The 273909-nt window shown below is 42.5% G+C and overlaps 11 protein-coding genes and 2 long non-coding RNA genes across 25 annotated transcripts; 7 read left to right on the top strand and 6 right to left on the bottom strand.

Moving 5' to 3' along the window:
* Positions 1–5510: 5510 nt before the first annotated feature.
* Positions 5511–25222, bottom strand: mknk2b (MAPK interacting serine/threonine kinase 2b). The gene is made up of 14 exons (XM_013135017.4): positions 25099–25222; positions 22198–22379; positions 21069–21153; positions 20484–20585; positions 20184–20281; positions 18056–18135; positions 17815–17888; positions 17529–17633; positions 17239–17294; positions 16953–17048; positions 9817–10011; positions 9477–9641; positions 9315–9355; positions 5511–8717 (listed from the first exon to the last, which is right to left on the bottom strand). Exons 2-14 carry the CDS (start codon positions 22246–22248, stop codon positions 8447–8449), a joined length of 1419 nt encoding a protein of 472 aa, XP_012990471.1. The 5' UTR covers positions 22249–22379; positions 25099–25222; the 3' UTR covers positions 5511–8446.
* Positions 25223–29221: 3999 nt separating this feature from the next.
* On the bottom strand, positions 29222–39793 carry mob3a (MOB kinase activator 3A). The gene is made up of 4 exons (XM_010871837.4): positions 39574–39793; positions 32511–33062; positions 31634–31836; positions 29222–31522 (listed from the first exon to the last, which is right to left on the bottom strand). Exons 2-4 carry the CDS (start codon positions 32926–32928, stop codon positions 31493–31495), a joined length of 651 nt encoding a protein of 216 aa, XP_010870139.2. The 5' UTR covers positions 32929–33062; positions 39574–39793; the 3' UTR covers positions 29222–31492.
* LOC109616053 lies at positions 36847–38489 on the top strand. Its single transcript, XR_002197099.2, has 2 exons — positions 36847–37418; positions 37831–38489. It is a non-coding gene; the product is annotated as an uncharacterized LOC109616053 (long non-coding RNA).
* A 240-nt stretch (positions 39794–40033) lies between the features above and the next one.
* Positions 40034–50928, bottom strand: LOC105011640 (tyrosine-protein kinase ZAP-70). 4 transcript variants are annotated; one of them, XM_010871834.4, is made up of 14 exons: positions 50822–50928; positions 50523–50595; positions 44238–44716; positions 44006–44166; positions 43778–43916; positions 43607–43685; positions 43486–43508; positions 43367–43406; positions 43053–43263; positions 42628–42834; positions 42271–42463; positions 41367–41507; positions 41128–41240; positions 40034–41006 (listed from the first exon to the last, which is right to left on the bottom strand). In XM_010871834.4, the coding sequence occupies exons 3-14, from the start codon at positions 44640–44642 to the stop codon at positions 40889–40891; spliced, it is 1830 nt and encodes a 609-aa protein (XP_010870136.1). In that variant the 5' UTR covers positions 44643–44716; positions 50523–50595; positions 50822–50928; the 3' UTR covers positions 40034–40888. The 4 variants fall into 4 exon arrangements, with proteins under 4 accessions (XP_010870136.1, XP_019904735.1, XP_010870138.1 ...); XM_020049176.2 differs by having other exon boundaries at positions 50523–50592; XM_010871836.4 differs by lacking the exon at positions 50523–50595 and having other exon boundaries at positions 44238–44711.
* Positions 50929–57004: 6076 nt separating this feature from the next.
* adamts10 (ADAM metallopeptidase with thrombospondin type 1 motif, 10) lies at positions 57005–102077 on the top strand. The gene is made up of 25 exons (XM_013134896.4): positions 57005–57326; positions 64770–65105; positions 69273–69643; positions 70783–70942; positions 71123–71325; positions 71806–71889; positions 73145–73290; positions 74495–74538; positions 77095–77200; positions 80491–80637; positions 80786–80927; positions 82296–82403; positions 82529–82674; positions 83121–83184; positions 84440–84542; positions 87517–87650; positions 89682–89805; positions 92852–92932; positions 93090–93253; positions 93365–93491; positions 94167–94296; positions 94451–94655; positions 94909–95085; positions 97592–97766; positions 97932–102077. The coding sequence occupies exons 2-25, from the start codon at positions 65000–65002 to the stop codon at positions 98039–98041; spliced, it is 3357 nt and encodes a 1118-aa protein (XP_012990350.2). The 5' UTR covers positions 57005–57326; positions 64770–64999; the 3' UTR covers positions 98042–102077.
* A 1208-nt stretch (positions 102078–103285) lies between these two features.
* myo1f (myosin IF) lies at positions 103286–133044 on the top strand. The gene is made up of 28 exons (XM_010871832.4): positions 103286–103467; positions 113370–113501; positions 115301–115390; positions 115522–115616; positions 118220–118307; positions 118838–118927; positions 120038–120169; positions 120548–120682; positions 121162–121294; positions 121451–121647; positions 121735–121815; positions 121951–122037; positions 122126–122212; positions 122302–122469; positions 122642–122727; positions 123514–123595; positions 123702–123808; positions 123970–124068; positions 124162–124306; positions 124877–124991; positions 125124–125293; positions 128303–128448; positions 129798–129944; positions 130068–130216; positions 130324–130386; positions 130570–130771; positions 130886–131061; positions 131903–133044. The coding sequence occupies exons 1-28, from the start codon at positions 103465–103467 to the stop codon at positions 131977–131979; spliced, it is 3282 nt and encodes a 1093-aa protein (XP_010870134.1). The 5' UTR covers positions 103286–103464; the 3' UTR covers positions 131980–133044.
* Positions 133045–133838: 794 nt separating this feature from the next.
* Positions 133839–139002, top strand: acer1 (alkaline ceramidase 1). Its single transcript, XM_010871830.4, has 8 exons — positions 133839–134265; positions 134404–134526; positions 135205–135317; positions 135458–135572; positions 135744–135882; positions 136624–136761; positions 136860–136997; positions 137093–139002. The coding sequence occupies exons 2-8, from the start codon at positions 134520–134522 to the stop codon at positions 137268–137270; spliced, it is 828 nt and encodes a 275-aa protein (XP_010870132.1). The 5' UTR covers positions 133839–134265; positions 134404–134519; the 3' UTR covers positions 137271–139002.
* A 1711-nt stretch (positions 139003–140713) lies between these two features.
* mllt1a (MLLT1 super elongation complex subunit a) lies at positions 140714–161714 on the top strand. The gene is given in 12 exon segments (XM_010871828.5): positions 140714–140829; positions 143300–143480; positions 144435–144517; positions 146137–146280; positions 153331–153456; positions 153980–154324; positions 154326–154716; positions 154928–155039; positions 156449–156545; positions 156746–156814; positions 157440–157511; positions 157933–161714. Coding segments are annotated over 12 exon segments (1761 nt in total). The 5' UTR covers positions 140714–140817; the 3' UTR covers positions 158062–161714.
* A 484-nt stretch (positions 161715–162198) lies between these two features.
* Positions 162199–183904, bottom strand: acsbg2 (acyl-CoA synthetase bubblegum family member 2). 2 transcript variants are annotated; one of them, XM_010871827.5, is made up of 15 exons: positions 183798–183904; positions 174701–174845; positions 173984–174099; positions 171739–172007; positions 170178–170266; positions 169708–169828; positions 169495–169575; positions 169209–169358; positions 168072–168248; positions 167361–167542; positions 167025–167267; positions 166659–166876; positions 166370–166509; positions 164849–165095; positions 162199–164563 (listed from the first exon to the last, which is right to left on the bottom strand). In XM_010871827.5, the coding sequence occupies exons 2-15, from the start codon at positions 174820–174822 to the stop codon at positions 164445–164447; spliced, it is 2274 nt and encodes a 757-aa protein (XP_010870129.4). In that variant the 5' UTR covers positions 174823–174845; positions 183798–183904; the 3' UTR covers positions 162199–164444. The 2 variants fall into 2 exon arrangements, with proteins under 2 accessions (XP_010870129.4, XP_010870128.4); XM_010871826.5 differs by lacking the exon at positions 183798–183904 and adding an exon at positions 178203–178598.
* Positions 183905–184534: 630 nt separating this feature from the next.
* Positions 184535–224677, top strand: rfx2 (regulatory factor X, 2 (influences HLA class II expression)). Of its 4 annotated transcripts, XM_010871824.5 has the most exons (19): positions 184677–184714; positions 185006–185200; positions 205012–205125; positions 210118–210204; positions 210631–210713; positions 210898–211165; positions 212480–212554; positions 213437–213618; positions 213892–214011; positions 214726–214910; positions 216600–216718; positions 218753–218865; positions 219460–219611; positions 219735–219832; positions 219931–220080; positions 220219–220427; positions 221815–221968; positions 222133–222169; positions 222412–224677. In XM_010871824.5, the coding sequence occupies exons 3-19, from the start codon at positions 205021–205023 to the stop codon at positions 222525–222527; spliced, it is 2253 nt and encodes a 750-aa protein (XP_010870126.1). In that variant the 5' UTR covers positions 184677–184714; positions 185006–185200; positions 205012–205020; the 3' UTR covers positions 222528–224677. The 4 variants fall into 4 exon arrangements, with proteins under 4 accessions (XP_010870123.1, XP_010870127.1, XP_010870126.1 ...); XM_010871821.5 differs by lacking the exon at positions 185006–185200 and having other exon boundaries at positions 184535–184714; positions 214789–214910; XM_010871823.5 differs by lacking the exons at positions 184677–184714; positions 185006–185200 and adding an exon at positions 204239–204544.
* A 1-nt stretch (position 224678) lies between these two features.
* fcho1 (FCH and mu domain containing endocytic adaptor 1) lies at positions 224679–254413 on the bottom strand. Of its 5 annotated transcripts, XM_013135075.4 has the most exons (28): positions 254266–254413; positions 252815–252979; positions 248694–248743; positions 238928–239019; positions 237613–237687; positions 236596–236737; positions 236339–236491; positions 235777–235881; positions 234775–234873; positions 234495–234591; positions 234266–234383; positions 234149–234173; positions 233558–233618; positions 232150–232334; positions 231894–231918; positions 231724–231783; positions 230627–230678; positions 230312–230439; positions 229180–230172; positions 228979–229085; positions 228715–228883; positions 228492–228606; positions 227985–228140; positions 227764–227896; positions 227465–227661; positions 227223–227287; positions 225969–226136; positions 224679–225872 (listed from the first exon to the last, which is right to left on the bottom strand). In XM_013135075.4, exons 3-28 carry the CDS (start codon positions 248718–248720, stop codon positions 225844–225846), a joined length of 3576 nt encoding a protein of 1191 aa, XP_012990529.3. In that variant the 5' UTR covers positions 248721–248743; positions 252815–252979; positions 254266–254413; the 3' UTR covers positions 224679–225843. The 5 variants fall into 5 exon arrangements, 4 of the variants coding, with proteins under 4 accessions (XP_012990529.3, XP_012990530.3, XP_019904699.3 ...); XR_004576039.1 differs by lacking the exon at positions 252815–252979 and having other exon boundaries at positions 227209–227287; XM_013135076.4 differs by lacking the exon at positions 252815–252979 and having other exon boundaries at positions 228769–228883.
* Positions 254414–255408: 995 nt separating this feature from the next.
* lpxn (leupaxin) lies at positions 255409–264810 on the top strand. 2 transcript variants are annotated; one of them, XM_020048725.3, is made up of 9 exons: positions 255409–255621; positions 260651–260742; positions 260843–260913; positions 261032–261134; positions 261363–261644; positions 261852–262025; positions 262200–262281; positions 262401–262549; positions 263096–264810. In XM_020048725.3, the coding sequence occupies exons 1-9, from the start codon at positions 255543–255545 to the stop codon at positions 263360–263362; spliced, it is 1299 nt and encodes a 432-aa protein (XP_019904284.1). In that variant the 5' UTR covers positions 255409–255542; the 3' UTR covers positions 263363–264810. The 2 variants fall into 2 exon arrangements, with proteins under 2 accessions (XP_019904284.1, XP_010870118.1); XM_010871816.5 differs by lacking the exon at positions 255409–255621 and adding an exon at positions 259118–259304.
* Positions 255691–259003, bottom strand: LOC105011632. The gene is made up of 3 exons (XR_828097.3): positions 258305–259003; positions 257820–258019; positions 255691–257560 (listed from the first exon to the last, which is right to left on the bottom strand). It is a non-coding gene; the product is annotated as an uncharacterized LOC105011632 (long non-coding RNA).
* Positions 264811–273909: the final 9099 nt, after the last annotated feature.

Raw genomic sequence — 273909 nt, 5'->3', positions numbered from 1 at the left:
TACTGTTTTACTTTGCGCTATCGATTTGTTCGGTATGTAGCTCTTCAAATTCAGCTATTGTGTGTGAACCTTACCAACATAAAATACTGGAAAAACCTCACGTTTGCTACGTGCACTTAGTGCCTTTCAGACGATAGACACGAACACTTTGACTTCGCCAGCTAAGGAACACTAAATACGTTGCATTGCAAGCTTGTCTCATTAACTCGAATTCGAACAGCTGCGAACGCTGGATGTACTGTAACTTGCTGGCAAACGTCAGCAAAGTGTGACCTGTAATTCAATGCAGCAAAAATGAAGGCTGGCGACAGTTAGAAATGTTTTATTGTACTGCGTGTTAGAAGTAAAGAAATGTATAACATATACTTTGAACTACAGTCACCAACTACAAACTCATAAAGTCAGATTCCCACACACGCACTGTGTCCTGCTCCACGTGCTACGGCTGGGGGGCACTGGATGAAACCATTGTGAGGCAAAGAGCGGGGGGTCAAATTTTTTAACTTCAAAATGCTAGAAAAAAAAAGCTAGAAAAGGTGCATCATTGTTTGGTTGCAGATTTTACCAATAGTATACATTTACAAGTAATATTGTAGAAAACGCGATGCAATGATTTGTGGTGAGAGTGCAATTTCATTTTAATAGAAATGACTAAAACAGGCATTATGTTTATGTTACATTACAAAATTCACCTCCACTCTAACAGATCTGTCTCCGGTGGCTGTCCCTGCTGGGACTGCTGTCACCATCACATTTAGCTAATATGAGGCATGACAAAGCTTAACCTTTGTATAATATATTTTATGTTTGCCTTATCAGTGAAGTCCACCAATTATGTGTGTGTGTGTAGGGGTGGTGATTTCTGAAAGTGTAGGGATCATGTCCCCCTGTCCCTAGTGAAAGTTCAGCCTTTGGTCTAGCCACATCCTTTCTCACAAGGGATAGCTGGTTAGATCATGACCTGGATGATCTACTGGAGAACACTTGGCACAATGAACCTGGCAGGAGTAGATAATAGGAGAAGCCACAGCAGTGTTTAGATTACTATGTTAGCTATTGTTTCTGATATTTAATCTATTTATGAAATTGATTTCTTATGTTATCGTGTAGAGTTACCATCTGACTGCAAAGTGTGCATGTCTATGCACCTGGGTAACAATGATGGCGGCAGGTGTGTCAAAATCATTGTGGACACTCCAGAGTAAAGAAACAATAGCACCACTACTAGTGAGGCTGACAGCAGCTATTGGCCTATGAGCTAATATTCCTCCTGCTCCATCCAATCCACTCTTGAATCTGAGATAAGTGACAAGGTATTTGCTCAGACCATGGTTTCCAAAGACAAGACATCCACTTCTGACAATGGTCCTGCTGGTAGGTCAGTGAACAACCCTCTTCCAGTAAAATTGCACTGGAGGCACAGTCTAGAGCAAAGTATCAGTCAAAAGATAATACGGAAGTTGTAGATGTGCCATGCTGTTGTTTTGATTTATTGGGATGCTACTTCCAGAAAGGCTAAAGTAGGCCAGAAAGAGGACTTTTTTTTGACTTTTTGTCAAAGTTGACAAACTCACAGATCTTCACCAGTCAAAGTAAAGTCGGTCCAAGTATGTTGAAGACATTCATTACTTACAGGATTGGAGAGAACTCTAAAACAGACAGTTATGCTGGATTTCAAATTTGTGGAAAACTAATTCCACCAAAATGTGCAGACAAGACTTGAGTCTCATGTGAAGATGAAAGAAATCAGAAAGCAATTGGCTGATTGTAAGCTTGCTTTGAAGTGTAAAAAAGTCTTTAGGGTGGAAGCCGCTGTGTATCAACAGAGTAATAGGAGTATAAACAAGGGAATATGATAATAGGCTGTACCACTGAAACTGATTCCCAGCCTTTGATCGCTGGTCAACAACTTCAAGGGTAGACGAGCCAAATGACAGTAACATCACTGGGACAAGATATAGAGGAGAAAAATGTCTCTGACAACAGGAGGTTCTGATAATTCTTCTACAGTGAAAAGTGCATGTAGCAATGTTCCTGTTGTCATAGAGACAGCTACTTGACTTGATGCAGGGCCGTAGCTAACACTGTAAATTTGGGTATTATTCACTAGGCTCATAGCGTGACAGGGCCCACTGATCATAATAATGCCCGGAAATTACATTGACTAAGAGACAGGGAAGTGCTCCTCCCAAGAGTTTGGCGATTAAGCTTGTCAGACCAGGTATGTGCATCCCTATAACCCTATAACCAGGTAAATTAAGTAATCCATTACCCAAAACAGAAATTGTTCAGAAACTTTTTTGGATTGCCTGTTTGCAATACTTTTAGGTGAGCTGTAGTAGTTTTATGAAGTAAACACTAGGGGGAGAGATACTCCAATTTAAGAGCTGCTCCTCAGCCATTGAAATCCATGAAACCCAAACCAGCCCTTTGCACCAACCAACTGGATCAGAGAGCCCTCCATTGTCACATTGCTGACCAAACTCTGATGGTGATTTCCAGAGTGGCAAGGGGATTCAAAAGTCCATCATCTTTGGGATACTTGATTTGAAGCATGTAATTCATGTTTTACTTTTAAATAATGAAACAAGTATAGAGTTCGTATTAACAAATCCCGGCCATTTTCAGTATATAATCCTCAGAAACCATTAAACATGTATGTAATATTGTGTCAGTTCTCAAAAGCAGACATAAGCAAATGTATCTGTTTTATAATTAGGCACGCCTATCCTCACGTCTAATGAACTCCTAAATTATCACTGCCACAGACTTAGGAACCTTGTGAACATGCTGGGGAAGGGGTTCATTTGGGATTTAGTCATGGTCAGCAGCATTGAGGCCATTACAATCTTTTTTTCTGTATATTAGCTGAGTCACCCCGGTTGACCGTGTTGGACCAATCGAACGCATTATCAACAGGGTCATCAGGGGGGATCTGCAAGTGAAGTTAGAGATACCACCCAATTGACCAAATTAAAATGATGGATGCCGTAAATGGCAACGTCTGTTACAGAACCTGATTTCACCCTGTTAGGTATGTCCTCTAGCCAACTATGTTGGATGCATTCTCTATTTCACACTAAAGACCAGTGAAGGAAGTTATTTATGTTGTAAGCCCTTAATGTTCATGCTAAACTGGATTTTGGCCACTAGATGGCTTTATCCTTCTCTGTAACAATAAACTCAGACAAACTGGGAATGCTATTACATAATTTCTTTGAGATCAATGATGATGTTAGTAGTAAAGTAAATATGATATAATTGTTTTTCCTGTATTATGTCACAATTGACAAAATTACAATATCCGGTCAGAATGTTACAATTTCCTTGAGGTTAAAGGTGATGTTAGTAATAAAATAAACATGATAGAAGCCTAGATAGAAATTCCTTTCCTGTATTATGTTGGATTTGAAAAATTACAATATCCGATCAGAATGTAATGGCTGTGTCCTAACTGTTCTGGTTGATTAACCACACTGCCAGATCTCCAGGGGGAACATAAGGCGGTGCCTCTTACAGCTAGTTGCATCAGCTGCTTTGTGTGAATACAGTCATGTATTCTTATGTCTTTGACTCTGGATGAAATCATTTAATAAATAATTTCACATGACCTGAAATTTGACCAACAAGATAACTGTCCAGGAAATCTTTTGGGAATAGCTAAGAGTCAGAATGTACAATAAATGTGTAATAGCTTCAACAAACCAACTATTATTATTCCTTTGTTAAAGCATATGTATATTTCAGAGGTGATTCATATTTGTTCATAATACATTCCAAAAGGATTGCCTCCATTTGTGGTCAACTCCATCAGGGGTAGTAAGTGTTACTGTACATTGCAGGAGAAATAGTGACGGTTTTAGATATGAGGGCTATGAGTTCACTAGCATGTACTGAGTTGTCTATTTTTAGAGGATATTTTAGTTTGTATTTCTGCAGAGACGTAGAGTTTGGCCAAGTTGTCAACATGGTTTTAAAGTTTAAAGACATTTTTGTTGGGAAATACTGTTCTTATTGAAAAAGCAGAGACGTAGAATATTTGAATATGCCCTGCTGGATAATGATGGTCATAGTTTGTATTTGTACAATTAACAAAAATAAACAGTGTTGCGCCGATGTTTCATGACAGAAAAAAGTAGCTTTTTTCTTTTTTTACACATTCCTGTTAGGTAGCATTCATCTTTTTTTCAGAGGCCACTAAAATGTCATGCAAGATAATGCCATAGATCCCACTAGTTTAAAGGCATGCAGTTGACATGACTTCAAGAATGTCCACCAGAACTGTTTTGAGAATTTAATGCGAATTTCTTCATCACCAAAGTTGACCTGACTACAGTTTGCGGTTGTAACATACAGTGGATGTAAAAAGTGTATACACCCGTTAAAATGGCAGGTTCTTGTGATGTAAAAGAATGAGGCAAAGATAAATCATGTCAGACATTTTTCCACCTTTAATGTGACCTATAACATGAATTCACTTGAAAAACAAACTGAAAAGCTCTGACATGATTTCTTTGTCTCATTCTTTTACATCACAAAAAGCTGGCATTTTCACAGGGGTGTGTGGACTTCCTATCCACTGTACTTCAGTAATCCTGGAGAAAAAACAGTTTTCACAATGCATGGGTCATGTGGACAAGCAATTGGCTGGTGTAAACATTGTGAACAGACCCTTGGTGTCAAAAAACGGTTTTATTGATGGCGATTTCAATGCTGAGATTCCCTAACAAGATCCAAAGGTCCCTTCAAAGCAGTTTACCTGCCACCATGACCTTGGTCAGTGGATGCTAAATATGCTCCAGTTCTTGGACAGCCTGCGTACTCACCAGATGTGACTGTCAAGAACACAGGGAATGTATGCAGATATGCAGTGCAGCCCTGGAGGACATTACACAAACTTAAATTCAGATTGCTGCTGGGAAGGTGAAGCAGCCATGTCCTGGGCTTCCAGTGGTTGCAATTCAGGAGGGGGCTAACAAAGTTAAGCAGCACTGTTTCACTGTGCCTTTGAGGTCCTTTATGCTTGCCCCAATGTGATTGATGCGGTTGCAGGTGTACCTTGACAGAGTTTCCTAGCAGAACCTCATTCAAGATGAAGTCTCCGCAGCTCCAGGACTGCTGGTCCTCAGAGTTGTTTGTGCGATGTGGATTTAGACAGCACAATCAGGTTAGTGACCCCTTGAGCATGTTTAAGAATCTCTAGAGTTTCAGTTCACACCAACTAGCACAGCTATTAAATATTAGATGACATTCCACAATCTACAGTCCTATCAACTTTGAATTACAGGTTTTATACAGCTTGAAGCAAATGGTGTTCCCACCAGATACTGGTTTTAGCCACAACTGAGGCAGTTTTTAACCAACAGATATTCTTAATGGATTCATGGCAACTAAGCAACACCGCTTAACTCGCTTTCTGTCCTCCCAATTTCAATGTCCATTTAAACAATTCCCTTTGTATTAGCCCCAAAGCATTTGTCAGCTTCCAAAAAGACAAATCAAATACTTGGTTCAAAGCAGTTATGGTTTTTATTTATCTAGAAAAAAAATTACAAAAGTCTGCAAGTCAAATTTTGCTTTGCATGAACTGCAATCATTCACATGGTAAAGTGCTCATATAAATCAATGCTTTTGTCTCAAAAATGATTCAAACATTTGTCCCATTATTTTGGGCTGACAAGTATCACAACTTAACAAGCAAGTCAACTTAGAAGAGAAGGATCAACATTTGAGGATATAACCACATTGTAGAAAAACAAAAGGATACATCATTGAAACTGAACTATGTATGAAAAACATATCAAACATTATTGAACACTCAATTGCCTGCAGGCTACATTCGAATTGTGGAAAGGTTAATGACTAACAAGTTGAGTGTTTGTTAAAAAAAAAAAGCATTTAAAAAGTTTAAAACAAGGCAAGATAGCCTTTATCCATGTTCCAGATAAAAGGCAGTGCATGACTACCGCTTTGGACAAACATTTTTCAAACAAAGATTATATACCTTTGAAGTCCTACATGAGCATTTTCAAGAAACCCACCCTAACAAAATGTAGGGAGAAAGTCATCAAATACAGGTGAAGGCAGAAATGTAATGCATTTTCAAAACTATAAAAGGCAGAAATACTGAATTGTATAGGTATTTCAAAACCCAAAAGATTGCCCTACAAAGCTTAATGCTTGGGTTCAGATTGTTAGCAAAGCAGTTTCCCTAAAAAACCGCTGCATATACAGTAAATTCAAGTAAGTCTTACTATAAGACATAAAACAAAATGTGGAAATTTCTTTAAAAAGAATTACAATCAGTGTCCTATTATCAGCATAATGGGCCCTTTGATGTCAAGGGATAAATGTTTTCCCCTCCAGAGTCCCATAAAACAGTAGATTCTTACTCCTTGGTAATGGGAGAGATCTCCCTCTTAAACATCAGACCTCACAAGTCATATTTAAATGTATTTTACCTTCTTTGGCAAATGGCAATAGGTTCTCTAAAGACTCTAGCCATAATGTCAATTTTGGAAATATTGAAAATAGTTTCCAAATAGATCATTGCCAGAACTTTCACATAAGACAGTTTTTGAAAAAGCCTTGACTTGGCATTCATAGAAAAGTATACATAACTTGTGCTGTACTTTCAACAGGAACAAACCCTTGTTTGCTTCCAAAACAACATCCGGTGTTCCACATGAACAACTGCATAAGGATTAAAAATAAAAAAAATAAGTGTTGCAGTCCCACCTTGGTATGGAGTTGAACGTTTAAAATCTAAAATTGATCTACACCCACTACCCCACCCGGAATGCTTTACCTACATTTTTGGTTTATATTTTATATAAAAAGTTTGATTCTGATCAGATGTGAACCACATTGTAGAGCAGCCATTCTCAACCAGGAACAAGAGATGGCATGACCGGTCTGTGGGCGGCTTGGGTAAAAAAATAATTGCTTTAAAAACCCTTTAAAATACCTAGTCCCCAAACACATTTAACATTAAAATGGTAATCATGACCAATCAATTTCCATTTCCACTTTAGAAAACTTAGGAGTATCAGAAACTTGGTCGTTTTGGGTGACAACCTACCAATTAGATAACCAAAATGCTCCTAGCTCAAATCAGTGCCAGCAAGGTCCAAAATTCTGTCCTTGAGTAAGACACTGAACCCAAATTACTCCTGTAAGGAGCTATGGATTAGAGAATCTGCTAAGTGACTAACAAAAATGTATCAGAACGAAGCAGCCAGTCAAGTCAATGTACTGAAACAAATTAGTGAGGCTGCAGACTGACAGGCATTCCTCCAGACCTGGGTTTCTAAATGGCTGTTGGAGAGGATAGCATTAAGTTCCCCTTTCAACCCTGATAAAAAAATAAAAGGTTAGCTAAATCAGCCAAATGTGCTTTTAATAACAGCAGTCACAAAAAAAACAGTAAATATGTTCACATGTAATACATCTTAGTCAGATGACAGCACACCAAATATACAAGTGCCAAGAACTGAGTGGGTGCTGAACCACGTGTCAGCAGGCTAAACACACTGACCTGAGCCCCAATGCAAGGGAGGGGCCACATCAGGATTTGGAAATTAAATGGCCACATTGTTTTTGTAATCAAATATTTGCAGGCCAGAAGAGGGCAACATTTTTACTGTAAGTCCCTTATAATACCTAAGTAATTCCAATTGTACCTACTGCGGGCAGCATGGAGTTGCCTAGCGGGCCAGATTCGGCTCACTGGCCTTAGTTTGCCACCCCTGCCCTACTGCACTGCAGAGATTCTGGAGGAATTCCCTGATGACAGAACACAGATGAATATTGAATGATGCATGGCCATTGGTGGTTTGTTAAGGTGGAACTGTACTGTTAAGCATTGCAGCATAAGGGATGGTCAGAGTGGTTCTCCAGTACAGGCTTAAGTGCAGAGCAACGAGGTTTCGTACACTGAGCACAAACCTTCAGCAGACAAGGGGCATTTAGACACATTCATGAAGATAAAGCAAAATAAACCGGAAGTGCTTTGAAAGTCTCAACCACAGAATGGACTGTAGCAGGCATGAACTGCATCAACTTCAAACCTTCTGAACTGTTCACTGAATCCCTCCACTCATAAGGCCTTCCTCTTGGCTTTTGCATAAGCATGTATGCATACAGACATTGGGTGCATGGGGAAACATTCCAGATAAACGTAATTCACAGTGGATCCAGTTATAACACGAGGAAACCGCAAAACAGACCTTTGGTGTCTAAACTTAGTTCAAACACTGTAGACTGTTTGAAAAGCCCCTACCACTGACCTTCCAGTGTCAACCAGGCCCAGCAGCCACTCAGCCTGGTTGTGTGCATGTATACCCCAGTCAATGTGCTGTAGAAGTGCTGCTTCAGGGCAGAAGGCAGTTAGGAGAGAGAACAGGCATGGCAGTAATCTCCTGGGACGGTGTGGGGGGGGGGGGGTTCAGGCACATGATGATGTGATGGCAAGCGGTGCAAGGAGCTGGCAGAGCTCAGACGCAGAGACTGGGCCAGTCTGAAGACGGCTGCCCCTTTGCCTGCGCCTGGCCAGCTGGGAGTTGGATGGAGGAGAGAGGCGCATGGAGGTAGAGCTAGCTGTGATGACCACTGGGCCCTCGTCAATCTGCTGCTCCTCCATCACAGCCTGCTCAGCCAGCTGCCGGTTCATGGCCACTGCCTTGCTAGCAAAGAACGTCAGGTCCTTGGCACTGTTCCTGATAAGGTAGGAGACCAAACAAAAACATTAGGAGAACATGACGCTATTTTCCTGCTTAGTTCCTTAATATATATGTCAACCATTTCATGTTGACCAAACGCATAACTATTCAGACCATCAGCTATATACACTGCAGCCTTATTAGAATCCCCCAAGGTATTTCACAGAGTAACTACTGCTACTTACATTAATAACAGCTGATAACATGTGCCTTGTGACATTATGACGTCCTATTTTTAGCTGATAGTGAATACATTCAAGCAGCGTTTCAAATTGGAAGCTGCTTAGCGGAGTAACATGCAGCCTACTGGCAGTCACAAAAAATTGAAACTCCGTTTTTGTTCGGTTTTCTTCCTCAACCAGAAATGGCAACAGTAAATTCTCTACCAGCCCCTTCTGCCCACTATTTGGGAGTCTAGAAAGGCATGGATAATGTGTGTATTGTGAAAAGACAGTGAGACCCCTCAAGGACTATCATAACCATAGTAAACAGTTTTTATACCACAGCTTTCAGTCAAATCCACATCCAGGAACCAAACTATCCAAATTATGAAAGATCACACCCAACACCCCTCAGACCCTGAAAGAATCTCACCTTTGATGTAGGATGGATGTTGGCAGAGTGTCAGAGAAGCCCTACAGCAGAGAGACACATTTTAACTTGTCGTTCGACTGAAAAGAGCTCCCATTCATTGCACAGTGAAATAAATGCATAAACAAGTTGAAGATAATGTGGGGGAATGGTAGTGAGACATACCCCTTGCACCCAGGGGTGCTGCAAAACCTGGCCGGCACTTAGGCGGTTCTTGGCGTCCCGAACAAGAAGTTTGGAAATCAGGTCTTTGGCACTTGAGGAGATGTTTGCCCAGTCCTTCTCAGGAAACTCATACTTCCCTTCCTGGATACTCTCAAATAACATATTCTGGGGGAGGGGGGAGAGATAGCACTTTACAGTAACATAACGATATGGAAACGTACAGTCTGAAGAAGTCATAGGTTCAGGATTCAGTTTTTGGCGCAGACATGGTAAACAGAAAAAACAAGCATAAGTGAAAACTAGAATAAGAATCTAGGGCAGTTGGAAGTGGCATTCTTACTTGGCAAGTGTGGCAGGGTTTACCCATATCCCAACCACAGTCACTCCCACAGTGGCCCACAAAGGGCGGGTAGCCACTCAACATGATGTAGAGGATGACACCCAGGCTCCACAGGTCACAGCGCTTATCATAGTTGGTGGCCTCTTCACTGAAGGCCTCCACCACCTCCGGAGCCATGTACTCTGCTGAGCCGCACTACAAGAGACCAGCAGCAGGGTTACTTGGCTTTGGGCTGGGAACAAAAACCCACCAGCCCACCTAAGGATACTGCTGCTTTTAAAGAAACAGCGCAATATAACATACTGTGGGCACAATAGTGAAATGCAAACATCCGTTTTCATGTATCCCCAATCACTTCCAACAAGGGCCCTCCCTGGTCTCCCCTCCACATTCCCTTTCCATCTGTCCCTTCTGCATTCCTCTATTCAGCTGATGCCTCATAAGCCGCTGTACAGAAGCGGAAGCCTTTCTGAGTCTTGGCTGTATGAGGGTTATAGGTCAGGCAGACTGGTGGGTCAGCTCTGGGCTACACTAAACCAGTACAGCAAAGGGGCTCAGGGAGGGTTATATCCACCCAGATTCCTTCATGTGGCAGTGCGTTTCAAAACACCTCTTCTCTGCTCAAAACAAAGGCAGCATGTGCTGTTATCCAAGAATCTAGGCTGGATAGGGTGGGGGGGGGGCGGGCGGGGTGTTCTTAGCACTCAGCTCAAAGGCTACAGTTGACTGACTGATGAGACGGTCATGCAGAGGCTCTGCATGACTGCGTAGGATGAGGAACAAGGCTAAACACAGCTAAGAGGATTGTCAAGGAGGGCCCAGCACAGTTTCATAAACCTGACAAAATTGTATATTAATACATTAAGCAGGGTTAAGAAACATGGGTCAGTAGTTCAGGAAAACAATTTTTGACCTAGCTACCCTGAGCTTATCCCTGCCCCTCATGGCAAACATAGGAATCCACAAAGCTGTGACATTAGAATGACCACAGACAAAGAAACTACACTAACATATCATGCCAGGTAAGGTAAAGGATCATATTAAAAACTGCTCCTGATTAGCTTAATCATGAAAGGTGCTCTGGTTGAGGGAGACTCAAAATCTCTCTGGTTAACCAAACATACAGAATGGGAAGCTGCTTTACCAGCTCTCTAAACAGCAGATTTAAGATTGTTATAAAGCACACAGGCACCCCACTTGTGTGGCCAAGGAAGAAACTGGAGAGTAGCATGTTAGCTAGCCTCGTGTGCGCTCTGGTCCAACTCAGTCCCATCACATGCTAATGAAAAAGCCCAGTTCAGGAATCCTAGCACAGACAAAGCCTCGTCTGTTAGCCAGCATGCCCCAGCCCCATCCCCCACCAGTGTCAGGGCAGGAGACACAGACCGCCTCTTAACACCACCTCCAGATTCAAGTGAACGCCAACCCTGGGACATGCAGCAAGCAGGGTCAAAGCAACAGTCAGCAGACAATACAACATGGGGGAAAAACATATTTATATCCACTGAGGTAATTCAAGAGTCACGGGATTACGATTATGAAGACTTATGTTTCAGAGCCCTCTGCAAAATCTTGTCTAAGCTCAGTGGACTGACAAGTTAAGACCGTTCAAGGCACTGATAAGGGTATGGCAAAAGGGGATAAGGAAAGACGGCCACCCAAATGCCACCAGCACCACAGCGGATTTCAGTTTCAAGACTAGATCAACATAAAACCAGCTGATGCAACACCACTGCAGACTTCCATCAGTCCCAGTCTCTAAAGCGAAACAGATCAGCTGATCAACTGACATCGGAGGATGTGTTGGTAAACTAAGTGACCTGGGGCTTTCTAAGCCACAAAGGGGAGGACCGCTTACAGAAAAAGGTGGCAGTCTTACATCAGCCGCACAGTTCTGTGAATTCCCCACAGGTGTGTGTGTGTGTGTGTGTGTGTGTGTGTGTGTGTGTGTGTGTGTGTGTGTGTGTGTGTGTGTGTTCTCGACTATTGCACCCAGACAGATCTGCTTTGTTGCCCAACTCACAGGAAACCACTAGAACCTGATTCTCAGAAAAGCGACCTAAGAGACACTAGTAAACCTAAGCCTTACAAGTACTAACAAATAAATCTACTGAATAAAATGATCAAGCACATTCAAATCTGTAAGAACTATGCACACTACATTAGGAATACCAGCAGCTAGTGCAGGCATGTGAGGAAAGTAGTAATCGTGGGGGAAGGGAAGGATTTGAATCAGATAAGACTGTCCCTGTGATCAGGACATAAGCAGTAGTCGGAACACACGCCCCGTCACTCCCTCCCTTTGCCACTGGCCCAGCCAATCATAGCACAGTTGCTAGGTACAAAGGCAATGCTAAGTTTCTCTAGAACCAGCTTTAGACGTGGGGTTGTTTTAAGACCACAAAGAAATGCAGGCTTGCAAACGTGGTGAGAGAAAGTGGGTGAAACGAAGGTGCGAGTGAAGACTGGTAGGAGCCATTTAGGTTTCAGCATGTCACAGCTTAAGTTATAGCACAGGAATGCATCAGGGTATATGAAGGTTTTCCTTCCTGGCAGTTCCAAAAGGAAATCCATTCAAACAATTACACATCATGATATGACCTTGTCATCTGTAAATGTGTAAACCGTTCTCTCCAGCCATACTCGAGGATATAATTTAGTGCTTTCCAGAAAGACAAAATACCTTAATTCAAGAGGTCGGTTCAGTAAGACCCAAAGCAATCTCAAAGTTAAACACTAGAAAGGTTTTGTTTTGATAGAAAAGGTGCATCTGCTTTTAGTATAATACAACACTGGCCTCTAATGATGTAAAAGGAACGATACCAGTGTTAAGGTGCCATGATCAGATCAATTCACAATGCATCACGGGCAGCGTTTACACAGTGCACTGTTCTGATCTTTGTATTCACTGAATGTGGACTAATCCAAAGAGTTGAAAGAGCTGACAAACATTACAGGCAAAGAATTTGATTCACACAAGCAATGAAACGCTCTGTGCGTTATTGCCTTGTTCATGTTACAACATGCATATTTACGCCATATATTACTTCCATGCAATCTTGTTCCACTACTGGATGCAGAAAAGTAGCAGTCAACACACCAGTAGCAAGATGGAAGAGAGGGGCTATGGCAGCTGTCCTCCAGAAATGGTATCAACCTAACTTAAAGCTTGGCGTATCTCATGGCCCATCTCATTTTGGTCAGCCCAGCAGGTTTATACATGGCTCAAAAAATCTCCTCCCAGACCTGAATCAGGGCATCAGTGAGCTCCTGGGCAGTCTGTGGGGCTACTAGGCAGAGTCGGATGCACCGATACATAACATCCAAGAGGTTCTCAAATGGATTCATGTCCGGGAAATGTGAGGGTCAGTCAATGGCATCAACACCTTCATCCAAGAAATGCCTACACACTCCAGCCACATGAGGCAGGGCATTGTCCTGCACCAGGAGGAACCCAGAGCCCACTGCACTAGCACAAGGTCTGACCATGGGTCTGAGGATTCCATCCCGGTACCTAACAGCAGTCAGGATACCGTTGGCTAGCACGTGGGGGTCTGTGTGACCCTCCAAGGATTTGCCTTCCCAGACCGTCACTGACCAACTGCCAAACCAGTCATGCTAGATGTTGTAGGCAGCATAATGTTCACCACGACGTCTCCAGACGAACCTGCTCGCATCTGTGAAGAGAATGGGGCACCAATGGCAACAATGCCAATTCTGGTGTTCTCTGACGAATGCCAATAGAGCTGCACGGTGCTGGGCTGTGAGCACAGGTCGGGCCCTTATGCCACCCTAATGGAGTCAGTTTGGTCAGAAACATGCACACGCGTAGCCCACTGGAGGTCATTTTGCAGGGCTCTGGGAGTGCTCCTGTTCCTCCTCACACAAAGGAGCAGATACCGGTCCTGCGGCTGGTTCGATGCCCTTCTACAGCCCATGTGTAAAAGCCCATCTCCTGGAATCTCCTCCATGCTCTGGAGATTGTACTGGGAGGCACAGCAAACCTTGTGCCATCCTGAAGGAGCTGGACTACCTGTGCAAACTGAATGGGCTGCAGGCACCACCTCATGCTACCAGTAGTGACAAGGACACTAGCAAAATGCAAAACTAGAAAAGAATCAGTCAGGAAGGATAAGGAGAGGGCAATTGTCTGTGGCTACTACCTGCAAAACCATTCCCTTTTTGGGGTCGTCTTGCTGTTGCTTCTCCAGTGCACCGGTTTTCCCTTTCATTTGCACCAAAACAGGGGACACTGATCCACAATCGCTTATGCTTCTTAACTGGACAGATTGATATCCCTGAAGTTTAATTGACTTGTGTTATACTGCGATGATTACATGTTCTCTTAAGTTTTGGGAGTAGTGTACCATTTATAGCAAATACATTTAAGGGACAAACTGAATTAAAATGTTAATCTTAATTTAGCTATATCAAAGTCTGAAAATATAAAATTCACTTATCCAATAAAATGATTTAAGAAAGTAATGACAAATGTTCCTATCACAAGATTTAGAATACCATGGGAACATTCAAAAAATGTTTTTACAGCCATCAATACTATCACATATAACACATTTTAGAGTAACATGGGAACATTTATGAAAGGAGCAAGTCATTAAAACCATCATAATCATCAGTCTAAAATAGGGTAATATTATTCTGAAGTGGTCATATTTATGTTCTTCTAAAATTGAACAGGTTTATTGGAATGGGTGATTACTGTGCTACCACATACGTGGATTGTTTTTCTGTGGTAGGACAAATCCAACTAATGAAACACCAAACACGATGCAACTGCAAAGGGCAGCCTACACAGTGCTACATGACTTTGCATCATAACACACTTGTTCAATGGAAATGACTGAAATTCCATTGTGACATGCTCATTTGGTGTGGCTGAGGTATTTCGGTGTAACACAAGCACACGCAGCACTTTGGCCAGTGCAGGTAATAGAATTGTTTCAACACAAGATGTTTAGTTGCTTTCCAACACCAACCTGTTTTCTTGATTCTGCAGGGACCGACAGATCCCAACTTCCTATGTCACCACATACTCCGGTCATAAGTGTCCTGTTACCTTGAAAGTTGACGTTTGCCAAATGCATTTCTACCAGTTTACAGTATGACAAATCTTGCAAAAAGTCACGTTCATGTAAAAATAGTATAGTTATGAGCCACTCATGTGGCCTAAACTATGTAAATACCCAAGATACACTCCAGGTGATAAGTATATTGTACAGTGAACAACAATTCAGTGGCTACAGTTCAGTGGGCACATTGTTAATGGCAGTATCTCCACTGTGAGGTAGATAGTCAAGGAAAGCTGTGTGAAAATGTATTTCTAGGAGGACACAGATATGCTTTAGGAAGATTTCCCCAAAGTCTTTGCTTTGGTCAAGAGAGCGATATAGCTAATGTTAGCTAGCTAGCTATCTCTCTATATCTCGAAGCAGGTTCTCCTTGATACAATTTCCTGCCAGAAAATTGTGCTACAACCTAGCTAATATTTGTGGTGTTCTATGCAAAAGAAAAACTTAACATGCATTGTTGTTTGTTGACCAATCCTGTAATGCATAAGGGGACTATTGCTTGGGAGAAGCCTTTAGCTACATTTAGTTTTGTGCAACTGGTCAAAACTGGCCTTACCGCACTGGTGAGCACGATTAAGGTTTTAATTTCACTAGACAGCCATCAACAAGTCTCAAATTTGGCACTGCATCCAACATAATAGATAGCCCAGAGGATATTTTAGTTTACTTTATTCAGAGTTCCATAGTTATGAAAAGCACCCATCAACTTGATCCCCTCTAAAACAAAGGTGTTCATTGCTCCTGCATCAACAGTTGAAGGTGACACTCGTTCAGGCCGGTCAGTATACTCATAGTAAACCATGAGTGGAAGATACTAATGAAATTATAGAACCAATATTTTGGACTACACAGTATGGATTTGCCCCAACCCCACTAAATGTACAGGATTAATTAATTTCAGTGTATGCAGAATTTAACGCCAACCAGACCTCATATCAAAACACTGGTTGAGTTTAGAACACTACTGTAGGTGACAAGCAACTGCAGCCAAAGCAAAATCTGATTGAACACTGATACGTGACATTTAAAAAGATCGCTAACCTACCATGCCTTATGGTAAAGCCAGCAAGCTAATAAATGTACTCTCAAATGTATAACTTACTTTAAACAAAATAAAAATGTTTTGCAATCAACATCTGGGGAAAGTTGTTGCACGTAGAGCAACAGCGTAAAGCAACCTTCAGATTAGAGGGAGAGACCACTTAGCACTCAACCTTGAACGTCTCCAACAACATGGGCCAAAAGTGCAAGTGACCCCACTGCCAACCCAGCAGACAGAACACGTGAGGTGCCTGGTCCCACAACTATACTACCCACAAATAGACCATGGCTGGCTCACAAACAGGCTACTGCAGCTAGTTCAGGTTACAAAGTAAAAGCCCCCACACACTACATTTCTCCACATTTCCCCCCCCCCCCCAGCTAGCCTGGACAGGGTATCAGCTTCACCTGCTCTCAGTCATCTGTTGGGGGGGGGGGGGGGGTCTGACAGGCCCCATCTACATTAATAATTCAGGGCGTAAGACTTTTTTGCTCTCTAATACCTGGTGATAAGCCATCATAACCCAGCCCAGAAGTCCTAAACATTTCCTCAGATAAGTAGCAGGATGTGGACATTAGACTTGTGAATTGAGCTGATAGTCATCATCTAGATATAAAAGCCTTGAAGCTGCCAGATATGAGTGCCAAAGTTGAGTAAACAGAGTCAATACCAGTCATTAAAAAAAATTACCTACAGTAACCTTTCCCCCTGGTTCCCAATGAAAGGGCTTACAGCAGGTGACACCACCTGGGCTTATCCAATACCATACAGGCTAACCCATCTAGATAAGTAGAGCTTTTAGTGAAACCACCCTGTATAATAAGCCAGCAGCAGGGCACATTACTGGGGCTTTATGCCAGATCCTTCAGGTAGTACCAAACAAGCATTCCATACCATGTTTCCCTCCCAAAGCTTTACCATTGGCCTATTTATTCGTGCATCCTAAATCCTTATTAGTAATGGTGAACAGGACTGGTCCAACCGAATGAAGAAGCCAGACTGACCGGAGTGAGGAGCTCTGGAGTGGAGATAGGTGAGCTGTCGCTGTTCAGCTTGATCCCACTGCCTAGGTCAAAATCACAGATCTTCACAGGAGAGATCTACAAAGGAAGGTTTCAGAATACTAAGTGTCTAATGCTGCTCATAAGATTTAAGAGTAAAGCCCATGGTGTTTCTTTTTTATGCCTCCATTCAGTATGCTAGCACTTATGGGCAATCTTACTTAATCTTAAGATTAGTGCCCAATGCAGCTAAATACCTACAATTAGACACCTGTAAATTGAAACTTACTTTGTCCACATGCTCACACAAGATGTTTTCCGGCTTCAGATCTCTATGTGCCATTCCTATAAAAAAAATTAAGACATGTAAATCTGAGGTATAGAAAACATGGTAATTGACGGCAAGGGTGAGAAAACACTACACAAGTGCCAAATTACAAGCATGGGCTTCTGCAAGGGATGACATCCATGATACAGCACATGGGTAAAAGCACCAAGTGAGACTGCTGGTCCATTTCTTACTCGGCCCAGAAGTGTAAAATCCTTGGCTGAGGATCATCCCTGCTGGATGATGCTTACCTTTGTTATGCAGGAAATCCAGAGCACTGGCAATGTCCTGCACAACAACACAGGCTTCCTGCTCACTGAAGTGCCGTCTCCTGTGGATGTGAGCTAGGACCGAGCCTGCGAATCGACAAGACTTATTATTTTTCTTCTCAAACAATCCCTTCACATGGGCTTGTCGTGTACAACATGCCTGTATCAAGCAAAACTACAATTAAACATAAGAGTAGAACAATTGGAAATGGCACACCTTGCTACAGCATTCTATAACCCTGTGACATGTATCACTAAAAGCACTCACCTCCTCTCAGCATTTCAAACACCAAGTAAAACTTGTCTTCCTCTTCAAAGAACTCCACAAGCTCCAGGATGTTTCTGGAATGAAGGCAACAATACATTGGTTACACTGTCAAAGTGAAATTATTATGGCTCAAATGATTATGGGCACAGAGTTCAAATGCACATGCATTTTGTGTATAGCTTCTCACTGATAACTAGAAAGGCTTACAAGTCAGCCTTGTGGTGGAGCACAATGTTTTTACCTGTGACCCTGGCACTGGTACAGCATCTCCACCTCTCGAAAGACACGACTGCGACTGTGACCTGGTCTCTTCTCAATGATCTGGAATTGAAGAGCCTGTGTTAAAGGCCAATGGTGCAGCACAATCTGTAAATATACAGTGTTGCAAGTCCAGAAATTCCCATGTTGCTCCCTTAGTTCAGGCCTTCCAATCAAAGTTACTACTTGAGTCGAATGACCCAGAGCAAATTGGTTGAGAATTAGTGCCACACCACAATACAGCACATGTTTTTAACCTTACTTTCATATTTTGATGTTTCACAAGAAACACATGGCCCCTTGCCACTTGCCGTTGCCAAAGAGTTGCATTAACTACGGAGTCCAGACTAAATATAGTTATAGTACTGTTGAGGGAAGCCCAGCAGCTCAGCTGGTTGCACAGCCCAGCGACGGCTTACACTAAAAGCAAAGGAGTAACATTGTCCAGCTGGCATAGCGTCAGAGGGTGTACGTGAGTTTCCTGATTGCTGGATTAGGGTTACCAATGAAGCCCGCCAGGACAGAACACAATGTGTTTCTTGGGTTAGAGGCCAGTGTGGCCCAAAGCCTCAGTCAGCACATAACCAGTTACCTTCCCCTGATCACAATAATCACCAATGAGTAGTCTGTTTACCACAGAATAACAGGCACCAGAACTGATAAATTACATAACTGATAGATGACTAAATGAATAACCATTACTGTACAAAGCAATTTGTCTTTAAAAAAAAACTGTGGGATTTATTATTTAATCAGGACCTCAAGCAGCCAGACTGCAGACGGGCCTCAGTTCACTGCTTTGGCTTTTCAGTTTCAACACCACGAGCCCAAACCCACCCATTCCAGCCATGAGGGGGAGGGGTGGCTTGAAGACATCTGGTGTGGGCTGACAGTCTCCTCCTAGCCCAAACTGACTGTTACTGACTTGCCAGCAAATACCTAACTCCAAGAAACAACTTACATATAAAAAGAGGTTCAGGGGAAGAAATACCATAAAATCACTGGATGCATCTCAACAGCAAATACAAAAGGAAATAAATGCTACAACCTTATCTGTAAGATAAGTAGTAAAAAAGTCACAATATTTACTTTCTTCAGGCAAAAAAAATAAATGCCAAGAAGCCAAAAGAATCACTCACAATCAACACTCCCTAAAGAAAAGAAGTGCTAGAGGAACAAAAAGTGTAAACACCCCAGGTCATAACCCCGCCCAGCCCCCATTGGCTGGGGTTTGTTTTGGCACTGCTGCCAGTACAACATGTTCCCGCCACAAGGAGCCTGGCTGATGAATGAGTATAGATGTAGCCTTCAAGAAAAACAGTGAGGTGAAGTTTGAGCTAGCACTAGCTAGGTCCTCAGTGCCCATTAAATTACAACAGCAGCAAAATACTGAAAGCCTGAGTCAATTTCAAAGAGCTGAACAAAAATTACACCCATCTAGAGGATTGTCACAGACATTGTTAAAACAGTGCAGGCTCCACACACTTAGTGTAGATGTAGTCAAGAAGTCTTTACCTCCTGAGGTTTAAAACTTCACTTTAAAATACTATAAAAAAACAGACAGCTATATTACATAGAGCAAATGGCATAGGTCCATTTGTACAGCAAGCATTAAATGCAACTTAGAAATTGTTTTGGTCCCATGGTAACCAGAGTAACAGCATGACAAACCTGTGCGCATACTGCGATACTTGCACCCTTGCTCATGTCAATCTGCAGTAATGCTTGTGGAAAATTAGCTGAATCTACCTTTAAGGGCCCCAATTTCAACACCATGCAAAAGCTTGAGCCATGTATTTCAGGAACCCCTCCCTGTAAGCAATTCACAACTAGTAACTGATGATCATATGAACATGTGGAGTCTCATGCAAAGTAGCATCTCTGTATCAACCGCAAGCCATGGTGGACAATGCAATGTGAGAAGAGTCACAGGTCCTTATCAGGAATGTGACACCCTCCATCCTCCGAAGTTGGCAATATCCTGGGAGAGCCTTTAATTACCCTTTCCCTCAAAAAATTGGCAGGTCCCTGGGTCCTGTACCAACATTCCAGACATCAATGAAATTGGGCTTTTATTTCAAAGAACTTAAACAGCATTAAAAATACCTTACCTTCACAGCATATTCTTTATTGGTGATGAGGTTTACGCAGGTCTGAACTCTTGCATATGCCCCCTCTCCAAGCACCTCTGCCTGCAGTCTGTAGACATCTAGTAGGAAAAATTATAAATTGGATGATTACATCAAGATAGACAGACAGCCTTGTGTTTAGTGTATCCAAAAGTTAGCTAGACAGAATCCATGAGCTGTTTGAGGAAAACTAAAATGTGGATTGGTCCTTGAGCAAATTAACACAAATTGCTTTTATAAGAACAAAAATAAAAGTGGACATGACATAAGAAAACCGCTCACCATCAAAACGACCAGAGAAGCTATCAGTTGCCCTGCACCGCTTTTTCTTCTTATTTCTCTTCTTGGCATCAGGGATGTCAATAGGCTCGCTAGAGGGAATATCTACACAACCGCAAACATGTAAGAATCCTGTAGGATTATGGTGTGCAACTTAACAGGAAATGCTACATCCCAGTTTAGGACAATCGCATTGTATCACAAATGTTACCGATGTGATGCTACCGAAACCGTAGGCACTACTTTAAAGCCGCGCAGGATAAGAGTGTAGAATATTTTTGTAAAAACATAAACGTAACATTGGGAAGGGGGCATTCAATGGGGGGAAAAATTCATTTAAACGCCACCAACTAATAATTACTTCTTGCTTACCTGACACTTTCAGCCATTAAATTCAACAAAACTTTTAAACCAAGCTAATGATTTTTTTGTTTTTGGGTTTAGATTGCTTGTTGTCAATTGGCCAGTCAGCATTCAACCATTTCAAAGCAAGTACATGCATACGACTAACTTGATTTTACAACTTCAATGAGTTGGGGAACCCATCCTAAGATGAGAACTTGTTTGGTAAAAAGAAAATGCACTTACCATGTCTATCAGATGAATCAAATTTGAAGGTGGAATCAAGGGATTGATTTCTAGTAAATTCATCATTCTCAAAGGGATTCTGGCCCTAGAGGAGAAGAACACATTAATTTTAATTCAAATTGCATTAGGCATGGTTCCAAATGACCCACCACATTTTGAGAAAATAATCAACCCATTAGCAACAAATATGGTAATTTGCCAGGCCAGGCAAATAGCCCAACGCACAAATGCTAGGCTATGTGACCAGCTATGTAAAGGTTGCAAGATACATGGGTGCCAAAGTTCAGTGAGGTGACCAATGGAGAGCAATATTTAGTTGATATAAACCAGTTGTGGTTTCCTGTCCCAGTAAGGGACGACTACATTGACTAAAGTAGGGATGTATGCATGTAAGATCTTCTTGCTTAGAAGGTTCTCAAAACAAACAGGAAGCCATCATTAATTGGTGAAAAATACCCACTGTATGTTCAGAAACAAAACTCGTTTTACAAGACCATAGACTCTGCTTATAGAGAAGTCAGAAGACATGACAGAACAGCGCCAGGGAGAAACCTTTAACGGAGAATAAACGGTCTTGCCTCCCATCCTACAGCTTCCTCATTAACCATTTTCCCTCTGCTCAGGCAATGTGGTCCCTCCTAACTGTGGCATTCAGTTGGAGGCTTTAACAACTGAAATCATTCAACTACGGCTGAAAATTGTAGTAAAGAGTTGTTTATATCATAGTCAGTATCAACTAAACTCCTAGTGCCAACACATTTCTGCACTTCCCAGACAACTAATGTGGAAGCCGGACAGCAGTAACATTTGGTCTTTAAAGGATGCCTAAATTATTGCAACCCTTTCATCCTTAATTTCAGCCATTACAAAACTGGAATATTCAAGAATTAACAATCTTACAACCTGTGAACAATACTTTGCAATGTCCACTTGTGGCTTCATACATACACAAATTCAGAACCAACTTTCAGCCAGAAGCAAGCAATAAACAAGTTGCAGTAGTTTTATAAGTTACCCATGCATATAAACTTACATTGGAGGAAAGTCTCAAGAAATATAGTTCAACATAGCAAAATGCAGCTTGGAGTATCTTCTCCACTGTAATCAAGGCAACCTAAAACAGGGTTACCTTGAAAGAGCGATGGAATCCAGTGATTTCTGTGATTTTATTTTTAACCATTTTCCTTTGATGGATAGGTGGAGGCTGCAGTGTTAGCAAACGGTATTCTCCCGAAACAAAGTATTGAGATCGAAGCCAATGATCCCTGGCCTGTCCTGTCGGGTAAAGTTGTGCTGCTTTCAACGGGAGCACTGGGATAGAAACACAGATAGCAAATTACATTAGACAATGCAAGAAATCTTATTAGCCAACATCTTTGCTACCATTAACAAATGTTGATATATGAACAGCTTTCAATTACAGTTTCTACAAGGCTAGCTGAAAGTGTACAAGCAGGTTCAACTATCCTGGGATTACAGAAGCTATTTAACAAAAATGTTTGAGTTAGTCTACTTTTAGTAAAAAAAATAAAGACATGTGATTTTAGTCATACATTTTATGTTCCATCCTGCAGTGCAGTAGCAAAATGTCTCATCTCAGGCCCAGGGACCCCAAAGCTTCATATTTGATGTTCCCTCATCTAACTAAACCTATTTAACTAGGCTAACAACAGCACTAGAATGTTAGATTATTTAGTCAAGCCATAAGACATGTCTTCACAGCCGTCGGAGCTAAATAAAACCCCAAATGAATCCTCCAATGTGAACTGCGGTGAAATAATTGTAACCAATGTGTGAAACTACTGCTAACCAGCTACAGATGAGGAATAGCAGTCGAGGAATAGAGTGGTGCAAATCCAAACTGGCATTCCAATACACAACCTAGCAGAGCTGAACTGAGACTAGCTTTATGCAGCTAGCGTTATTACCTGGCAGGCCAATTTGCTCATGAAAATTTCACATCGAATAGCGACAACACTAACACTCCACTGCATTAACCTTTTCAGTTGACTTACTGTTTAACCTAACTTAATAGCTAACCATTGACAGTGTAGAACGGCATGCATTGAGGTCGTGCTTAAAATGTAGCTACAAGTTTCTTCTAAATTATTGAAATGTCTTTCTCCTGTTGCATTGTTGGTGAAGTGGGTTCATATACTGAAATTCTCTCCTACACCCTGGAAGAACAGGTATTGAAGCTGAAGCCATACATTTTGATTACTTTCACACAATTATTTGGCAATGTCTCTAGCATCTGTTTAGACAAATAAAAGATCAAAATACAACTAATTTAATGGCCTTAGTCCAACAATAACAACATTCGCCTCGTTTTCATGATATCCATTTTGTTTTGTCAGTCAGTCTCCTTAAATTGTTTATTTTCGTTAATTAAATTAACATGGCATCTTCCGTATCTGTTTCTAGTTGTGTTGCTTCCTCAAAATAAATAATTATGCTCTATTAAGGACCTTTTGTGAACAAAGTCACTGACAGTTGTGTTACTTTGTAAAATGGCACCTATCAAATTGGCACCTTTCAAACAAGTGCAAACAAGTTAACTGCTTCCCCAAAATGAAATCATGTTTTGATTCTGTTCATGACGTTGGAAAGAACCAGACTTCCTGCGTCACCCTTCATTCCGCTCCAATACACAAACCTAGAAATTGTCTTTAGACCTCAGAAGCTGGGTGTACCCGTTAGAAACTGGCCTACATTACTTCAGAAAGCAACATGTGATAATTGACATTTTCACAGATTTTTCCCCTAACGCAATCTCCAACACAAATACCGCAACACATCTCATGAATCTAACTATTATAGTGTAAAAACTGGAAGATACGGGCATTATGCTCGTTGACAGACACGGCTCCCTTGGATAATCCGAACATTCCACAGCAGAAAAAGCTGGATGTGCATCATGTTGCATTGTTTCCCAAAAGCTTATTGTCACCTACTTTTTTAGTTCCTCCTCAAAGTACCTTTGAATGTCTACTACAGCATGTTAATGGCCTACCATTTGTCTTGATTCAAGGGATTTATTGACCATAAATGACCAATAAAAAGAAAGATCAATGGATACAAAAACGCTGGATCCGCCTGCAATCTGCAGAAAACGTAAAACCAAAGTAACGATATGCCAGGAAGTGATGCAGCCATCTGCTTAAAACCCCTCCCACCTTAGAACTGCCGTCTATTGCAACCGCTATATAAAAAGCGCATGTTGACAAGAATGGGACAATTCTGTATAAAGAACCATAAAAACATGACACGGTTATTTCAGAAAAATACGCAAATCGGGTATGTACGCATTAGAGACAAGATGGCCGTATACACATTGAAATGTCTATGGACAAAACATTTAAATAAATCTAGCATTTAAAACCAAAACATGCAACTAAAACCAAATCGAAAAAAGTATTTAAAATTTCAGGTTAGTTTTAACATTTTCCGGTGTTCTTTAAACTACAGTAGCTGGCAGCAACCTCGACTGGAAACCATTCACTTACTTGAGGTATGCTAATAGTAGCTACCCACGTCTATATAAGCTAAGTAGATATACAGTAAAACATATTCGAAGAATACTTCGTTGCTAAAACGTGCAGTTGCAATTAACTATATAAAAAATGGTCAGCCAAATTCACAAGCAACGCAGTAGGGCCCGTGGTAATCAAAACATTCCTACAAAACCCACTGTGCGCTTGAAGCTAACGCTGCGCGAGTGCACAATACGAGCACAATGCACGAAAACGCGTTAATAGTTAATTAGCTAACTAAGCAGTTAATTAATTGAAAAAAATATCCCGATCACAGCATGACCGTTGAGGAACGTGAAATTAATTCAGTCATGGAATGCCAATGAATCTATTTTAGAACAGCTAGTAGTAGGACTACCTATGCTAGACGCCGTCAAAAACTATCGATGAAAATAGTTAATTTTGATAAATGCAAAATAGAAATGACGTTAAGCATAAATAAACTACTTATCGAACTAACGGAGTTAGTTTTATTGCATGAAAACATTCAAACGTACCCCGTTTTGTTTTTAACAGCTTCAGTGCCAATGTTGACGGCGTTGTTTATCCCACACCGCGTTCAAACTTGCAGCGATGGTCGAGGGCTTACCAGATCGTGAGTAGTTGAAGGTAAAACGAAATGCATACAGACAAGTTTTTATAATCTCACGATGGTCTCCGCCCACTTCTCGTTTACTCGCTCCCAAAACCACCCGCTCCCGTGCCAAGTCGCCAATAGAGAGGGCTACCTTCAATACATGTTAACGTTTCTGGAGAGTTCGATTTAACGGGAATAAAAATGCTGTTGTTAATTATTGTTAGGTTATGGAACGTTCAGATTTACATATACTGTGTAGAACAAACTTGCCTCTTGTCTAATATTCATTGAACTTCTAGCCGCAACGTTTGAAAACTAATTGTCCTTTAATACTTACCGAACGGGAACTGTGGCTCAGACTGTTCAATTATGATTTGTAGAAACTGGTTGTTCGGTACAAAATATTTCCAAAACGTAGCAAACGTTACTGCAACTTGAACGCACATCAGTTCATCACGCGGCAGGGATGACGTCTGTATTCTACAATCATAATTCCCTTTAAAATAATAGCCTTCTCTTTCACCCTTTCAGATCTGAAAGTGCCTTCAAAAAATATTCCGACCCCCTAACGTTCTCCACATTTTCATCTGTTATAACTTTAGTTATAACTGATTACCTATCTGCCATTTAAGCCTTCAGTCTCTTTGAATATGTATCTACTAATTATGCACACAGACTGTGAAAGATTTGTCCATAGCCAAAGAGACCTGAAGATCGAAATGTACAGGTGTTCCCCATCAAATCTGAAACAGGATCTGCAAGGAATAATGGGAGAAACTGCCCAAATCCAGATATTCAAAGCTGATGAAAGCCCAAGACTAAAATCTGCAAGACTATTGCTCGTGGTGTTATTTATTTTGAAACTCATTCATGTCCATAAGGAAAGGGGCTGCCTTTTACTATGTGCTGGCTAGTGTTGCCCTTTAGAAACATTCCATCTTCAGCTCAAAGGCTTTCTCTTCAGCATAATCTGGAACAATATAATCTGGTCCCACTACCATTACACAAAGCCAGGCCCTTTTTGTAATGTCTGCTGCAGTTAGGACAAATGTATGTGCCAAAATACACTGAGGGCCAAGAAGAGGGGAGGAGATAACATAACAGTCACAAAATGTTCCTCTCCCATTTTACACATGCTATACAAGGAAAGTAGCATGCAGCACGTGTTTCATGCAACTTTACTGTTTATAGCAATGGCTAAATAATAGAAAGAACATTATCTACAACTTTGGGTCATGGCAATAGTTTAACAAATTTCAGACAACTATCAAATATGAGCTGATAAAACATGCTAAGTCATAAATCTCAAGATAACATGACATAAATTTGCCACATAAAGCTATGTGGGCTTCTGAACTAGTAACCTATTTCTTTTCATGACTTATTTTATGATTTGTGCTATATTCAAAGTGTTTGGTAAATGTTCAAAACGTAGTGCACTTTCTCATATTTGGTTGTTATAGACTGAAAGGGCATTATGTAGAATAATGCCTCTAATATTTAAAAAACTGAATTAAAAAAATAACACTCTCCCTTACTGAGCATGATTGGAATAGTATTAGCTAGTCCAATGTGATTTAGGTTTTGGGATTAGTAATGTGTCCACAACAGGTATATGAGGACACATTGTTTGAGTCACTGGCAAGAAAGATTAAATGGGGACAACTTTATGGAAAAGAATGGGCAACAACTTAATGGAAAATAAAATTTGAAAAACACTAACTATAGAAGTATTTAGTCATGTAAGCTTGTAGTTATGCTAATAGTATAACCCTGTTTCCAAAAAAAGCTGGGACGCTCCGTAAAATGCAAATAAAAACAGAATGCAATGATGAGCAAAAATCATTTATCCATGTATTTAATTGAGAATAGTATAAAGACAACATATCAAATGTTAAAACTGAGAAATGTTATTGTTCTTGGAAAAAGTGACAAAAGTAAGGACAGGGTCATGTTTACCACAATGTTGCATCACCTCGTTTAACAATACTCTATAAGTGTTTAGGGACTGAGGAGACCAATTGCTGTAAGTGGAATGTTTTGAAAGTGGATTCTTGCTTGATATAGGATTGCAGCTGCCCAAAATTTCAGGGACTCCTTTGCTGTATTTGTCATTTCATAATGCGCCAAATATTTTCAATAAAGGACATGTCTGCAGGCAGGCCAATTTAGCACCTGGACTCTTACTACAGAGCCATGCTGCGGTGAAATGTGCAAAATGAGGTTTGGCATTGTCATGCTGAAATAAGCAAGGCCTTCCCTGAAAAAGACAATCTGGATGGTAGCATGTTTCTCCAAAATCTGCATATATTGTTCAGCATTAATGGTATTTTCACAGAAATGCAAGTCACCTATGCCTGTGCATTGATAACAAGCCAGATGGTCCCGCTCCTCTTCAGCCTGGAGGACGCTGTGTCCATGATTCCTGAAAAAATCTCACATTTTTATTTGGCAGGCACGCCAGTTTTCCACTATGCCCATCTAAAATGAGTTTTGGCCCAGAGAAGGCACTGGCGTTTCTGGATAGTTTTTTCTTTGCATGGTAGAGATTTTAATTTGGGTTTGTGGATGCTGCTACATACTGTGTTCACAGACATTGGTTTTCAGAAGTGTTCCTGAGCCCATGCAGTGATGTCCACTACAGAATCGTATCTGTTTTGAATGCAGTGCTGTCTGAGGGCCATCCAATAATGGTTTTCACCCTTGTCCCTTGTGTTCAGAGATTACTCCTGATTCTCTGAATCTTTTAATGATAATGTGCATCGTAGATGATGAGATCCCCAAAGTCTTTGCAATTTTACATTGTGATACGTTGCCTGCACAGTCGTTCGCAGAGTGGTGAACCCCTCCCCATCCTCACGTCTGACAGGCCGATCCTCTCTGGAATAATCTTGTAATACCCCATCATGTTACTGACCTGGTGCCAGTTGACCTAATTAGTTGAGTGATATTCCAACTAATTTCATTTTTTAGCATTACACAACTTCTCCAGTCTTTTGGTGCCTCTGTCCCAGGTTTTGAAACGTGTTGCTGGTATCAAATTCAAAATGAGCATGTATATTAAAAGAAACAGTAAACTGTCTCAGTTTCAACATTTGACAATATGTTGTCTTTGTACTATTTTCTATTGAATATAGGGTTTAAAAGATTTGCACGTCATTGCATTCTGTTTTTATTTACATTTTACACAGCATCCCAACTTTCTTGGAAACGGGGTTGTACAATAAAAACATTACATAAGGCCCCTTTAATAAACTGAAATAGTCAACGGGTCAAATGTTTAATTCCCCATAAAGTTTAGCGAGAAATTGTGAGACTGGTCCTTCTCACGTTTCACCATTCATTAATTCCATAAGGAATTGTAGAATCGCTTCAAATAGTCTTGCTCCGGCTAGGTGTTTCGACAACCGTGCAAATATGACAAGGTGATATTTGTCAACATATTTGATACCTTTTGTAGCGCTAATTGTATCTGCTTAGCCAACATTGATACAAGTCAACTTGTCCTATATTTACACGATTCTGAAAATTATGTGTTTGTGTAAGACAACACAAAACACAGACCGTAGGCTATTTGAAGAGGACCTAATACATTTTTGCCAAGAAGAGCGAATGTCTACTGAGTGCCTGACTTTGTTCTGTCTGTATTTTGCATTTATTTTGTTTTAGACATTTGTGTCAATAGAGATATTTCTGCTTTAAATTTTCACTAAATTCGCACACATTTCTGAAAACATGTTTTCACTTCGTCATTATAGGGTATAGTATGTAGATTAACAAAAGGTGGTTCTGCCAAGTATTATCTTAGCCTGGTGTTCACTCATCCAAATTTTGTGTTTTACTGGTTTAATTCAAATATATATTTAGATTTTTTTTTAAATATCATAGGACACTTGATGCATCCAAGATAAATTTGGAGTGTCATGGCAAAGGGTCTGAATACTTAAGTACATTTCCATTTTCAGTAAATAAATTACTAACCCTCCAAACCAGGATAATTGCACCATCCTCCGGCAGACTACTGGACTAATCCAAGAGGATAAAAATTTTAAAAAAGGTGCTGTGGTCTCTAAATTTTTCCCGGAGCTGTAGTTTAATGAGTAGCACACGTTTATACTTACAGTGAATAATCTATACTTAGTGTTTCTACCCAATTATATTTCAACCTAATTTGACACTTGTAAAGAGTAATGCATTACATTTATTTGCATTACAAGCACAAATTCCCTCTACTGTAGAACTTTATTTCAACTTACTGCATAGTCCATTTGTACAAAAACAGAGTCAATGAGATAATACAAAAAGTTCATTAGGAAACTAGCTTGCAAATCATGGAACCGTTAGGGTGTGCCATCAAAACCTAATATTTGCAGAGTCACACATTCCGCAGTGTTATCTTGTGCCATTTCAATTCTAAATAATATAAGCACATGACTGGATAGGTATGCAGAGACAGAAAACATTTACATTCTGCTATTTACTATTGTTAAGGCTAGGGGAATTATTTCTGTCAAAGCTAGAGGTCATGCACTTTTGTAAAAGTGGCTTTCGTGTAAGCATACCTTTGTGAAGCCTATTTATTAAAGACAGCAAATTTAATTGAATGTTACTTAAGTTTAAACAGCTAACTTTGTGTAATTTCAGGTCAATATTAACATTATCTTAATAAGTGATTCATTTGAAATGTTTAAATAATGACCTTTCCAAATGAAACTAGAAAGATGCTCTACTGGTTGCAGACCAACGTTCTGAGATTCCATGACCCAGATGTCTGTGCCCATGCCTCTTTTAAAGGGCCAATAAGTCTGTCTCTCATTACAGTTCACAAACTGTTGATTTTGAACTATATTTGATCATTAACCTGAATCATGTGTCACAAGCTACTTTCATCTTCATTTGTTAAAATGTTTTGTTTAAAATAAATTAGTAGACGGAATGCAATTCCTACTGCATTTACTTTGACACAATTACACCAGCCATATTTGTGCTCCTTCTGCCACCTTGTGGACTAAATTAAGACCTCCATGATATATTTGTTGTTTCAGTCATTTTCTTTTCAATGCCACTAGATGGGCAATGCATACACTATAAGACTCTTACTACCTTAACAATTATGTGAGCACATTTTAATATGTTCCTCCACAACCCCAGAACGTGTGTACTCACGTTACACAATGGTTCTCTAGTAGTTGATCCTACCATGCTGTTCTCGGTTTTCATAGCGCTTTCTTGTTGTGGTCCTCATTTCGGTCTCACATGTGCACTCCTGAATGCATCTGACTAGTCTTTCTCAAACGGTTTCATGCCATGGACCAGCAAAGCATGGCCTTCTCCCAGTGGGGACCCTTTGTGTGCTAAAATATTGACCATTAATAAAAAACAATTCTTCCTTAATTTCTCTGATTTCTACTACCCTAACACATTAAATTGTTCTAACAGTCTTAACATGGTCCATCCAGCAATTATCTAATATAGGAGAGATTGTGCAGAGAATTGTGATAAAATAAAAAAACTACGTATTTGGCCTTTAGGCTTTTCCCATAATTATAAAAAACACACAAAAATACGTAAAAGTAAATCAACAGGAAATATGAAGGATTTGGTTTGTAGTGACTGAAAGGTCACCTGATTGTAAACACAGACAAAGATTTCTTTTTAAGTCGGTCCTAGCAAGGGATCTGCTCCAGCTGGTCATCAGGAGCAATCAGCCAATGAAGTCAGAGAGGGTGAATTCCTGAGTGCCACAGTCCAGGCAGTCAGTCATTTGTAGCCATGTAGATTGGCCATATACCACACACCCTTAACAGAAATATGCCATGGTGAATACTGCTATATTTCCCAGTAAAAAATTTATAGAAACCTAGATATGAACTACATGTAAAACACAGACAGCATACCAATGTAAATGCCTATTCAAACAACCAATTTTATAGCATACATTTAGAATAGAAAACAGTGACTACATGTCTCTACATACTACAATCTTGGAAATATAAACATACATACAGTATATTCATTTTTTGATAAAATGAGAACAAACAAAAAGACAGGAATGATTCAGCTTCAGATAAGAAAAAAAAAAAGATAGAGGCTTCTCCTAATACTGTAATATGATAAAACGCTTAAAAAATATTCAAAGACAATGCCTTACAAGGTTCCAGGTTAAACAAACCTACATGGTTAAAATAGATTACAGTACTTGTTTATAAAAATAAAGACTCTTTTTAGATTTGGTTTTTGTTTCCTGTTTCAGTCTTCTATGTGGACGGAACTAGTCTTCAAGGGGGACGTGTCATGTGGGCAGTGGCGCTTCCTTAGTGGCACATCCGTGTGGTCATCTCTTTCTGTAATGCACAGAAGTGGTTGTTTAGCAACATTACCATGCTAATCTCTTGCGCGCCCCCCCCCCCCTCCCTTCCCCCAATGCCTCTCCTAAAAAATGACTTCTCACTAACCAGTGGCTCAAGCTCCTTATGGTCAGTGAGGTTGAACTCCGTTACAAAGTAATAGAAGTGCTTGTAACAGGTGTTGACGTGGGCCTCTGCACCCATCTGGCTCACACAATCAAAGTGGTGGATGTAGACGTGGACGAACACACGGAATAGGCGCGACAGAATCTTCTTAGCTACCTGCATGAAGGTCTTAGGGAAAGGAGTACCTTCAAAAACCAAGCAAAGGAAAGGTCATGCAGATGTAAAAGTAATCATTCGTACTACCACAGACTATTTTGTATAGGCCCAGAGTTATTGTTAACATTGATAAAGATAAGTAACAAATAACTTAGGAAATACATTATACAAATACGGAGTAAGATTGTATGATGACATTGTAACATATTAGAACACAATTGGCACCTCTAACAATTCCAATAAACAACATTTTATTTGCATTAAGTGAGGTCTGATGTCTAACATTGCTTTCAAACCTCATAAATGAAAAGAAAAAAATATTGTAGTTTTTGACTTTCATAAATCAGACAGTGGGTAATATCTAAAAACCTAAAAAAGTAAGACTAGACAAAGACGTCTCGCTTACATTCTTCTTCCCATACATTAACGACACAATCAAACAAAACCGCTGTAAAGTCAATTGTCCAAATACTTTTGCTACCCAAAAATGGGTAACTATGTACAAAACATTGTGATATCATTTAAAATCCAAAGTGCTGGAGAAAAAAAAAATAACCCCACCTCTGCTCTAGTGACACAGAAAACCCAAGGAACCCAGCCTAACAAGACACCTATTTGTCGTGGCAACCAATCAAAGCGATCTATCACCACGCAGAGCCAAGTAATAAATCCTCTTACATGGACCTAATTAACTTGTACTTACCGACGTTGGTGGGGAAGATGTGCTCGTTGTTGATCTGTACTTCGATCCAGTCCATCAGCAGGCTCATGTACTTGGGGGCCGGGACAGCCATGGGCTTCTTGTACTTGTGCTCGTCCTGCCAGCGGTATTCGTACTTGGGCCCCCCGGACATGACTGGGCAGGTCTGGTCAGTGCACGAGTCACTGATGGTGCCATAGATGAGGTTGATACGGTTGAAGAAGTCCACCACATGCACGGCCACCCAGTCATTCAGGTCCTCTCCATGGGGAAGCGCCACGGCCTGCTTCAGATCCAGACCTGCATTCAGAGATGCCTGGGCCTTCTTGTGCAACTCAAAGCGTTGAGTCCCAGGCTCAAACTTGCGCTTCGGCCGGAATGTCCTGTCCTTGTTGAAGACTTGCTTCAGTGCCATGGACATTGTTGCATGTAGCAGTTTGTTTGTCTTATTGAATTATGTACTGGTTACACAGGAGATAAACAACGGAGGTGTTGTATGCTGGTTTTATTTTACCCACAACTGGTTTAGGTCCAGAGCCTGATGAAGAGTCAAATCTGAGAAATGGGAAGAAAAATACATGTAAAATGTGTATAAATGTCCACATTTTAAATTCAACATTTACATTAAATATTCTGTCTGGTTTTGCCAAAAATTAAGGACCACTGCTGCTTCTTCACAGACTGTGGTCAATCTTAGACCCAAACCTGAGTATTCCCTTCAGCAACCTATGAACCTGCATTAAGTTGGCCCAACGCCAATGCAAAACAGGCTTAATCGTTAGTGCTCGGTTTGTGCTGGTTACTGCCGTTAAAAAGTTTTGTGCTGCTATGATATTTTTGATATGCGAAAAATATTTTATAGGTCATTCTGAGGTAACTCTGAGTTACATGCTCCAAACTGACTCAAAATAGGCTCAATTGTTTGTGCTCCATTGGTGCTGCTGAAATGTTTTTTAGTCATTCTGAGGTCACTCAGCCCCCTAACATGCTCCTAATGTTTGTGCAGGTAAAAGTTTCGTTTTTGTGACTGTCTTTGTAATCGATGCAGTTGAAGATGTAATGACTGGGTTGAATCCAGACTGGTGTCACTGGGCTTACAGTAAGTCACTTTGGATAAAAGTGTCTGCTAAATGACTAAAATGTGAACATCAGCTATAGTGGGCACTATCCAGTAGGTGATCTAACTATATTGACTAGGTTTTGTGTTGGGTGGGGGGGGGGCAACAGTTCCAAGGTGTTACGCTGCTATATTATTGTACTGGGGGATATGAGGAATGCACATTCTAACTTTTCTCAGTCTCCTCCAGTTAAAAATTTTAGGAGGAGATGAGGTCCTGGTCCACACCTGCAGAGTACCTGGTTTGGGGGGCCCGTTGCTGTCCCTGTCCTTGTCCACCTGGTCATACTTTTGACCTAGTCTAAAATCAAATAGACTCTGGATTTAGCCCAGAGAACTTTATTTATTATTCCAATTGGACTCTTAATATCTCACCCGGCACAGCCAGAAAAGGACTGGTCACCCCTCTGAGCCTTGGTCCTCTCTAGGTTTCTTACTAAAATTCAGCCTTCTTAGCGAGTTTTTCCTAGCCACTGAAATTCAACACTACTGTTGTTTGCTCCTTGGGGTTTGAGACCAGGTGTCTCTGTAAAGCACTTTGTGACAACTGCTGTTGTAAAAAGGGCTTTATAAATAAATTTGATTGATTGATTGAAGGAAAGCTCTGATTATCCAAGTCAAAGCGCTTCTCTCACAGAGCACCCCAATGATGAAACAAGCTTCCCAAAATCACTACAACAGTGGAATCCCTGCCCATCTACCCAAATCTTTAGAAACTCAATCTTGAAGGCAAAGTTCACAAAGGGGATTTTCATATTTTTCAGTTTATAACATTAGATTATCAATCTGTTTTATATATTTTTTACTGTAGACATGGATTTTTTTTTTATATGACTGTAAAGATGTTGTGGGTTCACAGTTAAATAAGTCACACAATACTTCATGTTCCAATTCAGCTGAACATTTTTACAGTTCTCTTTCAGCGCAAGAGTGATGATGTTTTGGCTTCATGCCTTCTTCAATGTGTGAATCTATTTCTAACAACACGTCTAACGAAGCTTATCAGAGGCAACATGTGTTTTCAATCGCAAATGTCACAATTGCTTTGGCCAATCAACACTGTTTTTTGGGTCTACCAACATATGCATCACAAATGAAAGACAAGGAAACAATTAGATTACAGAGTATGTAAATGTATGTAGAAGTGGAAGTACACATTAAAGTACAAAAGGGAACAAACCAACAAGGCAAACAAAAAACAAAGTCAAGGGGAACCCCTTCACACCAGAACAGAGCCATAATCTAGACCAGTAACCATGCTAGGACAGAAGACAAAACTGGGGAATAATTTGCCCTCCACAATTTCAATTTCACATGTGTCACATACGGGGGAGGTATTAGAAAATATATTTTATAACTTGACCCTTAATCAGTCCAGCATATGTAAAACATTTTAATTAGGGTCGGGCGATGTCTGGATTGACACATTGTCCTATCAACATTTTCAAATCATTGATGGTATCGTTTTCAAAAGAAATTAGACCCATGGTTTAATTATGGGAGCAATAGGACACAACTTACGTTGACTAAAAACAGCCAAAACCTTAATATCTATGAATGTGAACAATAATATATTACTCCTTAATGTGAAACACATTTGAAATGGGAAAAAAAAGTTTGTCTAGTCTCATGTAGGTAGATTTTGTTTGCCTAGGCAGTACAATTAATTCTCTTGTAGTATACATTAAAACAAATAAAAGAAGGTATCAGTTGCCGGAGCTGTATGTAAAAGAGAAAAGGAACAGGCAAGTCTAGTTCGGCCGGCCCACAATTAGAATGGATGAATGGTGTTGCCCTTACTGGATTCAAACTGGGGTCTCCTGTGTTGTGTCTTTAATCACTACGCCACTAAGCTATATGTATGCAAGGGGTTGGTATACTGCTCCATTGTTAAACCAATTAGTCGAAACAATGGCGGGTTGGTTTCTTTAGGATCACTCCATGGCTGGTTGGTTTCTTTAAACGGAGAACAATGACAGTTGAATAACTCACTCAGTAAGAGACATTTGCTCTTCTTGGCTGGCCTGGGTGGACTTACTGTTACACCTGACTGTATAATAGTGAAAATGCAGCTGGCATGTTACCTTGCTAGTTTCACACTGGACTGCACAGTTTTGGCCTGACAGACTCTGGCAGCACGAGTCAACTTCCAACATAATAAGACATTGGTTTCTACATTGTGATGTTGTCCCCAGTCGATGACGACTCTCAAACATTGTCGATGGATGAGGGATTCGTCCAAATCACCTTTTTAATGTGAGAGTGCACCTTCATTAACTCCCAACTATGGACTGTGCCATGGATAATGAGATTAGGACTATTCAGTATATTTTCAAAGCAGACAGAACAGGAGCAGCAGTTCACATGGACCATTCCAAGCCAGCTGGGCAACACAAAATGACAAAAAGGATGTTTATCAATTAAGGCTTTCCTCAACTATAAAATGTGCTTGACTAATCATTGTCCATTCTTTTGATCAACTGATCATCACTTCCCTGCAATAGACAGTATTTATTTTAATAAAATCAATTATATGCACTGTGCTTGTCCAATGCTTTAAAAGGCCAGATCCTTTACAGACTGAGTTTCGTCCCTTTTGCCCCTTTGTCCCTTTGTCCCACACAAACCCTGTGGTCTGTGATTTGCCTTCCATAAATTGCGATGCATTTTAACGCAATATGTGTTTTGGCCTAAACTTGCATTTCGAGCTGAAAGTCAGTCACGCTAAGCAGTATATATTATGGAGAAATATCATGTAATTTCTCTGTAGTTTAAACCCAGCAGAATCTGGGTTGTTTAGGACCATATGGAAAGAACAGCATTTCTGCTCTCTGCACTGTCCACCATCAGTTCAGAGGGCAGTGCTTGTTTCACATTTTGGTAGACCTACTTTCATCCTTACAAGTATTGTTAGATCTTTCTTCATGCCATAACACAATAATGAAAGTGTTTTTCAGTTCATAAGGTATCCTGCATAACAAACAGCTATGTAAGGAGACACTAAAGCACTCCGAAATGAAAGGCTGCATGTAATGACCCACCACCCAAGCAGAATCCCTCAGCGTCCTCCTCCTCAGATCAACCCCCGTCACCTCCCCCCATCCCCTCAGAAATATCCTTTCCCTTAAACGCCACCCTACTCTGCAGAGAACAAACAGAGTGACGTGACCTGGAAGCAGGACACCTGGAAAGCTCTGTTACCAGATAACTCGTAACATAATGGTGAGGGTGACTAAAATGTAGAAATCTCATCAAGCATAGGCCCAGGACATTTCCACTCCCGTACAAGGATATGGCCCCTCCCTAAAGACCAACTTTGAATGATGGCTAGGTTTTCCCAGGCTCATATGCACAGTGTGAAATGGTCTGGGGATAGGGTTAAGGTAAATCATAGTAATGTCGTCAAATTCTCCCTTAGTCATTACTATGTTTGGGAGGCATGATGACGCTGTAAATGCTTGTTGGACTTTTGACATGTTCCCATCTCGCTTGGTAAACATTGACAGTGTAACAGTGGTGCCAAATAGTCATTATTTCTCTACGAAATGTTACAATCGCAAATTTTGATGCAATATATTTGGTTTTGCATTTATTTATTTTGTTATAGCTCCCCTCACACTGCATCTGTCCGTTCGTGTGCGGGTCCACCTTCCTGCCAGACGGTTTGGTTTGGCTGCTCCAGATTTGGTTTGAGGAGAAAGGTGGTGGACAAAAAATGGAGGGCATCTTCACTTGTAGTGAGAACATTTAGGAGCTCATGGAATTCATCAATACCAGATGACACGGATCCAGAGGTAGGCAATTCAAATTAAATAAGATTACCTTTACATGGACACAGTACATAGTGAATGTTGCAAGTATACAGGTATGCTGACTTTTAGATACTGTCATTACTGGCACTGATTGTCTTCATAGTAGTAGTACTGTATTTCCATCCCAATTCTCCATCCATCCTAATGCTTATACACCTGTGCTTTTAATCCCTGCAAAGGGCACTTGTACCAGCTTTGGAAAGGAGATCTGAGACATTTGCTTTCTCAAACACCTCTATGCCTAGTCCAGTAGCTGGTGTCTACATTAATATAAAGTATAACTTTTTCTGTTAGAGCTAACATTATTTTCAAATCCAACCCCTATGAGTCCTTGTATGACAGTTTCTGTAATGGGGAAATTTACTGTGCATCTATTTTGTTTTCCAACCCTCAGAACACTATGAGAAGTTGTTGGTACAGCTGTCTAAGGTCATTGCCGTGTGGAAACCTCAGTTGGCATCCTCCTGTCTTCCAGATACTGCTGACCAAGCTGCCCTCCATTAGCCAGATTGAGGATGCTCCCAAGAAAAGCAAGGGCTAGAGTGGCACCAGAATTGTCACAACAAAACTGTAATAATTTGTGCTTCTTGTTCACGGGTGGTTCTGGTTGATGTTGTGTCTCATTTCCATGTATAATTTTAGTAAGTTAGCAGAACAACATACAAAAACAATTAGGGTAAACTGTCAAGTACAGAAAAACAGATTTTTCACCTTGCCTGAATTAGATTTGATCGAGCAAACTGGCTAACGGCTTGGCCATACACTGTCACTCCATAACTGGAATTAAGTAGGAACTTAGTCCCCGATTATACTACTAATACTACAGACTATGTATTAGAAAAATTGATGCAAATGTAACTATTATTACTAAACTGTATTCAATTAAATGCATAGTGTCACTTTGTTACAATCCACTTGTCACATGTTGAATAAGACATTGTGCAAATGGAAATACAATACATAAATGTTCTTCCAGATTAAGTTATTTGAATCTTATGTTTAAAACTATTAGCCTATCAACGAAACCTAATTAAAACCTTTGTGGAAATTGTACCCAGTCTCTTGAACAAACTAGCCAGGTATAATCCACCAAAAACGTTCAGCAACTTCCAGAAAACCTCCCAAAAATGTACAAGAAATGCTACCTACAAATTTCTTCAAACTGCACACAAACAAATGGTATCCTTGAATTTGTCTGATTTAAGATTAGCAAACAAAATACCCCTTTCAACTGTAGTCCAAGTCATTGAAAAAGAAAATTGTTTCATTTTTTTTGTAATTACAGTCGATAAAAGTTTTGGCTTAAGAAAATAAGTGTTCACATAAATTTGAGACGGAGATGAAGAATGAAATATCCAATTAGCAATTTTTCCAGGCAAAGCATTTTTCAGGAGATTCTAAATTCAGTTAGACCTAAATACATTTGTTGCATAACTACATTACATTTTATAGCTATTAAGTAAAAATTCCCAATTTGGTAAGTGCCCAACGTATTAACAACGTTTAGATGATTGAGGGATAGTGCTTTTGGGGCAACTGATGATGTAATATCAATATTGCCCCCTACCGATCAGGTACTGAGGCAAGTCCAGGGTTACCATCTTGCAAAAGATAGTTAAAATGTAGCTAGTAGTTCGCATGTTGCAAGCTACAGTACGCGAGTCATTTCCTATTTTAACATGATATGGCCTAGTTCAGCCAAGCAAGACAGCAATGACAATTCCGTGACAGCAAGAGTATAAACCTGACAGAAATCACACCACATGAGAATTCATACTCAGACAAAACACATAATAAAGTGGTCTGGGGCAAAAGTGAAACAATCTAAATTGTCGTGAGTACATGATGTAGCCTAGCTGTCTAGCGGTAGCCTTCCCGCTGAAGCTAAATGTGGCTTGCAAAACGAGGCTACAAAGTTTATCCATGACGTAAGAAGCAAGGACAGCCATCGCACTTGTTGCTTTTCGCTTTATATTGGTATCTACAAACTGCTCCATAAAATATTATGTTATTACTTTTCACGCATATCATAACTAACGTTGTAAATTCAAATGACTTCAGCCTAACAAATGACGGTGACGAAAGTTGTCTCCCAAATACAGTACAGTGCTGTCCCTGAACTTAGTGTATCACTTACGTGTTCCGCTTTACAGGTCCTTCCCGAGGTGTGTCCCCTTAAATAAGACGAGCGTTGGTAATTGTTTTTAGATGAAACACAAAGGCTACATCGTGATTAATATATAGATTACTTAGTTCTGAAAATAGCGCTGAGGAAACTAAAATAGGCCCCTCCCTACCAACCAACAAAAAAGTACTTCCTCTCCTCTGATCATACGTCACTGTATAAAAAATACATCTCCCAAGTACGCGCACATTTGTCTATAAGCCTACGGTGCATGTAGCTTAATAAAAAATGGCAGCAAGTATATTGATACACAATTTACATTTTAATCGACGCAAAACTATGCTGTAGATATAGCTTTTCTTTTTTATTCTTGTCCTTTCATTAGATCATAAATCGTTTTTAAGGGGTAACCAGATGTTTTACGATAAGTTATAGTGAAACATATAAATTTTACTGTTTATTTTGACAGTTCTTTGCTAAACTAAATTTTACGAGAAAATATGACTTGTTTCATTGACACCATCCCAGCTGCGTCTGCTCGCTTAACACTCCGGGCTGAAGCTCGGGTTTGGTGACACCCCTGTTGGTGAGGCCTATTCTCATCAGGCCAGGGGTTCGCAAAATGTTCAATTAAAGTTGATTTAAAAGTACAAATAAATAAAATATAATTCTTAAAAAAATAACAAGCAAGTGTTTTATTTAACTTTGTTTTACTGAGAGATTTCATCACCAGAAATAGGTGTGATCTATCACACTCGAAATATTTTACCCAACTCCAAAATATATATTTTGAACAATTCCTGCACACACAACTTGAAACACAAATTGTATTAATTGGCAAAGGCTGAAATTGGACAGTTATCCTTTAAGTAAATGTATTTTTTCCTCATCCATTTACTGTACCCTCCATAGTTAGAGTACTTGGTATAGATACATCAGGTTATATTAATGCATTGGGTTTAAGGAATATCCATAGAGCTGAAGATCTTCAACAGAAACACAAGTCACACTTTGCCCTAAATGAATTACAATTACACTTGCAAAAATGCAAACTTTAAATGTACCATTGCACTATTTCTTTGGGGCATTTATTTCTAAACAAATCAAAACATCAGATGATGCAGTCTTGAGCTACCTTTCACAACAAGAGTGTCTTCACATGAATGACTGATTACAAACTCACTCTGCATTAATAAGGCTTGTTTAGCTGTTTACAGTAGATGCCTGTTGTTGAAGCTGTCTACTGTTGCCAAGTCCACAATAAGCTCTTTGTCTTTCTCAATGATGCATTAAAATGTGTGGGGACAGAGTGTCTCTTGTCCCTGTTCTACTTAAGAGGCTCAGCAATGTCTGCAGTCCCCTCTGGCAATGTTTTGTTCGATATGGAGTAATGAAAGGCTCGCATGCGCTCCTCCACCTTCACAAAGCCTGGCCGGTCCTCATGTCTGAGAAGAGAAATGTCAGACATTTTAGACTTGATGGATTAAAGTCATCAGTGTGGCCTAGTAGCCTCCTTCCAATCCCATTTTGTGAAAAAATGAAATTAATCTCTAGTTTCACACTAACTTGTATGTCCAGCAGTCTTTCATCAAGGCGTACATTCTGTCTGGACATCCAGGTGGACATTCCATTCGATTCCCATTGGCAATGAAACTGATCACCTCTGGGCCTTTCATTTTCTGAGTGCATTTGGGACACAAGATAATTTATTTATGGAGAACACAACAGATTTCAATATTAGACACTTATCATAGTATAAACATGTTTGTGATGTAAAGATTATGCTGTTGCTGTACAGATGGCACCTTGTATGGTTTTCCTCCATAAGAAAAGGCTTCCCACATGGTGATACCAAAGCTCCAGACATCACTCTTGCTGGAGAACTTGTGGAAGTTCATGCATTCTGGAGCATACCACTTCAGTGGCCATTTTCCTGCTGTGCGTGCCTGTACTCGAGCACATACATGTATACTGTATCACTTGAATAGTGCTTCAAGAAAATCAGCAGTTAACTATATTTTACAAACCATTTGAAATATCCTTTCACTAGAAGGATATTTGCAGACAAATCAATGGTTTGGGTGAATAAACAACCAGTTTTAGCCCTTTAAAACATAACAGTGCATCCCTGTCTACAAACGACCTGCTGCACACCTGAACCTCATTTTGCTTAGGATTGGGATTAACGGTGATATGCTATTAATAATAATAAATTGCATTTCTAACACACTTTCATTATTAAAGAATAACCTCAATGGACATAACAAAATAATAAAACATTTGTGTCACGATAGACGACTGGACTCAGGAAATAGGATTCAAAACCAAAGCTCACAAAGTCTAGAAAAGTGGAACAAAAACAAAGGTGAGTACAAGACTCTGGAAACTGGGTTAAACTTCGGATAAGTGTAAGTCTTCTACAGACAAACAACTTTAAGACCTTACAATGAGTGCTAGGTGACTGAGGCCATGAGTAGGGTGCTCCCTAATTGGGAGCAGGTGCAGTTCATAGTTAGGTGACAGTGAACGTGGCGACATAGCAATGGAGTGAGACGGTGAGGACTGGGAACCCGTGCTGGTGGCTGTGTGGATATCACAGTATGTATTTTTAGACCTGTTGAGACCACTTCATGAAACCTGATCGTTTGAATGGTCATGTGACTCCTTCTTTTAACATTATAGCACATGGTACATGCAAGGGACCCCTACCTTGTAATAGCTGTCATCAGCACCCAAAGCCTTAGACAGACCGAAGTCACTGATCTTGGCGAACTGTTGGTTGACCAGCAGTACATTACGAGCTGCCAGGTCTCTGTGCACAAAGTTCTTCTCCTCCAAGTACTTCATTCCCATAGACACCTGGTGCATCAATCCGACTATGTTCTCCATTGTGACGGTGTCTCTGTGGGGAAAACAAACACAGTGAAACGTTCCGACACTCTTGATCTGTTGAAAACCAGTATAATAACACCGTTCTTACATTCAGTGGGAAGAATTGACTGCTTACCCACTTGCCCTAAAAGAGTGACGAACCACATGAAATTTACTACACAGCCTTATCCTTACTTTTTGGTTGAGAGGAACTTGTTGAGCGGTCCAGCAGCAGCCATCTCCATCACCAGCATTAGGCTCTCGGCCTCGCAGAGCCCCAGCATGCGGACAATGTAAGGGTTACTCAGTTGATGCATGATCTCTGCCTCCCTCATCATTTCCTCCTTCACCAGTTTCTCGTTCTCACTCTTCAGCACCTTGATAGCCACGTCAGTATGACCCCTAGAACCATAGAGGAATTAGGTGTGGTGAAATTAGAAAAACAGAAAAAGGGTAATGCATACAGTGCTACCCTCATTGTACAATTCTTTGTGTGTGTATATTTTCTATCAGTATGTTACCTTGATGTATTGCATAATATTTGAGAAAAAGTTTTGAGTGAGGACCCATCAGACTCTTTAGATTGATTTAAAAAAGCATCTCTTGCTACCCTCGCTCACTTTTGTGTTTTGAAGACTCCTTTCTTGACACAACCAAAGTTGCCAGAGCCGAGCTCCACCTCATCAATCATTAACTGGTCCCGATTGATGAAGAACTTCTTCAGGTCATTGGGGTCATGGTAGGGGTTGGCAAATTCATTGCAGTCCATGGGCAGCATTTGCCGCTCTGTTGGGGGTGAGGCGGTCACTTCCTTGGAACCACCCAGAGGGACTGTAAGAAAAGGTTTAACCTTAGTGGAGCATGGAACATCTTTAATGCAGATGGATTGTTACTGGTGGATATCTTGTGTTTGTGTGTAATGTTGTTGACTAACCTCCAGGTGGCGGTGTGTATCCATTTGTTCTCTGTCGTCTCTGAAATAAATGTACTGTACTCAGGGCTGTGAATGAAGCATCTAACATGGAGAGATTTTAAAATGTTCTTGATACTTACCCCTGATGGCAAAACAGGTGTTTCTGGAAATATATGTGAAAAGGGGGAAATTAATTTAATTGTATGAGGTACACATTTAGTCAAAATAAACTACGAAAATTAACACATCTTGGTGCATTACGTTTGGTGGTGTTGTTCACACATGGTTCTCTCAAAACTGTCACTAGTCCATCAGGCTTCATCTTCAGATACTCAACCAGCTGCAGTGTTGAAGAGGGAGAGAGTGGCAGTGAAAGGTAAGTTGTCAGACAATTGGAACAAAATCTATATTCATGAATATAGGACAGCCTACCTGCCACACAGTGTCGAATTTGGTTCCTTCTGGCATAGAGTATTTCCCTGATTTGTCATGTAGGATCTGATAGTGGTAAGCTGTTTTCCCATACATCAAAGAGAGGGCAAAGGTGCCAGACTCTTCTCTGTCTCTAATTCTAATGAACAAAAACACAAATCAAGGCGTTTTGTGTGTGTTTTTGGAACCGTTGGGTGGTGTTGAACTAAAATGTGTTTTGTGACTCACAGGAACTTTCCATCTGGCTGTGCCCCGGAATAGAGCCGCCTTTCCCCCTCCTGGCGAGGGATCTTGCCATGGTACCAAGTCATCTTCTCATGTGCGGTGGTGGCGATAAGCTTCTCCAGCTGTGGAGCCTGGCTGATGACGGCCTGCTCCATGGCCTCCCCCTAAACACAGAAACAAAATTAGATGGGCAACTACATCAAATGAAATGAAATCCATTTCAGCCGACCCTCACCTCCAAGTTCCAGGCCTGTCGTACATACTCTCTCAGCATGTTTTCTCGCAGGTTATCAAAGACACCTGCTTTAATGGGGACATCTGGGGAGCGGAGACACGGCTTCCTCAGAGTGCATACCAGGCCGTCGGGGTCTTTACTGTAGAACTCACAAAGCTCCGCTGGACCACAATGGGACTTGCCACCAGCGATACAATAGGTGCCGATGAGCTGTTTCTCCACAGAGTAGTGGTGGAATTCCACATTCCACACCACAGAGAGGACATAGCCGCCCAGGCTGCGCAGGCACTGGCGGAGCAGGAACAGCCCGTCAGCCATGCCCGCCAGCTTCAGGTACTCCTCGGCATCCGAACGACTGATGCTGCCATAGTAAAAAGGCAGATCTGCTGCCGGGTCTGTTGTCATGTCTGGGTCTCCTCAGGCAGTAGGAGGGAAGACTCCTCAGTTGGACAAGTTGGCGCTGGCTGGTGGCACCTGTTCTAAGGATGTAACCACATAAAACATTACTCTTCCATACTTACCAATAAGGGACAAGGGAAGGGTGGTAGATGACCAAAATACCACAGCTAAGGGACCTTTCTTATGTTCAGTGTAATAAAGTGAGGCTGGATATAGCCCTTAGCTCTGGGGTATTGGCCCTCTCAGGTGCCTATTTGCAAACTGGTTGACAACATAATTTGAATAGATAAAAATTTAACATTCAAACGTGTGATATTCTTTTACAGCTTTTAGCCAATAAGCATGCAGGACCCAAATGACAGTTTTTAATATGGAAAAAGTATTACTTTATATACTACAGGACAAAATTAACTTTTTCTTAATTCCAATGTTAGATAATATAATGTTAAACTGAAATTCCAATGTTAGATAATATAATGTAAAACAGAAATTCCCAAGTCAATATTAAAGGAAATATAGAGTATATTTATTGTAAATTTGTAGACAAAATGTCGAAAGTCTGAATATTTAAAAAAATACTTTGGTGTCCAAGCTCTATTTTTCCTTATATATTGAATTGGGAATTTCATATTTAATATTTACAGTGAGTATGAGTGTGCAAGCTCTTGAAACAATAAACATTAAACTGGAATTAAACTAAAATGTATAAATTTGAAAAATTAAAAGATTAAGAAAAATTAAGAAATAACAGTAAATAAAAATGTGCATTTATATACTACACTAGAGAGAAAAGAAATCACTAACTCAGCAACGTTCATATCTTGAAGGAATATCTCAAATGCCTCAATTACACATGACTTCTGGAAATGCCACAGAACATAAAGAATATGGTGTGAGATAAAGAACTGAGAATCATAACCAAACACTTTTGGTTATTAAAACCAAACAAAACATTCAGCATACAAAAGAGTGTAGTCCAAACACTTTAACCACACATTATTTGTTAGGTTTTTAGGTGGCATGAATTAACATATTGCACATTTCATTAACCCAACCATTTTTTTGCTATGATTCAACTTATATTCTTAATAATCATCTAAAACCTACTTGGGGTGAAAGTGCAATATTTCAAAATGTATCCATTGTTCCTCCTTTGTGAATTTAATTTAGCGTGATCTGTACTGTAAAAGATGGAGTCAGAGTGAAATGAAACAAAACATGACCTGGTGGAATATCACACAACTAGGTCAATTGGCAACCGGTCAGTAACATGATTGGGTATTAAGAGATCATTCCAGAGACGATGGGCCTGTCAGAAGTGAGGATGGAGAGGGGTTCAACACTATGAGAAAGACTACTCAGACAAATAGTGCAACAATTTTAGTTAATAACCTTTCTCAACCTAAAATTGCAAAGAGTTTGAGGATCTCATTATCTATGGTACTTAATATCATTAAAAGATATAGAAAATCTAGAGAAATCTCTATATGCAAGGGACAAGGCCGAAAACCAATATTGGATGGCTATGATCTTCGGGCCCTCAGACAGCACTGCATTCAAAACAGACATGATTCTGTAGTGGAAATCACTGCATGGACTCAGGAATACTTCCCGAAAACCATTGTCTGTGTACACAGTACACCGCTGCAACCACAAACACAAGTTAAAACTCTACCATGCAAATAAGAAACCATATATAAACAAGGTCCAGAACTACCGCTGCCCTCTCTGGGCCTGAGCTCATTTAAGATGGACTGAGGCAAAGTGGAAAACTATGGTCTGACCAATCAAAATGTGAAATAATTTTTTGGAATGATGGATGCAGTGTTCTTCAGAATAAATATGAGATGGACCATCTGGCTTGTTATCAGCACACAAATCAAAAGCCAACATCTGTGATGGTATGGGGGTGTCTTAGAGCACATGGCATGGGTGACTTGCACATCTGTGAAGGCACCATTAATGCTGAACAACAAATACAGGTTTTGGAGCAACATATGCTGCCATCCAGACAAAGCCTTTTCCAGGGAAGGCCTTGCTTTTTCAGCAAGATATTGCCAAACCAGATTCTGCACATATTACAACAAAATGGCTCCATAGTTAAAGATTCTGTGGCGCATTATGAAATGAAAAATATGACAAAGGAAACCCCAAACTGCAGTTGAAATCCTATATCAAGCAAGAATGGGAAAATATTTCACTTTCAAAACTACAGCAATTGGCCTCCTCAGTTCCCAAACATTTGTAGAGTATTGTTAAAAGAAAAGGTGATGCAACATTGAAGTAAACTTGCCTGTCCCAACGTGTTGCTGACATCAAGTTCAAAATGAGCATGTATTTTTCCAAATACAATAACATTTCTCAGTTTCAACATTTGATATGTTGTCTTTGAACTATTTTCAGTTACATATAGGGATACATGATTTGCACGTCACTGCATTCGGTTTTTCTTTTTTTTATGTAGCATCCCAACTTCTTTGGAAACAGGGTTCTACAAAACACTTTAGATTTCTATCGTAAGTTCTATAGTATTACATTTTTTGTAGTTTTTTTGTCTGATTAAATGTTTTCAAATGTTTGATGATTAACCTTCAGCCATTATCATAACTCGCATTAAGCCGCCATCTGATAGAAGACTGATGTGTTGTGTGGTTGGGCTGTTCAGTGTGCAGTTAATGAGAGAGACATTATTCATGTTTCTCTGCACCAGAACAGACTGGCGTTAAGCACAGCCACAACAGGAAGCTAACACCCACCCCCAACCTCCTTCTCCAAACTTCTCTTAGATTCTCACTCGAACGTTGAACAGGTGCTGCTGTTACTTGAATGTTCCCTGAGCTTTTTAACACCCTAGTGTTACATTTCCATGAAGATAAAGGAAACAGACATCATTTTTAGATAAACAAAACAACAGATTAAATGCCCCCAATGTGTGCTTTTAACTGACTATCAGAACATTTTCAAAGAAAACTAAATATAGAACACAGGCTTACTTGTTGTCAGTGCTGTCAGGAGATTTTTTTTATAAATAAGTGGAAAAAGCCTGGTGGTGGGCAAGACACAGATGGGCAAAACACTAACAGTATACTGTTATGTAAACACACAGAAAACACTAACAGTATTGTGATGTAAATTCACAGAAAACAATAAGTATACTGTGATGTAAACACACAGAAAACACTAACAGTATTGTGATGTAAACTCACAGAAAACAATAAGTATACTGTGATGGAAACACACAGAAAACACTAACAGTATTGTGATGTAAACTCACAGAAAACACTAACAGTATTGTGATGTAAACTCACAGAAAACAATAAGTATACTGTGATGTAAACACACAGAAAACACTAACAGGATACTATGAACAGAAGCATCAATAAAATGAGATTGGTAAACAAAATAAACGTAGGCTTAGAATTAGTTAACATAGTGATACTTTGATATGAGTTTTCTATTTGCTGTCTTTACATAACTTTCCGCTTACTTTAATCCAACACCTATATTTTGGAAAATGAAAGCAGAAAAATGTTCCAATCTGTTGGTGTGAGTCATATGTCAAGGTGGTTTTCCTTATTTTGGTTTTTAGTTTTACAGCTCATGTTGAATATTTTCATTATAAAATGTTATGTTTTCTTTCAGAGAGGTTTTGGCCTGTTAGGTGAAATTATTCTTTGAGGTAGTGTATATCAACCAGATGAAGGTCAGAACTGCCTCCTAACTAAGGAAGTGTCTATGCTCAAAAGCATAGTGTTATATAACCACAGTTTCCTGGATCAACCTGCGACAGACTGCCCACATCCATGTCGGACACACAGACTGACAGATCCACAGAGATCCGAAATGTGCCACAACACATATAGATCCCACCATGGCCTGAGAACTTCAAACCCCCCCCACTCACCGCAGTAAAGCTACAGTGGTACGAAGTTTTATACTTGCAAACACTTTTTGCTGGTCATATTGATGCTTTAGTGATGAATTGTTTCTCCCATAGTTTCATCCCGGCACTATATAAACTGGATTGAACAGATAACATTTTGAATAACAGAATAAAGCACTTCAAAAATAAACATTAAGTTAATGTTAAGCATTAAACAAATCTCCCACATTTTATTTAGCATTTCCCTCAGTTAACGAGTGAAGACAATGACAAAACCATCAATGTCTCAACACAATCTCAACAAAAATGTATACATTTTTTGGGTGTTAATACATTTTTTAGGTCTTACATTTAAAGTTAGAAATAAAATAAAATACTGCAACAGATTCATAACATTTTAGTCACAGTATCTGTAAATATGCTGTGCTTTTCATTTATCCCAAATTGCTCGTGTTGCTTTTCTTCCAGCTCAACTAGTTGGTAAAATACGTTGTGAAGAAAACCATATATTTTCTTTTAAATTATTTCTGAATGTGGAACTGCTTCCAGCACTATTCCCAATACACTTTCACAAACATTACCCATACCATATTCAAATATTAGTTACATTCCAGTAATGTTATTGTTTTCCCACAAGACATTAGGCCCACATCAAAACCAGCTGGTAGTCTATACTACCCTCTGATAGGCACTGTGATCTCAGAATGTTATTCTGCCCAGAAGTTGGTTGGGGTTTCTTCATCTGTATTCTTCTGACAGAAATGTTCTATTTTTCATTATAAAATTAAAAACCATTATACATGTAAGGTTTTTCATAATTTTTTTAAAAACCTTACATGTAATTCTCTGTATTTTATCAAACACACACTGTATACTGGATACGAGACCTCTTCAAAGTCTACAACTGTTGAGACCAGTGTGAAATGTTGAACACATCCACTAGTTAGCTAAACCTGTTTTTTTACAATAGATGATGGACCGTACTGTTGCTACACTGACATACTGAAATGTATATTCGTAATGCGTTCCAGTATGTCATGAATGGTTTGGAGGGTGTGTGTACATAGTTTGGGCAATGAAAATCTCAAATCTGAAACATTTTGTTGGAAATTATTTTAAGGGACTTGTAGGGAATGTCTGTAAATAGAAGGGAAACATTTTTAACATTTGTAGATATCACCTCTGTCTATTAATGGAATGTATACTGTATATTCATGTTTTCAATACGGCAATGCTGTTCTTGGTACTTAATGTATCAAAATGGCCTTTGTCTTAATAACACCCGCACAGGGTTTGATGAAACAAACATGGGACTACAAACATCTACGCAACATAAAGATGTTATTTTTTCCGGTAAATAAAAAAACAATTGTTTATTTCAAATCGAGCTGTTTGAATTCAATTTAGTTTTCCTACTATTTCATGCAGCCCACAGAATGCTTGACGGGCTGGTTATGCAAGAGTGACTTTTCTTTCAGCCATATTTAGGCAGTTAAGCTTAACCCAAAGATATAAGGATTTATTTTTTTACACCTTACTCTCTAACTCACTCTAAAGTGTCTCAGTGACCTGGGATGTGACAAATCTATAACTGGCGTATATATAGAAATACAATGAACAAGTCAGCCACACATCTTCAGGTCACAACTTAGACAATCAGGTTCAAACCAAGGCCCCACGCCAACAGACAGATCAAGTTGCTTCTTATAGATAACCCACTGTACTGCATTTTCTGGATGACATTATGTTCGTAACGTGTAACTGAACTTTAAAATAAAAAGGCAGCCTCTTATTTTCATACAGCTTGATACCACATACGTGGTTTTGTATTATTGATGTGCCAACAAGCCACCAAATCTAAAAATTAAATGAATAGTTAAAAGAAGGTTACACGCAATAAACAACAGACATGGAACATTTGGGTGTTTTAGCTTGATTCATAACCCATTCAGTCTTTCTATTTCTATACATAATGAAAACAGGAATTTATATATAATATTTACTTTTGAAGTCACAGTAGATGTCTTTGACGCACTGCGGTTATCCGATTTTGCCATTGTTAAAGCATATTCTCTGCTAATGGAAACATTAGTGTTCAAGAAACTGATCATAAGAGAACAATCCATGAATATTAATAAATAAACTAACAGTTTTTTTATGAACATATATTAATATACATTAACACTAAAATATTGTATTGGCTGGTATTTTTCAAATGCGATAATTTCCTAAATGCAGCCTTAACTAAATTCTTATTCCTATTACTAGAAAAAAACTAGCTTTTTAAAATATATGTACTCACCACACACTATTTCACTGGAACTGAGGAGAAAAGTCAGAGAGCGTAATAGGTTGGCATGAGAGGGAGAGAACTGCTCAGAGTATCTCGATATGTTGATCTGAGGAGGCGACCAAGAAGAGCACAGTTGAGTGAGGGTTCAGGAAAACCATGTGGGTTGACTGATACAGCTTTGGAATCCTCAGTCACTAACCTACTGCCTAACCTCAGCTATATGACACATTTTCCATACTAATTTTTTGTGAAGTTTTTCCACCATGACATATGTCACAATTCTAATCTTTATAACAATCCTATAGAGTCTCCCAAGTCTTCTTTACGCCATCCACATGTGAACCATGGCCTACCAGTGGTAAGGCTATGATGTGCGTTTTAATGTTGGACGAGGCGATAAATATTAACATTTCAGCATTACGTTTTCAGATATAGATATATATGTCTTGGTTAGCCACGTCCAAACAGGGCCGCTCCAGGCCTATTCTCAAAATGAACTACAGAGGGCAGTCTGGATTAAATATTGAGATCGGCCTATACAAACGTATTTAAGGATGCATTCCAGGATTTCCTAAGACTGGTTGTGAAAGTGATGCTATCGAGCGAAAACAGGTCTCCAGAAATTATGCATTAGGTCGTGTATGTGCCAATATGTGCCAATGGAGTACCTGATGATTAAGTGCAGACCTTTTTACTTGCCTCAGGAGTTTACATCTATTCTTCTTACTGCAACCTACATACCATCGGATGCTAATGCTAAACTAGCAATGGAAGAGCTGCGGGTTGCAGTTAGCAAGCAGCAAACTGCCCAGCCGGATGGTGCCTTTATTGTAGCAGGCGATTTCAATCACTCAAATTTGAAAACTGTTTTTCCCAAATCCCATCAAAATGTCTTCTGCACCACCAGAGGCGACAATACACGGGACCAGGTGTACACAAACATTCCAGAGGCCTACAAACCATTCACCTCCCCCACCTGGGTCAATCTGACCACGAGTTAAACAGGTTCTACGCTCGCTTCGACAGGGAAAACAAAGAACCAGGCATTAATGCTGAACTCCCCTCGGATGTCCACCTCCACAGACTGTCCATCGCAGATGTCCTGTGTGCACTGAGCAGGGTGAATGCACGTAAGGCCGCTGGTCCTGATGGCGTCCCCGGGCGCGTACTCAGAGCATATGCTAGGTAGCTGGCCGAGGTCTTCACTGATATTTTCAACCTGTCGCTAGCCCAGGTGGTAGTCCCCAAGTGCTTCAAGACAGCAACCATTGTGCCAGTGCCAAAGCAATCAACTGCGTCTAGCCTGAATGACTTTCGACCTGTCGCATTCACTCCCATGATCATGAAGTACTTCGAAAGACTAGTTCTGGCCCTCCTTAAGTCCTACCTCCCCCCAACACTGCATCCCTACCAGTTTGCCTACCAGTCAAACAGGTATACTGGGAATGCCATCTCCACGGCTTTACACTCTATCCTGACCCACCTGGACAAAACCAACACCTATGTGAGAATGCTATTCATAAACTTTAGCTTAGCATTCAACACGGTCATCCCCACTAGGCTGGTCAACAAACTCCATGACCTGGGGATCAGCTTCCCTCTCTGCAACTGGACATTTGACTTCCTAACCAACAGACCCCAGTCTGTCAGGTTAGATAACTTCGCCTCCTCCACCCTAATCCTGAACACTGGTGTTCCACAAGGCTGTGTGCTGAGCCCCCTCATGTACTCCCTCTTCACCCACGACTGCGTTCCTGTACACAGTTCCAACATCATCGTCAAGTTTGCAGACAACATCACGGTGGTAGGCCTGATCTGTGACAATGATGAGTCAGCCAAAAGAGAGGATGTCAAGTGACTGGCGGCATGGTGCGCTGACAACAACCTGGCCCTCAATGCAAAGAAAACCAGGGAGCTAATTGTGTATTACAAGAAATCTAAAGGCTGGAGTCACGCCCCAGTTCTCATCGATGGCACTAAGGTGGTGCGTGTGTTCAGCTTCAAATTCCTGGGTGTCCACATCTCCGAGGACCTCTCCTGGACTCTCAACACCTCAGCCCTGGTCGAAAAGGCACGGCAGCGCCTGTACTTCTTGAGGAGGCTGAAGAATGCCCACCTGTCTGCCAAAATCCTTGTGAACTTCTACTGCTGCACAATCAAGAGCATTTTGACTAACTGCGCCACATTGTGGTTTGGTGGTTGCTCTGTACCCGACTAAAAAGCCCTGCAATGGGTGGTAAAAACCGCCCAGCACATCACGGGTACCCAGCTCCCAGCCATTGTAGACCTCCTGCGCAGTGTCGGCACAAGGCGCACAAAATCACCAGGGACCCTTCACATCCATGCCACAAACTGTTTGCCCTCCAACCATCAGGCAGGTGGTACAGATCTCTCCGTTCTCGCACCAGCAGGCTCAGGAACTGTTTCTTTCCATCTGATGTAACCCTGCTGAACTCTGTGACTCCCCAAACACTAACTATACACCCCCTCTGCACTCTGGTTATTCCTACACCCCATCTGCAATTCCTGCATTTCATTTGTACATGCCGACCTGCACCTTAACCTTGCACCTTAACCCTGCCCTCACTGCACATTGCACATTTAGAACTGCCACTGTACTTGCATTTTCAGTTGTTACACACACGTCTACCTCGGGAACCTCATTGCTGCTATCCCTGCATTTCAGTTACACATGCTACACTACTCCTTCAATTTGCCTTGATTGAAAATTCAGAATGCCATGATAATTGCCGCAACTATTTATCTCACTTGTACATACATTATACTTAATACCTATACATTTTCTGTCAATTTGTAATTTTTCCACTGCACATTTAATTAAAATCGCCATATGTAATGCATTTGAATTAATTGCACACCTATACATTCCACTTGTATATATGTACTTAAACTTGTAAATTTGTCTGCACTCCTCTATTTGCACTTCTGTTTAGCTGCAAACTGTATTTCATTGTACTGTACTTGTACTGTTCAATGACAATAAGTTGAATCTAATCTAATGTAATCAAAACCAGAATTTCATGGATAACTGAGATATGAAAGTGTCTTATATGTAGAAATTCTATATAAAAATTATACATCAATATATAAACCACATATTACACATTTAGCCCAGAGGTATACATTTGTTTTGCCTAAGTCCCGGCATGCATCATTAATGTGACCGTGAGGTAGTTGCCTCACCTGGCTATATTAAGAAAAATTAATTAAATTATATACATTTAATTTTACTCACTGAGATGGGAATACATTTCATTTGTACACTCACCTGAAGGATTATTAGGAACACCTGTTCAATTTCTCATTAATGCAATTATCTAATCAACCAAACACATGGCAGTTGCTTCAATGCATTTAGGGGTGTGGTCCTGGTCAAGACAATCTCCTGAACTCCAAACTGAATGTCAGAATGGGAAAGAAAGGTGATTTAAGCAATTTTGAGCATGGCATCGTTGTTGGTGCCAGACGGGCCGGTCTGAGTATTTCACAATCTGCTCAGTTACTGGGATTTTCACGCACAACCATTTCTAGGGTTTACAAAGAATGGTGTGAAAGGGGAAAAACATCCAGTATGTGGCAGTCCTGTGGGCGAAAATGCCTTGTTGATGCTAGAGGTCAGAGGAGAATGGGCTGACTGATTCAAGCTGATAGAAGAGCAACTTTGACTGAAATAACCACTTGTTACAACCGAGGTATGCAGCAAAGCATTTGTGAAGCCACAACACACACAACATTGAGGCGGATGGGCTACAATAGCAGAAGACCCCACCGGGCACCATCTCCACTACAAATAGGAAAAAGAGGCTACAATTTGCAGTTGAAGACTGGAAGAATGTTGCCTGGTCTGATGAGTCTTGATTTCGGTTGAGACATTCAGATGGTAGAGTCAGAATTTGGCGTAAACAGAATGAGAACATGGATCCATCATGCCTTGTTACCACTGTGCAGGGGGGTGGTGGTGGTGTAATGGTGTGGGGGATGTTTTCTAGGCACACTTTAGTGCCAATTGGGCATTGTTTAAATGCCACGGCCTACCTGAACATTGTTTCTGACCATGTCCATCCCTTTATGACCAGCATGTACCCATCCTCTGATGGCTACTTCCAGCAGGATAATGCACCATGTCACAAAGCTTGAATCATTTCAAATTGGTTTCTTGACCATGACAATGAGTTCACTGTACTGAAATGGCCCCCAGTCACCAGATCTCAACCCAATAAAACATCTTTGGGATGTGGTGGAACGGGAGCTTGGTGCCTTGGATGTGCACCCCACAAATCTCCATCAACTGCAAGATGCTTTCTTATCAATATGGGCCAACATTTCTAAAGAATGCTTTCAGCACCTTGTTGAATCAATGCCACGAATTAAGGCAGTTCTGAAGGCGAAAGGGGGTCAAACACAGTATTAGTATGGTGTTCCTTATAATCCTATAGGTGAGTGTATATCCATGCCATTACAATCACTGTTTGCACATGAGCAACAACACTGAGGCTATCTCCATGTTGATGTAGTCATTTACAGGACCCTTGAATGATGCAGAGGCAAAGTCACTGCCTCACAGTTAGCAGTGTCATTGCAACATCAGGATTTGAATCATGCTTGCAGATTTGCCCTGGGGTTCTGTGGAGGGCTGTGCAATTGACCAGCACTGTTCAGTTTAGGGTTTTACTAATTGAATATGGTTACCTTGCTTGATTGTGCTTTACCAATTTATTGTTAGTAAAGCACAATCAAGGTAGAACACCGGAGAGTACTTTCTGGTGCGTAATGATTACGGTATAAACTGCATGAAAAATGGGAAGACAATATTTTGCTCTACAGGCAAACACAATCTCTCTACTTTTCTACTTTTCAAGTGTACTTGAAAAGTAGATGATCCAAGCAAACAACAGGCTAATTAGTAAAAACTTCACTAAGGACAAATAACATTCAATAATATGGTAAGGAACTTACTTGGGCATACATTATTATTTTTTATTGTATGTAATGAGGTAAATCAGTAATGACTCATTTTCAATAATGACCTGGCTAAAGGTATTCAATTGCAAAAGGACAACATAACATGAGCAACAACATGAATAATATAATACATATTGTATAACCTGTATATACAGTTTTATACTGTATATACGTACACATATAAACACTATGTACAAGGGAATAAATAATAAATATGAATTACACTAAATACATTAAGATAGTGTCACAGGCATGAAGTTAGATAAGGGAGTTACTGGCAGTAAGAACTTTATTATCCATATACAAAGAGAATCAATCAAACCTTGAGGAACATCCATAGATACCACCAGAGAGCGACCCTCTGATTTGACCATTATAGTCAGATAAGATTTCAAACCATACTAGAACGTCCTCAGAGAACCCTTGGTTGCCTGAGACTTTTATTTGAGGATGTGATGCTTAGAGTGATGCATACTGTAATACACAAGAATATTATTATAGAAACTGCCTACGGGTTTATAAAAACTGTGAAGTCTAGATAAGTGCCAATGCAAGGTAGTATTAAGTTAGTTAGCTGTATATCTTTTATAGCACCAGACCAGTGCAGAACGGTTCGTTAGATCGAATCCCTGAGTCCTTCTGCCTGTGAGCAAGGCAGTTAAGACAATTGTTAACAGTAAGCAATAACGCTGTCTGTAAATGGAAAGTGTTCTCAGTAAATTAAGCTGATAAAAAAAAAAATATATACGCTACTTTAAACATGCCTGAATTGTTATTGAACAACGTAATTGCAGGAACAACAATTTTGCTGCGTTTGGCTAATTGATACATTATTGCTGAATTAATAATTGATAAACGTAATTGATAATCCTTGTTTTTTAAAAAGGATTTAAGTAAATGGAATTGAAGCAATCACTTGAAGGGCTATTTTTGGTCTTGAGTCATTGTGCAGCTTCTGGACGTAATAGCTACAAAAAACGCAAACATTAGTGGAATGGGCCGTTACATGATATCATACACATACACAACTTTAAAGGACTCTAGGCAACACAGCATTGCCAACTCCGGAACGCAATAAATCAATAAATCAAATCTACTTTATACAACTCCTTTTACTCCTTTGTCATTAAGTGCTTTTAAAAGATACCTTGATGAGTAAGTTAGGGCGGAGTCAGGACTACTCGCATAAAATATGTGGATGGAAACGTGGTTAATGGCACAGTACAAGCTTTCACAGACGATATAAGGACAAAAGCAGAGTCAGATACGATGTATATCCACGCATATGGTGTGTACAGACGATGCCATTACTATTTTCACTTCCTGGTCTAGCGCCCAACCGAAGAGGGATCGAGCGCGAATACATACACTACGCGTTTCTGTGGCAGTGGAGCCTGGGAGCAGGAGAGATCTACTTTGCTCAATACAGATCTAACTTTTACAGACAACTAATACGTATCGGAGAACAGGAGAAAGACATCGGAAACCCTTAGAAGCCAGCTTAGTGAACTAGCACAAGGGGAAGGAAAAGGTAGGTAGCTGACTGGAACATCCATTAAACGTTTAAAACTCAGCTTTCAAAAACACTGGTGTGCAATTTTCTCAATATTATGTGAGCATAGTCCATTCTGTGAAAATGCCTCACATCTTCCTTATAACTCTTTCATATCTACCGTTTGAGCTATTTAAAGTATTTTTTGCACAAACTGAAATGTGATTTAATCTATGGTATTATCCGATAGACCGCAAACTGCAGTGATTTTTTGGAATTCAGTAAATAGCGGTATTTTCGGTTGTATCTTACCAGCATTGTTTCAGGGTATTTCGTTTTGAGGTTATAATGGCACAACTGTCATGGATCCGTACACTTCTACATCAACTAAAACCTTTCTACTAAGACGTTTAGTTGTAACTGAATTCATGGGTTGTGGGCGATGAGGGACGGTGTTTAGTAGATGCCAGGGAGGCAGCAGCAGGTAGTGTCAGATTGCGCATGCATGCCTATAGTTGTAGGCGGATTTCTGCCTGGTGGGAGCGTTACTGCGGACAGGATTTGCCAGGACTTTTGCAAGGAGGGTTAGAGGAGATAGAAAATGTCATGTGCTTGGGTGATAGATGATAGATTGTCTTTATGTCCGTTTGTTGCATGCACACGCAAATACGCGCTTGCAGAGACCTTAAACACAATTCTGCCTTAGTTAAAGGCCCAGTGTAGTCAAAAAGCAGATTTTCATGTTTTGATGTCGAAATAAGAGATGTAAAAAACGACAATAAAGATATTTTATATACAATCCATTTAAAGTATTCTTTGTATGTATATTTCACACTATGTTGAACAGTGATGTAGTGGAAAAAAAAGTGGTATAAACTCTTGGCAATCGTGTTAAGATGAACAGTCATCGATATAAAGCACATTTTATTACATTTTTAAACAGTATTACTTGATGTCTTGTCATGCAGGTTTATTAATAAAGAAGGCCTGGCCATAGCAGTAACCTTTTTTGTGGTCTGGTTAGCTACTACTGTAGCTAGCTAGCTAGCCACCTGAGTTAAATATCAGCAACTATTTTATTTACCATTTGACCAGCCATTTTCTGAGAGTCAGTTTAGGTGCATTTTCTTTTTCTACCACAGACACAGGATAGTTCATGCATGTTAAAAAATGCTTATGTTAGGCATCTCTGTTTATAGCATATTGAATTAGGTTGTTGACAACGTAGTTGCGCTGACATCTGTCTGAGTTGTGAACAAGGGTGGGTGGAGTTGGCTGTTTGATATAGTGGTGAATGAATGCACTGCTTCTAAGGCTACACCAGCATGCGCACTGAGTTTGTGATAATGACAAGCACGTTTTACTTATGTTTCCAAACGTTCGCAAAGAGGCTGTGTGGATTACAATTTAGATGAATAAAATTATCTTCGGAATGCAACAAAAAGTGGGTAAACGATAATTAACTAAATGAAAAGGTAATTAAATGCTGTTTCAAATAAAAAGTTGTGTGAATGGTGTCTACTCTCCAGTACAGCCCTAATATTGAGTTAAAAATCTTAGTATACATAATGGTCATGCCATCATCACCCATAATCTAACAGCTAAAAACTATTTTTGAAACAACAGCCAATGTCTAGCTTTGGTACAAACTCATACAAATGGGATGTAGCATTTAGCAGTCACTTTTAAACCTGAAAATAATAGTTTCTAAATGAGTGTTTGTTTTGTAAATAATTTCCATAGATTTCCATAGATTTATAGTTGCATAAATAGAAGCTGCATATATTTTAATAAAATATGGGTTACTACATCGTGGGCCTATTACGTAATCAACTTGATCTTAATAAAATAAATATAAATTTTGTTGGCGTCCTTTTTCTATCCCCCAGGGTTTTTGTTTCATTGACATCTTTTACAAGTCTGTAGATGAATAACTTCATATATGGAAATCTATGGAGAGCACTAGATATATCTTCCTGTTTGTTTCCCAACACACTCATGGTTAGACTGAGTAAAAAATGTCACATGCTTCATGGACAACAGGTGTATATACTATCAATTACTTCAAACAGGGCTGTGGTATGTGGTATATAAATTATTTACAAAACAAACACTCAGCAGCCACTTCATCAGGTACACCAATCTAGTAGGCTACTGGGTCGCACCCAGTTAGCCTCCAGAACAGCTTGAATTCTCTGGGGCATGGATTTTACGAGGCGGATTCACTTTGTGTTTCCCACAAGTTGGATTTACAGTTGAGTGAAATGGGGAGCATTGTGGGCGATTAGACATCGTGTTAGGCTGATGCCAGTGAGGGAGCAGCAGGTAGTGTCAGGTTATGCTTGCATGCCTATAGTTGTAGGTGGGCTTCTGCTGGGTGAGCGCATTGTCCTTGCTTGAGTTGGATATGAAATTAGGCACACCCATCTAGTACCAGATACGACCAGTTAGCCAACAGAATTATTAGGGGCATAGATTCTACCCGGTATCAGAGTTGCTGGTACATGCTGACACGATGCAGTCATGCAGTTACTGCAGATTTAACAACGGTACATTCATGCCACATACAGTGTGTCCCGTCTGATCACAAATATTCTCTACTGGTATGTGGTCTGGGTACTGTACAGGCTAGTCAAGTAAACTGAACTTGCTGTCATGTTCCTGGACCTCTTCTGAAACATTACATGCTTTGTGACACACTGTCATTCTGGATGTATCCATGTGAGGATGGTGAAGGGTGAATGTTGCCATGAAGTTATGTACCTGGTCAGCAACAATTTTCAGAGACATTGCAGCATTCAAAAGTTGCTCAGTTCGTGTCAAGGTACCTAACCTGTACCAGAAAATATTCCCTACATCGTTACACCACCGCCATCAGACCGCAACTGTACTCTTTACCTCAGGTAGGATAGTTCCTTTGATTCATGCTGCTTACGCCAAATCCTGAACGCCATCTGTATGAAGTAACGGACTGGAATTTGTTGGACCAGGCAATGTGTTTCCACTTCTCTATTTTGTTGGTAATCATGTGTTTAATGGAGCTGCTTTTACATGTGTTTACCTAATAATTGCGGAACCTGGTGTTTTTGTGTGCTGGGGTAGCCTAACTGTGATAATGACCAACGAATATGTGTCCTGAGATGCTGTTCTGCATGCCACTGTTACACTGCACCTGTTTGTGGCCTGTCTGTTAACCTTCACAAATCTTGCCATTATCTTGCCTTTGGGTAACTGGAAACAGTGTGAACATAACACTCTCAAAGTTCTTTAGGTCACTTTTCTTGCCCATGCTAAGGTTCAGTCAAACTGTAACTGAATGTCTCGTTGCCTATCTGCCTGCTTTACAGTGGAAACAATGGCCCATGACTCACTGTCTGTAGGAACAATACGTATTTGTACCTCATAGACTAGCTACTGAGTTTATGTAGGACTGATTTAAACTAAATGCACAAAATGATTTATTTGATTTTATGTAGTGATTATATAACATTTAAAAAACATCTAAGACATCATGGGGCTTTAAGAAACACAACAAGTCCCTTTAACCAGTTACATTGCAAAGTGAATGTATACCTGGTACACATAGCCCACACATTACTTTTCAATGCTGAATGCCTGGCTCATCCAGGTTTAACCAGCTCTGGTCAGTGTTTTATCTCAATGTGAGGTTCCTAGTTGTGTCTCAGTTGACTGATGCGTATAGATACATCTGTACTATTTTTTTGTCTGGGTGTGGGTAGTATAACAAATGTAAAACTCAAGAGCTTAAAGTTTAAACTGCCTGTGTTCTCCTCAATGCATTCTACTTAAGTGACTGACTCATTGAGGCTAAGCCAGCTGTCAGAATATATTTTCGTAGTGTTGGTACACCGCCGTAGTTTTATTTTGACAAACAAAATGTAAATGTAAATTAGCAAGTAAATGTAAATTGTTGGCCATCATTTTTTGAGGTAGCGTGCAACTCTTTTGCGCGCTTTCCTAACAGATATACCCTGTACCTGAGATGACTTTGTAAGTCAAAGGATGTTTCCAGTAGGTGATAAGTAGCAGAGATATTTAATAAAGGGAGCCTGACGCAAACTGATTGATTCATAAAGTTGTAATCATACTCCCTTTTCAATTAATATCCGTTTAGCAGCCCGTAAGCACATTTAGCGGTAGGAAAATTCATGAAAACTCATGCTAACTCAGTAACAGCTAGTTAGCTAGTTTTTGGTATTACATGTATATTTAACATTATGTGTTGACCTGGAATGTGTTGAACGCTATGTGTGCTCCACTGGTTATCAACCCTATTCACTTTTGTTAATGTTATGTTGAACTGGCTGGGTCAGCTATATTGTGAGCATGCTACTCTGCATAGGCTAACTGTCAAATGTATGAAATTCAGCCTCATTGGTCTAGAGAACACTATAGCTATGGAACACCGTTTCATTTGGGTCTTTGTAGAAAAACACAATTGGACATGTAAAATAAGCTTCTATTCTGACATGTCGAATAATAAAAAACTTATTATAGAAATGTTGTGTGCCATTAACGGTGGGATAGATTATGTTAGCCTTTGCTCAAGCCTGAAAACATTGTAACTACACTCATTGTCGATATTGATAGGATTCACTTGAATCAGTATGACTAGAGTCACTTATTGTTCTGTTAACATTGAGTCCATGAAAATAACTAATATCTAACAAACTAAACCAGCAAGTTAGCCAACTATCTAGCCGTCATTGCAATTGTGAATACAAAATTGAATTTCCATATTGATGTAAATGTTATTTAAATTGTAGTCCGAATACGCCTAATTTTCACAGATTATTGTCTGTTTGACAAGCCCAGTTAGTTGTCTTATGTTCCCACTTTTCATCTCCTGATTGTTTGGGAGAAATTGAACGAGGAATACCTCTGCTAATTACAGATTGTTTAGACTGGGTTTCCTCTTTGTATTCTCCTATATTATTTATATCACCTAGTCTGTTATTTATTGAGGAAGGCTTAATGTGGAGTTTTCTTTTGTAAGACAGGTCCAAGGTAGTAACTGCTGTCAGGTTGGTAGTTGTATCAAATGTACTTACTGTTTACAGTATAGTAAAAAAGTCACACTCTTCCTGATCACTCAGAAATGACAAATGAAAAAATGAAGACTGAAGAATGAGTCAGACTAATATCAGAAACAAAAGACAGAGGAGCACAGTGAGGGTGGTTAGCTGACCAGGCGACACATAGCATCTGTGTTTCTCAGAGTGCCTTTACATTAAGCCAGTCATATGGGTTTGATTATTGTACTCCATTCTGCCTGTCTGGACGCTTCCTGGTAGGGTCATTGTAGATTGGTCAAAACAGTATTTTCACTGCCTTTTCCAATTTAAGAGATATGTTAAAAAGCTCCAGAGTACATTATGGTTTTGTCCCACCATGAAATTGCAAATCCCTGTCCACGTTTCTCCTACTGGTTTTCACAAATAGGTCTACCTTCTTATCTTGCTTGACCAAATTGTAATTATGAAGCTCATTGTAATTCCTGACCTCGCCATGGTCACTATTTAACATTAACATTGTTGAGAGGTGGGCTGCTCATCCAGAGAAAATAGGAACACAGTAATTACATTATTATGATTGTACTGGCCAAATGGCAGAACATCGGCATTTTTTTCAGAAAGGAAACATTTTAAAAACAGTCCATGAAAGACAAATTACAAAATCACTTTAGGACAATGTTAAAAATTTCCTTTCAACCACATTTTTGTTGTGATTCTTAATTGAGCAATGATTTAGTCAGTCTGAAGAAAACCTGAAGATAGTCAGTAAAACTTTTATGCAGCCTTGTTTAAATACAAAGGCAAACATGGGGGGTCTGATTATGTTGGCTTTGTTAAAAAATAACAAGATGAGAAAGAGTTTTAATGAAAACCATTTGATATGAATCTTGCTGAAAGTCTAATAACCCCACAATAAAATGAGACTCCAACAAGAAGTAATGAAAATAAGGAAGAGTTTGGCCAAGCAGGAAATGACTGAAAAAAAGCCTGGAGGGAGGGGCAGAGGGGAGAAGAGCGAATATTTGGGAGTGAGGGGGGGCTGTGCAGATGAAGAGAGGAGAGGGGCTTACAGTTGCTCTACATTTGAGGGAAGTGGGAACACAAAGCCCCTTCAGTGATTCAGGTCCTCAAATGGTATTGAAACATGAACTTATGCACTGCTGCAATGTGAGCCAGGTAAACCTGTCCCACTCAACTTACTGTGTTAGCTACAGTATGTCCAAGGCTTGTGATCCAGGGACTGAGATTGAAATCCTTATTTATAGTATGATTGCATGCCTACACAATTTTAATTAGATTTGGACTTCATTACCGGTTTTGCAAGGGTTAAGAACCCAAATACCTTGTTAACGGTTCAGGCATTAACTCTTGAATGGGTAAGGTCAAGGCTGTCTTTCCTAGCTAGACTAAGTGGCACACTCATTCTGCAGGCCCTCTTTTGGTCCCTTGATCTTTCCACTCTCTTTTATTTTTATTTCTTTGTCAGGAGGCAACTTGTTCCTTCACTCTTGTGGCCAAATAACTTCCCATCTGCTTCCGATTACCTTTGCCTTCAGTTGGTTTGTCGCCAGCCATCTGGGCTTGTGTGGCGTTTCTGCTCTCACTTCTCCACCCAGGCACAGAGAGAGAGAGAGAGAGAGAGAGAGAGAGAGAGAGAGAAAGGAGGTGGGAATGAAGGAGGGAAGGATAAGGCAGAGTGGAAAGCATTGTTGCTTCAAATGACCTATGTTTTATTAAGGAGCCCTCCTTAATAAAATGTTTTAACCAGGTCCCTCAAAGAATTTCTGGGCAAAATATTTGTACTTATAAGAAAAAGAATGGACATAACGCAACAAAACACAAAAAAGTATAAATATAAAATAATGGAAAAACCCAGCACGCTTTCTCCACCCCATGTTCCCCTTTTCCAAGTTATTGCCAAAAAGTGCAAAATGTTCCTGTAAATAGAACTCTCCCATAACAGGGCTTTCATCTCTTTACTGTTGTCATATAATAATAACCAGTATTTCAAAGGCTGATGGCCTGTTCTTGTTGTGTGTCTGCATCCTCCCTGTGATGTGGTCCGGTTTCATGAGGCCCACAGTGAGTGTGGAAGCAATCCACTGTTTCTCTGAAATTGGGTAATTTTCCTCCACAGCCAGTGGCATAACACCCAATTGCAGTCTGTCGGAGCCTAGGCAGCATCTTCTCTAACTCATTTCCAGTTAGCCAATGACTAAAAGACACATTTGGTGCCCCAGGTAGAGACCCTCTTATCCTGGTTGTCTGTTTGTCAGCCAGTGTTTTCCTGGTTTGAATCATTAGTTCAAAGACATAGCAGGATGTGGTTGTTTTATGGGGCACTAGATACATACTGGGTATATTTGTGTTGTTAGAGGGGGAGCGGGGAGTCGGGGGGGATTTAATGCCCCCCAACCCACTACTTCACTGTGTTTCTCTTCCACAGGGAGGCCGTAGTACATCATAGACCAGGCTGCTGCTGCTGTACTCGGGGACAGGCTCTCCCTCGGACCCTGGGCTCTACCAGAAAGACAGAAGCAGAGAGGCTGTCCAGGTCCGTGGTGCTGCCATGGCCTGTGAGGTCGCTGTGTCCCACTGGTGAGGAGGGTCATCAGAGGACAGGAGACATGGTGGGACAGAGGCTTGGAGACTGCACTGAAGCTTTCTGTAGTAACCATGGAAACAGTATGGAGGAACCTGGCCTGCATTGTTGTCATCATCGTCATGGTTGCCACCAGGGTTGCAGAAAGTCGGACAGCTGAGAATTTCACAGAGTCACAAGGTGAGCACTGATCAGGCCGACTGCTTTTCTCTCCAAAGTTCGACTTAAACGGAAATGTTTAACTGTGCCAATGTTTGTCATGAATACACAGTCTGGTTGCATTATTATTAATATCATATTAATTGGGTAGTTGGTATTATTCCCTCTCCTGAACTGTGAAAGTGGTTCAACATTTCCAGTCCCGGTCCATCTCTCAGACGGTCCTACAGAGGCCCAGTGAGCAGCTCCATTCAGTGGGAAGGGCCTCCTCTGAGCTGAGCCACACTCCATGGCAGTGGTTCTGCTGAGCCTGAACCGTTCCCTCACAAATCAACTCCAGAGACAGACAGCCACGTGCCCTCCCCCTCAGCTCTTCTCAGCCAGACCAATCCCCTTTAGGCTTGGACATAAATACCCAGAGTGTCCATGACTTGTCATTCAGAACAAGGCACTGATTGTGTATTTCCTATGCTTAACCTCTGCACCCTGCGCAGTCATCTGTTTCCAATAGTCTGCCACACTGCTTCCTTAAGCAAAGCTCTGGAAGGACACTTCTAACCCCAACATTAAAACCATTTCCACTGATAATGGATGGTAATCGTTTGTATGAGTTATCATTAGTCACATGTAGGTCGAAGTGGTCTGGTATAATTCCTTACAGCTCCACTATTAGATCCCTCCATACTAGTCATGTCACCCCCAATGAATATTGACTCCTGGTCAAGTGGAACATGTAATCCCACTGTGAATGGTAACCCTTTTTAGTTATTCCAGATTAAGACTTTTAACGAAAAACAGGGAATGATAAAATGGGAAATTTGCTGAGGTCCTGAAATCTGCCTATATATCCAGTCACAATTCTTGACAGGCAGTTGAGTATATTTGGCTAAAGTCTGTTTATTTAAAGGAAAACGGGGCAACTATGCAGACATTCCATAGTTAGAGAATTGTGCTTTTTCAACATTTTCGAAGATCTACCTATTTCCTAGAAATTCAGGAACAATGAGGTAAGACATTGTGTGTGGCGTAAAGCCATTTAGTTCAGTGTTATTGAACCATCGCACGGAGTGTATGTAGAAAACGCTCTCTGGTTGAGGTGTGACAGGCAAGGCAAGAGTTAGGAGTAGAGGAACTGCTGACATGGCCCAACTGTGGAGGAGGCATATTAACCCTTTCAGCCAGGCATGGATGAGTGACTAAAGAGAGGGAGCCCAGCCTCACCACTCTGCCCAGACTAGAGATGTACAGCTGCAGCGCATCTGTGGCAGCGAGGGGGGAGAGAGGGAGGAAGGAGCCCTTCTCTGGGAAAGCTACAGTAAAAAGGGCCACTGTTCTCATTCCCCTCTTTTCTTAAAGAGGCTAATTGAAGGTTTCTTTCTTCTAAAAGCTAAAATAAACAGAACCCTGGATAGTGCTTAATGACAGTTTCTTTTATAAAAGGTAAGCACTCTGCAGACTTTTATTATTTTACGGGCCTCTCTTTAACTAGTTGGGTTTCTTGATGAGTAATGATAGCTCCCCCCTTGTCATTAGATAATAGATCAAAAGAATTGGAGGAATGGTTTGTGCACCAGTGGCGTCGAGCTGGGAGCAGCATTGTATCAGCTGCACGCCTGGCGTTCTCTTGTGATAACTTTAGTCCTGTGTGATGACCTATGTACGGGTGGTCTCAACCGAAGTAGGGGACCCGGTCGAGGTCCAGATACCACGCAACCCCAAGCAACACTCGTACCGTATTTAGCCAACGGCACAACCCTATTTTCCATTGTACCAGCCATATTTCCCTTTTGAAGTAGCCTGCACATGTTGACCCAGTGTACTGGGAGGGGGCCGGCAGCATGGCTGTAGCCTTATGAAAGTAACGGTGGAGCCCAGACAGTCAGCCCAGCTGTCTCACACTCATTCATTAGGCAGGCTTATCACTATGTGGCTGTTTCAGATTAGACAGTCGCAGGACAAAGCCGCACAGGTAAGGCAGAAAGAGCAGCTGTGCGGCTGTGATGCCGTGGTGGGCTGGAGGAGGGGAGAGTGGGGGTACTGTACACTGGAAATTAGGCCTAATTAGATATTTAAATGATTGGCTTTGTCTGAAAACTGAACTCCAAGTCCCCTCCAGACCTCTGGGATGCTTTCCTGTCCCAGGTCCTTATGGCCATGTGAGAATACCAAATTTTATGTGGGGCAATTTGTTATGGTTGTCTGAAAATCTTGCAGGGAGAGTAATTCAAAGCGCCTTTTACTGACTGTTGCAGAATGTGCTGAAGGATGTGAAATAGGGCTGGGGTTTGGAGGGGTCTTTGGGGCTGTAATGGGGCTTGTTGTTTATTTAAACTGGCCTGGCCACATATACAGAGAGGCCGGGTCTGGACTCACGGTACAGACACTAATCTCTGCCTGTTTACTCTCAGTGGGGAGGGCTGTTTCTCTACAAAACAAGGCAAATGGCCTTGATAAAAAATGGACTCATTTCTATTGACCTTTCCCCTGTTAGTGCAGTGTTTCAAGTGCTGTGTTTGGACAATAAATCTCTGGGCCTTCAGCCGGAGACAGGAAGTATACGATTTCAGGGTTGCCGTGGAGACAGCCTTTGGCCTTGGGAGGTATAGTGTGGATTGAGAGTGTCCTTAGAATCCTACTAGTCTCTAATGACTGGCCTGTCCTTATGAGCAGAGATTGACAGTTTTTTCACAGAAAATGTAGTTTAAATGCATATGTAAAATACTTTTGAGCATTTAGTAATTTCTATTTCAATGGCCTAAACTACAGTCTAATTCAGAAGGCTGTATGACAGTCCTGATAAAAATGTGGTCTTTCTTGGGGGTTGGAGTGCTTTAGAATAATAATATCCGGCATGGTTTAAACGTTTACACACACATATATTGGTAATTGTAACCTTAGCGCTTTAAAGTTAACAGGTGTGGCATATCAAGAAGCTAATTGAACAGCATGATCATAACACAGCAGCTCCTTATTCTGGGTACAATAAAAGGCCACTGTAAAATGTGGAGTTTTGTCTCTAGTTATGAGGCAGTGTACAGTTGGCATGTCTACTGCAGGAATGTCCACCAGAGACGTTGCCAGAGAATTTGGCAGTATGTCCAACTGGCCTTAAAACCGCAGACTATGTGTAACCACGCCAGGACAGGACCTGCAGATTTGGCTTTTTCACCTGCAGAATCGTCTAGTCCAGCCAACCGGGCAGCTGATGAAATTATGGGTCTGAACAACCAAAGAATTCCTACACTCACCGGAAGTTCATCTGTGTATTCTTACTCACGCCCACAATTGTTTTTTCAAGGTATCTGTGACAAAAGTATCTGTATTCCTGGTCATGTAAACTCCATAGGTTAGGGCCCAATGATTGACTGACTTGATTTATTTCAATTGACTGATTTCCTTATTTGAACCGTGACTTTGTAAAATCTCCTAAATTGTTACATGGTGCATTTATATTTTTATTCAGTCAGTGTAGATAAAGGTTTGCCGATCTTGCTACAGTTATACAACATGTAGTTTGGAATAGTGTATCTTGCCCATTGGTATGACTATAAGCGAGCAAACAAAGCTTTTTATATTCATGTCCTAGGCTACTGGTTCCAGACAGGGAGATGTATTGGTATTGGAGCAAGCTTGCAGCGTCATAGATGGATGTACTGTATAGCTTACCTGTCAAGGAGGAAGATAGTCAATGCAGAGGCGGTGCTACACAACATCTAAACCAGAACATACTAGAGAAAATCATCAGGGCAATGCTGCTGAATAAACCGACAATAACTAACTGTGTTTGAATTACTCCATCTTTCCCCTATACATTTGAATTGTTATTGGCATGTTTTTGCTTTTGTACGGAAAATCTTATAAATGGCTTCTTTTGCTTCTTTTGCATTGTAGAACATGAAGCTACTGTTTTTAACAAAAGCACAGACCCTTTTTTTATGTGCCACTGCTTTATAAGTCAAGCATGGCTCTTGCATTTGGAGTGTTCCTGCCCTTTGTTTTTATTTTTAGAATTTGTTCTCTGGGAACTTTATCGAAGCCAGCCCTTAGGATTCTAGTCACTGTTGTTGAATCCCCCTCCATCCATGGTTTGCTGAAGCACAATGGCCGTTCTAAACTGTTGAATTACAATATCATTAATCATGAGGGTTTGTGCTCAGTCTCTTTCCTCCGCTCTCTGTCTCATTCCAGCAACGTTCCTGTCCAGCCTGGGCCAGTATGAGATTGCCATCCCGGTCCGGGTGGGGCCGCAGGGCGAGACCCTGGACCCAGAGGATAAGGGTGCAGATGACCCCATCCACCAGGGGAGAAGCCGTCGTAGCGCTGAGGACCAGCAACAGGACCTGCAGCAGCTGTACTACCAGCTCTCCACCCCCAAAACCAGCTTCCTCCTCAACTTGACCCGGCAGGGGGGCCTGCTTTCCCGCCAGTTCCGCGTGGAGTACTGGAGAAGGGGCCGTCTGGCCTGGAGCCACCCGTATTCCCCTCAGTGTCTCTACGTAGGCCACCTGCAGAGTCAGCCGCACTCCAGCAAGGTGGCTCTTAGCAACTGTAACGGCCTGGTAAGAGCCTGACCCGTGTAGTTGTGCTCGCGCTGTTAGCTCGCTGTCTTATCGTTCCGTGGTCTCGTTGACCTGTCGTCTGGGTCCTGTTGTCCTTGGCCTCAGTGAAGTCAAGCATAAAGATGCTCCAGAGGACTCTTCTAAAATCCTCTGCATTAGGACTCAGTTTACTAGGACCAGGTCCCTGGGGCCTGAACTGGACCAAGGTAGCAACTGGACCAAGGTTTCGCACACATGCTTTTCTGGGCCTGGAGTAATAATGCACCTGGGTGAATGAGGAAATTCCAGAGCCTGTTCTTATCACCGGACTTCCCCTGCTGGTCCCAAATCATAATGTCACTAAGGCATATTCACAGCAGAACTTTTCAACCAATTGGTAGTCGGTGAGCACTGCCGCCCACTGCAGACCTCTTTGAAATAATGAAATCAGTCAAATGACACAATTCCAATTTGTCTTTTGACACATGAAAGCATTCTCCTTGTCCATTGATTCTTGTGATCCTTTACAGCTAATAACTAATTGGGCCCATAATAACAGGGGTAAATACAGCCAAGGATTACATCCGCTCACAAAGGATTAATAAGCCCCACGCATAATTACTTGTGGTCAGACTAGCATAAGTTAATTCAGCAGGGAATCCGCTGTGTGTCCACGAGAGCATCACTAAACCCATTATAGGATTAGGTAGACTCTGAAAGTGCCCTGCTATAGTAATGACTAGAGAGCTGGGGGGAAACACTGACTCTGACCTCGGAGACTGGAGCCAACAGATCTAATCAGGGGAAGTGTTACAATGTCTCCCCGTCTCCTCTCCGCGGAGAGACTCATGAATCCCCACTCAGATAGGATCAACCACTGTATGTTTCTGACCTACAGAACAGTCTAGAAGAGGGGTGAAAGCCTGTGTTTGTTTAGGCCCAGGCTGATGAGAGACTGATATGATTACGATCCCAGAGATGTTTAAGTACCGTTTTGAACTCTATTGACTTAGGGGGAGAGAGATGTTAGAGACGGGCAAAAGACCTCCAGTGTAGCTGCTGTAATGGGCCTGACTCACAGCTGAGATAGAGTCCAGAGTCACGTCACCAGCAGCCTTCACAGGGCCTCTGGCTCAACTTTGCTTTTCTGGCTTTTCCAGCAGGGGGTCATCATAGCGGGGGACGAGGAGTACCTCATCGAGCCTCTGACCCCAGCCGAAAACCTCTCGAGGGCGGAGAGGGGGGAGAGCCGCCCTCATGTGATCTACAAGAGGTCATCTCTCCGGCACCAGTACATGGACCAGTCCTGTGGGGTCCTTGGTAGGTAGAGATCTCTGTGCTTGACTTACAACATGATCATTCATGTTCAACTGGCGACGATTGGCTCAACATGGTGTATGTTATCCAATGTACAGCAGTCTCCTTGTGTGGGACGTGACCTTGTTTTCCTTTCTCTCCTCTAAATTCCCTCAAACCCCTGGGTGTGTGTTTGTGTCTAAGATGAGAAGCCGGGGAAGGGCATGTCCTGGTGGCAGAGGACTCTAAAGCCCCCCCCCAACCCCATTAGCCGCGGCCAGCTTCCCCTGAAGAGGTCTGTGAGCCGAGAGCGCTATGTCGAAACACTGGTGGTGGCCGACAAAATGATGGTGGGCTACCATGGCCGACGGGACATCGAGCAGTACATCCTGGCTGTCATGAATATTGTAAGTTTCACAATCGAGTCAGATCTCTACAGCTGGCAGGTTGAACATCTTTAAAAAGCCATTGGTAAAAAGCTCTGTCATCTCCGTCATCTCCATCATCCCCCAACGTTTGTTATGTCTGTATATTGGATTGTGTCTAGGATTGTCACTGTATCAACTGGTTCTTCTGTGTTCACCTAGCTGAGGTCATGGCATGTTTAATGGTATGTATTTCACAGGATATCATTTCACATCCTGTCCATCAGGTGGCTACACATACTCATGTCTGGAATGTGTTTAATGAACGGTTGGCCTCATTTTACTGTTCCACACAGGTTTGCCTCCGTCCAGTTACAAAGTGGGACACACTGTAAAAAGATACTTAATGACACAAGTTGACAATAATGACTGAGTGTCTGAGCCTTGGCCGGTGAGTGGAAGTGGTGAATGATGTGTCAGCTCTTTTTAAGACTGGTCTTTTCTTGTTTCCCTGGAGGTCAGGTTGCCAAACTGTTCCAGGATTCTAGCCTGGGGAACGCAGTTAACATCGTGGTGACCCGCCTCATCCTGCTCGTGGAGGACCAGGTATTCTCATCCCTTTCAATTCCGGAAAAATCACTGGAGGCTCGGTGGACTCAGTGGATTCTGCATCCATCCACCCTGACTTTGCTTCGCTCCGCATCTCAGTCCAGCCCAGCCTGGTTTCCTGGCCAGCATCTATGAGTTCCTTGTTTGTGTCAAATTATCGGCTTAAGTGTCCTTCCTCCCCCCTGCTGCTGGCGGAGGCTGTCTTGTAAGTAGAGCCGTTCGTCGTGGTGGAGCATAAGCGACCAGCCAGGCAGTCCAGCTGTGACTGCACTTGTTGCTGCTGGTGACCTGTCAGCTCGTTGCTATGACGCACGGCAGTGCCCTAGAAAAGCCCCTGTGTAACATTTGAAACATTTAAATGTGAAGCCGGGGCAGACCGACCTTCCTGTGGCACAGGGTTCTGTCCACCTGTTCCCTGGTGATTGACATGAATGTCACGTGATGTGCTTGGTCCCTGTCCAGTCTGAAGCCAGCCTGGCCAGGCAAAGTGCAGCTCATGGTATGCGGTCAGACTGAGTGCCAGGACAGGGTTACACTCTCTGACGCAATGTGGCCCTAATAAGCTTCGTATGGACGACGGAAAGGGCTTTAGAGGGAGAGCAGTAATTTTGCGGCGATTGTACTGTAGTAGTGTATTAACAGCTTGTGTGATTCATAATAGAGAACTTAAAATAAGTACCAAACATTTGCCCCGAGCACGTGTCATTCTGACAACACAAATAAATAAATGTGCTGATTATTAGCAGTAGTGCTGGTGTTACTCTGGCGCTTGGCTCTGTTGAGGTTGGGGTCAGACCAGAAGTAAGGCTCCCATTGCAGCGCTGTTTCCATGAAAACTGCCCCAGGCCAGTCAGGTGGCCCACTTAGCTTAGAGATTGCGGGGACGAGACAATTACTAATTATGTCACCACCATGTGCATTCCTCTGTTACGAGCGAACCTAGCTGTGGCCAGGAGAGTATTCCCTCCCATCTGCCGAGGCGGCTAACGGCCGAGGGCAGTGTAGAGCCGCTGTCCCCAGTTCAGTCCAGGATCCCTGTGGCGGAGGACTGGTCTGCTGATGCTCTTTGCACAGCTACAGTTCTGCTGGTAACTGATTTTTATGTAGGAAAAATGAATTATTGAAGCACATGGAGAACGTCTTTCTCATAGTCCATCTGGCTTATACATAGTGGCAGTGACACCACAGCCACATCACATGATTTCACTGTTCCAGAATCTATTGATTTCAGACCGCTCTCTGTCTCTGTCAGCCAACTCTAGAGATCAACCATCATGCAGGCAAGTCACTGGATAGCTTCTGTAAATGGCAGAAATCCATCCAAAACCGAAATGGCAACGGGAATGCCATCCCAGACAACGGCATCGCTCACCACGACACCGCCGTACTCATCACCAGGTCAGCACTCACAGCACCAGAACATTCTTTTTGAGATGAGCACTCTTGAGATGAGCACTCTTTCACATAGTCATCTATTGACACCAAAGGGAACATTCTAAACGAATTCATAGATAATGCCACTCTGTGGCATACCTTATTACAAAAGGTATGCTAACATATTACAAAAGGTATGCTGCACACAATAAAACCCTCTGTAGTCTATTTCCATCACGGTCTACCACTGATCCACAAGCTTTATGTGCTGCTTGATTCCTTCTTAGTTGGATAATGTTTTTAGTGGTCCATTCATATGAAATCGTATTAGCAACATAAACAGATTACAGCAGGTAGAAAAGTTGCAGCGGAATGCTGAGTTTTGTGGCTCCTTTTGACTCATGGCCTCTCATTAACACCAAGTATGGATTTGTGTCTTGACTGGAGTGACAAAACCTAGGCTGTTCTACTAAACTGAGCATCTGGAACGAGAGAGCTGTAAAGCAGCAGAGAGGCAGACGGAGGAGAGAGAGGGTGAGAGAGGCAGAGAGAGAGAGAGAGAGGGAGGCAGTGGGAGAGTGAGGCTGCGGGCGAGGGGGAGATAGAGGCAGGGAGAGATAGAGGCAGAGAAGGAATCAGCACACAGCTGCCTTGAATTTGACAGCCCTGAGTTGGGCCAAGGCAGTCTCTTTAGGGGGAAAACAGCAACAGCAGTGGAAACAATACTGCAGAGATACAACAGAGCACCATTCACTTGAAAACGCTCCTTTGCTCCAGGCATGGTCATCTCTTCCGAGGCTTCTGTAGTATCTTTCTTTGGAATGTCCTGGGATGTTTGTGAGAACAGGTTCTTTATATTAAGACTTTTATCACATTTCCAGAACACACAGCAGTGAACATTCATTTATTTCCTGCAATTGTTCAGAATGTTTCGTATCGTTTGCTTATCGGGTTTGTTGTGAATCCATTGAGCTTAGTGTCTCTGAGAGTAGTCAGAGAGAAAAGAGGAGAGGCAAGAGTGAAAGAGAAAGAGAGGATAAGAGTACAGAGAGAAAGTGTCCCTGCAAGCGTGAGTGCATGTGTGTGTAGGGGTCTGTGTGTGTGATGTCATATCTAAGAGCTTCTTGCTGAATGTTTTAGTGTGAATGCATTTTAGGGTGGGGAATCACAGACTGCCAGGTTATTCATTTCAGTAAATGACCTGGTTTATTTTCGATCCGGTTTCCAGGTACGACATCTGCATCTACAAGAACAAGCCATGTGGAACCCTAGGTAGGACATGTGGTTAACCCTGCACACAGTGCACACCCTGGACACACTGAACACACTGGACACACTGGACACCCTGGACACACTGAACACACTGGACACCCTGGACACACTGGACACCCTGGACACACTGAACACCCTGGACACACTGGACACCCTGGACACACTGAACACACTGGACACCCTGTGCACCCCGCACACACCTCACACACAGCACACACCTCACACACTGGACACCCTGCACACACTGGACACACTGCACACACCTCACACACTGGACACCCTGCACACACTGGACACACTTCACACACAGCACACACTGCACACAATGGACACACTGCACACAATGGACACACTGCACACACCTCACACACTGGACACCCTTCACACACTGGACACCCTGCACAGACTGGACACCCTTTACAAAATGGACACCCTGCACACACCTCACACACTGGACACCCTTCACACAATGGACACCCTGCACACACTGGACACACTGGACACCCTGCACACACTGGACACACCTCCCACACTGGTAACCCTGCAAACACTGGACACCCAGCACACACTGGACACAGTGGACACACTGCACACAATGGACACACTGCACACACTGGTCACTTGTTGGAAAGCACTGTCAGATAAATCAGGCTAAATAGAATCATCAGCAGCCAAGCCAAGACAAGCACTCAGGGACTCAGGACTTTACCCCTCAATATGACTAGGTACCTACCTACTGTATCTGCTGCACCTGACTAACCAGCTTGACTGACTAACACCTGACTGACCAGCGTGACTGACTAACACCTGACTGACCAGCGTGACTGACTAACACCTGACTGACCAGCGTGACTGACATACACCTGACTGACCAGCGTGACTGACTAACACCTGACTGACCAGCGTGACTGACTAACACCTGACTGACCAGCGTGACTGACATACACCTGACTGACCAGCGTGACTGACATACACCTGACTGACCAGCATGACTAACTAACACCTGACTGACCAGCGTGACTGACTAACACCTGACTGACCAGCATGACTGACATACACCTGACTAACCAGCATGACTGACTGACCAGCGTGACTGACATACACCTGACTGACCAGCATGACTAACTAACACCTGACTGACCAGCGTGACTGACTAACACCTGACTAACCAGCGTGACTGACTAACACCTGACTGACCAGCGTGACTGACATACACCTGACTGACCAGCATGACTAACTAACACCTGACTGACCAGCGTGACTGACTAACACCTGACTGACCAGCGAGACTGACTAACACCTGATTGACCAGCATGACTGACATACACCTGACTAACCAGCGTGACTGACATACACCTGACTAACCAGCGTGACTGACATACACCTGACTGACCAGCGTGACTGACTAACACCTGACTGACCAGCGTTGCTGACATACACCTGACTAACCAGCGTGACTGACATACACCTGACTAACCAGCGTGACTGACATACACCTGACTGACCAGCATGACTGACTAACATCTGACTGACCAGCGTGACTGACATACACCTGACTGACCAGCGTGACTGACTAACACCTGACTGACCAGCGTGACTGACTAACACCTGACTGACCAGCGTGACTGACATACACCTGACTGACCAGCGTGACTGACTAACACCTGACTGACCAGCGTGACTGACTAACACCTGACTGACCAGCGTGACTGACATACACCTGACTGACCAGCGTGACTGACTAACACCTGACTGACCAGCGTGGCTGACATACACCTGACTAACCAGCGTGACTGACATACACCTGACTAACCAACGTGACTGACATACACCTGAATGACCAGCGTGACTGACATACACCTGACTGACCAGCGTGACTGGCATACACCTGACTAACCAGCATGACTGACATACACCTGACTGACCAGCGTGACTGACATACACCTGACTAACCAGCGTGACTGACATACACCTGACTGACCAGCGTGACTGACATACACCTGACTGACCAGCGTGACTGACATACACCTGACTGACCAGCGTGACTGACATACACCTGACTAACCAGCGTGACTGACATACACCTGACTAACCAGCGTGACTGACATACACCTGACTGACCAGCGTGACTGACATACACCTGACTAACCAGCGTGACTGACATACACCTGACTGACCAGCGTGACTGACATACACCTGACTAACCAGCGTGACTGACATACACCTGACTGACCAGCGTGACTGACTAACACCTGACTGACCAGCGAGACTGACTAACACCTGATTGACCAGCGAGACTGACTAACACCTGATTGACCAGCATGACTGACATACACCTGACTAACCAGCGTGACTGACATACACCTGACTAACCAGCGTGACTGACATACACCTGACTGACCAGCGTGACTGACATACAGAATGAGATGTAAACGGTCTAGGTTTTTAAGTGTGTGGGTGGTGGCACCTTTGTATGTGCTTCAACATACATAAATGTGTTGGTGTGTGTTATGGACATGTATGGCGACGTGACAGTATTGTGTGTGTTTTTCCCAGGTCTGGCTCCAGTGGGAGGGATGTGTGAGCCGGAGAGGAGCTGCAGTATCAATGAGGACATTGGCCTGGCCACAGCCTTCACCATCGCCCACGAGATAGGACACACGTAAGGAGATCACCCGACTCATCCCCGATCACTAGGGCCCAGCTACTGCCTTCATCACCATCATCATAATCATGCTTTTGATAGACCATTTGGACCACAGGCTGAAACAAATCACTGTTAACCTGTGACTAGTGGGGCTTAAGCCAGACCCACGTGTAAATGCACCTCTCTTTGTTGCATTGATAGGGCTGAACAGAAAATGTTTCCTCCTTTGTGGGGTAGACAACTTTTGATGAATGATTAGATGATAATATAAACTAACTTTCCAGTCCAAAAATATAACATTCACAGAAAATCCGCATCTTTTACAGTTGCCCAGTTTTGTATCTTTATTTTGGTAAGAAAAACATGTTCATAGGTTAATTTCAAGAATTATATATGTTGATGTTCACACCAACTGGGTCCTATTCTGGGACAATAATTAATTCCTTTTGTGGCCAGTTACACATTGGATTTGGAGCAGTATCTTAAAAGAGCTGGTTGAATACAGCTTAATATCATGTTTGTTTGTTAATGTATTATTATTATTATTATTCAGTCAATATACAGTTGTGCTCAAACGTTTGCATACCCTTGGAGAATTGGTAATTTATGTACCATTAGTAAAGGTAAAACACGTCTTTTATTTCTTATGGGATTTATATTCAACTTTAGGTCATAACAGAATGGCACAATCATAAAACAAAACATGTAACAAAGAAAATAATTAACTGACCTCTGTTCAAAAGTCTGCATACCCTTAGTTCTTAATGCTCTTTAGCATCAATGACAGTGTGCAGTCTTTTGTAATAGTTGTCTATGAGGCCCCGAATCCTTGCAGGTGGTATACCTACCCATTCGTCTTGGCAAAATGCCTCCAGGTCATGCAAGGTTTTTGGACGTCTTGCATGAACCGCATGTTTGAGATCTCCACAGAGTGGCTCAATGATATTAAGGTCAGGACACTGTGATGGCCACTCCAGAAGCTTCACCTTTTTCTGCTGTAACCACCAAAGGGTCAATTTGGCCTTGTGCTTAGGGTACATACACTGATTGCAATATAAATGCCACAGTTGTGGGAAATTCACCTTTAATTTCCATTTTCACCTGTGTGTCTGTAAGGCCAAACATTCAAGGGTATGTAAACTTTGGATCAGGGCCATTTGGGTGATTTCTGCTATCATTATGATTTAAAAAGGAGCCAAACAACTATGTGATAATAAATGGCTTAATATGATCACTATCCTTAAGTAAAATACTTTTTTTTGCATGATTAGTCATATTTGCAAAATCAATGCCAAAACATTTTTGCCAAGGTATGCAAACTTATGGGCACAACTGTAATAACAAAACATATTACAGTTGTGTAACATATTATATGTTTTTAATGACAAATGTGGTTTTAAAACATGAGCATGTGTCATTTCAAAGAAGAACCGTATAGATGTTTGACATTCTGCTGAATACTTCAAGTCCCACCAAAACGTCTGGAATCTATTTACTTTCGGTCTCATTATGCAATGGTTTATTTTCTATAATGCAGTTAACATTTTATGGTGTATTTTTTCAACTTTGAAAGAAGTTCTTCGCAATCTTAATTCACTGTGCCGCAGTTACGTTTATCACAACTGTATTTTTGGCGACCATTACTACTGTGACCTGTCCCTGGGTTCTGGTCCCTGGGTTCTGGTCCCTGGGTTCTGGTCCCTGGGTTCTGGTCCCTGGGTTCTGGTCCCTGGGTTCTGGTCCCTGGGTTCTGGGCCGAACTAAGCTTAACTCAAAGCCTAGGCTGAAAGGGAGATGGAGTTGGAGTAGACCTTTTTCAAAGGAGAGCCTACGTTACAACTCCATGAGTGAATTACATTTATTGAGGACGTGTTCATGGCTTTATAAGCTCCATACATGTTCATTGCATTATTTCATTTCTTTCAGTCATATGCTATTTTTAAATGGAAGAGATTATTGGCTGGTACAATATATCATCCTGGGCCTTCCTTCATTTGTGTCAATAGGCATGTCCTCGCTTACTCGTGCATGCATTTTTACCTTAACGTGTGCCTGAGTAGAATGGACATGATCCACTGGACATGCTTGTCATTTCTTCATTCCCTGCAATGAAAGATGATTATGTTAGATTTGTTCTGCTATTCTACTTTCAAAAGCGTTGGTATTTTGAAAATCATTATTTGGGCAAAGTAATGGGGTATACCATTTACCGACGTGCTCACACTAGTCTAAGAGGTATTTTCACAGGTTGCGAACCAATTGGAGCTCCCACTTAATCAATCAATCAAATGTATTTATAAAGCCCTTTTTACATCAGCAGTTGTCCCAAAGTGCTTTTACAAAACACCCGGCCTTAAACCCCAAGGAGCAAACAGCAGTAGTGCTGAATTTCAGAGGCTAGGAAAAACTCCCTAAGAATGCCAAAATTTAGGAAGAAACCTAGAGAGGACCCAGGCTCAGACGGGTGACCAGTCCTCTTCTGGCTGTGCCAAGTGAAGATATTAAGAGTACAAATTGTAATAATTAATAAATGTCTGTGTGCTGAGTCCAGAGTCTATTTAAAATTAGTCCATGTTGGAAGCATGACCAGAGGGACAAGGACAGGGACAACACGGTGGAGGGGGAGGTGTCAGCACAGTGGCAGCTGAAATCATCAGGTATCATCTTGATCTGCAACACAACCAGGAGGACTTTGGACAGGGACAGCAATGGTTCTTTCAAGCCTGGGACTCCTCAGGTGTGGGCCAAGACCTCATGTCCTCCAAAGTTTAAAACGGCAGGAGACAGGAAAATTTAGAAAATGCATTCCTTAGATCTACAGGGATTTATAGTGGAAAAGGAGAACTGACCCTACTCCCCCAGCACAATAATATAGCAGCGTAAAACCTTGGGGCTGAGACATGTGGGTCCAGTGACACTGTGGCCCTATCCAGGGGAGGCCACGGACAGGGCCCAACAGGCAGGAAATCAATCCACCCACATTTCCAAGCATCAACCAAAGGGACCCCCACCAACCGCAACCACCCTGAAATGTTAGGTCCCAGTACTTTTGAACTTGATGGAGTGCTTATCCCCTGAGTCTGTCAGCAGGCCTTGTCTTTCTGTTTGTGGTGTGTGTATGTGTGAGAAGCTCCAGAGGCACTTGCCCAGACCCAATTATAAGGCCATGGTGTTAATGTGAGTTTAATGGAGAGGTTGTTTGAGCAAAAATGATTCTTTGGCCTGTTACCATCACCAATACCCATTTAACACCTGCTCAGTCACCGAGGTGATGTATCACAGAACTCTCTTTCTCTCTCTCTCAGGTTTGGAATGAACCATGATGGAGTGGGCAACGCGTGTGGCTCCCGCAGTCAGGAGACGGCCAAGCTGATGGCTGCACACATCACCATGAAGACCAACCCCTTTGTCTGGTCCGCCTGTAGCCGAGACTACATCACCAACTTCTTAGAGTGAGTCTGACTCACTCCTCCCTCCAGTAGCCTCAGGACATTAAAGGAAATGCAGGGTTCATCATGTATGGATCGTGGGATGGAAAACGATTGGTTCAGGTTTGGTCGGCCCCCTTGTCAGTGTCTTATCTGGCTTCTGTCCCTGCAGTTCAGGCATGGGCTCCTGCCTCAATAACATCCCCCCGAAGCAGGAGTTTGTGTACCCCACCACAGCCCCCGGCCAGGCCTACGATGCTGATGAACAGTGCCGCTTCCAGTACGGAGTGAAGTCTCGGCAGTGTAAATACGGGGTACCTACTCATCTTCCTCATTCGGTTCTACATTCTTTTCTAACTTGCTTGGTAAGACTGTATGGCTATTTTTACCAGACAGATACGGAAATGGAGCTCTCAGAACCATCTGATCCATCTGTACTGCCTGCAACTTACATCCCTCCTGTTTTGTTTTGTTTTATTTTGCCATGCAAGTTGACTTCTCATTTTCAGCAACGGCCTGTGAGCTTTAAGGTTTAACTGGGACAGAACGATAGTGGCAAAGCCTTGCTGGCTTCAATCTATCACACTTTTTGGTTACTGGTCTGATACTCTGACCACTCTGCTATCCTGTCAGTCTGCTACCCTTTCTGTCTGCCACCCTGCCACCCTGCTACCCTGTCAGTCTGCTACCCTGTCAGTCTGCCACCCTGCTACCCTGTCAGTCTGCCACCCTGCTACCCTGCCACCCTGCTACCCTGTCAGTCTGCTACCCTGTCAGTCTGCCACCCTGCTACCCTGTCAGTCTGCTACCCTGTCAGTCTGCCACCCTGCTACCCCGCCACCCCTTCCCTTACTCCAGAGCAGAGCAGAGCTGTCATCTGTGTTTAGGCCAGCCCTCCTCTCTACTTTTACATATTGTATTTCAAGCTCTTTGCCCAATCTGATCCCTTTGGCATGACTGCAGACATCATAGCTACTGATCTTTCACTGATATTTATGTGTTCTAAAGCAGCTTTTTATCTTTTCAACCAGCCTGTTGGTTTTCAGCCACGTGTGAAGAATATTTTTGTTTTGTGCTACTTTTATTGAATAACATCAAGTTTATTAAATGGTCGATTACATTGGTCCAACAGCTTAGGGAATGGACATCTGGAACAAAGTAGTATAATTATCATTAAAACTGTGTAGTCAGAATATTTGTATTTAAACAATAAGGCACAAGGCTGTATGTTATGTGGCAGATATAGTGCAGCTGAGGGCTGTTCTTAAACACGAAGCCAGACGAGGGACCTGGATACAGCCCATAGCTGGGGTATACTGGCCAAATACCACAAACCTCAGAGGTGCCTTATTGCTATTTTAAACCAGTGCAACTAAAACAGGTCAAACATTTATTTCCGTCCCACCCATGGTATACTGTCTCGTATACCATGGCTTGAGGGCCAGTATTCAGCCGCATTCAGGGCTTCGAACCACCCGGTCGATAAAATAAAATCCAGCTCCATATGTTGTTGCCATTGTAAAAACCTTAAATACATTAGCACCACAAAGGCCACAGAGACCAAAGCCAGTTCCGCCCACCGCTGGTGCCGTCTGCTCCGGGTCAGTGGGCACTTTCTGGCCCGGCTCACCGGGCCTGTGGTCTGAAATGACACGCTCTGACAGCTCTCCCTGTGCCTGCAGGAAGTCTGCAGTGAGCTGTGGTGCATGAGCAAGAGCAACCGCTGCATCACCAGCAGCATCCCCGCTGCGGAAGGAACCATCTGTCAGACCAACACCATAGAGAAGGGCGTACGTACCGGGAAGTTCCATTATCTGCAGAAATGGGGGGGGGGGGGGGGGGGGGGGGGGGTTTGGGAACACCTTACACCTCACCAGTTCCACAGCGGTTCCACAGCCTCTCGTGTGTGTTGCAGTGGTGCTATAAAAGGGTGTGTGTGGCTTACGGAACCCGCCCGGAGGGGGTGGATGGCGGGTGGGGGCTCTGGACCCCATGGGAGGAGTGCAGTCGTACCTGCGGAGGAGGAGTGTCCTCCTCCATCCGCCACTGTGACAGTCCCAGGTAAGTGGTGCTGTAGACGGGAGGTGTCGGGGACCTCAGCTCGGTCAACCGAGATTTACTATAGAAATATACACTGGGTGACTGTGATGCAACGGTATTGTACAGTACTGTGTCAAGCTGACCCTTCCCTATTTTAAAGCACATCTGTTTGTTTAGGTTGAGAGACACCAGTCCAACACCAATCATTTGAACACCCCACTATAACAACCCATCTGGAACAATGACAGCTCCAATTAAGTGTCAACACAGACAGTGGCAGACTGGCTTTTCTCTGGGCTTCTTACTGAGGACTGATTGACATGGATAGCTGAGCAATAAAAAGACAGACATTAGAGATTGAAACAGGGTGGTATAGCCCGGCCGGAGGAGAATAGAGGCCAGTGTGATTGGGAAGTTATTGTTAAATTGTACTCAGATGTGCTTCGCCTTTGCTTTTCTGGTTTCAGGCCAACGATTGGTGGAAAGTACTGTCTGGGAGAGAGGAAGCGCTTCAAATCATGCAATATTGACGTGAGTGGTGAAGCAGAGCAGAGCTCCCTCTGAGGTCTACGGTACCAGCACTACACTCATCCTGGATAGGCCCAGCTCTCAGCTCCTCAGCTCTCAGGCTGCCCAGCCCACAACTAAAAACCTCGCTGTGTCTGTATGTGTACTTGAATTCCTGTCAAAGTGATGACTGGTTTGAGTTTTTCACTGGGCGAGGACATTTTGGCGGATTTGCCAGTCCTGAATTAACATTTTTTGTTGTTAGAATTAGAGTTAGGGTTGTGCATTAGGGGTTAGGGGTTTAGTGTTAGGGATGGATATTTTAAGGTGAAAACAAGTAATCTGTCCTCACTTCCATAGGAATTCAAGCTTGTGTGTGTGTGTGTAATGATTTTGTTTCACTTGTGGATAACAAACACCCCTCAAGTATAGTAAAACATTTACATTTGAACCTTGAATGAGTGACATTGAAAAAGGGGTTAGGTTTAGGGCAAAGGGTATAATCTAATGTTAGGGTTGGATTTAGGGTTGCAGCACGGCAACCAGTACAAACAACTATTTTGTAGTAAGGGCCTCTACTAAATAACTAAATTAAACCAAAATATTTAAATGACTGCTGGCAGCGAGTGAAACGGAAAGGAATAGATTGGGTCCTTAAGAAACGTAAGGGAATACATTTGTAGAAAGAGGAGGCAAAAAAACAGTGGGTCTCTGAATCAAAACAGGGGAGGGAATACATTGGGTCTCTGAGTGGAAACGGGAGGGAATACAGTGGGCTTCAGTGTGGAAACGGGAGGGAGTACACTAGGTCTCTGAGTGGATACGGGAGGGAATACAGAGGGTTTCTGAGTGGAAACGGGAGGGAACACAGTGGGCTTCAGTGTGGAAACGGGAGGGAATACACTAGGTCTCTGAGTGGAAATGGGAGGGAATACACTAGGTCTCTGAGTGGAAATGGGAGGGAACACAGTGGGTCTCTGAGTGGATACGGGAGGGAATACAGAGGGTCTCTGAGTGGAAATGGGAGGGAACACAGTGGGTCTCTGAGTGGAAATGGGAGGGAACACAGAGGGTTTCTGAGTGGAAACGGGAGGGAACACAGAGGGTTTCTGAGTGGAAATGGGAGGGAACACAGAGGGTTTCTGAGTGGATACGGGAGGGAACACAGTGGGTCTCTGAGTGGAAATGGGAGGGAACACAGTGGGTCTCTGAGTGGAAATGGGAGGGAACACAGTGGGTCTCTAACACCGTTCTATGTCCCCATCTGTGTCTGTCTCAGGAGTGCTCTGCAGGCTCTCGGGATTTTCGGGAGATTCAGTGCGCTGAGTTTGACACTGTTCCTTTCCGGGGAAAATTTTACAGCTGGAAACCCTACAGGGGAGGTGCGTACTGTGTGTGTGTGCTGTGTGTGTGTGTGTGTGTGTGTGTGTGGGGGGGGGGGGGCTGTGTGTATATCTACCCCACACATAGCACACTGTGTTAACATAGCACACTGTGTTAACATAGCACACTGTGTTAACATCCTTACAGGGGTATCTAAAGTGTGTCTCTGCTGTAATTTCTGGCAAAGAAATTCTGTAGATATGGAGAAGGTTAATGATAGAGCAGACACCTGCCTGTGAGTTTACAGGGAGAGAAGACTGCTGCAGCACATAGAGAAAGCTGAGCAGGGAAGTGCTGCCATAACGTGGGCCCAGAAGAGGGGAGCGCACAAAATAGGAGAAGAGGAGGGGAGAGGGGAAAGCTGTAGACAATCTCCTGTCTGGCTCCCATATGCTGGCCCTGGAAAGTCTTCTCCCAGAATCCCCAGCTAGAATTCCTGTGCTTGATGAGCGCAGCACTGGACGCGAAAGATAAATACTTTCGACGACATAACTACCTTTAATCTCCCAGTCCAATAACATAATGGCTTACAGAGGGGCCCTCTCCAGCTCTCCGCAACAAGTGCTCCTTTCATCAAGTCAGCTGATTTTACAATGGAAATCCCTTGCAGCTGTTAAAATATAGGTTGTGCCGCGGCCTGCCCTGCGTTAGGGCCACATCCCAAACCCGTTTCACTCACCTTCCACCTCCATTCCCCCTTTACCCCCTCTGTTCTGCTCTCCTTCCCCCCTTGCTGTTTTGCTCTCTTGCTCCACTATTTCCCTCTCTCCGTCTCTATCTCTCCGTCCTGCACTAAGACACCTTCAGCAGACCGTCAGGCAGCCAAGGACAGTTCATAAAAAAAGTGTGCAGTGTTTTAGAGGCCGTATTTCTTTTTTCAAAGGTATGGGTTGTCTGCGTTGCTGTACTTGGTCCAGCAACCTTCACAGGCAGCCTTCATCCAGCAGGCCCCCCCAGTCAGTCAGCCTCCATCTATCCATCCATCCTCCAAACCCCTCTTCAGACTGGAGGCAGCCCTGCCAAAGCACAGCACCATGGGAGTTAGAGTTTTCCATCATTCCACCGCTTTATGGTCCGCTAGCCTTTCAAGCAGCACATACAGTACCTTTGCCTGCGGTGCCAGCACAAACAAATAGCCCAAAGTGAATTTAACAACTTTATAAAAACTGGAACTAGTTGGGAATTGGTATACTTGGCTAGTGAGCAGCAAGTGGGAGTATTAGGTGATATGTCACGGCCAATAAAGTGATATGTTTGTGCACGACTGCTTTCCCAGCCCGAGGGGCGTGGGGGTTACAGTACAGAAAGTTGGGTGGGACTGTGGTGGCTATGACACCCTGGTTGAGAAGGACACTTCCTGGGAGGCCCAGTGGAAAGTTTACTTCCTGCTCTTGATCCTGGCTGTCAGCTGGTACCATTGTGCAGCCTGGCTGCCTGGGGATTAGTGCTCTCACATGACCAGAGCCTGGCCAGGTTAAACCAAGGATACTGAACTGACTAAAGTCAGTAGTAGTACATAAAGATGGATAGTCCATAGGTGTGGTTGTGTCCCATTTCATTTTATTATGTGTGTGTCTGTGTGTGTGTGTGTGTGTGTGTAGGGTAACCCATGGAGCAGGTGTGCTGGAGTTTTGGTACTGAGACATTGATAGGCCTTGTCAGCCATTGTGGTTGCCGGCATGCTCCATAACATGGAATAAATGAGAGCACCTGTCAGTTCAAAAAAACACCCTGTGCCAGCCTCTCTCCCTCCCACTCCCCCCCCCATCCTATCCCCTGTTCATTTTTGTGCTAGTCTACAGGATTACAATGTTCCAGTGTCCCGGGGAATTTGCTGAGAGATGCACTTTTGCTGTTAACTCCCTCTGTTTTTTTGTTGTGAGCTTTTGACCCCACCGTGTTAATAGCAAGACCTAAAGCCTCAGAACCCACTGCCCTGATCATTCCCAGACCTCAGGTGGTGGCGGAGTGACACAAAGCAAGTTGAGGGGACAAAGGGTGTGTGTGTTGGTGGGATTGGCTAATAACATTCAGCTGCTTGTTCTTTTGATGTTAGCAAACCAAACTGTGCTCCTCCCTCCTATAGAACACCTCCACCACCTCCTATTCTCTCCATCTGTGTTCTTATAGCTGGGAGAGAAAGTACCGCGAACAGAAATCCCAGAATTCCCATTAAATGAACAGAAACCCCAAATGGCCATTAAAACACCATGTGTAGCCATCAGACATTAGAGCAGGCCGCAGTGCTTTTCTGTAATGAAGGGGAATGGCTGGAGTAATTGTGCTGTCCCTAAGCCCAACTAGAGACATCAGACCTGACTGCTGTAAGTGCTTCAAAAAGCAATTTGTTTTTGTGCTCATATTAGCGTTGTGTAATGGTGTTAACTCGCGCGGCAGAGCACCACACCATTGCATTGCTGAAATGTGTTTCAGCAATCGAGATGGTGTGAAAATCAGCGTGTGTGCCGTAAAAAAAACAGAGTCTGGTGTTTTTCTCTCTGCTTGCGGCAGCAGATGGGATACTTTAGACAGCTGCTACTCTGTGCTGTTGTTTACCAAGAGTATTCTGTAACACCTAATGAAAAGTAGCCTACAGCTTTTACTATCCTCAAAATGACTTTTTTGCTGGTATTTCCCTTCCTCAAAACACAAAGCCATCTATGTGATCCCACAGGGGCCCTGCTACTCTGGTCACCTCATTCTAAAAGCAGCTCTGAATCCGGATATTCGGATGTTGATGTTTACTTCAGAGTATTTTGCACAGCCATGGAAATCAATAGTCTGTTAATTTAAATAAAGTAAAAACTGTAATGGTTTTGTCCAAAATTATATCGTCAAGTTCTTGCACACCTGGAATTTTTTCAAGACTGACAGACGCAAGATTGAGTGTTCGGACTGTAACTGGAATGAGGGATTTGTTAGTATTTACCTATATTGAACTATTGTTCCTCGTTGTGTCACCTTTGTGTCTAGGTGGAGTGAAGTCCTGCTCTCTGAACTGTCTGGCTGAGGGATATAACTTCTACACAGAGCGAGCTCCGGCAGTGGTGGACGGGACTCCATGTCGAGACGACTCTCTGGATGTCTGTGTGAATGGAGAGTGCAAGGTGAGACTCTCATTTAAAGGTTACTGCTAAAATAGTGAAAACACTTTAGTAAATGAGTGATATAATGTATATTGAAGCCAGATGCTTCCACAAAGATGTGACGTTAACCTTCCATTATTTTCAGGCCCAGTCGCCCATTCAATTCTCTACCATGGCTAGAACAACATTTTATGGTGACTTTGAAATAGGGTTGATTGATGGGGAATGTTTGACAGGAACTTCAGTGACAAAGACTCCTGCGCTTGCTGAGGTTTCATAACGTAGCCGTCTCATTCAACAAATCTCAACCCAAACGAACAATTAGGAAACATTCGAGAGCGCTGTTTTAATTGCGTTTTCCACCAGCAACAACACAAAATTATTTAATTTCTCTTGGAAGAAAAAGCCTTGCATCTGTCCAAATAGAGTTCCAGACAACTTGTAGAATCTATGCCTGGGCCTTTCTGTTGTTTTGGCCGTTACTTTTTATCATTCTCCTACATTTGGTCCACCTGTTGAATGCAGAGTTTTGCCTTTCAGATGGTAGCTCTCACTGCTACACAAACTATGCCGATTATTTCCCTGTCCTGTTGCTTTTAGATGAGGCTGTCAATAAGCAGACAGCCTTTGGACCGGGAATAGGGATGAATAAACAAAATTCTCTCACTGCAGCGAATGACACCAAACCACAAAACATCTGAATTGTTGTTTTGCGGTTTTCCGGGGAAGCAGAGCTGGATTTCATTAGGCAGTTGAACGGCCATCTCTCTCATGCTCTTGTGCTTTGTTTGGAGCCGTTTCAGGGCCTGGGCACTGTAAGGAGGTGCAAGAGGGAGCCTCTGAGAGGGAGGCCTCGTCCAGACTCAGAGAGAGGAGCATTTTTTATCAACCCTCCACTCCTTTCCTCTTTTTCTTTCCTCTCCACTCCTGTCCTCTCTTTTCTTCTCCTGCTTTCTGTGTTGCTCTGTTCTGTGTGCAGCAGGAACTCAATGACCCTCCAGCTCAGCTGTCTTCACTGCTGGCTGCTACACACATTCACAGCAGCCCCCCCCTCTCGCTCTGTTTAGTTAGAATTTAGAATTTTAAGCAGAGTGGACACTCGCTCTCACTTATTTCTTATTGGTTATTTTAAGGCTTTGGAATCAAAGGGAGACAGGTGAAGAGGAAACACTGGAGTCATCTCTGTGTCTTTCACCCACTCCCCCTATGACGCAAATACAACAAAAACATTGAGGAGAAAATGGAAGTAAACATGGTTAGGATCCTTAGAGCGAGGGTTTGATTTCAGACAAGAAAGGGAGCATAGAGAGGGAGGGATCAGAGAGAGACAGAGAGAGAGACAGAGAGAGAGACAGAGAGAAACAGAGAGAGAGAGACAGAGAGAGAGAGAGAGCGAGTGAGTGAGAGAGGGAGGGATCAGAGAGAGACAGAGAGAGAGACAGAGAGAGAAACAGAGAGAGAGAGAGAGCGAGTGAGTGAGAGAGGGAGGGATCAGAGAGAGACCGAGCAGTGACAGAGATACAAGAGGGTGAGAGAGGGAGTGAGAGACAGTGTGGAGTAAGAAAAGAGACGTGGGCTTGGAAACACATGGCGTTTAGTGGCGGCTCAGAGAACACATGTTTCAAACACGCGCAGACTGCCCGGCCCGGCCCAGGCACACCAGGGGATGGTCTCAGAGCCCAGTCTGGGGCTCAGCCTGTCTGTCCTGGCATTACTGAGGGGAAATGGATTCCACATTGGTTGTTAATGGAACCTAGAGCTGCCTGGGTCAACAAGGTTCCAAGTGTCCCGGGTTACTTCATCCATCCACTCACTTGTTAGAGTTACTGTGCACAGTTCAATTTGGACCAACCTTTGTGTTTGCTTCAGCGTGAGGCGTCTGTTGGTCACACAGGTGGTGTTTGAGGGAGGTGTTCTATCGGTGGAGGGAGGTTACGATGTGGTCATCCCATGTTATTAGAGTCGCCGAACACCCGGCAAACATTACAATCAGTATCCTTGGAGGCGAGTGGCTGTGTCCCTCTGACCTGTGTCCTGTCTGTGTCTCTACAGCATGTGGGCTGTGACCGGATCCTGGGCTCGGATGTGCGCGAGGACCGCTGCCGGATCTGCGGGGGTGACGGGAGCAACTGTGAGACCATTGAGGGTGTTTTCAATGACTCCCTGCCTGAAGGAGGTACCATATGATTTGCAGAGCAGAAGCCTTTTTACCAGAATACTACTGAGATATATTTGCCTCATGACTTAAACAGAATTTTTCCACTGCTCTATCATTGGCTACATACCTCAAGCTGAGACTGCCGTCGTTTGAGGTGACGTCAAAATGAAGCGCGTTATTGAAAAAAGCGACCCGATCATCCCTAGCCAAAGTCACTGGCATATTTTCAAAGTTCTGCTTTACCCACGTGTGTTCTGGCTCTGACCCAACTCAGTGGTTTCTGTAATCCATCAAGCGTCCACGAATGTGTTTGTTAATGGATCGGGAGGTTGTCAGGTCCAGACTCTTTAAAGGGATGAAACTATCATCGGAGGGCGTGGCGTAATGTTCTGCCACAGCCAAGAGTCTGGCTAGCCAGGCAAAAGATACTGTACAGTGTGTGTGTGTGTGGCTCCGTCTCATTAGGGGTAGCGCAGTGGCAGCAGGTATCATTAATTGTCTGAGTGTGGAGTGGGGGGGTGGGTGGGGGGTTCATGGAGTCCAGGCCTGGGGTAGTGGTCAGCTCCTCATTCAGGGCAGGCATAGCCCCACAGACACTGGGGAGACTGTTCTGTTTCTAGCACAAACCTTGGCAGAAAAATGATGTCTCCCCCTAAAAACCTGATTGCCGCGTTTCTGTGTCCTGACTCTCTCTCTGCTCCCTCCAACAGCTCATCTAGAACAGGCCAATAGCACATACCTCTCATTTAGGTTAGGGAATAGAAATGAAAAGCGCAAATAGAACGTTGAAGAAGATGGGGCCGTGTTTTGGACCAGGGAGCTCAAGCAACGTTTCTGAGAATGCTGGTTAGTTATGTCTGAGCAATGCATCCATCGAGAGAGATTATGTAAACCAATTGTTTTATGGAGATTCAAACAATGTGTGCATGCATTTGTGCTTTTGGATTCTGACACAAGCTAAATATGTGTTGGACTGCGGCCTTGAGATGTGAGTTAGGAGACCTCAGACATTTAAAGTAATGTATAATTATCTGTTCACATGCAAGCTCTCTTCTTGCATGATCTGCATACAGTTAATGCCGATCATCTGTCTAATATCTCCAGTACCCCAACCTTGTCTTGCCAATCTCCTTCCCTCCCTTGGTGTAGAATGGCCTCCTATTTAGTTACCTATTTCAGTCTAAACACTTTGGCCCTGATTAATGGTTTGTGATTAATTTGTTGGAAACGTGTCAGGGGAAAAGTGATACAGCCCAGCCAGGTCCACAGATTACGCCAGAAACAATGAGTTAGTCACTTCCTCCCCAAAAACCCAAGACATTGTTGAAGGCTTGAGACTGGCTCAGCCTATAGATGCTGTAAAGTCAAGACATTGGTGGATTGAAGGAGGCTGTCATTGGTGCACAGTCAAAACATCTGATCCAACCAAGTGAATACTGGTCAAATCCATCAACAGTTTGGCTTTTTCAGTATGTAACATTTAGAAGATAATTGCTATATGCTACCATCTTTCACTTTTGTCAAAGATGGCAGCAGAGCTAGCAAACAGAAATATGTGGTGGTAGTGGTTGCGTTTAGCTGAAATGACATGAACACAGTGTCGGTGACCACTGCAACTTTTTCTTTCCTTTCCAAAAAAGTCAAAAAGGAAGGTTTGGAGTGAAGAACAGAAGGGTTAAAATTAGGAGACCACTGCAGATTGAACGCTTCTGTTCCTCACTCAAAACGTTACTTTGTAAAGGAAGGAAAAGGAGCAGTGGTCTCTTAATTTTTTTCTCCGGAGCTGTGTGTTCATGTCATTTTTTTCCAGAGCTGTACATCATACGTATACATTCTAAATATTATTACGTTTACATTCATACCAGCATAATACTCTGATATTTACCTCAACATAGTGTCAAATACACATACAAACAATAGCTTATGCCTAGGCTAATTCTACGAGAGGCAGTGAGGAGATTGGCGACCGTATCTGTCCCCTGGGCGTTTCTATGGTGTGGAAAGAGTGAGAACATGTGTGTGTCGGTTTCTTTCATGCCTGTCTGGGGACAGGGGGCACGTGGCAGACAGTTGTAGGTGAGGGTTTTGGTAGCGCTGGGCATTTGGAGCTGATGTGGTCTATTCTAGGTTCTCTGAAACCTTCAGGGTGGACACACCCTCCTGGGGTGGCTTTGGCTTGGTGGCAGCGACCACAGTGGTCAGCTCAGTCTGGGCCTGCAGCCCGCCCGCCCGCCCGCCCGCCGTGTCTATTCTGGGACCCGGTTGATTTACGAGCCACGGAGTGCTCAGTCATGTCTGCAGGGTTTTTTTCTTGTCTCAGAGGCGCAGACCAGTCCTCACTCCCAGGAGGATTTAAATATGGTTTGTTGTGAAAGCGCTAACCAACAGCGGAGCAGAGGGCTCACTGTTCTATCTAGGGATTCAAACCGGGATTCAAACCGTCGACTTTCAATAGTTACTCCTCCCTACTGTTGGGATGGATGCACTCACACCTCAGTTATTGGGGCCACCTCTATTTCCCTGTCAGTCGCTGTCTCTGTGGGCCCCGTAACTCTGGCAGTGGTGAAAGGTTACTGAGGGGTTAAGGCTGGGGGGTTTATTGCTCTTTGGCTCTCTGCTGACGGCACAGGCCCATGATTGTTAACAGAAAAACCTCTCCCACCGGCCGCCAGGAACCACAAGTACAGATCTGGGTTACTGAAATGACTCACAGCACCGACTGCTGCTCCAGAGGAGGGGTCAAAAGCCAAGCCTCTCCTTTCCTCAGTGGTCAGACCGTTGGAATAGATTATTACATTATTTATTCTTATTTTGTGAGGCTGAAGTCATTTACAGGCCTGTGGTGGCTGGCTGGACAGCACAGCCTGGCTTTAAACATAGTTACTGTACTCTAGCAGCTGAACGGTGCCCAGGAATTTAGTTGGAATCCGAAGGCTCTGCTTATTCCATTGGTCCCACAGAGTAAAAAACTACTACATCATTTTCTCTCCAGTATGTTGGTGACTAAAACCTTCACTTTGCCTTTCTTTCTATCTTGTGTGTGTGTGTGTGTTTGGGATCCCAGGTTATGAAGAGGTGGTGAAAATCCCCAAAGGATCAGTGTTCATTCATATACAGGAGCTTAACGTCTCCCTTAATTATCTAGGTGAGTATTCACTTCTCATATGTTGCATTCAGACTCAAAACATAAATCATCACGTCTCTAATGTTGTTATTATACCATACTTTTAAGTGACACCTACTTTTGTCCTCGGATCATAAATTTGCATTCCGGCATTGCTCTTTTTGCTCCTTTTGTGTAGTGCTGAAGAGTAAAGGTGACCAGTACTTCATCAATGGGAAGCTGACCATTGACACACCTCGCAGGTTTGACATTGCAGGGACCACCTTCCACTACCGCCGACCCACTGATGACCCTGAGACCCTGGAAGCCTTGGGACCCACCAATATGACCCTCGTCGTCATGGTAACGGCGTAGCTGGGTGCCTGTGTGTTTCAGTGCTACAGAAATGTTTTGTACTATGTGTATTAACACCGGGTGCCTGAAAGATGTGTGTATGAATGTGTGTGTTTGTAGGTGCTGGTTAGGGAGGAAAATCCAGGGATCCACTATCGCTTCAACCCTCCAGTGAGCAGAGACCCTCTGAGTGGATATGCCTGGCACTACACATCCTGGTCTCGCTGCTCTGTGCTATGTGCTGGGGGTACCATCATTACTGGCTCTGTCATTCATCACTGCTTATTCATTGTTTACGATTAAGAATAGTTTTTAGTTTTTAGAATTATTATGTATCTATTTATTATATTATTTATTATTAGATTTTTGGTTAGAAAAACAGTCATCCGCTCAGACACAAATTGCCCTACTTCTGTTTCTTGTGGGCTTTAACTGAACAATAAATGTGTCTATTTATGCATATTTCATTGACCCTATGTAGTATACCCAGTGCCCCGTGCACAATACATACCTCTCAGTTGTTCATAGTATTTCACAGATCAACTGGTACTTGAAGAACACTGACAAATCCCCTGCTAGTATCAGATTTTCCCTAAAATTACACTGACCCTGGGGAAACATGTATCATTTCTATGAACAGAGGTACTGTGGGGTTGAATCTGAATCCAACTTTCTTACACACACATAAATGCTCACACTTAATTTATTTTGCATTTTTTCTATTGCTGGTCAATGATCCAGAGTGAAACTTGGATAAGAGCTCGGATAAGAACTGATAAGAGTTGAAAATCTCTGTACGCAAAACAAGTGTACGGAGGAGGGCTTGTTTTACCCTGTAAAGGGTACAGAGGCAAACCAGATGGATGACGAACGAGTTGTGACTGTGGTTCCAAATGTGTTCTGTGCTCCCTCTCTCTGCCAGGCACCCAGACACAACAGGTAGTTTGTAAGAAGCAGTCAGATCACTCCGTGGTCTACAACCACTTCTGTGACAAGAAGAGCAAACCGAAAGACAAGAAACGAGCCTGCAACTCTGAGCCGTGCTCTCCAAGGTGACTGACCAGCTGTGTGAAGCTCCTCTGTGTGTGTGTGTGTCTTTGTGTGTGTGTGTGGGCCCTGAGAACGGCGTCCACTGCCGGAATGTCTGCCGGTCGTGTTTGTATCAGTGTACCGTGTGTGAGGGCCCTGTCCGTCTGTGTTCGCTAGCTGGTGGTCTGGGGAGTGGTCCGAGTGCAGTCGCAGCTGTAACGGGGGTCTGAGGACCAGAGACGTGCTGTGTAAACGGAAGATATCTCCTACAGAGGAGAAGGTGCAGGATAACGGGGCCTGTACCTCCCCAAGACCCCCCCTCACTGAGCCCTGCAGCAACCACACCTGCCCCCCAGAGTGGTTGGCCCTAAACTGGTCTGAGGTACGCTGAAGATACCCCTGCAAGCTCGCCCAACATCTGTTTGTGTTGAATTTAACAAGTACAATCTAGAGAGTTTATAAGAGACGTTTCTTCTCTCAACACTTTCTGTACCACTGTGACATTTTTGTGTGTTGTCAGTGCCACCTGCTGGTTGGATGTTGAATGATCTTTAGTGTGCTCTAAGGTTGGAACTCATCTCACTCATCTCTCTCTTTATTTTTGTCTCTCTGTCTCTTTCGGCTCATCTACCCAGTGTAATCCCAGCTGTGGTCCAGGGTTCAGGCACCGTTTTCTTCTGTGTAAGAGTGGAGAGAATGGGGACACTCTCCCAGAATCCCAGTGTCCCAAGCACACGCGTCCCACCTCCAGAGTGCGCTGTAACCTGCAGCGCTGCCCACCCCCCATGTGGCTCACAGGGCCCTGGGGAGAGGTAAGGTTGAGGGTCGGCTTGTGGCTAACACAGGCTCTGCTCTCTACTGACAACTGCTCTCCTCTACAGACCCTTGTACCTATGAGATCTTCATTTGATTCGTTTGTTGCCTTTTCAATTTTACAAAGATGGGTTGCGCATTTGGGGGTTCATCACTCATAGTGTTTATCTACCCCTCCCCGCTGTTTTATCCATGGTAGTGAATCCAGCTGACTGCTCCTCACTATTCCAGTATTCGTGTACGATATTTGACAATGATGTTGGATGATGTTGCATTGATCAGTTATTGATACATTGATCAGTTATTAAACCCCAAGGAGCAAACAACAGTAGTGTTGAATTTAAGTGGCTAGGAAAAACTCCCTAAGAAGGCTGAAATTTAGGAAGAAACCTAGAGAGGACCCAGGCTCAGAGGGGTGACCAGTCATCTTCTGGCTGTGCCAGGTGGACATATTAAGAGTACAAATTGTAATAATTAATAAATGCATGTGGGCTGAGTCCACAGTCTATTTAAATTTAGTCCATGTTGGAAGCATGACCAGAGGGACAAGGACAGGGACAACACGGGGGAGGGGGAGGTGTCAGCACAGTGGCAGCTGAAATCGCCAGGTATCGTCTTGATCTGCAACAAAACCAGGAGGACTTTGGACAGGGACAGCAACGGGTCTTTCAAGCCAGGTACTCCTCAGGTGTGGGCCAGGACCTCATGTCATCCTAAGTTTAAAACGGCAGGAGACAGGGAACATTTATAAAATGCAATTCTTGTATCTACAAGGATTTATAGTGGAGAAGGAGAACTGACCCTACTCCACCCAGCCAATAATAGAGCAGTGTAAGACTTTGGGGCTGAGACAGAGGGGTCCAGTGACACTGTGGCCCTATCTGGGGGAGGCCCCGGACAGGGCCCAACAGGCAGGAAATCAATCAATCCACCCGCATTGCCAAGCATCAACCAAAGGCACTCCCACCAACTGCACCCACCTTGAATGAGGGCCGAGTATTGCCAGCAGAGTACAGGGGGGAAATGAAAAATAAAAACCTTACAATAACCTGGTTGCATAAGTGTGCACACCCTCTCATATCTGGGAATGTGTCTGTGTTCAGAATTAACCAATCATATTCAAAACTCATGTTAAATAGAAATCATTACACACCTGCCATCGTTTAAAGTGACTCTGATTAATCACAAATAAAGTTCAGCTGTTCTAGTAGGATTTTCCTGACATTTTCTCAGTTGCATCTCAGAGCAAAAGCCATGTTCCGCAGAGAGCTTCCAAAGCGTCAGAGGGATCTCATTGTTGAAAGATATCTGTCAGGAGAAGGGTACAAAATAATTTCCAAAGCATTAGATATACCATAGAACACAGTGAAGACAGTCATCATCAAGTGGAGAAAATATGGCACAACAGAGACATTACCAAGAACTGGACGTCCCTCCAAAATTGATGAAAAGACGAGAAGAAAACTGGCTAGGGAGGCTTCCAAGAGGCCTACAGCAACATTAAAGGAACTGCAGGAATTTCTGGCAAGTACTGGCTGTGTGCTACATGTGACAACAAACTCCCGTATTATTTATAAGAATGGGGTAGGGTGGCAAGACAGAAGCCTTTTCTTACAAAGAAAAACATTCAAGCCCGGAAAAGTCCCCCAAAAGCATGTGGGAAAATGTTTTATGGTCTGATGAAAGCAAGGTTGAACTTTTTGTCCATAATTCCAAAAGGTATGTTTGGTGGAAAAACAACATTGCACATCACCCAGAAAACGCCATAACCAGAGTGCATGGTGGGGGCAGCATCATGCTTTGGGGCTGTTTTTCTTCATCAGCTGGAACCGGGGCCTTTGTCAGGGTGGAGGGAATTATGAACAGTTCCAAATACCAGGCAATTTTGGCACAAAACCTTCAGGCGTCCGTTAGAAAACTAAAGATGAAGAGGAAGTTCACCTTTCAGCACGACAACGACCCAAAGCACACATCCAAGTCCACAAAAGCATGTCTTCACTGAAAGAAGATTAACATTTTGAAATGGCCCAGTCAGAGCCCTGACCTGAATCCAATTGAACATCTGTGGGGTGATCTGAAGAGGGCAGTGCACAGGAGATGTCCTCGCAATCTAAACAGATTTGGAGCACTTTTGCCAAGAAGAGTGGGCAAATATTGGCACGTCAAGATGTGCAATGCTAATGGATCCTACTCGAAAAGACTGAGTGCTGTAATAAAATCAAAAGGTGCTTCAACAAAGTATTAGTTTAAAGGTGTGAACACTTATGCAACCAGGTTATTGTGAGTTTTATTTATTTTTTTCTCAAAGATTTCCATTTGTTTTTCAATTGAATTGTTCACGTTATGGGTCACATTAAAGGTGGAAAAAGATCTGACATGATTTATCTGTGTCTCATTCTTTTACATCACAAGAACCTGGCATTTTAACAGGGCCGTGTAGACTTTTTATATCCACTGTAAGTATAATTATTAAATAATCTCTCTCTCTTTGTGTCTCCCTCTCAGTGCTCTGCCAAGTGTGGTCTGGGTCAGGAAATGCGCTCTGTTCAGTGTCTCTCACACACTGGCCAGCTGTCCAATGAGTGTCCAGACATTCAGCGCCCGGCAGCCATGCAGCAGTGCAAGAGCAAATGTGACCTCAGCAGCCTACCTGCAGATAACCCTGAGGGTGACCCTGAAGGTCAATGTTAATCTCTGTATTAAATATCTTGTCGCTGCATTTTCCTACCAGCTAAATATCATTATAATATTAACATTATCTAATCTAATATTATCTAATATTCATCGAATTATACCCATCTAAGTAAATGTTTCTAAAAAAGCTGAATTTTGTTTTCTCTACCAGAGTGTAAAGATGTGAACACAGTGGCATACTGCCCTCTGGTGCTCAGGTTTAAGTTCTGCAGCCGGCCCTACTTCAGACAGATGTGCTGTAAGACCTGCCAAGGACACTGACCCCTAAAGCAGACCCAGAGCCACCCCCGGCAGGCCCAGACCAGACCGCCAGAACTGCACATTCTTCGGGGGGAGGAGCTGCCCAGCCAACTCTGCGTAGAGGAGGCTGACATCAGGGAAGGGAGAGCTTGAAGGAGGAAGGTGAGAGAAAGAAAGCTTTCATCCCCCACTTTGGAAGTGCCCTAACTGGTACCAGCTGTGGAGGCAGTGCTGTGAAGACCAGATGGGCTGCTGGGATACCTCTACGTTTCTATGTACGTATATTCTTAGTGTTTGGTGCTACTACCATTGCCATGCTGGACACAGGACTGGCCAAAGTACTTTGTTCAGCTTAGTTACATTTCTCTGTTGTTTATTACGTGGCCCAATTGTACCCTGAGACACTATGTCCATGTGTACCTTTACCTGTATATTTACAGACGTTCTGTGTGTACACAAAATCAACACTGTACAAATGAAATTTTCCTCATACGTTACTATCAGTTACCCAATGTAATGTGGTGTTTGTTATCTGGTGGCTCTAGCCAACTCACTTTGTCTACTATTTTATCTGGCCAATGCTGTGTTTCAAATGGACTCTATATGAGTCCTTACTAATATTAAGCTTAGCTGTTTGCAAGGAGTTTGAAATCGTATTGATTTGCACAAAGGCATAAGGATGCTGTATTTTAGATACGGTGCCATGGAAAGTATTTGCCCTATTTTATGATTTAAAAAAAAGGTGCTATATGTTGTCTGATCTTCAGCCAAAGCCTTAAAGATGAACACAGTCACATGATCATACACCTGACATGTCCTTCATCGGAAATGTTCCACCTTGCTAACAAATCATTGGTTTAAAAGACTGAGTGATTACCGATTTCAGCTCATTCAAAAGGAGTGCATCCGCCCCCCCAAACGACCTGCTGCACACCTGAATCTTGATTGGGCCTGCTGCCTGACCCAGTCGGGATTCACCTTCATTTGTCTGCTGCCTGACCCAGTCGGGATTCAGCTTCATTTGTCTGCTGCCTGACCCAGCCGGGATTCACCTTCATTTGTCTGCTGCCTGACCCAGTCGGGATTCAGCTTCATTGGTCTGCTGCCTGACCCAGTCGGGATTCACCTTCATTTGTCTGCTGCCTGACCCAGCCGGGATTCAGCTTCATTGGTCTGCTGCCTGACCCAGTCGGGATTCACCTTCATTTGTCTGCTGCCTGACCCAGTCGGGATTCAGCTTCATTTGTCTGCTGCCTGACCCAGTCGGGATTCAGCTTCATTTGTCTGCTGCCTGACCCAGTCGGGATTCAGCTTCATTTGTCTGCTGCCTGACCCAGCCGGGATTCACCTTCATTTGTCTGCTGCCTGACCCAGCCGGGATTCAGCTTCATTGGTCTGCTGCCTGACCCAGCCGGGATTCAGCTTCATTGGTCTACTGCCTGACCCAGTCGGGATTCAGCTTCATTTGTCTGCTGCCTGACCCAGTCGGGATTCAGCTTCATTGGTCTGCTGCCTGACCCAGCCGGGATTCAGCTTCATTGGTCTGCTGCCTGACCCAGTCGGGATTCAGCTTCATTGGTCTGCTGCCTGACCCAGCCGGGATTCAGCTTCATTGGTCTGCTGCCTGACCCAGTCGGGATTCACCTTCATTTGTCTGCTGCCTGACCCAGTCGGGATTCAGCTTCATTGGTCTGCTGCCTGACCCAGTCGGGATTCACCTTCATTTGTCTGCTGCCTGACCCAGTCGGGATTCAGCTTCATTTGTCTGCTGCCTGACCCAGTCGGGATTCAGCTTCATTTGTCTGCTGCCTGACCCAGCCGGGATTCACCTTCATTTGTCTGCTGCCTGACCCAGCCGGGATTCAGCTTCATTGGTCTGCTGCCTGACCCAGCCGGGATTCAGCTTCATTGGTCTACTGCCTGACCCAGTCGGGATTCAGCTTCATTTGTCTGCTGCCTGACCCAGTCGGGATTCAGCTTCATTGGTCTGCTGCCTGACCCAGCCGGGATTCAGCTTCATTGGTCTGCTGCCTGACCCAGTCGGGATTCAGCTTCATTGGTCTGCTGCCTGACCCAGCCGGGATTCAGCTTCATTGGTCTGCTGCCTGACCCAGCCGGGATTCAGCTTCATTTGTCTGCTGCCTGACCCAGCCGGGATTCAGCTTCATTTGTCTGCTGCCTGACCCAGCCGGGATTCAGTTTCATTTGTCTGCTGCCTGACCCAGTCGGGATTCAGCTTCATTGGTCTGCTGCCTGACCCAGCCAGGATTCAGCTTCATTGGTCTGCTGCCTGACCCAGTCGGGATTCAGCTTCAGTGGTCTGCTGCCTGACCCAGCCGGGATTCAGCTTCATTGGTCTGCTGCCTGACCCAGCCGGGATTCAGCTTCATTTGTCTGCTGCCTGACCCAGCCGGGATTCAGCTTCATTTGTCTGCTGCCTGACCCAGTCGGGATTCAGCTTCATTTCAGGGACAGGTGACGTAACCTTCTCCTTAAACATTCCTTGATATAGAACATTCAGGGTTCCTTCAATTAATTGTCCAGCTGCTGAGGGAGCAAACCATCCTCAAAATATCATATTACCATTTCTCTGTGGTGAATGATGTGGAATGCAGTGTTTTTCTTCTTTTCGTCAGACATAACAGGACCCAAAAAGTAAACTCAAGTTTACCAAATGCATATGGAAGCACCTGTTAGGTCTCGTCAAGATTCCTGAAATAAGGTTCTATGGACCAGTCAAAAGTGTCATATTGTAATGACATGGGTCCCATTTTGTCTGGCAAAAAACAATTAATCTGAGCATACCTGGGTCATGCAGCAAGACCATATTCTAAAATACACAAGCAAGTCTATATCAAAATGGCTGAAAAAAAACAACTTTTACATTTTGGAATGGCCCAGGCAATGTTCAGACCTTAACCCAAAATAGATATTCAGGCAGGACCTATAAGACAATGCATCTAAAGGTGACACAACCAGTCATTGAGTATAAGGCGGCCATCACTTTTTCACATTGCATAGGCATTGCATAACTTTGTTCAGCCAACAAATTAACAAAGCATAAACATTTTGTGTTATTTGTGCATTCAGGTGTATTTTATTAAATTACATTTTGGATGAACATCTGACAACAGTAAATGAAGAAAAGTATGTAAAATTAGCGTAAATCTGAGAAAAGAGCAATACTTTTCCACAGCGCTGTATGTTTGGGTAGTTTTGAGGAGTCTATTATTGTACAGTGAGTGGAAACACAGTACCCATCACTGAGTGAATCACTTCCAACCTTGGATTGATAACAACAACTTTCACATACCCTTTGGCCTTGGGTCATGACTCATGACCTTGAGTTTGACTGATAGCAAGACATTGCAACTGGGCATTTAATGGTCAACCAGTTAACTTCAGTCTCTAAAATGCTGCATGTACAGTAAAGGCTCTCTTCTATCTACTGAGCTCACACTCAGAACCAGCCTTTGCAGTGTGTCCACTCTCTTTGACGGAACTGATTTCTATTGAAGTAACTACTAGGATGTTCTTCTGTTGGTGCTCTGATTGTGCTTTTGAATGGTGCTATTTCTTAGGTAATTGTTGTCATTGTTGGATATCATTCTGATTAATATAAAATTATTTTGTTTGAGGTTGGTGCTAAAGACAGTTGTGCTATTGTAGTTTTAAGAAGTTAAACCCTTTCCCCACCAAAGTATGGTAACTGTATGGGATAGGGCACATTTAGCATCTGTTACCAAACATTCAATACAATATTGTGTGATAAAACTGTTTTTTAGCTAACTGATAGTTCACAACACCATAACAGAACTCTTTTAATAATGTCCAATTAAATATGCAAGCTCAGTTAATTTTGTTTTATATTTGAAACCCTCAGTGTCTGTTGATGGTGTAAGGGCAAACAGTTTTACCAGTTTTGAGAGGGGCAGTATTTTCTGTTTGTTTGTTTTTGTTTAACATGCTAATTGTTAAAGATATGTACTGTATTGTCATTACCGTTCTCCATGTACAACCATTAAAGTGAATAAAAATGGCGCATTGTTAATAAATGCTTTCAGCTTTGTCTGCTTTAATTTTTCCACAGATTTGACATAAAAAAAACAGACCTAGACAGGAAGCTAGATCATCAAATGATCATCTGCCTGTTTTTGTATCTCACACGTCATGGAAAATAATGAGGCAAGACTTGGGGCAATGTTGTCCTGGTAAGGTTATGCTGTGGTCAAGGCATTTCCGGGGTGAAACCTGCCGAAGAGTACTGGTGTGATTCATCATAACCACTGTGTCATGTTACATTTCAGCACATCTGAGCCCAGTAACAAGTGGCCATTACTATCTGATGCACAAATTATCAGAAGGAATGGTTTTAATACCAGACACCCTAAATAACGCTCTCCCATACAAGGATGCCATTTTCCTCGATGTAGCCGCTTCAACCCAGCCAGGCCTGAGGTTGTCACACCATCTATGTAACTAATCCACAGTCATGGTTGGGTCAGGCAAAAAAAAACAACGTATTGAAATGCAGTCACACGTCAAACATTTTTGGGAACCCCCGAATTATGCAATGTTAAGATGATATCTGGGTGAAAATAACTAACGAAATGAAAGGGGGGCCTCTGACGCCGGCACTGCAAAGTAACCTCCGGGTGAACGCCCAGAATGTGATGTGTGTTTGGGAGGCTCTATGACGGATGCTGACCAGCAGCTTCAGATGCTAACTTCCCCCCCCAAAAAAGTCTACCTGATTACACTGCTGTTGAGACCTACTGCGCTCACAGGTCCCTGTGAATATCTGTGCTTGTCAGTGAAGAGCCTTCACCCAGTAGATAGTCCGTTATGGGTGTAGTGCTATTCAACGTCAGTCTTTCAGATGTCAAAGCTGAGGGAATAACCACAGGCTGGGTGGAGTAATGAGTAAACAACTGAAGCAGAATGTAGAGAGCAATGGTAGGTTAAACACTGAAGTGCCTTCTGCTTAACGTATCGTCAGTTAAGACATTTTATAGAGGAATGATTAATGGCATGTCTGTATCACATATTAAAGTTAGACACTGACTTCTACAGTGTATAATATTACAGCTCTTAACATTATACATTTCACCTGACTGGCTGTTCATCTAAACATAGTATTGAAAAGAGTACCTAGAGATGTAAGAGCATTTTGTGTGTCCTGTCCGTGTGTGTCCTCTGAGTAAGTGGAGATCGAATCATGTTTCAGTATAGGTCTGTGGGAGTATGAGGAAGTGCATATGAACGCAGGGGATGTTAATTAGGTGGCTGTTCTGTCTGTCTGACTGTGTGCTGGAGACTTCCGGGCTGTGATGGTCATGCTGTGAGGAGCTGGTGTGGGATTACCAACACACACACGCGCATACACTGGATTTTGGACAGCCAGGGCAGGACTACAGAAAAGAGGGACACACACCACCAGCACAATGGTAACACACCAACAGCTCACACACCTCACTAGTGCTTACCTTTCCTCCATCTCGCAGATCTGCTAAAGAACATGGCCTGTTAGGTTGAGCTTTGCGTTGATGTTGTCTCTCACATTATTCTCTGATACTGTCAGTTATCACACTCTGAAGGCTGGCTATGCCTAAAACCAATGGTGAAGCGTTGTGACGTTCACAGATTTAAACTGGCACCTTTCTCACCCACACAATACATTTCAGGGGGGGGGGGGGGGGGGGCAAGGTAAGATATGCTAAATGATGAAAATTAATTAGATACACGTGTTCTTGTTTCAACAAAGTGCTGCTGAGCATGAAGTTGAAATAAAGTAGGGAAGAACGTACAATTGGTCTTTTCCTCATTTGGGCATACAGCATTGATAGTGTACATTCAGGTTTTAGTGAACATTCATATTCCAGAGAGACAGAAGCACTATGTCAATGCTATACCCTCATGTTTAAGTAACAGTGTGCTGTAAATATTGACCAACTTTAAAATAAATTCATAATCAGTGGCTGGATCCAAATGATGCAAGACTTGAGAAAAATATGAATGAATGTTGTGTTGTTCAGCTTTCAAAACTGCCCAACCAAGTTTGAAAAGTAGCAGACAATTTATTTTGTTTCCCGGAGTAGCCGGAGTAGAGGGACTGCTAAAAGAAGTTATATTGGACTATTCATAACGGAAGAGCAGCAGCGGTATGTTGCAAAGTTGACAGGATTTCACAAGATGTATTTGTTAGGCGTGTTAGGGGAAGTGCCGCAGTCTTGATAGAAGCAGAGGGGACTGTAGTTTCGATCACAACATTTCCTCACACAATCCCAAGCAAGGTTTTTACTAAAACTGCAGCTTTTCTAAAACATTTGCTACAATGCTCAGCAGGAAATAACATCTGCTAATTAAACCTAAATGCTCTGCCTAGCTGGATGTGATCCTACACTTCCTTAAAGCATCCTTACCACAAGTCTAGCAGCATGTTCAGATGAACTACATCATCTCTAGTCATTTGTAACCTCCCGGAAATGTACTCTCAAGTCTCACATTTCTTTTAACAATTGCTGTGTAAATCCTTATACTCAATGGGGCATTACTTGTTTCTTTGACCTATGGAATATATTCACTGTGGTATTGTGTTAAGAAGGGAATGGCAATTATCACTTTAGACGTTACGATGAACATTTTATTTCATATGGTGCTTGGCCTATGGATTCTTTCAGACAGGAGCTTACTTTAGTCAATAGCTCTGCTTTAGTGGATAGACCACCAACATGCACCCATTGTAAAAGCAAGTCCCAATAAAAAACAACGTAGCTTAACTTCCCATCAAATTCATATCAATTCTAAAAGGGCACAACACAGTAGAAGTAAATATGCATTCATATAAACACCATAAATACACCACAAAACAGACAAGTTGACCAATAGAAAACACAATCACAGAAAACAGATAGAGAAAAGGTTTCCCAGAGAAAATGTTTCCTAGCAATCGCTTAACATGTCCTAACAGCATCCCCAGCTTAAATGTACACTGTAGGTCATTCTACATGTGAGATGTAATAGATGTCCCTATTCAAACTTTGTCAGGTTGGCTTTGTGAAAAATTGTCAATTAGCTACTTCAAGCTGAAGGGTTACGGGGGGGACTTCCTTCAATAAAGAAGAAAGTCTGGTCAGCTTCCAGGTATGAGACGGTTATTGACAAAAACAAGAGCAGACATAACAGATAGGACTGGAAGCAGACAAGACAGCCGTCTATCAGATAAGTGTAGTGGTTACATATTTAAGTTCAGAACCAACATCAGAATGGTTGCATTTTATGACAACAAGCAGAGAAAGTCACTGTCCTTCTGAGCTTACAACAAAAAAAATACTGTTTAAGTAGAAACACTGGACCAATGCACTTTCTTGTCCAGAGCAATTTGCATTAATGAGTTCATAAAATTTATCCTGGCCACCTGTGGGAATAGTACCCACAATCCTAGCCCAAGTTACATGCTGTACCAACTGGGTTTTACAGGAAAGAAGCCTTTGATCCTTTCATTTGGCCTTTAGTCATATTGTTTTTCATGTAAGGTTGTGATTGTGCCCCAGTCATCGGTCTTTCTAAGCCATTACTTTGAATAGTTTTATTGTAAGGTTGGTTTGGTATTGGAGGTATCAGTGCTGGTGAAATTTCCAAGAGAAAGAGCAACAGTAGAGAGAAGAAATAAGAGAAGTCAAATCTGTGGTTTTACACAACTATGGCCATTTTCGAGCTGAGCACAGTATTTATGGATGTGGTCTGAAATGTGTGACAAACACTTCTATATTCAAGTTGTTCACATGAGAACTGTACAAACCTACTGAGGTACTGCTGCTTTTCTTTTATTATCTAGTGTGTACATGGTGAGAGTTGACTGACTCCTTTGGGTTGTAATTTACAGCTTTATTACAATGTTCTCATCCAAAGTTTTCACCAGCTAGAATGGTAAACTCAGACCACCGCAACCATGTATGACCTATTTTAAGGTTTCAACACACATCATTATAAAATAGTGTTGGGAACCCAGACGACATCAAGACAATATCATTCAGTATATTACAACATCTTTGATAAACCTGGTTTACCTCAATTCTTCTTGTGGTGATGGGATGTAAGAAGGCTTACTGCACTTTGAGTTTTTCAGTTTACATCATCTTCGTGTTGAGGGCTAAGGAGTGGATATGGAGCTAAAAAGTATTAAAGATTAAAGTGGGAAGCATTACTTTAGAGAGATGGCCATATTGACATTTTGCTGAACTCTTCCACTGCTTGTTGCTTGGTAACGGTCCTCAGCTTGTTTTATAGATAACCACAGATGGTTACATTCATAATGACAAAGATTGACACAGTATTCTGACAAACGTCTGTGCACACCAAATCCAGTTATGAGCCAATGCCATGTTTATTATTAGCCTATGATTTTTAGACCTCCTGTGGGAATGGGGGCTGGCACAAATAGCTAATTTGCTAACTGGCTGCTGGGTGGAAAATCTGAGTTCAAAATGAGAGGCAAAAATCGGAACTTGGCTGCTATTCAATTTCACTTTTATCACGGGGAAGCAAGATCAAACTGTGCGGACATTCTGCATATTTTCAAATCAATAAAACGTTCAATATCAATACCCTTTTCAGTTCCCACAAGAAAGATTATATTAAGAAGCAGTCGCTTCATCATAGAATATTTTGAAATACATGCTAGAATGTGCTAATACGATATTGTTAGCATGTGCTTGGCTTTGACCACCGCCTTCCTAAATTGTGGTCTCGCTTGGATAAGCTGTAAAAATACATTTGGAAAGAGTGTGATGTAACATTAACATCTCTCCTTTCCATGACTGGTTGAACTTTATGTAACTTTCAAACTAAGTTGAAAGCTACTAATATCGGACGGTAGTTCTGGACCACACGCACTGTGTCACATCGCCGTCCAGGGCTGCCAACTCCTCTGTTCCGGGGCTGTTCCGACGGTCGATGTCACTGGTTTTCTACCGCTCCCCTGGTGTCACCACTGGTTTTCCAACACCTCACCACACAGTTTTTTCCCAAACGCACTATGGGCTGTATAGTCACCAACGACACACACCTGATCCTCATTTCATCATTAAGTGTTTATCTGTTCCCTCTGCTCCCCCAAGTCCTTGTGCGTTATTGTTGAATTTTTAAATACATTTAATACCTGTGTTATACCAATTGAAAGCTTGTTCAGCTGTTCTGGGGACTATACCCGTGTTTATTTTTGTATATCTAAGTTGTAGATCACAGGCTTAGTGTGGCGACGGCAGGCCGGGGTGCAAGCTGTCCTTACACCCACCCCAGCTTCCCGGAACGAAAAATTATGATGCGGTATATACGCATGTGAAGCCGATCCTGGTGTAGATTAACATCACAGCTGACGTCTGACTAAGATAACCACATAGAACAACACACCATGAAATAAACATGCAAAAAAACATTTATTATAGAGGCCAAGCATGGGCCCCCACCCACCGCGGGCCCTGGTGCAACCGTACCCCCTGCACCCCCGATAGTTACGCCAGTGTTGTATATATTATTCTATGGTTGAGATCCAGTGGCGTTTCTAGAAATCATTCTATTCATCATTCCATTGCTGGTTATGTCCACTTTGGTACGAGTGTTTCGAGTGTGCAAAATCTCTGAGTATTGGGAGTTCCCTAAGTAGCCTATTACATATGTAACTTTAGAATTGAGGCAAAAGATGCAGTATTTTTCTTGGAGACATTGTTTATATTATTCTGCCAAGTGCAGAAGCATAAATCAATGCTTTCTGAATATTACTTGAAATACAAAAACACTGAAAATCGGCTACTGAGGTTATAGAGTAGCAATTTAATATACTAAAGTTAATCAAATTTTTCCTTCTCAAATGAAATTAACAATCTAATTATCCATACAAGCTACATCAACATTATTCAATGCCCGTTTGCTAGCTAGCTATCAGAACAAGCATTACATTGCAAAGACAACAGCTAGCTACAAGCTATTTCATCTGCAAATTTGCTAGCTAACTTAACCAATAATATTGACAATTGTATTACATTAGCTAGTAGATAGAAGACATATCTTAACTAAAATAAATGGGTGCTGGTAATGCATGATTATAAAATGTTGTACCGTATATTTAGTAAAAATTTACAGCAGTACCTTCTATCATTACTGCTAGGCTAAACTAGTGCGATCCTGACTGCTCAGTTGCACTGTGTTTTCACTGGAAGGGAGGGGGAGCAGCACAGTGACAGGAGCAGGCAGACTCCCCGACTCAACCATTCAAAAAAAAATATATATATTATTAAACCTTTATTTAACCAGGATAGGCCCTTTGAGATTAAAAATATATTTTCCAAGAGCGTCCTGGCCCAAAATAGGCAGCCATAAGTCATTACATAAAATGTTTCAGAATACAATACAACAAATACAAGTACATAACATAATTAAAAACATTGACAAGAAAGGGAATTAGATTCCAAGTCCATCATCAATGATTTAAAAATGCTGAGAAAGACAAGATCTTTTAGTTTAAAATGCTTTTGAAAAGTGTTCCAAGCTGATGGAGCAGAGTAAGTGAAAGCTTTTTACAGGGAAGGGGGAACTCAAAGATATTGGAACGGGTTACCATAGAGATTAACAACTAAAGTAGAACAAATACAATCCAATTCAATAAAATTATATATAGATATATCATAGCAGACACACCTGACAACTGGGGTGGTGAGTGGGGAGAGAAGCCCTTGACTGCAGTGTTGCAGTTCGGGGCCAGGCTCAATGTGGACAGAGTCAAACGCGTTTAACCCGACCATTTCCTGTCTCCTTCAAGATCACTCAAGCTGAGGTTCACTAAGGTATATCCCTAAGGTATGGGATATCCCTATTTGGAGCAGTGGGTAGTGTGCCTGCCTGGGAGGCCAAAGGTCGCGGGTTTGAGACACTGTCCACCAGGCCGTCAATGAAAGCGAATCTCAATCAAACCTATCCTACATAGATATACATACAAATATAAACCTTGTTGCTTAAGCTTTCATGAAGTTTACTCTATAATTTTAAATAATAAAGAAACTGATAAAACCCACTGGTGCAAAATAAAGGTAACTTACAGAAAGGAGGGAACCAAGGACATGCAGGAGAGGGAGTGCAGTGATGTAGTAACCACAATTTAAGAATCATTATGGAAAACGTGCACATGCTATCAGAAAGACACGAAGTGGTTAACTATTGTAGCTAAGGATTAAAACGTTTAGTTATTTTAATTGTATTTGTCTACTTATATTTTAATAGGGTATTTCTGTCTGAAAGGGCTAGTCTAACTTTTACAATAAGTTTCCATTTTGATATGATAATTTCTCTTAAATAATAGATCTATAGAATATATATATGGATATATACACACACACACATACACATGGTAGTAGTTGTATTATCTGTTAATCATCTGTAATATTTTTGAAAAACTCAGCTATAAGAGAATGTTTCCACTCCTTACGCACTGTACTATTAAGACTAGCATCTTGTCTCAGCTGTCTTGGATGGTAAAACCGAGAGGTTGATAAGGGAATGATCAGGTGCGTAACCAGTTTAGAGACATAAGTGACGGCTCGCACTTTACACAGCAGCAATGGTCCTCGCTGGACACACAAGGAGCGGTGGTGGCAGCGTTAGAGAAGTACAGAAATTATAAGAAATGCATCATGCGCCATTAAATCCTCCTGAAGCCACAGACTCTGGCCGAACTCCATCCATCCATCATCTTCTGCTTATCCGGGGCCGGGTCGCGGGGGCAGCAGTCTAACCAGAGATGCCCAGACCTCCCTCTCCCCAGACACTTCCTCCAGCGTTCCCAGGCCAGCCGGGAGACATAGTCCCTCCAGCATGTCCTAGGTCTTCCCCGGGGTCTCCTCCCGGTGGGACGGGACCGGAACACCTTCCTGGGAAGGCGTTCCAGAGGCATCCGAAACAGATGCCCAAACCACCTCAGCTGACCCCTCTCGATGTGGAGGAGCAGCGGTTCTACTCTGAGCTCCTCCCGGGTGACCGAGCTTCTCACCCTATCTCTAAAGGATCGCCCAGCCACCCTGCTGAGAAAGCTCATTTCGGCCGCCTGTATCCGGGATTTTGTCCTTTCGGTCATGACCCAAAGCTCATGACCATAGGTGAGAGTAGGAACGTAGATTGACCGTTAAATCGAGAGCTTCGCCTTGCGGCTCAGCTCTTTCTTCACCACGACAGACCGATACATCGACCGCATTACTGCAGAAGCTGCACCAATCCGTCTGTCAATCTCCCGTTCCATCCTTCCCTCACTCGTGAACAAGACCCCTAGATGCTTAAACTCTTCCACTTGAGGCAGGCACTCTCCACCAACCTGAAGTGGGCAAGCCACCCTTTTCCGACTGAGGACCATGGCCTCGGATTTGGAGGTACTGATTCTCATCCCCACCGCGAGGGACACAGTCGAATGCCTTCTCCAAATCCACAAAACACGTGTGGATAGGTTGGGCAAACTCCCATGAACCCTCCAACACCCCGTAGAGGGTATAGAGTAAACCACACTGTGCCTCCTGAATCCGAGGTTCTACTATCGGCCGTATTCTCCTATCCAGAACCCTGGCATAGACTCTCCTGGGGAGGCTGAGAAGTGTGATCCCCCTATAGTTAGAACACACCCTCCGGTCCCCCTTCTTAAAAAGAGGGACCACCACCCCGGTCTGCCATCCCAGAGGCACTGTCCCCGACCGCCACGCGATGTTGCACAGGCGTGTCAACCAAGACAGCCCAACAACATCCAGAGACTTGAGGTACTCAGGGCGGATCTCAGTTTCTTGACCACCTCTGTGACTTCAGCCCAGGTGATGGACGAGTCCACCTCTGAGCCCTCATCCTCTGCTTCCTCAATGGAAGACGTGACGGCAAGATTGAGGAGATCCTCGAAGTACCCCTTCCACCGCCCGACAACATCCCCACTTGAGGTCAACAGCTGCCCACCTCTACTGTAAACAGCGTTGGTAGGGCATTGTTTCCCTCTCCTGAGGCGCCGCACGGTTTGCCAGAATCTCTTTGAGGCCAGCCGATAGTCCTTCTCCATGGCCTCACCGAACTCCTCCCAGGCCCGAGTTTTTGCCTCCACAACCACCCGGGCTGCAGTCCGCTTGACCTGTCGGTACCCGTCAGCTGCCTCAGGAGTCCCACAAGCCAACCAGGCCTGATAGGACTCCTTCTTCAGCTTGACGGCATCCCTTACTTCCGGTGTCTGGGATTGCCGCCTCGACAGGCACCGGAGACCTTACGGCCACAGCTCCGAGCGGCCGCTTCGACAATGGCGGTGGAGAACATGGTCCACTCGGACTCAATATCTCCAGCCTCCCTCGGGATCCAGTCGAAGCTCTGCCAGACGTTCCCAGCAGACCCTTACAGTATGCTTGGGCCTGCCGAGTCAGTATTTTTTCACTAAAGAAACAAGCAAATTCATTACATTTCACAGTGGGCATGAGTTCTGATGCTATCTGCTTAAGGGCAGTGTTTCCCAATCCTGGTCCTCGGGACCCAAATGGGTTGCACGTTTTTATTTTTGCCCAAGCACTCACACACCTGTTTTAAATGTTATCCTACCACTTACACACTTGATTGATGTAATCATTAAGTCTTTCATTTGGATCAGGTGTGTGAGTACTTGGACAAAAACTAAAATGTGCACCCCTTTGTGTCCCGAGGACCAGGATTGGGAAACACTGCTTTAGGGGGTTTGTAAGCTTGTCGACCATGACAAATAGCTTGCAGGTATTGTTGATATTCTTGTTGATCATTCCCGATATATGTTGCTGTCTGGCCCTGCGTGACTCATTGTTGAAGCTACCAAGGCTTTGTTTATAGACGTCATAGTGGATTTGAAGTTTTGCTCCACTTGTGTTCTGTTTTCCTACATTCTCTTTTTAGGGTGCTTACCATCATGGTGGTTCTCCATGGTGTTTTCTGTTTGCTCATAGTTTTCTTTACCTTTACCGGTGCAACACGATCCATGACATTCAATATTTTGGCATTAAAATTATCCAGGAGTACATTAACTGCCTCAGCATTTATTGTTGAGATATCTATGGTTTTCATAAACTGAGCATTTGTACTCTCATTAATGTACCTTTTCTTAACAGAAACAGAGTTTACTTGAACATCCGGGGTGATCAGTGATTCATAAAAGACACAGACATTTTCAGACAGGACCATGTCTATAACCATGACAAAGGAAATATTGAGACCTTTAGAGATCTAGAATGTGACCTTCGGTGTGTGTACACTCTTTCACATGTTGAGTGAGATCAGAAGTGTCAAGTAGTGCAAAAGATTATTTGGCATTATTGTCTATATTATTATCTATGTGGATGTTAAAATCCCCTGTAATAATAGACTAGTTATAATCAACTGATATAACAGAGAGTAGTTCAGCAAAATCATAATAAAATTTGCAGAATATCGTGGAGGTCTGTAAATGGCTAAAAATAATATTTTTGAGGCACCTTACAATTTAAGAGGGGTATAAATAAAATTACCAAGTGTATTTTCTTTGTACTGGAATGTATCTTTGAATAGGGCAGCCACTCCTCCTTTCATACTATTTTGACACATTCATATAACCACATATTTCAGGTGCTGTCTCGTTACAGTAGCATTGTAACAGTAGCATTACAATCTTCTGTTCGACCCATTTCAGTGAGAAACATAAAATCTAGGTTGTAATTTACCAAAAATTATTTGTTAGCGAGAGATCTGATATTAAGTAAAGCTTGGAGATAACTATGAGGGGAAAAAATGTGGGTTATGAAAAATAAGAAAATTGGTTCATTCATCTAAAGCGTTGCCCTGTGTGCATTTCTCCTGCAGCTGCAGCTTCCACTGTCGTTTTCTACTAACTCTATCTGTATTAAGAAATACAGTATAGCCTTCGGAAAGACACCCCACTTCCAAGGCACTGCTACTCCTTCATGGGGGTACTGCCCTGGAATCACAACCAGTGCAAGGTGCAGCGCTCATGTATATTACACTCACCTAGACATCTTATTTGGATCATGCATTCACACCTATTGGCCATTTTCATCTTGACAGGCTCCATCAAACCCATTCACACAAACATCTCACAACATTCACAGTGGAGAAGTTTAGTAAGAAAGTGACGTCTCCACTTGGGTTTGTTTTCAAAGAAACTGGTTTTTAAAAAAATGGTGCTGCACCACAACTTCCTTAAAAAAAAGTAATCATCCATGTCTCCTCACGTGATACCCTGTTTCACATAATGAGAACCAGGTCTACAGAGTTGACTGTCAAACATAATGGTGTGTATTCCCTAACCTCACTGTTCTCCCCTTAGGGCAGTAAGTACCATTGGCAGAGTCAGAATGTCAAGCAGAGTGGTGTGGATGACATGGTGCTCCTGTCCAAGATCAGTGAAGACGCCATCGTGGAAAATCTGAAAAAGAGATTCATGGACGACTACATCTTTGTATCCTATTTTTATTTTGTTCGAGACTTCCTAGATTATTCTTATATATTTGATTGTTTCTATTCTTCATTCTTGAAATGTCTCTTTAAAAAGTAGGAAGTGGGGAAGTACATTCTGAAGTCACAACCTGCACCCACACATCCCCCACAGACACACCCCCCTCAGACCTACTCCCCTCAGACTCCCCCCAGAAACACACAACCCCAGACACACCACCTCAACCCTCCCCCACGACACACCCTCAAACACACATCCCCTCAGACACTCCCCTAAAGACACCCTGCCCCAGAAACACACCCTCAGAGAAACACCTTGTTAGACACCCCCCTTAAACCCCTCCTAATACACACACCACCTCAAAGACAAACCCCTCAGACCCCCCCATCAGACAAACCCACCTCAGACACACATCCCCTCAGAGACAAAAACGGCAGGTACACGCTACCTCAGATGAACAGGAACAGACAACCGTTCAGACATATAGGGAACACACATTCACTCACATACAAAGTAGATTATTACAGTTTAGTAATTCAGCAGATGCTCTAGTCCAGAGCAACTTGCAGTTAGTGGTTACATCTTAAGATAGATAGGTCAACCAGACAACACAATAATAGGAAGTAAACTTTTAATGAAGTGGCTAGTTATTGGTGGAAGTACGTCTACTACAGCAGTGGGGGTGTTGTGTAGTGTTCAGACTATGGGCAAGGGGAAGCCAGTTATACCATTGGGATGTAAGGGAGTTTTTCCTAGCCACTGAAATTCAACACTACTGTTGTTTGCTCCTTGGGGTTTAAGGCCGGGTGTCTCTGTAAAGCACTTTGTGACAACTGCTGTTGTAAAAAGGGCTTTATAAATAAATTTGATTGATTTGATTGATGTAGGGTTTGAACATAGCCTGAAGGTTGGAGAGATCAGTTCCCGTTGCTAAACCATAGGCACGCCCCATTGTTGTTGAGTAGAGGCAAGGCTTAACTGGAAGGCAGCATGCAGTGCTCTGGATAAGTTGTTAGGGTTTGATAGCACCAGTAGGTGGGTTGTAGGGGTCCAGACATGATATGTGCCTGGATTACTACCTACACTTCTTCCTGGGTAAAGCAATGTTGTACTTTAAATATTTTGTAGAGCAGGAACCTGCCAAAGCCATCACATTGATGTTTGTGGTGGATGACATGGTGTTAACTATGGTCACAGAAAATGTGGGGGGCGGACAACCAAGCAGGGATGTCAACCAGGCACGCAGAAATGTGTGTCACCACCTGTGTGTCAAAAGGGAGGAGAGAGAAAACAAATTTTGTCTAATCTACATAGCAGTGATGGCAGAGACCACGTAAGGACATGCAAGTGAATCACACAAACATTTTACTTTTATACAAGAGGACGTCACACCATGTAGGAGAATTGAGATTGTTGAGGTCATCGCTAGCCCATAGATTACATTCCTACTGACACATTAGCAACTGCACAATAACAAATCTACCAACCTCATCCCCTTTCCTACACACACTGTCAGGACTCACTCAACAGCTTCAACCATGCAGAAACCCATGCAATAATAGGACCACGCTGTTCCTCTTTTGAAAGCCCTGTGTGACTCAACAGCACACTTCCCTGTTTTCAGTACACTTTTTTTTTTTTTAGGTTCCACCAACTTAGCACTACCTAGTAAGTGTCTTAGTCAATTTCAATTAAACTGTAGTTGGGATTTTTGTCGCATTCAACAATTCCACTGTAATTGTTTCATTTTCACATTCCATAACATCACTAGAAACAACTGTTTCCTTAACTGTCATCTGCAGACCTATATTGGTTCTGTGTTGATATCAGTGAATCCATTCAAACAGATGCCCTATTTTACTGACCGGGAAATTGAACTCTATCAAGGGGCTGTAAGTAGAGCCTTCTGTTACCAAGTATATGCCCATTGGAGTCACTGCTATCCTTCGCTCTACTATATTTAACACCCCATCTCCCTTTCTCTCTCCTTTCTCTCTCCCTCTTTATGTTTCTCCCTCTAAAGGCCCAGTATGAAAACCCTCCACACATCTACGCTTTGACTGATAACATGTACAGGAATATGCTGATTGATCAAGAAAACCAGTGTGTTATAATAAGGTATGTCATTAAAGTCAGTGTAAGTAATGTAAGCGCTTATACTCTTGAGAATGAGCTATTTATGGAGTCACAGCAGCTATAGCATTTAACAATTGACCAAAATGTTGATAGATTCACTTTGCATAGCTAGCTGCATATTTACTGCCTATATTAGGGTTAGGGTTCTCTTGAGAGCAGCTTGCTTGTTTCTTTTGTGAAATTTTATTGGCTAATGAGGAAGAATGTATGGAGTTGCTTAAACCTGGGTGGAGTTGCTTAAACATTGGCCTGGGTGGCGATTCCTCCCCCCAGTCTATCTTGAGTTCAATAGTTTACTTTAAGCAGGTTCGATTCAAAATAGGATAAAGTCTAAACTCTCTACTAAATTCCACACCTTTTAAATACTTTTTAATTCTCTTTAAATGTCTGGATTCCATGACTCCATCCATGTTTTCAGTTATGCAGACTTTATGTATAGAAAGTTAGTGGACATCTATTGCATTCCAAAGGCATTTTATGTGCTATTGGGCAGGAAAGTGGTGAAGGATGAAGGAGATATTATTTTTTATAGAACAGTAGATCAGACTGAACCTCATGCTGCAGCAGTACACGTGTACTGGAGGCAGCGGCTGGACTTCTGGACCATCCTAGGACACTCAAAACGACTATTTCTAGAGCTTCCATTAAGCCTCAACGGAGCAACTGGGATCATACATGTTTTTTTTTTATCCAGTTTGTATATAATAGCAAAAAGACACTTCCTGTCAAATAGTGTACACAGTATTCATGTATTAAACTTTATATATAAAAACTACTTTTGATAAATTTCATATGTAAACATTTCATAGGCCTTCCTCTAGTGTTGTGTTACTGTGATAGCAAATACTGGATTTAGTTAGATCTTGATTTGGGAGAATTGTTTGAATAGGCATTCTACTTATAGGTGGCCTGGCCTTTTCATGAGTAACAGTGTCTGTTTACCAAGAACAGTGCTAGAAAATCATCCGGTCTGAGGCAGTCCCATGGGGGACATTAGCTCGCTGTTGAGGGGAGGTTAAAGCAGAATAGGTTAAACCATGCAAGCTAACTGGTTGGCCCAACATGGCTGTGGAATGTTTCTGACACTTTGTAGAATCCAAGGCAGCAGTCATGGAGTCAACATTGGGGGGACACAATCAGCCAGGGGTCTGGGGGTCCCCCCCGATAAACATATATATATATTTTACAAATATTTATAAGACTCTTAACCATCAATATTTACACAATCTGATATCACCGTGTGGGTATTGTTCCTAAAACATCATAATTAATGTTGCTCCAGGAACATCAACTGACCTGTAGTTTGTTGGTTACCCCAGTCCAAAGAGAGAATTCCCCTGCCCCCCACCCTTTTACCTAACCCTAACTTCAGAGACACCTGTGCCTAAACCTAACCTTAGCCTAACCTTAGTGGTACCTCTGGTACCGACAACATTAATACAACACATGGCAATATCAGATCGGTCATCAATATTTGCTCCTTTTCTCACTCACCTCCATGTCACCTGCTCTCCCTGCCCGGTTGGCATCCTCATACCCCCTCTCTGCCTCTCTTTCTTTTACGCACCAGAGTGAACATGAAAGAAATATCAGTAAACAAGTTTCTTGCCATGATGATCAGGAATGGATTACTACCATTTCTGATCTGAATGGCAATGACTATTATATCTGAATGGCAATGACTATACTAAACGAATATGCAATCAATGAAAACGACTACTGTCTGTACAAATAACACATGCAGTGCAACATAAATCATTTACACTTTACTCAGACTTCGTGTGGGCTTTCTGACATTTCTAACAAAACCATTAACGTAAGAAATTTACGTTAGTTGAATACGCACATGAGCACCATTGTAATGGGTGATTGATTAGCACACGCAAATCGGCCCGTTTTCACCCAAAACCTTTGTTTACACTTTACAGTTCCAGCGCAAAATGACGTGTTGATGTTAAAACTATAACAATCGACAGGAGGATATACGAAACACTCATAGTACATTTTAGTTTTCCACTTTTTAATATATTTTGAAATGAATAAGAGAGTACAGTGTTCGTAATAGATTGGACCTACCAACAGCAATCGACAGACGTCTGGGGTACGGCAACAGCACTTGGACAAACCACACGCCGAACTGCAGTAAACCAGTTTAGTTATGATTATGTTAAAATTTGCTACTAATTATTTTTGGACGAAGGTGCATGGGTGCCTGTCGTAGCATAGCGCATTTTTATTTTATTAATAATTGATATATCAATAAATTGGGGGGGCATTTTGAGCATATCTGAATATTGGGGGGGGTGTGTCCCACCCAATATATATTGTGATTACGGCCTTGGTAGAATCCATGTCTTAAAGAACTCAGACTGTTCTGGAGACAAAGGTTTACACACAGTTCTGGAAAGGTGTACATAACACATAACAAACTACTATACTATTAGCAAAATTCTACATATTAACATAGCTGGTCAAAACATTTAAACAGATTCAATATATATATATTTACATGTTTTAGTCCCTGTCCATGTGTGTTAGTGTGTTTAGGGTCAATATTTCTATATGTTTTGTGTCTGCTATACCAGTGGGGAGAGTGGAGCTGGGAAGACTGTGGCAGCAAAATACATTATGGGTTACATCTCCAAAGTATCGGGAGGAGGCGATAAAGTGCAGGTATTTCCATATTACTGTTAATCAGTGCTTGACATGGGATAAAATAAGTGCAGAAACTGCCAAATCGCACATTAGACTACGTTCATCAAAATGTATGTGTTAATAAGGCTTGTTCCAATATGGCTTGCTCTTTTGCCTGAAAAAGGAACCACTGATTGCCCAAAACTAGAAGTACCAAGTAGCTGTTTCCGGAGTGTTTCCGACCCAAGTCAAGCACTGCTGCTAATACCCAAAACGAGTAGTATTTGCATTACATTACTGCTATTTAATTTGACATTACTTAAGACTGTGATGGTTCTGAATTGTTGTTTTCTCAAGTTTTACTGAATGTACATTTCAGCATGTGAAGGATATCATTCTCCTGTATGTACATTTCAGCATGTGAAGGATATCATTCTCCTGTATGTACATTTCAGCATGTGAAGGATATCATTCTCCTGTATGTACATTTCAGCATGTGAAGGATATCATTCTCCTGTATGCACATTTCAGCATGTGAAGGATATCATTCTCCTGTATGTACATTTCAGCATGTGAAAGATATCATTCTTCAGTCCAATCCTCTGCTAGAAGCCTTCGGCAACGCCAAGACGGTTCGCAACAACAACTCAAGCCGCTTTGTGAGTTTTAAACACAGCAGTTAACCTCTGTCTAACCCAATTTCCCGTTGAATCCTCAGAAGTGACTTCCTCTTCTCAGTACAGTGTGTGTTAGCTGTACAAGTAACATTTTGACATTTATTTCTGGAACCGCTTATAGGTTCATTCTAACCGAATGGGTCTGTTAGTTACTTGGTACCTATTCTTACAGCCAAGACACTGTGCACTTGCTGTGCTGTATTTATAATATATGTGTTACCTGTTTAAAATTGGGTTTGCTTAGAACAATTTGTGGAGATGTATTAAATCTTTCTCAGGTTGCTTCTCTTCACACAGTTAGCTAGCATCAACGGACAACAACTGCATTCTTTTACAAAACTGTAGTTAGCCAATATAGAAAAACAGTTCATAAACAGAAACTAACATTAGTGCGATTATATTCTCACAGCTAGCACTCACAACACAGAAAGAAACAATGTTTGCCCTTTTGGGGACCTCTAGTGAGAAAGCAGAGAACTGTGGTGGGTTCACAAAATATCCAGAAAGATCTCATTGGAACATTCGCTGTTTAGTTTAGAGAACAATACACTGTAATAAAAAAGTTATTGTCTTTACTTCAAGAAAGGTAAAAGTATTACAAATTGAAGGTTTTCAGTAAATGTAAACATCTACATTTGCAGTTCTTAAGGTCATGGTATTAGATTTACATTGTTGACAGCAACAATGCAGACGAGTGCAAGATCTTCAGCAGTGAGAGTAAGCAACCACTAGTAAAGGTAGCAGCTCCTTTATATATGTTTTTTGCATTCTGCAGACTATACAGCAGTGTGCAACAGTCCTATTTCATCATCTCCCTGTCCCTATTGTAGGCCCCCTGAGTTGTTAACCTCAGCTCATAGCTGCATCCACATGCAATAGTACTGGCTTTTTCTATTAGCACTGTGCATGTAAACACTGATGTTATCTGCCTCTGAGATTTTGTGCTGTATGTACAACATGACACCAAAGAGTTGGATGAACCTGACCTGAGGTGAAATCCTGGATAGAGTTAACAGCTGTGTAGTCATTTAATGCTAGTCATTCCATTTGGAATGATTTTTGTGTGACTGTGTTTTGATTCTAATCTAACAGGGTAAGTACTTTGAGATCCAGTTCAGCCGAGGAGGCGAGCCAGATGGTGGCAAAATCTCCAACTTTCTCCTTGAGAAATCGAGGGTGGTGAACCAGAACGAGAACGAGAGGAACTTTCATATTTACTACCAGGTCAGTCAGACCTAGAGCTAGGTCAGTTGTGACACTGCTATCCACAATGTCACCTCACAGAACCTCCTCCCTTCAGCCTTTTACACAATGTTTCCGCAGTGTGAAGGACCATCTCTCTCCTTAGCATATTCAATATTGTTTCTTTAGCATGTTCAATATTGTATTTTGTAATTTCATCTGATGATGAAAGTCTGTCCGATCAACGTGTGTGAGGATATGTTACTCGACTGATGACCTCTGTGAGGGTTTTGCAGGGCGATCAGACCCAGCCCAATGACATAAGGAAATCCACTGTGCTCTCAGTCACATCCCAACCAGCGGCTATCTTTTTTTCTGCGTAACTCATGTGCTGTTGTGTTTTATCTCTGTTGTATTTAGCTAATGGAGGGAGCCAACCCCCAGCAGAAAGAAGGCCTGGGTATAATGACTCCAGACTACTACTACTACCTGAACCAGTCAGGTACTTACAAAGTGGATGGAACTAACGACAGCAAGGACTTTCAGGAGACCATGGTACGTTACTCCATCAGAGATTCAAATGTAGTACGCTCTTTCTTAATACACCAAGCCCACATCTGCCCAACACAGGTCATCAGAAAACAATCTTAACATGGGCTAACACCGAACAAGCCCATACTAGCCCACATGGGTTTCCTTACACCAGTCCGACACTGGCTAGCCGAACATTTTTTTTGATTAACTGTTACTGGGTGTTGTTCTAGTTTGTTTTTCATCATATGTCTACTACATAATTATGTTGTACAATGCCAATAATGAAGTCTTTGAAAAGACTGACACAGCAAGAAAACAGGATGTGACATTTGAGAAACATTGGGCTCTCTGATATATACAGCACAGTGCATATCGTTGAGGTGATTTCGTCCATCATATTCACTTAGTCCGGGTCCTACAGGTTGTTACGTGTTGAGAGGGCCAAGAAAAATGCTCCTCCATACAGGACCACAGACATCGCTGTTGTGTTTTGTCCACAGGAAGCCATGCAAGTGATTGGGATCCCGGGAGCCATACAGGCTCAGGTGCTGCAGATCATAGCAGGAATCCTGCATCTTGGAAACATCAGCTTCATAGAGGCAGGCAACTATGGCCAAGTGGAGAGCAATGACTGTGAGTGGCAGAGCACAGCAAACTCCTTTAACCCACAGTCACATGTACATCAGCATAATTGCAACAGCCTCCCAGTAAGGGTGACAAGAAACCAGTGATGCATAGTTATCAACAGCAACAAAACGTTTTGTTCTTTTTGTCTTTCCTGCTTCCTAGTGCTTGCATTCCCTGCCTACCTGCTAGGCATTGACCCAACGCGCTTGCAAGAAAAACTGACGAGCAGAAAGATGGACTCTAAGTGGGGGGGAAAGTCTGAGTCCATTGACGTGACGCTCAACCAGGAACAAGCCACATACACCCGCGATGCCCTGGCAAAGGCCCTCTACACTCGATTGTTTGACTACCTTGTGGAGGTTTCTGATGCCTATTATACACTCCAAAGATACACACACACACACAGACATGCATACCAAATGTATTTTCTCCTTTTCTCATACAAGGCCATAAACAAAGCCATACAGAAACCTCATGAAGAATACAGCATAGGAGTCCTTGACATATATGGCTTTGAGATTTTCCAGGTGAGTACTCTTTTAAACAAATATGAATCTTTCATTTCCAATGGAATAATAACATCCACATTGGTATGATGATAATATGTATAAAGATGATGTGTTGTAATATTCTCTTAAACTTAAATGTGTGCTTTCTGACAGAGGAATGGGTTTGAGCAGTTCTGCATCAACTTTGTCAACGAGAAGCTACAGCAGATATTTATTGAGCTAACACTGAAGGCTGAACAGGTACAAACCACGCACAAACCTCCAAACGTATAGTTTGCCATACAAAGTTAAATTGTCATTGTCTACAATATCTTTCTCTATTTTTCAGGAGGAATATGTTCAGGAAGGCATTAAGTGGACACCTATTGAATATTTTAACAATAAAATTGTGTGTGACCTCATTGAGAATAAGTTGGTAAGCTCCAAATGACGCAGCATCTCAATGACGATTTCCACCATCAATATTCTGCTTGCGGCTACCGCTCAAACGTTTTTTGCCTCCAGAACCCGCCGGGCATCATGAGTGTACTGGACGACGTGTGTGCCACAATGCATGCCAAGGGAGAGGGGGCGGATGGTACCCTGCTCCAGAAGCTCTCGGCGGCTGTAGGCACACATGAACACTTCAACAGCTGGAACTCTGGCTTCGTCATCCACCACTACGCAGGCAAGGTGTGTACTAAGAGAGGAACGCAAGGGCCATCTCACATTTAAAAAAAGGTTGAAGTATTCACTTCTAGGTTGAGGGAAATACGGGTGTTCATCAGTAGTTAGCTGGAAAGGCAGCAGTTGAGGTTCTGTGGGTTTGAAAGTTGAGGTTTACATGTCACATCTGCCGTCTCAGGTTTCTTATGAAATAAATGGCTTCTGTGAAAGAAACCGGGATGTGCTTTTCACTGACCTCATTGAACTCATGCAGAGCAGCGAACAGTAAGTACACATGTGTCTTTACATTTACATGAATGTTATTGGTTTAGTAAGTTGAATGTTGTTGGTTTAGTAAGATGAATGTAATTGGTTTAGTAAGTTGAATGTTGTTGGTTTAGTAAGCTGGATTTAATTGGTTTGGATCACTTATGCTGCCGGATGATGTGGGTTTAAGCGTCTATACCTCTGTCTCTTTCTTTCCAGTTGTTCTGTCGTTTAATCAAGTTTGACTTGGACTAAGCATGAACCTGGGAGCTATAAGGATGAGCACAAGCTATTAAAAAATAATTAACTATTTAATAATAAAAATAAGAACTATGTTCATAATATTTTTTACTACCCTTTACCAATGGCAACTATAATTCTGAAAAATATTATATACTAACAATTGAATGGAATAGTCCTAGGGTGGTCCATTAGGTTTGGCTCTGGTGCACACTTGCTACCGCAGCTTCGGCCGGAATATCGCCCATGGCTCTTTCAGAAGAAACCCTTTCCTCTATCTGTATTCAGTGTCTAAATGTTTTTTCTTTATTTTTACTGAGGGATTTGTGCTTCAAAACCTTTTACACTAGAGGGTCCCTGACTGGCACCGCTAGCAGTTGGCTGGGTCATTGCAAGACCGGGGTTTGAATTCCATCCTAAACATTTATATTTATGAACAATCCCCCAACCCACAACGTTTCCAATTTTTTTACATGAAGGGATTGGGCAAAGGCGGTAATTAGGTAGAGTTAGCCATTAAGACATATGAGGCTTGAGATATAAAATAACATCATCTGCCCACAGTGACTTCATCTGCAGCCTCTTCCCGGAAAACCTCAACACAGACAAGAAAAGCAGACCCACCACTGCCAGCTCTAAGATTAAGGTAACAGTCCCATCACTGTGGTTTCAGTGGTTAGGTGTAGCAGCACCCCAGTAGGGTTGAGGTTGTTAGTGCTACATCCATCTCTTACTGTATGTTCTCTGTGCAGAAACAAGCCAATGACTTGGTGAACACACTGATGAAGTGTACCCCCCACTATATCCGATGCATCAAACCCAACGAGACAAAGAGACCCAAAGACTGGGAGGAAAGCCGGTGTGTCTCTATTACAACAGCAGATCATTCAGAGTATTCAGCCGGGATCTATGATGGCACGGTTTGAACATTAGAAAACAGGGGGTAATGAAGATTTGCATCTATGTGTGTGCATGTGTATTTTTGTGTGTGTGTGTGTGGTCGCGCTTGCATGGTTTTAGAGTCAAGCACCAGGTGGAGTATCTTGGGCTGCGGGAGAACATCCGCGTACGTCGAGCTGGCTTTGCTTACCGCAGAGTCTTCAATAAGTTCCTACAGAGGTGAGTGTCACTCTTTATGTGAGTAACCAGGACATGTGACCACCCACACACTGTTCTGTACTGGATGCCTGACCGTCTGTGCATGGCCTTCAGATACGCCATCCTGACTGCTGAGACGTGGCCGGGCTGGCGGGGGGCAGAGCAGCAGGGTGTCCTGCATCTCCTCCGTGCTGTCAACATGGACCCAGACCAGTACCAGATGGGCCGATCCAAGGTCTTCGTCAAGGCCCCAGAGTCGGTAGGGATCCATATAGGTTTCCCTGGGGAAAGTGCATTTACATATTAGCCATTTAGCAGGACTTACTTTAGACACTTTTAAAAAGTAGGATTTCAATAGTTTTCAGGTAATGGGCAGGGATTTTGGGCAGGTGTTCCATCAGTTGGGTGCCAGGAAAGAGAAGAGCTTTAACTGGGTAAAGTTGGAGCTTCCCCCGTTTAGGAGTGAGACGGCCAGAAGCACAGATGTGGCAGAACAAAGAGATTAGGTAGGGATATGCAGTTTCAACGTTGGCCGAAGATAGGGAGGGTCAGCTCCCTTTGCTCCTCAGTAGGGAAGCACCATGGTGAATGTAAGCTTCAACAGAAGCCACTGGAGAATGGGCAGGAATGGAGAGACATGTGAGAACTTTGAACACCTGAAGGGCTGCAGCGTTCTCGATTAGTTACAGGGATTTAATGACACACTCAGCGAACCACATCAACAGTGTGTTGCAGTAGTCAACATGTGAGATGATATATATATTATCAAAAACATGTATGAAATTCAGCTGTACATGGTAAATAATTATTTTAAATTTTTTTACTCTAGCTTTTCCTATTGGAGGAGATGCGGGAGAGGAAATTTGACACGTTTGCCAGGACCATCCAGAAGGCCTGGCGGAAGTATATCGCCAGGAGGAAATATGAACAGATGAGGGAAGAGGGTGAGTATAATAATGCTCTTGGAGAGATGTATACCTTTTCAATATTCAGAAAATGTTATACGATACCAATGACCTTAAGAGAGTCTTACTGAACATGACTTTGAAATTGGATTCCTCCCATGTTGTCCCCAGCGTCAGACATCCTGTACAACTCTAAGGAGCGAAGAAGGAACAGCATCAACAGGAACTTTGTAGGAGACTACCTTGGCCTGGAGCAGAGACCTGAACTAAGACAGTTCTTGGCCAAGAGAGAGCGAGTTGACTTTGCAGACTCTGTCAACAAATTTGACCGCAGATTTAAGGTGAGTCTTCCCCACCCTCATTGCTATCCCAGTGAAAACTTGGTATATAAACTTCGTCCATCTATAATGATTACATAAATTCTTATTAATGAATTTGTGAGTTTAGAAATGTTTTTTTGCATATCCCTGTTTCACTGAGGCACCCACAGAGAGTGGGGTCAGGGGATCAGACATTTTTCCACAGAGGGCCTTAAACCATTAAAGTTACATTAATATTATGCTTCCAAAGAGGTCCAGTATTCTGTGGCAGCATGAGTTTGTGTCTGATTTATTGTTCTTTCAGCAAAAACCCTGCTTTCCTGTCAAATAAACCATAAAAGACCTGGAAAATAAATACACTGCTCCAAAAAATTAAGGGAACACATAATCTTCACACTATAACACCAAGTCAATCAAGGACATCAATATGTCCAGTTAGGAAGCATAAGCGATTGAGAATCAATGTCACCTGTTTTGCAGGAGGTGGCCACAGACAATTGCTCTCTCTTTATCCTTCCTGACTGATTCTTCTCTAGTTTTGCATTTTGCTAGTGTTCTTGTCACTACTGATTGCATGAGGCAGTATCTGCAGCCCATTCAGGTTGCACAGGTAGTCCAGATCCTCCAGGATGGCACATCCATACATGCCGTCGCAAAAAGGTTTGCTGTGTCTCACTGTACAGGCTCAAGAGCATGGAGGAGATACCAGGAGACGAGACGTTACCCTCGTCTCCTGGTATGATGGAGGAGATAACAGGAGAGCTGGACAGGGCCTTTGAAGGTCATCAACCCAGCAGCAGGACCGGTATCTGCTCCTTTATTTGTGAGAAGTACAAGGAGATGTAATTTTTGTAGGCCAGAGCCCTACAAAATTACCTCCAGCAGGCTACTGGTGTGCATGTTTCTGACCCAACTGTCAGAACAAACTCCATGAGTGTGGCATGAGGGCCACAGCCACAGCCCAGCACCATGCAGCTCGTTTGGCTTTCACCAGAGAGCACCAGAATTGGCAGGTCCTCCACTGCCGCCCCGTTCTCTTCACAGATGAGAGCAGGTTCAGATGGGGCACATGTGACAGACGTGAAAGAGTCTGGAGACACTGTGGTGAACATCATGCTGCCTACAACATCATCCAGCATGACTGGTTTGGCGGTGGGTCAGTGATGGTCTGGGGAGGCATATCCTTGGAGGGTTGCACAGACCTCCATGTAATAGCCAACGGTACCCTGACTGCTGTTAGGTACCGGGATGAAATCCTCTGACCCATCGCCAAACCTTATGCTGGAGCAGTGGGCCCTGGGTTCCTTTGGGTGCAAGACAATGCCCAGCCTCATGTGGCCAGAGTGTGTAGGCAGTTCCTGAATAACAAAAGCATTGATGCATTGACTGGCCCTCATGTAACATATATCGTTCATTGAGACCTGAGACCTGATTTAGGTGTTCAGTTCTGATTTAGGTGTTCAGTTCAGTTCTTTGAGCAATTTTAGAACACCACAATTCTTTTATAAAAATGTACACAGTGTATTGTCTTAATATGCTCTGAAATTAAAGCATAGAACAAATAAAGAATTGGAGACAAAAAAATGATTATGGAATAGTTATGTTTAACAATAGTTCATCTATATTATTGACTCATCAATGTAGCCACCTTTGGCAGACATAAGAGCCGAACACACTTGCAGCATTCTTTCTAGAATGGAAATCAAATATTGTTTGGAACGTTCTTCCCCAAAATGTTGCAGAAGTTCCCACAAATGTGTTGTACTTGTAGGTTGATTTGCTTTCACCCATCTCCCCAGTTTATCCCAAACCAGCTGGATGGGGTTTAAGTCTGTAGACTTGTGCTGGCCATTCCATGATTTGAAGCCTACCACCTTGTTCTTTTCTTCAACGTTTTTCTGACATAGCCTGGATGTATGTTTTGAGTCATTATCTTGCTATAGGATGAACCCCTTACCAACTAGGCGTACACTACAAGGTATTGGTTCAGGGTGCTACTGTGTAAGTCACCAACACTGGATCCAACAAAAAAGACCCAGACTATCATGTTTCTTCCTCCATGTTAGACAGCTGGTGTCTCACACTGAGAATATTTTAACTTTCAGAATTTCCTTCCAGTATTCCTTCCAGTATTCAGTAGTCCATAGGTGCTACTTCATTGCCCAGACAGGCCTCTTTTTCTTATCCTACCATCTTAGCAATGGCTTTCTGGCTGCCACTTGACCTGTCAAACCTGCACCTTGAAGTCTTCTCTTCACAGTTGAAACTGAGACTTGCTTACTTTGACCGTTAAGCTGTGCTTGAAGATGTTATCCTGTGAGCCGCCTATCATGCAAGGTGTTAACTCTCAGAAACCTGTCTTCTGATTATGTTGTGGCTTTGGGACTGCCAGACCTTCTTCCTGTCAGAGTTTCCTTCAGTTTCCAAATGCCTTTTGATGGTGTAGGAAACTGTACAAACTGACACATGACTTTCTTAGCAAATTCTCTAAAGGAAAGTCCTACACTTTTAAGGGGTTACAATAGCCTGTAAGTCCTCCTTTGTTGATCGCCATTTTCTTGCAATTATAATAGCAATATAATACTTCATGCAGTACAATACTGTACAAATAAGGCTTAAGAGGGTGTAGTAACACAGTTTGTAATGAACAAAAGGTGGGACACCTCTAGAAATTGTTAGTATCAACTTTCAAGGCTACATTAACTTTGATTGCTGCAGAACAGCTGTAAGTTGTTAACCCACTACTTGTTCCTGGAAAAAGGAAATGTTTTATAACTCTGAAATGTACAATATTTTTCAGTTTTTGATGACCTAAACTTTTGACCGGTAGTATATATATATATATATTTATTTATTTTTAGTTAGCAGTCTTGCTCAAGGACCAAATGACAGTTTTTTCACCTAGCTCTGGTATTAGATCTATAAATCTTTTGATTACTGGTCATCTCTAACAGCTAGGATACCTGCAGCCTGGCCATTTACAGCCATTAATACTCAATCTCTCTCATTCTTTCTCCCCTTTCTTTATAGTCCATCAAAAGAGACTTGATTCTGTCTCCTAAGGGCATCTACCTGATAGGCAGAGAGAAGGTGAAGAAGGGGCCAGAGAAGGGACAGATAAAAGAGGTGTTAAAACGAAAGCTGGAGTTCCAGAATATCCACTCTGTCTCTCTCAGGTAAGGGTTTTTTCTAACTGAAAAACTTCACTTCAAATGTGTTTGGACCAAAACAATTCATTTGTTTGTTTTCCAATAATTTGGAATTGAAATGAAACAATTACAATTTTGTACATAGTTCACCCATTTTAGGGTATCAAATATATTTGGTCAAATGAACATTATGTACAATAAAATTGTCCTATTTAGTACCTGATCATATATCCCTGGTAATGCCCTGTCAGGCCTCTACTGAAGCCATCTTCAGTTCTTGTTTGTTTTGGGGCTCTAATGTCATACTCAGTTGGATTCAGATCTGGTAATTAACTTGGCCAGTCAATAACTTTACACTCTTTGACTTTGAAAAACTCCTTGGTAGCTTAAACATTGTGTTAGGGGTCATTGTCCTTTTGAACAATAAAGCACTATCAAATGAGTTAAATTATTTTGTTAGATCAGAGCAGACACGTTTCTGTGCACTTCAGAATTCAATCTGCTGCTATGGTGAGCAGTTATTAATGAAGACCAGTGTGTCAGTTTCTGTTGCCTGATCAAGTTAAAACACTACATCAGACATTTTCAGAACACTTTTAGGTTTCCATCTGGTGCATGTTTACCTTGGTCTTATCTGGCCAGTGTCTATATTACTTTGTTCCAGAACTCTTCGGGTTCTTTTGGTACTTTTTAGGAAACTTTAGCATTGCTGTTCTGTTTGTGAGGCCTACTAGTTGTTTACATTTTGTGATGTACCCTCTGTAGTTATGCTGGTGTTATGCTCTTCAACATATTTGGCACATCTATGTCTACCTCATAGAGGCATCCACTATAACGATCATTCTTAATCTTCCAGGTTGTTTGCATTTGCTGTGCTCAACAGTGCTTTCTTTCTTCTTCTTAATGTACCTACAAGTTGATTTTGGCAAGGCTAATATGTGGCAATGTCTCTGAATGATTTATTCTGATTTATTTGGCTTATGGTGATCAGCTTGTTTTGCATTGATGATTCTTTCTTTCTTATATTGTAAGACACCAGCAAGAGAGTCCAAATTAAACTGCAAGGCCTACAAATCATGACTAGAAAAATGCCAGGTCTCTTGTGCATGTACTAACAATCCAAATAAACATCCCCAGCCTAATAAAAAACACATGTGAAATCAATTGTCCACACACTTTTGGTAACCTAAAATATGGTGATTATGTGAAAAATGTGCTGTAATTTAAAATGGTAATTATAAATAGAAAATGATTACACAGGATCTTTTAAAACTCCCTCTGTGCAATATTGGACTTCTATGACTAGTGTGTAGGTGTGAATCCTGTCTTCTACCAATGTCAATCTCCAAAACATGTCTTTCTCCCTCTCCCTGCAGTATGAGACAGGATGACTTCTTCATCCTGCATGAGGCTCAATATGACAGTCTGCTGGAGTCCAACTTCAAAACAGAGTTCCTCAGCCTGCTCTGTAAGCGCTATGAAGAGATGACCAAGAACAAGCTGTCTCTTTCCTTCAGTGACAGGTATGACTACATAAATATTGGATAGGGACATCCTTGCTGAATGACTCTGTCTTCCCCATTGTTTCGTTGATTGGTTTAACTTTGGATAAAAGCATCTGGTAATATCACTGTGGCTCTATGTAGGCTGGAGTTCCGGGTGAAGAAAGAGGGCTGGGGTGGAGGGGGCACGCGCATTGTGGTGTTCCAGAGGGGACAAGGGGACCAGGCAGATGTCAAACCAGCCGGAAAGACCCTCACCATCTCGGTGGGAGATGGGCTGCCAAAGACCTCCAGTGAGTTTCAGGAAAAGAGAGAAGCAGGAGGAACATCAGACACTGATACTGTATCTTCTTCATCTTAGGAACTTGCCGTTCTAAACTCTTCATGTTTATTTTGTCAGAGCCCACCAAGAAGGGAGCTCCACAGAACTGTGGAAGAGGTAGGAGTAAGCCTCCCAGCCAAGGTAAACACACCCGTCTGTCCCACCATGTTCCCATGTCATTAACAGACCTCACTCAGTTTACATGGACTTGCAGTGATTATTATGAACTGTGTACCAACTCAAATAATATTGATGATGAGATATTCAAGACCATATGATGAATGTATTTGTATTATGTTTACTATGTTCCTCTTCATTGACTAGGGTACCAGAATGGTGCACCCAGAGGCAGAGGTGCTCCACAGTCCCAGCATTCAGAGCAAACCTACTCCGCCCCCTCCAAACAGAACCGACCCCCTAGTGCTGCTCTCCCCAGAATTGGCTCTAAGAACGTCAGACGAGGCCCAGCTCAGACTCAGCAGGGGAACCTGGACTTCCTCAATGTGCCTGACCAGGGCGTGTCTGGGTGAGCTTAATAAACTTCCACATACTACAGTATCTGTAGAAGAAGGATTGAAATTGAGCTCCTTTCTCTCTCTCTCTCACTCCCTATCTCTCCCATCCCACACCCTATGTCCAGAATGCAGAGGAAGAGAAGTATCAGTAGCCAGCGGCCACCCCCAGCCCCGTCTAGCCGGCCCAAGCCCCAGCCCCGACCCACAGGACCTCGTTGCCGGGCGCTGTACCAATACATGGGCCAGGACACCGATGAACTCACCTTTGATGTTAATGATGTCATCGATCTGCTCAATGAAGGTGAGCGACTAATCAGTAGGGAATATCATATTATAGTATATGATTGTCTATTTGTGGAGAAAGAAACTGTTCATTCTCAACAAAGGAGAGGAAGTGGAGCCTCCAGCCCTTACTGAGGTGTTTGATGCTTGGAACTACTACCACCCCAGTTGACATATGGAGAATGTCTGCCAGGCAGAAATAAATGTCAAACCACATGTAATACACACAGTGAAAACTCCTTTTGTGTGTAGGTGATACACAAATTCCTTCCATTACCATATCAGTCTTTATTTATTTATCTTTTATTACAGTGATTTTAAGTGAGACCAATGTCTCTTATACAGTGGAGCCCAGTATTACAACAATAAAAACACACACAAAATGGAAACAAAAACATGCATTAATAAAAAAAAATCACAAAGACAATACAAATATTATTTACAAGAAATGCTGAATGTCTAATGGGCACTAAAACATTTAACTTACGATCACTCTGAATGGCATTTGGAAGTGCAGCGCTTCCCTGGGTGTATGTCCAAAATGTGGGTGTCAGCAATGCGAACCTCTCATTCCTTTTCATGAAGAGTGTAGTACGTATTGTGGGCACTTAGACATTGATTATAGAGTGTGTATTGCATGGGGTTCGTCATGTATGACTGCGTTGTATACTGTACGTACGCCATATGAGCAAATTGGTTACTACACCACCTACTGATGTGCTTGGCACTACTACACAATTACTGAAGGGCTGATCATAAAGAACAGCATCAATTCATGTTCACACCTGTATTGGTTCAATTGTAAAACTTCACCCGTAATACGTTTTCACAGCTTTTCATAACTTTGTATTTCCCTGTAGATCCATCTGGCTGGTGGAGAGGCAGGTTTCGTGGCAAGGAGGGACTCTTCCCTGGGAACTATGTGGAGAAAATATAACTGTCTGTCATATGGCCTAATACATTTTAATGTATGCAACAGATATTACTCTTCTCAGCAATCACGAGCAGAATGTAAGCCAAACAGTAACTAGAAGAGAATATCTGATGCACAAGCATTTTAACAGGATTATCACATTGACACTGTTTGTTAGCTGAACAACAATATCAGTACTGAGAGAGGGACTCGTTGAAAAGCCATTGTTGTGTTATGTTGTCTGACACACTGGGCTTTATTCCTGTTTCACAGAAGAGCACTTTGATTCAAAGCTTTTTAATGCTAACGCAAAATAAGACGCAACGAGTGGTCTTGTGTGTTCCAGCGGTCTTGACAGCTGCCCCTGGATTGTAACTCTGCAGTGTGGGTTTGAATCTTTCAGCAGAAGAATAATTCTCTCCTGTCTTTACCACGTTCCTGTCTGGTAAAGCATTAAATGAATAAATGTAAAGTAAGATGCCTAAGGTTGGCCTAAGGTGGACCAGTTGTTTAAGCCTCTTTGTCCAGTGGACATGAATGGCTGCCACGTGGGTTCACATCCAGGCCAGTGCTACTTCAGCAACAAAGATCTCCTTTATCTTTCATATCAAAATGAATGATCCCCAAATTGTCTAAAAATTTAAACACCAATAGGACGTTATCGTTTTATAAACATTATAAATAAAATGCTTTGTGAAAATTGTGTGATAATTGTGCATGCAAATGTTTTTCTGCAATATTTAGAAAATTCATGATTATGATACATATTCAGTTGTTGATGTAAAAGCCTGAAGATACCACTAGGAGGTACTGCTGCACCATTTCCAACTTCAATAAATGAAAGGCAATGGGCACTGGACATAAAAGTTTGACTGATGTATGATAATACATGGTTATTTTGGATGTGTAAACATAATGAATTATCTAATACACTTTATGTACTATTTGCACTGTGTTGGATTAGTTATAAAACAAGTTAACAGTCATTGTCTATAACTTTTGTACATAACTTTGAAATACCAGAAGGCTGATAGTTTTCCATTGGAAGAGGGGAGAATAAAAGCTGTCATACATAGCCCACACAAACGATTTACACTGCTGTTCTCTTCCTTCGTTTCATGTGGAACAAAATTAACATGGATGCTTGAACGCAGCCTCAATCTGAGAAAATATCATATTTAAGATATGCATTCAACAATAGGGCTATGAATATCACTGTATTGCATCTGGATGATTAATGATTTCTACAGGTTGTTATATGAATGACTGGTGGACAGAAGAGGTGCGGCAGATGATTCTTCAGCTGGGAGAACTGGTCCTGCAGGTGAGCTCTGACGGGAGCTAGGAGCTTCACATTAATGGTTAGGCTGATTCATTACAGTGATCAGTGTGTGGCTGTAGGTTTGCAGTACGAATTAGATCATTTGATGGTTGCATCTATGACTAATGTTGAAAAAACATGACTTGCAGACAATGCAGTGTTGGATAGTCATAACTCAATTAAAAGTTCAAACCAATTGAATAATAAGTGGAAATGAGTATATGAAATATATATGTGATGCATACCTGTTTAGACGGGTATTTTCATTGGTACCTGTGGAGACATACACAATAGCCAGTTGCTGAGCAGGATCCTCCAGCTTATTTTGACGAAAGACAGACATACTAGAAGAGCTGGTCTCACCCTCCTTTACCACTGAACTTTAAATCAACGTCTTCTTAAAATTAAAATGCCCTGCATAGTTGTCTGCGCTGTTGGACACTCACCTGTTTCCAAATTAAGATATTTTTTCCTATGTATTTTTTTATTAATGTATATATGTAAGGATTTAGTGGGGATAATGCAGCCTAATCCAAACTGAACTGATTACGTGCATATTTTAAGTGGCTAATTATTCAAGACATTAATAATGAAGGATAAACTCCAGTGAAAACCATTACACCAGTGCTGAGTAGAACTAGTTACGCCGAATAACCTCCAGCTCCAGTGAAAACTCTCGGGAATCTTCTTGCTTCTAGAATACATGTGTAACACAACAGAAACACGCGGGTAACGAACGATTGGCTACGGATGACTTCGTTCAATGTCATGTGGCCTCACACTCCGGCGCTTGTGCCATCCCAGCGGGTTCATCTAGTCATATAGAGAACAATTATCAGCTGGTTGCAGCTTTTGCCATTTACACGTCTGCATTCACCCGATTTTAAAACTATAATTTCAAACAAATAATACTGAATTAGGAAGAACAAATACTTAAATACTTCGAATTGTAATACTACTTTAATTGAAGCGGGTTGCCTGTTGCTGAGGTTGGAAATCAGGTTTTACGTTACTGTGTAAAATGTCAACACGCGCACTTGTTTCCTATTCAACATAAAGCCAAATTCTCAACTTACCGGTTAATAACAAAGGCAACCATGTGTCATTTTCAAATAATCTTGTCATAGACAGGGGCGTGCTTTAACTGACTCGTGCAACAGGATCAGGAGCATTTTGTCCTTCTACTTAAAATCCACCTGATTCTTGGAGAGGGAAGTAGTTGTGGTTGGATTAGAAAAACAACATGGGAGGTAAGATCTATAACAATTTAATCTAGTCATTTCAGATGGTGGTCATGTACAATTTTAAATGTGTGCTGTTTTACTTTCTTCAAGTTATCACACCTGACAGATATGTTGATGACACAATTTCATGACTTAAAATTGAGGCAATGGAAAATCTTATAAAATCTTATGAACAGTACATTAGCCTACATAATATAATAATTGCTTTGGTTCTCATGTCAAAGCCTTATATGATTGAAGTATGGATGGATTCAGCAAACAACTGACAGACTGCCTAACTCTGTATCTAATGTATTTATTATGGAAGCTTAAATCCACATACTACATTTTTACTCATCCTGCTAAAAATACAGCAGGCTGACTGAATCTAATGTGATAATTCAGTATAACACAGCAACTCTGAAGTAACCATTTTGGTGATAATAGTTAAAGAAGCATATGATAAGGCAGCCACTCCTGGATATTTGCTTATCTTTTAAACAGAGGGGAAAACGGACAACTGACATTTTACTTAAGCCACTCGCAGACAAACACAGCATGTGTTCAAGATGTGGATCAGCATGTGTAGTCTTAGAAAAAGGCTTCATCCAAATGATTAGTCTTACTGCCTTCATTGCTAGAAGGTCAACATGCTACAGAAAACAGATACCTGATGGTCCTCTACTGTCTGGTTCTCTCTCCCAGGGTTCTATTCCAGCGAGAAGATGACAGGTGTGCTCGCCTATGAAAGCTCAGAGCTGGACTGGTGTGAGGATAACTATAAGCACTCGGAACACATAGCTGAATATTTCAACACTGTAAGTGCACAATATTTATTCCTTACAACATGTATACAAACTGAAGAACACAGATAGGCCAGCTGAGTTTGCTAAGTGGATGACGCTCTCTCGTTGTATCTGGTGAAACACATTCAAACCCCTTTTTCTTTTTTGAACAGATGAGCAGCCTGTTCTTCTTTGTGATCTCGCCAATCATGCTGTACCTGCTGCATCCCTATGCCAGGGAGAGGAACCTGGCTGTACACCTGGTCTGGATCATGATGATATTTGTGGGTGTGTCCACTCTCCTCCGCACAGTTCAGGCCAACCTTCATACAGTCGTGAGTCCACTCCCAAGGTGGACAAATTAGCCTGTTCAATTCCATAAAATCTCTTAACCTCTAACCCATAGATGTTAGCTAGGGGCCATTGAACTGGGCCTTAACGTGTGTCCCTTTCAAACAGGTCTCTTCTCTGCCTACTTCCACATGACGCTTAGCTTCATGGGTCAGATGCTGGATGAGCTGTCCATCCTGTGGGTGATTGGGCTCTGCTACGCCCTCTGGTTCCCATGCAGGCTCTTCCCCTCCTTCATCAAAGACCGGTAGGTCACCTATAGCACTTGCTCAAGGAAACCTTTCATGTTTCAACATAGCAAATGGTTCCATAACAGGAATCATTCTTGTTGATTTTCTGTTGATTGTCAGCACATGATAAGGTCCCATTGGCATAGTGGTCTCAGTGTCACTGCCTTGCAGTATTTCAGCATAATTGATGCTGTGATTTCCTCAGCAGAGTCAATTTACACAGCCTTATATATGCTTATATATGAGTCGGCATGGTCCCAGGGTTCGAACTAGGATCGATCTTAGTTAGATAAGATAAGGCAACAAGATAAGGGTTGCCTTATCTTGTTGCCCTCTAGCAATTCCTATGGCTTGTTGCATTCAAGCAATTCCTATGGTAGGTTGTGTGGCTGCAAGCTCAAATTACATTGTTGGCTGGAATTTGTACAAAAAATCCCGGTTGAGTGAGCAGTCTGATAAGAAGCTTGACAAGATGTGCATCGGAGGACATGCCCTCAATCTTCTCTACAATGAGGTAGTTATGTGAACCTAGTCTGGGGTAAACCAGCATGTGCCCCTTCACATCATCCGGAAAAAGCGGGAATGGAATAGAACAGTAATCTGCACTACTCTGTTATGTTGGTAACATGGTGCATTGCCCAGAAAATGCTTTTAATTGGAGAGGCTTAAAGCGTTTTATCAAAAGCAATTACTTTAATACGTGAACTCAAAACCCTAATACCAAACACAACTCTCCCTCTCTCTGTCACCCCCTGCAGGACGACTTTCTCACGGCTGGTCATGGCGGTTACTGTAGTCACTACTCTGAGCTCCTTTGTCAAACCCACTGCCAACGCATACGTCCTCAACTGCTTTGCCCTTCACATCATCTACTCGTTATGCCTTGAGATGAGGGTGTAAGATAATTCAAATGAGTGCATACTTGTCTATCACACCTTCAGTTCACTGTCTGATTGCAGCTAATAACTGCCTCCTGTCTCTCTTTCTTTCAAAGTTGTACTGACCAGAAGGCGCTGCGGCTATGCTGGTCTGCTGTTGCTCTGTGGGTGCTGGCCATCTCCTGCTGGATCAGTGACCGTTTCGGGTGCAGCTTGTGGCAAAAGCTCAACTTCTGTTACCTCCATGGCATTTGGTATGTGTAGACAGAAGGGGGAACATAGGTAAATGGAAGTTAGATGGAACCGTTTCTTTGTGATTTACTGACTGACCTATGTCTTCACTCTTTAGGCACATTCTCATTGTGATTGCTGCAGCCTACGCAAGCACCCTGATAGCTTACTTGGATGCAAAGTATGAGATACCCTATGCCCTGCCAGGCCTTCAGTATTGGCCCAGTGACAACTGGCTCTTTGGCTTGCCTTACATTGTCCTCAAAGGAAGCACCAAGACTCAGAAAAGATGCTAATGTAAATTCAACTTCTACGACAGACAAACTGAATGCTTTGGTGATGGAATATGCAAATCAGTGCCATGCAAGCGAAGATGCAATGCCTTTCTTTTTACTTAGCAAGGAGTCCGTTAGAGAAATGGCTATAGTATGTTAGATTTGATATGGTCGTTCTTGAATTTTTCTAAGGTTGTATCATACTGTTCTTAATGAAGCCATTATTCCATTCTAAATCATGCCATTCAAAATGCACAGTTTCTTTCTTTTTACTTTACAGATGCTTGGAAAGAATGTTCTTTTTTTTTCTTTGTCTTATTAAATGTGGATATATCATCCCATTCTGAATCCACAAATATGATAGCTCAATTAATGTTTTTGTATTGATTTTATGTACATAAATATGCACATTCAATAACATTGCAGGATTAGTTACACTAATAATCGAAACACCAATGATACATTTTAGGGAATATTTTCTGGAATTGAGGCTTACTTATAAATAATATATATATATATAATTCATCATTACTCTTACAATGATATAGCCCTTCCTTAAAACTGACTAACTTAAAACTGACTAACTTAAAAGTGACATTTCAACACATACTTAAAGAGTTGGTTTACCCAGTAATCTATTTAATATATACCTCTCCCAGATAAGTTTGCCACTGGGGAGAGGTCACAAGGTCCTTCTATATCAATTATTTTCAAGCTTTTCTTATAACTGATCAAAAGTATTCAATACTTTTGTTTACTAGGTAGCATTAAAAATTATCAATATATATCATTATATCTGTAAAACATGACACTACACAGCTACAAAAAGTGAAAATAATACCTGTAGTACAAATAACAGTTAAGCAAAATTCTACATTTATTGTTTGTCATGTTTTTGTAAAAGTTAGTGTTTTTACATTGCCAAGGGATAGCGACTACCACCTCAATTTAGTAATTACCAATAGGACTGTAGACTCCATGCCACTCAGGTCAAGACTGAAACAGATTTTTATAGGAGGTTTGGTGTGAATATGCAGGAGGAGAAATGTGCATGTTAATATGCATATTTTGTTAATACGGCAGTGCATTGTCATTGTAAAATGCTTACATATATGCTTGTTTATTGTCTGCACATCATGATTTCTATAACAGAACAGTTTTCTATAATAGTTTGTATTGTTCTTCTATCCCAAAACATTTTGTTTAGATATATCATTATGTTAACTATTGTTACTATATGTTAACTCCAAGACTCAGGGTTGCTCAGGGTTTTTTTTTTATTATATATTTATATTATTGCAGAAACTAATTGATTCCATGTTATGTTTGTGTGGGTTTTACATCTATGAAAGCAATAACATTTTTATATTAATAAGATGACCAATTATGCGCATTGATGAGTGCTTTATGGCTTTTGTGTTTTAGGTGCTTTGAGCAATGCATTGAGGTTTTATGGTGCAAAGAAATGTGTTTGAAGCCTTTATTCTCGTTCTGTCTGTCTTTGTTTTATTTTGCAAAATGATTTTTATATCACTTCTTGATTTTATTTGTGTATTTATTTTAATTTAAAATAGAGTGCAGACTACAAATATGAACTCTTTCGGGGGCATTTTAGACAAGTTATATAGCCCTATTTATACATGAAAAATAAAATAGATTAAAATGTATGTAATCATCTATCAGCGGCAACAGTGACATCTAGTGTAGAGATTGTAATATTTATTTTGTAAACCCTTTAAAGTCATCAACAACCCCTATGAGTGATGTTGTGTGTGTGCACATTTCCTACAATTCCATTCATGAAATGTTTATTGTTGGATTAGTCAAAACTGGATAAGCAATACAGGAGTTATAATAGTTATGTTTTAGACACGTTTGATAAAGACAAATCCATGCATCAACCAATGGATCAGTGTGGGAAACTCAGAGGCCAGGATAAGAGACTCTTAGACTGTGGTAATCACAAATCAGTGTCCAGTCCCTGTGTCCATTTGAAGTTGGGGACGATTTCTATCCGGAGCTATGCTGCTTTCTGTTCAGACGATACACCACTACATTTGAAGTGGCAGAGGAAGACAGATCCGTGTTTGGTTCATTCATACAACATCATATTTAAGGAACGAAGACGGATAATCAGCCCACTGTCCGAGTTCATGTTTCTAATGTTGGCCACAGAGTAGAATAATGAACACATATTCCATGCCAGGAGTAGGCTACGTAAACGACCGGTTTTCTGTGTAAAAGAGGCTGATCTAGGCGACGTAGCCTGCTCCATCTAGCTGTATGTCCGACTTCGGATGCCACTCCGATTGGGTAGTGGTTTAACAAAAACTGACGTATCTCCTGTGTGGGTCGGAAAATATATCTGGATACCTTTCCGCTCTATATTTCAGATCGGATGAAGACCAAACACACCTGTTTGAAATAGCCTTTACAATGCCTGTTGTTCTCATAAAGCCACCAAACATTTAAGGAAGCGAGTTAACTAAATCATTAATTAATCAAAGAACGAACTAACTTAATAGCGAGGAAGTAAGCTAAATGCGGCAGGCAACGTTAAATTAGCCAAGTGTAGCCCCTCCTATCCGCACACACGGAGTCTGTGTTCATTATTTTACCTTGTACATAAAATGGTGATTATGATTATCCGTCTTCTTTGCTTAATATAGTTTGAACAAACCACACACGGATCAAGCAGATTGCGCCTGTCATAATATTTGGATTGTGTTGTGCTGAAAGAAATGTACCTTAACACAAGGGTTGGAGGCAGGGGCAATCAGATTTCACCATTGTTTTTATTTTGCACTTGCTGAGTAACCTGAAGCAGTGGCAACAATTTTTTAATTTTTCTAATAGCTTATTTGCAATGTCACACGGGCCTATGTAATGATAAGCAGTTCTCAGTGTTATATATATAGTAAATATAGTACATAAAACAAATCAAATACGTTTTTTAAAATATAATACAGGACAATGGTCTATATTGTCAATGTCACAAACAATTATTGAGTAACATTTCAATTTAAATATTTCAATTCAGGTTTCAGTTTCAATTATGATTCTCATATATCCTTTATTGGTGTGCATGCACCTTGAACTCCATAGGGAATTTGGTTTTCAATTGCTTGGCAATACATTGTTATATGCTAATTTAACTTCTTGACTTAGATGTTCCTAAATTTCATCGTGTTATATTTGAATAGATCAAATCACCTTTCTCTCCGTATTCATTGATTTATCCATGTGCATTCCACATTTGAACCAACACAGTAATCGCATCCAGTCACTCGAAGAAGGTACAGAAAATACTTGAATTGTATTTGTCTCTCATGAAAAGTCCCACCTCTTAAGTGCTACGGTTGGTTAAGTACAAATATATTCAATTTAAGCTTACCTGATTGGATGATAAAGCTTTCTGTTATGGTTGCGTGCCAGCAGACGTCTGGAAGGGGAGGGGTACTGTCTAGCTTCCGGTTTTAGGCTGAAATTGACACACAATGAGGAGCAGGGAACAAACTCGCGAAACGCCGCTGTAAATAAATAGAACAATCACTGAAGCCACGGAATCATGGAGAATCAGGTAAAGTCACTTGTGTGTCCACTCATTAATCCCGAACTTTAAACAAAAAAAAGTGTAAAAGGCTTTGCCCGGGACAGGAATGAATGCCTGGTGCTCGGAAAAAAAACTGCTAATCGAACTCATAGTTGGCTCATAAGCTATGCTAGCTAGCCACACTCGCATAACGTTACATCGGTATTTGACATAGCGAGCTAGCTAACGTTAGCTGCAGTCAGCATTGCTAGTTAGCCACACAATCAGAGACGGGCAAACAAAGGTATTTCTTGTCTGGTAGTGTATTATGGCCTTGTGTATTTAGAAAGTAAGATACATGTGTACATACTCCTTACCTTACTCACAACCTACTTTAGCCTGGGCTATTAGCTACCTGCTAGGGTTCTCGGCCCTTCACTACGTAAATAGCGGTTACAATGCGCCGGTGGAAAGGATTGCTCTTTCCAGGTCCGTGTGAAGGGGAGGGAAGGAGGGCTGTGTATAGCGGCGAGTAATTGGAATTGAAAAGCGGGAATCACATCATCAGTTTAAAGCTATAGTAGACATTTGAAAATTCTAGATAGCTTGGTACTCTGTGATAGAAATAAACTAAAAGAGAAACGTCCATGCACAATGTCCACTCAAGATCGATGTCCATAGACAGACATTAGTAGGCCATCTTATTTTTCAGTCTTGTCAGTAACTCTGACCTGGTGTTTCTTTAGGTATCAGTAATCAAGCTCATCATGAGAATGAAAACTTCATTTCCATATCAAAGTCATGTTATGGACTTCTGGGAACATGTCACTCTCCCACAGTGTTAGAGTTTTGAACATGCGGGCAGAGAAATTCCGTGCCAAGGAATGACTCTTATTTTTTTTTGGCCTTATTGCCTCAATTATTCAATGTGGCAACCTAGATCAGACTGTCAAAAACCAAGAAACATCTAAACATAATTCAGTTCTTTCCATTTTAAGTTTGTGTATGGGTGGTAGACGTCTTGTAAATAATGTCTGATCTGGAGTATACTCCATTTGGTTCTGCAAAAACTGTCCTCTGGCTGCATGTCTTATTTCCTGACATTTCATAAAGAACACTGATGTCCTTTTTACTTCATGTTGTCCAGGCTGTGCTTTGTAATGTCAATTTCTGCCATATCCTGAATCACAAATCCGTTCACAATAATGGCCACAGGATGGTCATGTGACAGTGATGGAATAGTGACCTTCTTTGTAATTGGAGGAGATTAGAATATGATGTCTGTGAGAGCTGTGGTGTCTAGTCGGCCTGCCCACCTGTGTACTGAGCTCAAAGTGCTGCAGGTGTGTCTTCTCTTGTGGTCTGTTGATAGAGTAGGCTGCTGTCTACATGCAGCGGAGGAGGTTGTTTTCAGAGGGAGATGGATTGGCCTAGATGCAACGTTCAACTCTTTGTCTGTGGGCCTCATCAAAGGAGACTTTCAGGAGTTTTTTTCCCCCCTAGTGGAGATTAACTTGGTCATGAGGGGTGTTATTTTCATGGCACGTGGGGGTTCATTGTTGTGAGAGCCTGCATGTCTGCCAATAAGTGCATTTCCCAGCCTAACATCCATCTGAGTGGGCGGGGGGGTTGACTTGCCACAATGATTGCCACTGTGTGTATTTGGTTATCTGTATTTGTTGTGACTGGGAAGTGAGTATTTACAGAACCAAATCACCACTTAATTTTGTGCTTTTTACTATGAATCATTATTCTTTATGGTAATGAGGGTCTGTGTTATAGTGTATTTATGGCATGTTGTCTCCGAGCTGTACTTGATGATGGCCAGTGATCCTGTTTGGTGGATGGGGGCGGGAGGCTGGTGGGCTTTATGGCTGCTGCGCTGACCCAGGGTGTGGTATCGTCTGGAGTTAAAGGGCATTACGGCAACAGAATGGCCGGCGAGATGCCAGGGAGGGGAGGGGTTTGTGTGTCTGAGGCTGAGAGTGCCAGACCAGCTCATCTAAATCCTGTCCCTTAATCCTTCTACTCAGTCACAGCTCACGAGCACTGCAGAGAGAAGGGGCCAAATCCTCACATTCTTCAGGCCTGGAAAGAAAGTTCCTTTTCTGTCCCCTTGTCCTTCCCTCCCTGAGTTCCTTTTAAGAAGCTGACCAATTGCTGTAACATTTCATTTGGACATCTGTCCAAGTGCTGTCGTTGTTCCCAGCGACACATTTCAGTCCATGTAGGCTCTGTGCACTACATCAAGAAGCAACGCCCATCTTTCACTTGTAGTTGGCTTGTATGTCGTTTTCGTCAGCTTAACTACTTTCTGATCATGATGTGTGTACTTTTGAGAAGCTAATCATTTTTATATTGATTTGATTTTCCAGGATCTCTATGCTTTATGGAACAAAATGTTAGGGAATGATAGGGTTTTTGGTGAAAGAGCAGTAAGCTGCCCCAGCGGAGCTTAGGCCACTGGCCCCCCTAGGCTACAGAAGCTAATTGTTTTTCCTCGTTCTTTGTGGCGCAGTGCACAGTGCAGGTGAAGCTGGAGCTGGGACACCGAGCCCAGCTGAGGAAGAAGGTGACCTCGGAGGGCTTCACCCACGACTGGATGGTGTTTGTACGAGGTCCGGAGACAGGGGACATACAACACTTTGTAGAGAAGGTCGTCTTCCGGCTGCACGAGAGCTTCCCAAAACCCAAAAGAGGTGGGTCTGACAACATGCTTATTAAAACCTCACTTGCATTCACATTGCTTAGTTGCTTTTGTTTCCTGGTCTAAACTAATATGTTTATATTAAGACAAAAAAAAAACACATACCATTTAAGAATGTAGTATATTGCCAAGTTGCATTTCATTTTTTTTGGTCTTTCAAAAGATTGCATGTGAGGAAGATGTTCAGAGCTTTTACGTGTTTGAGGTCAGTGTGGTGCAGGCCACTTGCTCTTGCTTCATGGTCTGTAAATCTTAAGGTATAATACCCTGACTTCTCATTGCAAGCTTTTCCAGTTTTAACTCTGAAAAAACTAAGACAAGCATGTAAACAAAACAATTGAAATGGCAAAGAAAATTGCATCTTCCATATACTACTGTTCACTTGACCTTTTTTTATTAGCTAAGCAGGCAACCTATCTTGAACATCCATTTATTCAGACTATGTTGCTGTCTTGCAGTGCGGCTGCTCCATGTGTTTCTATAGGTGTGCAGGCAATTCTGTCTGCCTGAGAGTAGCAAAAGCTAAACGGCAATTTGAACTGGGTAGTACTCCGACACAATCGATTGCCGTTATGACACTGCGATGGTAGTGTAATGTGGAAAAACACTGAGGGCCTACACTGAATTACTTACAACATAGAGTATAATGTGCATGTTGCTTAGGGAAATTTAGCCTGGGATATTTTGATGTTGGCTTTTCCTTTATTTGTGCTGAGCTTCACCAGAAAGGATTTATTTGATTGGCTTTTCATGACCAGTCACGTCTCGCCTCAGTAAGTTGCTGTAAGGCTTTGGGTCACTGTCCACGTTCACTATGGTTTCCTTTGCTTCAGGTTGTACTGACGGCTTTCCCTGGGATGCTGGCGCTATTTCAGCATTCGCCTTTTAGTAATGACCATGGAAGTTATCCTCATGACTGTATCTTGATGTGCCTTTGTCTCTACAGTATGTAAGGAGCCGCCATATAAAGTGGAGGAGTCTGGCTACGCTGGCTTCCTCATGCCCATCGAGGTCTACTTCAAGAACAAGGTGAGACCTCAGACTGCCTCAATAATGACTTTTTTTATTAGCTTTATTGGAGGCTATAAATTTGAGATGGCACAGAAAGAAGGTGGGGATACCTGGTGAGTTACCGCTATACCACAGGATTTGCACAATAATATTACATTGTTTATCTGTGTGTCTATCCATCGGGATATGGGCCACTTTTACATGCAATCCTAATGGATTAGAAGTTCCCTGGTGCTCTAGTCCTTTTCCTGAAAACGGATTCAGCTCTCCTACAATCATTTGTTTAAATTAAATAGGCTCTCTGGACCTGGCTACTATGTAAAACATTTCAGACCTCTGCTTTGGGCAGGTGTCAGTGTAGCTCGTACATGTGTAGTCTTTGAGCGGAATTACAATTAGCCACAAAATCCCTAATTGCTACCTGGTGTCTTTTTGAGTATTGCAACCTTTGCACACTTGGGTCCGCTCATTAGCAAGTCCAGTTGTTAGCAAGCTCACCATTTGAGTGATACCTATCAAAGATGCACATTGATTAGTTAGTTGCGCAGTGTCAGAAGAATGCTGGCCTGGGCTTGTCTAGTGCTATCCAATGAGGTAGCGCCACGGGCCCAATGGCTCAGAGGTACTGCTAAGCATAGTAACGTAGTGCACATCTGTGACGTAATGCATAGTATTTGACTCGTTTGGCCTCTTGAGCTCTTGTTTGAGAATGCCTTGATAAAAAATTAAAATCACAGCCGATACGATTGCAGATAATCTTATAACACTGCAGATGTTTTGTCATTTTGTGGGATTGGCATAAAATGAATGTTGCTTTTGATGATGCTTCTAATAAAAGTAAACACTAATTCAAACAATTCATTACAAAAGTTAAATACAGTAATTTGTTTTTTGTAATTGTTCATTATACATTGTCTAGATATAAACGTAGTAAATAAAGTATTAGACTTTGTAGTAAACTAAGTATGAGACAAAACTGCAACAGAGAATAAATAATTCAAACATAAGCCCAATCGTTTGGAGATAGTGGTTCATTTTAAAGGAAATGTTGATATTTTTCTGTGGGTCGTTGTCTCTGTTGGTGAAGTTCCTCAAAGGTTCGTGACGCGCTGCTCTTAGTGTATCATGTGCTGTCATGTGACAATGTGTGGTGGTTATTATACTATGGCCGTGTAGTAACACTGACCCTATGGTGGCTCTTGGTCGCTGGCTCTGCTTGTAAACACTCTGCTGTCTGTGTCTGGCTGGATCTCCTTTTCTTGTTACTGTAGCTCCTGTCTGAGGGGGGTGGGGGGGGGGACAGGGGGGCAGGCAGGCACTCATTTTGTGTGGTGTATGAGCGTTCTATGTTTATAGTGTCCCCCATCCTGTGCCTGTAAACTTGTGAAAGGCTTTCAAAGTGGCGGGTGATCAGAGCCTCTGTTTGTTTACCAAAATATCCTACTGTTTGCCTTAGTCAAGCTGGTGTTCTTTCCCAATGTGGAATGTTAGCATTGATCAGTGTTTGCACTCCAGGTATGCCTCTTATTGACTTGGCAGGGTATCGCTTAGTCTTTCTTTGAGCTGATAAGATGTCTGATAAGGACTTAAGTTTGGAAGCGCTCAGCTGATTAGATATGTAAACTCATTATTTACAGGAGGAGCCCAAGAAGGTGTGCTTCAACTATGACCTTTTCTTGAACCTGGAGGGGAACCCCCCTGTCAATCACCTGCGCTGTGAGAAGCTCACATTCAACAACCCGACGCGGGAGTTCAGACACAAGCTGGTGAAGGCTGGAGGGGTGAGCTGGGGCTGGGATACAGGGTGGGTTTGGGGGGGGTTCAGTAGAATGGCAAGGATTGTTGTGGTTTAGGGTTGGGCCATATCTGGATTCATTGTCCAGTTCGCCTGTCAAAACATTGTTGAAGGATGTCATCGTGTTCTTGGGGGGGGGGGGGGTGGCTGCTTTATGGGAATAAAGTGAATGAACAGACTACAGTTGCAGACAACTGTCAAGAAAATGATTACAAAAGCCATAAAAAAACATTTTAGTAAGCCTTATGAAGTACATTGGAATTTCAACTTGATTATCTGGGTACGGATGCTTTCTGACAGTTTCATTTTTAGGTTGTAACTAAAGTGGCATACAGATTTTATACATAACCATGATTTCTGAAGCTCTCAATGTGTGCTGATGACTTGTCCTTTGTCAAATATGGCTGATATCAATGTGCTGTTTGAGCTGTGCTCTAAATCATAAACAAAGATGTCTGTTGGTGGTGAAGAAAAGCCTGTCTATTGGCAGCTTTAGTTATACTAATTATTATATCCTATGCCAGTTAAACATTCCCATTTGTTATAAGGTTGGTAAATATTTATCCTTCCGCTCTTCCATCTGCGTTAAGGAGTCATGGTTATCTCAAAAGCATCTAAACTAGGGCAAGAGTGCTGACATAATACACAGAAATACAAGCCCAATTTCACAAAAAAAGTGCACTGGATAGTCAAGGGGAATTATTGAGAAATATATGGAACATGTATGGTTTTATAAAAATGAAAGTTAAACACTGTGATGTTGCTGCAAGTCACTTAGCATTCACATAGAGCATGGTATACAAATAGTGGTTATAAAGCGTTAAAAAATGTTAAACCGCAGATTTATTTAGATCTGGTAGTTATGTTTTTTTTGTACATGAATGTTACTTTATTATGGAAGGCTGTGACTGACACATTTCAATTGAAAATGCAAATCGACATACAGTGGGGAGAACAAGTATTTCATACACTGCCGATTTTGCAGGTTTTCCTACTTAGAAAGCATGGAGAGGTCTGTAATTATTATCAATGGTACACTTCAACTGTGAGAGACGTAATCAAAAACACATTGTTTGGTTTTTTAATAATTAATTTGCATTTTATTGCATGACATAAGTGTTTGATCACCTACCAACCAGTAAGTATTACGGCTCTCACAGACCTGTTAGTTTTTCTTTAAAAAGCCCACCTGTATTAACTGCACTTGTTTGAACTTGTTACCTGTATAAAAGACACCTGTCCACACACTCAATCAAACAGACTCCAACCTCTCCACAATGGCCAAGACCAGAGAGCTGTGTAAGGACATCAGGGATAAAAATGTAGACCTGCACAAGGCTGGGATGGGCTACAGGACAATAGGCAAGCAGCTTGGTGAGAAGGCAACAACTGTTATTAGAAAATGGAAGAAGTTCAAGATGATGGTCAATCTCCCTCGGTCTGGGGCTCCATGCAAGATCTCACCTCGTGGGGCATTAATGATCATGAGGAAGGTGAGGGATCAGCCCAGAACTACACGGCAGGACCCGGTCAATGACCTGAAGAGAGCTGGGACCACAGTCTGAAAGAAAACCATTAGTAACACAGTACGCCGTCATGGAATAAAATCCTGCAGCACACGCAAGGTCCCCCTGCTCAAGCCAGCGCATGTCCAGGCCCGTCTGAAGTTTGCCAATGACCATCTGGATGATCCAGAGGAGGAATAGGAGAAGGTCATGTGGTCTGATGAGACAAAAATAGAGCTTTTTTGTCTAAACTCCACTCGCCGTGTTTGGAGGAAGAAGGATGAGTACAACCCCAAGAACACCATCCCAACCATGAAGCATGCTGTTCTGCAAAGGGAACAGGACGACTGCACCGTATTGAGGGGAGGATGGATGGGGCAATGTATCACGAGATTGAAGATGGGTCATGTCTGGGTCTTCCAGCATGACAACGACCCGAAACGCACAACCAGGGCAACTAAGGAGTGGCTCCGTAAGAAGCATCTCAAGGTCCTGGAGTGGCCTAGTCAGTCTCCAGCCCTGAACCCAATAGAAAATCTTTGGAAGGAGCTGAAAGTCTGTATTGCCCAGTGACAGCCCTGAAACTTGAAGGATCTGGAGAAGCTCTGTATGGAGGTGTGGGCCAAAATCCCTGCTGCAGTGTGTGCAAACCTGGTCAAGAGCTACAGGAAACATATGATCTCTGTACTTGAAAACAAAGGTTTCTGTACCAAATATTAAGTTCTGCTTTTCTGATGTATCAAATACTTGTCATGTAATAAAATGCAAATTAATTATGAAAAAATCATACAATGTGATTTTCTGGATTTTAGTTGAGTACCTATGATAAAAATCAAACACTTCTACATGCATTGTAAGTGGGAAACGCTGGCGATTTTGCAGGTTATCAAATACTTGTTCTCCCCACTGTAGCTAAAAATTACAAACTTGAGAATTTTTATTTTCTATGGTCTTTTCAGTACAACACTGACACACAAAAAGCTAAGTTAAATGCTTACGTATTTTCTCTTGTTTGTATTCTCATTTACTTGTTGTGATACATTTGCATTTTCATTTGCTTGTTGTGTACATTTTGTCTCAATTGACAACTGCTTTATGTTGTTAAAGACTGTCAAAATATAAATGCATAATTTTGCTTTTGTATCGTCATTCCTTCTAGCGATGGCACAGCTCATTAAAGCGCTTGCAATTGCTGCTTTGCATTTACTAGTCAGGTCTTGCATGTCAATCAAATATGCAAATATGATGGATGGGGTTTTGGTAACATGGAGAGATGAAGCAACCATGTTACAATGTTTGTACCCTGACAAGATGGCAAAAACCAATATTATCCTGAGGGAGCACTTAGAGCTTTTGGTAGCTAATATAATCACTATTATATGATGATATCTAGCTAGTTGCTGTTTATGAAAAGCCAGTACTTGGTAACATTAGCTAGCCTAATAATTTGATACATTTAACTTCTCAAAGAACACATCGTGAAAAACCTTTTGCCGGTAAGTGGTCTTTTTTTCTTCACATTCAAATGGTGCATAGAGTCTATTAACTGGATAAGTAGCCCTAGTCTGTTATGCCTAGTTATGAATTGGTATAATAAAGTCATTACGGCATCACTATGATTAACAAATGTGTGGCTACTATTCAAAAATAAAAATGATCTGAAAGCAAGCGGTCATGCTATGTTATAGTCTAACATTTAATGTACAATAGAACATTTTTTTTTTTTTTGGGAGGCCCAGCTCTCATGCTCTTTCTTCCTCAGCGTGTCTGTCCATCTGTTGAGGAGTTCCAGATGTATGTAGCAGCAGGAGAGCAGTGGTAGACAACAGTGGGGGGGGGGGGCATCTTCATGGAACAATGAGCACATGTTTTAGTATCCCATATTAGATACTACTACTACTACTACTACCTGGATAGAAAGGATGAAAAGGTTACATGGAGGTATGTACTGTGTGCGGTGTGCTTGAACATGGCAGTGTGTCTGCAAGTCATTACTTGGCACTGATTAACCCAGAGACACATTGTGGCCCTCTGGGAATAGACTGTGTGAATGATCCTTTCTCTTCAATGGCCGTAGTCAAATGAGCTGGCCCTGTTGTTGTTATGTTGCATACCTTTCTTCTCCGGAAGTGTGTACTCACCTATGAGAGAGGTGAAGTATTGAGGTGGCCCTCATGTTCTCCACCTATACACTGGTACTGAGGGCTATAGTGAAATAACAAAGAGAGGATTATATTAAGCTTGCCTGTGTGGGTGATGCTGCTCCCCTGTCCAGCTAAGTGAGACTAGGGAAGGCTGGTATCCACAATGAAATAAAGTTATATTACTGGTCCCATGATCATTCCTCACGGAGTGTGACATTTTTGTTTATTCCAAATCTAGCTCTGCTGCATACCAGTAATTGTTGTCAATATTACAGGCTTTTGTATGCTTGACCCAGTAAATGTTGTTATTGTATTGAACAGTTTTTGTATTGAACAATTACTCTGTGGGTCAAACGTTTTAGAACACCTACATTTTCCCATTTTATTGAAGTTCACACTGTTTAGTGTCTTAATATGCTCAAATGAAAGCATAGAACAAATAAAAAAATTGGAGACAAAGTAAAATCATATATAATCAACATTTTTGATTAATGAAAGTAGCCACCTTTTGTAGACATAACAGCCGAACACAAGTATGGTTCAGAAAGTTCTTCCCAATGCTATTGCAGAAGTTCCCACAAATGTGTTGCCTTCACACCCTTCTGCCCAGTTCATTCCAAACCAGCTTGATAGGGTTTAAGTCTGGAGACTGCTGGCTGTTGTATGATTTGAAGCCTACTGTCTTGTTCTTCTAAGGTATTTCTGACATACACTGGATGTATGTTTTGGGTCATTATCTTGCTGTAGGTTGAACCCCTGACCAATTAGGCGTACACAAGGGTATTGTATGGTGCTGCAAAATGCGGTGGTAGCCGTTTTGGTTCAGGCTGCCAATCGCGCCGCAAATCGACCAAACTGAGCAGGCGAGCCCCAGACCATCACGCTTCCTCCTCCATGTTTGACAGTTTGTGTTACTCTGAGGGACCGTCCTTTCGCCTACTCAACAGCGTACAAAAACCCTGCGTGATGAACCAAAGATTTCATATTTTTATTTATCAGTCCATACGACCTTAGTCTTCAGAGATCCTCTGGTGGTGCTTCATAGCCCAGGCAAGCCTGTTTCTTATTTTGCCATCTAAGAAATGGCTTTCTTACTGCAACTCATCCAATCAAACCTGCACCTTGAAGTCTTCTCTTCACAGTTGCAGCTGAGACTTACTTTGACCAGTGTTAAGCTGTGGTTGAAGCTGTTGACACCTATCACGCAATCTGTTGTCCTGTGAGCAGCCTATCAAGCAAACACTCAGAAACCTGTCTTCTGATTCTCTTGTGGCTTTGGGTTGGCCAGGCCTCTTCCTTTCAGAGATTCCTCCAGTTTCCAAATGCATTTTGATGGTATAGGGAACTACTCACTTACACCTTGGCTTTTTTTGCAATTTCTAAAGGAAAGACCTACACTTTCAAGGGTAATAATGGTCTGTCTTCCTTTGTTAATTGCCCTTTTCTGGGCATTATGATACCAATATACTACTTCCTGCAGTACAATGCTGTCCAAATAATGCTTAAGAGGGTATAGCAACACTGCTTTTATACAGAGGTAGACTAGGAATTGTTAGCATCATCTGTCAAGGCTTAATTTACTTCCTTTGCTGCAGAACAGCTGTAAGTTGTTAACCCATTACTTGTTCCCTGAAAAAGGCCATTTTTTTATGACCTACACTTTTTTTTTTTTACCTCTGGCAGTTTACTGTTTTGTCTTCTTTTTCGCAGGTGTTTCTGGGTGATACACTCTCAAAGGAAAATCATCTCCAATGAATACTACTGCTATTTGACTTAACTGATGGCAGACTTATCCACTGTCGCTGAACCGCTTGAAGTGTTCGGTCAAACATGAGTTTGATACTATGTACATTACCATTATCACAAGATGTTCTGCCAAAACAACTACGTTATTACTATCCAACAAATATCATGTTCAACAAACAACATCTGAGTATCTTGAACAAGAGAACTTGAACTGTCTCAAAGATCCTAGTGAATTATGTCCTTAATAAAATAGTGATGGTAATTGTATTTCTCTCATGCTTCAGTCCACCTGGAAATGCTCAATAACGAGTATAGTTATGCCTAGAGCTTGCATTTCCCTTCTGATTAGTAAAGTTAATATTAGGATATATAGTAAAATAGGAACACACAAACTGTCATTGTGTGAAGATTAAACATATCTCTATTGAAATTAGCATCTTGTTTACCTATGTCTGCTACTCAGCAACCGTTAGTTATGTATATTAGCTAGTCTGTAGCAAGCCCCATGCCAGTTCTCTTTCCCGATCTTGACTCCCGCAAAGACCATTTATCGCTTGTTTTTGCTAGTCTACTGCTTGACACATTTTAGCTCAATAAATTGTTACCATAACCCTGCCCACAGTCTCAAATTGACATGCGAAACAAGACTAGCTGTGTGGTCACTAGGAGGAATGAGGAAATGCAATAGAAAATGTTTACTTCTAAATCACATGTAACATGAAAAAACACTTTATGCTATCTCTACAACTGAATGAAATGGCAAACACAAAATTATTTTTCATGTATGTATTTTCCCTTACCCTGTCACAAAAAGTGCAATATATATATAACTTTGGATTTGTATTTAAGTTCTTTCACCAGAAATGCTATTTGAAAAGCGTATTTGCAGTCATACGCTTCCATAGCCCATTGCACATTTTAAGGTCATTAATAAACACTGACAAATGTAGAAATAGTTTCTGTTCACTGTGTCCAATTAATATTTACTGCAATTGTTATTCAAAGTAGCTTATAGGTAGGCTTATACTATGGGCTTTTTCGGTTTGCAAGGTGGGATTTTCCGACAGCACAAGTAGAGCAGCAGCGTATCAGGTTTGTTTAAACTTCCTATTAGATTTGTCTGTCTTGATATTGTTTATTTTCAGTGTCATTGTTAGGCTTACTGTTATTTTAAAACATTCATAAAAGGATTGTACATTAAAGAGTTACCTGGGCCAACAGGCCGCATCTTAAAAGGATTTTTAAAACGACATTCTACAACACTGTCAGCTGATTCACTGCACGTTTTGTGCGCTCCTCTCTGCAATCTTTTTGGTTCTTTTGCATTATGTTTGTCTGCATAATCTAACTACCGCAGGTGTTGAACATGTAGGCTGTGGTTGTGGATTCCTGTCTAATAAAGCCAAACAAACTGACAGTACCTTGAAGTAAATAAAGAACATAGGCTATGGCAACTTGGTAAGAGGATGTTGCTGTGTGGGGACAGACTCTGGCTGCCCAAGTCGATTGCGATTGGATGTACTGTATGGAATTTGTGACATTATGATGTTATCACCATTGATGATGGCAGTCCGTCATCATGTGTTACTATCCAGCCTTTGTGTGGGTGTGTTTGTTCTCACTCCGCCTGGTGTCTCTCAGGTCATGGTGGTGCCTGAAGGTGCTGAGGCGATGTCCAGGCCCAGTCCAGACTATCCCATGCTCCCCACTATCCCACTGTCTGCCTTCTCAGACCCCAAGAAGACCAAGACCTCCCATGGCTCAAAGGTGAATGTCTTCGCTTCCTGTGCTGATAAGGAAAGAGGCGTTGCAGTGTGTACATTATAGTACTGTTTAACCAGGTAATGCTGAGGAGGAGATTGTGGATGTAAAGAACCGAGACCTGTGTGTCTCATCCTTCTCCCTTTAATTAAATCGTGGCAGCCTTTCATTAACCCACTTGGACTGCCAGTCCCTACTTAAGATCCCCAATGATCCAAATACCCATGCCAGATTATCAATTCTTTGTATATCGTTGACCTCAGTCTAATTGTCCTAATGTCACATTTTTGTGTCTGGATATGTGCATGCATCTTGTGGAAGGACAGGAGTTGAATTACAGTCATCCAGAGGGCATTGAAAGTGGATGTATTGCTCCCGCACAGATCTAAAAAACAACAAATAAAATGCTTTATTCAGTCAAGAGATGCATGACTGTGGCATAATACCATTCTAGAGATGCATGACTGTGGCACTTTAATATTACCTGGTTCCCCCAACGTTTCCTGTGTGTAACTGTCCTTGTCTTTAGGAGCCGAATAAAGAGGGCAGTGGAGGCAGCAGTAAAGGTCCCAAGCCTCACAAGCTGACCAAGGAGCACCGCGAAAGACCCCGCAAAGACTCTGAGAGCAAGGCGGCATCCAAGGGCGACCGTGACGGTGGAGGAGGGGGCAGCAGCAAAAGTACCCGTGAACCCTCCTCCACCTCCACCTCTTCCAAGAAGCCAGCCGAGATCAAAGTCAAAGATGAAGGCAAGGTCCTTCCCAAGGCTGCCTTCAAAGAGCCCAAACTCACCCTGAAGGAGGCTAAGATGGAGGGCACGTCTCCAAAAGGAGGGGGGGGCTGGGGGAGGGGGTGGTGGGGGAGGAGGGGGCCCGCTTGATACAAAAGCTCCTGGGAAGAGGCCTTCCACCATGGAATCTCCCAAACCCAGTGTGAAGAAGCAGAAGAAGGGCAGCTCAGAGGGACCGAAGGGGGCCGGCACTGTCACTGGAGCATCTCCTCGAGTCTCCTCCTCGTCTACTGCCGCCCCTAGCTACCCAGAGAAGAAACCTCCAAAGGAGAAGGGGCGCTGGCCCAAAGGTGTCAAAGCCGACACTCAGGAGGTCAAGGAGCCCAAGAAACTGCCTGAGTCGGATGAGTCCAACTCTGAGGATGAAGCCTCATCCAAATCGGAGCAGTCAGCCCCCTCCAGTCCGTCAAACTCCAGCTCCACCTCTGACTCCAGTTCCGACTCTGACTTTGAACCTGGCCAGAAACAGGGCCAAGGTAAGCCCATCAGTCTCTAAACGGATGACTTGGTCTGTATACACTGGTGAAAACATTCACACACGATGGTTGTTTTAAGGGGGCTTGGTTTGTCCTTTAATGTTCCCATTTTCTACTGTTATCCAGATGTTTCATTGATGGTTGTGATACCATCATATGTGCATTTAGCAAATGTTCTCTATAGACGGTGGGTCCATCTACTCTGCTCTAGGCCCTCTGCGCTCTATGGTGGAGGATCTACAGTCAGAGGAGTCGGATGACGATGACAGCAGCTCAGAGGAAGGGACACCTGTTAAGACCAACCCGCCCAATCGTGACTCTCGGTCAGTCTCTCCTTTCTCCATTTCTCCACATCTGTTACTCACATCATTATCTTACTGTGTTATTGACACCTGATGCTTTGTGGCACAGCAGTGTCTCTGCTCTGTAGGTCTCCAATGTGTTTTCACTGCCTCTACTTACTTTACTTTATTTACTGTCAATTTGCTGTGGGTATTACATTTGCAGATGGTATGTTTGAGGCTGATGGAATAATTGTCAAACACGGTGGCACTTTAGGTGAAACGTATTTGTTTAACTTACATTACGTTAGCTAGCTACAGACGTTGACGTCTGGGTGCGTGTCGTCTTTACGTTGTTGTCAGTAGTTGCTAGATAGGGATGAGCCAAGATGGGGAGATGCAAGTTGAATGAAAAATGGTTGGAGGAAGATGAGTTTCAGAGGTGGTTGGCGCCAGCAGGAAGCGAATACGAGTCATGGTGCCGCTTGGTGGACCCAGACCGTGAAATTGAGAAGAGCGCTGCAGAGCTACATGTCTTTATGAAAGTTTGAGGTGGTGATACCAGACTATGGTGGGGGATATTTAACGGCTTGTGTAGGAGCGTTCTGGGTTGCCATCAGCCGTCAAACCTTTAGGAAGTAAATGACTGCTGCTACACTACTCGCTTTGCGTCACGTTCAGTAGCAGCGTCCAAGCTTCACGAAATGTTTGAATTCTTGATGGCCGACGTGAATTGAAATGATAAGAAATAGATTTTTTTGGGGGGGGTGGATTGGGTGTATTGACTCAATAAAAATGTATGGTAACTCATATTGACCTACCTATATGTAGTGGAAAATTACATATGTTTGTTTCGGCTCTGGGCTTCTGGCATTACTTTTGTCAGCCTATTTTCTGGACTGATGTTATTTTAGAAAGATGCCATAGGTCATCTGACACACCAGCTATGGTAAAATGTGGCTAATGGACGGTGAACAACTGATCGTTGAAGTGGAGAAGTACAGGTTTTTCTATGTCCCAATTCTCCCCTAATAAAGACATTACAGTGAAGGAGCAACTTAATTGTGAACAACTTAAAGATATTTTAATTGCCCTACAATAAAATATAACGTCCTTCATCTGCTCTTCTCCCCTTTTGAAAAAAGGTAACTCTGTAGCAAGTAAAATGTCCGGTTGATGCGACTCTGATGGCAATGCGTCACATTGTGTTGTTTCCCCATTACAAAAACATATATACTGAAGTAGGACTTAAATTGTATCTTCTATCAAAGAAATTGTTTAGCCGTTTTGTGGGTCTTAAATTGTATTTGTGGAGGTCATAAAAAGGTCTTACGAAGCATTGAATTTGACTTGGAAAATGGTGCGAGGACCCTGAAAATGTACGTTTGTAGAAGGATTAGCACATAACCAGGCCTTTTCTGTCTGACCTCTGACCTCATGTTCCCTGTCAGACTGAGCTTGGACAGTGAGAGTGACAGTAGTGATGGCTCGCACCGCCCCAGTCGAGATCCAGTGCCTCCACAGAAACATAGCTCCTCAAATAACAAGGTACCACCCGACTGGCACTCAGTTTTGACTTGTCTTCATGTTTCGGTTATCGCCGGTAATGATTATCGATTGCTGAACCGTGAGTTTTGTAGTCCTAGCCTCAAACCGGAGACTGATGGTGTGAGGTAATATTGCTCTCCTAATGCGCCATTTCCATTCTGGTGTGTTTTCCCATCTGCGTTTGTGGTGTTTACGCTAAGGTCCCGGGCAGGAAGAGCCCGGACATCTGCAGCCGCCCGGAGAAGGTGCTGAAGAAGGGCTACGACAAGGTAGGAAGGGTAAATAATCACCGTTTTATTACCTTCTTTCTTATTTTTCTTGCTTCATCTGCTACGCTGTCTGTTACCAGTGAGAGGTAAAATGTACTACGTTTTAAATTATGATGATCCTCATAGATATTACAGCACGTCGTCCTTGAGTAAAGGGAGAAACAAACGTGTCTAAATGCCAGGTGTTGATCTACAGCTCCTGATGAATGGCACAGAATTCTGAGCCCTTGGCAGCACCTTTAACTTGGCAGTTCTAGTACTGACCAAAGAGTCTCAGTGATTGAGCTTGTAGACCGGTCCTGATCTTTAGGGATATGCCAGTCAGGGAGCGCAAGTAGGAATGCTGAAAGTTGGACCAACAATAAAAAAAAATTACCCCTTTTCCTGGTATAGTCCATCCCTGTGAAGCTTGCGTCGTTAGCCAGTCAAAAGCTTAATGACAGGAGCTGGCTGGGGGAATGGACACACCACGCGGTTTACTTTGTGTCTACATCATTTTGCTGAGTCAAACTTTATGCACCTCAGAGACCAAGCTGTTACCTGCTTGAACCTCAGTCGCTTGCAGTTGACGACACTGCTTCATTCCACTAACCAGAACATTGTTGGTTCTCTCCCTGTTCCCCAGGCCTACACAGAGGAGCTGGTGGACCTCCACCGCAGACTGATGGCTCTGAGGGAGCGCAACGTCCTTCAACAGGTATACCGCCAGCCTCGTGTGGTCAGGTGTATGTGTTATGAAATTATTCATCAGACCACGTTCCGTTTCGGTCTGACCACAGTGTTCCGTTTCGGTCTTACCACGGTTTTCCGTTTCGATTGGATCAAGGTGGTGGGTGTGGTCAGGGGTGTGGCAGGGGACATACTGAGGCAAATGGCGATAAGCACCATTAGCCCATATGCCCACATTATTTAAGAATTTTTTAGCCCACTCCCTATCTTGATAATGTTCCAGACAATTATTTTTAGATTTTCAAGCTTGTTGATAAATAAATGGCCGACTTGATTTCATGCATTGCTGGGCTGAAATGTGTAGGCAGCCTGCCTAGGAGTTACTGTGCCAGAAAAAAAACCTGTGGTCATCTAAGCCCTTCTTGCTCTCTCTCTCTCGCTCACTTCAGATTGTGAATTTGATCGAGGAGACTGGCCACTTCAATGTGACCAACACCACCTTTGACTTTGACCTGTTCTCTCTGGACGAGTCGACTGTCCGCAAACTACAGAGCTACCTGGAGGCGACGGCCACGTGACAGGAAGCCCGCGGGGCGAGGGAGCGCCGCTGGGCCGGTGCTGGGCTGCTCTTCCTCCTCAGCTCCTGGAGCTGTGCTGGGCAGGGGGGAGGAGGAGCTGCAGTCACAGCCGCACCACAGACGGAGCTAAATCGCAGAACAACAGAACACACCCCTTCACTAGTTGCTGGAGAAGAACAGAGCGGAGGAACAGGGTGAGGAAAGGAGAATTGGGGGTACGGGAGCAGCTACGCCTCTGTCCCTCTAACCTGGACCCGACCGACCTGGAGGAGCTGGGCCTGGACTGGTACTGACGGGAGATATATTATATATGTTTCTGGTGGCAAGGAGGGGAGCAGCCTGTGTAGAACTGTGGAATGCAACCACCCAAATCTCCCTCCCCCTCCTGCTCCCCCACTCACTTTTAGCCCCCCCCACCCCACCCACCCACACTCCCTTATTCTGTACAACACTCCTCCCCTCCCCCTCCTTTCAGCAGAAGAGCATTTCTTTGGAGGCATGTGTGTATGCGTGTGTGGCTGTGGGTGTGGGAGAGTTTACTTGAGCATTTCAGAGGCTTTAAGGGGGAGTGATGTCTGTGGTCGGTGACTTTTGTGTTCTTTTAACTTGAGCACAAGCGACACGCTCACTGTGAGAGACATTTCCCATGTCAGGGTGTCAACACACAGAGACACAGGCTCTAGGTTGTAGGTTTGCCTGTTGCCGGTAGTGTGTTTCTGGATGGGGCTAGGCTCTTGTCACTCGAGTTCCCCTTCACTCCCACTGTCACCCTCGGTCCCTTCCTCTGCTGGTTTTTATCTGCTTGAAAGGGCTCAACTGCTGGGGGAAAGTGCTGTGGGGGATCACTTCTGAATTGCCTTTTTAGTGGTTGGTGGTGAAAAGCCGTGACAGGCAGCCATAGTATCGTTGATCCGGGGGGGGGGGGGGGGGGCACGCTTTTTTACGTCATTTTTTTACGGATAAGCTTGTATTTCTTTGGAATGCGGTTCAGATACCTGTGAGCTATGAATGTATTACGCTTAATTTTGTAGGGCTTGCAACAAACCTACTATCCTCTTAGTGCCTTTATGCGTTGGCCAGTTTGGGGAGAGAATACTCTCTCTCTCCACTGACATTGATTAAAGAGCTAAGTCCCTCTGAATCAGTGTTAATTGGCGAGCCTGAAACTCCAGTTTTGTTGTAAAGAAGATAGCTTCTTTTTTTTTTCTTTTTTTTTTTACAATTGAATGAAATAATCATGTAAATTGCGTGACGTTGTAGAGGAGGCCTGTTTTTTAGAAACGTACCACAACAATCAATTCACTGCTTCATCTTGGTTGATGGTATGAGGGCTCCAAAAAACACCAACAAATGCTGCAATAGATCCCAAATATGTTGTTTTAGAAACATAGACATTGTCTGTATATTGATAAGGGGTCATTTAAGTCTTCAGATATTGTACACAGGGCAAGATTGGCCTTCTTAAACTTCATTTGGAACATTCCATTTTCATCAACTCCTTTCCAGCTGTTGGAACCTCCTGGTAGCCTGTTGCTGGAATGGACCGAAGTGGCAATGGAGTGGCAATTATCCGAATACCGTTTGGGATGAATCTTGTCATGTATACAGCTTCTGAAGACATGTTTCAAGGAAAAAATAATTTGGGTGTTTTGGAGCCTTTATTTGTGTTATTTTGGGAAACCCCCATACTGCAATGTGAGTGAATTGCTGGTCAGGGTAAGTTTCTCCAAAACAAACATATATTTGGTTGTTGAAAGAAAAAAAAAAGATCAACAAAAAAAAAATTACAATCAAGATTCTTGTTTAAGGGTGTATTCTCTCTGAGCCTGTTTGACGCTCTTCGGTTTTCTATGCTGATTGGAGACTTCTCTCAGTGATCTGTCTCTGCTATTATTTGGAAAACAAGCCTTCCAGAAATCCTAAGACACATCTGTGCATCAGCAGTGGTACATTAGGGAAAGTTCAGGCGTCATATCCAAACAATTGCCTTGTTTCTTTCCAATGTGAACGGTTGTAGAGCTGATGTGGCACCGGAGGTGTTGTTTTCTGTGGAGACGGGACAGTGCCAGAACATGCCTCTCTCCGTCAGTCCGTTAGCCAGCTTGGCGTACTCTCCTTACGGTGGCCCCTCCACTGTGGTTTGGCACTCTTAACACTGTCTTCTCTACTTCTATTTCCAGGTGACCCCCACCCTTTACTTCCCTGCTCCCTGGCTTTCTGCTCCACCCTGTGAAAACGTGTATTTATTCTGATGCTGATAGCTTTAATAGTGGTGTCCATTCTGTTGCCCGGCTCTGCAAACTGCAAACAAACACACCTCTCCGCCCCTTATGTTTTCCTCTGTGGTGTTGAGGACTCAGTCTGAATGTGTGGATCTGTTCTGGAGTGAAACATGCGCCTTATGTTCCTCTCAGTGTCCACTCTGTGTCCACCTCCCCTTTATTAGTCAGGTGTGCCTATCCCTGGCAGCGATTTTGAAAAGATTCACTGTGTGTCTGTGTGTCTGTGTGTCTGTGTGTCTGTGTGTCTGTGTGTCTGTGTGTCTGTGTGTCTGTGTGAGAGAGAAAAAAGAGAATGTTGCTATCCTCTTGTATGTCTGAACTTTTCACTCCAAGTCCTAGTTCATGAACTCTGCCCTTTGACCGTGCGTTCAGTCTGTCCCTTGTGTTGTGGAGTGGGGACACGGGCATGAATGCTGTGGGGGTGGGGGCGCTGAAGGGTTGAGTGGCAGACGGCTCTGTGCAGCTCTAGAGAGAAGCCCCACCAACCGTCTACCACCAGTCAATCTTTTATTTATGTACCTCTGCACTTTTGGCTGTGGTGACTTCAGTACTTAAGTAATTATCTAAACTGTATTTTTAAGAATTTTATACAATATTTACATGCAATACAATATGAATAGATTTTTTGCCAACCTTTTTTAAAATTCTTATTTAATAATGTTTTTTTTTTTTTTTATTGCCATGTTTTGTCATTATACATACAGAAACATGCCCATCGGTTGTGTTCTTCTAGGCAAAGTGTCGCATCATGGAGAAGTTCCCTGATTGTTGTATTGTGTATCATAGTGGTTGCCATTGGACACCATGGAACAGGTGTTGGGAATGTGTTTGATGTATGAGCTAACCTTGATGATATCATCCAGTATAAGTATATCATGGAGGAAAAGGTGGACTTTTCAGTGAGAATAAGTATTTTTATGTGTATGTCCTATTCTTATAATTTGAGTGTTTTTAACTCAAAGTATGAGGCAGTGTTTTATTTGTCCATACTCTATGAGGTATGGTTACAAAACCCAGGCACAAACTGTCACCCCTTCTTTGGTTCAATATTACTGTTTTTAGCCAAGTGTGATCCCTTAAAGCGTAACACAAATAACATCATAGGAAAGGATTCCATGGTGGGAGGAAGCATTTCACTTGAAACTATATTTATACATATATATGTATATGTTTCATAAGCATACCTAGACCATACTGTGTGAAGTTTAACAGGATGAAAGGAGAAAAAGAGACGGTGACTTCCTTCTCCAGACTCTGTTAGGAACATGAGGTGGCATGTGCAGAGGGCTGTTTCCTGTGTCAGTGAGTGTCATGATAGGTCTGTGACAGGGGACTGGGTTGGCTGTATTTATCAAGGGAGGGTTTGCTGGGGGGAAGGGGGGGGGGGGGGGTTGAGTCCCTTTCCATTTATTTGGTTAACGCTACCATGCGTTGAACAGCAGAACAACACAATTTGGTATTTTAAACTTGGCATACAATGCCACCATGTGGCCATACAATGCAAGTTGTAACCAGGACATTTTTTTTTATTTTATTTTGAAATCATATTATTAATAAAGTAATTGAGTACTGTCTGTTGTTGTCGTGGCTCGTAGTTGACCAGCTTTTGAACCTGCGTGCGCGCACATCACTACAGATTCAATGGTGTTGGTGTTTCATGTATTTTTTTTTTTTTTCTTTCTAAATGATATGCTGTTTAATGGATGTCCCTCTTCACAAGCTTTCAATTACACTATCCCATTTTTCAGAATTAGAATTGTGTAGGCACGGGTTGTGTCCCTTAAAATAAATCAGAAAAATAGCTGCCTTCAAGATTTTACTACAGTTTTTCCAGGAAATGGGCAAAAATGCTGTGGATGTTTCAGAATAAATAACTTTATTTTTTCCAGGTTGATCAAACACACAACATACACATTCATTACTCTTTCCTTAACAGCTGTCTATTTAAAATGCTGGTCCTCAACTGTAGACACTGTGCTTCCCCACGCAGTACTAGAAACAAATGCTATCTGAACTTGTTAAGGGTCAGGTAAAACCGGTATTCTGTGTCTTTACTTGGCAGTCATGAAGTGTAGAAATATGCAAGAGATTGATTGCACTGCTTGTAAAACATGTTTTCTTAAGGTGTGTAAAGGGTTCATTGTCGTGTTCATAAGTTGACTTTTCAGTTGCATTGGGCCTACCTTGGTACGAACTGATTAGAACTGCAGTAGCTAGAATTTCAGTATCTTCATGACACAAGCATCAACAAGGAAGAAATAATATGGGAAAAGATCAAAATACCGAGTCACCTTCATTTCCTCCACATTTGATAGAATATTTGTAACACCTTCATTCGGCAAACATTACATGGCCACTCTCCTTGGCAAGCTAAGTTAATTTACAAGTCTTCCTAAAACAAAACATATGGGTCTATTGTTGAGCTTTACTCTGCTGAAAGTGGAATCGCTCGAAAATCTTTGGAATAATATTAGATTACTTGTAAAAAAAAAAGTCTTTCCTCAAATTCAAGTATTTCATTAGTCAAAGGTGCTGGAAGCTAAAGACTTTTTCACAATTCAAACTGATCTCTCCCTATTCCAATATATTGTTTGCGAGTACTGACACAAATTGGACAATAGTGAACCAAACCTACAGAACCTAAAATAAGACAGTCAAGGCTCCTATCAAGCATGGCAGGTAAGAGCGAGAAAGACATACAGAGTTTTCAACATTCCACATAATGTTTAGAGAGTATTTGAAGTACAGTAAGAGCAAACATCAGTCCACAGCTGTTTTAGGTGTTATTGGATCTACAATCTTTCAGAATGACTGTTGGTTTTTAAAACACTTTTAAATGTGTACTGTTTTCTGATAAGATGAAGGAAGATAACTCCAGAGAACAGTTCCCATTCTCTAAGACATTCTGTGACGCTAGGAATGTTTTGCATGTGTCATCACATCTGCATTGTACAGATATGCATATGGACAGTGGTGGAGAATGTCATACGGATTTTCATACAATTTCATACAATTTTCAACTAATGGTCAGTAGACATTTGAAATAAATCTATAATAAAACAGTTAAAGAAAAAAAATTTAAGCAAAACATATTTACAGTATTTAACAATGGTCACAGCAAATGTACACAGAATAGTTACAAAACATTCCAACAATACCAGGCAATTGCGTAGGCTGTATGATATCAGTATACATAAAGCACATTGGATACAAAAGGTATTACTGTCAAATAATATGGCTTGAATGCTACAGTTCCTTAGCATGAAGAAAGTGATTTGCGTAATCTCTGTTGAACAAGGTAGGTGCAGGAGTTTAACACTGAACCAAGGCTTTCTTCCTTAGTCATTGGCCATCTCAAGATTGTAGTGTGTTCACTGCAGAACTACACACACTATGGTTTAGGACAGAGCAAAACACAATGACACTTTCATCAGAACTTGGAAACCAGACCAACACAAAGTAAAACAATACAGTAATAAATAGGACAATGATATGTTCTAATTCCCTGCCAATTCACTTCAACTTTTAAATCCAGACCAGCTAACTCTGGATGTGAGGGAAAAAAATTCAGCTGAATAATTAATCTCCTATGTGTATTTGGTCCAAATAGTTTTTTACTTTGGCAAAAGGTAAACAATAAATAGAGTAGCCAAAAATTATCTTACCAAGTCCTAAGGACCTTTTGGATTCTATTCCATTAGCCTCAAGTTTCACAGTACAATAACACCTCATCAGATACAACTGTACTTCATCTACCATATATTATTGTTCTTCAACACAATAATAAAAAATAAATAGTTGAACTCAGCTTATCAATAACGCATCAACAAAAATCATAAAGATTAACAATGGCTTCACACAGATGTATATATTCTTTCCTTTACAATACCCACAAATGTAAACAAAAACCCAATAAACAAAGCAGAAAGCTAGCAAGACCATTTTCACAGGAGAGAAAAAGGAACTGCACAGGGAGTGGTTGTTTGTCTATGTATGTATGCGTGCATGTATGTATGTATGTATGTGTGTGAGAAACTTCTGTATGCAGGTCATATTTATTACAATTCTTAGAATAACTCTGGAAGAGCTATTGTCCCGGGTCTATTTGGAGGGCATAGGGTTGTCAGGAGTGCTTGGGGTCACCACCTCTTTGTAGAAATGTTCTATTTGCTCTTTGTACATCTTCATGACCACTGGCCTCTTCAGCTTCATTGTGGGGCCTGAGAGAGAGAAAAGACTGAGTCAGGGCCAACCTCCTCAATGCTCCTCAACCCCCCTCAGGATGGGCAGGGAAAACTACTGGACTGCAGCAGACTATTAAATATCAAAAATGCCATACAATGTCTGTCTCAATCATGGAAAGGAAATGGACAACATTATGTCAACTTGAGTGTAGCCTGAACAAATCCAACATACTGTGTTTCAGAAGCAGACGAGAAAAACATGACACTAAACTAACAAACACACCGTCCTCCCCAGGAGGCTACCCCACTCCCCCTCCTCACCCAGCTCTCCCCCGAAGATGGAGAAGTCCTGGCCAAGAATGGTCCACTTCTGGATGCGCTGGGCGTTGGAGGTGGCGTTCTCATTCACGCGGTTAATACCATCCTGGATTGCTGCATGGATGACCCTGTCGCGTCCGCCAGCTATCTCAGAGACTCTCGTAGCACTGCTGCCCAGCTTCCGGCACAGCTCTATGGCCTCAGGCGTAAGCTCATCCTCTGGAGCCCCTGTGTCTCCGTTCACCTGGCACTGAGGAACAAAGGAGGTAGACCTTTTTCTGTAAAACACTACACGACCAGAGATGTGGTCATCCCTTCGATTTAGTGGATTCTGCAAGTTCAGCCGCACCAAATCAATTTGAGCACACAGCCATGTGAACTCTATAAACACTGGCAGTAGAATGGCGTGCACTGAAGAGCCATTGGACTCAGGAGCAGTGAAAACATGTTCTCTGGGGTGATGAATCACGCTCGCTTTGCCATCTGGCAGCCTGACAGACACATCGGTTTGATGGATGCTAGTAGAAGGCTAACTGCCTCAATGCATGCTCAAGTTTGCTGGTGGAGGAATAATGTTTTCTCGTGATTTGGGCTAGGCTCTTTAGTTCAACTGAAGGAAATGGCGCTACAGCATCCATATAAATTCTAGACAATTCTGCGCTTGCAACTTTGTGTCAGCAGTTTTGGGGGAGGCCCTTTCCGGTTTCAGCACGACAATGCCTCAATGCACAATGCAAGGTCCATACAGAAAAGGCTTGTCGAGATCGGTGTGAAAGAAGTTCACTGACCTGTACTGAGCCAGACCTCAACCCAGTTAAACAGCTATGGGATAGATTGGAATGGCAATTACGAGCCAGGCCTAATAGCTCATCATTATTGTAGAACCTCACTTATGTTGTTGTGGCTGAATGGAAGAACATCCCTGCAGAAAATGCCCAAAAATCAAGGGGAAAACATTCCCCAAAAATGTGAGGCTGTAATAGTGCCAAAGGAGGGACCGACATATTACGGTCCATGCCTTTGGAAGATATTTAACCAGGAGGTGTCCAACGTGTTGCCGTTCAAAACTCTGGGATAACACCATTGCATTTTATATGAATGTGCAGTTTGCTAACTGTCTACCAGGGGGCAGTGGTTGCAATGATATTGAATTGTACACCTGGTAGAAAGGAATTATCATTCTGCTTAACAATTTTAAACCTCTGTGAACATCAGCCTTGAGTGAAAATATGATCAGCAGCAGTAATCATTTTAACCAGCACACTGCAATTTTAGAGGATCTCTAATTAGGCTGCTTGTAATTATGCAAGGTATTAGTCTACAACTGGATGCTCTGGAAGTGGCCACAACACACAGCCAAGTAACGTTGTACATGAAACAATATTCAGTAACATCCTGTCCATCATTTGTCTATTACTGACCATCATCGGTTGTCAGAACAGAGTTAAATGGGGTATTGGTTGTATGGGGTCTCGGTTTCACAGCATCACATAGGAACACAGTACTGTAGCTAACTGTTCTTACCTTAATGGTTAGCAGCATAGCAAGGAACTTGCGCTTGTCTCCAATGAGCATGGCGTTGCTAACAAGAGGCAAGGCCTCCTTAACAGCATCTTCAATGGGCACTGGAGGGATATTCTCTCCACCTGCTGTGATGATCAGCTCTGGAAACACAGGGACAGGTTTTCAAACACAGTGACATTTGCATAAAGCAAACTGGGAATGAACAATAAAATGGTATTTGCTATCATCTGGGATACAGTTGGTGGTATTGTTGGGACAGAGTTATAGGGTGCGTAGGAAGACAATGCACCTTTGATGCGTCCAGTAATGAAGAGGAAGCCGTTTTCATCATGTTTGCCCAAGTCCCCAGAATGCAGCCAGCCTTCATCGTCCAGGGCGTCCTTTGTCTTGTCGGCCATGTTGAGGTAGCCCATAAAAACGTGGCGGCCCCAAAAGCAGATCTCCCCATTGCCCTCCTCGTCGGGACTGTGGATCTTTGTCTCACAGCCAGGGATTACCTTACCGCAGCTGGACAGGAACAATGCAAAAAATAAAAGTCAGTTTAACTTCTAAGTTAATCCCATACAGTCCATGAAACCTATCCTTGGGGCCTGTTCTAACAAGCGGGCTGAGCGTCTTGATCGAGGGTCGGAGCTGCGTTTAGATGGGTGCCTACCTGGTGAGGCGGAAGGCTTCCGACTGTGAGATGGTGTGAGGTCCGGTGCTCTCGCTCATGCCATACAGCTCATACAAGGGGATGTCCAGGCTGAGGAAGAACTCCAGAGTGTCTTTGGTGATCGGGGCAGCTCCGGTATAACATTTGGTGCAGCGGTCCAGACCGAGAGCCTTACGGACCTTGGTGAACACCAGCTTCTTGGCCAGGCGGTAGTTCACAGGCGTCCTCACCACAGCTCCATTTCTGAGAAGGCCAAAGGGAAGGCAGGAGTTCAGTACAACATTGGGATCATGGCTTCTTGGCACAGTACTAAATAGACCCCTGTATAACACATACTGGTTCATCTTCCTGAGGTTGGTTTGAAGCCCCACTCCTTTGGCCCAAACCGCCACCTTCCTTCGCACAGTCGACGACTTGGCCCCCGTGGATTTCATCTTCTCCTGCATCTTCTCCCAGACGCGTGGTACCCCCATGAAGGCTGTGGGACGCACCTCCCTCATCGTGTTGACCAGGGTTCCCTGAGATCAAACAGTGTTTGGTTTTTTCGGAGATCTGGTTTTCCTAATACTCACTTAAACCACACACAGTGTAGAAATAGTACTACATATTAATTAGAACGCACTGCTTAGTAAAAACAAATACAATGAGCAACAAATCTCAACATACAAGACCTATTGTGAATCTGTAATCTAATGTGATTGCTGCCATTGGTTCATTTTGGTACAGTATGTACACGATGCTGTGGTGTGCAACTCCCAAGAAAGAAACCTGGAGAGGAGCCGTGCTCCGGAGTGTGTGGCTTATTCTATTATTTCTGCTGTAGAGAACCCTGTTGGTTCATTTACTCAGAGAAGAGTGATTGTCTAAGCCATGCAATGTTTGACACAGGTACCTTTTAACAAATATAACGTCAATAATATTACTGCAACATGGAAGGACATATTCTTTGCCTAACACTATATGACCAATGGGAGTAAGAGACTGGGTGACGCTTTTCGAAGACACATGGAGAAAATGGGGTGATCATGAAAGAGGGAAGACCCTCACCTTCAGTGCATCTGGCTGGGCGAAGTAAGTGGCTCCTCCGACCTTCATGGTGACCCAGATGTCGACCATCTGAGCAGCGATGTGGCTGAGGGGCAGGTAGCTGACCACGATCTCCTGAGACTTGGTGGCTTCTGTCAGGCGAACGTGGCAGCCTACAGACAGCGCTGTCCATGTCAACTGCAGACAGTTACATCACTGGTCATTCATAGGTTCGCTTGGAGCAAAAGGGGATACACAACACTAGAAAAGTACATGTTTTTTCATTCAAGAACAACAAAAAAGCGTTGACTATGAAGATTAATGGTGAGAGTGAATAGCACCGGGTCTTGCCCCCCTTGGATTAGTTCTTGTATTTGTACAAGAGATTTCTCCATTTAGGAAATCAGATACCTCTTTGGTTCAGAGAGCAGAGGTTATACTAGTCCAGAAAGTTCTGTGTGGACAATAGTTGTGTTATTTGTTGTTGAACGCAATGTTCGTTTGGGGTGAAGAGAATCATTTCACAGAGAGAATCTAGAATGTAAATCCTTTCAAAAGGCAGTTTGTTGTTTCTGGATGACCAGCATTCTCATCTTCTAGTATGTGAACCTGTCTTTCCAGTTCCACTTTGTTTCTTTATGGATGCTTGGAATGTTAGAACACCTCCCCTCAGTTAAGGTTAAGGAGTTTGCCATAGTAAATATTAGGAAATGCCCATTTCAGGTATGCCAACAATTTTTAGAGTCATTTCTTCTCCAGTTTGTTGATTCCAGTTAAAGTACACTCTGCTGTCCTATTGAATTGAGTGATTTGCTGGCTATGCGGGGTGGACGTAGTGGCGATGGCTTCTATTTTAACTGTTTGTCCAATAATGGATTCTTCAATTCCTTCGCAAGTACATTGAGCAGTTTCTCAAGTGCAGCAGATAGACAGGCCGCTGTTATATGTCGCTCAAGACGTTCCACCATCATAAGTGAATGGCAGAAACCCTCTGCACCTAGTAGGCTAATCACAGGAAATTCCTATACCAAGAAATGCGTTATGAAATCAGATGAAATGTTTACAGTAAAAAATATCTATTGCATCTCTCAAGGCACGCCATGTCACAGGAAGTAATGTGCAAACCAAGACCAATAGCTCCTGTTGGCTGTCACTCACATTGTCGTGGCTGAGCATCACCCCTTTGGGCTGGCCTGTAGTTCCTGATGTGTAGATCAGTGTGCAGCATTGGTTGGGCTTCTGGGTTGCGATGATGCCATCTAACTGAGTATCAGACTCATCACGGCCAAGCTCCATAAAATCTGCCCACTATGTGGAGAAAAAGCAGATACATTCAAACTCTTATTGTGTTATGTTAACAGTACACACCACCGCACCTTTCAAACTTTTACTAGCTTATATTTCTTAAAACTAAAACATGAATAATATGAAAATCTATTCATACTGTGTAAAGATTTGGCCTCTTCTCTTTCAGCGCATCTTTGTACTGGATAATTGCCTTCAAGTGAGGGAGCTTGTCTTGAATCTGGGAGGAAATGTAGATGTATTTTGGATAACTTTATAAACACCGGAGTAATACAATGAATTGGGAATGTGTACTTCCAGCCTTCAAAGTCATGAATCAAAGCAAATCAAAAGCTTGCCATTCTGTGCTCACCTGAAGAATCTTCTGCAGCTGTTTCTGGTTCTCCACCACAATTATATTGGCCTTGCAGTTCTCTGCTACATACTGGCACGCCTCTGGTGAGTTGGTGGTATAGATGCCCACTGCAAACCCACTGGAAACACAAAACAAAACATTACAGTGAGTCAGGTTTAAGAAACAGGAAAGTCAAACGGATTAACTTTCCATACAGATTCAACTAGTCACCACTCAGATTTGATACGAAAGTTATGCTAATGAAGACAGCATTGTTAAGCGGGAAGCTGTGACTTACTTTCACTTTGTTTATGTCCACAGCCCCCATACTCAACTGGCCGACAAAGTCAGTAAGTAATCTAGTGTTATGGGTTGTCGTCACATAAGATGCTATCAGAGTTTACAGAAAAATAGGACTACAGTATGTCAATGAACACAGGAGTAGTGTTAGGGCCTTAACCCCTCTGAACAGTAGCGTTGAGACTTACCCAGCTAGAATGGCAGCAATGTCAGAAATGAACCACTCAGCAGAGTTGAAGCCCAGAATGCCAACCCCGTGGTAGCGCTCCAAGCCGAGCTATGGACAGACACGCACAAAATGGATACAATCTCTTTCAACGGTACATTCAGTTTTCTATAGATAAGTGATAAGTTAAGTGGAGGCAAAACAAAGCTGTGCGTGAATGACCCCAATTAACCCTCACTTGAGGCTCCACCAGAGAGTGTGCTTTTAGAACAGCAGTAGAAATACTGCCGTGTGCCATCTAAACCTCACAGCATGTGGTCGTAAAACACACTGCCAGAAAAATCCAGTGCGGCTGTTTGAGCATCTAGGTCTGGGGTTGGAAACATGCTACAGCTGCTGTTTTTCAATGTGTGGTGTTAATGTAGAGTAGCATGTATCCAGGGGTCTCCAACAGGTCAATTGCAAACTACCATTAGCTCGCAGGCAACTAATGAGTAGTAGTGTCTAAAAAAGCCAAAGCTAACACAATATCTGGCAGATAACTTTCTGTAGCACTGCCTGTTTTTCTGTGTTGTGCATCCATTTATCATGGTGTGTAGCCAGCTAAATGATTACTGTATTAAATTCCCCCCAAATCATCTCAAAACTGCATAGTAGGCTTACCTATTATTAAAACTATTAATCAATTTTTCTGTTACTGTTACATAACCAGGCAAGCTGAGTAAGACCAAAATTCTTATTTTAAGCAACAACCTGGGGGGAATTTTACAAAGGGGAGGAAGATCAATCTCGCTCAGGGACAAAATGACAGCTAGAACCAGGGACCTTTCAGACACTAATCAGATGCAGAAACCACTAGGCAACCATGCTGCCCCAATATAACTTAGAATTAGTTTGAAATGAGCAGCAGCAGTACAGAACCATCACTAGAACTGAACATCCCTTTATCGCAAATAAGGGGAGCACAAATTAAAAAATCTGTTCATGTTAATTATTGACATGAGTCATACTCAGAGCTGAACTCCGACTTAGTTGTCTCCCTATAAGCAATAGTACTTTTGAGAGAAATTGAACAGAAACAACAATTCCAATCCAGGAATAAAACAGAAAAATCATTAATAAACAGAATCCATAAAATACACACAATAGGGACCCCATTAAAGTTGCATATTAACCTTCATTTATACAGTTAAAACGTAGTGCAGAACATTCTCTTGTACACAATGGACCTGGGGAAGTTGCAGTGGAGGGATGAATAATTTATTTTACCAGTTGGAAAGCGAGAAAACCAATTTGAAAGCTAGTTTCACAGGTTTCTTTTTAAGTAGTTCTCTGTTGGAGACCCCGACATACAACATCACCTGGAACTAGAGGCACTGTTGAGCCTTTGTTAGAAAAACAAAAGACGTGAGAACTGAAAGTGCATTACAATACGATACTTTATGGCTCTTATCTCTATGTAACCATCAATAACTAAAACAAATTCTTCTCGTTCCGTTTTTTTTATTGCTACTTTGTTCTGACCTTCACAGGTACAGCAGTAACCTGTCACCTGATTTCCATAGACTGTTCCATAGACTCACCTTGAGGAAGCTCTTTGCAGCAGTGCGGCAGGCCTGGTAGTACTCCTTGTAGCTGAGGGTCTTGGTCTGCTCTCCCTCCCTCCACCCCAGGGCGGTGTATCTTCCAAACCTCTCAACAGCAGACTTAAACATCTGGTCTACAGTGAGAGGGGGCTCAGCGGCAATCCCAGAGTCCCCCATTCTCAGCTTCACCTCGCCGTCACCCCTGGATGTCCACAGGTCGGATTCAGCCACCGCCAGGGAAAGAGAGTCTGGCCGATGGGCACTCACTGAGGGACAGAGTGATAACGTTTTCAGGTCCAATGAGGTGAAGGAAAGATATTAAATGGGACATTTTGTGCGAGCTGATTGGATGATTCTTGCCCAAGTTTGGCAACGTTGATGTAAATGAATGCACCCCCTGCACCCAGTCTGCAGACACGGCAGGTCAGGCCGTCCTGATAACTCCCAAGTCACCCACACATTCAAACGGAATTCAATACATCAAAATGTCTTGAAAATGTATCAATTTGCCAGTAAGACGTCAACAAAACGCATCAGTGATCTGAATTTACTGCCCCCATCTGACTGCCACCTCTGTGCGTGTGTGATGTGCAAGTTCACCACTTCTTGTAGTCCTTGGCATCATTCATGGATAAGGGTTTTACCAAATCAGTTATGTCAACTCCAAAATAACCCAATCTTACCCAGCAGGGTGATGAAATGCATTTTTTCATAAATCAAAGGCCAGTGGGTATTTGTTTTGCAGACTATCATTCCCATGTGCTACAGAAAGAGCATTTTGCTAGGTATAGTACACCCCCAGACAGCAGAACGTATCATGCCTGGCTTGCCTCCTACTCACACAGGCACTCCCAGAAAAGAACTAAGCCCCTCTAGAGAGAGGGAGGTGCCCAGACTTCTTGTCTCATATCTCATTAGCCATTTGTTCCCAGGTACTTCCTCATCTGTTGTCTTGTGGAGAGCCAGAGGCAGTGGGCTTTGCTGACCCAGGCCTGGCCCCAAGTCCCTGCCAGAACCCACACAGCAGGCCCGGTCCAACGCCAGCCAGGAGGGAGGTCGTGGGAGGGGTTCCCACTTATTGTCTTGGCAGCGTGTACAGAGCAAAAGGAACACAGGCCGCACAAGAACAGCAATAAGCCAAACCAACTGACGCCGCAGGGCCCAGAAGGGTCAACCCTCAAAGCTACATCCTGTTAGACATCACAGGGTACGCACAGCAAAATCGGCACTGGAGTGAATCGACATTTTAACTAAAGCTGGTGTAATTAGTATCACCAATAAGTATCTTGACGACTGCGCGTGTAAAAATCTGTTTCTATGTTGACAAACTTGCCTGGAACAAAAGCCACTTGAGACGATTTCCCACCTTGAGTGGAACTATGGACAATCGTCAATATTATGAAGATCGTGAAAGCATTAATTAGATAAACACACCCACTCTCCCATGTTTTCTGTTGACTATAATGCCTACAGTACTATCTATAAACCTTCTTTCTCTGCTGATCTATAAAGATCAATAGAGAAAGATGAGTGGGGTCATGTGTAAAGCTGACCCCATTCCCATAGAGCACTGTGTCGCTGTGTGTTAACCACTATACACAGGACAGAGTGGCGGGCAGAACGTTCCGGGACTTCAGCTGGGAATGTTTATGACCAAACACTTATAGAAGTCACACTGCCTGATAATGTGCTTCCTGGACGGCACTCCAGCTAGAAGGTTTACTGGTTTATTAACTAAAACAAATCCTAAATGTGTATTTAATTACATTTGTCATTTAGGATAGCATAAACTCCAAAGTATAGTTTCAGGATTATCATACTGAAGAGTGGAATTTTAAGGCCTGAGCAAGACAGGAAAGTCCTGACAGGAAAGGGAAGTTTGCATGTAATGGAACCAAATGTGGAAATCTCCTTCCTTTGGCCCATTTCCTCAAAGTTCAAAAAAGGACAAGTGTTTAAGATCGGGTGTTTCTGTAAAAGCACTTTGTGACAACTGCTGTTGTAAAAAGGGCTTTATGAATACATTTGATTGATTGATTGACAGGTCAGTCTCATTTCAGCTGACACACTGTTATACCTCTTTTAGCAAAACTCCCAACTCAGAGTTGGTGTGAACCACCATTTTTGTATAATCTAAAAGTAGCAGCCCAGTTTCCTGAATGTATGTGACCCATGTTAACACTCTTGCACTGTGTGCAAATGTGCGTGGGCGCGCAAGCTTGAGGGACATGTGCACGCTCACCTGTCTGGATGTGTGGAGGCTGCTCAGAAGGAATGCATGTGGAGCTGTGGATGAGGTCAGAGTTGGCCCCAGCCTCCTCTTCCCTCTCGCCGGCTGACTCCTCCTCTGATGACTCACTGAGGGGACAAACATTAGTCAGGGTTTAGTGGATTCCCACTCCCGTCCTGCTCAGCCGCAGCCATGCCTATGATGAACTGATGAAGCCTTTCAGTGTCCCAACAATCGTTTTTCGCAAACTGACCGGATTTAGTTTTTAAACGTGGAACCGCTCTTACGTGATCCAACTCATTTAAAATGGCCAAGCATCTCCAGAAACAGACATAGAAAGTGACCACACCCTGTCTCAGACATATAATCACAATCCCAAATTAACTGAGGAACTGGTGTGCAGCGGGTTGTTTGTGGATGGGGATGTACTACTAGGTGTTGTTTCAATGCGTTCTCATTTTTATTCAGGAGTCAAATAAGAACGAGAAAACAGATTCCAAGTAATTGAAACAACACCTAGAAGTACATTCCCATCCACAAACAAGTCAACGACTGGTTTGGAAAGTAGGAACTTTCAGATGGATGATCGTGTGACTTTTATTCCCCCTCAGAACCCGTTTACACTGTTAACATATGCAAAGGAGGCATGCGTTTTCCGCTGCCATCTTTGGGTGATGAAACAGGTGGAGCCCTCAGAGCGGAGAAAGTGATTTCGGGTCAGGAACGTACTTGGCCGTGGAATCGATGACGATGTCGTCCAGCGAGGCAACGCTGTCCCCAGTGCCACAGGATGAGTGCAGGCAGCTGACGTCCCTGGGAGGGTCCACGGCAGCAGGCTCACACAAGGACATGGCAGCAGGCTCACACAAGGTCACTGCCAGGACAGACATGGGGACCGGGTGAGAACGAGGGTCTGACCCTCCTTTCCACCACATGACAAACACAACTCTTAAGGCTGACGTAAGCCAGAGCCCCAGGACCCCGCCCCCCCCCCACAACCCTGCTGCATTTCCACACAGTGTGACTGTCAGTAGCGTGTGACTGTCAAACTGCTCACAAGACTCCCACCATGGCGTTGGCTGTGTCGTGTCACAGGGGCCATGTGTCACTTTGACCTCTGGATAAACCTAACACAAGGTGTCCAACTCATCACCCTGTGAAGCTCTGACGAAGGCCTCTGACACTCAGCATTTCCAAAGCCTGACAAAAAGACAACCAAACTGAAAAAGGTACACAGACCTAGATGGCAGGCCACTGGCTCCATTACAAAAACACAACAGCTACCGTGAACAAAATTGTGTTTTGGTCACCATGAATTCTTGTTGTTTTGTTAACACTGAGGCATCCTTTAAGTAAACGCTTTCAAAACAAATTAACCTTATTTCTTCAATGCGCTCCTTTCCCAAAATGAACATTTAGGCCTAACTGGGAAGTGAACACATGACGACAGGCAGATGTTGTATGCATTTCCTCATTTGGTGGGCTGGTTCATCCTCTGGTTATTGGAATTCAATTGTAATGGCATCTGTGTGAATGAGACAGGGGGGACCAGAGAACAGTTCAGCCCGTTATCAGACCCTGCTTTATTTGTTCAACTGGGGACAGTTACCCGAAAGGGGGAGATCAGAGAAATTATCAACACGGGACAGGAAACACGTCAACAGTCTAGAACAATAACCTCCATTGCCTCCCCACCAGGTAACTGGGCCTACGCTCCACCAGGTAACTGGGCCTACGCTCCACCAGGTAACTGGGCCTACGCTCCACCAGGTAACTGGGCCTACGCTCCACCAGGTAACTGGGCCTACGCTCCACCAGGTAACTGGGCCTACGCTCCACTAGGTAACTGGGCCTACGCTCCACCAGGTAACTGGGCCTACGCTCCACCAGGTAACTGGGCCTACGCTCCACCAGGTAACTGGGCCTACGCTCCACCAGGTAACTGGGCCTACGCTCCACCAGGTAACTGGGCCTACGCTCCACCAAGTAACTGGGCCTACACTCCAACATCAGCCATGTTCCTGTTTATCTAGGCCTGGGTTCACTGCATTCAAAACACACACTAGCAGTTACTCCAGGCCTATTGTGGAGTGGGCTATCATAGTTCACCAGTTGAGGACAATTGAACAGGGGCCAGTGGAAAGAAAACAGACGCCATTGTTAGAGGGGTTGATCACAGAGCAGGAACACAAACATGGTTCTTCCGTCAGCCCCTATTAAACCTTGTAAATGTTGTAACACAGAGTTGCGTCATTTGTCTGTAACTGTGATTCTGTATTTGTGCACAGGTAATCCTTTTAACTCCAACTGAATGTTTGATTCATGGTTCAAAGCCTAACAGTTTGAAAGATTCTCTTTCAGCCCTCTCAGCGGCAATGCTCTTAACCCTGACAGACTTCACCGCATTACCCATCATTCCTGCACAGCCTGGCTCAGCCCAGCCAACGGAGCAGATCACCACACCCACCCATCCCCTACAATAGCTGTCCAGCTGCAGATTACCCCCAGTCACACACACCCTCAAGACCCAGCTGTGGCCAGGTTTCACTGTATTATAGTGTGGGTGGGAGTCCCTGGGTACTGGGTGGGGTCCCACATACCTGCATTAGGGTGCTATGTGACCTCTGCCTTGGGGGAGCTGGTTTGGACAGGCCTTCACAGGCTCATTGTAATCAGTTTCTGTTTATCAGCATTGCTACTGCCTACTAATCTGAGAAGGCTCACTCAAATGCTTTGACTAGGTACTCTGAGAAAAAAGGAGATTCAGGTATTATTTCTCCCCGAAACACCCTTTTATTTCTCACCTGTGTCACCCTCCACCTCCCTGACTTGTCCTCCCACCAAAACCTCCCTCCCTCACTCCTTCCTTCCTGCCTTAATGAGAATGTCATATGACTTCACGAGTCACACAGTAGCTTTACAAGACTGATTCATGATGTACCAGGGTTGGGAGTTTCCTAACCAAGTTAGACTCCCTCTGGATTTGACCACCACAGCCGTGTATTTACATTCTCACCAAGTGCTCAACCAAAGCAGGGGGTATAAATCCAGGCAGTACTCTTTTGCATGACAGAGAAGCATTTCCCAGCTCTTCCTCCTAATGAATCCACAGTGCTGTGAGTTGATGGTTCTTTGTGTATCCCAGGTGTAAGAACACAGCACTTACAACACTACGGTTGTGGATACCATTTCCATTGGGGACGAGAACTAAAAAAAGGATCAAAATGTATGCACTCACTATATTGTCACCCCTATTGTGCCCCCCAGCTAATGGCCTGCCTGGGAAGTGGTCAGCAGTTGAGGGAATCATCTCATATGGATTAAGCTTTGAGCAGTTCCATCATATAGCCACTAAACATCACTTTGTCTGCCATGAAGGGAGTATTAAAAACAGAAGTAACTAGTAAAAAACTGACAGATGATGTTCATCCAAAATTTGTATTTCTTGCAATAAAATGCAAATGTGTGTGTTTATCTTTATTTAATTACAGCTTAAATGGCCATATCTTCCTTCTGGGGATAATTCATTAGGGAGTGACCAAAACCAAGCAGAGGCTCCCCTGTCCCCACAGTCACACCCAGTAATACCTTAAACTGTGCTGAATGTACATTATTAACATAACTTAACATCTTTCAGCCAGATGGCCACCTCACCCTTCTGCCTGGACCGGTTTCCAAAGCTGCATTGGAGAGAATCAAGTTTCCATACACCCAGTCCCAGCATCTGTTTCTGACAGCAGCAGTCTGCTGAGAGCCCCTGTAATGCAGTTAAAAGGGGGCTTCTTTCTGCCTCACCCTATCCTGTCTTTGTACTTCTACATGGAGGGCTGGAGGCTCCACTCCACCCAGCCAGGATATATCTGCGGTGAGCTGGATGAACTAGTAATTAAAATCAACCTTAAAAGCAGCGGTACACAATTCTATCAACTTTAAAGCAGGAACCAACCCATTAGGGACATGGTTTCAATTCAACCGCTGAATGTTTATAGGGACTCAACTTTCAACACAGAAGACACACAGAATGTATCACAGTCACATCTTTAAAAAATGCACCCAGTGATGATCAAAAAATGCCTTTCCAAAAGCCAAAGCCAGACAATTATGGATATAAAGAAAACAATTTAAGCATGAATAAATGTAAGATGTTAACTGGCGAAGATGAACCCAAGTGAAAGGGATATTACAATGTCTGAATGTATATCTAATTACAAATCAATATAATAGGACTTACAGTGCATCCTTGGAGGCAAACTCAAATTCCGTGTTTCAGTTTTGCTTGCTGGTTTGCTGGACTGCGTAAACACGTTCTGTAATCTCTGTGCCAATAGACACAAAATAGGCTAGCCTCTCCTCCTCAGTCTATTCTGTGTAATCATCATTCATTTTCAAATGCAGGTTTGGTCCCTCCTATAAAAGACCCCACCCTCCCAGTGCGAGCCTGTTTCCTGCAGACTTACACTTCCCCCACTACGATTCCAACGCTACTGCCCATCTCATTGGCTGAAACAGCTCACACCACAAGACTCATCCCCCATATATGGTCACACCAGCCAAATGAATGCAAGGGGGAGGGGAACGGGTCTGCAGTTGGTGGAACACTTTCCTTGCTCTTGTCGTGGAGGACTCGGTGAGGCCCTTCCCCCTCACACTTCCGCAACACACAACACTATGCAGCTCTGCAAGCCGGGGTTACTACAGTACAAGAAAGGGGAGGTTCATAGTTATCATGCTGGTTTCCTATAGCTACCTAGCAGCTGTGTCAGCTGGCTTTTTATGACTTTCCAGATAAAAAATAAACAGATAACCAGGAGGACAATGTTTGCTTATATATATATATATATATATATATATATACACACGGACACAGTGTTTCGGAGTGGGTTTCTGGTTGCAATGGGGCCTTTTCTGCTCAGGGCGCACAGTTTCAGTTTAATGAACTTGAACATATCATATTTGAATATCTCAGTGTAAGCGTAATTTCACCCAGATATGAATTTACATCGAACTATCCCTTTAACAATATGTAAATACAGATTTAGATTCACACTCTTGTTGCGCCTTAAGGCCAAACTCATGTGTGCAGCACTGTGGCCAGAACGTTGACCTGGAAGGTATATAAACTCACTGACAATGTGGTTTACCTGGTTGTTTAACTAATGTGGAGCCCTCTGTCTGAAGTGCGGATGCTGATAATAGAGTTGTTTTGGTGCCAGTTTGAAAAGTTTTAGTTGCTTCGTAAACAAAAATTTATTTTGTTTTCCTGATTCTATGTATGGAGCTGGAAGGACTTACAGAATCCGACTTCCTACTTCACCGCTTATTCCACATATACAATCCACATCGAGCAAGACGTCACTGTTAGAGTTCACTACCTGCATGGTGTATCTGTCGGAAAAGCTTCCCACTTTACCTGGGAATGTGACGTGTGAGAATTTTTGCCCTTTGCACAATATAAAAACCTATCTCCGATGCAAAACTTGCATCAAGTCTCATTCATCTAAATAAAACTATTGTAGTGTAAAAACTTCACCCACGCCAAAAAAAGGCACCTCCGTGGCTTCTCACCAGTCTCAAGGAGACGACTGGTGAGAGAAATCACAGAGGTCAACAATCCTTTTGAAGATGCTACATAACTCAGAGTAATGATGCACTAATCAACCATAGCAAGAGCCCTGCACAACACTGGCCTTTATGAGAGAATGGCAAGAAAGCACTTTTTGAGTAGCACCTATCTGAAAGCGCATCTTGCCTGAAAACATAAAATAGTTTGCCTGAAAACATAAAAATGGATACATTGGCCTCAAAGAGCTGATGTGTGGCACCAACGTAATACTGTGCATTCCTCAAAATAGAGAAATTGTGCAAAATCACATGTTTCAGTCTGCTAAAAACTAAACTCCTGTGGAGGATTTTCATCTCCCAAGGAGAATGGGACAAAATCCATTCAAAACCAGGTGCGACGTTGGTACATATCTACCAGAAAATACCTATAGCTACTATTGCAGTGAAAGGTGTCTCTACCAAATATTAATGTGTGCAAACAGAATACAATGTCAATGTACCATTAATTCAGTAATATGATTATTGGTCAAACTTTTGCAATAGTTACTTATATCAAGATTACTCCTTAACATCTCAAGGCCCCTCTGTAAAACATGCTGGTCTAGCCAGTTCTGCGGTTTGGTCTATTTCACCACCATTTGCTCTGAAACCATCACCTCAATTGCAAGTCTTGAACCACTCTCCAAACTCAAAAAGCAAATTCTATCCCCCGTAGCAACAAGATGAAGTATAAAATCTATGCAGTTTTACATTCAGATATACTTTCCGTTCTGTTTCAAAGAAGGCCCGCCTTTGGGTTGAAATACTGACTATGAATTGGGGACTTTACTAAATTTGAGATAAACATCCATCCATTTCCTTCACTTACATCAATCTTAGCAATCTAATAAGTGCCAGAAATTACAGGGAATCCCCCTCCTGTCTAATATCTTTAGTGCAATGATGGGTAACAATGCATAAGTAAATAGGGAAAATCCCTAATATCTTTTCAAAGTTAATGACCAAAACATGGAAATATTACGACCACTGTTTCTGTTGCAATTTTGAACCCATACTTAAAAGCGCAGAGGATGTGGAAGTGACTTTATCAACAAAATCCTTTTGCAAAGGGTGAAGGGCCTTTTTGTAATAGTTTATTTCACTTATCTTCGACATGGTGCGCATGTGTATCACCTTAATTACTGATTGTCAGCATACATATATGGCAACATTTTCCACTGGTGCCCGAGTCTTAATTGGTGGCACCAGCACATCATTTAGTCACACCTGGAACAAATTATACAATACAGTAAAACATTTGTTTATTTGTACATAAACATTATTTTTAGGTTTAGATTGCTGTCCTTTACATTTATGATTAGGCTACTAGCAGAGATGCTTGTCTTTTTCTTGTTTTATTAAGAATGTAATTAAGGCTACACCTAATAGTGCAATAGTTTTGAACATGCTTTGTGCATTGGCATTTTTTTCTCAAATGTTTGTGTTCCTTGTTGTGGCAGTGGTTGTGCAGCAATGTCCCGTGAATCTCTATGTGGAACTTGTTTCTCCTAACGTTACTGTTATTAAAAATGTTGAAGTGCCATTCCACTGAATCTGCATTAAGTGGAATGGCAGTGTTTAAATTCGTAATCAGATTTTCGTTGGGGTCTTGTTATTTCACCCAAAAAATGCTCACACATTTAAGGCCCAAGAACGTGCTGTCAAAAAAATCGAGATCTTGTTTCAACAGGTCTATCTGCGTAATAGTGATGCACTGGTTGACTCATATCAAGTCGTAATCGAGTCCGCAGGTTAGGCTATATTTACAGTGCAAGCGGGCTGACGGCAATAAGATACTGTTTCGATAAAGGTCGAGTGGGGTGCAGGTGGGTTGAACGTTTTTTGCAAATATCTACAAGAACTAGTACATTTGCATCTCAAAATAATCTATATTGCAGCGCCACTCTGTCACGCAACCTGACGTAAATCGCTATGCGAACACATTTTATAGGACCCTAAAACTATAACTTGGAAAGCCAAGAGAAAGAACAAAAAAATTCGACAATTTAGTCGCTGTCTGGAGCCATAGAGGCACTAACGTAGAGGCTCACAGAGACAGACAAAGAGTTAGTTAGTATCAGAATGGCTGATCAACAACAAAGTGTGCATGAATACATCTTAAAATAACAGAAATATTTTATTTGGTTCACACAATCAAATGGTATACCTTTGGAAAGTATTCAGAGCCTTTAACTTGCCGTGTTATAGACTTAATTACAAATGATTAAAAAAAATGTATCATAATGGCAAAACAAATACAGTTTTTTTAGGTTTGTACCAATTTAATGAAAATAAAAACCCTGTACCTAAGTAAACCTGGGGTTCAAAATACCTGTACCTAAGTAAACCTGGGGTTCAAAATACCTGTACCTAAATAAACCTGGGGTTCAAAATACCTGTACCTAAGTATATAAACCCTTAATTCTGTACTTTGTAGATGTGCCTATGTAGAAGTGGCTTTGACAGTGTCCACAGCTTCAAATCTTCATGGGTATGCCTCTACCAATATCACACACTTGGTTTTGGGCAGATTCTACCATTCTTCCTTGTAGATTCTCACAAGCTTATGATTTGGGGAATGTTGGTGAACTGTGAACTTTAGGTTTCCCTATCAATGTTTAATGGGGTTCAAGTTTGAGCTTTGGCTTTGCCAAATAACTACATTCAAAGACTAATCCTGAAGCCGTTTATTTAGTCAGAATTTGCCACAGGTGGATTCCAAGGAATTTCTAGAGACATCACAAATATCTACAAGTCTATAACAAAACTAAATGTGTAGAAATTGAAAGCATATGATTTACAGCAACTGATATGGAGCAGTTAGGTTTAACTGCCTTGTTCAGGGACAGAACAACATTTTTCAGCTTTTTCTCAGGGAGTAGAGATAAAGTGCATCACTTCTTGATGTTATGACACATTGGGTTGCATTTAAATGGGCACTGTGTAGAATCATACATTTAAAGTTTACAAGACTGAAATGTAAACAATGACAACTTCTACTCCCCTTGCCGAATGAGACTGTAATAGTATTAGCTAGTCCACATGGAAAAAGAGTGGGTTTAGGGCTGGAGGACAGTACTGTGTCTAAAGAGAGTGGAGACTACAGGTCAATGGGAACAGATATATGGACTGGCAAGAATGTTTCAATGGGACATCAGGCACAATTTTGTAAACTATTTTCAAACATTAACTTAAACATTCCCTGCAGATGTATTCTGATCATTTACGGTAGTAGTACAGTAAACATTTTCCCTTTAAGGTTCCAAATTGAGATCATGCTTAGTTTTGACACCCAAATATATATCCCATAGAAGCCACAATCAGTCTCTTCACTGTCTCAAAAAAGAATAACGAGGCACGTTATTTCTGCTGAGCTCGGACTGTATTGAACGCCCATCGCCAATTACTTTAGCAAACGGCAAACGTGTACTGTAGAAACAATGGTTTCAGAAAAATTAATGGGAATCGTAATTAAGTTACAAACGACCGCATTGTCTCCCGGCGGTGGACGGTGATCTATCTCCGCTGGGTTTTCTGTATCATGGTGAGGACACTAAAGTTCATTACCATCCCATGCCCTACTTGAACTCACCAGAAGAATGTCATTCACAGTACGAATAAATGAAAATAAAATGTTGAGTAATGTTAACGTTAAATTGGTGTCAGAATATTTACTACAGTAATTGCCACGTTTTCCTATTACAGACCGACGCGCAATGAAAGAGAACGTCATCACCCGGAAATATTTGCATTACTACAATTATTCGGATTAATAGCCATGTCAAATTGTGCATTTAAATACAAACGTATCTCAGGGCATCATAAAAAAAATTCTGATTTAGATAATAAGTCAGGTTTAGGATTTCTCGTAGACACAAACAGTTAACCTGAAAATGAGCTGCTATGCCGGTGCGTGCACTTGAGGCTAGAGGTGAAATCAATATAGCTACATTTCTAGAATATCTGCTACCAGTACCTATCTACCATAGACTGTATATAAAAGCTATCTACCCATTAAAATAACAAATGTCCCCGTTCCATAAAGAAATTACACGTATTGTTAAAGGCATACTCGTGAATAAAACCAAAACAGTAGTTAAAACTCCCCTTTCTATAAGGCCGGGTAAACAAATCATAGCATAGCATGAGGTTACAAGCACGTTTGAATAATCTAAAAGACTAGGAAGTAAATTAAAGTAAAGTTTGAAATAATTTGGAAACTTACAGTCAATAGAAAGCAAGCATACACGTTCCAGCAGGAAACGTTGGCGCCGAAACAGTGAACTAGGGGGCTATGGACGTGAACTTGCTCTGGCCTACGTTCAGTACGAATAAACGTAGTGGAACGTTTTAAAACTAAAACAAAAAACGACGCACTCTGCTCCAATACACACCCAGCGGAAGTATACGTACGTGTAGATTGCTTACAGATCAGGTCACGAAAAACGTACAAGAAAACGTGTCTATCCGTATAAATCGATTCGCAATGTAATAAACGATGAAGAAAACAGTTCAAGAAGCACTGACAAGTGCATTTTTTTTAAATATATATAAATGTTTATGGAAAGATCAAGATGTGGTGTTCAATAATTCCCTTATTAGATACTTTTCATCCACCTTATTACGAGAAAGATAAATTTTTTGTGTATGCGTGCACAATAATGTAGCATTTCTGTCCGTCCAGAGATTAAATGCTAAAAACATGACTGAATAACACGTGCTCTCCCTCATTAACAGCACAAACACCTCACAATGGGGATTTCCTATTTTGTCGGTGCGCTACGTTTGTTATTTATAAGTCCATATTATTATTTTTTTCTTCCACTAAACAAATATTTCAAACCATTTTAATGTATTTGAAAATGCGAATTTAAAAGCAAAAGTGTAGCAGCTATGGAAAAACTATGGACACCTACTGCCACCATGTGGTCCGGATATTACGTATTTAGACATGGTGTGTTGAAGAGGTCACTCGAAACATATTTCAGACTGATTAATAATTGTTCTTATCAAACACATACTTATTATTACTTGTTTTTGTGTTCACTATGGATGGATGATGATTGTTTATTGACATCCGCTTCGGCTCGTTATTCGTTACCTATTCTTCTGCTACACCTGCAGCATATTCATTACCTAAATGTAAGTAACCCAGGATAAGAGCGGCACCGACTACAATGTATACATCTAGATGTTGTATACATTCTGTGAAATATTTTAACAACAAATGCCACAAATCTGCAGACTGTTGGAACTTTCAAACACATCTCCAATTCGTGGATGAGAAACTAATAGCTAAATCTATGCCATATGGTCAGCCTGCTAAGTTTGTTTAGAGTCCTAGCGCCCACTAGTGGTGTAACCTACAGGTCGAGTTTTTCCTTATTTGGGCGGAGTCGATGCAGTATTCCCGCCCTAATATTTTTTTTTTAGACACTGACGTATGATGGAGAGGGTAGCAACAGTTGCCTCGAGACCCCCGCGCGCCATAGTGACTGTAGCCGTGGAGACAGTTACTTGCCAACGGGCTCAACACTCAGCAACAGCAGCAGCAGCAACTGGAACTCATCGAGCAAGTGAGAGAGGGGAAAGAGAGCACAGCCAGGGCAGAACTTATACAAGGCAAAGGTGACTATATCTTTACAGAGTTGAGACGATACATTTATTCTAATATGGAATATAACGATAGTTACTTTGGCATTGATTGCATACCATTCTCTTTTTCACACCCTAGCTAGGAAGCTAACGTTACTTTTCTTTCGTCACATCCCCCCTCGAATCTGTCAAGCATTACTGTAGCTAACATAACGTTAACTTCGCAAACTAAATTAGCAACGTTAGCCAGCTAGCTAAGCTAACGTGCTTTACTCCATTCAAAGATTGATTTACAGCCATTTGTATCCGATTTCAAACTAGTGATAGTACTGTAAAGGAATCTAGTTGACGTTTGTTGAGTTAGTAAGTTATCCATGCTATACCAGGCTTAAACTTGTGACAGGTTGTTTGCATAATTGAATGGCCAGTGTTTCGTTCTAACATTCTATATTTATGCTTATTGTACTCTGAAATTGACAACTTCGGTAGCTACAGGTTGTGAGTTAGCCAGCTAAAGATCTCATAACAGATGATCATAGGTGAAATGTTGTTGATCATTTTTACATTGCAGATGTGTGATATGACAACTTGCAAGAATGTTGTCTTGCTAACTAAATGTAAGCTATAGTACAATACACTTGACATGGTGCACCACCTTCATTCAGCGAGTTTACTAATGTTATTAGCTAAATCAGCAGTTAACTGTATCTGAGTAAGCCAACGTTAACTAGATACTTTAGCTGGGTCAGGTAACGTTAGCTAGTATTAGCGTACCTCAAATGGCAACAGACTTAGGTATGCCATACTATAACCTTAATATTGGTCATTTCAAATTCATTAGACAATTTACTATTTTACAAACCCTCCTCTCTAATATGTTCTTTTGACATTGATATACGTTCTCAAAATTAACTCGAAAGAGACCCGTCTTAACTTGCTGTTAGATTTCTTCGTGCTGAATTTAGCTAGCTAACATTATTTGCTAGTTCCATTATCTTGATACCAACTGTCGTTTCTTGTTCTTTTCACTAGCTAGCTAAAACTTTTGTCGTACATTAAACAGTGGCTCGAGCTCATTCCTAACGTTGGTAGTCGTTGTTTGCTAACTTTTAAACAAACAACGGAACAAGCGGATAACTTGCCAGTTTACTGGCCACATCAGTCAATGCCATACCGTTGTCAATTTCGTTTTGGGAGGGGCGTGGAGCAATGATGCCGGGGCCGTTTATTTTACATGCTTTTTAAAATATATTTGCGCTTAAGAAAAGAGTAAGCTTAACCAAAGCACATTTCTATTTTCATATAACAATTAAATAACCAATAATAAGCCAATTCAATAATACTATTCTGAATGTTATCAATATAGTTTAAAGAAATATGCAATTATTACATGTGATGCTATTATTGTAGAAATTAATTGTGATTGCTGAATCATTTTCAAAGTATATGTAAGGTTATCAGGAAATAATTCACCAGTAATTAAACAAAAACATTTAGTTGACCTTCTTTTCCGTACCATAGTAGGTGCATACATTTCCATACCTTTACGTGGTAGGAAGCAAACTCACAACCTGTCATTGCAAGCTCCATGATATACTGACTGAGCTTCACTGGAAAATTCTAAATCCCTTGGGTACAAAAATATTTAGACTGTCCAACTGTTAGAATGATGTTCATTTACAAGGTAATATCTTGACTTCCCATTACAATTTTTAAGTTTCTTCATCAAACTGTTTCAGATCTGTTAGGCATACATTAATTATTGCGTTGAATTCATTATGGTTTTTGCAGGCTACATGATAACATGAAATGTCATATTTTTCATTAGTAATGAACAAGTTTTTAATGCACACTTTTTTCTAAATTGGTAATGGAAACACTTTTAATTTAACATTAATTTAAGGTGTGATGTAATTGCATGTAAATGCTATTAGTTATGCAACATCCTATCCTATTCAAGCAATGTCTTTATCGCAGTCCGTTCTGTCCGCTGACAATTTTTACTATATTTGTGTTAGTTGAAACTAGTATTTTTGTATTTTCACTTGTCCCCACTTAGTTCATCCTAATCTAATAAACATCCCTTTTAAGACAACTTCCAGATGTTCTTTTCTGAGACCTGTTTGCTGTAGCAGCAAAATTTGTTTGGTATCTATGTGGCATGAAAAATCATTATTTTTATTAACACAATATCTGGTTTCTGGTAATGGAATACACAGTAACAGGTGGACTTCAACATAGCAATCATCTCCCAAGGAGAACTGAATGATTCATGTTGAGATGCATTATTGATGGCCCCAATACCTGCTTCCATTCACATAAATTGCTGTGTAAATTTTCAATTGCCATTGGTTTTTGAACTAAATAAGGGTTGTGCTCAAAAAGTTTCATTTAAAAAGTTTACATTTGGAACTTCAAGGTTGCGCAGCAGTCTATAGTACTATTTTGTAACACCAAACTGACCATTGCAGTCTAGATTTGAGCATTGACTTTGTTGCTAGCTGATGAAGGGCTGGGACGCCCCTGGGAGGGGGATGCAATGTCAGCAGGGATTTCCTGGTCTCATCATGCTAAAGTAATTCCCTCCGGCATCTCAGGCACCTGCAAAGCTAACTGAGGTTGTCAGATGAGTGTGAGTTCCCTCCATCATTTTAACTCATGCAACTTCCTGGCGGAAGGAAGGCGTAGTGAAATGTTCAACCCTTCGGAGTCTGTTGGGAGTTGTTACAATGTGATGAGGTCATATAATTGTGTATGACATTTTAATAATACCCCTGATGTTTAACAAGTTTTAAATCAATTTCTGAGAGATTTATGCACTTGCTTTAACAAATCAGCTTACTTACAAAACAATAGTCTACTTTAGCTTTGATTGGTCTAAAAGAAAATTAGGAATTGTCCCTGAAACTCTATGCACTAAGAATCTTTGCATGTTTCTCTTTTGTTTGCATGCCAACATTGGTCCTTGAAAAGTGCTTTATGATGTCAGACCACTTTATTATTGCCATTATTATTATTATTATTCACTTTAAATACAAATGCACCCAGTCAGGGATGGAGTGTTGGGCTGGAGGTGTAATGTTTCATTAATTTAAACAATTTCAATCAGCATATTTTCATACCCGTGGATGTGCCGGGCGTACATAGTTTTGACTTGCAGAGGCAGGTCAGCAGGAAAAGGTGCTTTATTGGGGAGAGTAAGACAGGTTGGAAAGCAGATGGTACTGACTAGTTAAACCCATTCTAAAGTATTGTACTACATATTTATTTTTGTACTCTTATGAAAATGGCAAGATTCTTCTTCGAGTGCTTGATTATGAAACATCTTCACAATTACAGAATTATGCTCAAGCAAAATACTAATTTGGTCCGGATGAAAGTATGTATGTTTTGGGTTGACCTAACTTTCAACCAAACTTTTGCTCCTACTACTTTTACCACCACAAAACAGGTATTGACACACATTGATATATGTGCCATACCGCAGGGCCTTCCATATACCTATACTGAAGTGCAGTGAACCGACGGTTTTTTGTTATTAACGCATCGTGGTTTTGCTTGGATCTCCAAGAGATGCCGAAGTGTCCTGTTCTTCTGTCGTGGTCCCGGTTTAGTGACGTCCACTCCTATCCTAAGAATCTACCCTGGTGTTGTTTTTGGGATGGTTTTAGTAGTGTCCACTGTAACGCTATACCATGTTGAGTTTTTAATGGACTTGTCTCTCGTACACCGCCGCTCTCAAATGGACAGCTGCAGTGGTCCCTGGGAGGGAGGTTGACCCAAGACAGATCTGTGTGTGTGTGTGTGTGTGTGTGTGTGTGTGTGTGTGTTCATGCTGTATTTAGCTCATCTGGATGAGTCCCAGCCCAACCCCTCTCTGTCTCATACCTGGCCAGTGGCTGCCTGATCAATTATTAGCGCACTGCTCAGACTACTCTGTTGAAGTAATTGTGTGTCGCAAATAACAATGTAAACCTAGGAATTAAATATTTGAGGAATTGTTACCCTGACATCTCTATTGTGGACAGCAGTTCAATGGCAGAGTATTTGCTTGAGCTCTATCAATCGATGTGATGCTGATGGCTTGTTTTATGACCGTAATCTGTTCAATTGTTTTTGTAGCTTTAATTCACATCTTTAAAAATCCATTAGTTGTCACTAGTAGCATTGTGCATAATTTATGTAGATGTTATCTCTGTTGTTTTTAAAGTTATGGTGTATAGATCCAAGAGCACTTGAAATTGGTTTTCTTCTTGCTGTGCTTACTGAACCATCTTGTCTGTAACTTTGATTGTCTGACATCCACTCAGATTTTAATGAGATGCACCAAAACTCCAGTCAAACATGTCATGAATTCACTGAACAGTGCAGAGGCACCGCAAAGAGGAATACCTTTGGGGAGTTGTTAATGTGTGCATGGAAAATAATTGTATGGTGATTTTCTATACAAGAAACGGGCAGAGTTCAGATTTTCTTCTGTTACATTATACACCTCCACCACTTGTAGCTACCAAACCAACATTAGGGAAATTGTTTCATCTGAAGTGTCCATGTGCTACAGTATATCTGTGCTGTTTGGAAATCACGAAGTATGTCTTTGTTTTCAAGGTACTGCGAAACGGCCTCACCCGGTAAATAGAATGTTACCCATGATTTGCTATAAGTAGCTACAGGTTAAAACTTGTTGTGAAATAATTTTTTGTCTCTCTCACTCTCTCGTTCTGTCTCTCTCTCGCGCTCGCTCTCTCACTCTCGTGCTCTTTCTCTCTCTCTCCTTCTCTCTCTAACTCTCTCTCTCTCTTTCACTAGGGGCATTCTTCACATTCCACCTGGTTTGTATCGTAGCTACACAACTGCTAATTACATTTCCTGCCACAAACAGCAGCCAGGGCTCTTGACATTTGCATCACAATGATAGCCCCCATCCCCACCTTCTTTCAGCCATTCAGCCAGGGATAGTAGACCTCCCCCAATACTCTCCCCACTTTCTCTCTTTCTGTTTCTTTTCTTTTTTGGACTTTCCTGTAAAGGAAAAAAACATGTTCCCCTGTGGATGTCTTAATTTCTCATGTAAAAAAGCAACAAGTACAACCTTGATCTTGCCTCAAAATAGTGACAATATGTCCTGTGAGTAATTGGGACGACAGATTTGTGAGCACGCTACTTGCAATTTACCTGCAGGGCTGTACTTTAAGCCCACTAATGAGACAGAGCGAAGGTAGAAGAGGCTTGTGGGTCATGCAGGCGAAAGGCTTCCTGAGTTTAGAGTTGAAAGCGCTCCTGAAATTGTCCTCCATACCTAGGTTGTTATAGCTTTGTGTTTTCGTATATAAATATATAGTTATTTGATATTCCAGTCTCAGTTTGCTTTGGAACAGGATTTTTTTTTTTGAAATCCATAATGTCATATTTAGTTTCCATTGAGCACTGAAAGTAGGCTAGAATTATCCCAATTAACTGCAAACATTCCCAAACATTTTGAGAATGTTCCCTTGAAGGTGCACAGTGAGAATGTTTTTGCAGCTAATAACATAAGGATCTGCAATCTTATTTTTGTGAAGAGATTTTGTGTACCTGATTTTTTTTTTGTCAGAAAGGAATGGTATATTTGTTTGCACACATGGTCCAACCACGATTGGGCTAGTACATCTAAAACAACCACTCCAATTTGGAGGGGCGCAGGGAGCGGTTGTGCTGTCTGAGGATCAATAAGGGTTTCCTTCCTTGTTACCCTTGATTTTCCCCCCTTTCATGAACAACCTTCTACTGAGGGGCTTAATCGAGTTCCATTTCAATAAGTTGTAAAAAAAAAAAAAAAAGAAGCATAACATAAGTTAATGTAATAAAACTTATAATCTTAAATAGGCTGTCTTATATTGTCCGAAGTCTATTAATATTTCAGTAGGTATAAGATTCGCCTTCTGTTGCTGGGTTTTCATTAAGCCTAAGAATTTCTTTTTGTGGTGGGGTTGTCATACATATAGCTTTATTTAGAAAATCCTGCAAGTAAATAGAGCATTTATAATAAAAAACAACAACAAGATCGTACAGGTGAGTAGTTCTATTCTTTATAATGCTGTAGAATGAATAAACGAACAATGTAATTCTTAGCATATTCATTTTGCCTGATAAACTAACGTCAGTGATAAAACAAATGGTTAGTCTAAGTGTTTGTTATAATGCTTTAAAACAAATGTGAATATGTCTCAGCATAGTGTTTTAGCCTACAGGCCAGTGTTCCCTCTGGAAAATGTTCTTGCTGTCGGCTGGCTGTTTGATGGGGGGGGGGGGGGGGGCATTGAGAGAGTGGCACACGCTGGTTGCTAGATGCCCTCCGTTTCATTGCCCTGCTGCTCCTTCTCGTCTTTCCTTTCCTTCTCTCACCTTTCTTCCTATTGCCTCCACTCCATTTATTCTCTCTTCCTATTGCCTCTTCCATCTCTTCTTTTACTTTCTGCCTCTATTCCTCTTCCATTATCTCCATATCTGTTTTACTCTCCTCTCTGCCCTGGTAGGCTACTAATCTAGTTTATCCTAATTAATAAGGTAATTTAGTTTCAGAAAAATACATAATTTCATTCTGACTTTTGGGAGACTGCTCTCCCTCTCTCTTTTGCTGCAGTGGATTAAAATATTTCAACTTAAGAAAAAGAAAATCACAAAAACGGATCCATTTACGTTGCAATGAATGTTGGATGAACAACTAGCTAGCATGGCAAAATAGTACGGTTAGTTAGCAAAACTTGCTTTGCCTTACGCCATTGTTTCTCGGTATAACAGAGGATACAATTGCGGTAGCAATATTGATCGTTACATCTAAACTAAGTGAGAATTTATTTTAACTGAAAAGTTTGCTAATTAATGTAGTCAAGCAAACAAACGACTGGTACCTTAAATGTCCGTTCCTGTGGTGATCTCCTTCCATCTACGGAGGCATTCGCGCCCTGGGAGAACAAGTGTTGTTTTGCACGCGGTGCTCACATGGAGAACAACTGTTTTTTCAAACAATGTTCTATCCTGACAAATGATTTGTCCAACAAAAAGTTTCAATGATTGATTTTCTTGACGTGGCGGGAAAGATTTTGCCATGGCAGGATGCTGCGGTAAAATGAATGCAATGGTATATCTGTTACAGACTATAACTCTGCCATGACACTCCAAATGTGAGCTTGAATGCATCCAGTGTGCTTTGATCATCCTTGATATATCTTAAGAACTTAATTGGAATCCACCTGTGGCAAATTCCATTAATTGAAAATTATCTAGAAAGGCATAGAAATGTTTATATTAGATCCCACAATTGACAGTACATGTCAGAACAAAAACCAAGACAAGAAGTCCATGGAACTCTGTAGACCGCCTATGCATCAGTTTGGGGAATGTTATATAAAAAAACTCCTCAAGCATTGAAATTTCTCCAGAGCACAATGGGCTACATTTATTGTGAAATTTAAGAAGTTTAGAACCACATAGACTTTTTATAAGTGGCCATCTGGGCAAACTAAGTAACTGGGCAGGAAGGGTCTTACTCAGGATGATCCCCAAGATCCCAATGACTTCTCTCAGAGTTTCTCTGCAGAGACTGAAGAATCTGTCAGCATTCTTTCAGTCAGGTGTTTATGGTAAAGTAGCTAAACTGAAGTCACTTTTGAGTTAAAGGCATATGTCAAGGTGCCGGAAGGACTCTGAGCGCATGAGGAAAAATAATATCTGTTCTGATGAAATTAAAGTCAATCTATTAGGTCTGAATGTCAAGCAATATGTGGGAGAAAGCAAGAAAGCTCATTACCTAGCTAATACTATCCCTATGCGGAAGCATGATGGCAGGAGCATCATGCTATGGAGATGCATCTCAGTAACATGGACTGGGGGACTGGTCTGGAGTGACGGAAGGGTGGACTGAGTACTTACAGAGTGGTCCTTCAAGCAGACCTGATCCTAAGCGCATAGGACCTGAAACTTGGGCAAATACTCATCTTTCAGCACAACAATGCCCCGAAACACACAGCCAAGACAGTTTGGAGTGGCTTTTTGACTGATCTTTTATTGCCTTTGAGAAGCCCAGCCAAAATCCACATTTCAACCCCATTGAACATCTGTGGGGACACCTGAAGATCGCAGTTCACTCAAAGGTTCTGAATATTCATGTACATGAAGATGTTTCTTTTCAGTATTTCTTTTCTTATTTTTTTAATATATTTTTTCTTGGTCATTATGGGGTATAGTGTATAGATTCAGGCAAAAAGGTCTATAACTCAACACAGTGTGTATTAAGTGCAAGGTTCTGAATACATTATGAAGGCACTGTGAGGCCAACATCTTTTGACTGTCTTTGCTGTTGTCTGGGGTGACTGGTCATTGGGGGCAGGTGGGGCACAGCTCCACCTGTTGTCAACAGAAAGAACTGCAACAAAATGTTTTTTTTTTCTTGAAGATTACTTCCTATAGTTTATTATCTATGAATATAGCATCTTCCTAAATTGCATATCATTTTTGTTAGGATTTTGTTTCATGTTCATTGGTCCCTACCTTGCTGCTTCAGCCTGCGTTCTGCCGATTCAAGTTTGCAGTAGTAGGCCATAGGCTAAGCGTGAATGTGGGGCTAGCTCCTCTCTGACAATGCAATGTACAGTGTACGTGTGAAAATATTAATACGCATGCTCAGAATGTTAGTGTGATCAATGTAGATCACATGAATTTGATGCCAAGTGGGGCTGACAGCCGGTAGCCCCACTACAGCGTAATTTTGTATTTCAGACCTGATTGGCTGTCTTTCTGGGGCCAACATTAGTCGGCAAGAAGAGCAAGGAGGGTAGATTGTCTTAGCTAGCTTGTTAGCTTCACAAACGCCAGATAACTTGAGAAAATTAATAAAGTGGATTTCATACTTGAGCACCGGTTTGTAACCCTTAATTTGGAGAGGGAACTTGAAGTAAAGCGACTTGGTGCCCATCAGCCACAGGATATTGTCATCACTCAAACTGCTGGTAAAAGTAACCCGCGGGTTTAACGTGGAATGGTTTTTGAAGAAAAAGTTGCTAACGGTTAGCATACGAAAGAAGGCACTCTTCTGTTTTCCATTTCTGCTATTTGGTGGAGATGGTACTTGGTCGAGGATGGGTTACAAAGATTTGAAACATCTTTCTGAGAGGATTGCAAAACATGAGAGCAGCGGGAGTCATCTGGACAATGCTGTGAAATTGGGCTTACTTGGAAGGGTAAATGTCGCAGCCCAAGTTGATAATTTGTTGCCATACAGGGAGATGGGACACCTGATATCACCCATAATCACACATGGTGGTTGTGTTGCAATACATGTTGCCTGACAATACCGTGACAGAGGTTTTTGGAGTTGGTGGAAGTCAGATAAAACTGGACTCGGCCTCTCTACTAGCATCAAGGGTGTGCTGGGACCACTGAAGCTGGGAGAAAAGCTGATCGCTCAGGCTGTAATGAATGGAAACGTCCGAGGGATACAGACGCTAATGAAAGAGACGTACCCATATGCCCAGTTTGTTCACTGCTGTGCTCACCAGCTGAACCTGACCTTGCAGCAACTTTGTTCAGCAAGGATGAGCATCCTGAAGGTGTTTTTTGCAGAGTTAACTGCTTTTGCACCTTTTTCTCTGGCGCTCCAAAACGTGTTGCGGCACCTGCTGAGGCAACACAGAGACACATTCCAAGGCCACCCTGCTGTACGATGGAACTTTAAAAGTAGAACTGTCAATGCAGTTTGGGAAAACCGTGCTACGCTGCTCCTGTGTATGCAGGATACACACACACACACACAACCAGGATGGGATGAGGCCACCATATGTGAGGCATACAGCCTGTCAAAAAAACTCAGGGACCGAGCCTTTCTGAAGCTTTTTTTTCTTCCTTATGCCAGAAGTTGATGTCTTATACAACACTGCAAAAACAGAGCATCGATGCATCTGGGATTAGCAGTGCGCTCACCCGTTTCAAGGAGAATGTCCAGAATATGTGGAAGCAAACTGGTGAATGGGCTGCCACCGTTCATGATGGAACAGACAAGCCAGGCAGACGAATAACCAACACAGCGCCGGTGATGAAGGAGGTATGTGACACAGTCATCTCCCAGGTGGAGGAGAGGTTTTCACAAAGTGACCACCTGATCGCTGCCAAGCTGGTTGACAGCTCGCTCTTCCCACAATTTGTCCTGTCATTCCCCACATCTGAGCTTGACTGTACGGTGAAACTATGGCCTCTAGGAAACAAGGAAAAGTTAAAGTCTGAGCTGACCACTCTGTACCGCCACACTGAGCATCACACTGGTAAGATGGCCCTGTCTCTGTTAAGATCCATCCATGAGAACAACCTAGAGGAGGCTTTTCCTGAGACCGTCACTCTGCTGAAAATTATCATAACACCTATGACGACATCCGAGTCAGAGAGGAACTTTTCCACCTTGAAGAGGGTAAAAACCTTCACTCGCATTACCATGGGACAGCCGAGACTCAACTCATTGGCCATGTTTTCCATTGAAAGCCAACTGATTCCCCTACATGTCTTTATTCCCAAAGTCATCAAAGTGTTTGCCCAGAGGAAGAACTGCTGTGCCACCTTACTCTTCAAGTGAGCCCTCAGCCTTGGTGAGTGAGCATGGTCAATGCATTGGTCTATGCATTGGTCATATTTTTGTGCTGGATCGATTGATATAGATAGTGACGAATGTCCATGCCTAGCTATTAAGGTTGTTTTCATAGAATGGATCTGTATGCCTAAAAAGTTGTCTATCCGTTTCGTTATGTTGAGCTAATTGCTGTTCGCGTATGGCCCTGTAGGCACTTTGGTTCTGAGCTTGGTTGCATTCCTAATTTAGGTTTGTAAATGTGACAGTGGTAATTTTACATGTGTGTGTGAGAAGGAGAGCAATTACACAAGAAGCGCGCGCATGCACTCTCTCTCTTTCTTTCTCTCTTGCTCTCTCTCTCTGCCACTTGCACAATTAAGTCTAGACAGAAAGCTAATGTGGGTTTAGATATTGTGGGAATGTGATTAGGAGAAATCCTAGTTAATGGCTTTCTGTGATTTGAATTTGCAAAGTAGCAGGCACTGAATTTGTCTTGAGCCTGATGTTCATTAGGAGTGATTGAAAATTACCCATAAAGCATTGACTTACATTTTTGTATTACAGCTGTAGGATTAGACTTACTACCTCAAATGGTTGTTTTGGCTTGAGTTTTAGGACCAGGTTAACAGTGCATACCATGAAATCCAAAGCACAATTTTGGAGATGAGTTTGCTGAAGCAGTTCCTCCTTCAGCTTTGGAAAAGTTTTGACTGTTAAATCCCATGAGTCTTAACCAACTCCATGTTCTTAGTCATGGACTGTTTTGATTAAATGTGATCCCTCTATGATACAAGGAAAAAAGGTCATGCTTTTCTTTGGATTATCAAAGGGAAAGCTGTCTGGCTAGTGTACTAAGAAATCGGAGGAAGATTTCTAACAGAAAGCACATGTAAAGTGAGAATATTTTGCATGAAGGAATAGTATTGGGAGTGTTTCTTTTACCAGTGTGGACTTTGTATCTTGCTTTGTTTTGAAAAATGTTATCCTAAAATGTACCGCAAAGGGCAAAAGATATTTAAATATTTTGTTTTCCTTCCAATATGTTTGTCATTTGTCAAGCCGGCATAACACAATTCACCAAATAATATAAAGGAATACAAAATTTCTTGTAGTAGTGGTTCTGTAAGTATAGGCTAAGTGGAAGAAAATCTGGTGCATTTTGTATTCATGAGTTTTATTAAGAAATAAAAGAAACAACAGAAAAGAAAGTTGGGATCCGCCCTTGTCCTACAAACAACTCTAGTTCACCCCCTGTTATTCACAGACATGGTTGGCTGTAGTTTAAACCCTGTTAAAAACTCCATAATTGTGCTGTGACGGTCGGACTCCGTGTTAAAAAAGAAAGTACAAAATGAATATTAGGTTAGTCAATCTATACCTAGTTCAGACTAATCTTTTAGATTCCATCCATAGCCCTAAAGGTATCTACCGTTATTTTGGTTGTATTTTTAGGCATTCAATTATCTTTTGGTTTTACTGTTTAGCTTTCATTCATAATCTTAACATATTGCATAGTAGTTAAATATATTTGATAAAATAATTATCAAGAACATTGTTTCCTTCCATCTATCCAGGATCATGCTCAATTTCAGTTTAATTGACTCGATCTTTAACAAAATGATGAAAGCAAGAATGGGAACATAATTTAAGTCAGTAATAATGTGGCTAGCTGATTTACCCCTTGGAGTTAGCTATTTAGTTTAGTTTGCTAAAATCACAACCAAGATGACAAGAGGGAGGATGTCATTTGTATGGGCAATTTCTTTTGGTTTTGTTCTGATATTTTTTGGTGGCAACTGCTACATATGTAGAAGTCTCTATGCTCCCAGAGATCTACAGAACTACTGAAAGTAGAGGCTCAGTATGACTGTGCAAATTGGTTAGCGAAACAAACATTACTAGCTATAGTGTGCTGACGTCAATCAAATGCATTGGCTTGATGAAATGGGCGCAGTGAATTGAGAGCCGTTCAGTTCAAAATGAATACAATGACCTGATGATGTTCTGACTGGCTATGATGCATTGGTCTGTGCAGGGTTCAAAACCGAAGTTTGCACAACTAATAAACAATGTCCACTTTCCCACTCTACATAGCTGTAGAACATTCTGTTCAATTTGAATATGATGAAATTGAGTTTCATGGCATTATTATTCCTGGGGTTGTATTTTAACATGCTTGACTTAAATTATGTTTGCATTAAATGTTTTCTAGAACCCCTCCTTTAGATCTCCACCAAGGCTTCCATGAAATGTATAACTAACTGTCTCCTTGCTAGCTGCCACGTGGGAACTGTTTCATTGCATTTCACAAACCTTTTTCTATCTCTATGGGCAACAAGGTGGCATGACAACATAGACTGATGTTCCCTCCACTCTGTCATCACCCCTGCTGGAAAAACAGAAGATAAATAATCATTAAAGAGAGCGACACCCACATGCATCATATTACCTCCAGGACATTTACTTCATCCCCGCCCTTCTGCTTTGTTTTCCAGCTGGTTGATATCTCAGAACAGTACTTAGTTAATCCCTCTCCAACTCTGTATTATTTAGCTTAAGGTTGTATGTAGAATGAGAATGGTAGGTGGCGGTGGAAATGTGGAAGGGGTTACAGAGGTGGGGCTTTGGGGAAGGTGTATGGATGAACACTGTCTCCATGGCAACCATTTGATAGTTCTCTGGCTGGTGATGGATGGCGTCTCTTTCGACAGGCTGTGGTGTGGACCAGAGGTGGAATTGGGAGAGCAATATCAAATCCAGGATCAGTGGCTGTTTTAATGGCCCCTTGATGGCTCCTCTTCTGTTAGTTAGCCAGGTCCCCTCCTCTCCTACCCTCACCATCTGGAGACCCCAAGAGCTGCTTTGATTGGATTAGGCATGAATTAATGAGACAGCATTGAATAGGGTAGTTCCATTTCAAATCAGCAAGCCTGGAAACCAGCCATCTCCGATTTACAAACAGATACAGATTTTCCAGTTTTTCCAGCAGGGGTAACATTTGATTTTATCTGAGTAATTCCGCAAATTGATTGCCATGTTTTGATTTTTAAATCTAGGATTTACATAATAGACAAAAAATATTGTAACCAAGCAAATACACTGGTATTTTTGGAGAATTCATAAAACAAATGGATATTAGAGTCTTGTTTCTGACCGAGAAAAGGATTTGACTCAATTTGCAGTAAGACTTTTATATATATTAAAGGCGTTACAAAAGTCCTTTTAATGTAGAGCTCAACTGATATAATCGGATGATATTAGTCTTTCGTCTGTATTTCTATCAGTTTTAATTTCACCATTAAAGCGCCAATATTTTGAGTGTAGAATTGAAGAATTCTACCTCTTCTCATTTACTGTGGTACCTTTACATTTTTTGATAGTTGCCAAAAGAGTGTTTCTTCTGGGATTTGTTGTAGCTGCGGTGGGACTTTCTACACAGGGGGCAGGCTATTAATGGTGCATACATATGTATCACTACTGTCTAATAGTATAACACTTATTTACATGATTTCTGAACCCAATTTAACTCCAATTTAAACTAAAACAGTCCATGACTCATCAAATGTCATTGTTGGCCTTTTGAGTAAATTGCCAAGGAGTCATTTAGTGAAATTAGCCATGTTTCTGAAGATCAAAGTAAATTCTAAGTAGGGCTGCATGATTAATGGAATTCTCATCTTAATTTTAATATAAACATCCAAAATATTTTATTTGCAAAAATTTTTTAATACCCTTTGTACTACTGGACTCTGTCATGGCCTTACAAAGTCTGATAAAGACGTTTTCAGTTGTCTACAGGTACAGGTGTCATTGCTGCTATTCCTGTATTTAATTTGCACATGCAGACTTGCACATTCAGAACAGCCACTGTACTTGCATTTTCAATTGTTACATACACATGTCTACTATCCCTGCATTTCAGTTGCACATGCTACCCTACTCTTTCAATTTGCCTCGATTGCACTTGTACGTACATTATACTTAACACTTGTACATTTTATGCTCCACTCTATTTGCTTCCGTTGCACATTTAGAATTGCCATATGTATGCATTTGCACATCTATACATTCCACTTGTACATACATATACATTATAGTGAAATTGTCTGCCCTTCTCTGTTTGCACTTCTGGTTAGATTCAAACTGCATTTTGTTGTACTGTACTTGAACTTGTTCAGTGACAACAACATTGAATTAAATCTAATCAAAATATTTGGTTTCAAAAGAATGTGAATGTGATGTGAGTCAAGTGTGCCGACCGGTGCGATTCGTGAATCCGTAATCAGTTTTTCATGCGTTTGCTCCATCGAAATTGCAGCACTCCAGTGGTGGTCAGGGTTTGTTGTAACAAAAAGTCTGTTAGTGGTTTTGAAAGTATTTTGGATATTTTCTATATGTAAGAATTCCCATTGCAACTGCTAGTGAAGGTATCCGCTTTAAGCTAGCTAGTGACCGTGAGATATTACATATGAATACAATAGCATCAGGAGCTCAATGACAAACTATTGTAACCTGACCGATGATCTATCACATTTTATCTAACACTTGCTGTTGGAATAAGTGTTTTTTTTTTTTTCGATGTCAGCAGGAAGATTTTAGATGCATTATAACGTTAGCTAGCTGGCTGATTTTTATATTAGTGACCCCGGCTTCAAAATAAAACATTTCCGACAGCCAAATCTCATTGGTCAGGCTTTATTTGGCAATTTAGCCGTTCTTGTACTGTCTATCACTAGCAAAATTGTAAAAGGATACTTAATTTTTTATTCTTAGACACTTAGTAACCACAGTCAAGACCTTGTAGATACCTAACCGCGGGTGTCTACCAGGCCCAACAATTGCATTTATTTAATATTGTATGACTCTAGAAATGGAGACTTAAGAGTGCAATACATTATTATACCTTTCAGAGATCAAATTGTATTTTAACTAAGTTAAAGTTTATGGAATGCAAGTCTTTGCATATTTGTTACCTACTCCAGAATCCAGAACAATTTACGATATTAAATGGCAGTCCTCTTTCTTGCACTTTTTGAGGTGGAATGATTCTACAGCCCTGGTCATGGACATCTCTTATCATATCTTAATTCACTTTATTTGTGATTGTGTGCGACTGTGTACTATGGATATGGATTTCAACAAAAAAAAAAGAAGCCAACCTATGGTTTTAGGTATACATGTTTAATGGATTGGTTATCCAATAAAGATCACACTGATTGAACTCATAAATGTAGCAGTGCTTATTGAAGTTATATGGAAAGCCTGTTGCTTCAATGTTGAAGAGCTTTTATGTTATATCTCTGAAAGAATAGCCAAGGTATTGGGGGCAGTATATGGTGAAAAATGACCTTAAAACAAACGCGCTATAAAACCAGTAGTGCACAAATGTCCCCCATAGACATGAGTTTAATGGCAACAAGTGTCTGCTTTATTGCCATGGTTGTTTTAACATCTGATGTGCTGTAAAAGCCCCTGGAGTCTGAGTACTCTGTGCTCCCCTCTTCTTATGTCTCCTTCCTGCTGCAAGTATTATACAAGTTGGAAAAGTCATTGGTTTTCAATTCAGTAATTGTTGTTTTTAGAGTTTGTAGGTGTAAGCCAAGCATAGGGGATCGGCTGGTGCTGTTCTGATTACTTAAACACTCTTCTTTTTTGACTATAGAGTGCATTAAAAAAAGAGAACACTACCCTCTGCCTTCTTTAATCAAGTTGAAACCAGCATGGAGTTTTTAAACATTTTATATAATCTTTTCTCTCCATGGCACAGGAATGAGCCCCCCCCCCCCCGAAATTAATAGCTTACGTATTTATTGTTGTAAGTTTCTGCTTAGTGTGAGATAGAGGGATCAGTTGGGGGATGGCATTGTTTGGTTTGGGAAGTATTCTGTTGGTTGCATAGCAACAGGCTCCTGGAACGGGAGTGGACGGTGTTGCCACTAGCAACCGTTGTTGCTCTGCAAACAATGTGGGCCAGTGCAAACATGAGCCAAGACTGGGCTCCTGTTTTTAATTGAACATCTGTATGTGTTTTTCTCTGATTGAGTGCTGTTTAAGTTAGATTTGTCAGTGACAGATGTTTAAATCCTGTCCAAATTTCCATACCAAATAGCAGGTATGAGTTAATAGTACTGCAAGGTCTAACATTGTGAAGTTCCTAATTATTATATATATATATTTAAACTCTTAGCTTTTAAAACTCTGGTTGACTCTTAACAGGGAAATTGGTCTGCTCACGCAATTGTCTTAATTGCTCATTTGAGATTTGCTTGCGTGAAAACTGGGTCCTTTTCAAAGGGTTTGTGTGTGAAGTTTTCTCAGGGCTGCAGGGAGAGGCTCTGTTTTAAAGTGCAGCCTATTCAATTGGGTTCTGCAATCGTTTGCAGCGTCTCCCGCTGTGTTCTGCCTTTGTGCTGCTCATAGCAGCTGGTGGGGAATTTGTGTGGCTTTTAACCTTCACTAGGGCTCAGCTCATAGTGGCTGGGGGAGAAAGCCCTCTAACCAGCCTGCTTGCCTGCCTGCCCTCTCCCTCCAGTGTAATGCATGGCGCACTTCACAGCTCCTACCAAGATCCCACCTAATTGAGCTTTTTGCATGAAACCTAAAGGGCATATCTCAGGTTTATGAGCCTCTGCGCCACACCACCCATTTACCAGTGTAGAGAAAACCCCCTGGGCTCTACTGCTCCCTACCCTTTAGTGCATTTATAACTGCTCTAAGGAAAGTCCAAAGATAACTGCAGGGATTGTTACCAGTGTATTTATAACTTTGCTGACACCCCACAGACAAATACCTTCCTTTTAAAACATCTGACTGCTAAAAATATGCACTCCCTGTTTGTGTCCTAAATGATTATTATTAATACTTGCCTGAATAATTGTTGTTATTAGTTTAGAATAAAGCATAAAGAAAGATTGTCAGTCTCTTGGGTTGACACTGGATTTACAGACTGGTGGTAATTTTCCCTCCTCGCTGACAAATTCATATGAGAGGGACCAGAGGGGGCTGTTTGTGAATGTTTAGAAGGACTTTATCTTTTCGCAGATCTTTATATATATATATATATAGTGTGTCACAATCTTATGTGATTTAATCGTCAGACAATGGTTGAAATATGCCAGAATTGTGTAATGGAGGGTACGCTCTGCCTTGTTTGCGTATTAACGTAATGACTCATTTAGACGGGTGTGTCTTTGCCAATGGTCCTGCATGGAAATTGTCAGTGGCACCTTCATGCCTGTGGAAGTCCACGCTGAGTGGTGTGAAAAATAGACAAGCATTTCGAAATCTTCTCTCCTCATTTATTTTTCTTGAAATTTGGTATAGTCTTGAACTAACTGTTCTTGAGCCTCAATGTTTTTTATTTTTGTCACTGGTCTTTAACAGCTCTTAAACAGTTCACCACAATAATCTAAAGATGGTTTGTAAAACAGTGCTGTCATTTATAGTGCTTGAGGTGCAGAGTAGGATCTGAACAGCACCTGTTGCCCACCCATCTCATGATTAATGACTCTAATCAAACGGTATTAAAGGCGCCCTGTTAATGGAGACTACAAGCTACTTGTGCTTTTGGAAGTGGAGTAAGGATCTCACAGGAAGCAAGCAAGCAGTGTTACTGTTTACATCCAAGCTTTGATAATGGAAAATTTGATAAGGCTTTGTGTATTATTAACCTGTGTAATGATCAGGCTTTTATAGCAGTAATTGTTTGTGTTGGGAGAGGCTTTCACTGTGTACATTATTTTGCTGGAGGGCGTGCCTCATTGCGTTTTTATGGTTACTCTCTTATGGAGTGGAAATTGCCTAGGACCTCACTATATAATACTATATAATTGTATTCCAATTCTCACAATTTTATCTCAATTGCCATTTGATACTGTGATTATATTGAGATGTTTTTGATGTTCCAGACATATTGCTCACAGGTCTGTGGCAGAGGGACAAGAGCCTTAAAAAAAGGTTTTGGTCAGTCATGGAGTTAAATGGATTAAAACAAATGTACTACCGATTTAATAAGATGGACAACAATCTATGAAGGAAAAACACACATTTTGTTGCAGTTTGAGCAACCTAGCACAAACATAATATTGCAAGATTGTTAATACAATGCAGCATAATCAAAAATAATATCACAATCTGTAAGTGTATGGATGTCATCCCCCTTCACTAATCTTTTGGCCACTGATTGACTGAGGATGAATAGCGAACGGAAGTGGCAAGTCCATGTCTGCTGACTCTTCATTTGTTCAGCTCCTGGTCTACTAGAGATGTCCTCCCGCCAGACCCCCCAACTCCCTTTTCTCTCTTTCTCCCTCTTTCTCCTCTTCCTTTACTCTGTGGTTACACTCAAGTTCCTGTGCCTGAGCTTTAAAAAGAAAGGAGAGAACAGCAGCAGCAGGAGGAGGAGGGTGGAGAGTGGGGCTGAGTTAGGGGTGGTCGTCATGGAATCCTCACCATAGCAACCGGCAAACGTTTACAAAGCATTGAGGAATTTCCTCATATCAGCTGGATTATTGGAGCCCCCAGAGAACGACTCTCATTTGAAACAAACGCTGGATATCATCAGGACCCTGGCGGGGGTAGGAGCCCCTGCCATTTTCATCTTTTTCCCTCTCCCTCGGTTTTATTTTTATTTTTTGGGGGTTTATGGAGTTTTTTTCCCTAACCTTCTTGCAGTTCCATTCTCTGTGACCACTCCCTCTCATCAGAAAGAGAGAGCTTTTGTGTCACTCCATTTTTAGATCTCCTCACTCCATTTTACCATGCTTTGCCAATGTTCTTCCAAGGTTAGTAAGAGAGGCAGAGTGTTTTCAGAGTTTAGGAGGCTGTAAAGTTAACTGTTGTCACCACAACTTCTCCACCTGATCCTTCACTGCGCATGGACTAATAATAAGGAGCTATTTAATGCTGCTGACTTTACCAGTGTAGCTAATGTTCCAGTAATAAATGCCAGATATGAGGCGTCTCTGGTGCTCAAAGCACCCAAGACGCCGAACGGCCTGGGTTATGAACCTTTTTCTGGCTAAATGAAAGCCCTTGCCCCTCTCTGGGACATGCGGTGAAAAGCCCATTTGTTTGGCATTGCAGCACAAGCGCAGGCCTGACTCTGAGTGACGATGTATGCTGACTGTTCTTCTGTCCCGTCTGGCAGGTCTGTGGGTTTGTTCCGATGTCCAGGACGTCCTTGTGCTCACACCCCCACACTCTCCGCTGCTTCAGCTGAACCCCGTCTTCCTCCCTTTCTCCCCTGCAGGGTCCCAGCATGCAGAGTTCAGAAGGCGGGTCAGACTCATCGTCCAGTGTGGCGCTGCGTACGTCTACCTCCGCCCAGGCCCCTGTGGTGCAGCCCGTCCCGGCCTCACAACAGGTATGCCGCTACCCAGCCACTAGGCTGCATTCCTTGGCATTGGAGCTGGGGATTACCAGGTACCTCAGGACCCCAACTAATTGCAACACTTGAAGGGATATTTACCATGGTTTTCCACTTCTAGTGTTGAAGCGTCATCCAAACAGTTGTTTTGGTCAACGTTCCATTTCTGAGAATGATTTGGCTGTCTAGTTGAGTGCATTACACTACAGCATCACTACTGCAGCTGCTGAGGTCAACCAAGTGCATGCTACACACTGATTGTGTGTGCTGCCTAACAGGGTTCAGAAATATGTGTGCTTAATACAGAATGTTCCATGTGGTGAAGAAATGGATATGCGATTAGTGGGGTTAAAAAAGGGATGGTGTTAACTTTGACAACTGTGTGCGTATAACGTGTGTATAAAGTATATTTTCTTCTCTCACTACTTGAAATGCAGCGCAGTGGGGCTGTCAATCAAACACAACGTTTTTCTTTTCTATATGTATTACTATTTATTTTTTTGTGATTATTATTTCTTTTAATTCTTCACTACTCTTGGAAGATTACCACATGGTCTAAAACAGATCCAAATAAGATAACACATTACCGTACAATACTAGCTCATAGCACTCTCCCCAACTACTACTAAAAATGGAAATATTCGTTCAAGAAGGATGCTAGTCAGGGTGGCCAGCAAGAGGCTTATGGCAACTCAATAGGAGTTACAGTCTTCCATGGGTGAACTGGGCTTCACAAAAGTGGCCTTTATGGAAGAGTGGAAAACACAAAAAGACTAAAGTTTGGCAGAAGGTTTTTGGCAAACTAAGGCCAATTGGAAGAAGGGTCTATGGTCTCAAAATAGAGCTTTTGGGCCATAACACTAACTGCACATCATCCCTACCATGAAGCATGATGGTGGCAGCATCAAGCTAAGGGGATGATTCTCTGTATCAGGGTCTGGAAACATTGAGACAATTTCTAGATGTATTTTTTGTAACGATCAGTGGCGAAAACTCCTAATTAAATCTATTTTGATTTCATGTTGCAATGCCAGAAAATGTGGAAAAGTCCAAGAGGGGTAAATATTTGAGAGTCATTGTAGGCCTGCATAAAGCAATAAATAATGTTTTTTTACAGAGATTGGCAAGTCATATTCAGGCAGTTTCAAAAAATAAAGCATTACTGTAAGAATAATGCACTTTAGGCTTTCCCTGTGATATTATTAATTTACATTCTAAAGCATGTCTGAATAATTAAGTAGACTGAATGCATGCATGGTCATTGAATAGCAAGCCTATTAATACAATGTATGTCGCAGTAGCATTCATCTACCCCTCACAATGCTTTTGAGAGGTTGACTGTTTTTAAAGTGACAAAAAATCTGATTCCCATTGTATAGAAAAGCTTTGTATGAAATGCCAAGTTGAAGCCAAAATTCAGTTGTTTCTGTCCTCATTGGTGAGATTGTTAAAACAAGGATTCAACCTAACATTGTAATCCCAGTACTGGAATGCTTTGCATGAAAAGCGATATTAATTTTAATATTAATCTTTGTAATAGCCTCACATGGTTTTACCTCACTGTCTGTTGAAACCGCAGGAAACAAACTTTTCCTGGACAGGAAAAGCTGCCACATCAGACACTAAACCTGATCAGAAATAAGATGACTGGGTAGGAAATGTAAGAGAGACAGAAATATTAACCAACTCCATGCTCTTGCAGGGTTTCTCCTAGCTGAAAATTTGTCAAAGGTGGTACTCCATCCCCCACTACCCCACGCTCTTCCGGACACCCCTCTGATATACCTTATATAATATCTAGCTACTTGAAAAAGCAAACTATTATAGCGTTAAAATCTGCCCTGTTGTCCATGTCCACTTGAATAGATAATGCATACTACAATGCCCTCCCTAATACAATAGCAACCAAATAAGGAGCAATAAATCTGTTCTTTGCATATTAACATGTTACATATCTGATCTTTTTTTTTTTTACACATATGTAGGATTTTTCTCCTCTGCCTGTACAGGACTAGTAGGCATTTTATTGGATTTAAGTGCATCCAGCCTATAGTTTCTGCTTTGCTATTTTCCTAAGCCCTAAACACATGGGCTCCAGAATGCTTCTAGCAAACAGAGCATATCATTCCCTCTTCATTATGTCTGAGCCACCCAAAAACATTTTGCCATTGAGCATCAAAACTATGTTTATTAGAAGATCTAGGAATCACATAAAAAATGAAATCACTCATCAAGCTTTATAATTTATCACAGTCAATATTGTTGTCTATTTTCATTGTTATCCTATTTTTTTGTTCATTTGACTTGCATTAGCCTTGTTGCATAGTTTTTTCCTTACCTTGACACCAAATCATTTATCCCCCTCTCACGACTTCCTTCAGCTGTAGGCTACGTGGCTATGCTGCTTGCACTCATCCAGCGTCTTCACGTTCATACACTCACCTAAAGGATTATTAGGAACACCTGTTCAATTTCTCAATAATGCAATTATCTAATCAACAAATCACATGGCAGTTGCTTCAATGTATTTAGGGGTGTGGTCCTGGTCAAGACAATATCCTGAACTCCAAACTGAATGTCAGAATGGGAAAGAAAGGTGATTTAAGCAATTTTGTGCGTGGCATGGTTGTTGGTGCCAGACGGGCCGATCTGAGTATTTCACAATCTGCTCAGTTACTGGGATTTTCACGCACAACCATTTCTAGGGTTTACAAAGAATGGTGTGAAAAGGGAAAAACATCCAGTATGTGGCAGTCCTGTGGGCAAAAATGCTAGAGGTCAGAGGAGAATGGGCCGACTGATTCAAGCTGATAGAAGAGCTACTTTGACTGAAATAACCACTCGTTACAATCGAGGTATGCAGCAAAGCATTTGTGAAGCCACAACACACACAACCTTGAGGCGGATGGGCTACAACAGCAGAAGACCCCACCGGGTACCACTCATCTCCACTACAAATAGGAAAAAGAGGCTACAATTTGCACGAGCTCACCAAAATTGGACAGTTGAAGACTGGAAGAATGTTGCCTGGTCTGATGAGTCTCGATTTCTGTTGAGACATTCAGATGGTAGAGTCAGAATTTGGCGTAAACAGAATGAGAACATGGATCCATCATGCCTTGTTTCCACTGTGCAGGCTGGTGGTGGTGGTGTAACGGTGTGGGGGATGTTTTCTTGGCACTCTTTAGGCCCCTTAGTGCCAATTGGGCATCGTTTAAATGCCACAGCCTACCTGAGCATTGTTTCTGACCATGTCCATCCCTTTATGACCACCATGTACCCATCCTCTGATGGCTACTTCCAGCAGGATAATGCACCATGTCACAAAGCTCAAATCATTTCAAATTGGTTTCTTAAACATGACAATGAGTTCACTGTACTGAAATGGCCCCCACAGTCACCAGATCTCAACCCAATAGAGCATCTTTGGGATGTGGTGGAACGGGAGCTTTGTGCCCTGGATGTGCATCCCACAAATCTCCATCAACTGCAAGATGCTATCCTATCAATATGGGCCAACATTTCTAAAGAATGCTTTCAGCACCTTGTTGAATCAATGCCACGTAGAATTAAGGCAGTTCTGAAGGCGAAAGGGGGTCAAACACAGTATTAGTATGGTGTTCCTAATAATCCTTTAGGTGAGTGTATATATTGTTAGTGACTTAAATAGGACGTCCTGGACATCGGAACAATTTAAGGCAGTGCAAGATTTGGGGAATGCGGCCAGCTTTGAGTTTTATATGCAGGACAATCACTGTCTTGAGGCCGATAATAAACTAATATTTAAGTGTGTGAAAAATAGGGATGAATTTTTTTCTCTTTCTGTTGGTTTCTGGCAAACCCCAGTCTATAAATCATGTATTCGATTTAAGAGAACTCTTTAATCTGAATGTATTTCCTGCATATTAGAAACATAGAAATATATTAGCCCAGAGTTGAAAGCATCGATAATCATTTGATATTGTGTTGTCTTCTGATATCAGATCTGGTGAGGCACGCATTTCTGGGTATTACCTGTAGGGCCCATGGCCATCTTTTGCCACATCTGTTCAAGGTTCTGGGAAAAGGACGTGGTAGAAAGAGAGAATCCATAGAAACCAAGCAGTAAATATTCCTATGTTAATATTTTTGGACAGTGCATTGTATTTGCCTTAACAGCTGGCTACGCTTGAGAGAAGCCAGTGCTGAACTGTCTGCCTTTCACACCGCATTCTGCCTCTGCCATATCTCAGGCTGATGAAGAGGATAAAAGGAATGGCTTTATTTATTTTTGTTGTCATGAAACACAAATCTCCATTAACAATCTCATGAAGAGGGAGAGCAGGAGAAGTCCTCCGCCACAGACAAGCATACATTGCGGTTTGTCTGCTGAAAGCCTAGAACGAATGGACACCGAAAGATGTGTTGGCTGTTACACTGCACTGCTGCTGAATAGGGAATTATTTCCCTCCAGCATTCACTTCATATTTTAGTTTAAGCTACAATGTACAACAAGGAAACATATACCGGATGTCAGTAAAATCCCTCTTCTGTAATTTATCTGGTGCTGTTTATATATTTTTATATATATATATATATATATATATATATATATATATATATATATATATATATATATATATATATATATATATATATATATATATATATATATATATATATATATATATATATATATATATATAATATTATATATATATATATATATATATAATATTATTGTTGTTGTTGTTATTATGGAGATTGGGCACTCATTCTTCTTAATGAATAAAAAAAATCAAGGCTTTTATTGAAAGTTGAAATGGGAAGTGGAGACGGTTAATGGGGGCAACCCAATTGAACCCCTGGTTTCCTGGAGGGGAGCCACACGTGTGCATTGAGCTGGGCCACAGCTCGGCACAGGATATTTCTGCTGTATTGTTCTGACCGTGTCTTGTCTGAATTCTTCATCTTCTGTGCATGTAAATGGTGCATGTCTTTTCCCTGCAGAGGGTGCTGGTTCAGACCACAGGCTCACAGAAGGGAGCACAGGTGCAGCAGCTGCCAGTCCCTCGGGTGCAGCAGGTCCCTCAGCAGGTGCGCGCCGTCTCGCTTCTCTCCTTCATCCTCCACCCTCAGGACACTGTCTGTCTAGCTAGATCAACGCACGCAGCGTGGCTGCAGCGCTGATACCGGACACATTGAGGCCAATGACTTTGAGCTCTGTTCTCGGGTTTCTTGCTCAGAAAACAAAATGGGTTTTCTCATTGATAGATGGCAGTCAGGTGTGCTGCAAGTGCCCAGGAGAGATGGTCTTTTTATCTCAGCTTGGCACTGTCGTCCCACTGCCACCTACTGTCAGCCAGATGTGATCATGATTATGGAAGATAGGAGTTAAACGGATGTTACCTTTTGATTTATAACTCGTGATATCCTATCTAATTTCAAGGTTTGAGTAACAGTCTAGGAGCGGGTCGTCCCTCTTGATGGTAGTGAAAGGTTGTGTCATGTGTTTCTCTGTAGGTGCAGCAGATCCAGCATGTCTATCCCTCCCAGGTCCAGTATGTAGGAGAGGGGGGTGAAGCAGTTTACGCTAATGGAACCATGTAAGTACATTTAAGGCTAAGGAGCAGGTTTCAGCGGCATTTAAAATGGAGAGGACAACAATAAACCTAATCAAACGGTTAACTTGAAATCTGACATAGATGTGTAGCATTGAAATAGGTTCTCCAGCTAAGGGAGTGTGATGGGAATACCGTTTCACTCTAAACTGATTGTGTCTCTCCCCAGCCGGACTGCCTACTCCTATAGCCCAGATGCCCAGCTGTATGGACAGGGCAGCGGAGCAACCTACTTTGACTCTCAGAGTGGCGGTGCCCAGGTCACCACAGTGGTCTCCTCGGCCAGCGGCATGCCTTCCCATGGCATGGTGGGCATTGCCATGGATGTGGGAGGTAGTCAGATCATTTCCAGCGGCAGCACCTACCTGATCCACGGTGGGGGCATGGAGGGGGGTCGCCACCACACCTCCCACTCATCCCGCTCCTCCTCCGCTATGGTGAGCACCCTGGACGGGGTTCCTTCTGGGCAGTTCACCTTTCGAGCACTTTCTCACTGCTTTAGGGTTGTCCCATTATTACGTTATTGTGGGTAGGACAGGTCCAGCAGAAAGCCCATCAAATTAGAAAAGGTCCAGCAGAAAGCCCATTATATATTTATTTATTTTTTATCCCATACCTTGATGAGCTGTGCCTGGATTAATGTACTCTCTAAGTGTGTAGAAATCATTTGTAAGTGCCACAAATTGTCATGCTGTAGCAGACACCCTGCCCACAGTGACATCCTGGTGTGGCTGTCATCACTGCTGCTTGTGCGCTGATGGGGGGGCGGGGGGGTAGTCCTTCCCCACCGCCTTACAGGAGGTGTAGGGCACTGGAAGCAGGGTGCAGACTGGCTTAAATAATTCAGCGCTGCCTTGTTTTAGAGTTTTTCACAGGCACTTGAGCGCCCTGTGAAACAAAGCAACTCCTGGGGCTCATTACCATTTGGCCAAGAGCCCTTGGGAGCCTTTTTAAGGTCTTGGAAGGATGCCTGCTCTTTTCTTCAAAAGTTTGGCCACTATGGCACACATCTTTTTGTGGGTGTCCTTTTCTTTCCCCCTCTTTCCTAAGCTTAAAAGCAAGCCTCTGGTTTTGTCATTCGCTATGCCCGCTAGTTTAATTCTCTTCTATTTTCTCCAGTTCATAATCCAAAGGGAAAAAATTAAAATGATCTGGTAAATTCATTGAAATGATTCCTTTGGGATAACAAATGGAATGAAAAGGGGGATGATATGGAAATCTTTTCTGCTCTGTTGGAGTTTTTCTTCTATTTGGCCTGTCTTTGAGTTATAAAGGGGTTGCGGTGACTGTTGCATATAACTTCTCCAGTTTTGGATTGTGTGCTGATTTTTTTGGGGGTGTAAGGTAGACTGTCGACTCATTGTCATTGAGCATGGTGTGACCTGTAGCCCTGTTAGCAGAGTCCATTTGCATTCATTAGTGTCAGACAAGGAGGGCCTTCAGTCAGCAGCTTAACCCCTTGAGCCCCCCTCATTTGCATGCTTTTGTCAGCCAATAATGAATTTGGCTGCAACACTGACTGAGTGTAATGGAAATTCAGAGATTGGGCTGCAGCTAACAGTCTTATTTCCTTTCTGTTTTGTATTTTTGTTTTCCCTGTCTACCCCCCGCCCACCCCACCCCACACACACACACACACACACACACACACACACACACACACACACCTCAACTCCCCTCTCCCTTCCTTTTCATTTCCTTTTTTTCCTTCCTTCTGTAATATTTTTTGCATGATCCTTTTTTTTCTTTAGCTTGAAATGGCGATTGAAAACCTCCAAAAGTCTGAAGGGATTGCAACTCACAAAAGCAGCCTGCTCAACAGCCATGTAAGTCAACTAGGAACTTTGTTTGAAAAGGACTAGAAAGGCCTGGTCTCCCTGGCTGTATCTTACCACCGGTCCCTGTGTTCTGGTGTCCTGCACGCTAACAGTCTAAGGCTAGCCTTACTGTGCTGTGGCCCCAACACATCATTGTCTGAACAGGGACTGCCCTGGCATCTGCTGCCACTGGTTGCTGGACAGCCACTCTTTGGGCGACTTGCTACTGGCTAAGCTTGGCTATGTCTTGACAGAAGCTCTGCATGTATTTTAACCTGTTGCATTTTCACTCTCTCTGTCGTCCACATATTGTGTTATTGCTATTGCAAACACATTGCTGTTGCCAACTCCATCCTGTCATTTCTATGGTCAGAGAATCAGATGCTAGAATCAATATATAACTCAGCAGCTTCTGACAGTCATATTAAGTCATCTAGTCCTTTTCACGCTGTGTCTGTCACACCGTCTAGCCACCTTATTAATTGAGATAAACGTCCATACCCATAACTTGGGTTTATATTTCAACTGGCAATCATCTGCCTTTCACCATCCAAGTGGATAGGGACATAACAGGGGACTCCAGACATATAGTACATTGCTAGTGGACAGGTATAATGTGGTCATCTTATGAGGCAACGTGTGCAGTTATCACATCAGAGACACTCATTCAATCACTTTGACAGTTTCAGGCCAGAATCTAAATTCTCTCCTTGTTGTTTAAGCTCAGAACCGGTGTTTGGCGTGTGTGTCTGTCTGATTGTCTGTCTGTCTGTGTGTTCTCTCCTTTGACGTGATATAAAAAGCAGCGCCCCTTGTGGTCGGGCTGTGTATGGAAACACTGTAAGGATGAGGGCTATGTGTGACTGATGGCCTCTTTCTCTGTGTGTTTAGCTGCAGTGGCTGCTGGATAACTATGAGACTGCAGAGGGCGTGAGTCTTCCCAGGAGCTCCCTTTACAACCACTACCTACGCCACTGTCAGGAGCAAAAACTGGACCCGGTCAACGCCGCCTCGTTCGGGAAACTTATCCGCTCTGTGTTTATGGGCCTCAGGACCAGACGTCTTGGGACTAGGTACGATGATGATGATGATGATGATAATAACTAGGTTTTGGATGCTGTTGAAGGTCAAGTCTGTCTGTCTTAACTATGGATGAGTCAGGCCTCAAGGGATCCTTCTTGGAGCCAATGGCCCACAGGTCTTAAAAGGGTTTTAAAAACGTCACAATCTGCTCTTTGTGGTACTACATGGAAATCAAAATGAGATAAAAAAAAGGTTTAATACATAATGTTAATTTGTTTCGTGTCCACATTAGCACTCAACCTTCATATTCCTGTTTGTTCAAGGGGCAACTCCAAGTACCACTACTATGGCATCCGGCTGAAGCCTGACTCACCACTCAACAGACTGCAGGAGGACTCTCAATACATGGCCATGAGACAGCAGCCTGTGCACCAGAAACAGAGGTGAGCCCTCCTCTCCATCTACTGTCCATATAGTCGGCCGGAGGGCTGATCAGGTTCTTTTCTCATCCATTTTAACTTAATGTCCTTTGCCCTTACCCATATTGTGTGGATTCTGAAAAGCTTTGCTTCTCTGCAGTAGACGGTAGTAGATCTCTCATCCTCATTTTCGATACAGTCAGGTTCGTAATTATTGTCAGCCTTGATAAGGATCGGGGGGGAAAGACTGTGTAAAATGAATGATGGGAATACTGAGATGTATGGTTCAAACAAAATTGTTGTATTTTGTACCAATACTGTTGCTCAGGGAAATGGTTTTTAAGAAAAATCTGTGTCAAAAAGATTTTAAGGGGAGGCTGGAGTACTCATGAAAACCGTGATGCCAGTGAGTGTGATTTTATATATATATTTTTTAATGTATATAAAATAACTTAAATAAATATTATTAGTGTATATAGTATATACAGCTTCTGGAAAGAAAAGGTGCATTGGTCTCCATTTTTTCCGGAGCTGCATATACTATATACACTTTTTTTAAAGTCAACTTACTGAACTCACTGTTTTCATTAAATTGATGTAAATGAAGGTCTTTTTTCCCCTCATCTTTTTTAAGCGTGCCAGTCATTTTGGATCTGACGACATGTTAATTCAACCTCTCACACCTGCATTTATTCTCCGCCCTCTCCACCGCTCATTTGTGCTTCCTCTCCCTCCCAGTCATCCTTTAGTTCTTCCTAGCCCCACCCAACATAGCTGTGCTGCCCTCTCCCCTCTCTGTAGGTTCAAGCCCCTCCAGAAGGTTGATGGCATGGGGGAGAGCCTGTCAGGAGGCTCCCAGCACTCAGCCAGCACCCCAGAGCAGTCTGTGGCCGCCCAGAGCCAGCACCATCAGCAGTACATTGGTAAGGACGTCCAATGCAGATCCCGTTAAATATAGCAGGATTTCTGCTTGCTGGTAACAGGGAGAAAAGACGAGCCAATAAATTGTTGCTAGTGGAACTCCTGAGAAAACACCACTATACATCATTGGAAAAATACATTTCTGTATTAATTTGGTAGACTGTTTGATTTAATAGACCATTTAATGGAAATACATTTAACTAGTCGTGATCATCAGTCTACAGGTTGTGCATTGTTTACTGGATTTGAAATGGTTCATTGTGTGTTCTCATTTAAGGCCTGGTGCATTGTGTGTAAAAATGGTTCATTGGGTGTTCTCATTTAAGGCCTGGTGCATTGTGTGTAAAAATGGTTCATTGGGTGTTCTCATTTAAGGCCTGGTGCATTGTGTGTAAAAATGGTGCATTGTGTGTTCTCATTTAATACTAAAACAATTTAATTTACACAATATTGAAATACAACTTTCTGTTCACACAATCACTGCGAAACCATCGCTGCGCCATAAGCTGTGTGACTTAACCAGACCCCTGTCTTGGAAAGCTTCTAAACTTAACGTGTTGTTTTCCTGGTAACTAGCATGGTATTCTCCGCTGAACAAGAACTGTTGCTGATAGTTGATGATCTGTTTATGCAGCTGGAACAACTTTCGAACCAGACTTTCTACATGGCCGCTCATTCCACTCCAGTACACATTGAGCGAGGCATCTCCTTTCAGTCTCCGTAGCCACAGGGATTATCAGTTGGACAAGCGTTCCACATTACCTTGGAAGGTGATGTGGGCCAGTTGACATGTTTACATTATAATTAAAAAATATATATTTTTAATTCTCAATTCACTCAGTATTTATGGGCCACTGGAAGTATAATAGTGTAAAATTGTTTTGATGGCCATAATTAAAATCTACTATTTTTATTCCTCAACTAGAAATTATTGCATAATTGAAGTGCACATCCCGTTTGCCATTCAGTTACATAGACAAAGGTAGCATAGGCTACCATAGGCTATCAGCGTGTTAGCCATCACTTTGCAGTGTTTGCTGGGAGCAATAAGCTATTCATTTTGAAAACATATACTTTGAAAAAAGCAATGATGTTAGAAAAACCTCCTAATATTAAATCTAGCATTTGTCTAATGTTATTCTGGTTTTCACAAAATGTATTTTGTTGTCCAAAAGAAAAGCACAACCCTAACCTAATCATAACTGTATCTTTAGATTCTACTTCTTTCTAAGTTTCTATCAGATTTGTCACAGACTTTTTAGCGGCAGTTAAGAACGTTGTTTTGGCAAATGTTTGAAAATGCATTGGCCACTCCATTGCAACTTCTGTTACTCTTAATTGCCATAATCTAAATGAGACTTTGTCATTGTGGGCTTTGTTGGTGAACACTAATGTGGTACTCATCCTATGTTGTCTAGAAAGTTCAAATCTTCCTGTCGCCTTGTGCGTCAACCAAACGTCCTTACGGAAGCAGAGCTCACACTAATGCTATATTTTGCGAGCACAGGACAATTCAGTAAATTAGGAAGGGTGTTCTCATAGCTTGGTATCCTAGGGAAGAACCAGCACAATTGAATTACTGGTTGAAATAATGAATGTTTTAAAAGGTTGGATGATGTCCCTTTACATTACTATGAGACACCACGTTGTCATTGCTGTTGTTTGGGATCTGACCGTCATTGTATCTGCAGATGTCTCCCATGTCCTGCCCCCGTTCCCCAGTCCTGACCTAGGCACCCAGCCACTCCCAGAACGCATCAACATGAATGACGTGAAGAAGCTGCAGAGCCTGTACAGAGACCACTGTGAGGTATGTACGCCACAGCGCCACCTAGCAGAACACAACCAACTGCCCTGCTCTGGGTTTCCACCAGAGAGAGAGAGAGAGAGAGAGAGAGAGAGAGAGACTGCAGCCCTCAACAGGTGTCCTAGTCGACAGCTCTGCAATGTTGATGAAATGATGTATGGGGGAGGTGACATTTCAGAGCTTGTGCTAGGTGCTGCTAGAACACCCTAGTTGCTGTTGAATGTGACTGGGAAGAATAGCACTCCCTGGATAGGATACAGTGATGGGGTCTATGTAGATTTTTGGTGACGTTCCAAGCAGCAAGGGGAAAAGGAGAGACGGACAGGAAGGCAAAGGGGCCCTGAAAAGCTTAATTAAAGCGGCCAAGCTGTGGGTTTATCATATTATTCGTGGCCTCCCCCTGTCCAGCCACACCACACTCCTTTTGTTCCAACCTCCTTTCATCTCCGTGCAGCTTTCAAGACATGCCAATTAACCTTTCAGCGCGCAGGGTGGACATCTTGGTGTCTTTGTGCTTGGCTCCCTGTGGGCCTTTGTGTTGTCTTGTCTGTGGATGGGCACATGGGCTCTTGCCTTTGTCTGCCTGGTGCATTTCTGTCACTCTCACAGATCTGTGTGTTTGTGTGTGTTTTAATGTTTTTGAGCTTTTATCTTTGTTAGCAAACAACAATCTGTTAACATTATAACTAGGAGGATAAATGATGGTAATTGAATTACAACACAAATAAAGGTAACCAGCGTATTAGGGGAACAATGAAGATGTGGGTCCATACAGAACTTATTCCACCTGGCTGTCACTGGAAATGGTAACCATGTAGATGTGTCTGATCATTTGTCCAAACAAGCACTACATTTGTTACCCCCACAAACATCCATGTTCCCTGGTTTTTGCTTCAGTATGTGCATGTGAAACATGAAAGTTAGAGGCCTGTTTTTTGTTATCGGCCAAGTTACCAAGAAAAATGCCAATAAAGGCTGTTTTTGTTGAGAGTTGAACAATACAATTAATAAATAGTCATAACAACTCCAGAGTGGAAGGAATATATCCCAGTCCAATATTAGTGTGTAAGGGCAATGTCCAAGCCTCCTTCCTTTCTTTCTCTCCCGCTCTCTCTCCCACTCTTTGTTGAGATCAATCTTTTTTGAGCTATGCTGTTTTTCCTGTGTGGCAAAATTGGGGAGGTAAAACGCTTGTTTGTAGGGGCTGGGGAATTCTCCTTTTTGTTTTGGAGTTCAGTGTTTAAGCTGTTGCCAGGGGCAACGGTAAACATGGTTGCCATGGTGATCCTTGGAGAGGAAGCAAAAACATATCATGTGATTGAAGGAAAGCCTACACTGCACTGGGCTGTAACTGGAGACCGAGAGCGTGCCCTGCCAAAGGAGAATCTCTGGGCATGGTGTGAATCCTAGTGAATAGAGACACTGTACCACAGCACTGATAGACAAAACATACAGCAGCTCGGTCAGGGTGGCCTGGAGCGTCACTGTCTATAGTACATTCTATTGAAACATACCGTATAGCTGCAGACTTTTCCTGTCCATTCTGTACTGTATTTGCGTTATTGAAAATTCCTTTTGACAAATGTGCACCCTGAAGACATGACGTTACTGGTAAATGGTATGGTGGGATTCTAAATGTTTAGGAATATTTAATGGAGAGTTGAAGTGGAGTTGTTTGAGAGTAGCTCTAAGTGAGAGACTGAGCACGCTAACAGGAATGAGGAAGTTGTGTGTGTGTGTGGCTAGGGAGTAGATTCCAACAATATTAAATCCACTTCTAATTCACGCTATTGTCCATGTTTTGAAACTATTAGTGTTCATTCATAGTGAATACCTATCTATATATAATATTTCCAAGCTCTTGTTTGGGATCAATGGTTTGGAAGGAAGGTAGCATTGAGCTTGGCCTCAGTCCCTAACTGTGACGGTTCAGTTGGTAGGCTATTGCAGAGAAACTTTGTTGTCTGCCTGGTTGCCATGGCTCCGCTCTGTGTGTTTTGTTCTCCCCCCTCATCCTGCTCCTCCCTCCACCCCTAGGCTACTCTGGATGTGGTGATGAACCTCCAGTTCCACTACATTGAGAAGCTGTGGCAGACCTTCTGGTATTCAACAGCACCATCTAGTGATGGAACCACCACCATCCCAAACAGGTGATATTCCTATTTGACTAACCCTTTTCACCATACAATTGATATTTTTCTGATTTTGTATTGTAAACAGTATTGGGGACTGATGTTATTTGAAATGGTTTATTTCGCCAATGGTTTGTTTTCGGTGTATACTTGCAATGTTGAATTGGTGTCTTCCTGACATTTTGGTATAGGATATTTATAAAAACAATGTGTGTTTGCTCTGCTATAGTTATACCATGGGCAGGACAAGCATTATAAATGTGAGCTCAGAACCACACCTGATATAACATTAGCTAGAATGCAACGCAAGCTAGCTGTAATCCATTTGGCTCCCAAGGCTAAACCTATTAAGCTTTACTTGCTTTGTGCCACCAACCTAGAAATATATAAAGAGATTGATCGCTCTGTTAGTTATATCACGGACAGGATAGGCTGTAAGAATAGGAATAGGAATTCCGAACCACAGGTATAATTCAAGGTAGATTCCAAAGCTGCCTGGCTCTTATCTCGTTGGTTGCTAAGGCACTATAGATATGTTGTTTTAGAGGGCTAAACATAGCAAATTGTCTTTTAAACCTGGGCTTTTAGTGAGTGTATGTTTTGTGTGTTCAGTGATGAGGACATGGAGGGGGTGATCCCCAGGGAGAAGCTGATTGCTCTGTGCAAGTACGAGCCTGTGAAGCTGTGGATGAGGAGCTGTGACCACATCCTGTACCAGGCCTTGGTGGAGATCCTCATTCCTGATGTGCTGCGCCCCGTCCCCAGTCCGTACACCTGCCTAACTTTAGGCTTACTACATAATCTCACCATTATACATTATTTCTTCTAACACCTCCAACACAGTGGTCAGTCACATGGATTTATTCCAGTTCCATTTTGTATTGCAGGTACTCTCACTCAGGCCATCCGCAACTTTGCCAAGAGCCTGGAAGGCTGGCTGACCACAGCTATGAGTGACTTTCCCAATGAGATTGTCCGCACCAAGGTAGAGAACCAAAACCCACCAACACCCCTGGAATTTTTCGGGACTCAGTAGAGCTCCATTGCGCGTCGTTAAGCGTTTATCCTTTGTTTATGCTGAAGGCGGCGGTGGTGAGTGCGTTTGCCCAGACCCTGCGCCGGTACACCTCTCTGAACCACCTGGCCCAGGCGGCTCGTGCCGTCCTCCAGAACACCTCCCAGATTAACCAGATGCTCAGCGACCTCAACCGCGTAGACTTCGCCAATGTACAGGTGAGTCCATTGAGCTAAGCGTGGAATGGGTCATTATTCAACAGCTAATTATGCCTGTGTATATATAGTTGTATGTGCACATTTGTGTTTGTACCGGGACCTCGAATGACCTCTCCGACTTGATGTGTGTCTCCTCAGGAGCAGGCATCGTGGGTGTGCCAGTGTGACGAGAGCGTGGTCCAGCGACTAGAGCAGGACTTCAAGGTGACCCTGCAGCAGCAGAGCTCTCTGGACCAGTGGGCTGCCTGGCTGGACAACGTGGTCAACCAGGTCCTCAAGTCCCATGAGGGCAGCCCCAGCTTCCCCAAGGCTGCACGACAGTTCCTGCTTAAGTGGTCCTTCTACAGGTAGGGACCGATCTATTTTACACTGAAATGGTAAGGAATGTGAAAATAAAATGAACCAAGGCGCAATTTCAAGACACAGGAAAAGTGAACGTTCACTTTTCATCCACAGAGTATGTGAGTAATAGAAGAAATAGTTAACCCCCCTCCCAGTAGAATAGTCGATTTACTGTGTTCTGTGGGAGATAAATTAGTACTGTCAGTGGTGCATTCAGCTTGCATGTACCTTAGGGAGGAAAAATGTGTTCTGGCAAACAGTCAAACTGCAGAAATTGGGTTCACAGCTTTCCATTCCCATATGTTTCACAACTGCTAAATATGCACACACTGCACTGTTTTCAACTAAGCAGCATGGCTAGTATTCCACATTTTGCCTTGAGTGCATGAGAAGAGTGGGGCTAAATATGTTATTTCAATAGCCTTACCTCGACCTGTAGTTTTATAAAAGAATAAATAAATACGATGGTAGTAAGAGAACTACAGTTGAGTGACGTATTCTACATTCCCCAGAAAGGAAATGCGGTAGAGAATGAAAGACACACATACCCCACTGGCTTTGGGGCGCATCCTCTAAGTGGTGGGGGAACTAAACAGACCAGAAAGACCCTGCCCGATTAGAATCAAATTAGGAGTTGCAAATGTGTGGAATTTCTGGTGGAACACAGGGTCCAACTATCAATCTACCAACCAGTCATCTCCAACATCACCTCTTCTTGGGCAACTCTTGTTACATTCAACAGCTAAGCCAGCGGACTAGGTACTGCACAGACAGATGTCCAGCAATAGTGTTGTACAGCCCTGGTGTACTATGCCAATCTTTAGAAAGACTGCTCTTTAAAGCACTAAATATCATAGCTAGATTTTGGAAACAAAACCTTGGTATAAAAAAAAAGTTTTCTTAAATGGACTAAATTGAGGATGAAGTACTGTTGCTAGGTAACTCACTGATATTCATGGAAAGAAGCTGCCAATTAAAAATATTTGCTCATATTAAATAATGGCAAATACTTTATACCGTAGGTCACTCCCATAACATTATATGGTCATGCCCATCAAGGCTGACTTTGAATGGTTGATGTACCCGTTTTATGTGCTGTGCTTAATAGCCTGGAGATGTGGTTAACTTCATCCTGATGTGGCTTAAACATTTTAAATAGTCTATTTTCCTGCATCCCTTTCCACCACTGCTATACATTGTTCCAGAGGAACGTCTCTATGGAGCATCCTTTAAAGCATCCCCACTAATGGCTGGTATTAGTTGCAGGCTGATTTAATTTGGTGGTTAGATGTGTGTGACGAGCAGGTTCAAGCTGATTAGGGCTACGTTAGTGGGATCTCTCTTTGATTGCCCTCCCTCCCTCCCTCCCACCTCCTCCTCTCGCCCCCACAGCTCCATGGTGATCAGGGACCTGACCCTGCGTAGTGCAGCTAGCTTCGGCTCCTTCCACCTCATCAGGCTGCTCTATGATGAGTACATGTTCTACCTGGTGGAGCACCGTGTTGCCCAGGCAACCGGAGAAACACCCATCGCTGTCATGGGAGAGGTGAGTGGGCGGGCTTTCGTGGATCTGTTTCCTTGAGCTATTCTTTGGAACCCCTGAGAAACTCAGTGGAATATTTAATCACAGGCTCCATTGTCAGGGTTTCTGGTTTTGAGTGATGTGGTCTTAAATCTCTTCTCTAAATCCTCCTCTCTTCTGAAACACAGTTCAGTGACCTTAACTCGATGATGCTCATGGACAAAGGTAGGCTTATTCTCCTTGGCTCCAAGTGGGTTTTTTTTGTGCTTCCCCCCCCCCCCCCTATCAGCATCTAAGGTTGGGTTTACACACAGGAAGCCCGGTTATGATTTACATTCCACTAATTAACATTGGATTGGTCAGAATAGCAGTGGAAAAACATCGGAATTGACCTGCATGTGTAAACCCAGTCTGTGGTATGACTGTAGACCTCACCTCTCTCTTGACCACTGCTGTTTCTGTCTCAGACAACTCCTTCTCAGACGACATGAGTGACATGGGCAGCGACGAGGGCCGAGGGCCCAACGAGCCGGCCGTGAAAAGGGAGAGGATTGAAATCAACCACTCGCTGCAAGAGATCTAAGACCCCCCCTCATCCTGCCCACAACCGCTAGGAGCCCTGCTGACCTGACCAGTACACTGACAGGGGCCGGCCCAGCCCACTACACACAGTGTGTTGACTGTACATAGTGAAGAGCAGTAGGCTCAGCGCCGACCCTAACACCCTTCCTAGTTAGTGTCTTTAAAGGGGGGCATGTATCCCAGGGAAAATCAGTGACTGCTTGCCATGGGGGGCTTGTTTGACCTAACAGGAGAATACCGTTTTAATTTCTCCCCGTTGTTTTGTTCTGTTTTGCAACTGTGAATAAGGATGACTTTGTGCAGTACCCATGTTGGATATGTGTATCGCTGTACGAGTGTTGTGCGTTTGTTTGTGTGTGTGTGTGTGTGTGTGCGTGTGTGTGTTTCTATTCTTCTATTAGCTGTGCCATAGTGTCATTTCAGTGCCTTAGATGAGAACTCATTAACCACCAATACTACAGATGTCTATCTCCTCCTTCAGCTGTGCCTCTACTGCAGTATGAATGTATTGTTTCAGAACCTCAGACCTTCTAAAGCACCTTGTAAACCTCTAGGTGTAGGAATAGGTGTTGCCTCTGCTGCTACTGGCAGCTCAACGCACATTGATGCAACCCACTGACCCAAAGGACTCGGCCCTCTCCCACCAGCGTAGAGCCTGATGCAGGAAACACCCTGGTCTCATAGTTGATAGGAAGGCAGACAGTAACCTCTGTCTAACACCCTGGCTGTATGAGATTTACCTCGTATTTTTCTATGCTGAAACTGTTCTTACGAAGCAACTATATAAAAAAAAGAGTAGCCATCCAAAATGTAATGATGTCGCTTCACAGCAACTCCAGTGCTCAAGGGCTGGTTTAATTGGTCCGTTATTGTAGATACCTGGGGTTGTTTCTAGACATCACACCCCAGGATTGGGGACCAGCCAGCTGCATCTATGATAAAACATTTGGATATGTTCAAAATGTTGAGACTGGGTGATTGTTCAGGAACCACTAGATACATAGCATATATAATCTACCCTCTAGGTCAACTAGAGGTGTCTGGCATCCATTTTGTGGAGCCGAATGTCTGGCCCAAACTGGGCCATTTCCAATTTAAGGGATGTTACATTTATTTGTATTCACCAAAACGCGAAAGTGCGTTGGACCTCCAAAGCCAAAACCTTCAAAAATAAATCTTTTTTTTCAACCGGATTCTCTTTGAGTGCAGATAGTAAGGCTGTTCCCCGAACACCTACTGTTACAGAAGTGAACTGATTCCATCTTGAATTCAGAATATCCCAATCCATATCCATCAGTTCCTATTGCTTGATATATGAAAATGCAAACAGCTATTGAGACCGTTGCTCCAAAACTATTACACATTATATAGCTGTGCAATTGTACTGTAGGAGGCCTGAATGTGCGAACCAACAAACTGTTTAACTTTGATATACAAATCTATTTCTCAATATGATGTAGAAATGTGTTCATTAATGGCCTTCAGTATCAGCTGGTCTTTAATAATTTCTCTCCCCATACTGTAGTTTGTTTTTAAGGGGAAGTCCTTGCTTTGATTCTTTAGTGGTTGGGACTGTGTGATGTTGACATTGTATTGTTTGGATCATTTTCTGCATCATCTGGTCAACACATCAATATTAAACTGTAACATTGTTGATATTTGGGGTGTCAGTGCCCAATTAAGCTATGAAATACCATAAAGAGCATCTCCATTTCTATTTATAAATATAACTGATTTAATTGTTGACATTTTTTATTTCTAAATACTTTTGTGTTTCCCCTTTTCACCCTCAGATTTTTTTTAGTAGCTATGAGAATCCTGAGCTTGAGTTATTCAAGGCTTTTTGTTAACTCGTGCCTGTCACAGTACTTTGCCTTTAAGTGCTTTGGAAAGTAATTTCTGTGTACTTTGTAACGTTTTTTTGTAATGCTGTTTAGACTTGGCTAAGGATGATTTTTTTATTGAACTAGATCTGGTTCTTCTTACAATTATTGTATATTGAACCCTTATTTTTATGTATTTTTAAACCTGTTCTTGACTACACTTTACCTAGCCTAAGGGCAGACAACGGTCTGTAACAAACTGCATTGTTCGACTGTATTTTGTACTGGTCAAAATGTGTAATAAATCGGTGTGAGCCATCTGTTTTTAGTCAAGTTCATTATTTATTAAATGAAAACGGAAACCGTGGGACGTAAAGGTTCTGACATTTTGGTCAAATGTGGTTTTCACAAAGTTGCACTTTAGGTGGTCTTTCACATGAGATCTAGGTACCTGGGAAGTTGGTTGGTAGAGCATGATATGGGTTACATTCCCACACAGTAAAAATATGCACTCACCCCTGTAAGATTCTTATAAATAACTTTCATTTTTGTGGAAAGGGGTAATTAGTGATAAATGTAAAGCCAGTAAACTCAGACTTAAATTATATTTTTTTACACAGAACCTTATATTCCCTAAGTCTTCATTATTCCAATAGGTAATGGCCTCTTGATGTAACTTTTCAAAATCAACTCCCAAGTGCCTGCATGTTTGTGGTCCATTGAAGAGGCATTGCTACTTTTGTATAGAAATAGTTAAAAACCTCAGGTGTCAGAGAATAACATACGTATCTCCATTTACTCATCCAGATTAAAGCTTGAGCAATGTTGCTCATTCTCTGTAGGAGTCACTAAACTATTGCTTAAAGAAATGTGTATTAAACATGAATAGATATGAAAAAGTCATTAGGAAGATGTGACTGATCAGTTCCTCGTAGCTATGCTTTGCACAGATGGGACCATGAGGTTTAAGATGTGGATGCTTCACTGTCTCCTGGCAAATGAACTGTTATTTCTACTGTGACTGCTCGCTACCTACCTCCACATTACTTTTGAAATATTCCTTAAGTACATTTCAAATTCAAGTTTTGATTGCAATCCTTTTTAAGACATAAGCAGTACGTTTATTTATACAATTTTATATATTTTCATAAAATCAACTTTCAATTCTAAAAGTCCTGCTATAAAGGCACATAGAACAAATGAACACGCAAACAAAATGTAATACAATGAAAAGCCAAGGGTACACGCTACTATAAAAGGGTGAGGATTGTGTACAACGCAGCGCCGAAAGAGAGAAAAGACCTGCTCCCAAAACAAGCATGATCCTTCTATTGGCCAGGACACCACATGTTAAGTGCACATTGCCATCCTAGGCCAGGAGTCTGCCTGGTCACAAGCATCCCAGTATATCCTTTCCATCCTGGAGGGGAGGTCAATACAGCCCAGAGGGCTAAAAGTGCAATGTGTTCTCCAGGAACTCCCACTGGTGCCTTCTTACAAGGAGCAGCCTGCCATGTACTTCCCTGGTAAGGAGAGAAACATGGTGAAACCCAACATTTAGTCAAGCTCCTATACTGTATGTTAGTATCTAGGCCTTGTGACAGATGGCGGTACTGTACCTGTGGCAAATCTCTTCTTGACCAGGGACATACGGTAGCGGCTGCCCACCAGCTCCACATTCATGCCTGACAGAGAGGCCCCGGAGCCAACAAACTGGACTGCCAGGCTCGGGGGAGGGCCGCGAGGAACCTCCAGGCACTGCCAGCTGGCACACAGGGTTCCAGAGCCTGAAACAACCAAGCGACACATTCTTCAGTTCCTCTCCGCTAACAGGAGCCAGTTCATCACACTGGTACTGTCCATTTGGCCGCTGGACAGAAGGATCGGTTATAGTCCGATAGATTGGTGACCAGACTGACCCTTGAAATATTTGCAATATACCCAGAAGGCAGAGAAGGGAATTTAAATCGCACGTGACGGAGTTATTGCAACCTTCCAGAGATTCTGATCACAGCCTTTAAATTAAAGGATGTTCACTCTTTGGGCTAATATATGCCAAACTCCCCTGTATTTAAAAAGCCTATAAATAGCGTGGTTCTTCTGGTTCATCCATGCTCCCTAAAATGATCCCCATCACAGATTCATCTTCCACTCACAGGCCAGGTTTCATATGGTAATATTTTAGATAATACCTTTATAGAAGCTGGATATTGAAATAGCAAAGCGGATTAAACTCAATGCAATTATGTTGTCATGGACCAGACTTAAAAAAGAACGGAAAAAATTGTGTGTATTATACTGCATTTAAATGTAAAATATTTTCTATAGCTCTGGAGTGATTAGTGTGGGTGTACAGTAGACAGTCAATGACAGACCCCCACGCAGGCAGACAGACAGGCCCACGCCGACAGACAGAGACACTCACGGCGACAGACAGAGACACTCACGCCGACAGACAGAGACACTCACGCCGACAGACAGAGACACTCACGCCGACAGACAGAGACACTCACGCCGACAGACAGAGACACTCACGCAGACAGACAGAGACACTCACGCAGACAGACAGAGACACTCACGCAGACAGACAGACAGAGACACTCACGCCGACAGACAGAGACACTCACGCTGACAGACAGACACTCACGCTGACAGACAGAGACACTCACGCTGACAGACAGACACTCACGCTGACAGACAGACACTCACGCTGACAGACAGACACTCACGCAGACAGACAGACACTCACGCAGACAGACAGAGACACTCACGCCGACAGACAGAGACACTCACGCCGACAGACAGAGACACTCACGCAGACAGACAGAGACACTCACGCCGACAGACAGAGACACTCACGCAGACAGACAGACCTTTGCTGTGGTTGGTAGGAGAGAGGTTGGGAAGTTTCCACAGTAGCCGTCGCTCCTCAGAATTCCTGTTAACGCACAACACAGGGTCAGTGAAGCCCACCCACTCCCTCCCCCACCTTTTTTTCCTCCCAGTCATCCTTTCTACCGTCCCAGCACTATCCTCCCCCACCCACCCACCCACCCATCCAGCCTTCATCTCCCCCACGCCACGTCCTTCCTCTGTCCCCACTCCGGATGCTCACCAGGTGGCCGGTGGTTGACACTGCAGGTCTGTGGCCGTGTGGTCCAGGGGCAGCAGCACCTGGACGGCCGTGAGCTGGGTGGAGGGGGCCGTGGCCGGGCAGCAGTGGTAGTCCAGAGAAACACGGGTCACGGTGCCACTGCGCTGGCACTCCGCGGAGAGCAGGAGGGGGGCGCGGCCGGGGTCCTGGGAAGACACCTGGCCAGGCGGGAGGTCGACGTAAGGACAGTGTTGAAGATGGGGGGGGGGGGGGGGGGGTGAATGCTGAAGACGATGTGTTGTGTTATGTGTCACACACACCTGGTACTTCAGCAGGGCCACGTTATAGTAGGAGGCCTGCGGGTTGAGCTCAGCCTCTCTCTGCAGGTAAAGGTTCAGCGCCTGCATGTTGAACCAGAAGTCTCTGGTGTCTGGGTCCACCTGGGACGGGTCACTGAGGAGAACAACACACACTGGTGGTGAATGACCCACACCATATTCTAGAGATCATAACCTCCCGATCTCAGCCCGTGCCAACTTACCTGTAGAGCAGCTTCTGATTGGGCAGGAAGTGATCAACCCGGGAGATGTTGACCAATCGAAAGCTGAGGACCGGGGCGTTGGGGTTCGCAGTGAAGATACGAGTAATTCCAGCAGGGAAAGACATGGTGAGATCCCCAGTGATCTTCACCAGGCAGCTGGAACAGAGAAGAGGGCAGTCATTCAGCCATCAGCTGGCCCGTGGAACCAAGATATTATGAAACGCTGACTGGTACTGAAACTCTGGGAGACCCAATACCACCGGAATGACAAGCTTTATTTCTCCTACTTTACTGTTCCATGTGTATCGGTAACCAGTCTGTAATGGCAAGGTGGCACCTCTCAGGTTTGTGATATATGACCAACATACAACATCTAAGGACTCATACATTGTGTTGTGCCTAAGAATAGCATTTAGCCCTGGTACCCTCAGCATACAGCACACCCCTCTGTGTTTCACCGTTCAGCTGACATTGGCTCTATACTCTGGTGTATGTACGCATACTGACCGGTTATGCTGTCCGCCTTTGAAGTAAGCATTAATGTATTCTGTGATGGCCGCCGCCACCGGCCAGGACTCCTGGGTACTCAGGGAGATCGGGCTTGGTCCACGAGACAGGTGCACTGCCAGAGGAATAGCTCTGTCAGTTAACACCAGTTCATGGAACATTATCCTTTTAACTGCTTTATGCAATTTTCTTTTTTAATGGTCTTATAATGGTTTTGACTAACTGTGTCGGCGTGCGTGGTCCTGGTGGAGGTGTGAGAGGGGTGAAGGCTGCCCACCTCTGGCAGGGCTCGGGGCGCGGGTCTGGGCCCCCCAGTCACTGGGGCTGGAGGACGAGGACGAGGTGAAGTCCGGGCTGGGGTCCGGCAGAGGTGACGAACACACCGACCTGGACTGAAGACAAACAGGGACGGTACTCATCAGCACGGCGAGGACCAAGACAACACCAGAGCTCAGGTAGTCACGGTGATTACCCAGGAGACACTCACTCGCTCACAGCCACTCAGTCTGCCGGAGGTACGCTTGGATCTGGCTGGTCTGGGAGGGGCGGTCACCAGCAGCTCTGCACTGTCCTGCCTGAAGCTGTGTTTTGAGTCTGGACACAGAGGGACATGACCAAGACAAGTCTTTAGACCTGGTAATACAATAGTGTGTGTAGACATTACAGTGATGTGGTGTGTAACTGGTACCGTTTTGTGAGCCCATGTTGCAGGGCAGCGGTGGTGTGTTCAGGTCCAGACAGTTCTGGTCTTTGTCAGTGGAAAAGCACAGGTCCTCCTGTGGCCCAGAATGTCGCGTGAGGGGGATGCCGCTCCTACGTGGCTCGCTTTCACTGCGTGACTCGCGCCGCTTCCTCCCGCCCTCCTGGACCGTCCCGCCCCCCACGGCCAGAGACCCAGCGGAGGGCGCCTCACTAAACGGGTTGTGGACCGAGTTCCAGTGAACCATCTCCTTCTTGGCCTGGGACAGGGGCAGGGAGTTGGGAGTCAGCCTACTACTGCTGACACCGTGGGTCAGGACCCCTGTTGCAGCGGCCAGGGCTGACTGGTGGGTGGGGCTGCCAATCATAGTGATGGCGAATGGGTCGTCGGGTGATTCAGGGGGCGGGACGCTACGGTCCCGTTTCCTGTCTCTGTCCTTGCGAGACGACGCGGAGGGGGCCGGGAGGGTTTTGCTGTCACTGATGGAGACGGAGAAGGGGTCGCCGCGCACGTCCATCCCTCTCCCATCTCGAGAGGGGCGTGGGCGTGGGGCGTGCCAGGCGTCGGGGGGGGGCAACGTCTCCTGGGTGGCAGTCTTTTCGAATGCAGCCAGGAAGGGGTCCTCAGGAGGACCGTGTTTACAGTTCCACAGTGCCGGCTCCAGCTCTGGTGGGGCCAGCGACTGAGAGAAGGCCGAAAAGCGCAGGGCTAAGGGCTCCACGTCTAGAGGAGGGCGTGGGGATCGTGGAGCAGCTGGCCAGACACTGGCAGGGTCGTCCTGGGGGTGGGGGATGCGTCCCGGGGAGGGATCTCTGAAGACACTGAGGAAGGGGTCTGCTTGGTCTTTACCCTGACCTGTTGACGGCCATGCCGCCCAACCAGCTGGCTCAGGGGAGGGGCCCAAGGGCTGATGGGAAGGCGAGTCAAGCCCCGAGTCCTCCACGTTCTCAGGAGAGGAGGAGTCGGAGGAGAAGGCGGCATCTGCAGGGAACAAGAGTAGACCGTCACAGTGTTAACAGTATGAATCTGACACCCACTTTCCTCAGACTATGGAGAAAAAACAACAACTAAATCCCCAGGCTGATTAATAATAAATCCTAATACTACAAAGCACAGTTACATTCAGATGCTCCAAAGGCGCTCTCAGCTCGCTGTAGCTGCTCTCTACCAGCAAAGCTTTTTGACTTGAAAGTTGACTCCAAAGGAGGTCCAAAGAGACTGTCTGCGCCTGAAGCAGTAGAGCTGAACCTAGAATGAGAGAGTGGAACAGCAGCGAGAGGTGGAATGAGGGATGCTTCACCAGGAGCAAATAAGAAGCACAGCCAGAGAAAATATCAGGATTTGACAGACAATGCATCATCATTATCAGACCTCCCCTGTCTTCTGCTTATCGCTACGGAGACACAGGAAACCAAGGAAACCAAAATACACCCACCTGCTGTGATCGGGACTGGATGCGGATCTGGGTAGGTTGTCCTGATCTCCCTCTGCAGCGCACACACACACACACACACACACACACACACACACACACACACACACACACACACAAAGTTTGTACAGCTACCCTCATGGGGACCAGAAAATAAAAATTGCATGCTCCCTTGCCCTAATCTTAACCCTAAACCTAACCCTTACCCTAACCTAACCCTAAACCTAACCCTAACCTTAACCTCAATAAAGTAACATTTATACCTAAAATGTACCTAGATGTAATGCCTAACCTTAACCCTAAACTTAACCAACAACACCTGGACCTTAAAAAAAAAACAATTCTAACTATAAAATCAATTGTAAGTTTGATCCTAAACCTAAACTCTGAGCCGGAAATTGACTTTTGCCTCACGGGGACCGTCAAAAGGTCCCAATGAGTCAAGTTTTTTCTGGTTTTACTATACACATTGGGACATTCAGTCCCCATGAGTCCAGTAAGACCTAACCCACCCACCCACACACACTCACCCACCCACCCACAGACACAAACACCCACCCACACACACAAACACCCACCCACACATTGTGACTGGTTCCCAATGGAGGAGGACACGTGATTAACTGATGGAAGGCAAAGACGTAAGGAGATGCCCATTACCTTCTAAGATAATGCATATCAGCCATTAGCCCTGCTTCTCTAAGCAACATTAGCCCAGCACTTTATTCAAGTTTTAATTAAGGCACTCATCGTTAATCCTGCCCGCTCACTTCCCCTGCCTTATTCCAGCTCTTACTACAGGATCACAGACTGCCCGTCCTCCCTAATCCACCACAGTCCGGACAGGCCCAGGTGGAACACACAGACAATGTCATTAATCTAAGGTCAGGCACCTCTCAGACTCATCACCGGGCGGTCACCCGGGGCTGGGCCTAGCCAGAAGAGACATGGTAAATCACACACACGTCACGTCAGACTGATGACAAGGCTAAGGCCAGACGAAAGACCTTTAACTGATACAGCTAGGTAATGTTAAGGGGGCAGGGCAGTGGACTGTTAATCCTGAAGTAACAGAGCGAGAGGATGCTAACTCCACTCACCCCTGTGGGATGCACCCCCGACTCCCTCCGCCTCTGACCGGCCGGCGATACTGCTGTTCCCTGCGGACAACCAAAAACAAAAGGATTCAACATACAAACACGCACAAATAGCACGCACTATAGATTTTATTTTGGGGGGGGGGGGATAAGCTACGTTTTACAAAACTTACTGGAGAGATGTCGTTTGATTGACACCTGGAACAGAGAAAGAGTTGTTACTTACACAGACTGGGACATTTTTAAGCTGCAGTTAAAGTGTACATCCATCTGTTCTGTTTAACCACATGGAGGGATAATTGCTTTTCTTAGGTATTACGAGCCAGCTCATTTCAGTGTACAGGTTTCCCACTACGTGAAATTCAGCAACTCATTTCAGCTCATGCCCCCCCACCTCCCCCGACTCCCCCCACATCTATCCCATTGTACCCCTCTGTTGGGGGGCAGTGTGAGGGCCCCCACAGTGGCCTTCAGCTCCATCTCGGTAGCAGCAGAGTTGCTGTGGCTGCTGCTTCCCACAGGACGGATCTGGATGTGGAACTTCTTGGGCTCCTCGTCATCAAAGTCAGAGTCGCTGGAGTAGAAATTGTTCTCCCCGTCTTCCGTCGAGCAGCGTATGAGAGCTGGGTCAAGGATCAGTGACGGCATTGAATGGAAGCACCTGGGAGAGCCTAGCGCTGCTAGATAAGGACACCTTTGGAAGTGTCAGGGTTTGAATGGTCCGGTAATCTAAAGAGTATCATGTATAGTGACCAACAGAGACCAGGTTCCAGCCTTCCCCGGGCCGCTAGCGCAGTAGATAGGGGATGGAAATGGGCCTGCATTGCACGGGCATGTGGAGGCAGCGTCGGCTGGGATTTGATCTCATCATGCTCTAGCGACTCCTTCAGGCGACTGGCTCCTGCAAAGCTAGCTGGAGTTAATTAGTAAGTGGGCGTGCACGTTGACACACCGGACTCCCTGGTTGGACGGACAGTGTCTGAAAGAGTGGAATGGCTTCGCACTGTTACTTAGGAGGGAGGATTGCCGCATCTTCAACTCAACCAAATCCAATGGGAGTTGGTGCACCGATACAGGGTTGTAGATACAGACGGGATAGGACAGAATCAGGGAAGGGAGAAAAAGTGGGTACAAAAAAAACAGAGAAATATATCATAGTGGACTAACTAAGTTGCTAAATGACTAACAGGTAATTGTTTGGTTACTGTAGGGTTGTGTGAGCGTTAATGGCGCATATTTGGAGGATAACTTCACCATTTCCCCAGTGGGCCAGATAATGAATGCCAGCAGACTAGCCTGTACTGGACCTCTGCTTCTAGAGGCAAACCCAGGAAACAGCCAAACACCCTGCACTTTCAGCCCACCCACCTTCCTGTCACTACATGCCCAATCTGCACACAAAAATGTTTGTGACAGTTTGTCAGGCACGTACACTGACTGACTGAGATGCAAATCTGGTGTCAATGTATGTCAGGTACGTCAGATGTCTGTTAAGAGCGTGTCACCAGCGCTGTGTTAAAGAGCGTGTCACAGAACCAAAGACACCTAGGGTTAGGTGTCTTACTTCAAGGGCCAGGAATCGGAAGTGAAAAACAGAGCATTTCGGTTAACTGAAACCTTCCCTTGGAGGCAGGTAATGTTTTGCTAATTTAATCGGCCATCCAGAGGGCTTTATGAAGACAACACTTACAGCGTGGGAGAAATTCGAGTTTTGAAATTCAATCTTTCTGAGCGTGAAGCCTAGTTTACATTTGGAGATAAAGAGGTCTGTAAAAGGTCCGTTTTGCTACAGTAGAAATAGCCAGTCAGCTCTCCAGTCCGTGTCACTCAGGGATATCATTCTGCTTGATGTCTGCTCGGATAACAAACCCCTCGTCATCCACCTCCAGGGGAGAATTCTATGTGCAGAAAAGAGAATACCCAAAAAATGGCAGACAAAAAAATATATAAACTTTCTCCTCGTGTTTAATATGCTTAAAGTAACACAACCCTGAAACAAGACAGAGAAATGATTATTAGAAGAGTTGGATCATTTCAAGGTCAGTGTGTGAAGACTAACACCTGGATAAGTTGCGGCTCCAGTGGCCAAGCAGATCCTTATACAATATGATCTCTGTTGTCTCCACACACTGGCCCACTATGGCACGTGTCTGTTAAAACTGCCCTGGCAGCACACTGGTCTGCACCACACCTCAGAAGGATCAAAATAGAACAGGGAAACCAACACTGCCTGACAAGGCACTATCATGCTTATGTTTACTGTTACATAAGCACTCAAAACCACACACACACACACACACACACACACACACACACACACACACACCCCCAAGGTGAACCAGCACCACCAGGACTGTAGAACTGATAATGGAAGAACTGCCACTAACCACTATGCACAAATTAGGTGTGAATTAGCATTTATACTCACCGGGGTCTCTTGCACAGCTGAATCCCTGCAAAAGAAACACACAGGTGGATTGAAGTGACAAGATAATATTACAGATTGAGCAGAGTAAAGATAGTGAGAGTCATTGTGTGTGCTCACGTTGAGTCTGGCTCTTTGTCCCTCTTGCCCAGTCCAGGAATCCTGAAGGCTTTTCCTCGAGTCTTCTTACCCCCCTCTGGTACTAAAGCTGTCATGTACTCCTCAAACCCTACCAGGGCTGCAACACACAGTAACACACCACAGTGAGGAAACGCACTTTCATACACACACACACACACACACACGAGCTTGGATCAAACCATCCATTAAACCCGTTGAGGCATTATACCTGGTCTGTCTTTGCCAGTGCCTTTCTGCTCTGAGAATTTCTGGATGAGGTTGTCTATGCCGATGTTCTCCACGTTCTGTTTGAACTCCTCATGGACCTTAACCGAGGATGGAGGGGCTGGTTACATTCAGAAGAGAGCAGTTCAAAGCAGAGGAAACAAGCGTGTCTGAGAGTTTGTGCTCTGTGTGTAAAGCCGGACGGGTTTACTTTGACAGTTGCAGTTAAGCCCATGGAGGTCAGACATCCTGTGATGTCCTGGGTCTGTTCCTGGAAAGCCTACCTGTCCCACCTGGACATAGGTGTCCTCTATGGAGTGGGAGTAGCCCTTGATCAACTGTTTCATTTGCCGCAGGTGGGCTTCCTCAATGTCCTGGAACTTCTGTACAGAAGAAGAGAAGTGTTGAGAAACAAAGAGGGTTCTTAATTACAGCTACCCCTATGCAAAACACAATGCAACTGAACCACATTAAACCACATTAGAAGCATGCTAGACTGGGAGCTGGTGGCCTCCGCTCAGTCGGCTTGTGACAGGATGTAATTATTGACGACCAGCGGGACTGTTGAGCCATGGCAACTGTACAGGAATAGAAGCAGGTACAGACCAAGGCTGAGGAGAGAGCATAACCGCTCCCATTCCATTCAATGGGCACTAATCACCAAACTGAATGTGAGCTAGGGTAATAGCTTGAAAGAACAGGTCATTTCCCCTTGTCATGTTCTGGGCTGTAGTTCTCATGAAGCCAAGCGGAGCTCTCTACCCCACTCGTAATTAGGGACAGATCTCACTGCTATTAACAGGTAATTGGTCACCAGGATTCCGGTCATCATTATCCAAATATAGCTAGGTTCATTGGGTTTGCTAAGGGTTTCCTTGGAAACTGTGCAGGTAGCCATGGAGATGCGTTCATTGTGAATAAAAGGGGTTTATGCATTTCCCCTCCCACAGCAACTCCCAGTGGGTTCAGGCATGTCAAAGATTAGGACACGTGTCATGGGATACCTGTCCCACCAGACCGTGCTGCTTCTTATAACAACGCTCGCTCGAACCGGACGTCAACTGGGACCAACAAGGTTAACGTCGTCTAAGGACCATAATTAACTAGCAGGTGTCTGACCCGCCAACAGATGTCACTAGAGAAACCCCAGCGGACATTCCTGCCAATCCAGATGGTGGTGGGTCAATTCCAAACACTCTCTGTGGGAGCGCCGGCCGTGGTCAGCATGGTCTATTTAGCCACTGCAATATAACCTGCCTGGTTCCTCCACAAGTGGCCTGACGTACCTGGGCTGATTCAGTCATTTTCTGTTCAAAGTCTCCTCCGACGCGGTTATACTTCTCTATACACACAGCAAAGGACTCTGCAGCTTTCTTAGACTTTAGCTCCGCCTAGTGAGTGGAGAGAGAGTCCGGTTTAATATCCAGTCATTAGTGTCACCTTTATTCGTTCTGGTAAGTCATCACAGAGAACAAATTATCTGTTATCATAATAACCTTGTCTGAATTGATCTGGGAATGAGATTAATATTCAATCTATATTCAGCAACCACTCTTTGAAAAACAGTAATGGTCATAACGGTTAAGGTCAGCTCTGCTGTAGTTCTACAGACTGTGGTCATCAATTAAGGTCAGCTCTGCTGTAGTTCTACAGACTGTGGTCATCAGTTAAGGTCAGCTCTACTGTAGTTCTACAGACTGTGGTCATCAGTTAAGGTCAGCTCTACTGTAGTTCTACAGATCAGTCATAACAGTTAAGGTCAACTCTATTGTAGTTCTACAGATCAGTCATAACAATTAAGGTCAGCTCTACTGTAGTTCTACAGACTGTGAGGCCTAGTGGGCAGACCTTCTCCAGTTCTTTCTGGGGAGCTCCTTCTTTCCGTTGTCTCTCCAGCTCGATACACTTAGCGTGGTAGCCCTCCCTGGACTTCTGGAGGTGAACACTCTGCACCTGGACTGCCTGAACAGCCTCCAGAGTTCCCACCTGCTCCTCCTTGGTCTGGAAGAAACACCAAACACACATCATTAAAATACTACCTGATGAATTGGTCCTCATAGACTGAAAGAAAGGAGTCCTGATTGTAGGAAGGCGGAGCACGTTACCCTGCGGTGAACTTTGACTTGCTCATCACCATACTTGTTGATGTCACGGATGAGGTCATTTAATTTGCGCATCAGCTCTAGATGACAGAGAGCCAGCTTGTCGGATGACACCCGGAACACGTCCCACATGGGAGCAAATGTCCTGAGGGACACGGTAATAACTACACTTAAACATGTTTCTATCAATGACCTAGTCCCTCATCATACAAACTAACAACACTAAACATGTTTCTATCATACAAACTAACAACACTAAACATGTTTCTATCAATGACCTAGTCCCTCATCATACAAACTAACAACACTAAACATGTTTCTATCAATGACCTAGTCCCTCATCATACAAACTAACAACACTAAACATGTTTCTATCATACAAACTAACAACACTAAACATGTTTCTATCAATGACCTAGTCCCTCATCATACAAACTAACAACACTAAACATGTTTCTATCAATGACCTAGTCCCTCATCATACAAACTAACAACACTAAACATGTTTCTATCATACAAACTAACAACACTAAACATGTTTCTATCAATGACCTAGTCCCTCATCATACAAACTAACAACACTAAACATGTTTCTATCAATGACCTAGTCCCTCATAATACAAACTAACAACACTAAACATGTTTCTATCAATGACCTAGTCCCTCATCATACAAACTAACAACACTAAACATGTTTCTATCAATGACCTAGTCCCTCATAATACAAACTAACAACACTAAACATGTTTCTATCAATGACCTAGTCCCTCATCATACAAACTGACAACACTGAACATGTTTCTATCATACAAACTAACAACACTAAACATGTTTCTATCAATGACCTAGTCCCTCATCATACAAACTAACAACACTAAACATGTTTCTATCAATGACCTAGTCCCTCATCATACAGTCTTCTATAAATCCTTAAGGCCACCCTCCCAGAACATAAAACAATTTATTCTGGATATTATTCTTTTTTAAATGCATAACGACAACAGTCTTGAATATACTAACCCCAGTGGGCTTCCATTGCTTGCCATTTTGGCAAGTTTGCTCATTGACTTGGAGTAGGTTTCCTCGATCGCCGCTCTGAGAACCACAAAGAAATTCCCTATGAGCCTGTAGCTGGCCAGTAACCAACCAGGCAGAAACAGGTCTATGCATTCTGAACACTGAATATTCAACTGCAAATACAGCTACTATATACACATTCAGACCATTCCAGCAAACAGAAAAGGATTGCATTTCATACATGCATTAAATGTAATTATTACAGAGCATCATTAAAGCACAAACATACGGCCTGAACAACCAAGCAAAGGGTTATAAAGGGTTTTATAGTCTGTAAATGTTGCCATAACCCACATTAGAATTATAAATGGCCTAATTTCTGCAGGAGGGACATAAAATGTTAATAATCATCTGTTGTCCACACAGAGAAATAGGAAAAAAAATATCAGATCAGGGGAACAAGTAACAAACAAACAAACAAACATCTACAGCTAATGTTTTACAGGCCTGCAGCAACTGACAAATCAGCTTTTTTACAATATGGACCCTGAAATGTAGAGAGGCTGAGAGGGCTCCAACACCACACATTTGTAATAAACCACTCCTAGGTTGAGCTTGTAGACAGGACTTCACCATACAGAACAGAGAGATATCACTCAGTCGTCTCTGAGTAGAGAAACACGCCTTCCTTTCTTTGGGGGGCAAAAAAAGATTATGGAATTGGTCGGACAGTGCAAGTGGTTGTATTCCTCTCTGAAAGGCCCAGGGTTAAATACTACAGTGAGTCTCGTACATCCAAGAGATTGGATAAATACAGTGAGCTTCTAGAAGAGAAGGCAGGAAGAAGGATGTTCAGACTGAACATGTTACCTGAGTGGTGTGTACAGATAACAGGCAGAACACAGCAAGTATGTATGTATGTATATGTTTGTGTGTGTGCACTAAGACAGCTCCTTCTCTTTGTATGATGTGTCTTAGGTTAGAGTGTGTGTGTGTGTGTGTTTTAGGTCTAACAATACTCATGGGGACCAAATGTCCCCACGAGTATAGTAAAACCAGAGGCAAAAGTACATTTCTGGCTCAGGGTTTAGGGTCAAACATATAATTCATTTTAGAGTGAGAATTGGGGTTTCTTTAAGGTTTTCGGGTTAAGGTTAGCCATTACATCTAGGTAAAGTTTAGGCATAAATGTTACTTTATTGAGGTTAAGGTTAGGGTTAAGATTAGGGAAAGGGAGCAATGGGAAATGTAAATTTTCTGGTCCCCATAAGGATAGCCATACAAACTTAACACAATCCCTGCACAAACAACACTTCACCTCTCACGGACAAACTCTGCCAGCTCCTTGGTGGCAATCTGGCCATGCTTCATGTTGTGGTACAACACATCGAAGCCTGCATTCTTCTCCCCCTGTGAAAACACAACACATTGGATAAGCCACAGGACAATACTGTTTTTCAATCAGGATATATCTCTTAATTGTCTTTAAAAAGACAAATGGGGAAAAATATCCCAACCTACAACACCAAGAATATTGGTATTTTTCTCTCCCTTATATATAATGTCTGTTACATATTCCAGGAGGACATTCTAAGCATAGTATAATGGATTTTAAAATGTTGGTTAAAATTAACACAAACAAAACTCTTTCATCATGACCTTTCAGTCCACCGACATGGATGTTTCTTGTTGATCAGCAACCAGAAAAAAGCTTGACATTGAGTTGGAGAAAACAGAAATGTCTTTATCCCTCCAAAAGAGCATGACTGTAATTTTGTTTTCTTCTATGACCTTTTGTACTGTGGATGATTTTCTTGTTTCTCTGGGGAATAACAAGCAATCATGATACTATTTAGAGCCAAGAAACAAAAATCGGTTTCCAACGAAGCATTCAGATTTTCTAATGCAGTTTCTAATGCTGTTGAAAGATGACAGACTTCTTACAATGTCAATGCACATTATTTATCAACCATATTATTCATGCATTTCAATTATAAATCATATGACTTTTTCACATGAAAAATATAATTTATTGTAACACCAATGGATTTCCAAATTATTTGATTATCTTCAATTATTAACATAGATTTTTATTTTCAGAGTTGGATTTGCTGCTCAGGAAATCACAATTGCATGAAATTGAATCACATATTTTGAGTTTTCAACTGACAAGGGTTACATTTGTTGCTTACTACACAAATATTCACACTAAACAGTGAGAACACGTAGAAAGGTTCTCACGGGGCTTTCCGGAAAGAGTTAAGATTCTTGATCATCAACTCAAGCCAGAATTTTGTAATATAGTTAGAAAATCTTTGGTACACTATATGACCCATGACTAATGTCACAATTTATATTTCACTTTGCAGAAATGTTTTGTCTTCAAATGTAATACATTACACATCTTTAAGATTTTCGCAAATATCTTTCCTTTATGTGGGAGGTCTGCCAAAGTCTGCAGACATAACAAAACATGGTGACAGGTATATCTAAGTAGTTAATAAAATGTTATACTGTTACATACTTTGTTAACAACAGGTGATTTTTTGGCCACTTGGTCTTAGAACAAAGTATTAGAAATTGGCTTGAACTAGAGCTTTTAATGTCATATTTCTCTTCGAATATGCGACATTAAAAGCGACATCTCTCTTCGAATAAGTAAAACTGTTTAAGCTATGAACACAATGACAATGTTTTATATCATAGTGCACCTTTCATGACCCTTGCAACGCATTATGATCAGAAAAGGCTCCTGAACGTCTTTTATACAAAATGACATCACAATGTTGAGACAGAAGTATTTAAAGCACAAAAAAAATTTATGAAGTTCAAAATCTTCAACATATTGCACACAAACTCATGCTCAAAGGATTGATTAAATTTATAACAGTTTGGCATTTAGGAGTAGGCTACCAACCAACCAAAGGCAATGACGTGCGATAGTTTGCCCCAGTAATACAATACAATGCAAAGCTGCATAATAGACTGAATCCAGAGGTTTCAATACTGTATAAATATCACTATAATCACCAATGACCATCAATGGCATAAATCTGACTTGGCATTGATCAGAGGCTTACTATTCTTCCTACAGCTTTACTGCCTAGTGCAGATCTCTTCACGTTTTACAGGAATGGAAGGCAATGGATCAGGACCGCGTACAAACACATTTCAGCTGCAGTAATTTGAGGCAGCATTAAGAATAGCCCCTTCATTGAAGCGCCCAGTCTGATGTCAACAGCATGGCCGATGTGGAAGCTGTCCAGACAGGCAGGCAGGCAGCTGCTCCTCAGCGCTATAAATACCCAGCTGTCGAAGGACACACAATTCTCCCAGGTAGCAGGGGAACGGTTGGAATGCCACGACTGCGGCAGAGACGCTGAGGGTAGACCAACCCCACCCACCATTAAACAGACACCCAAACACACAGGTGGTGGGCTGGACAACTCTGCAGGTTTCCAACAGTGAGTTTAAACTCATTTGATACGGTACATCAGCGGATTCAGTACACTAGAAACACACATCATTTCCCAATACTTCTACTTCTCTATGGAAGGGCTCAGGTCAGGCTTTATTCCTCTCTTCCATCTGCCTGATGCTTTGTGAAACCCAACCCAGGGAAAGGTGAGCCGCCCTGCTCAGCACAAAAACCCCAGGAGGTATATAGTTCCCTTAACTACACTAACATTCCCCTGACACAGGGTAGACAATCATTCAAACATTAGCAAATAAAACTAGAAAACCGAGCACTAGTGGGTCAACTAGGTGGTTGACCCACTAGATGTATCTAGACATCTGACTAGTTAATGTAACGATGAGTGATTTCCAGAAGAACAACCCCAAACAATGTGATTTCCAGAAGAACAACCCCAAACAATGGGCATATCAAGCTGTTCACCTATCAGAAGAGTTCTGTGACAGGAGGAAGTCCAAAATTGTCACCTTAGTAACACCCGCACAGAAAAGATTTCACAGACACAAATTAGGTCAAATTTCCATCTGACGATTATGGACACATTTATGATTTAGAAATTTGTATGAAAATAATCCCAGAGGATTTTCCTATCATTTAATGAAATGAGTTACGTTTAATATGCTGGCGAGGCTTTATGAACCACAAATTTCGGCGGCGCTTCTGAAACGTAGAAATAATGCTAGCTAATAAAGTTGAAGTAGCAGAGAGCTGGGATATTTAGCAAAGATTATGACATACCCAATGTCTCAGTCCCCCTAGCAAGTGCCCCCAGACACAGAGCAGACACAGAAGTATGACTGCTATTTCATTCGTGTGTGTGTGTGTGTGTGTTTGTGTGTATACGCTTTGAGCTGCGTGTTGTATCCTAAAAAAACATTCATTCCAAACATACAGTAAGAGTTAAGTCGTGACCAAAATGATTAATTTTAGCAAATTTCCTCATCTTACATCAAAGATGATTCATCACAGAACTGCTTCATATTCAACTCCACAGCCCATGGGCTTTGACAGTTCTGATTTCTGCGCCCCCCCCCCCCCCTTCTCCCTCCCCCTCCACCTAATAAATCAAGACAAGTGTTTTGTTCATGTGAGAAGGAGCCCATTGAAACATCGTTGGTGAGCTAGGGGAGGGGAGAGGACCAGCAGAGACATCTCGCGCTCCACGCGACGGGTCTGTCCATCAGTCTAGTCTGCTCAGGTGAGTACCAGGTTCAAGTATTAAACTAGCATTCCATTAGAATCCCACCAGCACCCCCCCCCACCACCAGCTCCCCCCCACCCCACCCACCCACCCAACCCCCACCAGCACCCCACCCACTCATCAGCTCCCCACCAGCACCCCACCCATCAGACTACCCAGGACAGGATCGATGTGGTCATCCTTGGGCGAAGGCAGTCTGTTCAGTGGAAGGTTTGGTTGGGGGCGTGGGGGGTGTGCGCCCTACTCTCTCACCCAGCTGGGAGTGCGCCCAAGTCCCACAGCCTGTCCTCCCATTCAGCCCCTCACCATGCCCTGCAGCCTGGGAACCCAGCCTGAGGGCACCTTCTCATCAGGGTACTGTGCAGCATGGCCAGTTAACGGTGCTCACTTGATTGTAATTAGACGTCTCTCTGGCTGTCTCCCACAGGCCCGAATAAAGATAATTACTGTACGGACGAGGCAGAGGACGCTGCTTTAAACAGCATGCAGGCCTCATTTGGAACTGCCGCGGTTAGATAAATAAGCCCTGACTGAATCCCACTGCTACAGCGTGTCCAGCTTAATTGGGTAAGTGGTTACCTCCCAGAGATAGTGTGTGTGTGTGTGTGTGTGTGTGTGTGTGTGTGTGTGTGTTTGTGTGTGTGCGCATTGTGGTGGTTCACTGCCTGGCCAGGCAATACGGTTCAGTTCATGACCAGTACACCAGAGGGAATACGGTTCAGTTCATGACTAGTACACCAGAGGGAATACGGTTCAGTTCATGACTGTAGAGCTGACTAAAGGCAGCTGGTTCTGTGAGCAGGCGGTAAGAACAGTGTGTTAGTGATAGGATCTGGTGTCAGTGGACATTCTGGTGCTATGATGCAGGAGAGCAAACTGGCAGCAGGCAGGCACGGGGTCACGTGTCAGGGTCAGTAATTATCCACAGAAAACAGCCAGACACCCACAGTACTCTACAGCATAGGGGGCATTCCCATTAAACTGAAGCAGGACTACATAACGTTTATTCTGTAGGAGCACATCAAGCATCACATGAAAGGTTTCCATTTCAGAAATGAAGGCGTGTATACATTTGTTAACCATTTCCATCCTAAGATTAAGGAATATAAAGGCTTTCATTGAATTTCACAATGTATGCAGTTAACCTCAAACATATAATAGGAGGAACATGTAGTTCTCTATGTCGTGTTGCTATTTAGGATACATCACAATGAACACGCATCATTATTTACATACAGACCCATGATGCCATTCTGTTTTACTGGGTGCTGATTGTCTGTGGAATCTGTAAATGGTAGAGCTCTTACATTGGGTTGTATGCTTGAACTTTTTGTTGTTTGACATACCTCATGGTCCTGTGCATAAACAACACAGCCGATCAAGACACACTTCGGCAAATGGCTACTGAAGGATACGTCTTATTCGTTCAGTCGGATGTGATAGTGGCCTTCAGTAAAGTTTTGATAATGATAATGTAGAAAATAAGTAATAACGATCAAATCCAACTTTATCTACAGTAAAGGAATTAGGGTTAGCTGTATTAGCTCAGTAACACATCTAAATGAAACTGACTGGTGTCCTCAGGAGAGGTTTGAGAACCACTGGCCCACCGTATAGAATGGATAATGATATATAATTATAGTTGGAAATTATACAGTATAGGTGTAATAATTATGTATTATAAGCCTTGTGCTCACTGGCTGAAAGCAGTGGTATATGAGACTGTATTCCACGTACACAACATGACATCATTTTTACTGTGTTCATCGTGTTTGTGACTGGTTCAAAACAGCCATTGAGGTAAGCACTGAATGGAGGCACTTCCCAACACGTTGCGCCTAATGACATCTCTTAGCCATGGTATATTGGTCGTATACCACGGCCCGTCGTCTTACCGCTTAACTATATTGGATATAGGAAGGTGCCCAACGGTATAGTAGTGACAATGAGAGTAGAGTTGGGATGGCCTCAGGTTATTGTCAGTGGAAAGACGTGGTCCAGATGACTTGTTAAGGCCTTGTGCTCAGTGGAAAATCCCACAGCAGTGTGAACAGCACGGGTGGCCCCTAGTCTCTCACCACATCACGCCTCTCCCCCATCTATATAGGACAACGTTCCAGAGACGCCGTAACAACCCAGCACTTCACGATGAGAACACGCTCAGATAAGCGTTCTCTGTTACCACACTGATGAACGGTTCAACGGCCCACTGAGCCTAGAGGTCAAATGAAGGACCCGGAGCACAGCGGCAACTGATGAGCTCAATGCACAAACTTCTTATTACCAATACCAGAGCATTTGATCTGATCTCAGGAAACTGAAGGCAAATTCCCTGAAATGGCTTTTTTAATCTAACGGGACAGTCAGCCATTATCTTGCTGCCATTAACCTAATTTCGCGGTGTAAAGACCAGCTCTGGAGGGAGAGAGGGAGGGATGGATGGAGGGAGAGAGAGAGCATGAGAAAAGAGCAACCATTACAAACATAAACAGTGTTTATAATTATTAATACAACATTTGAAATACCTTTACACTTCTGAAATGATTGTGTGTACTGTGATTTCTGTTCTTTAATTACACTTATTATTTATTTTTATTTAATATGTATTTTATGTACTGGCTCAGGCAATGCAATTCCAGTGCCAATAAAGCCCGACTGAATTTATTCAAATGAAAGACATGAGTAGAGACAGAGAGGTGTGAAAACCCTGTTCCTGCCAGTGTTTAAATGGTCCTGCCCTGAAGCACCTGGCACAGAGGGAATGGAGCTCAGAGCCCTGTTAGACACAGAGACACAGCCTGGCACAGAGGGAATGGAGCTCAGAGCCCTGTTAGACACAGAGACACAGCCTGGCACAGAGGGAATGGAGCTCAGAGCCCTGTTAGACACAGAGACACAGCCTGGCACAGAGGGAATGGAGCTCAGAGCCCTGTTAGACACAGAGACACAGCCTGGCACAGAGGGAATGGAGCTCAGAGCCCTGTTAGACACAGAGACACAGCCTGGCACAGAGGGAATGGAGCTCAGAGCCCTGTTAGACACAGAGACACAGCCTGGCACAGAGGGAATGGAGCTCAGAGCCCTGTTAGACACAGAGACACAGCCTGGCACAGAGGGAATGGAGCTCAGAGCCCTGTTAGACACAGAGACACAGCCTGGCACAGAGGGAATGGAGCTCAGAGCCCTGTTAGACACAGAGACACAGCCTGGCACAGAGGGAATGGAGCTCAGAGCCCAGTGAGACACAGAGACACAGCCTGGCACAGAGGGAATGGAGCTCAGAGCCCTGTTAGACACAGAGACACAGCCTGGCACAGAGGGAATGGAGCTCAGAGCCAAGCACAGGCAACACCAGGTTCATTCTGCTGAAAGATTCCCTGGTGAATAATCTGATGTAGCTCGGGTTCTTATCACGCTGCTCGCCCAGGAAATATAAACCGGAATCCTTAACACAATGAATGGACTTTAAACAACCTTCGTCTATCTACCTTTCCCTCAAATGACAGGCGCCCAAACTACCACAACACGTCGCCAAAATACAACAAAGTATGTAAACCCCTGGGCTAATCTGTGAGCAGGACTCGAATGAAAGATATGGATTATTCATCCAACACAGAGTCCTGCTAGGTTTACGAACGGTAGAGCATTAGTGGTGTTTGGGCTCTGGAGGAACTGATTGTTCTTGGGCAAAAATAATATAATGGGTATAGAAAGTCACCACTCCCTTCCAAAATATTGACCTTTAGTGGCCTTACAGCCTGAAACACAGAATCAGACTTTCTGTGGCTTTATTTAAACACAGTAACCAACAAAATCAAAGTGAAAAAAAGCATGGGAGTCCTCTATGAACAGCAACTTTTATTCTGAACTTATCAAAGACATTACAATTGACCACAGATGGAAGCCAATTAGCTTGATTTGTGATCTGGACGGTGGTTGGTTATACCTCAGCAAGTTTGCAGTTGCAATTCTAAGGGGGTGTGTTTACTTATCCAAATAGGATATTTTACAATTTTAATTGTAATACATTTTCAGAGTTTTTAAGATTCATTTTTCAGTTCGATTTTGTGCGTAACGGTATGTAAATAAACCTGTACAAATTAGGATTTTGTGTTTTCATTTCAGGCAATAAGGCAACAAAATGTAAACATTATGAAAGGGGGTGGGGACTTTTCATACCCACTGTATACAGGTGCATCAAAAATAATAAATATATATATAGTGGGAAACTTCCATAATTCAAATCAAAAAGTGAGACCTTCATATATTCTAGATTCATTACACAAAGTGAAATATTTCAAACTGTTTTTGTTTCAGTCTTGATGATTATGGCTTACAGCTCATACCACGTCCCATTGGAAATAAAAAAAACTCAAAATATTAGAATAACAAATTTACAATACAGAAATGTCGACCTGAGCTCTAATCAGCAAATTAACTCCATTAAGCCTTCAGTACACACAACCACAATCATGGGGAAGATTGTGGACCAGACAGTTGTCCAGAAGACTCAGGTCGAAATTTCTGTATTACATTTTTTTATTCTTAAATTCTGAGAAAGTGGAGCTGTAAACCGTAACCATCAAGATTAAAAAAAAATAATCTTGATGAAATGAAACATTGAAATGTTTCACTTTATGTGTAATGAAACTAGAATCTATGAAGGTGTCACTTTTTTATTTGAATCACAGAAAATAAATGTCCACAATATTCACATTTGTTTTTTAGATGCAGCTGTATGTTTAAAGTGACCACTAATCCATCGCACATGGGGATTTGATATCAGGGATTTATTCTACTGAACTTAACAGACTTGTCTTCGCATGGAGGTCGCACCCATGCCACGCTTCCAGAGACCAGGGAGTTGGTATTAGATCCACATCAACAATGCACCTCAACAGGATAGATGGGTATTGCTCCTCTGTTCAATAACTGAGAAAAGCTGGAATACAAGCACATCATGGTTTTAGGTTTGTGCTGGATTTCCAAGCATAGCCAACGGAGGACTCAGCGAGAGACACAAAGCACCTAAGGGGCTCTACACATTAATTACAGCGCGGCAATTTGTCAGCATAAGACACAGTCATAGATAGTGAGAAGGTGGTACGGGACCAGAGAAAACTGGCACTGGCAATTATCTGCATACCTCACTATGCTCACGGCTGAGGTAAACATAATGTTTGTTTAACAGAAATGATATACAACTGCTTCTCTAAGATGAAGGGCAGTTCCTTGGTTGCCCTTTTACAGGAAAGCCTGGAGAAGAGGAGCGACTCTTTCAAACTGACGAGAAAGAACGGTCGAGCTCACTGAGATGGCCAACCTGATTCCGACAGTTTGAGAGAGAGCTGCATCGCTCCGGGTCATAGGGAAGTGCCTTTCACCAGCTTTTGTTCCATACAATGGAGGCATCCTCTCCACACCACTGGCATGGAGGCCCGGCTGCCTGCAGCCACACAAAGGCAGCCGGGAGCACGTGACCTGCCGCCGGTCAGTCAGCCAGCCAGCAGGCAGGCAGCACAGCTCACACTGCTCCTCACAACAACACACTCTACTCTGCCTTTAGATCCGTCACGGTGAGACACACAACACAGCTCCACACAATGGAGACAGGGGGATCCGGCACCAGAGACAGGGGCCTCACGTACAAGCACACACACACACACACACACAAGTATGACAGGATGAAAACACAAGCACAGAGAATACCCAAATGACGCAAATCAGCCCACTCCAATATCCTTAACAATAATACGAAAAGAAATACACCTCGGAATTCAATAAATGATAGGAATCAGATCTCCATAAGCTAGTGTCATTCCTGGCGTGCTGGACTGGCATTTGCTCTCAGTCCTGATTGTTCATTGAGTGGTTCTTAAAATGTCCCTCCTTTGAACAGGCAACGGGTGCATGTTACAACTAGGGCACACCTTATATAGGCCAGCCAGGTGTGCAGAGGAGACTCACAGTGCCCCTGCAACAAGATGACAAAGGCCTGTTCCATCCACCCTCCAGCCTCTTCTCCAGGCCGTTTCAGTCACACACGTTCCTTCCGGCTTGTGACATTGGATTGAGCGAGTAATAAATTGTCAGGCGTCGCGTCTCAGTGATTCAGGGACACTAGATTGAATTATTCACTCCAACATGTATTCCCAATCCAATATGTTGTCCCATTTATCCACGGAAAACGTTAAAACTAGATTTTCATCGATAATCGCTAAGACTTATTTATAGGGTCACATGCAGGTTGTGAATGTCCAGGTTCATATTGCATGAGCGGTATAAGGGCGTCTGAGGTTTGCATGCATGAAGGCAATGGGACCAACGTTTATCTAATCAGATCTCCTGACTGTCCGCTTTCCCTTCCCATGCTGCCTCTGGACCTCAGGGACATACAGACAAACTCACCCAGAAGTTGTTTTTGAAGAACGCCATCTTCTCTCCAAGTTTAAAGGGATCTGTAATAAAGAGAAGAAAACCATGAAGTGACAAAGACCAGAGTACAGCCTTCCGCTCTCTTCTGTACCAGTGAGCAGAATCAGCCAGTTACTAAAACCCAAACATCACACCCATAATAACACAAATACATGTGCTGTTTGCACTGGGCTGAAGTGCTATTGATTTGCTTTCTCATGCATTGGCCTGAATTTCCCCTTGTACACACACTAAGGAAATTGAACTGGATAAATGAAAAGGATCCCTTCAGGCCCAAAGTGAGGCAGAGGCACAGTCCCCAGTAAAAATAAAAAAGGTCGAAAGCAGACAGGGAACAGCCTGTTTAAAAGAGACAGAAGACCCCTTATTTAAAGAAGGCTAGTGTCCCAGGTTCAACTGTTGTTTCATGGTTTTTCCACTTCAGAGAGATGGAGAGGACGACACAGGGAGGACAGAGACTGAGTGACATCTCTGACACAGCCACGAAGGAGCGGCCCTCAAGACAAAAGATCCATCTGAAGCGCTCGCTCAGGACAGCCGATGAGTTATGGACCAGCCAGGTCTCCATGTCACCCAGCCTCCCGGAGCGGCCGTGGACACGGAGCGCAGCAGGCCCACTAAGGCGCCAGCACAGAGCCTCCACAATCACACGACCAGGACCAGGCTCTCTGCACTCGGTGACCGCCGGCCTGTGAACAGGGCTGATTTGAACTGACTGGAGGCAGGAGGAAACACATCAGCGGCTGAGCGCGCCCACTCTAATGTCTCCCCAACCAGCTAGCCGCACGCACGCACCGTGGGGGGTTGATTCCTGCTCAGCTTGCTCCTCCTGAATTAAAGCAGCTGGAAGGGTTACAGAAAGTCTGAACAAAAGTAAGGGGGGGGGGGGGGTGGGGGGTGTGTTCCTGTTATTCTGTTCAGAGGGGAGGTCAGCAGGGCATCTGCCCGGCCTGGATGTGTCGCGCTGATGGGAGGGCTCTCTCTGTGCTGGCACAGATGATCAGCTGGACCCAGTTCAGACAGGGTAACGTGGCGTTGGGTAGGGACAGGGACACACCCCTACTCTCTTAACCCAGCCCTTGGACTCCGGGTCCCTGGAGAGGGCTGTAGTTTGGCAGGGTGGCTTGCGGCTGAAAGTTAGACGCTGAAGACAGCCCATTCTGCTTGGCAACACAGACCCAGAAGAGTGATGGAAGAGTGGTGGAACATCGGTTTGACAGAGGGATCAGTTTGGCTGCTCACAGGTTGGGGCTCGGGCCGGGCTTCACACGCGGCTGGAGGAGAATCTGCAGTGTACTTCACTGGTTTAACTTGATATCTACTGACGTCCTCTCTGGTATGCTGTCGTGCACTTGGATTCCTCTGATGAATTAATATTCTGAAAGAGCTGAGGGTTGAGCCATTCATGGTGGGCTGCTGAAGGAGGCTTGGTGGAACCATCTGGTGCATGCTGACTCACTGGTTCTCAAACAGTGGGTCAGAGAGGGAGAGAGCACCACATTCTCCACACAGCCTTAACAGAGGTGGGTGGATGAGGAATATCATTAAAATGGCACATACAAAAAAACTAAACAAAAATACTCCAACCCATGTTAGTTTTTTTTCCAGGTAAAACAATGGAAATCCAAACAATATCTTGTGAGCTAAAGGCTTGGACACAATAACTGGCCTACTTCCAGTTTACATGGATAGTGAGTTTGACACAGTGAGTGTGTTTCGCCTCCACCCTGAACTGGGCTGGGCTCCTGCCGTTTCCCCTGCTGATTGTGAGTGGCAGAAAGGCCAGCGGTGGCCCAGGACAGAGTCCTACACTATCACCAGCCCACAGCAGTGGAGAACAGGCCATATCACCACCCAGACTTTAATGTCAAAGAGATACAGCCAAAGAGCAAAACTGACAAGAACCAGATGGCATGCCAGAGAAATTACAGCTTAGGAGGGGGAAAAAAGCCCCTTCCATTCCCCTCAAACTGTCTCCATCCTCTTGTTTTGGCAGAAAATAAAGTGCATATAACCACCCACTTTCAGCCTCCTCCCCCCGCTTCCCTATGGTTGGCATTGGAGAGGGGTTACCGGTAGATGCTCCATTCTGGGTTGGCAGTTGAGAAGAGGCTTCCTGCTTGGTCCTCATATCTCCCCCCGCCAACCTCCTTCAGGCATGAGGTGAGGTCAGAATTGACTCCCACTGCCACCTTCAAGGATTTAATGACAACCCCAGAGTTCCGCCACCTCAATCTCGGAGAAAAGAAACCTGTCCAAGAATAGTGCGAAGATGGTCTGCTAGGCTCTTATCAGTCCCATCTGTCACTAGCAGGGAGGTGGGAGAAAGAAGATAGACTGGGTGGGTGGATGGTGAAAAGTAAAAGAACCGACAGGTCTCAAGCTTTTCAACAGAGAGCAAACTGGGATGCAGTGAACAAGACAAATGGAAGAGAATGGAGGTAAGCGCTATCACCAAACAACTTTCAACTAAATTACAGAGATACCGCGGATGAGCACTAAAGTACATCATTTTGGCACAGTGATGAATGTTGGAAGTGACCTTTAGCTAAATCCCCCTTCTCAGCTCTAACACATTTGATACGTCAAACTGTGTCAGCTGTAGGTGTTTCCCAAGGACAGATACTGCACTGCAGTCTGCCGCTCTGTCCTTCATCCAACCTGATTGGCAGGGAGAGCAGGAGATAATTCCCTGAGCCAGCCAATTGTGATACGCTTTCAGAGCCATTTTTTATTTTTGGTTCCTGAAAAGAATCAAAGATCATCTGAATGTTCTTCCTGAATTTGACACGGAGTTGATTCCAACACTGTGTTCATCACAAACGTCTCGGCGCAACCACCCAAGGTAATCACAACGTCAATTAATCGCGGCATGCATGCAATCTCTGACTGCCCCGTTCACGGGCATGATGGAAATGTGCTGCTGCTGCAGGAACCCCACGGAGCTGTGGAGGCCTGGAGAGACCTCCACGTGTCAAATGTTCCCTCACATTCTCCACCTCGGCAGAATCATCAGGCAGAACGAGAGCTCCACATTGTTTCGGGCTGAATGTGTTCATGTCCCTGTAGCACATAGTACAGTCCAGTACAGTCCATGACAATGAGCCAGCCAGGCAATCACTTCCAACACAGAGACCCTCCAGTGAGCACTGAGCAGAGCATGACAGCATGGCGAGCACAGCTAGCCCATTCACGGTGGACATGAATGTACATGACAAAACATCAACACATAAACAAGATAAGCACACAGGCATTATCCATTTGTAGAAACCAAGAAACAAATGAACGCAGCTCCACAAAATACACAAGAAGAATCTCGTCCCCCTCACATGGTTCTCCTGGGCCACCATTTGCTTTCGATGACCTAGTTTAAAAACATTATTGGGTACAAAAAGTGCTGAGCAACATTAGAGTGCTTCTCTACTGCAACAAAACAAGTTAACAACAGAAATGCAATACAAAACAGATCAGATGTTCACAGAAGTCAGCAACCACTTCAACAAGCTATGTTGCATTTTGACCCAGGCAGTCCTAATATTGAGTTTCACTTATCACTGGTCCACTTAGGACAGCTTGAAGTGAACCAGTAACCCAGAATAAAGTGAGGTCTGTTCCTGCAGCCGACAGCCCGCCCTACGGTGCACTCTGGTAGCCAAGGAGAGCCATCTGCTCAGGGAACCTATGTTCAGCAGCATGGCCATCGGCTGCACAGACCCAGGCTCCAAGCTTTGCCCTGCTTGGCAGGATGGAAGCGAGGCCAGGGCCAGCGGCTCTGTAGCCTCCATCCCAGGCAGGGGATCTCCATAATTAATGAATCGCCACCAACCAGTAGCACCATCCGTGTGGGCTGGGAAGGGAACGGGAGTGAGCCAGCTAGATCATGAGGACAGAATATCCTTAAGGATCAAGTGAGATTCTTTTTTAATAATGTTGTGACATAAAATGAGTCCAGAGTCCTGGAAAGCTGAGACTGGCTGGCTCTACAGGCTTCCTCCGATCAGACTTTGGGCTAATCAACTCCTCAACACAGAGAGACACACAGTTAATTCAAATCTAAATGCAAAGTAGTGTTTTTATTCCCAGGCTGGCCTTGCCTTTCTTCTCTTGCTCCTCGGTGCTCCCCACAATAGCCTTTCATGAGTTGAGGTCATGGTGAGTCTGGATGATGTGGATGGTGTCTAACGGTGAGAAATGAGCTCTAACTGCAGCAGGCCTCAGATGTGTCTCTGTTCTGTTCTGGGAGGAGAGCTAGCAGGGACCTGATGATGGCAGCGGGTAAAGGGAGAGAGAGACAGAGACAACTAGGGGCCTACCTGCTGCTGTCTGGGACATCAGGCTGGATGACCCCAATTTTACATGCAGAGGTTTTCTATGTAGCAGACTAGACACCAAATCACAATCTGCAGACATTTCCCACTATGATTATAGTTTTTGGATAATCTGTTCCTCTGGTCAAAATGAAGAAATCTCTATAATTCAAAGCTAAAATATTAATAGTTAGGCAGTGTTCTCATGAATTAAAATATATATAAAGTGCTTTTTGGAATACATAGCTACTTAACTACTCAAGAAGTAATCTGGCATGAAGCCATGAAGTTGGCACATATTTCTTCATCTAATGGAAAGCCCTTTACTTCACATCTCTAGATTCTCAGTCCCACCCACAGCTTGATGAATCACTACTCTCTCTCACACACCTCTGTACTAACAGAAGACTAGGGCTTCAGTTGATAAAGACAGGTTTTCTTCACCTCTCAATTTTGGTACTTCTATTACCTCTTCATCATCTGAAGAAGTCTATATTTCCGTTGGTTGATTAGAAAAGGATCCAGACCTAAATCTTCATAAGATCGCAACAAGATACCCATACAGTAGCTAGGTTGGCCCTAGTTGGTACCAAAATAACAGCTATGACTTTTCGATTCTTACTTTGAGAAGGTTAGAACACAAGTGTGTGAATTTGTACGATCACTATCACCACCATCTTAAAAATGTTAGGGTTTTACATACAATGTTAAATAGAAAATCTGGTTAATTTTGGGACAAATTTGAATAACTTTCTGTTATCAACATCAACGTCATTCGCCAAGTCCCTCTGAGGTCATTACAGTTGACATCTTCACTATTCAAGCAGGATATGATGTTACCTAGATGATTACACGGGGTAGCATACTGACTGTATGAAGTGGTAAATTAAGACCCTGAAAAACACGAAAACTGCCACAACACCAAGGGTTTATTTTATTCTTAAAGTGTCATCAGCTACCAGCGTTTCAATTTTGCATTCAAGTTCTTCAAAAATAATGTAAGTGCCTACTTTGCCTATACAACAATTATATCATTCTGTTCTTCAAATATTATTTTCAGTCAGAGACGTTGGCAGCAGGCTTAGGTCAAAAACGTAACTGGTTGTGTACTACTAGCATGCAAGATTGATTTCTACATTGTCTACTGTCATGCTGCTGAAGTCGGCATTATGCAGTTCCTTGCGCTAGTTACAAAGCAAGCCATTTAACAGAATGGATGCAAATTAATGGTTACCTACCTGTAAGTATTTCCTGAAAAACCTTTACAGTACATTTCCATGTTCAGTCATTTAACTGTCCAGTTTCGACCGAAGCGTGAAGCCAGCCGAAAGTGAATTGATAGTAGAGAGGCACAAATGATCTAGGCAGTTTGCAGAGCGCGCAAATCCCCACCCATGTCTGTCTCTATTGGTTGACGTAGTTGTCAATTTAGCTTAGGGGGGAGAAAAGTGTTGTAGGCATAGCAACCATTTGGAGGCGGGATTTCTATTATTTCTATGCGCCAAGTGGAGGAAAAAATGAAGTCATAAAGAATAACGCGTAAATGTTATAGTGAGTGGCTGCATTAGCCACTGGTCACCAGTCAATAAAACTGACTCAGTGAAAGAAATATTAAAGTTGGATTAAAAATATAATCAGAAGCGTTCTCATAGATGAAATGTGTAATGTGATCAATCAGGCAGTTTGTCTTGCAAGGTCGTCTCACGTTTGAGAGCAAAAGGAGATACAAGAAAAGAGCAATGCAGATGGTTGTAACGAGGTCAACATTCTGTACTGTGGGTGGTGAGCTTTGTTGCACTCAGATACAGAGACTGAACGACAAATGTCCAGTGACCACAATAAGGCAGGTTCACAGATTGGCCATCATCACATTCCATCACAACCATCTACCTTCTTCTGTCCAACACCAAATATACCAATGGAAATAAATGACACTATAACATTTCATAATTGGCAAAGCAGTCAAATTGTCAATTGCCAATACATAAATCAAACTGAATTAATTTAATTATAAAGCTACAAACTACAATACACAAAACTTCAAATTTATGTGTGATGGTCAATTTCAAAATTCTTGAAAAGGTTTTTTTGAGCTAGGCAATTTCTCTTTTTCCAACTATTAAAATAACAAGCTTATTTTATTTATACGTAACTGAAATATTGTTTAAGTTATATGGTTTTCTACTGTAACTGCTTTTCCTGGTCATTTTGTACCCTAGCTACTTACACTAACCAAACCAGCTGAAATAAACAGCTTCGTGCTCACTGAGTGCTGCTGCTCTAACAGATAACCATCACTGAATAGGTTTCTCTCCAGTGTGGATGTGTTGGTGGACGCAAAGGTGACAGTTGATGCGGAAACCCCAGACACAGAACTCCCAAAAAGATGTCTCTGGTCTCACATTGCAAAAGCCAGGGAGAGTGATTACATAAAGCAACAGGTTCAGAGCATCTTTGGTTGTTACTTTTATTTAACTAAGAAAGCAAATGAGAATAGATTTTCATTTGCACAGTAATGATGACCGAGCCAAAGACGATTTCAAGGCAACACTCAGTTCCACAAACAAAACAATATGTACAACGGAACGGAAAAGGTAAGTGATCAATAAATGACACCATATGAAGCATTGTGTACAGATGGATTAGGTGCTTAACAGGTGTAGTGATCAGGGAAGAAAATACTATATAGCCAGGGCCCTGGGTTCTTTCTATTGGACTGAAGAAACAGAGGGTCTTACAATTAGCTACTCAGATAACCATTATGTCTGCATGTTGTACAGAAACAAAAGACGTCAATAAAGAATCATCATGGCAATGTTGAGTCTCACTGCTGTGCACTTTCTCGTGCTACATCAGGTGATTCTTAAAGTTGAATGGTTTCCCACAGCAAGTGTCAGAGCAGGTGAATGTCCTCTGGTGGAAGGGCTGGTATTTCATATGATCCTGAATGAGATAAGATTGAATGGATTTATTGTTTTACCTTGTGGTTTATGTTTTTTAGTGAGTGGTCATGTTTAGCTATACTGCTGGACTCTCATTGAGGTAATGCCAAGAGGAAACCATTTTACCACAGCTGTCAACTTGCAAGGCAAAATTGCTTTGGGTGTTGTTTTTCTGGGAACATGACATTAGGATGACGAAAGGCTAATGGGAATAGAGCAGTGAAAAAACATAGATTTTTAATAAACTGTTTGACACAACTTCTAAGTTATAATGCACAAACCTTTTCTTTTTATAACGAAAATGTTAAGCTGTCTCTCCTCTATATAGGTGGTTATAGAAATCCTTTCAACCATGTTCACTTTTAAGATATTAATTCCAGCATTTCTTTTGAAAGTACATTTTAAGGTTTGTGATAAAATAATAAAACATGGCAAATAAAGGAAGTGAGAAATTACAACAAAATGCCACCTGTTGCTATGAAAAGTCCCCACCTCCCCTTGTCTATCTGTCTGCTTTTACTTAACTGCTTTTCCCTTTCCTTTATCTTATATCTGGTACTACAGTTACATCACATTGAAATGCTTCAAAGTGGTCATTCATTTTTCAAAGAATCCTACACATTTTATGTTCTTTAATTATTTAACATGTCATTAAAACCTGACATGTCATTAAAACCTGATGGTTGAAGGGACATTTTTCTTTACGTTTTTGGAGACGTGCTTCTTATCATCGTCCGATTCACCATCATGGTCACATTTCATAGGCACTTGGCTACGAAAAAATAATCAGATCCTCATGATGTTGGGTTTATTTTGATTTTAAAATACATATTTTAAAGACTGTGTTCATAACCACAATTTTCAACATTACCAACCCTTCAGTGACTTCAAAGACGCTGATATTGTGATATTGTGTCACTTCCTGAAGCAGGCACGTCCTGTGCATTCTTACTTCCTGAATGCAGACAAACAACATACTGATGTTGAATCAAAACTGATCTTTAGAACTTATCAGGAAATTCTAAAGAATATTGCTTATGAACCTCTCGTGTTGCTCTGTCTGGAGTTATGGGTGTGAAGTCCTTTTATCGTGGCAGCTGTGCCTCCTCTTGGGTCACCACAGGCCTTGCCTCACCACGACCATTGGGACTCTTTGCAGTAAGATGACCCTTCCCAGTAACACCCAGCTTCTTTCGTACCTTGGATTCCTATCTCCCTCTCTGTTAGTCACAGCTACTCTGACTAATTAGCCATGAGAGCACATGTCCTCCATCGGAGACATAATGCAGACACGTAGTTCAGATTCTAAATCATCCAGGTGTTCTCTCACTTCTTTCCACTGAGTACCTAGGGAGAGGCCATTCTCTGGAGAGCTACAGTCCTTCGCAACCCATCTGAGGTGGAAAGTGCTGTGTGCATCTTCTTCACTGCCTCTCCCTTCAGCTGGCTCCACTGCGTGCCAGGTTCTCCCCTAACAGCGTCAGCCTGGGGGATGGGTGGGAAGGTGGGAAGGGACACACTGTTGGCTGTGGACCAATAGGATGAGGCAATGTAGGGATTCTCTGGAGGTCCCCATGGGCAGCAGTCTCCCCTTTCATATTGCGTGGGGAACCAATAAGAGCAAACACACATTTTAATTATAACAGAAAAACACAGGTTTACATGTACATATTGACATTAATGAAAGTAGTATCCTTATGAAAAATGTATTTACCTGAGCATTCTTTACACACTTTAGAAAAATAGCACAGAACTCAATATTACAGCTGCACAGGTAGAGACGAGCCATGAAGGTTGTGTGCTGTTTGTTACCAGTGCCACAGACAGCGCAGTCTGGTCTAAATCCTTACCTCAGCAGTATACAGTGGGCAAGCTCAGAGAGCAGAGAGAAGCCTAAGTGGTTCTTTAGCTGACCCCAACTCTCCTGGCACGACCCCAGACACACACAAGACTCTCTCCGCCATGCATCAAGCTCTCTGCACCGCTGCTGTCTGACAGAGTCTAGAGGGGGTGATGAAACCATGTGGGTCACTAACCTGCCCCATCACCCCTGCCACAAAAAAATGGAAAGAGACCAACGTTACAAAAATTATCTGTTAACTTCATACTTGATTTAAGTGTTATAACATGAAACAAATGAAATTCTTGCCCCTATCCTTTGACACCTGAATGAAGCTCACACAACACAAAAAATGTATGTAGAATAGTGACTGTTTAAGACTGTAGAGTGTAGAAAAGTGTGAAACATTCATGAACACGTGCATTTTGAAAGATAAACTGTGTAAATGTATTATTTTTGTATTACATTATACATTTTCTACATAACACACCTCACCTCGGTTTGTTTGTTAAATTTAATCCTAAATTCTAACAGGTTCCAACTCGCCGTTTTACGATTTAGACGCACTAGATTCCAATCGATTACTGTTTGAACGAAAAAACATACAAGGTTAATAAAAAACTAGAAATCTACACACTGTACACAAAATGGATCAGTAATGACAACTAAATCGACATGAATACAACGTTCCAAACAGAAACAGAACACAGAACGAGGAAGTGGGAGGTGGCTACACTCTCTTCCCATAAAGCACCTCAACACATTTGTTAGAACTGTTCCCATTTCAGATTGGTTTAATTTGGAACATTCTAATTTCGTGTAATGTAGCAGCTGTGTTAAACCTCCTGGTGGACATATTCTAGGAAATTAAGAGAATCTTAGTGCTGATTAACCAAGCTTACATTGTTTAGGCCACATACAGGTTATTGCACAGGTTATTTTACCTGTTACAAATCTGCTCAAATAATTTGGACACAACATTCACTCAGACCATAAAAGCACACAACATAAACACATTATGCTATCATAAAAACAGTAATGACACCCACCAAAAGGTACTGTCATCATACATAGTGCTTGAGCCCGTTCAAATATAGTTTTTTTTGTGGGACTGCTCTCTCACCTCTCCTCTTCATAGGATTCAAAGACTTGGCCTAAATTTGGTCGACCTAATGATTTGAGAGTACATGAAAAGTGCTATAGAAGTTCAATAAACAATGATTATAATTATTATTCTATTAATATTTTCAAAAATAAGAAAGGATCCGGTGTTGTCAGGAAGGTAGCAGTGTATTCAGTGAAAAAAGTCAACCATAAAGAGAAGAATATAGAGCAAATTACACATTCGACCTGATAAATATATGGACCGGTTGCCAAAGTAACTGACAGTAAACACATACACACACGTTTATGCACGCGCACACACACACACTCACATACACGTAGGCTCATTCTCAGAGTACGCAGCTACACTGAGCAAGCATGGATGAGTTGGGTGAGTATATTTCCTCTGATACTATTGTGAATATTATACATAAAACAAATGGCAATACATACAACTATAGAATGGAATATAGTCATAGATGTATGTATTAGATGTAAAAAATAAGGTGGTAGAAAAGTATTTTCTAGTGTGTGTGTGTGTGTGTGTGTGTGTGTATGTGTGTGTTGAATCAAACTTTACTCAAATTGATCATGCTGATGATGTATATATCATTTTTCATTTCATATCATATCTATCTAAATTAGAGGTTATAGTCATTGTACATTCTCAGTGAATCACAAAGAAGGTTCTTAATATTGAGATAGTGATGGATTATTGACTTTGTTGACGGGAGCTATGACTAGGTCATTGAATGAAAATGTGATCTATGTCAAATAAATGATTATAATAATTAATGAATTAATTGTTAGTAAGCCAGTGGATAACAATAATAACTAACAGACTTGCTAGCTATTACTTTTGAAAAAGTATTTTCCTATTCTTGGATTGGTGACAAATCTTCATAGGTTACGATGAACTTACGAACATATGATTAACTTCCCCCTAAATCAATTAATGGTAACTGTAATTTTCCCTTTCATACTAACAGGAAAATATGTTAAAAGTCAGAGCTACGGCTGTTAGTCATAGAGGCGTGCATCAGTTGCAGAAGTTTCGCTTCTACACTAGGTTTTTCTGTTGAAAGATTTCTATCACTTCCTCAGGAAGCACAGTTTCATGCAACAACCACAGCAGATCAATGGTTGCACCTTGTAATATGCAAGTGGAAAAATATTCAGGCTCTGTAGGCCTAATTCCGTAAAAAAGAAAGTCTGTTAACCAAATGCATTTTTGTATTTATATATCATATGAAATTACACTACCGTTCAAAACTTTGGAGTCACTATCTACATAGGTGTACAGAAGCCCATTATCAGCAACCGTCACTCCTGTGTCCCAATGGCACATTGTGTTTGCTCTCATTTTAAAAGTTTAGCATTTTAAAAGGTTAATTAATCATTAGAAAACCCTTTTGCTCTTATGTTAGCACCACTAAAAACTGTTGTGCTGATTAAAGAAGCAATAAAAGTTGCCTTCTTTGGACTAGTTAAGTATCTTCAGCATCAGTGAAATTTGCTGATAATGGGCCTCTGCGCGCCTCTGTAGATGTTCCATTGGAAATCAGCCATTTCCAGCTATAATAGTCAATTACAATGTTACCAGTGTCTACACTGTATTTCTTCACTGTATCAATTTGATGTTATTTTAATGGACAAAGAAAAAAAGAAAAAAAAAGAAAAGGACATTTCTAAGTTACCCCAAACGTTTGAATGGTACTGTATATGTACATGTTACAGATCTTATTCTGGAAGAGTTGGCCGTCAACTTGTCTGGTCCACAGTCGGCTCCCTGCAATACGGAGAGTGATACAGCCAACACACATGATCAGGCAAGGACAAAATCACCTCTATCCGTTATTAGACCGTTTATCCATCTGCTACAACTGGAAGTATCTTCTGGCCCTATGTGCTATGTGTAATTCCCAACAGGTCCCAAAGGGATGTCCTGTTGCTCTCCCTGCAAAGAAAGGGAAGGAACCAGATAGCACCAATGTATACAGGTGAGTCACTGGTAGGTCAGCCCATATACAGCCAAATGACTACACTGAGAGAGCTGAGACTCAGATATCTGTTCCGTGCCCACTGTGTTCCCCATGGTTTCCTCTGTGTGCTCGTCAGTGAGTTACCAGCTCCAGTGGAGGCCGGTCTCCTGAGCCCTTGCTCTGCTACCAAAGAGCTCGACTCCATAATGGAAGACTTGCTGTTTGGCCTGGAGATGAGGGTGAGGAAGCATCTATCAGTGAATGAATACATTTTGGTTCAGAGCAGCAGAGGACAACATGTGATGCTGACTTAATTTGACAGCAGAGGGCAGTATAAGCAAACTAAAGAAATATTGAACATTTCAGCACTGCACTGCTAGCGCCACCAAAAGGTTTATAATGTAACACTAAACAGCTGACAACATCTAAATAATTACAAATGAGGAGACACAGACTCTCTTCTTCAGCTCCCAGACCCTTCCCCTCCATCAACCCCCACGCCAGAAGGCCAGAGCTCAGTCAAACAAAAACATGTTGGACAAAAGAAAGAAAAGGATAACCCGCAAGTCAAAGAGGAGAGCGCCAACAGCCCAGTGACGTCTGATCAGGAGTGCAAGGCATCAACAAAGAGGAAAACAGATGCCATAGATGATCTTCTGGGAGACCTGAGCACGGATATGGAGAAGATGGGTGTACGAACTGTAGCCAAGGGACACTGTGCTTCCTGTGGCAAGGTCATCCTGGGAAAGGTAGGCAGAACAAATCTAGGTATATGAGTAAAAGTATGGAATAGGATGATGAAACCAAAAGTATCATACCTGGGTCTGGAGAGGAACAGCGGTAGAAGATACTCTGTTTCAGTGCTAAAGCGTCCAATAGGACCAGGCAAAGTACCACGCTCAGCATGTGACACAATAGAGTATCACTGATCTTACCGGTGTCCCTGTGTTTTACAGATAGTCACAGCACTGGGCCAGACGTGGCATCCAGAGCACTTTGTCTGTGTGGTGTGTAAGGCTGAGCTGGGCACCAGAGGCTTCTTTGAGAGAGAGGGGAAGGCCTATTGTGATGAAGACTACAAGCATCTCTTCTCACCTCGCTGTGGTTACTGCAAGGGCCCCATTACACAGGTACAGCATCCTCTCTTTTAGATTGGACTGTGCCATCACCACTAGCTAAAGCTATACAAACCGCTCACATTCTGTTTCGCTCCACACATGGAGATCAGGATGACCGTACAAGGCCTGTAAGTCATTGGATTAATGACTTAAAGTATGCTGGGCTATTTGACCTCTCTCTCTCAGAACATCCTGACAGCGATGGACCGAACCTGGCACCCAGAGCACTTCTTCTGTTCCCATTGTGGGGAGCTCTTTGGGTCTGAAGGTAAGAGGGGCACATACACCCATCTGCAGTACAACAATAACACATATGGAATAACACATATCACATTGTGACTGTGAACACTGTGTGTGTGTGTGCGCGTGTCATTTCATGTGTCATAGGTTTTCTGGAGAATGACGGGAAGCCATACTGTCACAGAGACTTTTACCATCTTTTTGCACCAAAGTGCTCTGGCTGCGGACAGCCTGTGAGGGAGAACTACCTGACCGCTGCCAATGGCACCTGGCATCCCGACTGCTTTGTCTGTTCAGTAAGTCCATCACCACATATCACACACACTTTTGCATAAAAACCTCTTCCATGACTCTACCATTAGACAATACACTGTCTTCCTTCTATACAATGGTCTGGTATGTTTTCTTGTACAGTATGTTAGAGTGAAGCATCCATTCTGAATACATTTGTAAATGTTTATTCAACATTTTCTTATAAAACTAGGTAGAGATAAAATATGTGTCAATAGACTGGGCCTACTATAACAGCTAGATACAATAAGTGTCAATAGACTGGGCCTACTATAACAGCTAGATACAATAAGTGTCAATAAACTGGGCCTACTATAACAGCTAGATACAATAAGTGTCAATAAACTGGGCCTACTATAACAGCTAGATACAATAAGTGTCAATAGACTGGGCCTACTATAACAGCTAGATACAATAAGTGTCAATAGACTGGGCCTACTATAACAGCTAGATACAATAAGTGTCAATAGACTGGGCCTACTATAACAGCTAGAGAGAATACTATATCAATAGTCAGAAAAACAACTCCCTCTCTATTCCTCCTGAACTAGGACTGTTTGAAGCCCTTCACTGATGGTTGTTTCCTGGAGCTGGATGGTCGTCCCCTGTGCTCCAGGCACTACCACTCCCGCCAGGGAACACTGTGCGGGGGCTGTGGAGAGCCCATCTCTGGCCGCTGCATCTCGGCTATGGAGCGCAAGTTCCATCCTGAGCACTTTGTGTGTGCCTTCTGTCTACGGCAGCTCAGTCAGGGAGTGTTCCAGGAGCAGGCAGGGAAACCTTACTGCTCAGTCTGCCACTCTAAACTGTTTTTATGAGAGTTATACTGTAATAACGTTACCCATGCAGTAGCAACAGAATAGAACAGAAGATAATTAATTTACCCGGATTTAATGTGTAGTATCCGAAAATCCCCATCAAATCATTAAAGTAATATCGGCATGGATAAAAGGAAACAAAATAAGCTCAATCTTTTGTTACATGGGGATATATAACCACTTGTTGAAATGATCAGGAATGTGTAAACTGTGCAACAATTTCTTTTTAATTGGCAGCCCCAACAGAATTAGCCCGGCATGAAAAAATATGTCTCAGGCATTTTATCAAACTATGCAATAGTTAACTTAAGATTTCTTAAGGTCTATGATGATTTCTTAATGTCATTCATTATGATCACTAAACATTCAGAGACAGAGAAGGAATAACACCAATCAGTGGAATTTTCCTGTAGGAGGAAATTCAATGGGTCGCATAGAGATGTCCTCGGTACCGTGGGTTCCATAGAGATGTCCTCTGTACCATGGGTTCCATAGAGATTTCCTTGGTACCATGGGTTCCATAGAGATGTCTTCGGTACCATGGGTTCCATAGAGATTTCCTTGGTACCATGGGTTCCATAGAGATGTCCTCAGTGCCATGGGTTCCATAGAGATGTCCTCGGTACCATGGGTTCCATAGAGATGTCCTCTGTACCATGGGTTCCATAGAGATTTCCTCGGTACCATGGGTTCCATAGAGATGTCCTCAGTACCATGGGTTCCATAGAGATGCCCTTGGTACCATGGGTTCCACAGAGATGTCCCCAGTACCATGTGTTCCATAGAGATGTCCTCAGTACCATGGGTTCCACAGAGATGTCCTCAGTACCATGTGTTCCATAGAGATGTCCTCAGTACCATGGGTTCCATAGAGATGTCCTCAGTACCATGGGTTCCATAGAGATGTCCTCAGTACCATGGGTTGGTAGAGGAGGGAACCACCCTGGCAGACCTGAAGCTGCTTTCCGACTGTTGTTTATCAAGAGACTTCTCTATGGATTTATATTGACATATTCTCCTTGGCACCAAATCACCTAACAAGCCCTGTGATGATCACTCCTGGCTTCCTATTGTGCTTTTCTCAATATACTGTAATATTATACAGTATTTATTTACTATAAGATTTATGGTGGTGTTTTTTGGAAGATTTTAAAGTTCTTATTGTAATGTATTGCTTTTGTATACTGTAGTACTTGCTGTAATCCCTTTGCCGATGTATTTTATACATACAAATACAATGCACTTTTGCAAATAACTGAAAGCAACTGAACAGAATATTTACGTAACTAAAAGTTCAGTTGCTTTCATGTAACTGCAAGCAACTGAACTGAAACTTTAACTGAACCTTTGAATTTAGTTTTGTTTCTGCTAAATATAACAGAAAATGAATGTTTTTTTCATGTAATTCTCTTTATGTAATTCAATCAATCAATAAATCAAATGTATAATGTATTTATAAAGCCCTTTTTACATCATCAGTTGTCACAAAGTGCTTTTACAAAACACGCAGCCCAAAGCTACTAATTCAGCATATCTAGAAGGTTAATGCACCAAATTATTAATCTTGTGGATTACTATCATTCAGTAGAACAAAACACTGAAAACTATAAAAGTGCTTCTCCAATAGAAATCTCCAATCATTCTTGTTGGCCATATCATAGTGATGCTCACACAGACTGTCAAAACACTTTCCATGTTGTTTCCTCAAACAGTTAACAGGTGTCAGTTTGACACTTTCACTTTCATGGTTGTAATAATCATTTCAGCCACTTTAGAGGTAGAGGCTCATATCTAGGTTTTGGCTTTAGATTGTGGAAACATTACAACTACGGACAGTAGGTCACTTCAAACCTCTACCGTTGACTTGTGAAAAACCAAGTATGGTTCATAGTCTGCTTCCACACTGAGTATTGTATTGTTGCCCATCTGAGATTGAGACCTCTATGTTATGAAAACCTAACAGGGAAGTGGGCTACAGATGTAGACGAATGTGAAAATAGACAGCTCCTGTACCAGCCCATCGCCTATACCAACTTGCATGGAAGGCCCTCAAATGTCACGTAATGGTGAGGGAACTCGAAGGCTGGCTTTCAGAGTGTGGCCAAGGCATCAATAAACACTCTAGGCCACTCAATGAAATATTTGACACAAGGAGTGGCATTGCTGCTGTGCAGAGGCAGCGGGTGCCCAGTGTCAGGCAACTCTGGGCTCATTCTTTACTGGCTCTCCTCAGCAGGACTCTTCTCAAGGGAGCAGTGGAGTGGCATGGAGTGCACAGATAGTTCAAATGAACAATTAACATTTCTGGTGTTTGTGACTGCCATTGTTTGCTGACAAGTGACAACGACAAGACCCAGTTGAATTTGTCAAGTATTGACCGAGTTTATACTTGTTGGATGATTTTTTTTGTTTGTTTTTGCGATAATCAGTTTATGCAGTATCTCACAAAAGTGAGTACACCCCTCACATTTCTGTAGAAATTTGACTATATCTTTTCATGTGACAACTCTAAAGAAATGACACTTTGCTACAATGTAAAGTAGTGAGTGTGCAGCTTGTCTAGCAGCATATTCTTTAATATCCAAGTCACATTATGATTGATTTACAACTTAACAATAACTGAATCTCAAATCGAATACTAAATACTACAGGTACGATGATGGTGAAGTACAAACCCGATTCCAAAAAAGTTGGGACACTGTACAATTGTGAAAAAAAACAGAATGCAATGATGTGGAAGTTTCAAATTTCTATATTTTATTCAGAATACAACATAGATGACATATCAAATGTTTAAACTGAGAAAATGTATCACTTTAAGGGAAAAATAAGTTGATTTTAAATTTCATGGCATCAACACATCTCACTGTGTGGCATCCCCTCTTCTTTTTATAACAGACTGCAAACGTTTGGGGACAGAGGAGACAAGTTGCTCAAGTTTATGAATAGAAATGTTGTCCCATTCTTGTCTAATACAGGCTTCTAGTTGTTCAACTGTCTTAGGTCTTCACTGTCGCACCTTCCTCTTTATGATGCGCCAAATGTTTTCTATGGGTGAAAGATCTGGACTGCAGACTGGCCATTTTAGTACCCGGATCCTTCTTCTATGCAGCCATGACATTGTAATTGATGCAGTATGTGGTCTGGCATTGTCATGTTGGAAAATGCAAGGTCTTCCCTGAAAGAGACGACGTCTGGATGGGAGCACATGTTGTTCTAGAACTTGGATATAACTGTCAGCATTGATGGTGCCTTTCCAGATGTGTAGGCTGCCCATGCCACACGCACTCATGCAACCCCATACCATCAGAGATGGAGGCTTCTGAACTGAGCGCTGATAACAACTTGGGTTGTCGTTGTCCTCTTTAGTCCGGATGACATAGCGTCCCAATTTTCCAAAATGAACTTCAAATTTTTATTCGTCTTTGCCACTTTGCCACAGTCCATTTTAAATGATCCTTGGCCCAGAGAAAACGTCTGCGCTTCTGGATCCTTATTAGATACGGCTTATTTTTTGACCTATAGAGTTTTAGCCGGCAACGGCGAATGGCACAGTGGATTGTGTTCACCGACAATGTTTTCTGGAAGTATTCCTGAGCAAATGTTGTGATTTCCATTACAGTATCATTCCTGTATGTGATGCAGTGCCGTCTGAGGGCCCGAAGATCACGGCATCCAGTATGGTTTTCCGGCCTTGACCCTTACGCACAGAGATTGTTTTGGATTATATTATGTACTGTAGATAATGATAACTTCAAACTCTTTGCAATTTTTCTCTGAGAAACTCATTTCTGATATTGCTCCACTATTTTTCGCCGCAGCATTGGGGGAATTGGTGATCCTCTGAGAGACACTGCCACTCTGAGAGGCTCTTTTTATACCCAATCATGTTGCCAATTGACATAATAAGTTGCAAATTGGTCCTCCAGCTGTTCCTTATCTGTACATTTAACTTTTCCGGCCTCTTATTGCTACCTGTCCCAACTTTTTTGGAATGTGTAGCTCTCATGAAATCCAAAATGAGGCAATATTTGGCATGACATTACAAAATGTCTCACTTTCAACATTCGATATGCTATCTATATTCTATTGTGAATGAAATATAAGTTTATGAGATTTGCAAATTATTCCATTCCTTTTTTACTCACAATTTGTACAGTGTCCCAACTTTTTTGGAATTGGGTTTGTACTAATAGTCATAACAATTGCTAGCAAGAGTGAAGACATACTTTTCTTTCATAAGAGAATGACATTGATGCAATAATGATCAACATAGGTGACGATAACTGACTTTTTTCCTCAAGTGAAAAGACGAGAGAATCGTGGAAACCCCTCCTCTTTTACTGTGCAAGTGGTCTATTTTTAATGTAGTGGTTTCTAACCCTTCTTTTACCTGGCGAGTATGGCATCTCTCACAACGCTTGCTTGGATGTTGGCCCACTACCTTAAGTTTAACCTCAACAACACTGAGCTGTTCCCCATCCCAGAGTGCAAAGGGCATGGACAGCACCATGTCATTCTCTGTACACATTAATGCAGTTACTTGCTCCTTTCAGCAGAACTTGCAAACCATGTGATCACTTGCTGTTTGTCTGAGATGCTTTTGACACTACGATAGTTGAATCTAAATAAACCAAACTTGCTGCAAGATTTTCGGGGGGTTCATTTTTTTTATTGTATAAACCAGTGAACATCTTAATTGTCACAAGCTACCTTTTAGAGATTAGTGACAATCTGTCACTTTCCTGACAGACGGGTCCCTGCAGCTACTGAGTTCTAAAGATGATGTCTTGCTCAGTGGGTATAGGAGTGGAATGAGTGGTGGCGTAGGAATTCTGGTCCTCCTCCATGTAAAAACTAAGAATCATAAAAAAAGGTAAGAGTAATAGGAGAGCAGCTAAAACATCTCACACTGGCCTAACTGTGACCGACCAATTAAGTTCATGCTTTTGTAGAGTACAACTTAATCTCACACAGGAAGAGGTGCAGGTACTAATCCAGGCATTTGTCATCTCATGTGGACTATTGCTGTTAATTGCAGCAACTTATCCAGAAAACTGTAGCCAGCCTGGAGGTCAACCTTCCCATGTTCTCTCATGTTGCCCTGCTCCCCAGCACACCCCACTGGCATCAAGTTGAAGTTTGCATCCAATACATGACCACGGAATGCTTCCAAACCTATATCCTTATCCAAGCGCTTTGTTCGGCCAATTCACATCTACATGTAAAGATTTCTATAATTTCTGAACCCCTTGGGTGATCGGGTTATGTTTTTTTATCAACAAGCTTTACATTTATTTTGACAACTGGGACAATTCTTCCATTATTGGTTGATGCGTTGCCTTGTCTGAGTACTGAATTATCAGATGACCGTGTCTTTAAATAAGTGCAGTAATGGTTGCTTTGTTTGTCAACAGACTTGTGTACGTTATTCAAGTGCAATAAACCGTCTGAGCAAGGAAACCCGTTAATGGCCTGATTGTACCCAGTTGAGGATGCTGGTTTGGATTGAAAGCATGGTACCAGACCACCTCCTCAGATGTCATCATGAATAGCTACCCGAACAAGTCCTACTGGAAATATATACAAATTATTAATAAAACCTTCTGGTTTTACCATAAATTATTGTTCTGACAGAAATGCTTCTGTGATAGACTACATAACATTATTTTATATGGATAGGCTAATATAAACTTAATCATCTTGTCTTTTACAGGCAGAACCATAGGAATTTAAGTTCATTTTGGTCAATAATCAGGATATGCACTCTGGATGCCTTGCACGTGGGGCAGCATTCTAAGGCATCCATCCATCCATCTTCTTCCGCTTATCCGGGGCCGGGTCGCGGGGGCAGCAGTCTAAGCAGAGATGCCCAGACTTCCCTCTCCCTAGACACTTCCTCCAGCTCTTTCGGGGGGACACCGAGGCGTTCCCAGGCCAGCCGGGAGACATAGTCCATCCAGCGTGTCCTAGGTCTTCCCCGGGGTCTCCTCCCGGTGGGACAGGCCCGGAACACCTTCCCGGGAAGGCGTTCAGGAGGCATCCGGAACAGATGCCCAAGCCACCTCAGTTGACCCCTCTCGATGTGGAGGAGCAGCGGCTCTACTCTGAGCTCCTCCCGGGTGACCGATCTTTTCACCCAATCTCTAAGGGATCGCCCAGCCACCCTGCAGAGAAAGCTCATTTCAGCCGCCTGTATCCGGGATCTTGTCCTTTCGGTCATGACCCAAAGCTCATGACCATAGGTAAGAGTAGGAACGTAGATTGACCGGTAAATCGAGAGCTTCGCCTTGCGACTCAGCTCTTTCTTCACCACGACAGACCGATACATCGACCGCATTACTGCAGAAGCTGCACCGATCCGTCTGTCAATCTCCTGTTCCATCCTTCCCTCACTCGTGAACAAGACCCCTAGATACTTAAACTCCTCCACTTGAGGCAGGCACTCTCCACCAACCTGAAGTGGGCAAGCCAACCTTTTCCGACTGAGGACCATGGCCTCGGATTTGGAGGTACTGATTTTCATCCCCACTGCTTCACACTCGGCTGCAAACCGTCCCAGTGCATGCTGAAGGTCCTGGTTTGAAGGGGCCAACACGACAACATCATCCGCAAAGAGCAGAGACGAAATCGTGTGGTCCCCAAACCTGACAACCTCCGGCCCCTGGCTGCGCCTAGAAATTCTATCCATAAAAATTACGAACAGAACCGGCGACAAAGGGCAACCCTGCCGGAGTCCAACATGCACTGGGAACAAGTCTGACTTACTGCCGGCAATGCGGACCAAGCTCCTGCTTCGGTCGTACAGGGACCTGACAGCCCTTAGCAAAGGACCCAGGACCCCATATTCCCGAAGCACCCTCCACAGGATGCCGCGAGGGACACAGTTGAATGCCTTTTCCAAATCCACAAAACACATGTGGATTGATTGGGCAAACTCCCAAGAACCCTCCATCACCCCGTAGAGGGTATAGAGCTGGTCCAGTGTTCCACGGCCTGGACGAAAACCACACTGTTCCTCCTGAATCTGAGGTTCTACTATCGGCCGTATTCTCCTCTCCAGTACCCTGGCATAGACTTTCCCGGGGAGGCTGAGAAGTGTGATCCCACCCTCTGGTCCCCTTTCTTAAAAAGAGGGACCACCACCCCGGTCTGCCATCCCAGAGGCACTGTCCCCGACCGCCACGCGATGTTGCACAGGCGTGTCAACCAAGACAGCCCCACAACATCCAGAGACTTTCACAGAGTTTCTTGACCACCTCTGTGACTTCAGCCCGGGTGATGGACGACTCCAACTCTGAGCCCTCATCCTCTGCTTCCTCAAGGGAAGACGTGACGGCGGGATTGAGGAGATCCTTGAAGTACTCCTTCCACCGCCCGACGACATCTCCAGTTGAGGTCAACAGCTGCCCACCTCTACTGTAAACAGCGTTGGTAGGGCACTGTTTCCCTCTCCTGAGGCGCCGGAGGGTTTGTGCAAAATACTATCAAATGATATACTCAAGTAAGTACTTTATAATGTCAGAGTAAACTATAATATTTGTTTTCCCAGGGCTGACCCTTTTACTGTAGTTCTGTGAGAGATTGATGAAGGTGATGAAACAAATAGCAAAAGATCTAGGAGTATCTTTAACCATCCTCCTTACAGTAATTTAAGACCAACTACCACAGAGGACAGGGTATATAATACAGAGGCCCTAGAAAGGAGCCACCCCTATGCTGATGTCAAACCACTGGCAGTGTGAAGGCAGTGTGAGAGTGGACATTGAGGAGGGGATAAATCATGTTGTCATCGACACATTAGACCAAGTCTCCTGGTCTCCTACCCTGGATTAACATGGGCTGGTGTCAGAACATGGGTGCCTGGCCAAGTCTTCTGCTCTGTCTGTAACCCTCTCTCTCATATGAGAGCTGGGCCTTGTTTAACACACCATTTCCTGTATAAAAGCTTTTCATTGCCGTAAACTCTTGGTCCGCTTAAATTTGGATTTCTGCAAAATACCTCTGACATACACGCTGACACTAATCCTGGCTGTGGTGTCACAACGTCTTCAGGACCAGGCAGAAGTGAAGACCACAGTAAAAACCAAACATATAACGAAATGGGCCAAAAATACACAAGCACATTTCACACTTGAAGGGCATGATCCAACAGAGAGAAAGTGAAGAGGAAAAGTTTCTTGGCGCATAATAAACCTAGCCAAAGGGAAACGGGAGTTGTGGCCAAAGAATAAAGGGCTAGTCTGTGGGTTCCTGGAGGATTGTAACTCAGGTGACATTTACTGCCGTGTACTGAGGTAACAGAGACCCACCGAGTGCAAGTAGACACGAAGACTGAGCTGGGCTGGGGGGTTGGAGGGAGAAGGCCAAAGGGTGAGGAGGAGGGTAATTGGGTGAGTTACCCCTGTGTGACACTGAAACCCTACCCTCGCAGCAAACTGCCCGTGGCCCCTGTGTCACCCCGCTGGAGGCAGGAGGGTACCAGACAGGCATCAGTCCCACTGTGGGTCACAACCAAGGAAGGCCCCCACCTTGTAAACCCCAAGTTGACATCTACCCTCATTCAAGGTTTCAGCCAATAACTGTCTAGGACACATCAGTTAATCAGCTCAACAGCTAGAGGACCCATACAATGGCAATGTGTGTATTCACATGTAGATGACAGATAAGGGCCTGGTTTTTCAATAACCATGGAACCGAGGTTAACAATTTTTACTTTCCTGCAACGCTGGAAGACGTAGCCAGCATCTCCCCAAAGCTCACACAGAGAGAACGTTTGCTAGGTTTGTCATTAGACCATGTGTTGATACTAACAGGATCAAGAAACATAGCAGCACTGCTCTCAGAAATGTTTTTTCAATTCAAATATTGTAATTATTCAATACAAGATCAACATTGATGACTTATCGACTCCAAAAAGGTCTTGCTCACAGTGTTAACTCAGGTAGTCAAACCAGTGAGCATTTAGTTACTGTCCCAATCCTCAAATTGCTAAGTTACTTCTGTTTGTGTATCTGTGAGCATCTTCAGTATGGAGATATTAGCCGGCTGTCAGACACAGTCATGATTTATTGTTGAGCAAAAAAGCAAATATGTTGCCAACCACAATAATGGCCATATTCTTTTCCAACCATAAATAGGTCTGTATGCATGGTTCATCATCGACTTTCATAAATAACCAAATTAGCGCAGCTTCAGTGCTCAGCTTGAATCCATGCCAATACAGAGTAATCTGTAATTCTAACTGACCAAACAGAGAAAAAAGCCTGGGAAGATATTTACTTCAACAGATGTCTACTATTTTAATGAGACTCATGGTCCTGTTTTTATTAAAGCCCATAGGTGTTAAAACTACATTGATTTGACACATTTTATTCCACTGTAATCAGAGTATGTAATGTTAATTTACAAGGTGGTCCTTGGTATCAGGGCTGGCCATAACCTTTCAGAGGCCCCACTTTCACAGAAAAACAGTGTGGTGGCTTACTACTTAAAGGCCAACAGAATCATTACAGTTTTTAGCACTTCTTCGATTAGCAATTCAATAACATAAGAATTCTTCGATTAGCAATTCAATAACATTTCCTGCAAATTACATGAGATTGTATCCAGAGAAGCAATATAAAGAGAACCTTCTCCAGCTTACAGACATGCTATAATGTCATTTCTGTCTACAATTACGATTAGCAAAAAATAAACCTACAATTTAGATAACCAGAGAGCACTGGCTCTCATCTGAGTGATCCAACCTCAACCAAAAGTAAATTAAATGTTATCAATAGATCTATTAAGAGTTACCTGTAGATTTATTAAATGTTGTCAGTAGATCTATGAAGTGTAACCTTTAGATCTATTAAATATTGTCAGTAGATCTATTAAGTGTAATGTGTAGATCTATTAAATGTGGCCAGAAACCAGAGGCTTTGACATGCATTGTCCAAAACGTGCGATCAGGGCAAGAAATCTCTACACCATCTTGCCAATCACCAAATGATCTCCATACTACATCTTCCTGATGTATCGTGCATATGTAGTGCATGGAAATAGTTTTAGCCATAACTAAAATGTAGCTTTATTTTAGTTTGGGACTGAGACCATTTAAACATTCATAGTCAGGTATTAGATGCCATTGCAAGTTAGAACACAAGATGGCGCACTATGGTGTCGAACTTGGGATCAAAGGATTTGAAACTTCCGAGGTGTCTTTGTTATTAAGTCAGCTTGTAAACTTGAAACAGCTTTAGTTTTCCACTCCATTTCAGTTCACCGCCTCCATTCGGCTGCCGTCAGCAGGACATATGAATGCCGTCTGGATCCTGTGTGCCTGCTGGATAGTCAGTCACGATCACTCATTTAGATTACTGACTAAACTAACTACCAATCCAAAGAATGTGAGATGACATGACAAATGGAGTGAGTGTCAGTGACTGGCTAAACAAGACATGTTGTGGATGTGGAATTTGCACCAGGTATATGCTGCTATGTTTACTCGGAATACTAAGTTGAGCCCCTGGCTTGGTCTTGGCCCTGATTGGTGTATACTGCAT

This window comes from Esox lucius, chromosome 8 (genome assembly GCF_011004845.1).
Source record: "Esox lucius isolate fEsoLuc1 chromosome 8, fEsoLuc1.pri, whole genome shotgun sequence".
NCBI lineage: Eukaryota > Metazoa > Chordata > Actinopteri > Esociformes > Esocidae > Esox > Esox lucius.
Note: the sequence above shows the minus strand (reverse complement) of the source record. Positions and strands in the feature narration are given on the sequence as shown.

What these genes read in the sequence shown, in the direction of transcription:
- mknk2b (XM_013135017.4), bottom strand. Translation starts at nt 22,248, where the DNA reads ATGGTTAAAAATAAAATCACAGAAATCACTGGATTCCATCGCTCTTTC. An exon ending in GATTCCATCGCTCTTTCAAG is followed by an intron (nt 21,154 to 22,197) that starts GTAACCCTGTTT and finishes CTTCTCCTCTAG; the next exon opens with GGCCAGAATCCCTTTGAGAA. An exon ending in ACATCCATCCTACATCAAAG is followed by an intron (nt 8,718 to 9,314) that starts GTGAGATTCTTT and finishes CTACCTTATCAG; the next exon opens with GAACAGTGCCAAGGACCTGA.
- mob3a (XM_010871837.4), bottom strand. Translation starts at nt 32,928, where the DNA reads ATGTCCATGGCACTGAAGCAAGTCTTCAACAAGGACAGGACATTCCGG. An exon ending in CATCTTCCCCACCAACGTCG is followed by an intron (nt 31,837 to 32,510) that starts GTAAGTACAAGT and finishes TGGTTTTTGAAG; the next exon opens with GTACTCCTTTCCCTAAGACC. An exon ending in ATAAGGAGCTTGAGCCACTG is followed by an intron (nt 31,523 to 31,633) that starts GTTAGTGAGAAG and finishes TGTGCATTACAG; the next exon opens with AAAGAGATGACCACACGGAT.
- LOC105011640 (XM_010871834.4), bottom strand. Translation starts at nt 44,642, where the DNA reads ATGACAACAGACCCGGCAGCAGATCTGCCTTTTTACTATGGCAGCATC. An exon ending in ATACACACCGCCACCTGGAG is followed by an intron (nt 43,264 to 43,366) that starts GTTAGTCAACAA and finishes CTTTTCTTACAG; the next exon opens with TCCCTCTGGGTGGTTCCAAG. An exon ending in CTGATGACAGCTATTACAAG is followed by an intron (nt 41,508 to 42,270) that starts GTAGGGGTCCCT and finishes GCTCGAGTACAG; the next exon opens with GCACGCACAGCAGGAAAATG.
- adamts10 (XM_013134896.4), top strand. Translation starts at nt 65,000, where the DNA reads ATGGAAACAGTATGGAGGAACCTGGCCTGCATTGTTGTCATCATCGTC. An exon ending in CCAGTCCTGTGGGGTCCTTG is followed by an intron (nt 70,943 to 71,122) that starts GTAGGTAGAGAT and finishes TTTGTGTCTAAG; the next exon opens with ATGAGAAGCCGGGGAAGGGC. An exon ending in GCCCACGAGATAGGACACAC is followed by an intron (nt 77,201 to 80,490) that starts GTAAGGAGATCA and finishes TCTCTCTCTCAG; the next exon opens with GTTTGGAATGAACCATGATG.
- myo1f (XM_010871832.4), top strand. An exon ending in GAGGAGGCGATAAAGTGCAG is followed by an intron (nt 118,308 to 118,837) that starts GTATTTCCATAT and finishes TGTACATTTCAG; the next exon opens with CATGTGAAAGATATCATTCT. An exon ending in TCGTCAAGGCCCCAGAGTCG is followed by an intron (nt 124,307 to 124,876) that starts GTAGGGATCCAT and finishes TTTTTACTCTAG; the next exon opens with CTTTTCCTATTGGAGGAGAT.
- acer1 (XM_010871830.4), top strand. An exon ending in CCCTCCTTCATCAAAGACCG is followed by an intron (nt 135,883 to 136,623) that starts GTAGGTCACCTA and finishes CACCCCCTGCAG; the next exon opens with GACGACTTTCTCACGGCTGG. An exon ending in TTATGCCTTGAGATGAGGGT is followed by an intron (nt 136,762 to 136,859) that starts GTAAGATAATTC and finishes TTTCTTTCAAAG; the next exon opens with TTGTACTGACCAGAAGGCGC.
- acsbg2 (XM_010871826.5), bottom strand. An exon ending in GTCATCGATTCCACGGCCAA is followed by an intron (nt 174,100 to 174,700) that starts GTACGTTCCTGA and finishes TTGTCCCCTCAG; the next exon opens with TGAGTCATCAGAGGAGGAGT. An exon ending in CTGCAAAGAGCTTCCTCAAG is followed by an intron (nt 170,267 to 171,738) that starts GTGAGTCTATGG and finishes GTCTGTCCATAG; the next exon opens with CTCGGCTTGGAGCGCTACCA.
- rfx2 (XM_010871821.5), top strand. Translation starts at nt 184,625, where the DNA reads ATGGATGATGATTGTTTATTGACATCCGCTTCGGCTCGTTATTCGTTA. An exon ending in GCACCATCAGCAGTACATTG is followed by an intron (nt 214,911 to 216,599) that starts GTAAGGACGTCC and finishes TTGTATCTGCAG; the next exon opens with ATGTCTCCCATGTCCTGCCC. An exon ending in GATGATGCTCATGGACAAAG is followed by an intron (nt 222,170 to 222,411) that starts GTAGGCTTATTC and finishes TTTCTGTCTCAG; the next exon opens with ACAACTCCTTCTCAGACGAC.
- fcho1 (XM_013135075.4), bottom strand. Translation starts at nt 248,720, where the DNA reads ATGGCGTTCTTCAAAAACAACTTCTGG. An exon ending in AAGTCAAAGTTCACCGCAGG is followed by an intron (nt 236,492 to 236,595) that starts GTAACGTGCTCC and finishes TGTTTCTTCCAG; the next exon opens with ACCAAGGAGGAGCAGGTGGG. An exon ending in CACTGCCCCCCAACAGAGGG is followed by an intron (nt 231,919 to 232,149) that starts GTACAATGGGAT and finishes TCTCTGTTCCAG; the next exon opens with GTGTCAATCAAACGACATCT.
- lpxn (XM_020048725.3), top strand. Translation starts at nt 255,543, where the DNA reads ATGATGACCGAGCCAAAGACGATTTCAAGGCAACACTCAGTTCCACAA. An exon ending in TGTACAACGGAACGGAAAAG is followed by an intron (nt 255,622 to 260,650) that starts GTAAGTGATCAA and finishes TACATGTTACAG; the next exon opens with ATCTTATTCTGGAAGAGTTG. An exon ending in TGTTTGGCCTGGAGATGAGG is followed by an intron (nt 261,135 to 261,362) that starts GTGAGGAAGCAT and finishes TCTCTTCTTCAG; the next exon opens with CTCCCAGACCCTTCCCCTCC.